Source organism: Mytilus californianus, unplaced genomic scaffold (assembly GCF_021869535.1).
Source record: "Mytilus californianus isolate M0D057914Y unplaced genomic scaffold, xbMytCali1.0.p SCAF_2, whole genome shotgun sequence".
In the NCBI taxonomy this organism is placed as follows: domain Eukaryota; kingdom Metazoa; phylum Mollusca; class Bivalvia; order Mytilida; family Mytilidae; genus Mytilus; species Mytilus californianus.
The window spans coordinates 139555030-139803679 of record NW_026262668.1 but is presented as its reverse complement, the minus strand read 5'-3'; the positions used below and the strand labels follow the sequence as shown (position 1 = coordinate 139803679).

At 32.2% G+C, this 248650-nt stretch overlaps 5 protein-coding genes across 10 annotated transcripts; 1 reads left to right on the top strand and 4 right to left on the bottom strand.

Annotated features, from left to right (window-relative positions):
- Positions 1 to 2189: 2189 nt before the first annotated feature.
- LOC127731248 (uncharacterized) lies at positions 2190 to 4389 on the bottom strand. Its single transcript, XM_052240272.1, has 2 exons — positions 4256 to 4389; positions 2190 to 3931 (listed from the first exon to the last, which is right to left on the bottom strand). Exon 2 carries the CDS (start codon positions 3922 to 3924, stop codon positions 2362 to 2364), a length of 1563 nt encoding a protein of 520 aa, XP_052096232.1. The 5' UTR covers positions 3925 to 3931; positions 4256 to 4389; the 3' UTR covers positions 2190 to 2361.
- A 77-nt stretch (positions 4390 to 4466) lies between these two features.
- LOC127731247 (serine/threonine-protein kinase Nek10-like) lies at positions 4467 to 58282 on the top strand. 2 transcript variants are annotated; one of them, XM_052240270.1, is made up of 26 exons: positions 4467 to 4511; positions 11452 to 11570; positions 18384 to 18444; positions 18724 to 18944; positions 19256 to 19382; positions 20510 to 20588; positions 22114 to 22181; positions 22512 to 22591; positions 23113 to 23199; positions 30349 to 30438; positions 30950 to 31081; positions 31427 to 31514; positions 33190 to 33234; positions 37092 to 37451; positions 37857 to 38030; positions 38300 to 38441; positions 45529 to 45650; positions 47720 to 47822; positions 48347 to 48425; positions 48676 to 48805; positions 50072 to 50142; positions 50360 to 50509; positions 51537 to 51754; positions 52286 to 52917; positions 53912 to 54044; positions 54869 to 58282. In XM_052240270.1, the coding sequence occupies exons 2-26, from the start codon at positions 11536 to 11538 to the stop codon at positions 55057 to 55059; spliced, it is 3618 nt and encodes a 1205-aa protein (XP_052096230.1). In that variant the 5' UTR covers positions 4467 to 4511; positions 11452 to 11535; the 3' UTR covers positions 55060 to 58282. The 2 variants fall into 2 exon arrangements, with proteins under 2 accessions (XP_052096230.1, XP_052096231.1); XM_052240271.1 differs by lacking the exon at positions 33190 to 33234.
- Positions 58283 to 71306: 13024 nt separating this feature from the next.
- LOC127731246 (zinc finger HIT domain-containing protein 2-like) lies at positions 71307 to 105818 on the bottom strand. Its single transcript, XM_052240269.1, has 11 exons — positions 105749 to 105818; positions 98724 to 98873; positions 95929 to 96005; positions 93635 to 93676; positions 92696 to 92820; positions 89763 to 89852; positions 88821 to 88937; positions 85867 to 85959; positions 82947 to 83112; positions 80475 to 80633; positions 71307 to 71600 (listed from the first exon to the last, which is right to left on the bottom strand). Exons 1-11 carry the CDS (start codon positions 105778 to 105780, stop codon positions 71491 to 71493), a joined length of 1161 nt encoding a protein of 386 aa, XP_052096229.1. The 5' UTR covers positions 105781 to 105818; the 3' UTR covers positions 71307 to 71490.
- Positions 105819 to 118717: 12899 nt separating this feature from the next.
- On the bottom strand, positions 118718 to 180890 carry LOC127731245 (restin homolog). 3 transcript variants are annotated; one of them, XM_052240267.1, is made up of 13 exons: positions 139247 to 139369; positions 135958 to 136065; positions 134240 to 134529; positions 132661 to 132826; positions 132189 to 132260; positions 130997 to 131152; positions 128946 to 129023; positions 126420 to 126530; positions 125744 to 125883; positions 124325 to 124392; positions 122312 to 122412; positions 121231 to 121290; positions 118718 to 118896 (listed from the first exon to the last, which is right to left on the bottom strand). In XM_052240267.1, exons 2-12 carry the CDS (start codon positions 136045 to 136047, stop codon positions 121243 to 121245), a joined length of 1320 nt encoding a protein of 439 aa, XP_052096227.1. In that variant the 5' UTR covers positions 136048 to 136065; positions 139247 to 139369; the 3' UTR covers positions 118718 to 118896; positions 121231 to 121242. The 3 variants fall into 3 exon arrangements, with proteins under 3 accessions (XP_052096227.1, XP_052096225.1, XP_052096228.1); XM_052240265.1 differs by having other exon boundaries at positions 121238 to 121290; XM_052240268.1 differs by lacking the exons at positions 130997 to 131152; positions 132189 to 132260; positions 132661 to 132826; ... (1 more) ...; positions 135958 to 136065; positions 139247 to 139369 and adding exons at positions 178462 to 178617; positions 179162 to 179233; positions 180731 to 180890 and having other exon boundaries at positions 121238 to 121290.
- LOC127731244 (tropomyosin alpha-4 chain-like) lies at positions 153705 to 246310 on the bottom strand. 3 transcript variants are annotated; one of them, XM_052240264.1, is made up of 13 exons: positions 246191 to 246310; positions 226720 to 226828; positions 223676 to 223965; positions 219493 to 219658; positions 218967 to 219038; positions 217984 to 218139; positions 216802 to 216879; positions 213336 to 213446; positions 212614 to 212753; positions 211101 to 211168; positions 207896 to 208005; positions 206073 to 206132; positions 153705 to 159074 (listed from the first exon to the last, which is right to left on the bottom strand). In XM_052240264.1, exons 2-12 carry the CDS (start codon positions 226807 to 226809, stop codon positions 206085 to 206087), a joined length of 1329 nt encoding a protein of 442 aa, XP_052096224.1. In that variant the 5' UTR covers positions 226810 to 226828; positions 246191 to 246310; the 3' UTR covers positions 153705 to 159074; positions 206073 to 206084. The 3 variants fall into 3 exon arrangements, with proteins under 3 accessions (XP_052096224.1, XP_052096223.1, XP_052096222.1); XM_052240263.1 differs by lacking the exon at positions 153705 to 159074 and adding an exon at positions 202592 to 203955; XM_052240262.1 differs by lacking the exon at positions 153705 to 159074 and adding an exon at positions 202592 to 203955 and having other exon boundaries at positions 206080 to 206132.
- Positions 246311 to 248650: the final 2340 nt, after the last annotated feature.

The following is a 248650-nucleotide window of genomic DNA, read 5'->3' as shown; positions in this document are numbered from 1 at the left end:
ACAGATGTACCAACTAGGGTAATTGTTTAAAGCCAATAGTCCAATAAACAGTTGTACCAACTAGGGTAATTGTTTAAAGCCAATAGTCCAATGAACAGTTGTACCAACAAGGGTAATTGTTTAATGCCAAGAGTGTAATAAACAGTTTTACCAACTATGGTTATTGTTTAAAGTCAATAGTGTAATGAACAGTTGTACCAAATTTCGAGTAATTGTTTAAAGCCAATAGTGTAATAAACAGATGTACCAACTATGGTAATTGTTTAAAGCCAATAGTCCAATGAACAATTGTACCAACTAGGGTAATTGTTTAAAGCCAATAGTCCAATGAACAGCTGTACCAACTAGGGTAATTGTTTTAAGCCAATAGTGTAATGAACAGTTGTACCAACTAGGGTAATTGTTTAAAGCAAATAGTCCAATGAACAGTTGTACCAACTAGGGTAATTGTTAAAAGTCAATAGTCCAATGAACAGTTGTACCAAATTCGATAAATTGTTTAAAGTCAATAGTGTAATGAACAGATGTACCAACTAGGGTAATTGTTTAAAGCCAATAGTCCAATGATTCGCAATGAACAGTTGTACCAACTAGGGTAATTGTTTAAAGTCAATAGTCCAATGAACAGATGTACCAACTAGGTTAATTGTTTAAAGCCAATAGTCCAATGAACAGATGTAACAACTAGGGTAATTGTTTAAAGCCAATAGTCCAATGAACAGTTGTACCAACTAGGGTAATTGTTTAAAGCCAATAGTCCAATGAACAGTTGTACCAAATAGGGTAATTGTTTAAAGCCAATAGTGTAATAAACAGATGTACCACCTATGGTAATTGTTTAAAGCCAATAGTCCAATAAACAGTTGTACCAACTAGGGTAATTGTTTAAAGTCAATAGTCCAATGAACAGTTGTACCAACTAGGGTAATTGATTAAAGCCAATAGTCCAATGAACAGTTGTACCAACTAGGGTAATTGTTTAAATCCAATAGTGTAATAAACAGTTGTACCAACTAGGGTAATTGTTTAAAGCCAATAGTCCAATAAACAGTTGTACCAACTAGGGTAATTGTTTAATGCCAATAGCATAATAAACAGTTGTACCAACTAGGGTAATTGTTTAAAGTCACTAGCATTATAAACAGTTGTACCAACTAGGGTAATTGTTTAACGCCAATACTGTAATGAACAGTTGTACCAACTAGGGTAATTGTTTAAAGCCAATTGTGTAATAAACAGTTGTACCAACTAGGGTAATTGTTTAAAGTCAATAGTGTAATAAACAGTTGTACCATCTAGGGTAATTGTTTAAAGTCAATAGTGTAATAAACAGTTGTACCAACTAGGGTAATTGTTTAAAGTCAATAGTGTAATAAACAGATGTAACAACTAGGGTAATTGTTTAAAGCCAATAGTGTAATAAACAGATGTACCAACTAGGGTAATTGTTTAAAGCCAATAGTGTAATAAACAGTTGTACCATCTAGGGTAATTGTTTAAAGTCAATAGTGTAATAAACAGTTGTACCAACTAGGGTAATTGTTTAAAGTCAATAGTGTAATAAACAGTTGTACCAACTAGGGTAATTGTTTAAAGTCAATAGTGTAATAAACAGATGTAACAACTAGGGTAATTGTTTAAAGCCAATAGTGTAATAAACAGATGTACCAACTAGGGTAATTGTTTAAAGCCAATAGTGTAATAAACAGTTGTTCCAACTATGGTAATTGTTTAAAGCCAATAGTGTAATACACAGTTGTACCAACTAGGGTAATTGTTTAAAGTCAATAGTGTAATAAACAGTTGTACCAACTAGGGTAATTGTTTAAAGCCAATAGTCCAATGAACAGTTGTACCAACTATGGTAATTGTTTAAAGTCAATAGTGTAATAAACAGTTGTACCAACTAGGGTAATTGTTTAAAGTCAATAGTGTAATAAACAGTTGTACCAACTAGGGTAATTGTTTAAAGCCAATAGTGTAATAAACAGTTGTTCCAACTATGGTAATTGTTTAAAGCCAATAGTGTAATACACAGTTGTACCAACTAGGGTAATTGTTTAAAGTCAATAGTGTAATAAACAGTTGTACCAACTAGGGTAATTGTTTAAAGCCAATAGTCCAATGAACAGATGTACCAACTAGAGTATTTGTTTAAAGCCAATACTGTAATGAGCAGTTGTACCAAATAGAGTAATTGTTTTTATTCAATAGTGCAGCAAATAGATGTTAAATATCGGATTAATGTTTAAAGTCAATAGTGTAGTATCAGATGTACCAACTAGGTAATTATTTGCTAGTAAATGAATTTTATCAAAAAAATTTATGATTTCAAAGTCTTGAATTTTAATTTTCTAATGCTTATTTAGAGGAGTAAGAAGAAAATGAAGGATAAGATATGATTTCCATGTCACCAATGGCTACAGACTTTACACTCAAATTATCAAGTTTTTGTTTTATCAAAGCTTCCAGCTCTGGTAAGATGTAATATTTTGCATCACTCAAAGTTTCCTCAAGAACACTTTCTTCATCAGGAATGCTTGCAATTGCTTTTGGACCATTTCTAAGGTAGTTTAGAATATGACGAAAATGAGTTCCATCCCTGTCGAAAAAATAGCTGCCATCTTTGCCAGGCTTTGCAATATAGGTCCCACAAAATAAATGAACAAAGACAGAGTCTTGTACATTAGTTAAAGTTGTCAAGGAAGTTGTAAACTTTTCTCCTCCTATATTAAGTATGATTTGAGAGTCAGTTATAATGTTTTGTTCTTGTACTTTTTTCCACTCTAATTCAAGACGACACTTTTCTTTCATGAATGAATCTAAGCCATCTTTATACTGTACTAGTTTTTGTTTCAATTCATCTTCTCTTCCCTTGATTTCTCGTTCTTTTTTCATCAGAAGTTTGTCTTTCTCATCTGACTGCTTTATCTTATTTTCCATTTCCACCTGGATTATATTTGTCTGTGAAAGCTTTTCATTTACAATATCCTTCGCTGTATTAATAAGAGTTGCACGTTTGTCCAAGGTTATATCAGTTACCTCCCTTGTGAGTTCATCAAGGCAATTGGTGAAAATTTCATCCCAGTGATTGTTGATTGTTGCCAAGGTAACAATACTCTCACACTCTCCTCCCAAGTCTACATCATACTGTATCCAACCATCAGCATCTTTTTTACTGTGATATAAATCGAAAGATAAAGGTTCTATGGCAACAATAATTTGAACCTTCCTTTCTGCAAATAGGAATGGATCTATTGTTCCATTACTTCTTGAAAGTGTCTGCTGGTCTCTCTTGGACAGGAATTCAGACAGCCAAGTGAGATATTCTGACAATTTGGCAACAACTGATACTGAGACTTTGTCAAGATTATCAAATACAATTTCATTCCCATTTTCTTGCACAATTAACCATAAACGACCTTTTACCTTTGATGAAAAAGCCAATCTTTTTCTTAACTGATTTTCTAAATATTCAAAACTGTCCCAAGCATACAAAGTAACTGACCTATAGGATGATTTGTCGTCAATATTTGAAAACATACAAGTAGAAATTTCTATATAATCCACTTCCTTTTTACTTAGTACTGAATGTTGAATGCTACCATGTATTATTGTCATGTAAGATGAGAACACTGGATGCCTTATTATACTACATTCCTTTTCAATACCATACCATGTGACCAATATTTTCCACCATTTCTCTGACAAAAACACATTTTTTTCTACTTCCAAATCAGACTTTAGAGGTGAACAAGTCAATTCATTAGAAATGGTTACAGTATCAGTCATGTTCTCAAACTGTTTTCTGAATTCTTCCATCCATTGTTTGGAAACACCATACATCCACTGATCGGTTGCATTGACTTTGTCTATTTTGTCCAAAATTCTTTTTTGAATAGAAATCGATGGACATCTAAACATTTTTAAACTGAAAAAAAAAGAAATTAAGTTTAAAATTTAGCAATTGAACTTTTTAAACCATTTGAATTCAAATGACCAGGGTTAGGTTTACTGAATTTTTTATGCAATTATGACTGCCCACCTTCTCCATATGATTTTGATGAGGAAAAAAAAAAGTTTAAAAAAAATGGTTTTATAAAAAAAAAATCCATGTTCCTCAAAAATAAATTGAATTAGGTCAGATTAAAGTGAAAATGAAAGTACAGAAAAGGTGGGCGTGGCATTTTTTCTAGAACGATTAACATTATTCCATTACAATTTTGGTACACAAAACGTTTTACATTATTTTCACCTTTTTTAACGAATTACAGATGTTCTCGTCTGACATTTATAACAATTTCCTGCATAATAGTTTTTCGTTCCTTCCGTTTTGACGATCTGTTTCCTGTATACGGTAATAAGTATTTTATACCAGTCTGTGCTTCCTGTCAGCTGGTTTAGAAAGGTTAATTTTAATTGGTTATTAAAGTTTTGCAACAGAATGTTTGATTGGATCCTAGTAGGTTACGAAAATGTCTGCAGGTGATTGATTTTGCAGGTAAAATCAGGTATGTTTGTTGACAATTTTCTTTGATTTCGAACTTTTAAACGATAACCGCTGTATAGACTGACAAATATTAATTTACAGGAAACGAGAAAAAATTACCAATATGTTTTTTCGTTGGTGAAAATTGATAAGATAATGTCTTACTTCTATTTAGAAACCCTGATCTGTCAATAATATTCAATCAAGCGAATCAAAATACCGTTATGTCTTGTTCAGTTGGTTAAAAGCTCATTTGAGTTGTGTTTAAGTATTGTAAGCCAGGCAGACTTTGAATAAAGCTTATTTTGTATCATGTGTATCAAGTCTGTCAAGCTTCAAACAGGTGCAGTAAATTATAACTGTTTGAGCTTATTTGAGGATAGTTAGTAATGCCCTTTACCGTCAGGCGTAAAACGGTCATTTTCGGCTACCGTTAGCGTCAAATTGGTTAAAATTTTACCGTGATTCGTCAAAATATCCTTATCGTGATTCGTCAGGGGTCCCAAATAATTATCGTTATATTTTTGGAAAAAAATGAACATGATTCGTCAAAATCAGTCGAATTTTTTATCGTTTAAAAGAAAGTGTACATTTTATCGTCATGCACCAAAAATTACCGTTAACATCATTTGGCAAGAATTTTTACCGTTATTCGTCATGAAGGTACCCCTATTACGACCCTCCTGTATATGTAAAGCAAAATATTGTCCTATGAAATATTGCCCCCAAGGCAATATTTCATGACTATGTATCATGAAATAATTGTCCTCATCTATGAAAAAATGTCCAGGGAAGGACACATTTACATTGTGAAATTTTGTCTGTATCTAGACAAAATTTCACACATGAATACTATGAAATTTTGTCCTGTTAAAGAAAGGTTATATTTTGTGTGTATTGAGACAATATTTCATATACAGATTTTCATGAAATTTTGTCTCATGAAGGGGAGGTTGTCAACATATACCATGTTGGATAATAATATTTTATTTGACTGACAATAACAAATAAACACAAATTAATTGTTTAAAAATAAATTTATGACCGGAAATGTGTGGCTGTTTAAGGCAAAATGTCGGGTCAAAAAGATCGAACTTCCAATTTTGAATTATGTTAAAATGACCGTCTCTTAAGGAAGCCTTGAAAATTAAAAGTAGATGACCGTTTCATGCTATTCCCAGACGGACAATGTCCGGTAAATTTATAAATGTCCGGAATATATGACTGTTTTGGAAGCCATGGAATAGACCCCTGTTTCTATATATATATATTATTTTGTTTTTTAATTTTTTAACATATTTAATGTTTTCTTGCTCTTTTCAAGGGCAGGAAAGATCGAAAACTTCAATATCGTACACCTGCTCGCTTCTGGCATTTTATGCACTATCTGTCCATTAAACCATACAAATTAGGCAATGTATGGACCAATAAAAGACATACCTTATGGTCTCTGTTAGTCAAGTGGTTTGTATAATGTTTGCACAATCACGCTGTACAGACATTACAAAGTTTCATTCCTTAGCTATATTTTTTTTAGTCCATTACGGGTGACCCAAGTGGACATCAAATGCATGTGCTGTATTACTCCAAATGCATTGAATAAATCATGAAGTTTGAAAGTTGTTTACATTTATTACCACCAAATTAAAAAAATATGATAAACCTTTCAAAATTATTTTCAATACATTTGGAGGCATACTGCACATGCGTTGGATGTTCTGAAAATTTTAAATACACAACGACACTGGCACATGACTTGACTTTTTTGATTGTTTATTCTTTACATTTCAAGTCTTAGAAGTTTCTGCTGTCAATGGCTGTATGTTAAATGAGGCTTGGTAAAATATTTTTAAAGCAAAAAAGTATTTTTGCAACACCTATAACATGTATAAGGGATTCCCAGAAAAGACTCCAAATCTACCTTAAATTGCAGATTAAAAGCAGAACCTTCCAAATACTGCTTATGAATGTAAGCTCTACATGTGTTAAATGTTTCCAAATATAGTACTCTGTATATACATATATGTAGTTTTTGAATTAAAATAATATAATTTGAGTAACTATGCATTTGCTATAAATCTCTTCAGTTTCAAATACTTTTATTTTTGAATTATATTCATTTTGAAAGGACACTTTTGCAGTCAGTTTTGTTAGTTTAAGCTGTGATTGATAGAGAAATCTGATTACAGATCCTGTGTGTCCAAGCTTTGCTTACAAGGATATGAAAATGCTCTATTATACTTTCTGTATTAAAACCTTTCGGGATCCTATTGTTTTTGTCGGATTAATACACACCTTCAAAAATTTGAAGGCTGAAATTCCATTGGCTGATGTAATAATTACCAGAACAGTGTGTTGTCAGATCCTTGTAAGCATTTTTAGCAGGATCTGTATCTTAATCAGATTTATAATAAAGCAATATCTATTGGTATCACGGTCAAGTTAACAATATATGCAGTTCCAATTACCTGACTGATTTTAATTCTTCCCCAAAACCATTAACTTTTTACCAACCATAGACATTTTCTGAATGTTCACTTTTGTCAATCTTATTTACAGGTCACTTGTATTTAACAAACTAATTTAAACAGGTTCTGTAAATATACTGTTATATTACAGAGCTACAATGTAATATAACTCAATTAGGAGTATTAACAAGGGCAGTAAAAACCAGTTGCAGTATTTTCTGCCAAACCTTGCCTTGACCGGCTTATATATTTCATTGGAAATAAGGTGTCAGATATGATAATCTAACCCAAGTATACATGTATTTGCTACTCTCCCATCAAGGTCAATCTTCATGATTAACCACAAGCTCAGTGGAAGTCCTATGAACTAGGTCAATCTTCATGATTCACCACAAGCTCAGTTGAAGTCCTATGACCCAGGTCAATCTTCACAATTAACCACAAGCTCAGTTGAAGACCTATGAACCAGGTCAATCTTCACTATTAACCACAAGCTCAGTTGAAGTCCTTTTTTGTCTCGCCTTGACAGAGACTAAAAGCGAGTGCATAGGTATGCTGTTTCCGGCGTCGGCGGCAGCGTCAACAATGTATTAGTTTGTGATTAGGTCTAGTTCATGGTGAACCACTAGTGGTAGGTCAATGATATTTGGTATGCAGTTGTATTAGCATTGGCACATCTCATTACCCTGGAGATTAATAGGCCCTGCCCCCTCAGTCAAGGTCTATTGACTTTGAAACTATGCTTAGTTTACATGTATTAGCTTGTGATTAGGTCAGTTTATGGGGAACCACTAGTGGTAGGTCAATGATATTTGGTATGCAGTTGTATAAGCATTGGCATATATCTCATTTCCATGGAGATTATTTGGCCCTGCCCCCTCATTCATGGTCTATTGACTTTGAAACTTTTGCTTAGTTTTCATGTATTAGTTTGTGATTAGGTCAGTTTAATGGGAACCGTTAGTGGTAGGTCAATGATAATTGGTATGCAGTTGTATAAGCGTTAGCACATCTCATTTCCATGGAGAATATTTGGTCCTTACCCCTCAGTCATGGTCTACTGACTTTGAAACTATGCTTAGTTTACATGTATTAGCTTGTGATTAGGTCAGTTTATGGGGAACCACTAGTGGTAGGTCAATGATATTTGGTATGCAGTTGTATAAGCATTGGCATATATCTCATTTCCATGGAGATTATTTGGCCCTGCCCCCTCATTCATGGTCTATTGACTTTGAAACTTTTGCTTAGTTTTCATGTATTAGTTTGTGATTAGGTCAGTTTAATGGGAACCGTTAGTGGTAGGTCAATGATAATTGGTATGCAGTTGTATAAGCGTTAGCACATCTCATTTCCATGGAGAATATTTGGTCCTTACCCCTCAGTCATGGTCTACTGACTTTGAAACTTTTGCTTAGTTTACATGTATAAGTTTGTGATTAGGTGAGTTTAAGATGAACCACTAAAGTTAAGTCAATGATATTCGGTTTGCAAGTTTCATTTCCATGGAAATTATATAACCCTACCCCCTAATTATGATTCATTGACTTTGAAACATTTACATAGTTTACAAGTTAATGTTTGTGTTTAGGTTTGTTTAAAGGGAACGACTTATGAAAAGTCAATCGTATAAATTTGGTATGCAGTTGTATTAGCATTGGCACATCTCATTTCCATGGAGATTGTTTAGCCCTGTACCTTCAGTCATGGTTCATTGACTTTGAATATTTGCATAACTTACATGTTAAAGTATGGCTATTTTAATTTCAATATTTGCATTATCAAAATAACAAATAAGCGAGACACATCTCTGTGTTAACAGTTTATTTACTAAAAGAGACAATAATTACAAAGCAACAGCAAGTTTATTTTCTGGTCTGTTAATGTACTTCTTTTTAATTTAGAATTACATGTAAACTAAGAGAATACTGCCTTTTTGACCCCTCTATTGAGAGAATAAGCATACAATTGTAGGGTCAAAAGGAGGTCCATGCAAATGCAGATATTTGAACCTGAAATTAATTTTAATGGTTTTCAATGATATATATATATATATAAAATGACTGAATAATATAGCCAACGATAAATCTTACGGGGCGATGGATCATATACAATATATTATAATTATAAAATATGAAAACTTACTAATAACATATATCTCATTAAAAACAGCACATATCTACTTATATACATGTATATAGAAAGTATCCTACTTAATCAACATTCCCATATGCAGATAGAGTAAGGGTTTCCATCTGAAATTACATACATGTAAATAGCCAGTGTGCTACTATTAAAAGTTTGTTAAACATTTACAATTTAGAAACCATTTTCACCTTTCTTTCAATGTTGTAATCTTGGCAACTTAAATATTTTTGTTTTAATTTGAATTTTTGACCTTAAAACATGATAAGAGTAACAATACAAGTATTGATATAAATCACATCCTGTTCCTCTTCAAACTGAATACCTTGTAACTGAGATTATCTCACACTATCTCAATGTCAAAGATCTGCCACAAAGCCAATCATTATTTTGTTACTGAATTGAATGTGGTAGGTAAAGAACACTGAGACAATAACAAAATATATCAGGGTAGGTAAAAATGACATCTTTCTATATATTGACCTCTATATGGTTTTTTCTTCAGTCAGTTGATTGCTGTCATATTGACGTAAATGATGCATTTTCTTTTATTCATATCTTTTGGTCACCAATGTTGTACAAATTTTCTAAGGTTTTTTTTTGTTGGATTGCTGTCTCATAAAAACTCATCAAAGATACAAGAAAATTGCCATTGATCTATAAGTGTGTTAACATTTATCGTTTATTTCCTGATTCAATATATATTATAATTTATTTAAATAACTAATCTAATATTGAATGTTCATACATATATTGTACATGTACTTTTAAACTGAGTTTTACTGTGCGTATTGCTGTGTGTTTGTTTTTTCTACATTGCTAGAGGTATAGGGGAAGGGTTGAGATCTCACTAAACATGTTTAACCCCGTTGCATTTTTGCGCCTATCCCAAGTCAGGAGCCTCTGGCCTTTGTTAGTCTTGTATGTTTTTTAATTTTAGTTCATTTATATGTAAGTTTTGGAGTTTAGTATGACATCCATTTTCACTGAACTAGTACACATTTTTGTTTAGGGGCCAGCTGAAGCCTGCCTCTGGGTGCAGGATTTTCTCTCTGTGTTGAAGACCCATTGGTGGCCTTCGGCTGTTTTCTGCTCTTTGGTCAGGCTGTTGTCTCTTTGACACATTCCCCATTTCCATTCTCAATTTTACATGTACCGGGTAGTAGTATAATTATATATTTCTAATTCAGATATAATATATATGTACATGTATGCAAAGCAAATTGAGAAATTCAATTTACGGATCAGATATATCTGGTTTAGAATTCACTGGAAGGTTGGCCCAATTTAAGAATCATCATAATTATGATTACTGTCCTAGCTTTGGTTGAAATATGTAGCGACTGATCATACATAATCAATCTGTTTTTCTCTCCCCCCAAAAAACATTAACCAACCAACAATCAATCAATCTCCCCCAAAATCTGTTTTTAGGCATATATAAATATTTAACATTACAGTTAGGTTACTCATGTTACTGACCTACTCTAGTCTACAGTGAGAAATAAGAGTCCAATGTGATCAGTGTTTTTTTACAGGTGTACTTGCAAATTGTATATTGTGTATTTCAGCAACATTTAGGTGAAATGAGGTCACTAGGGTCTGATCTCATGTATGAGTGACTTATAGTGGTGAAAGTGATTAAGTTCACTTTTGGGGGTATTATATCAATGATACATGTATTTCATCTCTGCTGTCTTATGAAATAAAACACATTTTTCTCTTAGATTTTAATGCTAGGCATCTATGTCTTAATACAGGCTCTAAAATAATAAGTTTTTTTGTCCTTTTTATGCTCCAACTAGGGGTATTATGTTTTTCGGTCTGTGCATCCGTCCGTTCGTCCATCTGTCCCGCTTCAGGTTAAAGTTTTTGGTCAAGGTAGTTTTTGATGAAGTTGAAGTCCAATCAACTTGAAACTTAGTACACATGTTCCCTATGGTATGATCTTTCTAATTTTAATGCCAAATTAGAGTTTTGACCCCAATATCACAGTCCACTGAACATAGAAAATGATAGTGCGAGTGGGGCATCCATGTACTATGGACACATTCTTGTTGTTGTTTAATTATGGGGTAGGTTGTTCTCATTAATATGTTCAGGTTTTATTCCTACTTCATATAACCTTTCTGATGCATGAAAATGCAATTTTAATTATTTTGATTCTGTTCTGACAGTATAGACAGATTTAACACATTATTTTGAAATCACAAATTTGATATTAGATGTTTATTGACTGAGTCAGATGATACTTAAGTTTACAAATGTATTAGTAAGCATGAATACTGAGTGATGATTCAATTTGGATTATAAATATGATTGTTTTACACATAAATGTTTGTTTTTCAGTTAACTATGTAAAACTTACCTTGGGACATCATGTGAAGAAGAAGATTGCGAGGTTCCTTATCCTTACAAATTCCGTCCAGAATTATGCCGACTTCTGAGAGGCAAAGTTCACCTGAACAGTAAGTCTTAAATTAAGTTGTGAAATACAAATTGCTGATGATATCAGATACTTTACAATGCATGAGAGAATTTTCTTACAAATACTGTTAAGACAATTTCATATGAACCAAAATTATTCTAATGACTTGCAATTGTATAATTAGAACTAGTTACAGTTTGTGGTTTATTGTTGAAATATTTCATGTCAGCTGCTCAATTGAGGTGTAGATCGTACATTGAGATTTTTTAGCTGTAATTCTATAAATTGTAAAGAACCTGTAACTTGTCTTGATTTAGTTGTTTTTGACAGAAGTGAAATGAAGAATTTTCATTAGGTTCTCCTTGATGGCTTATACATTGTAGTATTGCCCTAGTCAGAGTGAAATGCAAAAATATTTTATGAAGTCTTCCTTATAAGTGCTCACTTCAGAAGTTATCTCCCTTTCATAGTGTACTAAGTTATATCGACAGCAGACAGTCTTTAACAAACTCATGGTTAAATTATGTTATTTTATATTTTTGTGTAAATGATGGATTTATATCTATGTTATTTGATGTTTTACAGTAAAGATCAGGATCTGTTAAGGGTATTAATAAATGAAATAGAAATTAAATGTGAAAATTTTATGGTGGTGACTTTTAAATTTGGCTACTTTATAAGTTGACGTACATTGTTTGGTAATTAAGGTCAATCATTTGGGACAGTATGTTGGCCTCTGGATTGACCTTTTTTAGTTGAATTGTGTTTGTTGATTCCTTATTCAGAAGGAAGGGAGAATACTCCATGCAGTTTACCTCCAGCTGTCTGTCCTATCAAATTTTAGTCTAATTTTTCTTATGAACTAAAAATCATAGCCTTCTGAAATTTGGTAGCTACATGTAGCTTCATGCATGTGATGCATTTTATCATTAATCGTTTACATTATCTACATGATGTACTACATGTAATACATTTTTGTATTATTAGTGAACATTAGTTCATAGTTCAGCTTATTTCAGATATTCCTTTAATCAGATACATGTATTAGATTATCTGTCTAATTTTTTGTTGTCATTTACGACAATTTCGACATTTCTCTGGTCCCACAATCGATTATCCTAATCTAACATATAGACCATAAAAGTGCAATTGCAGAAAAAAAATATGATCATAATAAATGTGATATTTAAAGATTGGAATTTTCATTTTGTTGTTGGAGGAAAGCCTTTTTATAATGTCCAGTCCATCGATGTGTTGGAACCATGTCATTAGTTTTGACTCATATTTTATGTCACTAAAACTAAAATAATTTTGACAATTTGAAGGTTACCATTATTGTCCTGTCACATAATGTAAACAGCAACCAATCCATGTCATATCAGTACATGTGCATTTATAATTGTTTTCATGGGAAGATAATATCAGCATTTTTTTTTTATTCTAGTAGTACAAGATCAATAGTTCAGTTAGATTTGCTATGACAAAATTTCATTCTTTAACAAAATGTAGGTTTCTATTGCTAATCCCTGATCGCTAATATGAAATTTAACAAATGAAAAAGATCTTTTTTATTTGACATTGGCATGAATGTAGATTTAAACTATAGATAAGGGTGGAAAATTTTACATTTTGTACAATAAATCAAATTTGATGTTTCCGATTTTCAAAACCCATACACTCATGATGCAGTGGTTAATTGAATAAGTGCTCTTGGTTTGAAAAATTGAATCTGAATTTATTATTTTATTAGATAAATTAAATATAGTAATATATTGGCTTTACAGATAATAAATTTAAAAGTGAAAGTTTTATGTTTACATTACATAATAAATTCAATAGTCTGTATACATTGAACAAAGGGCAAAGGTCATTTTCATGTAAATTTGTTGAGCAAAGTGTCATTTCTCTATATAAACATGTATAATATATTCAGATAAATTCCATATTATTGAAAGTAATTGATTATTATGTACTAATTGATGTTTTCTTTATTAAGATCAAGTATGATCTAGGACACAATACATTGTCTACACATTTAGTGAGGTACAAAATTGGAATTGACTGGAAATTTGAAAAAGATTCATATTTAAGCTGTTTTTTCACAACTTGAGACACAGTGCAGAGAATTATGATAATATGGATTTCTATTTTTCATTCTTTTTATAACAAGAACTGTTAGTGTACCATATAGAAATAATGAGATGTGGTTATTTGATTGCCAATGTGACAGCTGCCAATTCAAACTAAAAGACGAAGATGAGCACCATTATTTGAACAATCCTACTTTGTTCAGAAGACATGTAATCGCTGAGTCAAACAGGAGAACATGTCACATTACTTAGAACATTTATTCTGATTCCCTGCTTGGCAGTTGTCAATTTTACTTCTTATTGTTGCATGTTAAGCAGAGAAATAATGAATATATTTGAGTCTTTGCCCAGGCCATAAATGGATCCCTCAACCTCAGTGAATACATTTGAGTCTTTGCCCAGGCCATCAATGGATCCCTCAACCTCAGTGAATACATTTGAGTCTTTGCCCAGGCCATAAATGGATCCCTCAACCTCAGTGAATACATTTGAGTCTTTGCCCAGGCCATCAATGGATCCCACACCTTCAGTGAATACATTTGAGTCTTTGCTCAGGCCATAATTGGATCCCACAACCTCAGTGAATACATTTGAGTCTTTGCCCAGGCCATAAATGGATCCCACAACCTCAGTGAATACATTTGAGTCTTTGCCCAGGCCATAAATGGATCCCACACCTTCAGTGAATACATTTGAGTCTTTGCCCAGGCCATAAATGGATCCCACAACCTCAGTGAATACATTTGAGTCTTTGCCCAGGCCATAAATGGATCCCACAACCTCAGTGAATACATTTGAGTCTTTGCCCAGGCCATTAATGGATCCCACAACCTCAGTGAATACATTTGAGTCTTTGCCCAGGCCATAAATGGATCCCACAACCTCAGTGAATACATTTGAGTCTTTGCCCAGGCCATAAATGGATCCCACACCTTCAGTGAATACATTTGAGTCTTTGCCCAGGCCATAAATGGATCCCACAACCTCAGTGAATACATTTGAGTCTTTGTCCAGGCCATAAATGGATCCCACAACCTTTCACATTCAACTTTCAAAATTTCTGCTATTTATCAAATGTTTTTAGATTTACTGCTTTGAAAATGTTTGAATCCAGCAAAGCTGTACTCTACATTGAAATTTGCTCTGCAAACAGTAAAATGTTAGTTTTATGTTGACCTGCAGTACAGGTTGCACTGGAACCATTTAGTTTGCTCTGTTAAGAGATCCTGAAGTTCAATACGGATGTTGCATTGGAACCCTTTAGTTCTCTCTGTAAAGTGATCCTGAGGTTCCATATTGATGTGGATGTTGAAAGGCAATAGCATTGATTTTATCATTTTACACATGAATTAACTATGTCTTTATTGTTATTGCTATATTGACTATTGCTCATAGTTATATAATTATGATTAATTTAGATATAGTAGAATAGAACAATGTAAAGGCACCACATAATGGTGGGAAATGAAATTGGAGATTAATTGACTGGAAAATCACAATCAAAGCATTTAAAAATAATACTTTTGTCAAATATACTAAGTACTCTTTTATGTCTTCATTTTTTCCCTTTTTTCTTTGTATCATTGGTGATCTTATTGGTTTTTATCATGTTTATTGTCTTTTCAAATATTATAAGGTTTTGTAAAATTGTTGTACAATTAAATCTTATTAATGACAAAAAAACGTTTTGTCAGATCACTTTAAAAGTGCCAATCATCATCAGACACTGTCAGAAGCAGACTATTTTATTACAGGTAACACAGTTCAATTACAGGTAACAGTTCATGTCTGTTCTTGATCTTAGTATATTTTTTATTTGAAATAAATGAGTTTTTGTATACCTTTGCTGGTGGTTTAAACACACAATGTGAACTTGTGTTGACAGAAGTAATATATCATATCTCACACCCCCAACTATTTACATTCTAATATGTTATTACATTTATTTAGGGTACATTGACACAGTATTTAAATCTGTGGTCCCGTTACTTCATATATTTTTAATTGTTGAACCGATTTAAACATGATCTCGTGGAAGTATGATAAGTTCAGTCTTGTGTGTAATAAAATATAATTCACATTGATAAACCATAACACAATATTTCACATGCTTGATGAGAAGGATGAAAACTATGGATAAAACTTGTAAAATGTAAGTCTTGGATTTAATTGTTGATATGTTTGATAAATTCTAAGTTTATGTCTTGTGATTAATTTACCATTGATTTGAGGGGTCAAAATAATATTCTTCCAGATTAATGTTTTTGTTTCCACTCATTGTCAGAGCAAGATGTTGGAATATTACAATGATTAAAAACTTGACTTAATTGTAAATAAAATGATTGCATGAAATAGGTTTTTATGTTCTTGTATTATTTGTATGAGTTTATGGAGTTAGCAGTTTTAAGGAGCATGATCAAAATGGGTTCCGATAGGTGTTACTCTTAGTTAATAAAGTTTAAACAATTTTTGCATCTTTGATGAGAAGTTTTTATCAGATATAACAGTTAATAGTACGAGATTTCATGTAAGTTTATTGTGAGAAATTCAATTTATATCCCTGTTTCCCTTTCCCTTTTATATTTGAAGGTTACAGCCCTTTGCCATTTAATGTTTATATACTGTACCTTTAATATTTTCTCCCTAAACTATTAAATAAATTTTTAGAAGTTTTACATAGTGTCATCATGTGTACAGCACATTATGTGATTGTGTACCTCATATTTTCTTATTTTGTTTAGAAATACTTTTTAGGGTTTCCCATATTCTAAAAATTTGGATGTTAAAAATTTCAGGTCAATAAATTTACAACCTAACACCTAAATCTTATATAATAATGGAGATGAATGAATACAGTGCATTTATTCAGGACACAAACATCTCAAGGTTCAACTATCTAATACCTTTACTATGGGATCAATTCTGCTTGTACATTTCTTAGCCGAAATAAGGACAAACATTTTACTACCTAAATCTTATAAGTTATATAATGGAGAAAAATGAATACCCACCCCAAAAAAACCCACACTTTTATGGTGCTAATAATTGAAAAAGGATCCTATGAACTAGTTTTCACTAGAAAAATAATTATCATAATTGAAGTCTTGTTTGACATATCTATCAAATTAACCTAAAATAAGTGTTGATAAAATCATGATATAAGTCTTATTAATGAGCGAATTAAGTTGAAATAACTGTTGATAAGATAACAAGTGCCTTTTAGATATTTATATCTATAAGTTTACACAGAAAAGCAATTTATACTTATACAGACTAGGAGCACATAGACATTCTAATCTATACAAATGCAAACTTTACTGAAGGCTTTTCTTTTGGTTAATAAGACTGTTTAAACATCGATGATCTGTTTTAAATTGCTTTTAAGTTTATTTTCAAACAAAGGATTGGAAAAGTGAGAATTTGTAAGAAGTTTAATACCACAGAATAAACACTTGTAAAAACTGTTATCTTACGTATAGCTTGTACTTATATTAGCCTTTGTGTCTTGAAAATATAATGCATCAATAAGACAGCAAACTATCATAGAACATCAAACGTAATATATAACAGAAGTCAACTTTAATTCAGTGCAATTTTTTAAGGTTTTTTGGGGTAAAGATAAAAAGATTAAAGTAAAAGGTTAATGAGACTTGTTAACCTTGAAAATGAAAGGCTTTACAGGTAATATACCATTACAATGTTCAATGATTTGTCTAATTGTTCTTATTGTATGTTTAAAACAAAGATCTATGATAATTGAGATTGTTATGTCACAATAGAATTTTGTCACGATTTAAAGTTCATATTTCTGGGTCAAGGGGGTATATTTAGCTAGATTTACTGTTATGCAGTGGTACTTATTATTTTAAAAGCACTAAGATTAGAGTATGAACAAGAGACTTCTAGAATAAACTATGCTTTGTCTGAAAGATGATAGGTATAATTACTATCAGGTGACTAAAATAGAACGTTGATTGTATTGACAACAAGCATATATATATTCTATTCATCATTGAATGTAATGACCATATATATATATAGCTTGTACAAATAGATCATAACCGATTTAAACTAAATTGGTTGTCAAACTGAGACATGGAACAGCCAAAAAGGTAATGAGGTTGTCAAACTGAGGCATGGAACAGCCAAAAAGGTAATGAAAGAGTTGTTCTTGATGTGGTATAGTTGCCAATAAGATAACTGTCCACAGAATACAAAGACCAACTATGTAAACAATTACAGGTCACCATAGGGCCTTCAACAAGGAGAAAAACATAAACTGTATTGTAATAAGTTATACAAGGCCCATTGGTAACACTATGTGGAACAACTCTAAAGATGAAACTGGCCTCGTAAAATTAAATGAAAAACAAATATTGCAGACAGCAACCATTGACAAGCACTGGCTTAGGAAAGGCAAATAAACATCCAGAAACTTTAATGTTTTCATATTAGGTGTGTGTATGAAGTGGCAAGACGTCAGTTTAATGAAGAATATGAGCCTAACTTTGTAGTAGTTTCTACCCTCTAATATCTTCACTGACACTAGTACTGTAATTTTTAATTTGTTCAAATTAGATTTTTTTTCTGATTAGTAGTGGTTATAAACATAACACTTTAATCCGTAATAAAGTTTTGAGGAGCATATGACTAAAAGCTTCTACAGGCAAGACATATATCTGTGTTATCTGTTTATAGATTAATTGAAAATGACTGGTGAAGTGATTTTTTCCCTATAATCAGTGTTGTTTTATATTTTTCAGAGAAGGAAAGAACCTCAACAACCTCTTACACCTAATAAATACACCTGCCAGTAAACAGCAGGTAAGTTCACCTTTATATAGTGGACATCATAATTTACTTATACTTAATAAATTCACCTTCATGTAAGGATCAAGTTAAAAAAACTGATCTAGTGGATACCATATTCTTACATCAAATAAATTCACCTACAAGTAGCAATAGGATGATTATTTAGATAGCGGACACCAAACTCTTACACCTTATTAACAAACCTGAATGTACATAGTTGACAACAATCTTTTTCATTTGATACAAACTCTTGGAAGTGCAAAAAATGCAAACAACCTACATTTATTTTAGCTTCCGTCCATAGAACTATCCTCTAGTCCTTTAACCAAACAGACACCATGGCCTCTACCTCAACCCAAATCAGGTGCTCATCAACTGCAGTCTACAGAATCAGTTGCTTTAGAGAAGTTTAGATCAAGGTACCAGTCAGAGAGAAACTTCAGTCAACATCCACAGAGTACAAAGTTTTCTGAAGTGTTCACAGCTTTAATCAAGTACAGACTCTGTTGCGAGTGAGTAATAAGTTTGTTCACCTGTATAGTAGAGATAGTACATGATATTCAAGAGTTCCATGTGTAATACTTTTTAATACAAATATTGTCAAGAACCAACTGAAAATGTTCAAAGAAAGTTGAGTATATTTTAAAGACCTCTAGTGATTTGAAAACATTAACTTTATTTTCCTGAGACCAGACAGGAAATTTTGACCACATTTTGTTTTATTTTGTGCCATAATTTTGATGTTAACATTTTCTAAATTGTTATGTTTAGAGAAAAAATCAAGAAGCATAATTTCTAATAAATTTATAAAATGTTTTTTCAGAGAATGGATTATTCAGGCTCCACCAAAGAACATATTCCTTCTTTTATCCTGTCTCAGAATATTAATGAGAGATCTTACTTATCAGAAACAGTTTTATCAGTTAAATGGTCTCAAATCTCTATCAGATGTAAGTAGAGATCTAACCTATCAGAAACAGTTTTTATCAGTTAAATGATCTCAAATCTCTATCATCAATTGTAAGAAGAGATCTTATAAGAAACAGTTTGTGTCTAGCATACAGAAACTGGTATCACTGTTTTAACAGTCTCATCAATTAAATGGTCTCAATTTATTATTGGATTTAGATGTTACATACACAAAAAGTTGTGTCAATTATATGGTCTACAAGAAATGAACATTAGTGTACAGAGCCAACTACAAATTATAAATAATATAAGACTATAATATAACTACTGAAAGATATGGTTTCATCTGTGTTTAAAAGGTGAACAATGAACGGGAAATAGAGGACATTACACACTCAAGGAGCAAGCCTGATGTCCATTGTATGAATAGCTAGTTTATCAGGAAATTCAAAATGTAGTTATATCTGGATATCCTACCTTGAATACATGTATAGTAATATCTGGATATCTTTACCTTGAATACATGTGAAGTGATATCTGGATATCCTACCTGGAATACATGTAAATTGATATCTGGACATATCCTACCTTGAATAGATGTATAGTGATATCTGGATATCATACCTTGAATAGATGTATAGTGATATCTGGATATCCTACCTTGAATACATGTATAGTGATATCTGGATATCCTACATTGAATGCATGTATAGTGATATCTGGATATATCCTACCTTGAATACATGTGAAGTGATATCCAGATATCCTACATTGAATACATGTGTAGTGACATCTGGATATATCCTACCTTGAATAGATGTATAGTGATATCTGGATATCCTACCTTGAATACAAGTGAAGTGATATCTGGATATCCTATCTTGAATACAAGTGAAGTGATATCTGGATATCCTACCTTAAATACATGTGAAGTGATATCTGGATATCCTCCCTTGAAAACATGTGAAGTGATATCTGGATATCCTACCTTGTATACATGTATAGTGATATCTGGATATATCCTTCTTTGAATGAAGTAAACTTAGGTGTTCTTTAAAGGTAAAGTATTCTGCATTTTCAATCTTTCTGTTTATTTGGAATGTTTCTTAAGAAAATTCGAAAAAATGTATACAAATTCAGGAAACAATTAAGGTCATTTCTGTTGCAGCATTTCCAAAAGGCAACTCAGAGTTACCTAAGATATGGAGAAAGTCCCTACATTGTTGATATTCTTAAAGAAATGTCAAGTAAGTATCATATATACCTGGCCTACAATGTTTTCTGGTCAATGCTTCCATCCTTTTGTTCAAAGTTTGTACATACATCAGTTAGTCTATCAGCTAAGAGGTTTTGGTGAAGGTATTTTCCATGAAGTTGTGATCACATCAACTTGTAACTTTATACAGTTGTTCATTATAAGGTGAACTTTTTGAATTATTAATAAAAATAAGGTTTTGACCCTAAATTCACTGTTCACTGTTCATGGAAATGAGATGGTGTGAAATCAGATTAAAGTTTGTTTGTTCTAGTAGCTTACCATCATGATTATGAAGTTGTGGTCACATTAGCTTGAAACTTAGGACACAGGTTCTTTGTGATAAAACTTTTTAAATCATATGTGATGTGATGGTGTGAGTCTGGCATGGTGTTCTTTGGAAGTCATTATTTTTATAATATATTAGAATATAAAAGACATTACATTTTTAATTTGATTCATTAATCCAAGGGGCATTATGTTAAACAATCTATGTGTCCAGTTTAATATCTCTAATCGAGTTCAAAAATGTTTGTCAATATAGTTAACTATGACCTTTTTGTGACATCAAGTTATTACACTTGTTCTTTATGATGTGAGCTTTATATATTTGCCAAATTAGGGTTCTGACCCAGATTTGTGGTTCTTTGATACGAAATGTGATAGCTTGAGCAGGGAATGGTGTCCAATGAACACATATTCTTGTTTTAATTTGTAACAAAGAATATAAAAAAGAAGATGTGGTATATGATTGCCAATGAGACAACTCTTCACAAGAGACCAAATGACATAGAAGTTAACAACTATAGGTCACTGTATGGCCTTCAACAATGAGCAAAGCCCACACCTCATAGTCAGCTATAAAAGGCCCGAAATGACAAATGTAAAACAATTCAAAAAGAGAAAACTAACGGCTTAATTAATGTACAAAAATATGAACATAAAACAAATATGTAACACAGCAACAAATGACAACCACTGAATTACAGGCTCCTGACTTGGGACAGGCACATTCATGCTGAAGCCCACCTCCAGGTGCGTGATTTTCGCGCTGTGTTGAAGACCCATTGGTGGCCTTCGGCTGTTTTCTGCTCTTTGGACGGGTTGTTGTCTCTTTGACATATTCCCCATTTCCATTCTCAATTTTAGCATGATTATCCTTCCAAATTACCATTGTACGTATACCCACTAGGATGTTCCAACATGGGACACTTTGTACACTTACTCTCCAAAAGTAGAACTCCTTTAGAATGGATATAAATCTATGTGATCGGAAACACAGCTACACATTAAGTCTTTTTAAAAGTATAATAAATGTGATAGCCGGAGCAGGGCATGGTGTCCAATGAACACATATTCTTGTTTTAATCTGTAGCAAAGTAGCATGATTATTTTTCTAAATTAACATTGTACCTAAATGAATGATCCATCATGGGACACTTTGTACTCTCCAAAAGTAGTACTCCTCTAAAATGGTTATAAATCTATGTAGTTCTTAATTTGAACGTTATTTACAGACATTATTCAGAAGATATCTGCCATTGGAGAACAGAGAGAATGGTTAATAGAATATGAAGCACACAATGTAAGTGTTGTAGTAAACAATAATTTAACTGTCATAGTAAACAAAATTCTTATGCCGTTTAAGAGTTTTCAAGTATACTTATTTATTACGAAAAATTAGTATGAGGTTGTATTTATACATCAAAACAAAATAAAACTGTTTATAAGAATGATGCATTTACTACCTCGTTGAGTGAATTACAGTGAATATTGGGTAATATTTTAAATAAAAACTTGAAATTCCATTTACTACTCTTTTTGTTATGCACTGATTTGCTGAATCTTATTATATTGGATAAAATACTTTGGTACTGCATTAACAGACATGATATTTGAAATGTTTTAATTTCAGTCCTTAGTTTTACTGCTCCATGCCAGTGATGTTATAGTTCTACATTGCTCATTGTATGCATTGATTGGATTGGCTCAAAGGTAATACTTTTTATACTTTCAGAACACAGATAGGGGACTGAATAGACAATTATTTGTTTTTATTTACGAAGAAGGGGGAGGGGTTATTCTATTTATTTTTCCTTATGCTCTTCTAGATATTAACAATTTTATGCAGATTACTGAAAAGTATGATGATAAATAAAACGAACATGTACCACTAACCTTTGGGTGCTTATAAGGTAGCGTCTGTCTCATATTATTTAACATGTACCACTAACCTTTGGGTGCTTATAAGGTAGCGTCTGTCTCATATTATTTAACATGTACCACTAACCTTTGGGTGCTTATAAGGTAGCGTCTGTCTCATATCATTTAATATTAAAACAACAATGTGTACCTCCAGCAGAAAAGTTGGATAAGTTTTTGTCAATTTTATGAACAAAGAAAATTATACAGTTATGACATATATTTTATTATTCTTACAGAATGATCTATATTTTAACATGAATCATGAATATTTATGAAAAATAAATAATTACTATTGTTTTTCATAATTTCAGCTCAAAACCAAGGCAAGAAATAGGAATGCTGAACTGTATAGAAATATTGTTGATAATAGTACAAGAGTATGATAACTTGTCCAAAAAGTAAGTTGGAGTAGAACTAAGACAGTATTAGTAATGTATTTATAAGGCTTGGGAGAATAAGGAATGACAGAAAGTAAGTTGGAGTAGAACTAAGACAGTATTAGTAATGTATTTATAAGGCTTGGGAGAATAAGGAATGACAGAAAGTAAGTTGGAGTAGAAATAAGACAGTATTAGTAATGTTTCTATAAGGCTTGGGAGAATAAGGAATGACAGAAAGTAAGTTGGAGTAGAAATAAGACAGTATTAGTAATGTTTTTATAAGGCTTGGGAGAATAAGGAATGACAGAAAGTAAGTTGGAGTAGAAATAAGACAGTATTAGTAATGTATCTATAAGGCTTGGGAGAATAAGGAATGACAGAAAGTAAGTTGGAGTAGAACTAAGACAGTATTAGTAATGTATTTATAAGGCTTGGGAGAATAGGGAATGACAGAAAGTAAGTTGGAGTAGAACTAAGACAGTATTAGTAATGTATTTATAAGGCTTGGGAGAATAAGGAATGACAGAAAGTAAGTTGGAGTAGAACTAAGACAGTATTAGTAATGTATCTATAAGGCTTGGGAGAATAAGGAATGACAGAAAGTAAGTTGGAGTAGAACTAAGACAGTATTAGTAATGTATTTATAAGGCTTGGGAGAATAGGGAATGACAGAAAGTAAGTTGGAGTAGAACTAAGACAGTATTAGTAATGTATCTATAAGGCTTGGGAGAATAAGGAATGACAGAAAGTAAGTTGGAGTAGAACTAAGACAGTATTAGTAATGTTTTTATAAGGCTTGGGAGAATAGGGAATGACAGAAAGTAAGTTGGAGTAGAAATAAGACAGTATTAGTAATGTTTTTATAAGGCTTGGGAGAATAGGGAATGACAGAAAGTAAGTTGGAGTAGAAATAAGACAGTATTAGTAATGTATCTATAAGGCTTGGGAGAATAAGGAATGACAGAAAGTAAGTTGGAGTAGAACTAAGACAGTATTAGTAATGTATCTATAAGGCTTGGGAGAATAAGGAATGACAGAAAGTAAGTTGGAGTAGAAATAAGACAGTATTAGTAATGTATCTATAAGGCTTGGGAGAATAAGGAATGACAGAAAGTAAGTTGGAGTAGAAATAAGACAGTATTAGTAATGTATCTATAAGGCTTGGGAGAATAAGGAATGACAGAAAGTAAGTTGGAGTAGAAATAAGACAGTATTAGTAATGTTTTTATAAGGCTTGGGAGAATAAGGAATGACAGAAAGTAAGTTGGAGTAGAAATAAGACAGTATTAGTAATGTTTTTATAAGGCTTGGGAGAATAAGGATTGACAGAAAGTAAGTTGGAGTAGATTTAAGACAGTATTAGTAATGTATCTATAAGGCTTGGGAGAATAAGGAATGACAGAAAGTAAGTTGGAGTAGATTTAAGACAGTATTAGTAATGTATTTATAAGGCTTGGGAGAATAAGGAATGACAGAAAGTAAGTTGGAGTAGAACTAAGACAGTATTAGTAATGTATTTATAAGGCTTGGGAGAATAAGGAATGACAGAAAGTAAGTTGGAGTAGATTTAAGACAGTATTAGTAATGTATTTATAAGGCTTGGGAGAATAAGGAATGACAGAAAGTAAGTTGGAGTAGAACTGAGACAGTATTAGTAATGTATTTATAAGGCTTGGGAGAATAAGGAATGACAGAAAGTAAGTTGGAGTAGAACTGAGACAGTATTAGTAATGTATTTATAAGGCTTGGGAGAATAAGGAATGACAGAAAGTAAGTTGGAGTAGAAATAAGACAGTATTAGTAATGTATTTATAAGGCTTGGGAGAATAAGGAATGACAGAAAGTAAGTTGGAGTAGAAATAAGACAGTATTAGTAATGTATTTATAAGGCTTGGGAGAATAAGGAATGACAGAAAGTAAGTTGGAGTAGAACTAAGACAGTATTAGTAATGTATTTATAAGGCTTGGGAGAATAAGGAATGACAGAAAGTAAGTTGGAGTAGAACTAAGACAGTATTAGTAATGTTTTTATAAGGCTTAGGAGAATAAGGAATGACAGAAAGTAAGTTGGAGTAGAACTAAGATAGTAATGTATTTATAAGGCTTGGGAGAATAAGGAATGACAGAAAGTAAGTTGGAGTAGAACTAAGACAGTATTAGTAATGTATTTATAAGGCTTGGGAGAATAAGGAATGACAGAAAGTAAGTTGGAGTAGAACTAAGACAGTATTAGTAATGTATCTATAAGGCTTGGGAGAATAAGGAATGACAGAAAGTAAGTTGGAGTAGAACTAAGACAGTATTAGTAATGTATTTATAAGGCTTGGGAGAATAAGGAATGACAGAAAGTAAGTTGGAGTAGAACTAAGACAGTAATAGTAATGTATTTATAAGGCTTGGGAGAATAAGGAATGACAGAAAGTAAGTTGGAGTAGAACTAAGACAGTATTAGTAATGTATCTATAAGGCTTGGGAGAATAAGGAATGACAGAAAGTAAGTTGGAGTAGAACTAAGACAGTATTAGTAATGTTTTTATAAGGCTTGGGAGAATAAGGAATGACAGAAAGTAAGTTGGAGTAGAACTAAGACAGTATTAGTAATGTTTTTATAAGGTTTGGGAGAATAAGGAATGACAGAAAGTAAGTTGGAGTAGAACTAAGACAGTACTAGTAATGTATCTATAAGGCTTGGGAGAATAAGGAATGACAGAAAGTAAGTTGGAGTAGAACTGAGACAGTATTAGTAATGTATTTATAAGGCTTGGGAGAATAAGGAATGACAGAAAGTAAGTTGGAGTAGAACTAAGACAGTATTAGTAATGTATTTATAAGGCTTAGGAGAATAGGGAATGACAGAAAGTAAGTTGCAGTAGAACTAAGACAGTATTAGTAATGTATTTATAAGGCTTGGGAGAATAAGGATTGACAGAAAGTAAGTTGGAGTAGAACTAAGACAGTATTAGTAATGTATTTATAAGGCTTGGGAGAATAAGGAATGACAGAAAGTAAGTTGGAGTAGAACTAAGACAGTATTAGTAATGTATTTATAAGGCTTGGGAGAATAAGGAATGACAGAAAGTAAGTTGGAGTAGATTTAAGACAGTATTAGTAATGTATTTATAAGGCTTGGGAGAATAAGGAATGACAGAAAGTAAGTTGGAGTAGAACTAAGACAGTATTAGTAATGTATTTATAAGGCTTGGGAGAATAAGGAATGACAGAAAGTAAGTTGGAGTAGAACTAAGACGGTATTAGTAATGTATTTATAAGGCTTGGGAAAATAAGGAATGACAGAAAGTAAGTTGGAGTAGAACTAAGACAGTATTAGTAATGTATCTATAAGGCTTGGGAGAATAAGGAATGACAGAAAGTAAGTTGGAGTAGAACTAAGACAGTATTAGTAATGTTTTTATAAGGCTTGGGAGAATAAGGAATGACAGAAAGTAAGTTGGAGTAGAACTAAGACAGTATTAGTAATGTATTTATAAGGCTTGGGAGAATAAGGAATGACAGAAAGTAAGTTGGAGTAGAACTGAGACAGTATTAGTAATGTATTTATAAGGCTTGGGAGAATAAGGAATGACAGAAAGTAAGTTGGAGTAGAACTAAGACAGTATTAGTAATGTTTTTATAAGGCTTGGGAGAATAAGGAATGACAGAAAGTAAGTTGGAGTAGAACTGAGACAGTATTAGTAATGTATTTATAAGGCTTGGGAAAATAAGGAATGACAGAAAGTAAGTTGGAGTAGATTTAAGACAGTATTAGTAATGTATTTATAAGGCTTGGGAGAATAAGGAATGACAGAAAGTAAGTTGGAGTAGAACTGAGACAGTATTAGTAATGTATTTATAAGGCTTGGGAGAATAAGGAATGACAGAAAGTAAGTTGGAGTAGATTTAAGACAGTATTAGTAATGTATTTATAAGGCTTAGGAGAATAAGGAATGACAGAAAGTAAGTTGGAGTAGAACTAAGACAGTATTAGTAATGTATTTATAAGGCTTGGGAGAATAAGGAATGACAGAAAGTAAGTTGGAGTAGAACTAAGACAGTATTAGTAATGTTTTTATAAGGCTTGGGAGAATAAGGAATGACAGAAAGTAAGTTGGAGTAGAACTAAGACAGTATTAGTAATGTATTTATAAGGCTTGGGAGAATAAGGAATGACAGAAAGTAAGTTGGAGTAGAACTAAGACAGTATTAGTAATGTTTTTATAAGGCTTGGGAGAATAAGGAATGACATAAAGTAAGCTGGAGTAGAACTAAGACAGTATTAGTAATGTATTTATAAGGCTTGGGAGAATAAGGAATGACAGAAAGTAAGTTGGAGTAGAACAAAGACAGTATTAGTAATGTATTTATAAGGCTTGGGAGAATAAGGAATGACAGAAAGTAAGTTGGAGTAGAACTAAGACAGTATTAGTAATGTATTTATAAGGCTTGGGAGAATAAGGAATGACAGAAAGTAAGTTGGAGTAGAACAAAGACAGTATTAGTAATGTATTTATAAGGCTTGGGAGAATAAGGAATGACAGAAAGTAAGTTGGAGTAGAACTAAGACGGTATTAGTAATGTATTTATAAGGCTTGGGAGAATAAGGAATGACAGAAAGTAAGTTGGAGTAGAACTAAGACGGTATTAGTAATGTATTTATAAGGCTTGGGAGAATAAGGAATGACAGAAAGTAAGTTGGAGTAGAACTAAGACAGTATTAGTAATGTATTTATAAGGCTTAGGAGAATAAGGAATGACAGAAAGTAAGTTGGAGTAGAACTAAAACAGTATTAGTAATGTATCTATAAGGCTTGGGAGAATAAGGAATGACAGAAAGTAAGTTGGAGTAGAAATAAGACAGTATTAGTAATGTATTTATAAGGCTTGGGAAAATAAGGAATGACAGAAAGTAAGTTGGAGTAGAACTAAGACAGTATTAGTAATGTATTTATAAGGCTTGGGAGAATAAGGAATGACAGAAAGTAAGTTGGAGTAGAACTAAAACAGTATTAGTAATGTATTTATAAGGCTTGGGAGAATAAGGAATGACAGAAAGTAAGTTGGAGTAGATTTAAGACAGTATTAGTAATGTATTTATAAGGCTTGGGAAAATAAGGAATGACAGAAAGTAAGTTGGAGTAGAACTAAAACAGTATTAGTAATGTATCTATAAGGCTTGGGAGAATAGGGAATGACAGAAAGTAAGTTGGAGTAGAAATAAGACAGTATTAGTAATGTATTTATAAGGCTTGGGAGAATAAGGAATGACAGAAAGTAAGTTGGAGTAGAAATAAGACAGTATTAGTAATGTATTTATAAGGCTTGGGAGAATAAGGAATGACAGAAAGACAGTATTAGTAATGTATTTATAAGGCTTGGGAGAATAAGGAATGACAGAAAGTAAGTTGGAGTAGAAATAAGACAGTATTAGTAATGTATTTATAAGGCTTGGGAGAATAAGGAATGACAGAAAGTAAGTTGGAGTAGAACTAAGACAGTATTAGTAATGTATCTATAAGGCTTGGGAGAATAAGGAATGACAGAAAGTAAGTTGGAGTAGAAATAAGACAGTATTAGTAATGTATTTATAAGGCTTGGGAGAATAAGGAATGACAGAAAGTAAGTTGGAGTAGAACTAAGACAGTATTAGTAATGTATCTATAAGGCTTGGGAGAATAAGGAATGACAGAAAGTAAGTTGGAGTAGAAATAAGACAGTATTAGTAATGTATTTATAAGGCTTGGGAGAATAAGGAATGACAGAAAGACAGTATTAGTAATGTATTTATAAGGCTTGGGAGAATAAGGAATGACAGAAAGTAAGTTGGAGTAGAAATAAGACAGTATTAGTAATGTATTTATAAGGCTTGGGAGAATAAGGAATGACAGAAAGTAAGTTGGAGTAGAACTAAGACAGTATTAGTAATGTATTTATAAGGCTTGGGAGAATAAGGAATGACAGAAAGTAAGTTGGAGTAGAACTAAGACAGTATTAGTAATGTATTTATAAGGCTTAGGAGAATAAGGATTGACAGAAAGTAAGTTGGAGTAGAACTAAGACAGTATTAGTAATGTATTTATAAGGCTTGGGAAAATAAGGAATGACAGAAAGTAAGTTGGAGTAGAACTAAGACAGTATTAGTAATGTATTTATAAGGCTTGGGAAAATAAGGAATGACAGAAAGTAAGTTGGAGTAGAACTAAGACAGTATTAGTAATGTATTTATAAGGCTTGGGAAAATAAGGAATGACAGAAAGTAAGTTGGAGTAGAACTAAGACAGTATTAGTAATGTATTTATAAGGCTTGGGAAAATAAGGAATGACAGAAAGTAAGTTGGAGTAGAACTAAGACAGTATTAGTCATCTATTTATAAGGCTTGGGAGAATAAGGAATGACAGAAAGTAAGTTGGAGTAGAACTAAGACAGTATTAGTTATGTATTTATAAGGCTTGGGAGAATAAGGAATGACAGAAAGTAAGTTGGAGTAGAACTAAGACAGTATTAGTAATGTTTTTATAAGGCTTGGGAGAATAAGGAATGACAGAAAGTAAGTTGGAGTAGAACTAAGACAGTATTAGTAATGTATTTATAAGGCTTGGGAGAATAAGGATTGACATAAAATAAGTTGGAGTAGAAATAAGACAGTATTAGTAATGTTTTTATAAGGCTTGGGAGAATAAGGAATGACAGAAAGTAAGTTGGAGTAGATTTAAGACAGTATTAGTAATGTTTTTATAAGGCTTGGGAAAATAAGGAATGACAGAGTAATAAAGAATCTGTCTGTAACTAGATAATGAGGAATATTTGGTACCAGTTGAACAGACTGCAGTGCTCAAACCTTTGATGATAAGCACACTATTCAGTGTTGTAATAATTAGTGCTGCCCTGTGATGATGATCTACTGCCTAGACATTGGTAGACATTAAGCATAGTATTATTGCTTTTGAGAAAGACACATATTTGATGTTTAGGCTCAGAAACCATTTAAAGATGCTCTTTAATATGATGTCATTTGTGCCAGAATGGCTTATATTTTTCTACATTTGTTTACAGATCAAGTATCATGTATGTTTGCTATTATTTATATCTTAATGATATTCAATCTTTCCTTTCTATTCTATTAAAAAAATCTTCTTATCATTCTTTTCACTTTTCATTTTTTATTTCGTTAGATTGGCAGCTAAGCTGTTGCAGTTTATGTGTCAAGATACTCTGTCACGAGATAGTGTTATGATACATGATGGGATTCCTATTTTACTCAGGTAAATTACATACACAAAATGTAAAATAATTATTGTTACCTGTGTATCATTTAATCTTTGTCATTAGGCAAGGTCAATCATGCTAGATTTGTTGATTAAACTTCATCAGAAAAGTAAAAGGTGAATCCTGTATGAAAAAATGAGAAGCTATTTAGCTGAGATATCACTATTGAAAATAGTCAAAGTCTTTTATGGTCAACTATCCCCAGTGATTCACACACAAATTTTTTGTACAAACATGAAAAAAGTATCAGCAAAGTAAATGTAACAGAACATAGTATTTCACATCCTTCAATTCTATTTAATGTTGTTTATAAAGCGAGTAAGTATCTGAATTGTCCTTTAAATCTTTTTTTTTTTTTTTTTGCCTAATAAACTTATTTGCAAATTTTATGTTCATTTGTTTTGGAAGACCATTTGTTGACTTCTGAATGTCTCTTGTGTTTATGATCTATACCCTGCACCTCCCTCCATCCATGTATAATGATTAGTACTATATTATGTGTTTCAGTCAGCTACACAGTGACAATGTTAACTTATTATGGCATGTCGTTTGGTGCTTAGCTCAACTTTGTGAAGATCCTGTTGCCAGCAAAGAAATAAGACAGATTGGAGGCATTCCTCTTCTACTTTCTCTTTTGCAGTAAGTTGGAAAAAAAATAATGATAGTTATATAAATATTACATGGTCCTCAAATATATAGAATTTTGAAGTTATTAGAATATAGAATGGAAACAGGGAATGTGTCAAAGAGACAACAACCCCACCATAGAGCAGAAAACAGATTGTATATTTATAGAAACTTGAACTTTGGACAAAAGAGTTAGAAGTTTAAAATTTTAACAAAAAAAGTAGCTGGAAAGAAAAACTATATTGAAACGCTGATTAACTTGGTCCTCTTTAGATGTCTATGTCTTGTTTATTGATGATATGTAATAGATCTCTATACAGCACATAAGTTTGTTATTTATGTGTTATTTCATTTCAGTGATAGAACTTTTGTAACAGAGAGAATGGAGAACAGTGAAGGACCAGCTAGTGCTGGAGCTCACGGGAGGACACCTGTTGTTGATGATGTAAGTAGAACAAGGATTGTGTTGATAAGTGGGAGAAGGGAAACAGTAATTAACTAGCTTTGTTGGTTATTAAATAATGTCAACAGTATGTTTTGGCCCATGTGAAGTGATGGTTATTGTTACTTTGAACTAGGTAATGGAGAACCATGAAGGAATGTTGTTTGTTGAACTTCTGATTAAAACTTTATGGGTCCTCATGGTAATTTTGATATTCTATTTCATTATTTTTTAATAGATTTATTACTTTGGGATACCATACGGCATATTTTGTTAATAGTGAACAAAAAGGTAAAACATGCTACACAGAGGAACAAGTGATCAATATGCTGGAGTTTCTAATTGACAACATATTTGTTGAATTTGGAGGTAGACTTTTTCACCAAATTGTCGGCATTCCTATGGGAATGAACTGTGCGCCTCTCCTTGCCGACCTCTTATTTTCATATGAGTCGGAGTTCCTTCAGACACTTGTCAAAAACAAGAAGATCAAAGAAGCCAGGTCATTTAATTCCTCATTCAGATATATTGATGATGTTCTTTCCATTAACAATCCAAACTTTTCTGATTGGGTTCCATTAATATATCCCCCAGAACTAGAAATTAAAGAAACAACTGACACGGCTTCCTCCGCCTCATTTTAAGACTTATACCTCGAATTTGACATACACGTCATCTCAGTACCAGAATCTATGACAAACGAGACGATTTTAATTTTGAAATTATAAATTTCCCCCACCTTAGTAGCAATATACCAACTTCAGCTGCATATGGGATATATATTTCCCAACTTGTTCAGTATTCAAGAGCTTGCGGCTGCTACTCAGACTTTGTAAAACGTCACCCGTGTTTGAGCAGAAAGTTGATGAACCGGGGGTATGTCAGGGAACGTCTCGTCCTTTTTCTAAAAAGGTTCATCATCCTTGTTGATAAATATTCCGTATCAACTTCACAAATAATACACGATGGTCTTGAAGTATAGATTTTGGGTACTGACGTTGTTTATCATCTTAATAACGTGTTATAGTCTTTTTTTTATTTGTCTTTTTGAATATTACTTTAACTGTTTAGTCTTTTTTTGGTGTTATTAATTTGACGTGGCTCGGTACTTGTACATCCCATCATTGTGTTATTGTGCTAGGGTAAAATTTTTGTATTCTTGTCTTTCATTTTTGCTTATGTGCTTTGTCTGTATGCCTTTTTGTGTTTCTTTGCTACATATTTGTTTGTTTTTATAGTGATTAAGATTATAACACAATGTTGACTGTTGTAACCCTATTTTGACATTTTTACTTATTATGTCTGTTTGTTTTGTTCACACATCATTGTCAATATAATGGAATTTTATGCGACTGTCATACAAGTGAGAGGTTTAGCTAGCTATGAATCCAGGTTTAATTCACCATTTTCTACATCAGAAAATGCCTGTACCAAGTTAGGAATATGACAGTTGTTATCCATTCGTTTGATGTGTTCGAGCTTTTGATTTTGCCATTCGATTAGGGATATTCCGTTTTGAATTTTCCTCGGAGTTTGGTATTTTTGTGATTTTACTTTTTATATCTTATTTGTTACATTAAGCTAATCATGTTTTCAAGATAAGGATAAAAGTATAAAAATATGAAAATAAGTGTCAAATAAAAAAAAATTTATGAAACCTCTTTTATTTGAATACTAGGCTATATGGGAGACAATATTTACAAAACCTCGAGGAATGTCGAAGGTAATTGGTGTGTGCTGTGTGTATCATCATTATCATGGCACTCCCTGTTGTGAACCTATCATGTCACAGTTAATGATCACTTTTAAGATATTCAGATTACATTTACAGTTATAATCCTTTTTAGCCCTGTAGGGAGAAGACATCATTCAGTTTCTGATAAGAAGGGGAGACAATTCTGTCACTTTTATAAGTGTTACCCTTGTCAGTCTGTACGTCCCAAAATTGGTTTCCTTCTGTAACTTTAGTTTGCCTCAACCAACTTATACACAATGGTTATTGCCACAAAATACAGATCAAATTTGAGTGGTGTCACTTTTACCGTTCCAAGTTATGCTCCTTTATAACGTTATATGCAAGCAGGGGCATCATCTATATCCCATGGACATATTCTCCATTTATTTACTAATATTTTATGTTCATAATGCTAACAGACACGGTTCTAATTTTTTATACGACCGCAAAAATTTTGCGGTTGTATATTGGTATGACGTTGGAGTCGTTGTCGTCGTCGTCGTCTGAAGACACATTAGTTTTCGCACTATAACTTTAGTTTAAGTGAATGGATCTCTATGAAATTTTACCATAAGGTTCAATACCACAAAAGGAAGGTTGGGATTGATTTTGGGGGTTATAGTACCAACAGTTAAGGAAAAAGGGGCCAAAAATAAGCATTTTTGTAACTTCCAGACAATAACTTGTGTGTAAGTGTATGGATCTCTCTGACATTGTACCACAAGGTTCCATATCACAAAGGGAAGGTTGGAATTGATTTTGGGGGTAATTGCCTCAAATTTTAGGAATAAGGGGCCAAAAAAGGGCCAAAAAACAAGCATTTTTCTAGTTTCATGACAATAACTTGTGTGTAAGTGTTTGGATATTTCTGAAATTGTACTACAAGGTTCCATATCACAAAGGGAAAGCTGGAACTGAGTTTGGGGGTAATTGCCTGAAACGTTTAGGAATTGGGGGCCAAAAAACACATTTTTCTAGTTTCCAGACAATAACTTGTGTTCAAGTGTATGGATCTCTCTCTGAAATTGTACTGCAAGGTACCATACCACAAAGGGAAGGTTTGGGATTGAGTTTGGGGGTGATGAATCATAAGGGGGTTCAAAAAATTTGGGGGGGGGATTTTTTTTTTTCCTTTTATTTCTTTTTTCCCTTTTTTTTTTTCTTTTAAAATTTTCCATTTTAAGTTGGTTATTTCTGATTTATATTTAAAAGCAAATAATAATGATATGGTAGGAGATACACACCAAACAGGATGTGTAAATTATTATATAATAAGTATTGTGCAATAGCAAGAAATCTTCAATTGCACAGTATTGCGCAATAGCAAGAAATCTTCAATTGCACAGTATTGCACAATAGCAAGAAATATCCAATAGCACAATATTGCACAATAGCAAGAAATTGTCAATTGTACAGTATTGCGCAATAGCAAGAAATATTCAATTGCACAGTATTGTGCAAAAGAAGATACTTCGTAAAAATTGCTTATTTCTTGACCAATTTCAATGGGGTTTTATTCTTGAATTCTTGGGGTTCTTTAATATGCTGAATCTAACCGTGTATTAAGTTTTTGGATTTTGGGCCCCGTTTTTAAATTGGTCTACATTGAGGTCCAACATTGTCCAAAGGGTCCAAAATTAAACTTTGTTTGATTTTATCAAAAATTGAATTATTGGGGTTCTTTGATATGCCGAATCTAACCGTGTATTTAGATTCTTAATTTTTGGTTCCGTTTTCAAATTGGTCTACATTAAGGTCCAAAGGGTCCAAAATTAAACTTAGTTTGATTTTAACAAAAATTGAATTCATTGGGTTCTTTGATATGCTGAATCTAAACATGTATTTAGATTTTTGATTATGGGCCCAGTTTTCATTGTTGGTCCAAATCGGGGTCCAAAATTTAACTTTGTTTGATTTCAACAAAAATTGAATATATGGGGTTCTTTGATATGCTGAATCTAACCATGTATTTAGATTTTTGATTTTTGGGACCCGTTATCAACTTTGTCCACATTGAGGTTAAAAGGGTCCAAAATTAAACTTTGTTTGATTTCATCAAAAATTGAATTCTTGGGGTTCTTTGATATGCTGAATCTAGCCATGTATTTAGATTTTGGATATTGGACCATAATAGGTGAATGTCCAATTTAAAATTTTTAAGTTCTTAGACCACATTCATTCTGTGTCAGAAACCTATGCTGTGTCAAATATTTAATCACAATCCAAATTCAGAGCTGTATCAAGCTTGAATGTTGTGTCCATACTTGCCCCAACTGTTCAGGGTTCGACCTCTGCGGTCGTATCAAGCTGCGCCCTGCGGAGCATTTTATTTTATTTTCTGGTCCAATATTTATCTAGCCAGTAATCCTTGGGGTTATTTTTCCCAATTTGTGATTTTTAAGGCTATAACTTTCCCTTTATGAATCCCTTCTTTTGATAATTTGATAAGTTGTACAATGATAAAGAAGCTCACAAACTCAACAGTCTTAATTGATTAAACCCATCAAAATCTTCCTGTACTTATAAATAATAATCAAAACTTAAAATTTAATGTTATTACGGTTGTTTTCCTACCCATTGCACAAAACAGTTTTACATACATAAAAACTTGATGATATTTATGTCAACAGCATTAAAAACAAGTACAAAAGTATTCTGACAAACTGGATCTATTCTGCTAAACTGGGATACAGTAGAAATTCTGTGTAGGCTTTAATAATCATTGATAATCAAATTAAACATTTGGTTATTCCGATAATCCCTATTGAAATAGGCAGTTAAAATATAATGTAAGTTTTATATTTGTCAGGGAAATACATTGTGTGCTGTGTTCATAAAACCACAAATCATCTTTCCAAAAGAGGGAGAGAGAGAGACATCATTCAGTTATCATGGTTATATGCACAAATTATTTTGAGATAGAGAGAAAGAGAGATCATTCATTTATATACACAGAGAGAGAGTTACATCATTCAGTAATATGCAGAGAGAGAGAGAGAGAGAGAGAGACAAATCACAAATGAAAGTTAACTACCTGAAATGTTGTAATACATTTCTCGCTTTATATACATGCGTTATTCAGTTCTCTCCACTGCTTGAGTTGGGACTTGGGAGGTCAGATGTTATAAGTTTTCTCATAACAGGAGATCACACTTATTCAAATCAACCTTACAGAAAGTGGCTTTTTTTTTTTAAAACTTGCAGTGGTTTTACTATAGATAGATGTGTGCTCATCCTCTCAAGAGTTGATAAGATTATTTTTTTGCTGCAATTTGTTATGCCATTTGTATCGTATTTGTTTCATTATAGTAAAAAGTTATTTCCAAGAGTTTATTGCTGTTAAAACTTGGCCAGCTCACTCGAAAACTGAATAAAGTCACAAGAATTTTGTGAGTAAAAGGTCAAATTTACAAGTCAATAATCCCCATAAGAATAACCTTAATAAAGCTTGTTTTGGCTCACTTGATCTATTTTAGTCTACAATGTTGGAGTATATCCATTGTTGAAGATGCAAATAGACCTAGGTGAGCAAAAAAGACTTTTTAGAGCCTATGGCTACTTTGAATATGGACTTTGTAAGAGAAATAAAGTAGAAAATGCAAAAAACTATACTTTTTCTCTGAAATTCTTAATTTATTTTGATGCCAGGTCGTCAATAATGTCTTGAACATACACCTCATGTAAGAGGAGGGAAATTTGCAGACTTATTTCACATTTGAAACTATGAGCATTTAATTAACTGTGAAATTAGGGTATTTCTTTGCAACCCATGTAATAATGACATTTATTTACAGTCCTAAGTAACCATGGTAACAGTATGAAATAATAATGCCATTTATTTACAGTCAGAAGAGTTGATGGAGATACAGTATTCATTAAAATCTGCCAGTTGTGCAGCGTTAATGGAACTAGTCTTGAATGATGCTAACGGTCAACATATAATACTGGCTAACGGCTTATACTACCTTGGACTGCTTATTCTTCCACCGTGTAAACAATGTGTTGGAAAAGAGAGAAAATGGGCCAAAAATCTTCAGAGAAATGCATTCCGAGCATTGAGATTCACATTCAGTATGGAGAGGAATAGACGTTTGTTTAAAAGACTTTTCCCTCCTGATTTATTTGATATGTTTATAAGTGTTGGACATTATATAAAAGATCTGTCAGCTTATAAATCTCTGGTAGAGAAAATCAACAGTTATCGGGTAAGTTTCTCCCTTTTTTTACAGTTTATATGTAACATGTTAAACTTAGTGATATGCACTACATCAAAGACCTGTTAACTGTTTTGTAGAAAATCATTAATCCAGTAAGCTGTTACCCTTTTTCCTTATTTTCTGTCCTTTTGTAAATAAATATATATGAGCTATACAAAACTGGTTTTCTGGGTAATGTTAAGTTTGTTGAAAACATCATGAATTTTTCTGTGATGTAAACTTGTTATGAATATGATTGAAATATTTGTCATTGGACATTAAGAAAACCACAATCTTTTCTAAAATGAAAGTTTTGAATTTAGTGTAAAACAAACTTTATTTTTTAACAGGATGCCTTCTGTATTATAGAATATTACAAGATATAATTTACCAACAAGATAAATTCTGTTTCAGGCTGACATTGTTGAAGATATAAAGACAAATATAATGGAAACGAACCATAATAGGACACCAAATCGCTACATTGGGGATTATGCTGTGTTTGAACTGTTGGGGTCAGGAGCATTTGGTTCTGTGTTCAAAGTAAAAAAACAAGCGGCAGGGCAACAGTTCTTAGCTTTAAAAGAGGTAAATCATTTCTCCTCAATATGTATAAACACAAAGAAATTATTTATATCTGGCTAGATGGCAACAGTTCTTAGCTTTAAAAGATGTTAAACATTTCTTCTCAATATGTATTACACAAAGAAATTATTTATATCTGACTGCAGGGCAACAGTTATTAACTGTAAAAGAGGTGAAATATTTCTTGCCAATATGTACATACACAATGTAATTAGTTGCACTTGAAATTTGACTTTAAGATGTTTAATATCTATTACATCTGTATATTATAGATCAATATTGACAATCCATCATTTGGTAAGAACAGTCTAGAGAGAGACCAAAGTGTTGGTGAAATTATGAATGAAATAGCTATCATTAAAGAGCAGATGAAACATCCTAATGTGGTCAGGTTCCTCAAGACCTTTGTGGAGAGTAAGTTATGTAGCTATCTAATTACCAAAGGCTAAAAAATCACACAATACATGTCTAAAGATAAGCATACAGTCCTCAACAAGAAAAAAATGTAACATTTATGTGTCAACAAATAGTCTTTAACAAGATCTACAGGCGACTATTTTGTCATCAAACAAAATATAACATCTACAGGTCACCGAAACATTCTAAAACGCTTCATCTACAGGTCACCAAAAACATTCTAAAACGCTTCATCTACAGGTCATCTAAAACATTCTAAAACGCTTCATCTACAGGTCATCTAAAACATTCTAAAACTCCATCTACAGGTCATCAAAAACATTCTAAAACTCTTCATCTACAGGTCATCAAAAACATTCTAAAACGCTTTATCTACAGGTCACCAAAACATTCTAAAACGCTTCATCTACAGGTCATCTAAAACATTCTAAAACTCTTCATCTACAGGTCATCAAAAACATTCTAAAACTCTTCATCTACAGGTCATCAAAAACATTCTAAAACTCTTCATCTACAGGTCATCAAAACATTCTAAAACGCTTCATCTACAGGTTATCAAAAACATTCTAAAACGCTTCATCTACAGTTCATCAAAAACATTCTAAAACGCTTCTTCTACAGGTCATCAAAAAACATTCTAAAACTCTTCATCTACAGGTCATCAAAAAACATTCTAAAACGCTTCATCTACAGTTCGTCAAAAACATTCTAAAACGCTTCTTCTACAGGTCATCAAAAAACATTCTAAAACTCTTCATCTACAGGTCATCAAAAACAGTCTAAAACGCTTCATCTACAGGTCATCAAAAACATTCTAAAACGCTTCATCTACAGGTCACCAAAAACATTCTAAAATTCTTCATCTACAGGTCATCAAAAAACATTCTAAAACTCTTCTTCTACAGGTCATCAAAAACATTCTAAAACTCTTCATCTACAGGTCATCAAAAAACATTCTAAAACTCTTCATCTACAGGTCATCTAAAACATTTTAAAACTCTTCATCTACAGGTCATCAAAAACATTCCAAAACTCTTCATGTACAGGTCATCAAAAACATTCTAAAACATTTCATCTACAGGTCATCAAAAACATTCTAAAATGCTTCATCTAAAGGTCATCAAAAACATTCTAAAACTCTTCATCTACAGGTCATCTAAAACATTCTAAAACTCTTCATCTACAGGTCATCAAAAACATTCTAAAACTCTTCATCTACAGGTCATCAAAAACTTTCTAAAACGCTTCGTCTACAGGTCATCAAAAACATTCTAAAATGCTTCATCTACAGGTCATCAAAAACGTTCTAAAACTCTTCATCTACAGGTCATCAAAAACATTCTAAAACGCTTCGTCTACAGGTCATCAAAAACATTCTAAAATGCTTCATCTACAGGTCATCAAAAACGTTCTAAAACTCTTCATCTACAGGTCATCAAAAACATTCTAAAACTCTTCATCTACAGGTCATCAAAAACATTCTAAAACGCTTCGTCTACAGGTCATCAAATAACATTCTAAAACTCTTCATCTACAGGTCATCAAAAACATTCTAAAACTCTTCATCTACAGGTCAGCAAAAACCATTCTAAAACTCTTCATCTACAGGTCATCAAACAAAATATAACATCTACAGGTCACCGAAACATTCTAAAATGCTTCATCTACATGTCATCTAAAACATTCTAAAACTCTTCATCTACAGGTCATCAAAAACATTCTAAAACTTCATCTACAGGTCATCAAAAACATTGTAAAACGCTTCATCTACAGGTCATCAAAAACATTCTAAAATGCTTCATCTACAGGTCATCAATAAATATTCTAAAACTCTTCATCTACAGGTCATTAAAAACATTCTAAAACTCTTCATCTACAGGTCACCAAAAACATTCTAAAACGCTTCATCTACAGGTCATCTAAAACATTCTAAAACTCTTCATCTACAGGTCATCAAAAACATTCTAAAACTCTTCATCTACAGGTCATCAAAAACATTCTAAAACGCTTCATCTACAGTCATCAAAAACATTCTAAAATGCTTCATCTACAGGTCATCAATAAACATTCTAAAACTCTTCATCTACAGGTCATCAAAAACATTCTAAAACTCTTCATCTACAGGTCATCAAAAACATTCTAAAACGCTTCGTCTACAGGTCATCAAATAACATTCTAAAACTCTTCATCTACAGGTCATCAAAAACATTCTAAAACTCTTCATCTACAGGTCATCAAAAACCATTCTAAAACTCTTCATCTACAGGTCATCAAAACATTCTAAAACGCTTCATCTACAGGTTATCAAAAACATTCTAAAACGCTTCATCTACAGTTCATCAAAAACATTCTAAAACGCTTCTTCTACAGGTCATCAAAAAACATTCTAAAACTCTTCATCTACAGGTCATCAAAAAACATTCTAAAACGCTTCATCTACAGTTCGTCAAAAACATTCTAAAACGCTTCTTCTACAGGTCATCAAAAAACATTCTAAAACTCTTCATCTACAGGTCATCAATAAATATTCTAAAACTCTTCATCTACAGGTCATCAAAAAACATTCTAAAACTCTTCATCTACAGGTCATCAAAAACAGTCTAAAACGCTTCATCTACAGGTCATCAAAAACATTCTAAAACGCTTCATCTACAGGTCACCAAAAACATTCTAAAATTCTTCATCTACAGGTCATCAAAAAACATTCTAAAACTCTTCTTCTACAGGTCATCAAAAACATTCTAAAACTCTTCATCTACAGGTCATCAAAAAACATTCTAAAACTCTTCATCTACAGGTCATCTAAAACATTCTAAAACTCTTCATCTACAGGTCATCAAAAACATTCCAAAACTCTTCATGTACAGGTCATCAAAAACATTCTAAAACATTTCATCTACAGGTCATCAAAAACATTCTAAAATGCTTCATCTAAAGGTCATCAAAAACATTCTAAAACTCTTCATCTACAGGTCATCTAAAACATTCTAAAACTCTTCATCTTCAGGTCATCAAAAACAGTCTAAAACTCTTCATCTACAGGTCATCAAAAACATTCTAAAACTCTTCATCTACAGGTCATCAAAAACATTCTACAACAAAATCTACAGGTCACCAAAAACATTCTAAAATTCTTCATCTACAGGTCATCTAAAACATTCTAAAACTCTTCATCTTCAGGTCATCAAAAACAGTCTAAAACTCTTCATCTACAGGTCATCAAAAACATTCTAAAACTCTTCATCTTCAGGTCATCAAAAACATTCTAAAACTCTTCATCTACAGGTCATCAAAAACATTCCAAAACTCTTCATGTACAGGTCATCAAAAACATTCTAAAACATTTCATCTACAGGTCATCAAAAACATTCTAAAATGCTTCATCTAAAGGTCATCAAAAACATTCTAAAACTCTTCATCTACAGGTCATCTAAAACATTCTAAAACTCTTCATCTTCAGGTCATCAAAAACAGTCTAAAACTCTTCATCTACAGGTCATCAAAAACATTCTAAAACTCTTCATCTACAGGTCATCAAAAACATTCTAAAACGCTTCGTCTACAGGTCATCAAATAACATTCTAAAACTCTTCATCTACAGGTCATCAAAAACATTCTAAAACTCTTCATCTACAGGTCAGCAAAAACCATTCTAAAACTCTTCATCTACAGGTCATCAAACAAAATATAACATCTACAGGTCACCGAAACATTCTAAAATGCTTCATCTACATGTCATCTAAAACATTCTAAAACTCTTCATCTACAGGTCATCAAAAACATTCTAAAACTTCATCTACAGGTCATCAAAAACATTGTAAAACGCTTCATCTACAGGTCATCAAAAACATTCTAAAATGCTTCATCTACAGGTCATCAATAAATATTCTAAAACTCTTCATCTACAGGTCATCTAAAACATTCTAAAACTCTTCATCTTCAGGTCATCAAAAACAGTCTAAAACTCTTCATCTACAGGTCATCAAAAACAGTCTAAAACGCTTCATCTACAGGTCATCAAAAACATTCTAAAACGCTTCATCTACAGGTCACCAAAAACATTCTAAAATTCTTCATCTACAGGTCATCTAAAACATTCTAAAACTCTTCATCTTCAGGTCATCAAAAACAGTCTAAAACTCTTCATCTACAGGTCATCAAAAACATTCTAAAACTCTTCATCTTCAGGTCATCAAAAACATTCTAAAACTCTTCATCTACAGGTCATCAAAAACATTCCAAAACTCTTCATGTACAGGTCATCAAAAACATTCTAAAACATTTCATCTACAGGTCATCAAAAACATTCTAAAATGCTTCATCTAAAGGTCATCAAAAACATTCTAAAACTCTTCATCTACAGGTCATCTAAAACATTCTAAAACTCTTCATCTTCAGGTCATCAAAAACAGTCTAAAACTCTTCATCTACAGGTCATCAAAAACATTCTAAAACTCTTCATCTACAGGTCATCAAAAACATTCTAAAACGCTTCGTCTACAGGTCATCAAATAACATTCTAAAACTCTTCATCTACAGGTCATCAAAAACATTCTAAAACTCTTCATCTACAGGTCAGCAAAAACCATTCTAAAACTCTTCATCTACAGGTCATCAAACAAAATATAACATCTACAGGTCACCGAAACATTCTAAAATGCTTCATCTACATGTCATCTAAAACATTCTAAAACTCTTCATCTACAGGTCATCAAAAACATTCTAAAACTTCATCTACAGGTCATCAAAAACATTGTAAAACGCTTCATCTACAGGTCATCAAAAACATTCTAAAATGCTTCATCTACAGGTCATCAATAAATATTCTAAAACTCTTCATCTACAGGTCATTAAAAACATTCTAAAACTCTTCATCTACAGGTCACCAAAAACATTCTAAAACGCTTCATCTACAGGTCATCTAAAACATTCTAAAACTCTTCATCTACAGGTCATCAAAAACATTCTAAAACTCTTCATCTACAGGTCATCAAAAACATTCTAAAACGCTTCATCTACAGTCATCAAAAACATTCTAAAATGCTTCATCTACAGGTCATCAATAAACATTCTAAAACTCTTCATCTACAGGTCATCAAAAACATTCTAAAACTCTTCATCTACAGGTCATCAAAAACATTCTAAAACGCTTCGTCTACAGGTCATCAAATAACATTCTAAAACTCTTCATCTACAGGTCATCAAAAACATTCTAAAACTCTTCATCTACAGGTCATCAAAAACCATTCTAAAACTCTTCATCTACAGGTCATCAAAACATTCTAAAACGCTTCATCTACAGGTTATCAAAAACATTCTAAAACGCTTCATCTACAGTTCATCAAAAACATTCTAAAACGCTTCTTCTACAGGTCATCAAAAAACATTCTAAAACTCTTCATCTACAGGTCATCAAAAAACATTCTAAAACGCTTCATCTACAGTTCGTCAAAAACATTCTAAAACGCTTCTTCTACAGGTCATCAAAAAACATTCTAAAACTCTTCATCTACAGGTCATCAATAAATATTCTAAAACTCTTCATCTACAGGTCATCAAAAAACATTCTAAAACTCTTCATCTACAGGTCATCAAAAACAGTCTAAAACGCTTCATCTACAGGTCATCAAAAACATTCTAAAACGCTTCATCTACAGGTCACCAAAAACATTCTAAAATTCTTCATCTACAGGTCATCAAAAAACATTCTAAAACTCTTCTTCTACAGGTCATCAAAAACATTCTAAAACTCTTCATCTACAGGTCATCAAAAAACATTCTAAAACTCTTCATCTACAGGTCATCTAAAACATTCTAAAACTCTTCATCTACAGGTCATCAAAAACATTCCAAAACTCTTCATGTACAGGTCATCAAAAACATTCTAAAACATTTCATCTACAGGTCATCAAAAACATTCTAAAATGCTTCATCTAAAGGTCATCAAAAACATTCTAAAACTCTTCATCTACAGGTCATCTAAAACATTCTAAAACTCTTCATCTTCAGGTCATCAAAAACAGTCTAAAACTCTTCATCTACAGGTCATCAAAAACATTCTAAAACTCTTCATCTACAGGTCATCAAAAACATTCTACAACAAAATCTACATGTCACCAAATACTCTTAACCAACATCTACATGTCACCAAATACTCTTAACCAACATCTACATGTCACCAAATACTCTTAACCAACATCTACATGTCACCAAATACTCTTAACCAACATCTACATGTCACCAAATACTCTTAACCAACATCTACATGTCACCAAATACTTTTAAACAACATTTACAGGTCACCAAATACTTTTAAACAACATCTTCAGGTCACCAAATACTGTTAAACAACATGTACTGGTCACAACATCTACAGGTTACCAAATACTCTTAAACAACATCTTCAGGTCAGCAAATACATTTTAACAACATTTACAGGTCACCAAATACTTTTAAACATCTTCGAATTCAGGTCACCAAATACTCTTAAACAACTTCTACATGTCACCAAATACTCTTAAACAACATTAACAGGTCACCAAATACTCTAAAACAATATCTACAGGTCACCAAATACTCTTAAACAACATCTTTAGGTCACCAAATACTCTTGAACAGCATCTACAGGCCACCAAATACTTTCAAAGAACATCTACAGGTCACCAAACTTTCTTTACTTTCTTAAACAAAATCTGCTGGTCACCAAACTTTCTTAACTTTCTTAAACAACAATAAAATTTAGTGACCTACAGAGACCAAATTTTATATATTCACTATGTTACACTTATCTGATAGGTTTACATAAATGGATATCTTGGTATTTGGTCATATCTCGCTCAAGCGCTTAGCTGATCTTTTAAAGATCATCTACATTTATATCAGTTAAGCGCTAACAGGTAGATAAAATAAAAAACCAGTGGGCAACAGGCACCTTGTTTTGAACCTTATGAACTATAATTAGCTTTACAAAATAACATTGGACACTGGTCAAACAGCAAAATAGTGTAAAGGTAAAATTTGAAAATTGAAAAGAATTATCATTTACATTAGCTTTCAATACTAAATTAATTACCTATCTTTTCAGGTCAGAAGTTATACATTGTAATGGAGTTGATAGATGGTGTTCCATTAGAGGAACACCTTAACAATTTGAAGGATAAGAATGAACTTTTTGCTGAAGATAGAATTTGGAAGATACTAATGCAGGTTGGTATAGTGTCATTATCTTATGAGAATATACTCATAAAATCTGTCAATGTATGGTAATAAAAAATACTATTGTTACTTAATCACACGCTTTTAGAGTGTAATACACATGCTTTTTTTCATCATTAAAGTCACAGTGTGAACAAGCTACAATGTATTTATCTGCAATTTTTCATAATTTCTTACGTTCTTGTAAACTGTTACAATACAGCTTTTTGGTTTTTAGTTGTTCAAAATACTTCTGTTTTTCCATCAATCATCAATTAATGTCAAGATTTAATAAATGGTTTCCACTACAAAGTTTAACATGGTTTTGGGAAATTGACAGTGGTTGGAAGAGGCTTTTTCTGAACCTGTAGCCTCAGCTAAAGATTATCGTGAATAAAACAAGTTATCCATGTTAAATAATGTGTTGAGCACTTTTTATTAGCTCACCTGGCCCAAAGGGCCAAGTGAGCTTTTCTCATCACTTGGCATCGGTCGTCCCGTGTCCGTCGTCCGTCATCCGTAAACTTTTACAAAAATCTTCTCCTCTGAAACTACTGGGCCAAATTTAACCAAACTTGGCCACAATCATCCTTAGGGTATCTAGTTTAAGAAATGTGTCCGGTGACCCGGCCAACCAACCAAGATGGCCGCCATGGCTAAAAATAGAACATAGGGGTAAAATGTAGATTTTGGCTTATATCTCTGAAACCTAAGCATTGAGAGCAAATCTGACGGGGTTAAAATGTTTATCAGGTCAAGATCTATCTGCCCTGGAATTTTCAGATGAATCGGACAACCTGTTGTTAGGTTGCTGCCCCTGAATTAGTAATTTTAAGGAAATTTTGCCGTATTTGGTTATTATCTTGAATATTATTATAGATAGAGATAAACTGTAAACAGCAATAATGTTCAGCAAAGTAAGTTCTACAAATAAGTCAACATGACCAAAATGGTCAGTTGACCCCTTAAGGAGTTAATGCCCTTTTATAGTCAATTTTTAACAATTTTTCGTAAATTTTTGTTATCTTTTACAAAAATCTTCTCCTCTGAAACTACTAAGATGAATTTAACCAAAGTTGTAAACAATCATCAATAGGGTATGTAGTTTAAAAATTGTGTCTGATGACCCCGCCCGCAAACCAAGATGGCCGACATGGCTAATAATAGTACATAGGGTAAAATGCAGTTTTTGGCTCATATATCTAAACCCAAAGCATTTCGAGCAAATCTTTCAAAACAAAATTGTTCATTAGGTCAAGATCTATCTGCCCTTAAATTTTCAGACCATTCAGGCAACCCGTTGATGGGTTGCTGCCCCTGAATTGGTAATTTTAAGAAAATTTTGCAGCTTTTGGTTATTATTTTGAATATTATTATAGATAGAGATAAACTGTAAACAGCAATAATGTACAGCAAAGTAAGACCTACAAATAAGTCAACATGACCAAAATGGTCAATTGACCCCTTAAGGAGTTATTGCCCTTTATAATCAATTTTTAACAATTTTCATAAATTTTGTAAATTTTTACAAAATAATTTCCACTGAAACTACTGGGCCAAGTTCATTATAGATAGAGATAATTGTAAGCATCAAGAATGTTCAGTAAAATAAGATCTACAAACACATCACCATCACCAAAACACAATTTTGTCATGAATCCATCTGTGTCCTTTGTTTATATGTTAATATGCACATAGACCAAGGTGAGCGACACAGGCTCTTTAGAGCCTCTAGTTTACAATTATATCAATGTATTGCCAAAAGTGATAAACAGACATTCAAAACTCAAAACATCTTTAAACTTGGTTTTGTTTACAATCCAGCAAAGTCCATGCCATCCTTCCTGCCCTTGTCCAAACCATAGACCTCAATGAGAGAACTATCAGCATTTTATCACTCTTAAAAATTTGTTGCAGAAAAAATTTTCCCTGATCATTTACTATCATAAAAATGTAACCAATCTTGTAGTTGTCATAGGTTTTAGAATTGTGCAAACAGATAACTGGAATTAAGTAGTTAACTGATCTTGTTCTTCTTTATTCTCAATGGTTTATAATTTGTTCTTCTCTTGAACTTTCAGATGGTGCTTGCACTGAGATACCTGCACAAAGAAAAAGGAATTTTACACAGGGATTTGGCTCCAAAAAATATCATGTTAGGTGAAAATGACAAAGTTACAATTAGTAAGTTATTTAAAAGAAGTCTTGGCTCACAAAAAGATCCCTTTGGTAATACTTTATTTGATTAGTATTAAGTTATCTTTGTTCCAAAGGCAAAAGTTTGAAAGATGAAATATTTTAAAAACATTCTGCTCGTATCTAAATGAATTTCCAACTGGACAAAGGGAAGCAACTCAATGTATAATATGATCTGAAATGGGTTAGTCTTGCAATGAAATTTTAGTATTTGGTTGATTTAGGCTTGAATTACCACTGGATCAGTTAGACAGATATACAATAACACTACACTAAAAGCAGTATCAAGGTTTTCTGCTGTCTAATGAATTTACTTGTCACAATATTCATTACAATCAAAAATTGTAATACAATTGCAGTACAGTAACTAACTCTTGACTGATTAAATCTTCTTCTGTAATTATTTATTTTCTTTACTTTAATAACATTTTGTATGAGTGTGTAAGTAAGTCAATGCAGAGTTTTTTTTTAAATACAACATTACTATTTAAATGATACATTGTGTATTTCAGCTGACTTTGGATTGGCCAAACAGAAAAGGAGTGATTGTAGTAAAATGACTTCAGTAGTTGGTACTATTGTATATTGGTGGTAAGTACAAGTTATTTAGGGTAAAGTTAGATAGGAAGAGAATTATTGTAATAAATGGGGTTTGGCCAATGATTTTTTTTTCAATAAGTAGAGACAATTTGTTGAGGTTATATGCCACATAGTGTGGTGACTGCAGTCATAAAATATTATAAGAAGTTCTTTTTAAGGAATCTATTTAGAAATCTGTTGGAATTTCTGTGTTTTTACATGAAGTATTCATTCAATGTAAAGCATGAAGTTTTCTTTTCAGCCCAGAAATAGTGCAGAACCAACCTTATGGAGAGAAGGCTGATGTTTGGGCTCTAGGATGCATTCTGTATCAGATGTGTATGTTAAAGCCTCCATTCTACAGTGATAACATGTTGTCATTAGTTACTAAGGTTAGTGTACATGTTGTCATGGTTACCAAGATGTTTTTGTGTTTTAAAATGTTATTGCTAGTCACCATAACATGTCATTCTAGTAAACAGATGTCAAGCATTAGGAATGAGGTTTTGAAATAAAGTCATTATTTTTTAATGATAGAATTTTGATGTTACATTTATTCATGAATGTCACTTTTCTTACATTACTAAAATCTTTTGCTCCTTGTTTTTATTTTCAATTAGTATTTGGTATATACATATATTATATATAGAATTGAGAATGGAAACAGGGAATGTGTCAAAGAGACAACAACCTGAGTAAAAAGCAGAAAACAGCCTTAGGCCACCAATGGGTCTTCAACGCATTGAGAAAATCCTGCACCTGAAGGCGGGCTTCAGCTGGTCCCCTAAATATAAAAGTAGTTTTCAAATAATAAGATGATAAATTAATGTTATTCATTTGATACTCGACTGGTCTGAATAGAAAAGGTAAGATACCAAGATTGTAGCAATCAAAATTAAAAGTTGAAGGTCACACAAAACATAACAAAAATAAAAAAGTCAAACAACAGTCCTCAAAATAATACACAGAATCCTAAAGATTGAGCAGAGCTAACCCCACTTTCACTTCATTGTGACCTCAATAATACACAGAATCCTAAAGATTGAGCAGAGCTAACCCCACTTTCACTTCATTGTGACCTCAAATACTCTTGAATATACTATCACAGTTTTAACATAAAAAGATATTTCAACTTCCTAAGATTTACATAGAATAGACCTTTTTCCTGTATGACCACTACATCAGTGAAACTACTTGTATAATTTGTATTGACATATATTTTCTAACAAAACCACATAATTCATTGGGAAAATTTTAAAACAAAACATTGATAATCTGATGCATGGTAGCATGTTTGCCTAGAGTGGGGGAGGTTGTAGGTTTAATCCCTTGCTGGGTTAAAGACTTGACAATTGTTATTTGCTGCTTCTCCACCAAGCACATGGCATTTAGAAGAAAGAACAAGGACTGGTTGGATCAGTCAGAATAATGAGTCCAGGTAGAGTGACATGTCTTCCTTGCAGATGTTATCTTGTTTCTCTGACATAAGAAAAGGGTCAGAGTATTAGAATCAGAAAAAAATCTTGCTTTAATAAAAAATTTAGTTCATAAAAAGAAGTTAGTTATAGAATTAAAATCCGAAATAAGCCCTAATTACTGAATGAAAAGTTTTTATTGATAAAGGGATATTAAGTGATAACTATATGAATTATTTTCAGATATGTTCAGCATCTTATGACCCAATTCCATCAGGAACTTATACAGATAGGCTAATAAATGTGGCTAAAACGTAAGTTGTAAATAATAACATTGAATACTGGAAATATACTGGACACAATTTATTCTGGTGTAATATTTATGTGTCACTTTTTCAATAACTACTGCAAGATAATTGGATATAAAAAAATTTTGAATTAAAAGATTTTAAATTTTATTAGAATATATTTAACATGAAAATGTTGTTCTGATGATATTGTAATTTTGTAGCAATTAAACTCTTGTTTTAGTTGTATTTGTGAGTCACCAGAGAAACGTCCAGATATTGTTGAAGTTGCTAGCACAATGGCTGATAAACTCATGGTACATATAGATAGTATGGCCACACAACAATCCACTATGGAGAAAAAGTTAGAAAAAGAGAGGAACAAAGCTCAAAGGTACAGTCAAATAAAACATAAATGTTTTAGGGGTAACATGAAGGTGGCAACAACCTAAAAACAACAATCCTCCATGGAGACAAAAATAGAACAGAGAGTCAGCAAGATAACAAACAAAAATAAACAAATAAAAAAGATATAAAAAAGATGTTTTGTGGTATTTGTAGTTTCCTAAAAATAAACCATATTTGACCTTGTTTAGGAACAACACCAAATCAGGTCAGTTTATATATATAAAATTGAGAATGGAAATGGGGAATGTGTCAAAGAGACAACAACCTGACCATAGAGCAGACAACAGCCGAAGGTCACCAATGGGTCTTCAATGCAGCGAGAAACTCCCGCACCTGGAGGCGTCCTTCAGCTGGCCCCTAAACAAATATGTATACTAGTTCAGTGATGATGGACGTCATACTAAACACCAAATTATACACAAGAAACTAAAATTAAAAATGATACAAGACTAACAAAGGCCATATATACTTTAATGAACTTTGTACTTATAACAACAATAAATCAGGTTACCTGTTATTTTTATCAAATGAAAGTGTTTAATTTTATTTTCACCATGCAGTTGGTTAATTAAGATTGCAGATATAAAAAAAGGAACAACTTCACTATCATATTCACATGTAAAAGTTTTCTCTATTGATAGGCCATGATAAATATATTTGTGTTCTGGATCCCTGTTATTGTCAAGGTATTAAAAAGAAAATGAAAATTTGTAGATTGTTACAATATACCCAATATACCTTTTTACTAAACGGCCTCAGTGGCTCAGTGTATTGTGAACTGGCACGTAAAAAAATCAGACTCAGTGTGTCGGTTTAGTGCAAAGCAGGTTTTATATTCCTGTTCTCAACATGAAAATGCATTTGATTTTCCACCGAACATTAAGCAGCCAAACGTCCATCATCCTTTTTACTAACAGCATAAAAAAAGAATATTTCAATATTCAAGAACTTTTGGAATTTTGAAAAATAGTTTCAATGCATTTTTGATTTTCACTGTTTTATTTTTTTTTTAGACATTATTTTGAAGCTAACCAGAATATGCAGAATTATCATAGATTATTTGTTTTGTCACAAGAACGTTATGACCGTCTGGCCAATTTAGCAGGAAGTGGCGGGGCTTCAGACTTGAAAGATGCTGAAATATTAGATCCAGCTTTTGTTGATATTGAATTACTGAGGAATTCTGGATGTAACTCACAACTTAATCAGGATCTTGATGACAATGAAAGAGGTATGAAAGTTAGACGTCTTGGTAGAATCAGTAGTAATGCAATATTGGGTCAATTCATTTGATTGAAAGAGGATGTTTGGTACACCTCAATTAGACAGCAATTTGACTATACAATTAACCAAAAGACATCTTGAATGCTGAACCCCTCGATTGCAGGCTGTAGTGTGTTCAATCCCTGGTTTGTCAAATCATTTTAAAATTGGTATTTGCAGCGCATGGCCTTAAGGAGATAAAGCAAAGAAGGAGGATTGGCTTAGTCAGAATAATGGGTAGGACGAGTATTCTTGCAAACCTTGTGAAATAGCATAAGAAAAGTCTGATTTAGTGTTTTGGTCTAATATAAAGCAGGGTCCATATTCAAATCACATTAACATGTACTCTTGATGATATACATGAAATATTTGCCACTGAATGGTAAACATTAATCAATCCATCCATGTAGGATGTTGATTGATTTTAACTGTACATTTTTGAAATGTTTATCTGCTATTAGAGCATGTTTATAATTTTACTGATAATTAAGGTATTTAGTTTCAGGCTGGACAAGTGATGATGATGACAGTTATAACAGTAGTGAAAATGACAGTCGAGAAAATAGTGCTGGTAGTCAGAGATCCCTTGACCGCTCAAGTCTATATGTCACTCATCAGCTTCCTAAACCACCAAGATCTCCTAAAGTATTTCATGGAGGGAAATTAAAGAAATCCAAATCTTCAATAACACCTTTAAACTTAGATATTCCGTGGAAAAGTAGTCGTGATTCAGGACTTAGTTCTGGTGACCCATCACCTAATAACAGTACAAACACAAGTACAATTGTTTCACTTGATCCTCTTGTCAATGGACATCTTCAGGGATTATCACTTAAAAAGTACCATCGCTCAAACAGTAGTCCAGCAGTCAATGTCATACGTTCTAATAAGAAAAAAGTTAAACGTCCAAACAGTGCTAATACTCCAACATTGACAATTTCACAGAGACGTGTTAGACAAATAAGTGACCCAATTCTACAGATGTTGCATCAGCTTCATAAAATACTATATATAACTCAGTTACCCCCAACACTGAGACCTCACACAAAGAGGAGAATGATTGAACGATTTAAGAGAGCATTGTTTGCTTCTCATAGTACAACGTTTAATTTGAAAAGTGAATTAAAAAAGGTAAGATGGTTCTTAAATTTACTTTTTGTTTCATATTTTAAAACTGGAACATATTTAAGACAGTTTAAATGGTAATGAACAATACAAATTACATAATTTTTGAGAAGTTTTTGATAAAGTAACAGCTTAAAAAATGCACTTGATATAAACACACTGAGAATTGAATGCACTTTGATATGAATGCACAAAACAGATTTAGCTAAGTTAGCTGATTTAAATATTGCATAACTGGTACTAAATTTATAGTTATATCATTTTTTTTTTGCTATTAAGAGTTGATGTAATAGAATAGACTTTAAAGTGTTGATATAAAGACAGTTTCGAGTATGGTCTTTAAGATATTTCCTTTAAAGTCTATTCTATTACATCAACTCTTAATAGCAAAAAAAAAATGATATAACTATAAATTTAGTACCAGTTATGCAATATTTAAATCAGCTAACTTAGACTTTAAAGGAAATATCTTAAAGACCATACTCGAAACTGTCTTTATATCAACAATAAATAAATTTCACAAAAATAAGCTATTTAATCTAAATTTGATCAAGTGGGGGCAAGCAAAATGTCATCATATAAATGCATTTATGTATTTACTTCAAACTGTTTGGTACATAGGCTAGAAACAATATTTTGTTTATTTATTGGATTATTATTGTTTTATTAAGTGCAGAAAGATTTAAAAGGGATTAAATGCACTCTGTCAAGTGTATAGGCTTCTTTATTATTACACAACTCATCATATAGACTATATTAGTGTTTGAAATCATTTATAGCAGAGCAATATCATTCAAATTAGTCTGCTGTTATGTCATCTATTTGATCAACAATCCAAAATAATTAATAAACAAAATAATGTTGTTTCTAGCCATTATATTAAACAGTTTGAAGTAAATACATAAATACATTAACATGATGACAATTAGACATGTAAATAGATGTGTAATCAAAAGAATTGGAGAAAACATTTGGTGTATAATTTTATTTGATGTTTTAGTTGATGTGTGGATCAAGGGAGGTAATTGATTTAAACTTAGGACCAGTAGATAGCGGAAGTCGTTCTAGTTCTACCAGTTCGCAGGACAAAGAAAATATGTCTGATGGAGAAACAAGGGGAATAGATAGACTTGGTTTGTATATTACCAATATCTTTTAGATAAAGGGGAATAATAAAGCATTCAGAAAATTGAGAATGGAAATGGGGAATGTGTCAAAGAGACAACAACCCGACCATAGAACAGACAACAGCAGAAGGTCACCAACAGGTCTTCAATGCAGCGAGAAATTCCCGCACCCGGAGGCGTCCTTCAGCTGGCCCCTTCACAAATATATATACTAGTTCAGTGATAATGAACGCCATACTAAACTCCAAATTGTACACAAGAAACTAAAATTAAAAATAATACAAGACTAACAAAGGCTAGAGGCTCCTGACTTGGGACAGGCGCAAAAATGCATTCATGCATTGATTTTATTTTATATATATAGGTATAATTTTTTAATAAGATTGAATAGACGTATTTACACTTGTATGCAAATTTGTCCACCATTACGTAAAGTCGTACAAGTTACCGTAAAATTTGACATCACAATTTAAAAAATATGACGTCACGAATAAAAAGTGATTGTTTCTTGAAGCCAAAAGGTTATTCGGAGCAGATCTAAGGTCATTCGGAGACAAAATTCAGCTAAATACCAACAGTGTAAATACGTTTATATCATTTAATATTGATAATATCAAAATGTTTGAGTTACTCCCCTTACAACTTTCATTCATATTTTCTCTGTGTTTAAAAATAGTTAACTCTAAGATAAAATAAGATGTATGTCAATCATCTAAATAAACTACCTGGCATTATGGCTTATTTTAGGGTCATAAAACAGACTCAACACTTTCTGTAAAAGAGAATAAAGACAATGAATACAGAATTAATAATATGTTTATATATTCTAGAAACAAATCAGTGTGATCCTGATAACAGAGACGGTGGTGTCACTTATGAACAGATGCAATATATGATTGAAAGTGTACTGAAGCAGTGTGGATATTATAATGTCTCTCCAAGTACAAGGGAGAGAACTCCTCCACTTGGACCAATCAGATCCGAAATTACCAACAGTAGACATTTTGAAACTCCTAGGTAGCAGTTATCATTGGTGTTACCATAGAAACAGTAGACATTCTGAACCACCTAGGTAGCAGTTATTATTGGTGTTACCATAGAAACAGTATTACATAGTGAGAAAAGCATTAGATTTTCTGTGTGAATGAGTTTGATTGATAAGAGAGGAAAGTAATTTATTCTTCGTCAAGAAATTGTGCAATGACTTATGTCCGTCCATTCAGTTTTAACTATGATTCCATCCAGAATATAATATATGTATCCCGTCCATTTGTTTTACATGGCAACAGTCATTCCATTTTATTTTTACATTCCATTATTATAAGCATATTTATATTTAATCATACATTAATCATTCTGTCTCATTTTAACTTTATATATTAATAATGAATTGCTTTATTTAAGATAAAAACATTCTTTTACAACAAATAATTTGTCAACCCAGTGAAATATTTGCTAATATTAATGTAAATGATATTTATTTTGTTTAAACATAAGTTTGTCTTCAAAGACTTCAAATTAGTTTTTTTTTTAAGTTTGACTTTTGGGTTTTAAAGGAAAGTAACAATCTTATCATTTTGTTGTAGAAAACTATTAAGTAAACTTGTCTAAACAATCACATTTTCAACTACTGTTTTTTTATGACAAGGAAGATTTTAATTTTCAAAGATTAAATATCTGCTTTATTCTAAAACATGTTTTTTTCAAGTGAAATTAATACTTCAAATAATTGAGGGTTAACAATTTAAGAAAAATATATTGAATAAATATCTCTGAATAATTCTTTTATGGCATTATGGCTTATTTGAGGGTTATAAATATATTGATGCAAATTTCAGGAGTTGAATAATTTGGTTTCTCTTAGAATATATACATTTTTATGTTAAATATTTTTAGTGTCTTTTCACCACTATTTTTTTTATTTGTTTATCTTTTATCATATTTTTTTAAGTTTCAGATAGATAGTTTCAGTACAAGCTTAAATTCTGGAAAATAATCATAAGGATGAAATTTTAAGAAATGAGCATTTTTTGAATTGTGAAGTTTTGATATGGTTTTATTTGATTATGAGAGTATTACTTCTATTGATGTGTTAAATTATGATGAAAATGATCAAATGATGATAAATAAATATTGAGGAAATTAATAGAATTGATCAAATCTTAACAAATAACCTGAACATGTTTCCTATTGAATATAAAATCGATATTAGGTTATACATTTTGGTCATGTGACCAGTGAAGTTATATTTATTTGTAAATACAAAGTAATTTAAAGTAATTAATTGTTATTAGATTAAATAATTTATTGATTGTTTTAATTGAAGATAGATTTATTATAGTAATTATTTATTGTAGGTTTCTGTTAAACAGAAGTATTTATCATACTGGTATACCATTCTTCCATTGTAGTGTTGTGATAATGTCTTTAGTATGACAATAGTGCTTCTTTCTTGTTTTGATACCATTTACCTCTCCATTATACATATATAAATACAGTCATCTGCTTTTATTCCTCATGTGTCCATTTAAATATTTGGACAATGAACTGTCCCATTGAAAGTATACTTGGATCATTTGTTTCTTCAGGTAAATTAATCAGTGAGTGATGGATATCTCTCAAGAGAAATTAAAATGTCCCCATGAATAAACTCCACTGAGAACAGTAGCTATTGTATTCTTTCAATGGAACAGTTCAATATCCAAAAATTTAAATCAACAATAAAAGATTTCACACATTGTTGTGCATCATGTTTTTCTTGCCATATCTGTACATTTTTATTCTATTTAAATGACTTTTGTTTTAAATTATTCCATGCAAAAAAACCCACATTTTTGGACAGAGGTGATACATATACATGTCCCTCTACTACAAATGTAATAATGATTTATTTTATGTAATAAGTCTTTTATTCATCATTAATTGCTGTACATGTTCAATAAAAGATGTAAAATGAATTAACAAATATAACATGGTAAAGATTAAGGCAAATTTAGTACCTTAAGGAACTACAATTTAAACATGGCCTCTCATCTTTTACAGAGTTTATAATCAAAGTATTGTTATGTCATTTATATGTATGTGACTTGTAATACTTTCTACACACATTTATACGTATGTGACTTGTAATACTTTCTACACACATTTATATGTATGTGACTTGTAATACTTTCTACACACATGTATATGTATGTGACTTGTAATACTGTCTACACACTGTTATTTTTACATGCAGTTTTGTTTTGTTTTCAACAATTACATATTCTAATTCATTACCAATTATCATTTCACTATCATTATTGCCATTGTTGCCATGGTGATCATATTAAGCCACTTTAAGTACACATTCATCATTGATTTCTTTGATTTTAATTTTTTCTTGTTCCATTGCTATGGTGATCATATTAAGTCAGTGTTCAGTTACCAGAAATCTGTCCGTTATTTGCAGTGTTCAGTTACCAGAAATCCATCCGTGATTTGTCCTATTCAATTTTTTTCTTTATTGTACTATTTCTATGGTTATCATATTAAGTCAGTGTTCAGTTACCAGAAATCCGTCCCTGGTTTGTCCTATTTTAATTTTTTTTTGTCTTGCACTATTTTTATTTTTTTTAATCCCAATCTTTTGTTGTTTGTGTAATGTCAGAAATCCATCCATTTTTTGTGTCATATCAGAAATCCATCCATTTTTTGTGTTATGTCAGAAATCCATCAGTTTTTAATATATATATTATATGTTCATCTGATTTAAATTTTTGCATGAATATTTGTTCTTTCTTTTTTTTGTTCACCTGCTCACCTGACTTTAGTTCTTGACCTCTGACCTCTGACCTCTGACTTCTGTATACGTTATGAAAACATTCCCTGTGTTGCAGTCAGATTTTCATTGTAGAGATACTACATGATTTAATTTTTTGATGTATAAACTAACATTCACTGACTTAAGCTTATTATTGAATAGAGAACATAATATGTCTGAATCATTAAAGACGACATAAAATGGCAGAATCAAGAAAGACAACATAATATGTCAAAATCAAGAAAGACAACATAAATTGTCAGAATCAAGAAAGATGTCATAATATGTCAGAATCATGAAGGATGACATAATATGTCTGAATCATGAGAGACGACATACTATGTCAAAATACTTATATGCCTGATGAGATGATTGAGTCAGTATTTCACCATTGTTTATACTATTTCAAGTTTGACAATTGATAATAAAGAATATATAAAATCTTGAGCTTTCTTATGTTTTTATGTCCTTACAACAGAAGAGAATACAGGGATATTGTCAGCCTATAGCATGAATGAGGGTCTGTTTGGTGTTTACAGAACAGAGAATAATGGGCAAAAAGAAAAAAAAAGAGAAAAAAAATGCCTTTAAAAATTAAAAGATACAGATATGAAAACCCTATCTAGACCCTCTTACAAAATACAAGCTAAAAATTTCTTGGTTTACAGAATATACGGATGCGACCCAAAGACATGCTTGATGATTGATGTAAATAAAAACTAAATCACAGAACTGTTTATTGAACTTAAGATGTTCATTTACTGCCGTGGGCTGATCCAGAAACTCTATCTAGGGGCACCATGGAACAAAAATTAAGTTCAGATATGAGCTGCATCTGAAAAAAATATTGTATGCAAATGCACGTATACATGTATATGTATAAGACTTTGATTGATTTTAGAACATTCAAATGCGAAATAAGAGACAAATGTTGGTCTGTTTTGTAGGGTTCTTATATCAACTCAATTTTAAAACAGTTACAGACTTTGCATAGATATAAATAAGAAGATGTGGTATGAGTGCCAATGAAACAACTCTCCATCTAAGTCACAATTTATAAAAAGTTAAAAATTATAGTTCAAAGTACGGCCTTCAACACGGAGCCTTGGCTCACACCTAACAGCAAGCTATAATGGGCCCCAAAATGACTAGTGTAAAGCAATTCAAACAGGAAAACCAACCGTCTAATCTATATGAAATACGAGAAATGAGAAACACTTATGAACCACATTAACAAACAACAACCACTAAACAACAGACTCCTGACTTAGGACAGGTGCATACAAATGCAGCGGGTTTAAATGTTTTAACAGGCGCCAACCTTCACCCTAACCTGAAACAGAAGTGGAAGTTTGTTTCTCAGATACTAAAAGCAATAGGTCAACTAAATTTGGTGTATCAAATGATTGTAAGGTGAACATGTGTCTAGTAGGTTCATCTGACGTTGACTTCATTTAAATATTCATGGTTTGGTCTCATTCTTGGGTTCTATAAGCAACAAGTCAACTATAGTTGGTGTATGGAATGATTGTAATGTGTACATGTCTGTCTGGCAGATTTTTCTGACATTGACCTCAATTTATGGTTCATTGGTCAATGTTAAATATTCATGGTTTGGTCTCTTTCTTGGATACTAAAAGCAATGGGTCAACTATAGTTGATGTATGGAATGATTGTAATGTGTACATTTCGGTTTGAGAAATGGGTCAACTACAGTTGATGTATGGATTGATTGTAAGGTGTACATGCCGGTCTGGTAGGTTCTTCTGACCATGACCTCATTCTTAGCAGGCGATAATTTTTGCACTCTTGGGATATATTCTTTATATTTATGCACCCCTTTATTCTCTATTCTTTAGTTATATGCCCCGCAACTGAAAGTTGGGGGAGGGGGGCATATTGTTTTACCCCTGTCCGTCCGTCCGTCTGTCTGTCCGTCCGTCCTTCCGTCCTATTATGGGTATATAGTTATTTTCATTTTGCTCTCTGTTTGTACATATATTGAAGGTGTGCATGTTATCACTCTGATTCAAACAAAAAATTCTCTGAAACTGACATTATCAAGATGCTTGATTTCTTGATTGACAACATATTTGTTACGTTTGGAGGACGTGTTTTTCAACGGACTGTCGGAATTCCAATGGGAACCAATTGTGCCCCTCTTCTTGCCGACTTGTTTCTTTATTATTATGAGGCTGACTTCATACAGGAACTTCGTAGGAAGAAAGATAAGAAGTTAGCAATATCCTTTAACTCTACGTTCCGCTATATAGATAATGTTCTCTCACTAAATAATACAAAATTTGGTGACTATGTTGAAGGAATCTATCCCATCGAACTAGAGATAAAGGATACTACAGATACAGTTAAGTCTGCCTCATATCTTAACTTACATCTAGAAATTGACAATGAGGGTCGGTTGAAAACAAAACTTTACGACAAAAGAGATGATTTCAGCTTCCCAATTGTGAACTTTCCATTTCTATGTAGCAACATTCCAGCAGCACCTGCATACGGAGTATATATCTCCAAATTGATACGATATTCCCGGGCTTGTGTTTCCCATCATGATTTCCTTGATAGAGGATTGCTGCTCAGAAGGAAGCTATTAAGCCAAGAGTTCCAAATGGTGAAGTTGAAATCATCCCTTCGTAAATTTAACGGACGCCATCACGAGTTGGTTGACCGTTAGGGAATAACCGTTTCACAGATGATATCGGATATGTTCCTTATGTCGTAACTACAATACCATTCCCTTTTCACGAATGTGACTTACCGAATTAGACTATTTACCGGATTTGTAATAACATAAGCAACACGACGGGTGCCACATGTGGAGCAGGATCTGCTTACCCTTCCGGAGCACCTGAGATCACCCCCAGTTTTTGGTGGGGTTCGTGTTGCTTAGTCTTTAGTTTTCTATGTTGTGTCATTTGTACTATTATTTGTCTGTTTGTCTTTTTATTTTTGGCCATGGCGTTGTCAGTTTGTTTTCGATCTATGAGTTTGACTGTCCCACTGGTATCTTTCGTCCCTCTTTTATTAGGGTTTTGATTTTTATTAATATTTGCTCTTTTGGGAGATAGTTGAACTATGTCATTTTTGGAGTATTTACTTGCATAGTGTTTCCAGATAACTTCTCCTACAGTTTGAATGCTAGGACGTTTTCACTTTGCTGGCTGTTTGTACATATATTGAAGGTGTGTAAGTGGTCAGGGTTTTGATTTTTATTAACATTTGCTCTTTTGGGAGATTGTTGAACTTAGTCATTTTTGGAGTATATACTTGCATAAGAGTGCATAGCGTTTCCGGATAACTCCCCCTACAGTGAACCATAGATCTATGTGCTCCCATTCTCAACTTTATGTATTTTTAAATAACACTTTGCATCTGTGGGGGCATCATTTGTGTCTCCCAGACACAACAATATCTCAAAGAAAGTCCTACGTTGATTTTGTTATAATATAGTTACTTCAGAGTGGAGTGCGGGGCATCACTTAGTCTACTTTTTCTTTTTTTCTCTAATTTTCACTTTTTCGCTCATTATTCTCTAGTCTATATATATATATGGTCTTAGATTGAAACAAGAAAAATACATGTTATAGTAATAATTCTTATAAAAATACAAGAGCATTTTATTGATGATTATTTATAAGACACTGATTGTAGGTTTCCATTTAAAATTTGAAAAAAAATAATAGATACGGCATTGTGTATAAAATAAAAGCTTATTCCTGTATTTTATTTTCTAATAAAGTAAAAAAAATAAATGGGGAATGTGTCCATGGGACACAGATGATGCCCCCGCGTGCATATAACGTTATAAAGGGACAGAACTCAAGAACTGTAAAAGTGACGCTACCCAAAGTTGTACTTGATCTGTGTTTTGTGGTAATTAGCATTGTGCATACATTTTATAACATTTGGCTGAGGCAAACTTAAGTTAGAGAACAGAAACGAATATTTCAGCAATTTTTTCATTTGTAAAGGGGCATAACTCTAGAACAGTAAAAGTGACACCACCAAAATTCTAATTTGATCTGTGTTTTATAATATTAAGCATTGTGTATAAGTTTCATAACATTTGGCTGAGGCAAAATAAAGTTAGAGAACGGAACCGAAAAATTCAGCAATTTTTCCATTTGTAAAGGGGCATAACTCTAGAACGGTAAAAGTGGCGCCACCAAACTTGATCTGTGTTTTGTGGTAATAAGCATAGTGTATAAGTTTCATAACATTTGGTTGAGGCAAACTAAAGTTAGAGAACGGAAACCAATTTTGGGACGCCGTATGGACGTACGTACGGACGGACGGACGTACAGACGGACAAGGGTAAAACTTAATGCCTCCTCCACTACGGTGGGGGCATAAAAACGCATCCAACAAATTATGAATGGTTGATGCCTAAGTCTATCTACAAGGATTTCAGACAGAATTCTTTTTGGAGAAAGTTTTTCTTCTCTTCCATTGTGTGAGTGCTTTGTTATATGTTACTGCATTAATCATATCGATATCATCAAACACAACAAATGTTCTTCACGGTAGACCCCTATTTTCACCTAACTTTGGTTGAACATTCCTTTCCTGTAAAGAAGATTTCACTGATGTCAATCCTGTCATACTCCATTAGGAACCAATCACTACAGGCTTTAAAGAGTATGTGTTGATAACCTAGGTTTATGTGCATCTTCAACAATCCTGTCATACTCCATTAGGAACCAATCACTACAGGCTTTAAAGAGAATGCGTTGATAACCTAGGTGTATGTGCATCTTCAACAATCCTGTCATACTCCATTAGGAACCAATCACTAGAGGCTTTAAAGAGTATGTGTTGATAACCTAGGTCTATGTGCATCTTCAACAATCTTGTCATACTCCATTAGGAACCAATCACTACAGGCTTTAAAGAGTATGTGTTGATAACCTAGGTTTATGTGCATCTTCAACAATCCTTTCATACTCCATTAGAAACCAATCACTACAGGCTTTAAAGAGTATGTGTTGATAACCTAGGTTTATGTGCATCTTCAACAATCCTGTCATACTTCATTAGGAAACAATCACTAGAGGCTTTAAAGAGTATGTGTTGATAACCTAGGTTTATGTGTATCTTCAACAATCCTGTCATACTCCATAAGAACCAATCACTAGAAGCTTTAAAGAGTATGTGTTGATAACCTAGGTTGATGTGCATCTTCAGCAATCCTGTCATACTTATTTAGGAACCAATCACTACAGGCTTTAAAGAGTATGTGTTGATAACCTAGGTTTATGTGCATCTTCAACAATCCTGTCATACTGGATTAGAAACCAATCACAAGCTTTAAAGAGTATGTGTTGATAACCTAGGTCTATGTGCATCTTCAACAATCCTGTCATACTCCATTAGGAACCAATCACTACAGGCTTTAAAGAGAATGCGTTGATAACCTAGGTTTATGTGCATCTTCAACAATCCTGTCATACTTCATTAAAAACCAATAACTAGAGGCTTTAAAGAGTATGTGTTGATAACCTAGGTTTATGTGCATCTTCAACAATCCTGTCATACTGGATTAGAAACCATTCACAGGCTTTAAAGAGTACGTGTTGATAACCTAGGTCTATGTGCATCTTCAACAATCCTGTCATACTCCATTAGGAACCAATCACTACAGGCTTTAAAGAGAATGCGTTGATAACCTAGGTTTATGTGCATCTTCAACAATCCTGTCATACTTCATTAAAAACCAATAACTAGAGGCTTTAAAGAGTATGTGTTGATAACCTAGGTTTATGTGCATCTTCAACAATCCTGTCATACTGGATTAGAAACCAATCACAGGCTTTAAAGAGTATGTGTTGATAACCTAGGTCTATGTGCATCTTCAACAATCCTGTCATACTCCATAAGGAACCAATCACGACAGGCTTTAAAGAGAATGCGTTGATGACCTAGGTGTATGTGCATCTTCAACAATCCTGTCATACTCCGTTAGGAACCAATCACTACAGGCTTTAAAGAGTATGTGTTGATAACCTAGGTTTATGTGCATCTTCAACAATCCTGTCATACTCCATTAGGAACCAATCACTACAGGCTTTAAAGAGTATGTGTTGATAACATAGGTTTATGTGCATCTTCAACAATCCTGTCATACTCCTTTAGGAACCAATCACTAGAGGCTTTAAAGAGTATGTGTTGATAACCTAGGTTTATGTGCATCTTCAACAATCCTGTCATACTCCATTAGGAACCAGTCACTACAGGCTTTAAAGAGTATGTTTTGATAACCTAGGTTTATGTGCATCTTCAACAATCCTGTCATACTCCATTAGGAACCAATCACTATAGGCTTTAAAGAGTATGTGTTGATAACCTAGGTTTATGTACATCTTCAACAATCCTGTAATACTCCATTAAGAACCAGTCACTACAGGCTTTAAAGAGTATGTGTTGATAACCTAGGTTTATGTACATCTTCAACAATCCTGTCATACTGAATTAGGAACCAATCACTACAGGCTTTAAAGAGTATGTGTTAATAACCTAGGTTTATGTGCATCTTCAACAATCCTGTCATACGCCATTAGGAACCAATCACTACAGGCTTAAAAGAGTATGTGTTGATAAAAGAGGGACGAACGATACCAGTGGGACAGTCAAACTCATAGATCGAAAACAAACTGACAACGCCTTGGCCTAAAATAAAAAGACAAACAGACAAATAATAGTACAGATGACACAACATAGAAAACCAAAGACTAAGCAACACGAACCCCACCAAAAACTGGGGGTGATCTCAGGTGCTCCGGAAGGGTAAGCAGATCCTGCTCCACATGTGGCATCCGTCGTGTTGCTCATGTTATTACAAATCCGGTAAATAGTCTAATTCGGTAAGTTCATTCGTGAAAAGGGAGGGTATTGTAGTTACGACATAAGGAACATATCCGATATCATCTGTGAAACGGTTATTCCCTAACGGTCAACCAACTCGTGATGGCGTCCGTAAAATTTACGAAGGGATGACTTCAATTTCACCATTTGGAACTCTTGGTTTAATAGCTTCCTTGTGAGCAGCAATCCTCTATCAAGGAAATCATGATAGGAAACACAAGCCCGGGAATATCGTATCAATTGGGAGATATATACTCCGTATGCAGGCGCTGCTGGAATGTTGCTACACAGAAATGGAAAGTTTACAATTGGGAAGCTGAAATCATCTCTTTTGTCGTAAAGTTTTGTTTTCAACCGACCCTCATTGTCAATTTCTAGATGTAAGTCAAGATATGAGGCAGACTTTACTGAATCTGTAGTATCCTTTATCTCTAGTTCGATGGGATAGATTCGTTCAACATAGTCACCAAATTTTGTATTATTTAGTGAGAGAACATCATCTATATAGCGGAACGTAGAGTTAAAGGCTATTGCTAACTTCTTATCTTTCTTCCTATGAAGTTCCTGTATGAAGATAACCTAGGTTTATGTGCATCTTCAACAATCCTGTCATACTGGATTAAAAACCAATAACTAGAGGCTTTAAAGAGTATGTGTTGATATCCTAGGTTTATGTGCATCTTCCACCATAACTGTCATACTTCATTAGGAACCAATCACTACAGGCTTTAAAGAGTATGTGTTGATAACCTAGGTTTATGTGCATCTTGAACAATCCTGTCATACTCCATTAGGAACCAATCACTACAGGCTTTAAAGAGTATGTGCATCTTCAACAATCCTGTCATACTCCATTAGGAACCAATCACTACAGGCTTTAAAGAGTATGTGCATCTTCAACTATCCTGTCATACTCCATTAGGAACCAATTACTACAGGCTTTAAAGAGTATGTGCATCTTCAACAATCCTGTCATACTCCATTAGGAACCAATCACTACAGGCTTTAAAGAGTATGTGTTGATAACCTAGGTTTATGTGCATCTTCAACAATCCTGTCATATACCATTAGGAACCAATCACTACAGGCTTTAAAGAGTATGTGTTGATATCCTAGGTTTATATGCATCTTCAACAATCCTGTCATACTCCATTAGGAACCAATCACTAGAGGCTTTAAAGAGTATGTGTTGATAACCTAGGTTTATGTGCATCTTCAACAATCCTGTCATACTCCATTAGGAACCAATCACTACAGGCTTTAAAGAGTATGTGTTGATAACCTAGGTGTATGTGCATCTTCAACAATCCTGTCATACTGGATTAGAAACCAATCATTACAGGCTTTAAAGAGTATGTGTTGATAACCTAGGTTTATGTACATCTTCAACAATCCTGTCATACTCCATTAGGAACCAATCACTACAGGCTTTAAAGAGTATGTGTTGATAACCTAGGTTTATGTGCATCTTCAACAATCCTGTCATACTGGATTAGAAACCAATCACTACAGGCTTTAAAGAGTATGTGTTGATAACCTAGGTTTATGTGCATCTTCAACAATCCTGTCATACTCCATTAGGAACCAATCACTAGAGGCTTTAAAGAGTATATGTTGATAACCTAGGTTTATGTGCATCTTCAACAATGTACAATCTCCAACATTGTGGACTAAAATAGAATTCATGACAAAAGTCTCTTTTTTGTTGATCTTGTATTGCTGATAATTTTTTATGTTTACAGTTTCTCTCTATCTTTTTTAAATTACTTTTTGTCCAAAACACAAAAAAAGGGTAAAATAATCATCATTTTAGGGCAATCACTCCTATAACGTGTCTTGTCTTTCTGATCATTTCTATTTTTCAAGTGTTTATCTATCTTTTATTATTTTCAAGATAATAGGCACAGAACCAACACAGGACTGCTGACTACAGGGATGCAAGGTAAAAATATCTCCAAAATAAGACTCACAAGTACTTAAAAGTCAATCAAATCAAATCAAATCAAAAGCGTTATTGAAAGTCTGCTTGTCAAAGCAAGAGAAGACTGATACATATAATGCACAGACTTGAGAGAAATGAAACTAGAACCCATTAACACAGGGAATGATTATCTGTTATTTGGCTATTCTGTGGGAATAACATATTCAAAAACAAATGTTTTCTCACAAATATGTGATAATCCCTTAATTCCACAGAATTTTGGTAAACAATATGATAGATTGTCAAGGATGATGTATTGGTGTTTAATATCCAGCAGTAAATATTGTTTGTAAATCAGGACAATAACATGTGATATGAATATGAACCCTACTTTGTACCAGACCAACACACTGAGGATGAACATGAACCCTACTTTGTACCGGGCCAACACACGGAGTATGAATATGAACCCTACTTTGTACCAGACCAACACACTGAGGCAGATTTTAACATGCTAGTTCGCATGGTTCACATGATAACAGCACACATGAAGTCATATCACATTAACGGACACATTATTCTGACTCCAAGTCAACCAGTCTTTGCTCTTACTCCTAAATGCCATGTGCTTAGCAGAGATGCAGCAATTAGCAATTGTTAAGTAGTTGGTCTGACTTAAAGATCTAACCTTTGACTTCCAGCAATTGAGATGAGCACATACCACACGACCATTAAAAGATCTAACCTACGACTTCCATCAATTGAGATGAGCACATACCACAAGACCATTTAAAGATCTGACCTACGACTTCTAGCAATTAGGATGTGCACATACCACAAGACCATTTAAAGATCTTACCTACGACTTCCAGCAATTGAGATGAGCACATACCACAAGACCATTTATAGATCTAACCTACGACTTCCAGCAATTGAGATGAGCACATACCACAAGACCATTTAAAGATCTAACCTAAGACTTCCAGCAATTGAGATGAGCACATACCACAAGACCATTTAAAGATCTAACCTACGACTTCCACAATTGAGATGAGCACATTCCACAAGACCATTAAAAGATCTAACCTACGACTTCCAGCAATTGCGATGAGCACATACCACAAGACCATTAAAAGATCTAACCTACGACTTCCAGCAATTGAGATGAGCACATACCACAAGACCATTTATAGATCTAACCTACGACTTCCAGCAATTGAGATGAGCACATACCACAAGACCATTTAAAGATCTAACCTAAGACTTCCAGCAATTGAGATGAGCACATACCACAAGACCATTAAACGATCTAACCTACGACTTCCAGCAATTGAGATGAGCACATACCACAAGGCCATTTAAAGATCTAACCTACGACTTCCAGCAATTGAGATGAGCACATACCACAAGACCATTAAAAGATCTAACCTACGACTTCCAGCAATTGAGATGAGCACATACCACAAGACCATTTAAAGATTTGACCTACGACTTCTAGCAATTGGGATGAGCACATACCACAAGACCATTAAAAGATCTAACCTACAACTTCCAGCAATTGAGATGAGCACAAACCACAAGACCATTAAACGATCTAACCTACGACTTCCAGCAATTGAGATGAGCACATACCACAAGGCCATTTAAAGATCTAACCTACGACTTCCAGCAATTGAGATGAGCACATACCACAAGACCATTAAAAGATATAACCTACGACTTCCAGCAATTGAGATGAGCACATACCACAAGACCATTTAAAGATCTAACCTACGACTTCCACAATTGAGATGAGCATATACCACAAGACCATTAAAAGATCTAACCTACGACTTCCATCAATTGAGATGGGCACATACCACAAGACCATTTTAAGATCTGACCTACGACTTCTAGCAATTAGGATGTGCACATACCACAAGACCATTTAAAGATCTTACCTACGACTTCCAGCAATTGAGATGAGTACATACCACAAGACCATTTAAAAATCTAACCTACGACTTCCAGCAATTGAGATGAGCACATACCACAAGACCATTAAAAGATCTAACCTACGACTTCCAGCAATTGAGATGAGCACATACCACAAGACCATTTAAAGATCTAACCTACGACTTCCACAATTGAGATGAGCACATACCACAAGACCATTAAAAGATCTAACCTACGACTTCCAGCAATTGCGATGAGCACATACCACAAGACCATCAAAAGATCTAACCTACGACTTCCAGCAATTGAGATGAGCACATACCACAAGACCATTTATAGATCTAACCTACGACTTCCAGCAATTGAGATGAGCACATACCACAAGACCATTTAAAGATCTAACCTAAGACTTCCAGCAATTGAGATGAGCACATACCACAAGACCATTTAAAGATCTAACCTACGACTTCCAGCAATTGAGATGAGCACATACCACAAGACCATTTAAATATCTAACCTACGACTTCCAGCAATTGAGATGAGCACATACCACAAGACCATTTAAATATCTAACCTACGACTTCCACAATTGAGATGAGCACATACCACAAGACCATTGAGGGAGTCTTTTGTCATGAACATTTTGTATTAACCTTTTTTTAAGTTATAAAGGAAAATCATTTAACATCATTAGAGAAACTTATTTCTTACTTCCTGATTACATTTTTCTCCAAAAACTCAAATGGCTGGGTTGCAGAGAATGATTATTAAACAATGGGGAATGGTCTAAAAGAAACATTTGAATATATTGGAATATATATCTGTACAAGCTGAACTGTTAGCTAATGTTCACTACTGATATACACTAGCCAGTTGTGAATCCTTCCAAAAGTGAACTTCAGATAGTATGTGTTTGATTGTAGAACAGAAAAATCAAAGCAGCCTCGATGTTGTGATCCTGCCAATTTTGTAGCTATTCTGACATTTTTTCTGACCTCACTTTCAATATTTTTTTCAATCTTTATTTCCATAATCTTACTGTAAAATTTCTATTCCATAGCCCAAAGATGGAGTATTTCGTAATATTGATGCAAATTTTTTTTTTATTTCAATTTTAGACAAGCTCAGATTTTTTAACATCTTTTTTTAGAAACATTTTGCAATTTAATGATTTTGACAAGAATGAAAAGGGAAATCTTCAAAAAAATAGTATATTTTGTATATGCCATTAATAATAATTGGCTTAAAAACTTCAAGAAAGAAGCATTGAAAATGCACTTTCTCAACGACAAAAAAAAATAAAAAAAATAAACTAATATTTTTCTTAATTTTTGTTCATTCTTTATTATAAAAAAATACATTTCCTGTATTCAAATATACCTAATGCTGAGATATTTCCAATTACTGTTAAATAGCAATATAATGGGGAAAATCAAATAAATTTTATTGCAGAAAATTCTCAGGTAAGAGTTATGCAATTTTATTTATTGTATAAACAAATAAATTTTATTGCAGAAAAGGCTCAGGAAAAAGTTCGGCAATTTTGTTTATTATTTTAACCAAATTACTAATAATTGTAACTTAAATAGACCTTAATCATTGACTTATGTCTGATGATTATAACACTGATTTTACAAGTGAAATAAAATCTGCTTGCATTTTTTATATATATTTGATTTTTTGTCTTTTCTTTGAAAAGAAAACACATCTTATTAATCATTCAGCTTTATATATATAAACACAAAACTAACAGAATAATTTTATGTAGTGTAGATCAACATAAATACATGTAATAGGTATACTATTGAGGTAAAGAATTTGTTTATTCAGTTAGATGTGTAATAAATCGTAAATTTAATTATGATTTGTTTTGATTTTTGGTGTTTTAACGCCACTTTTAAGCACCTCTTTTGGGCTATTTCGTGGTGGCCAGTTTTTATTGGTGGAGGAAGCCGGAGTGCCTGGAGAAAACCACAGACCTTCGATAGGAAAACTGACAATCCTAGTCTATTAAGATTGGAGTCGAGTGCACCCGCACGTGCGGGGTTCGAACTCACAACGTCAGTGTTGACTGGCTAGTGATTACAGTAGTAACTACTTAGACCACTCGGCCACCGAGGCCCCATATTTAATTATGTACCACATGATATATTAACTGTGGTCAATTAAGACTGCTTAAGAGTGGAGTTTAATCCAACTAATATTAACACTTCTGAGTGTAATTGTTTGAAAAAAATACTAATATTGTATCAGTACTCTTACTTGCCTACGGAAAGAATTGGAATAATAGCATTTAAAAAAAGTGAGGGAATTTACTCTGATATCAATACACATCTTGTACAAAATTTTTATTCAATAACTTACAAGAACATAAGATACAGATAAAATACTGTCATAATTCTTATCAACAGCATAAATTTGATATATATATATATCACTTTTTCACATTTAATTAATAAATGGCAATTTAATATACATTTTGATTTACAATGGAACTATATACAAGTGTATATTTAATATAAAGTAGCTGTTCGACCAATATTTTCTTATTTAAGGGCAATAACAAGTCAAAAGTTGGCAGTTGATGATTAAAATGATGTATTAAGTTTCTGCAAGTCATAAAAACACATAATTAGGATCATGATATGTCTTCAACTTAGAATTCTGCACCATCTCAAAATCCAGAGTGATCACATAAATCCAGCATGGCTGAATCAAAAACAATAAGCCTATATTTTTAATGAAATAAGCAAATTTTATTTTATTTTTTGTTTATAGCCCCAATACTACCTTAATCAAGTATTTTTCAAATGGATTAGAATGTAAGTAAATGTATAACTGTGTACAGGGGAGATCACCAACAGCTTATCCCAATAATCATCTCGAATTCGAATTCTTGGTATTTTCCTTCATAGTATCTATATTTCCTGTACAAGTTTTTTATTGTCTTTCAGTAGTTTTTCTTTCTGAAAATATTCTACTTTTTGTTTGGTTTCATTCACTTCTGCTAAATCACTGCTCATGGCACCTAAAAAATATTTGGAGCATAAGTCAATATTATTGAAGTTTTTCACCAAATGTTTAGATACACCAGTAACTATTGTATCAACATTTCTGTGAACTAAATGAAATATGAATATAATTACAATAATTGCCATAAATTTTAGTAATAAAATAAGGAGATGTTGTGTCAATTTCAAACCTGACAAATGACATAATTTAGACATGAAGTACACAATTTTTACCATGTTTTTAGCTTATTCTCAATGGATGACAATGGTGGTTATCAACAATCAGCCAATGACATTTAGTTTTAACTTTTGATGTCTGGTGATCATGCATCCCAAAATAAACAAGAGGCTACTAAGAGCCTGGATCGCTCGCCTGAAATTTTTGTGTAGATCTTGCATCAATGATTATTTTGCTGTTAAATGTATATAAATGGGTATTCAAACATGTCATTTGAAATTTCTCTCTATCTGCCATAGTTTCTGCAAAAAAACTATAACAAATTGGTAAAAACATCTTTAAGGGCAATATAACTCTTCAAAATAAGGAGAAATTGACAATTTTAGGGATCAATTGATGATTTCTGTCATGTTGAATTATTTGTTGGTATTACTTTGCTGAATATATTTGCCAGTTTCTCTCCATCTATCATAGTGTCTACTAAAAGCAAAATAGAAATTGGTACAAATACTCTTTCAAGGGCAATAACTCCAGTAAAGGTTCGATTGACAATTTTGATCATGTTGACTTATTTGCAGTTCTTACTTTGCAGAACATATTTGTTTGCTGTTTGAAGCTTCTATCTATCTATCAGAGTTTCTGCCAAAAAATTTAAACAAGAGTGCACACGCTGAAATGTCTCGCCTTCTTTACTAACCATTGATATTATGTTGATAGTCCTAAATATAAAGCTTTACTACAACTATTACATAAACTTAACATGATCCAAGAAAATGAAGTCAAGTTCATATAAACCAAACGAGAAATACATGTACACCTTACAATCATTCAATACACTAAATATAGTTGACCTATTGCTTATAGTTTCTAAGAAACAGACTTAACCAAGAAAACTAAACATTGACCAATGAATCGTGAAAATGAGGTCAAGGTCAGATGAACCATGCCAGGCAGACATGAACAGCTTACAATCCTTCCATACAACAAATATAGCTGACCTATTGCTTATAGTTTAAGAAAAACAGACTGAAACACATAAACTTAACACTGAGCAATGAACCGTGAAAATGAGGTCAAGGTCAAATAAAACCTGCGAGACTGACATGTACATCATAAAATATTTCCATACACCAAATATAGTTGACTTATTGCATATAGTACAAGAAATGATTGTAACAGGATGCTGTTACGAAGTCTCCCAAAAGAAGCTCCCATAATTCGAAATTCCCAGTGTCGCCTGACATTGGACAAAGTCCAGTGAAAATTGGTTTGATCCAGTAAAGTATATGCATTAGTAATGCCTGGGGACTAACCCTGTATATCATTCAAATCATCTTGGCATGACAAACCAGAATATATATGGTTTAAGGGTGGGGATCTCGACCATTTACAAGATATTAGAACATTGGGGGTGGGGGGACCCCATGGGGACTGACCGTACACGTCATTCAAATATTCGAGACATGATGAACAGGAATATATATGGTTTAGGGGTGAGGATCTCGACCATTTACAAGATATTAGAACTTTCTCAAATGGCAGGGGGTCGGGATGACCCCTGGGGACTAACCCTGTATATCATTCAAACCATCTTGGTATGACAAACCAGAATATATATGGTTTAGGGGTGGGGATCTTGACCACTTACAAGATATTAGAACTTTCTTAAATAGCAGGGGGTGGGGGTGACCCCTGGGGACTAGCCCTGTATATCATTAAAACCATCTTCGCATGACAAACCAGAATATATATGGTTTAGGGGCAGGGATCTTGACCACTTACAAGATATTAGAACTTTCTTAAATGGCAGGGGGTGGGGGTGACCCCTGGGGACTAACCCTGTATTTCATTCAAACCATCATAGCATGACAAACCAGAATATATATGGTTTAGGGGTGGGGATCTTGACCACTTACAAGATATTAGAACTTTCTTAAATGGCAGGGGGTGGGGGTGACCTCTGGGGACTAACCCTGTATTTCATTTGATGTGCTTAATCATGACAAACCAGAATATATATGGTTTAGGGGTGTGGATCTCAACCATTTACAAGATATTAGAACTTTCTCAAATGGCAGGGGGTCAGGATGACCCCTGGGGACTAACTATGTATATCATTCAAACCATCTTAGCATGACAAACCAGAATATATATGGTTTAGGGGTGGGGATCTCGACCATTTACAAGATATTAGAACTTTCTCAAATAGCAGGGGTTCGGGATGACCCCTGGGGACTAACCCTGTATATCATTCAAACCATCTTAGCATGACAAACCAGAATATATATGGTTTAGGGGTGGGGATCTCGACCATTTACAAGATATTAGAACTTTCTCAAATGGCAGGGGGTCGGGATGACCCCTGGGGACTAACCCTGTATATCATTCAAACCATCTTAGCATGACAAACCAGAATATATATGGTTTAGGGGTGGGGATCTCAACCATTTAAAAGATATTAGAACTTTCTTAAATGGCAGGGGGTGGGCGTGACCCCTGGGGACTTACCCTGTATTTCATTTAATGGGCTTTATCATTTTGAACATTTTCAATTAAAAAGATTGTGTCTATCACAAACGGTTTTCAATTTATAATCATTTGAAAATTTAAAAAAAAAAATCCCATAGGGTTCTATAGTAAAACCCTCCTTTCTTTTTGCCCCTCAAATTACCCCTTCATGTTAGTCTAGCATATTGTGAAACCCTAAGTTAATCTGACAAGCGGTTTTGGAGAACGGGTGGGGACAAGTTCAAATTTAAAAGCGGCGGAAGAAGAAGAAGAAGAAGAAGAAGAAGAAGAAGAAGAAGAAGAAGAAGAAGAAGAAGAAGAAGAAGAAGAAATAATAAGAACTGAGCAAAACCAATAATAAGAAGAAAGACCAAAACTCAAAAACTTAACTTTGACCACTGAACCACGAAAATGAGGTCAAAGTCAGATGACACCTACCAGTTGGACATGTACACCTTACAATCATTCCATACACCAAATATAGAAGACCTATTGCATAAAGTATAAGAAAAACGGACCAAAACACAATAAAATGCTCCGCTAGGGCGCAGCTTGATACGACCGCAGAGGTCGAACCCTTAACAGTTGGAGCAAGTATGGACACAACATTCAAGATTGATACAGCACTGAATTTGGATTGTGATTAAATATTTGACACAGCATAGGTTTCTGACACAGAATGAATGTGGTCTAAGAACTTAAAAATTTTTAATTTACCTATTCAAACCATATCATTATTATTTGCTTTTATATATAAATCAGAAATAACCAATTTAAAATGGAAAATTTTAAAGAAAAAAAAAATCCCTCCACTAAATTTTTTGAACCCCCTTATGATTCATCATCCCCCAAACTCAATCCCAGCCTTCCCTTTGTGGTATGGTACCTTGCAGTACAATTTCAGAGAGATCCATACACTTGAACACAAGTTATTGTCTGGAAACTAGAAAAATGCTTGTTTTTAGGCCCCTTTTTGGCCCCAAATTCCTAAATGTTTAAGGCAATTACCCCCAAACTCAAACCCAGCTTTCCTTTTGTGATATGGAACCTTGTAGTACAATTTCATAAAGATCCATACACTTACACACGTTATTGTCCTGAAACTAGAAAAATGCTTGTTTTTTGCACCTTTTTGGCCCCTTATTCCTAAAATTTGGAGGCAATTACCCCCAAACTCAATCCCAGCCTTCCCTTTGTGGTATGGTACCTTGCAGTACAATTTTAGAGAGATCCATACACTTGAACACAAGTTATTGTCTGGAAACTAGAAAAATGCTTGCTTTTAGGCCCCTTTTTGGCCCCAAATTACTAAACGTTTAGGGCAATTACCCCCAAACTCAAACCCAGCTTTCCTTTAGTGATATGGAACCTTGTAGTACAATTTCATAAAGATCCATACACTTCACACAAGTTATTGTCCTGAAACTAGAAAAATGCTTGTTTTTTGCCCCGTTTTGGCCCCTAATTCCTAAAATTTTGAGGCAATTACCCCCAAAATCAATCCCAGCATTCCCTTTGTGGTATGGTACCTTGCAGTACAATTTCAGAGAGATCCATACACTTGAACACAAGTTATTGTCTGGAAACTAGAAAAATGCTATTTTTGGCCCCTTTTTGGCCCCTTATTCCTAAACGTTTTGGGCAATTACCCCCAAACTCAATTCGAGCTTTCCCTTTTGTGATATGGAACCTTGTAGTTCAAGTTCAGCAAAAATCCATATACTTACACACAAGTTATTATCATGAAACTAGAAAAATGCTTGTTTTTTTGCCCCTTTTTGGGCCCCTAATTCCTAAAATTTTGCGGCAATTACCCCAAAAATCAATCCCCACATTCCCTTTGTGATATGGAACCTTGTAGTACAATGTCAGAGAGATCCATACACTAACACACAAGTTATGTCTGGAAGTTACAAAAATGCTTATTTTTGGCCCCTTTTAGGCCCCTAATTCCTTAACTGTTGGTACCATAAGCCCCAAAATCAATCCCAACCTTCCTTTTGTGGTATTGAACCTTATGGTAAAATTTCATGGAGATCCATTCACTTAAACTAAAGTTAGAGTGCGAAAACCAATGTGTCTTCGGACGACGACGACGCCAACGTCATACCAATATACGACCAAAAATTTTTTAATTTTTGCGGTCGTATAAAAATAAAATTGGTTTCTAAACATAAAAGCCCATTTAAATACATCATAAGGTATTAAAATAGAAAGTGACATCATAGTCACAGCTAAAAATAAACAAAAATCCTTAATCAGCAACATTTAAAGTAATATCTAAAAATAAAATTCCTTTGTAACCATAAAAGCCCATTTAAATACATCATAAAGATATTAAAATAGAAAATGACATCATAGTCATGCCTAAACATAGCAAAAAACCCTTAATCAGCATCATTTAACAGTAATATCTAAAAATGGAAATTACATAATAAAGGTATTAAAATAGAAAATGACATCATAGTCATGGCTAAAAATAAACAAAAATCCTTTATCAGCAACATTTTACAGTAATATCTAAAAATAAAATTCCTTTGTAACCATAAAAGCCCATTTAAATACATCATGACAGATATTAAAATAGAAAATGACATCATAGTCATGGCTAAACATAGCAAAAACCTTAATCAGCATCATTTAACAGTAATATCTAAAAATAAAAATTTCTTTGCAACCATAAAAGTAAAATAGAAAATGACATCATAATCATAGCTAAAAATAAACAAAAATTTTTTTTATTACCAAATTTTAAATGGAGTTTATTAAACTAAAATAATAAATTTGCAACCATAAAACCCCATTTAAACACATCATAAAAGTATTAAATAATTCAACTACATCATAAGGCTATAAAAATAGAAAATGACTTCATAGTCAAGGCTAAAGGTAAACAAAAAACCTTCATCAGCAAAATTTTATATTGGCAAATTTCCAATGAAGTTTATTATACTAAAATTGTTGGCAAATTTCCAATGAAGTTTATTATACTAAAATTGTTGGCAAATTTCCAATGCATTTATTAACAATAAAGTTATTGGCAAATTTCCAATTTACATAATTTAAAAGCAGTGTAAGTGAGATATTTAAATGAGTTTGAATTACCAACCTTACACTGCTTTTAAATAATGTTTTGTACTTATTTGTCTATTAACCTGGAAACCCTTGTTTTTTCACCTTTTTTTCCCTTATTATTTAAAGGTTTGAGCCATAACCCTACCCCAAAGCCAATTCTTAAATTCCAATGTAACCTAAATTTACAATATAAATAACTTCAATTTAAGTTTTTGATAAAATCAAACCACATCATTATTATTTGCTTTTATATCTAAATCAGAAATAATTAACCAACTTTAAGTGGAAAATTTTCACATATCACGCCCCCCCCCCCCCCCCCCCCCCTCAAACTCAATCCCAGCCTTCAGTTTGTGGTATGGTACCTTGCAGTACAATTTCACAGAGATCCAATTACTTAAACACAATTAATTGTTGGAAACTAAAAAAAAATGCTTATTTTTAACCCCTTTTTTAGCCCCTTATTCCTAAACATTTGAGCAATTATCCCTCAAACTCAATTCCAACTTTCTCTTTGTGATCAGAATTAACCAACTTAAAATGGAAAATTTTAAAGAAAAAAAAAAGGAAAAAAAATCCCCCCCCCCAAAAAATTTTTTGACCCACTTCCCTTTGTGGTATGGTACCTTTAAGTACAATTTCAGAGAAATCCATACACTTGAACACAAGTTAATGTCTGGAAACTAAAAAAATGCTTATTTTTGCCCCCTTTTTTGGCCACTTATTAATAAATGTTTTGGGCAAACATTTTACAATAATATTTAAAACTGAAATTAATTTGTAACCTTAAAATTAAATAGAAAATGACATCATAGTCATAGCTAAAAATAAACAAACTATTGGTAAATTTCCAATGGAGTTAATTATACTAAAACAATAAATTTGCAACCATAAAAGCGCATTAAAATACATCATAAAAGTATTAAAAAAATTTAACTACATCATAAGGCTATTAAAATAGAAAATGACATCATAGTCAGACTAAAGGTAAACAAAAAACCTTCATCAGCAAAATTTTATATTGGCAAATTTCCAATGAAGTTTATTATACTAAAATAATTGGCAAATTTCCAATTTAAATAATTCAAACATAGTGTAGGTGAGATATTTAAATGAGTTTGAATTACCAACCTTACACTGCTTTTAAATAATGTTCTTTACTCAATTATTTGTCTATTAAAATGGAAACCCTAGTTTTTTAACCTTTTTTCCCCTTATTCCTTAAACGAAAAAAAATAATTACCCCTTTTTGGACCCCCCTCCCCCCTTATGATTCATCACCCCCCCCCCCCCCCCCCCCCTTTCCCCCCAAATTCTCTTTGTGATAAAAAAAACTAACTTAAAATGTAAATTTTAAACAAAAAAAAAGGAAAAAAAATAATTACCCCTTTTTTGACCACCCCCCCTATGATTCATCACCCCCCCCCCTTCCCCCCCAAACCAAGCTCAATAACAGCCTTGCCTTTGTGGTATGGTACCTTGTAATACAATTTTAGAGAGATCCATACACTTGAACACAAGTTATTGTCTAGAAACTATAAAATGCTTATTTTTCACCCCTTTTTAGGCCCCTTATTACTAAACGTTTTGGGCAATTACCACAAAACTCAATTCCAGCTTTCCCTTTGTGAAATGGAACCTTGTAGTAAAATTTCAGAAAGATCCATACACTTACACACAAGTTATTGTCATGAAACTAGAAAAATGCTTGTTTTTTGCCCCCTTTTGTCCCCTTATTCCTAAAATTTCGAGAAAATTAACCCCAAAATCAATCCCAGCATCGACCCTTTGTGATATGGAATCTTGTAGTACAATGTCAAAGAGATCCATACAATAACACACAAGTTATGTCTGGAAGTTACAAAAATGCTTATTTTCTGCCCCTTTTTGGCCCCTAATTATTTAACTGTTGGTACCATAACCCCCAAAATCAATCCCCACCTTCCTATTGTGGTATTGAGCCTTATGGTGAAATTTCATAGAGATCCATTCACTTAAACTAAAGTTAGAGTGCGAAAACCATTGTGTATTCGGACGACGACGCCGACGACGCCAACATCATACCAATATACGACCGCAAAATTTTTTTGCGGTCGTATAAAAACTAAACTATAACCACTGAACCATGAAAATGAGGTCAAGGTCAGATGACACCTGCCAGCTAGACATGTACACCTTACAATCATTCCATACACCAAATATAGTAGACCTATTGCATACAGTATAAGAAAAACATACCAAAACACAAAAACTTAACTATAACAACTGAACCATGAAAATGAGGTCAAGGTCAGATGACACCTGCCAGTTGGACATGTACACCTTACAGTCCTTCCATACACCGAATATACTAGACCTATTGCTTATAGTATCTGAGATATGGACTTGACCACCAAAACTTAACCTTGTTCACTGATCCATGAAATGAGGTCGAGGTCAAGTGAAAACTGTCTGACAGGCATGAGGACCTTGCAAGGTATGCACATACCACATATAGTTATCCTATTACTTATAATAAGAGAGAATTTAACATTACAAAAAATCTTAACTTTTTTTTCAAGTAGTCACTGAACCATGAAAATGAGGTAAAGGACATTGGACATGTGACTGACGGAAACTTCGTAACATGAGGCATCCATATAAAAAGTATGAAGCATCCAGGTCTTCCACCTTCTAAAATATAAAGCTTTTAAGAAGTTAGCTAACGCCGCTGCCGCCGCCGGATCACTATCCCTATGTCGAGCTTTCTGCGACAAAAGTCGCAGGCTCGACAAAAATGGGTCACCGGACTAATTTTCTTGCTACATAATAAAATAGGTAAATTCACAACACATTCTATTATTACAGTTACTTTATGTGAGTTATCTCCCCTTTTACTGAGTTATATCCCCTTATATGGCAAAGTTGAAAAAAAATGAATCAAGGTAAAATATTTTGTTTTTTGTAAAATACAGCCATAAATATGATAAAACAACTAAATTTCTATATTAACATGAACAGTCTTATACATGAGTCACATACTACTCTCGAAATTTGCACATTTCATTAAAGATCTAGACCGATTGTTATCTGCTATTTCAAATCCAAGATGGAAGAAGACACCCTAGCTACCTTAATACAGAACACTTACAAAATTCTAATTGGAGTTCTGTCACTGTTGACTGCAATGCCATACCAAATCTTTGTGTCCAGCTTAATAAAAACTCTACTTTCTTTAAACTTATAAACACTTTCTTTTTTAAATCTTTGTTTTCAAATCGTGTCTTCTCTTCTTTACTTTTCTTTATATCTAAAAATATATGTAATGAAAAAAGTATATAAAGAGTGTTAGTAAATGTTCTGCTTGTAAAAGAATATCCCTACTGTTTACAATTTCAATATAAAATGCTACAGAACTAAATCATTAATATTGTACCTACACTTTCTATGAAGCAAAGAAGTATAACGCGAGCATTAATAGTTATGCTATTTGTAGAAAATGTCACTGATTTATAATTTTTTAACACCACATATCATTGCAACTGATTTAATAGCTTGATGAAATAAAGCGCCAATAGCACAAAATTACTGACTGGTCTAAAAATACCTTGTGAACTGACTAAAAAATCAACATAGTTCCTTATCCACTATCAAAGAACTTATCATTAATTATTGTAATAAATCATATGAAAATAGTGGAATTAACTATTTTTGGAGTGTAAAAAATTCTTTTGATGTTTTAGATAAATTACGTGCTTTGATGGTCCTTTTGATTCTGCTGACAGTTTTGACTTTTCAACTCTTTACACTACACTTCCACACCACGGCCATCTTATCAAACAAAAGTTTTCCTATTTAATTAGATGGCTGAAAAATCTAGTTGCAAATATATTTGCTGCAACTCATCTAAAGCCTTCTTCTCTAATGAGAAAGGTAAAAATGCTAGATATACTTACTGGAGGTATGATGAGATTATTGAAGCGGTTAATTTTCTCCTTGATAACTTTTATGTACGTTTCAGCAATAAAGTGTATCGACAGGTTGTAGGTATTCCTATGGGCACCAATTGCACCCCTTTAATTGCAGACTTGTTCTTGTACTGTTATGAATCACAGTTTATGACCAAACTTAGTTAAATGAAAAATTCAACAACACTTATTGTTATCTTGATATTTTTTTGTTATAAAAATCAAGAATTTTCTTAATATACTGACGAAATTTACCCAAAGAAACTTACTTTAAATAAATCAAATATAAAGGGTAATAACTGTCCTATCCTAGATTTAGATATTTCAGTTTTACACGAGAAACTCTTCATTAAAATTTACGACAAAAGGGACAATTTTTCTTTCCCTATTGTTAATTTTCCTTTTTTGGATGGTGATATTCCTTTGGCACCATCTTACAGTGTTTATATTTCCCAACTGGTTTGCTATGCATGTGTCTGCAGTGACGTTTTGGATTTCAATGAAAGTAATAAATGTATTACTGGTAAATTATTAAGTCAGGGATTTGGTTACCACAAATTACTTAAAACCTTTACTTAATTCTTCCATAGATACAAAGATTTGGTTTGTAAGTTTGGCTCTACCTGTAGAAGACTTATTTCAAACGGGATAGCACATCCAAATTTTTACAGAGATGTTGTTTACCGAGCCCAGAAATTTAGATACAATCCTGGTAAACTAATCGATCCTTTAAATAAACTTATTCTAAAAGGTTACCAATTCAACACTGTAATTTTTTTCTCTTACTGTTAATGATGTCTTTACACTAAATCCATTGGATATTAGATACATGATTATTTTTATCAGTTGTTATTGGCCTTGAACTAGCTGTCAGTAACTGCGAGTACTCTCAGATATGTACTTACTGCCTTTTTTGTCATAGGGATGTATCATCTGGTCTGTGTTTTTGTTACTTGTTTTTCTGCTTTGTATTGATCTGATGAGTTAAGTCCTTTTCAACTGACTTTTATAGTTTGTTCATATGTTGTACTGTTACACCACTGTCCCAGGTTAGGGGAGGGTTTGGCGCCCGCTAACATGTTCCCTGCCACATATTGTATGTGCCTGTCCCAAATCAGGAGCCTGTAATTCAGTGGTTGTCATTTGTTGCTGTATATCATATTTGTATTTCGTTCATTGTTTTTTACATAAATCTGGCCATTAGTTTTCTCGTTTTAATTATTTTACTTTTGTCATTTCAGGGCCTTTTATAGCTATGCGGTATGGGTTTTGCTAATTGTGGCTATATTTGTTAACTTCTGTGTCATTTGGTCTCTGGTGGAGAGTTGTCTCATTGGCAATTATACCACATCTTCTTATTTGTATATATCATAAGGTAGCCATTACTAACTAAAGAACCATACTAACTGGATTATATTGACTGGGTCCCTGTATAACATACCTGTTGTCAATTCTGACATGGCCTTATGAAACAACAGGACCAGTTCTGACAAGGCAGCCATAACAGACTATAAAGGATCATATTGACTGGGTCCCTGTATAACATACCTGTTTTCAATTCTGACATGGCCTTATGAAACAACAGGACCAGTTCTGACAAGGCAGCCATAACAGACTATAAAGGATCATATTGACTGGGTCCCTGTATAACATACCTGTTTTCAATTCTGACATGGCCTTATGAAACAACAGGACCAGTTCTGACAAGGCAGCCATAACAGATTGTAAAGGATTATATTGACTGGGTCCCTGTATAATTCTGATTACATCCTCTATCATTGATATGTTGAACTGTCGTGAGGTCAAATTTTCTTTATCCCTCTATAAATAGAATCATACATAAAAGTTTGAGTCATTACAATACATAGGATACAGAATTTATTGATTTCTGGTATTACGATACCCAGTATATATATATGATACAGAATTTATTGCTTTCTGGGATGTTGGTTTTTTTTTTTGGTATTACAATATATACAGTAGAGTCTGATAATCTGCCCTCAAAATACTTTTTTTTATATCATTATTATGATTTTTATAGAATTGAACCAACAATCAAGTGTACAGTACAGTACAACACAAACATCATGATAACAGCACCACAAACTCTTAGCAAAAAGCTTCAGATGGCAGATGTACTGGACATATAATTTGCAATTTCTTCATTTCTGAATAAACCACAATATTTGATCTTTCAATACATATTATATTTAGTCTATTCACATTATCTTTTTTAACATAATATATCAGTATATATTTAAGTTAAAGTCCTCCATTTTGAAAGTCTGTCTATCATGATTTTTAACATCACTTCGGAATATTGGTGAAACAGATGACAGAATACCTGTGCTGCTGAAAACCATTTTTCTACTCTTCTTGTTCATGACTTGTAACTAAAAGTGACTTATGCTAGACCTGAACATGAGAATATTTTAGGTAGGACTTCTGTCTTTCACATGATATCAATCTGGTTTTTAGTAAAGATGCTCAATCCTTAGTTTTATATACATGTATAATGTTTGAACTTTTTCTGTCTTTTAGCTTTTTTAAATTTTTTGTTCATTATGTTGCCTGTCTAACTTCCATTTTTCTCTTATTTCACACTGGTATCTTCAGTATTAGCCTTATGCTTTCTTCATTCTTATTGACTTTCATAGTATTTACAACACTGTCATGTAATTTAGACTTTGATTCCTTGACAGATTTTTGTACAGACAGAAACTTGTCTAATATTGTGAAGCCCATATGTTGACATCTAGGTGTATTCTGCTTTTTGCATTTTTTTAATCATTTGCTTATTGTCAAATTGCTATACACCTCACATCTCCATTGATTCATGTTTTCAAATCTCTTTTTTTTCTCTCAACAAATTATAAAGAAGGAAATTGCTTGTACCACCTTTAGAACTTTGATAACATTTTCAGTATATTCCAATAGCTCCTGAAGAGCTTACAACAAAAGCACTTTTTGTAACTTTATGTTATGTCTTGACTAGAGACATTCTTTGAAGATGTTATAACAAGAGTGCACATACTGAAATGGCTCGCCTGTTTTACCATGTTTACTGACCATTGACTTTATATTGAAAGTCTTAAAGATAAAGATTTTACTACAAGTATCACATAAACTTAACATTTTTAAAGATCCATGACAATGAGGTCATGGTCAGATAAAAACTGTCACACAGACATGTACACCTTATATTTATTCCATACACCAAATATAGTTGATCCATTGCTTATGGTAATTGAAAAACAGACTAAAACACAAAAACTTAATGTTAACCAATGAACCATGGAAATGAAGTCAAGGTCAGTTGATACTGGCTAGACAGGCGTGTAAACCTTACAATCATTTCATACACCAATTATAGTTGACCTATTGCTATTAGTATTTGAAAAACAGACCAAAACACAAACTTAACATTGACCAATGAACCATGCAAATGAGGTGAAGGTCAGATGACACCGGCTAGACAGACATGTACACCTTACAATCATTCCATAAACCAAATAGAGTTGACCTATTGCTTATAGTACTTGAAAAACAGACCAAAACACAAAAACTTAACATTGACCAATGAACCATTAAAATGAGGTCAAGGTCAGATGACACCAGCTAGACAGACATGTACACCTTACAATCATTCCATACATCAAATATAGTTGACCTATTGCTTACAGTACTTGAAAAACAGACCAAAACACAAAAAATTAACAATGACCAATGAACCATGAAAATGAGGTCAAGGTCAGATGAAACCTGCCAGTCTGACATGTACCCCTTACAATCATTCCATACACCAAATATAGTTGACCTGCTTCTTGTAGTATCTGAGAAAGGAACCTAATCAAGAAACTTTAACCTTGATCACTGATCCATGAATTGAGGTCGAGGTCAGGTTAACCCTGTCTGACGGACATTTAGACGTTGCAAGGAAACCATATACCAAATATAGTTATCCTATTACTCATAATAAGTGAGAAATTCACATGACAAAAAAATGTATTTTTTTTCAAGCAGTCACTGAACCATGAAAATGAGGTTAAGGACAATGGGCATATGACAGACGGAAACTTTGTAATATAAGGTATCTACATACAAGGTATGAAGCATCCAGGTCTTCTACCTTCTGAAATATAAAGCTTTATAAAAATAGTTTATGCCGTCGCCGCCGGATAGTAATACCTATGTCTCGCACGTCGCAGGCAAGACAAAATCATAACACTCAAATTCTATAAACAATAGTAGCATAGGAGTGTTTCTAGAACATCTACATACTGTTAATATGTCTCTAACCAGATAAAATCCTTTAATCCCTATTTTCTTGAATTTTTCTTTGATATTTTTGTGTGATAATTGTTCATCTCAATCGACTCGATTGATAATGGTTCTTCTCAGTCGTATAAAGTGAGAAAACAATGACAGCATAAGCCAACATCATTGATGTTGTTGTAGAGGTACACAGATTTTCGATGAAGTTTCTCAGCTGCATCTCTTATTGCCCTTCGATGAGATTCAAGCAGAGAAACTACCTCTTGTTTTTCAAACCAAAGATAATCTATAAATACTTACATTTTGTAAACATTGGAAACACATCTGTATTGCCTCAGGAGGACTACCACACACTGCTGTATCTCTTAGTACTTTACTTACTGATAGAACTTCCTATAAAACAAACACTTTATTATGTATGTAGGATTTTGCAGCTTTTTGTGGTGAAATGATGGAGTAAATATAGCAACTAAGTCACATACACATATTTGTGATAGTTTAAATTCAGATACACATATTTGTGATAGTTTAAATTCAGATACATGTATTTGTGAGAGTTTAAATTCAGATACATGTATTTGTGAGAGTTCAAATTCAGATACATGTATCTGTGAGTGTTCAAATTCCAATGAATTTATTTGTGAGAGTTCAAATTCTCATACATGTATTTGTAAGAGTTAAAATTTCCTTACACATACAGCTAACTCTATTTAACTGGAAATTTCTAATGAGTCAAAGTTTTCCCCTGGTCCCAAACTTTGTTCCATTGAAATATATGTTTTTTGACTCCTGATGAGTCGAAATTGGATGAGTTGAAACTTCAGTTGACTCAAACCAAATTTATGGTCCCAAGGTTAACAAAAGCATTCAAATTCATTATTTATCTCCAACGATACACATATGTCAAAACATGACCTCATGGATTCAAATGGATTGAAGAGTTCATCTGAGAATACACCTGTAATTAAATTTCCAGTCACTGACCACTGTATTGATTTATGACATTCTTTTTTAACAAGTGCTTACATAAGATTATCATTGATCACCATGATAAATAACTAATGGTACATTGTTATTAGGCCTTCTTATTGTAAAATGTAAGGCACATGGTGGCTTCCAACACAAGATTTTCACCAAATTGTTTGACACTTTAGTTTGGTCAGTCATCAATTACGGCTCAGCTATTTGGGGTACGAGTGAGTTCTCCTGCATTTCAGCAGTTCAGAACCGAGTCATGAGATTTTAAATGGGAGTTGGAAAGTATCCCCCCAATGATGCTGTTTCAGGTGACATGGGTTGGAAGCCTCAATATGTTAAACAGTGGTCTAACATTTTAAGACACTGGGTAAGATGTACAAAAATGGATAATGACAGAATAAATTATAAAGTATTTATATGGTCAATTAGAAAAAGTAGTTATAAAATTAAAAATTGGAGTTATAAAATTATGGAAATGTTGAAACTTTACAATATGGACAGATTTTGTAATGTAGATGATTATATACTGATAAAAATACAATTTATCAGTTAGAAGAAAATATTTTTGATAATTATAAATTGAATTGAGTACAAGGCTTGATTCTTATGGTCAAGAAAATAAGTTGAGAACTTATAAATTGTTTAAATTTTCATACTCTACTGAACAATATTTGTTACAAAATATACCTACTCAATATGGCAGTGCGTATGCTAAATTTAGATGTAGAGTAGCACCTTTAAAAATTGAAACTGGTCGTTACGAAAGATTAGATTTAGATAAAAGATTGTGTTTCAATTGTTATAATATAGAAGATGAAAAACATGTATTGTTTACATGTCCATTATATGAAGATCTAAGACAGTCTTTATTTATTGATATAATTCATCAACATAATAATATGTTTTTAACTTTATCAGATGATGGAAAATTTATATTTTTATTCAAGAATGAAAATGTTTGTAGTTCTGTTGTGATATTGCACCTTTATGTTTTGTGTAAATAACAAAACTATGTTTTATTCTGATGTTTTAATATTGTATATAACAGTCTCTCATAGTTCTTTTAAGAATGGCACATGCTTTCTAAATTTTATATTGTGTAATAAATGTCATATTGTGTTTATATTTGTATGTGTGTGGTGAGACTATAATAAACTATTGAACTTGACCTATATGAAAAATTATTTAAAATGTTTTAAAAACAATTAACCGTAATCATACATTAATGAGCTTGGTTGTGCATAAAGAAGGAATTATGACTTAATGGTCAACTCATAACTACTCAATCGGCGTCTTTAATCTTTTTGTATTGTCTCTTGCAGAAAACTATTGAAATAAAAGAAATCTAAATTTTCTAAAATTTCTTGTATACGAGAATGTTCAATTTCGTCAACTTTAAATCAAGCTAAGATTGATTGGAAATTACTCTCTTGGCTAAAAACAACAGCAAAAAAATTGTAACTGTACAAAGAAATAAATAAGAGATGGAATAATCATATAATTTTATCAAAATGATAAAAGACCATTACATACAGATATATCGATCTCAGACCAGAATATTGATCCCCTATCCATATGCATTTGGATTTATTTTAGCCTAACCAAGCTAAGCAGAGAGTTGTGTCCCTTAGTCTGTCAAACTTCCGATATTCATTTGAGTCGAACTACGGGTATTTCGAAATATTTCTCTGGTCAAAGCTGACACTGAGATATTGAGAGTCGACTGTATTTGTGAAAGTTCAAATTCTTATATGTGTATTTGTGTGATTTCAAATTGTATTTTTGGGAGTTAATTTCTATACACACATTTGTGAGAGTTCAAATTCCCATAAACATATTTGTGAGAGTTTAAATTTGGATACACATATTTGTAAGATTTCAAATTCCTATGCATGTATTTGTGAGGGTGCAAATTGTATTTTTGAGAGTTCAAGTTCTGATAAAGATATATATGATATGTCAAATTTCTAAACATGTATTTACTTTTCAACATCTGTTCCAAATGACATAAATGAAAAAAGTAGAGAAAACTCTTATTTTACCCCCAAACTACAAAAATTGGATGTGTATGTCAATCAGATTATGAGTAATTACTGAAATGTGTGAATGGACACCAATGGTCATCTTAAATTTGTTCTGGCTATAATGTCTTTTAAAATATATTCATTCTGATCACCTTAAGTATTCAGCTTGGTTATTACATCATTATCTCTCATCCTTATTCTAAACTCTTTATATCACAGGTAGTTTAACTTAAGAAAGATTTATAAAGTTACCTTGGTAACCTCTATCGGAAATGACAAGTAATCTCCATTGTAAAGTCGACAAACAAAACAGTAGGCATACAGAACGTTTATGACATTGTTTTTCAGGTCTGCTGACGGCTTCCCTTTCTGTAATATGGAAAAAATAAACATATTAATTACAAAGTTTCTTTTAATGATTTACTGGTCTAAATTCAAAGAAAGATTGAGAGAATTTAGTCCAGCTTTGTTTCATAAAACAGAATGGCTTAAGTCAATACAAATATCTTTTTATAGGGACAAATCATACTTTGTAAAACAACACTTAGATTGGAACAAAAAGTTCACTGAAACTGACATCATCAAGATGATGGTTTTTTTTTTAATTGACAACATATTTGTTACAATTGGAGGACATGTTTTTAACAGACAATCAGTATTCCTATCCTAACCAAATGTGCCCCTCTTCAGCTGACTTGTTCCTTTATTCTTAAGAGGCAGACTTCAAACAGGAGCTTCTTGAGAAAAAATAAAAATAAATAGCATGCTCCTTAAACTTCTGTCTCCTATATAGATGATGTCCTTTCAAAGAATAATTCAAAGTATAGGTACTATGCTTACTGCATCTATCTTAATAAACTTGAAATAAACGATATAACAGATACATCTGCCTAATCTCTTTTTAATATCTTACATCTATAAATTGACAATGAGGGGTTGCTGATAAATAAACTTTATGGATTTTTTTACGGTAAATATAAGTCATCATTTCTAAAGTTTTATGGGGCCATCATGATATTTGTGACATTACTGAATATGACTTACCATTGTATTTCTACTTGTATAAGTAATATAACAGTTCCCATTGGTGGGGTAGGTACTGCTTACCCTTGGGGAGCAGCTGAGGTCACCCAGAATTTTTCGAATAATATCAGTAATATCTTGTACATAGATATCTGTGAATTTTATACTTACTGACAATAAAGTTGAAATATCAGTTATATCCTTCTGAATAGCTGGAATTCTTGTCTTTACTTTTCTCTCGTTCATTTCTGATATCAAAACCTGAAATAATTGTGTTCAGATATAGTGATTGGATTAATGATGATAATTGTTATAGAGGCCATGGAAATCATGTGTAACTATAAAATAGAAATGATTTCATCAAATATTGTAATTTCAAACAACAAAATAGAATTGAATTCATCAAGAAATCATAGATAAAAGGATATGTGGAGTATATGTCAATGAGCTACCCAACAATACAACAAAGTCATCCCTGTATTGCACAACTAAAGATGTGATATATATATAGATATATATGTTTGATTCTTTAAATCTTCAAATATACATATATTGGACCTCATTTCGGTGTGTATTCATGCAACTTTTACTCTGACCCATAGTAGGAGATGGGTTGTGCTTGTGCTCAGACTGTTCTGTTATTAAAAAGAAAGGAATGTCAGAATTAATAAGTGATACAAAAGAGCCATCATGGTGAACCATTTTGGTAGAATGCTCAAAACATGTTTAACCCTGTCTGAACCCCATCACCTTGCTATGGGCGAGATATGACAAAGACCGAGGTATATACCTTATCATTCCCCTATAACGCCCATATTTCTATCAAGTGAGGTATTAATTCCTCTGTCAACAAAACATTCCTAAAGATAACCAAGTTATACAGAACAAGCCTTATCATTCGACTATAACGTCCATATTTCTATCAAGTGAGGTATTAATTCCTCTTTCAACAAAACATTCCTAAAGATAACCAAGTTATACAGAACAAACCTTATCATTCCACTATAACATCCATATCTCTATCAAGTGAGGTATTAGTTCCTTTTTCAACAAAACATTCCTAAAGGTGTAACACCACTAAATCGGCCCGGCCAGAAAGCTCATACCAGAAAGTAGTACATATTTAACACAAAATAGTTCCTACGCATGAGTGTAACTTTCAAAATATGTAGAATATTTAGGTATTGTTGGTATGAAATGAAAGCTGAATGACTGTTGATCATTGTAGAACACTTTTTGACTTATAAGTTTGAATATTAAAAAAACTGCACCAAATTTTATAAAGAGGGTACTTTTTGCCTGTATGTCAGATCTGAAGTACCTGTTTTGGTACATCTGAAGTTCAGGGAACCAGTTCTTTCTTGTTTGCCATTAAAGGTATGTTGATTTTTCCAGTACAAGACACCATAAAGTGTTGCTTTGACATGCAATGATTGTCACTTTATTTGAACTTGAAACAAAAGAGCTGTGTCTGCTTGAAATTGAGGAATTTAACATAGAAAGCAATGGGGCCATGAATTAGTGGTGTACTTCCTATTACAGAGAATCATCAGAAATTCAATTTTTAGAAGTTGTACCTATTCCAATGAAAATAAGTCATATTTGATGTAAGTAAACATGTTTAATCATCTTTTTTGGATGAACAATTCTGTTTATGGGAAATTTCAGCTCTTAAATTGACATAATCAGGTATTTTAGCCTTTTATGGTCACACAACATGCATGCAGTTAAGACTTGACTCCAAATTCTTATTTTTACATTATTTGGGATTGCAATCAATAAAACATGTATATAATGACTTGTTTATGGTAAAAAATAGCTCTTGGTCAAATAATCCTATGATTTTTCAAGTTTTATTGGTTTTCTTATGATAGCCTTTTACAATCTAGGCAATTGGTATATACTCATATAAGAATTCCAAAATCTCACTGTACATGCAATTTTGAACCAGTTTAGCAAGTTATCCAGCTGAAAAATATATAAATTGCTCTTTATAATCTATGTTGTACCACAGAAGTATGGTTTATACCAAAAATGTCCCTTTTCCAATTTGAAGAAAAAAGGGGGGACAATTTTCTCAATTATGTCTTAGGTTTGGTCTAATATATTTTTATTAAATGAACAAACTCTGGTGAAATATGACTATTGGTAAGCACATTGTTTTCTTTACAGAAATTATTAAATACAACAATGATATTGAGAATAAAATAAGTATATTGGCCATTTATAATATCCATATGCAGTTTTCTTTGAATAACCTATATGTTACTACCAGTCCAATTTGAGCTTAAAATTAGTAAAATAGTATTTGGACTTAAGCTTTATGTGTTTTTTATTGCTTGAAATAGATCATAGAATGAAATAAAGTGATGCTGAAGTCAGTATAGCAAGTTTGGTTCTGTTATAGGTGTAACACCACGAATTCGGCCCGGCCAGAAAGCACATACCAGAAAGTAGTACATATTTAACACAAAATAGTTCCTACGCATGAGTGTAACTTTCAAAATATGTAGAATATTTAGGTATTGTTGGTATGAAATGAAAGCTGAATGACTGTTGATCATTGTAGAACACTTTTTGACTTATAAGTTTGAATATTAAAAAAACTGCACCAAATTTTATAAAGAGGGTACTTTTTGCCTGTATGTCAGATCTGAAGTACCTGTTTTGGTACATCTGAAGTTCAGGGAACCAGTTCTTTCTTGTATGCCATTAAAGGTATGTTGATTTTTCCAGTACAAGACACCATAAAGTGTTGCTTTGACATGCAATGATTGTCACTTTATTTGAACTTGAAACAAAAGAGCTGTGTCTGCTTGAAATTGAGGAATTTAACATAGAAAGCAATGGGGCCATGAATTAGTGGTGTACTTCCTAAAGATAACCAAGTTATACAGAACAAACCTTATCATTCCACTATAACGTCCATATCTCTATCAAGTGGGGTATTAATTCCTCTTTCAACAAAACATTCCTAAAGATAACCAAGTTATACAGAACAAACCTTATAATTCCACTATAACGTCCATATCTCTATCAAGTGAGGTATTAATTCCTCTTTCAACAAAACATTCCTATAGATAACCAAATTATACAGAACAAACCTTATCATTCCACCATGGTGTCCATACTTCAACCAAGGTAGATAACTCTCCACCTGCCATCAACCTCTCAAATTCTTTCTTTTCTTTGTTTGTTAATTTATTCCATACAGTCTTGGTATCATTTTCTAAAATACAAATTAAAATCACTCCTAGGAAGACCTTAACTTGTTAAGAATAGTGTATGGATATATTGAGTTGATTTCCAAACCCTGTACAAAGCTCTTTCTCAAAAAGTATTCATATTGTGAGTACCAGATATTTCAAAAGACTGGATAGAAAAGACAAAATTGCCTATGTTTTATTCATCTTTGAGAGACATATCTAATGCATGCATGTTTTAAGAGAGGTATTGTTTATGAAATATTCTAAATTTGGTTTAATGCTTTGATTTGAGCATGGTAAAATTGTTTTGTTTTGTTTACTATAGTGCTTCTGCTATTTTGTGCTTATTGTAGTTACTTAACTAATCTCTATGTGTATTTTATGTTGCAAACCATTTCACTTTTGCTTTTGTGTTTTTACCTGATAAGTGCATGCTTCAGTGTGGGTGTTTAAGCTGCTTTATAGAACTTTTGTGTTGCATGTTTACATATTAATATGAACTCTTGCTATATGTTTAATTGTATGTGTGCCTAACTTGATATGTATGTTTTGTTTGTTGTGCTTTTGTTTTGTCGGTTTTAAAAGCTCTTCAGAGCTTATGTTTGTAATTGTATTGCTTAAACCAACTCTAAATAAAGCTTTATGTCTTATTATGTCTTATAGACCAAAATACAGACTGATGAATTTATATAATAATGTATGTTTTTATGGGCGCACAAAGATACTTCTTCAAATTTAGAAACCAAAAGAATGTTTGTTGGAGAAAAATAACTGTATATATGTTGACATTGGTAAGGACAATTACCCTGAAATTTTGTTATACCCGTAATTACATACCTAAATCCAGACCTTGTAGTCTAGCCTCCAAATCCTCTTCATCTATAAAATAAACGCACGTTATTAAGGCAGCAGGTGTTATGCAACAGTCTGTTTCTCCTAAGAAATATCCATAGAATACTTGTTTGGACAGAGAATGTGTTATATTTTTACTGATAAAATACTGTGCAAAATTATAAGAGCTATCTTCTCATATTTTATCTAAAAATTGTATCGCTTAGTTTTCTTTTTATCACACAAAATTGGGTTTTCCATGCACGATCTATACATAATCAGGCAATTTTGCATACTGTTAATTCAGAAATTAATGCGAGGTTTTTATTAATGCGAATAATGCGACTGAAAGAGTATCGCATTAATAAGAACTCGCATTCTTATATCTGATACATATAACTGTATGTACATTTTTCTGAAATCGCAATAAGCAATCTCGCATTTTAGTCCTTTCTACAAAATTCGCAATAATAAATGCACGCAATAATTTCTGAATTTACAGTAACCTGTAGCGTGAAAAAAAGCCCTGTGACCCATACTTTTTATTATATTTTTGATATAAACTACTTTTTGGATAATTATTAAAAATATTTTATCGATTTTAATTAAGACCGCCATGTATACTTAAACAAATTTCTCCGACATTTGGTTATTTTTTCCATGAAGTATAAAAAGAAATCCTCCTGAAACACTAATTGCCTTCCAGACTCACTTACACTTAACATTGACCCTTCTGGGTCAAAGATTGGTCTTTTTGGAACTATTAAAATATAATTTTCACGTGAAATCTTGAAAGTAGACAGATAGAAATAGGTTGAAACCTGTGTTTTAATTGGGACTTGAAGTTATTTATAATTTGTAACCAAAAACAATTACTTATGTTCCTTATATAATTTATTAATTATTTCAAAGATGTATAAGATATCTTATGGAAGGAATTTTTTGTCATTATTTTTAAAGTAACCATTAATCATTATAAATCTTTCAATTTTAATAATTCTTAATTTGGTTTATAAAGTATAAATGTGAAAATTTATAAAGACTTCCAATTAGTCCATGCTTCTATTGAAATTCAAAACAACTCTACTGAGCATGTTTTCTTAAAAAAAAGCACTGGTACAGGTAAAGAAAAATATTATTTGTTTAAGTAAAACCCCTGAATGGTAAGATCTTTGAATATTATCTTGACTATAAACATTGATTTTATTTTGATTTGATTTTATATAGTTTCATACAGAACTTATGGCTATCCAGTTATTAACACTTATAGTCTTACATCCTATCCATCATTATATTTTGGCATTGAACAAGGACATACTCAGACTGCTTTATAGTCTAGGAAAACATAGTATATCTATAACCTATACTTGAATTGTGCTTTGCTTTAGCTTTGAGTGACTGTAAGTACTCTTAGATCAGTACTTTGTGTCTTTCATCTTGTTGTTAGCAGTTTTTGTGCTAAGTACTAATCGGATGAGTCAAGTCTTTTCCAATGGATCTTACAGTTTGTTCTTATAATGTGCTGTGACACCACTGTCTTGGGTAGGTGATAGGTTTTAGCACTCTCAAACATGTAAAATCCACATCCTTTGGTTTATAGTTATTACCACACCACACTCTCTTTGTGCCAGTATCAAGCCATGAATCTGTAGTGTAGTGTTTGTCTATCTGTAGTGTAGTGTCTGTCTATCTGTAGTCCGTCATTATTTTATGTGTATTGTTTTAGTATAGTGTAGTGTTTGTCTATCTGTGTAGTCCGTCATGATTATGTTATGTGTATTGTTTTGGTATAGTGTAGTGTTTGTCTATCTGTAGTCTGTCATGATTATGTTATGTGTATTGTTTTAGTATAAATCAGGTAGTGTTGTCTATCTGTAGTCTGTAATAATTATTTTATGTGTATTGTTTTGGTATAGTGTAGTGTTTGTCTATCTGTAGTCTGTAATAATTATTTTATGTGTATTGTTTTGGTATAGTGTAGTGTTTGTCTATCTGTAGTCTGTAATAATTATTTTATGTGTATTGTTTTAGTATAGTGTAGTGTTTGTCTATCTGTAGTCTGTCATGATTATGTTATGTGTATTGTTTTCAGTATAAATCAGGCCATTTGTTTTCTAATTTGAATAGTTCATCATTTGTCATCCCTGGGCTTTTTTTTCTGTTTACTAGGTAATAAGGTATGAGTTTTGCTCATTGTTGAAGGTCTTATGGTGATTTGTAGCTGTAAACATCCTTGGTGAAAAATAGTCTCATTGGCAATGATACAACATCTCATTATTTGTAATCAACAAGAAAGTTACCATCATCAGAATCAAAACCAGGATCATCATCTTTGACTCTCTGTAACATCTCTAGAACCTTCTGCTTATCTTCTTTGCTATTAAAGATTTTACAAACATGATAAAATTAGTACAAGAGATAAACATTTATACAATTCTTTAAATGTTACTGAACCTTTTAGTTAAAGAAATTTAAAGTTGAGGAACCATTGTAGTGATATTTATATATTTATCCTGATCATATTGCTGTGGCAGAATTAGGTTTTCTTATCCATTCTTGGAAACAATGTATGAACTGCTTTTATACATACTGTCTATGTATATATATTAGATTATTTTTCCTGGGGACGGTATGGTGTGGGGCCTCAGTGGACGAGTGGTCTGAGAAGTCAAACTACTGTATCAATAGCCTGTCAACACTTAGGTTGTGAGTTGGAATCTGGCACATGACAGGTGCATTCCACTCTAAACTTTACTGACTAGGATTTTCAGTTTTCCAACCAAAGGTCAGTGAGTCTCTCAAGGCACTCCGGCTTCCTCCACCAATAAAAACTGACCGCCACAAAATAGCACTATATTGCTGAAAGTGGTGTTAAACACCAATCAATTTTAATTCATAAACATGATAAAGGGGCATAACACAAGACCAGTCAAAGTTATGCCACCCAACATGGATCAAACTTGATCTGTGTTTAGTGGAAATAAGCATTCTGTTTCATAACATTTGGTAGAGTCAAAGTAATGTTAGAGTGCGAAAACAGCAAATTTGACAATTTTTCCATTTATAAAGGGACATACATTTGTACCTCTAGAACAGTAATGGTGATGACACCCAAATCTAAATTTGACCTGTGTTGTTGGTAATAAGCATTGTGTATAAGTTTTATAACATTTGGTTTAGGCAAATAAAGTTTGATATGATGAAGACATAATCTTTAAATCAGTTTAATTGAGGTCTGGAGCTACCATGTCAGAAACTGCTAGTAGTCCTTTGTTAATTTATGTATCATTGTCATTTTGCTTTCCAGTAGTTTCTTTTGTTACCTATTCTGACATCGGACTCGGACTTCTTTTAAACTGAGTTTTACTGTGCGTATTGCTGTGTTTGTTTATTCTACATTGGCTAGAGGTACAGGGGAGGGTTGAGGTCTCACAAAACATGTTTAACTCCGCTGCATTTTTGCACCTGTCCCAAGTCAGGAGCCTCTGGCCTTTGTTAGTCTTGTATGTTTTTTAATTTTAGTTCATTTATATGTTTTGGAGTTTAGTATGACGTCCATTTTCACTGAACTAGTACACTTTTTTGTTTGGGGCCAGCTGAAGCCGCCTCCGGGTGTGGGATTTTCTCGCTGTGTTGAAGACCCATTGGTGGCCTTCGGCTGTTTTCTGCTCTTTGATGGGGTTGTTCTCTCTTTGACACATTCCCCATTTCCATTCTCAATTTAATTGGAGTGTGGAAATGGCAAATTCAGCAATTTTTCCATTTATAAAGGAATATAACTAAAGAACGGTAATGGTTATGCCCCCAAATTTGGATTTGATCTGTTTTTGGTGGTAATAAGCATTGTGTATCAGTTTCATAATATTTGGTTGAGGCAAAGTAAAGTTGACCGACAAAAGAAAACATTAATGCAAGGGCAGGGACATAAAAATCCAGAAAACTGTTATACTAATCATTATAATGTTTTAATGCCCTTTGATCCTATTGATAAGAACATATAAAAATTCCTAGTTTTGTCTGACTTCTGGGCTGTCTCACAAATAGGTAGCTTTATAACATCTTTTGATTTACGCATGCAATTTATTTTTAGCAACTTTCGCAGATAGAAAAATTATGGGTAAAATTGTCATGGATATGTAAGACTTGGGAATCTTAACTTATTCAAATACATCAAGTAAATTTGAAACTTGCCTTATTTAATTGCTGCAGAGTGGTCTAGAAAGGGGTAAATGCGAAATAAAGTATCTGCTACAATAAGTTGGTTTATAGTATTGGTAGTGAATCCCTGGTTAGTGTGTGAGATATCTAATTAGCTGTTCGCCTAGTGAATCCCTGGTTAGTGTGTGAGATATCTAATTAGCTGTTCGACTAGTGAATCCCTGGTTAGTGTGCTGAGATATCTAATTAGCTGTTAGACTAGAGGGATAGTAGTGGATCTCTGGTTAGTGTGCTGAGATATCAATTAGATATCTCAGCACACTAACCAGGGATTCATTAGTCTAACAGACAATAGACTATTTTCATATTACCGACTTTTGACTCCGGATTATATAATTTGTCGACTGGTTACCTTGGACATCATGGTACTCGATCAAGTAAGAGCAACCAAAATAAGTAAAATCAACATATAATCTGTGTAATTTGAGGGGAAAGTTTACTGTTTTCCGATGATTTTGTAGTGAAAAAAAAATGTAAAGCAGGTAATTTTCCCTCAAAATTGTACCGATTGAACGCTTGGTTTTACTTCTTTAGCTTGCTCTTACCTGACTTGGTACCATGATGTCCAAGGTAACCAGTCGACAAATTATATAATCCAGAGTCAAAAGTCATTAATATGAAAATAGGGGTAAATGCGAAATAAAGTATCTGCCACAATAAGTTGGTTTATAGTATTGGTAGTGAACCCCTGGTTAGTGTGTGAGATATCTAATTAGCTGTTAGACTAGTGAATCCCTGGTTAGTGTGCTGAGATATCTAATTAGCTGTTAGACTAGAGGGACAACCACTATGATCACTACTGAAACTACAATTACCTAAACATGCTAAATGACCTAATGTTAACTACAAATATGGAATCATAATGTGAACTACAAACCTGGAATCAAAGTCTTTCAATCCTTCCACAAAACACTCCTTGTAAAAATTCTCTGAACATTCCAGATGTTTTTCACTTTTGTAACATTCTAATGAGCAGTATTGGACATTACAGCGAGGACATGTGTACTTAGCTTTAGTTGTCAAACACCTGTAAAAATAAAAATAAAACAGATTTAACAGCCAGGACATGTGTACTAAGCTCTAGTTATCAAACATCTGTAAAGATAAAGAATAAAACAGATTTAACTGCCAGGACATGTGTACTTAGCTTTAGTTATCAAACATCTGTAAAGATAAAAATAAAAGATTTAACAGCAAGGACATGTGTACTAAGCTTTAGTTATCAAACATCTGTAAAGATAAAAATAAAACAGACTTAACAGCCAGGACATGTGTACTTAGCTTTAGTTGTCAAACACCTGTAAAAATAAAAATATAACAGATTTAACAGCGAGGATATGTGTACTAAGCTCTAGTTATCAAACATCTGTAAAGATAAAAATAAAACAGACTTAACAGCAAGGACATGTGTACTAAGCTCTAGTTATCAAACATCTGTAAAGATAAAAATAAAACAGACTTAACAGCCAGGACATGTGTACTTAGCTTTAGTTGTCAAACACCTGTAAAAATAAAAATATAACAGATTTAACAGCGAGGATATGTGTACTAAGCTCTAGTTATCAAACATCTGTAAAGATAAAAATAAAACAGACTTATCAGCCAGGACATGTGTACTAAGCTTTAGTTATCAAACATCTGTAAAGATAAAAATAAAACAGACTTAACAGCCAGGATTTGTGTACTAAGCTCTAGTTATCAAACACCTGTAAAAATAAAAAATAAAACCGACTTAACAGCTAGGACATGTGTACTTAGCTTTAGTTATCAGACATCTGTAAAGATAAAAATAAAACAGATTTAACAGCCAGGACATGTGTACTAAGCTCTAGTTATCAAACATCTGTAAAGATAAAAATAAAACAGACTTAACAGCCATGGTTAGTGTACTAAGCTCTAGTTATCAAACACCTGTAAAGATAAAAATAAAACAGACTTAACAGCCAGGACATGTGTACTTAGCTTTAGTTATCAAACATCTGTAAAGATAAAAATAAAACAGACTTAACAGCCAGGACATGTGTACTTAGCTTTAGTTGTCAAACACCTGTAAAAATGAAAATAAAACAGATTTAACAGTGAGGACATGTGTACTAAGCTCTAGTTATCAAACATCTGTAAAGATAAAAATAAAACAGACTTAACAGCCCCTTTAATAGCAGACTTGTTTTTGTACTGTTATGAATCACAGTTTATGACCAAACTCAGTAAAGACCCGTCTAAATTGCATTTAATTGATAAATTCAACAACACTTACCGTTATCTTGATATTTTTTCGCTAAATAATCAAGAATTTTCTCAATATACATGTACTGCCGAAATTTACCCAAAGTAACTTATTTTAAATAAATCAAATTTAAAAGGTAACAACTGTCCTTTCCTAGATTTAGATATTTTGGTTTTACCCGGGAAACTCCAAACTAAAATTTACAACAAAAGGGACGATTTTTCGTTCCCTATTGTTAATTTTCCCTTTTTGGATGGTGATGTTCCTTTGGCACCATCTTACGGTGTTTATATTTCACAACTCGTTTGCTTCGCCCATGTCTGTTGTGACGTTTTTGATTTCAATGAATGTAATCTATGTATGACTGGTAAATTATTAAGCCAGGGATTTCGTTTCCACAAATTACTTAAAACCTTTACTAAATTCTTCCACAGATATAAAGATTTGGTTTTGAAGTTTGGTTGTACCTGTAGAAAACTTATTTCAAACGGGATTGCACATCCTTATTTTTACGGCAATATTGTTTACCGTGCCCGGAAATTTAGAAACGATCCTGTTAAACTTATCGATCCTTAAAATAAACTTATTCTAAAAGGTTACCAATTCAACACTGTAATTAGATCATTGTATATTGTTTTTATTGGTACTGATATTGATTTTGTTATCAGTAAATTAAAAGCAAACTAAATATAATTGTTATATACATATACACATTCATTGATTTTTTAGTCTTAGATGCATGATTTTTTTTATTAGTTGTTAGTGGGTTTGAACTAGCTGTCAGAGACTGTGAGTACTCTCAGATCTGTACTTAGTGTCTTTTTGTTGTTTGGATGTACAAGTACCCGGCCACGTCCACTTGTATTTGTAGTATTTATATTTTTATCCATCTGATGAGTTAAGCCTCTTTCAACTGATTTTTATAGTTCGTTCTTATGTTGTATTGTTACACCACTGTCCCAGGTTAGGGGGAGGGTTGGGATCGCGCTAACATGTTTAACCCCGCCACATTCTGTATGTATGTGCCTGTCCCAAGTCAGGAGCCTGTAATTCAGTGGTTGTCATTTGTTTATGTGTTACATATTTGTTTTTCGTTCATTTTTTGTACATAAATTAGGCCGTTAGTTTTCTCGTTTGAATTGTTTTACATTGTCATATCGGGGCCTTTTATAGCTGACTGTGCGGTATGGGCTATGCTCATTGTTGAAGGCCGTACGGTGACCTATAGTTGTTAATTTCTGTGTCATTTGGTCTCTTGTGGAGAGTTGTCTCATTGGCAATCATACCACATCTTCTTTTTTATATTTCAAATGCATTTTATGTTTCAGAAATTTATAAACTTTTCTGGATTTTGATATTCCTTTTTTTTCAGTCCTGCAGAAGGTGCCAAAATAAACTAAGTTGGGAATGAGTTTTGAGAAGCTCCCCTCATATAATAAATGTTGTGAGTAGCAGGGATCCAAATTTACTTTAAGCACTGGAAGGTCCAGGACCTTAGACCAAAGATACTTTAAGGTCCTCCATTATTCTTAGAAGGTCAAATTTTTAATTAAAATTCAAATTATAAAAACAGAAAATGCTTACCATAACAAAATACCCATCACATCTTACTACATTAACCTAATGTTTTTCTTAATTTTCTTAAATAAATTCAGTCAGAAAAAGGCTTCTTTTTTTTTTCCAACACTATATGCTGTGTTAAATAACACTTTGTACCTTTATAATTGGTTTGGTTTCAATTGCTGCTTAAGAACACTGGCCGTCTTAACTTTGTGTCAGATTACAGCTCAACTTAGTTTTCTAACTTGAGGTCAGTTTCTTTTAACCACTTTTTTAGCAAGATACATAGATGGGGTCAAGTTTTAAATTTTGTTGTCCAATGGTACCTGGGCACTTTCTCTTTCAGTTTTTGTGGGAAAAATTTACGTTCTTGTTTTTCAATAATGTATTTTAGGTCTTTAGTCAGATCCTTCTTTCGGGCTGAGTTGAGCCTTTTCATCAATCACCCCCTTGTATCCCCTATTGCACCAATCATCCCCTGTGTATCCCCTGTTTCATCGGGGTTTCTTTTGGAAGGGGTCACTCCAAAACCAAACAGACTCCTACCGTTTACTGGTTATGTTTTAATATTATGTTCAGGAGTTTCACAGGATCTTGAACGGCGACCAGTCACACGACTACACATCAATTCAATTGTGAAGAATTTACGCAAATACATAAGTTTCCTTTCAGTAAAGTTGCATATTTCAAGACTATTTTTATTCTTGATTTCATCTATTTTTGTTCAAAATGCTTTTGTTTCAAATAATTATGACATCTTGAAAGGCTATTTTATTTTTTTGCTTTGATGCCTTACTGTAGCATGACGTCTTGAAAGGCGTCAAAGCAAAACAATAAAATAGCCTTTCAAGACGTCATAATTATTTGGACTAGAGTTTCATTTGATATGGTCCACTCAGTTACACAGTTTAAATCACCTATTGTTTGTAATACTCTATTGTCCATTTAAATCAATACCACTCCAGGGGTTCAAATTAACGGTGGTCCGAGGTCCATGACCTTCCATTTACATGTTCAGACCTTCCCACCGGTAGTTAGGTACACCCAACAGGTTTTTCATATTTTTGTAGGTTAAAAAGTTAAAACCTTTACTAAATTTTTCCACAGATATAAAGATTTGGTTTTGAAGTTTGGTTGTACCTTTAGAAAACTTATTTCAAACGGGATTGCACATCCTTATTTTTACGGCAATATTGTTTACCGTGCCTGGAAATTTAGAAACGATCCTGGTTAACTTATCGATCCTTTAAATAAACTTATTCTAAAAGGTTACCAATTCAACACTGTAATTAGATCATTGTATATTGTTTTTATTGGTACTGATATTGATTTTGTTATCAGTAAATTAAAAGCAAACTAAATATAATTGTTATATACATATACACATTCATGGATCTACAATCTGTCGATACCTGTATCTTGGCATTGCACAAGGTCATGTTTTTCTCTGACTGTTTATGACGTCTTTACACTAAATCCATTGGATGTTGGATGTGTACGGATTGATTTTTTAGTCTTAGATGCATGATTTTTTTTATTAGTTGTTAGTGGCTTTGAACTAGCTGTCAGAGACTGCGAGTACTCTCAGATCTGTACTTAGTGTCTTTTTGTTGTTTGGATGTACAAGTACCCGGCCACGTCCACTTGTATTTGTAGTATTTATATTTTTATCCATCTGATGAGTTAAGCCTCTTTCAACTGATTTTTATAGTTCGTTCTTATGTTGTATTGTTACACCACTGTCCCAGGTTAGGGGGAGGGTTGGGATCGCGCTAACATGTTTAACCCCGCCACATTCTGTATGTATGTGCCTGTCCCAAGTCAGGAGCCTGTAATTCAGTGGTTGTCATTTGTTTATGTGTTACATATTTGTTTTTCGTTCATTTTTTGTACATAAGTTAGGCCGTTAGTTTTCTCGTTTGAATTGTTTTACATTGTCATATCGGGGCCTTTTATAGCTGACTGTGCGGTATGGGCTATGCTCATTGTTGAAGGCCGTACGGTGACCTATAGTTGTTAATTTCTGTGTCATTTGGTCTCTTGTGGAGAGTTGTCTCATTGGCAATCATACCACATCTTCTTTTTTATATTTCAAATGCATTTTATGTTACAGAAATTTATAAACTTTTCTGGATTTTGATATTCCTTTTTTTTTCAGTCCTGCAGAAGGTGCCAAAATAAACTAAGTTGGGAATGAGTTTTGAGAAGCTCCCCTCATATAATAAATGTTGTGAGTAGCAGGGATCCAAATTTACTTTAAGCACTGGAAGGTCCAGGACCTTAGACCAAAGATACTTAAAGGTCCTCCATTATTCTTAGAAGGTCAAATTTTTAATTAAAATTCAAATTATAAAAACAGAAAATGCTTACCATAAAAAAATACCCATCACATCTTACTACATTAACCTAATGTTTTTCTTAATTTCTTAAATAAATTCAGTCAGAAAAAGGCTTCTTTTTTTTTTCCAACACTATATGCTGTGTTAAATAACACTTTGTACCTTTATAATTTGTTTGGTTTCAATTGCTGCTTAAGAACACTGGCCGTCTTAACTTTGTGTCAGATTACAGCTCAACTTAGTTTTCTAACTTGAGGTCAGTTTCTTTTAACCACTTTTTTAGCAAGATACATAGATGGGGTCAAGTTTTAAATTTTGTTGTCCAATGGTACCAGGGCACTTTCTCTTTCAGTTTTTGTGGGAAAAATTTACGTTCTTGTTTTTCAATAATGTATTTTAGGTCTTTAGTCAGATCCTTCTTTCAGGCTGAGTTAAGCCTTTTCATCAATCACCCCCTTGTATCCCCTATTGCACCAATCACCCCCTGTGTATCCCCTGTTTCATCGGGGTTTCTTTTGGAAGGGGTCACTCCAAAACCAAACAGACTCCTACTGTTTACTGGTTATGTTTTAATATTATGTTCAGGAGTTTCACAGGATCTTGTACGGCGACCAGTCACACGACTACACATCAATTCAATTGTGAAGAATTTACGCAAATACATAAGTTTCCTTTCAGTAAAGTTGCATATTTCAAGACTATTTTTATTCTTGATTTCATCTATTTTTGTTCTACAAAAATATAAAAATCCGTCGGGTGTACCTAACTACCGGTGGGAAGGTCTGAACATGTAAATGGAAGGTCATGGACCTCGGACCACCGCTAATTTGAACCCCTGGAGTGGTATTGATTTAAATGGACAATAGACTATTACAAACAATAGGTGATTTAAACTGTGTAACTGAGTGGACCATATCAAATGAAACTCTAGTCCAAATAATTATGACATCTTGAAAGGCTATTTTATTTTTTTGCTTTGATGCCTTACTGTATCATGACGTCTTGAAAGGCGTCAAAGCAAAACAATAAAATAGCCTTTCAAGACGTCATAATTATTTGGACTAATGAAACTCGTGTGTTTGCTTATTTTGCTATCTTCTGCAGACTGATAGAGGAAGAATAGTACTAGAACAGAACAGAATGGTTCACAGGTTTGTCTGTACTCAGAGTACATTTTGTGTTGTAAACACGGCCATATTTTTCTGTGATAAACCTTAAAAGAAATTGCCAATGAGACAACTCTTCACAAGAGACCAAATGACACAGAAATTAACAACAATAAGTCACTGTACGGCCTTCAACAATGAGCAAAGCCCATACTGCATAGTCAGCTATAAAAAGCCCAGAAATGACAAATTTAAAACAATATTCAAACGAGAAAACTAACGGCCTAATTTAAGTACATTAAATTGAACGAAAAACAAATATGTAACACAGCAACAAACGACAACCACTGAATATAATTTACAGGGTGAATACACCTTATCGCTATTTTTCCACCATTACTGGACATCACAAAAGTTCCCGTAAAATTTTGACGTCATAATAGAAAATATCTGACGCCACAATGGAAAAGTGATTGTTGTATGACGTCAAAAGTTCAAGCGGGACAGCTGTCAGCCTTCCAAATAGCGATAAGGTGTATGAAAGAGTTCATATTAAACATTATTTGAGAAAAACTGCAATTTCTGACGGTAACTGGTACTCAACCAGTCCATATTTTCAATTTTTCCTTAACTCAATAATCATGGCATCTACAAACATTCATTTACATACAATTTACACACGTTTTCTTCACGATTTTCCATTTTTGAAGGATCTTTTTTTCTAGGGGAGAGCAGCACTAAGAATTTATGTTAATTTATGTTTGTGCTGTATCTTCCTTCATTAATAGGAGCACCTAATCTAACCCTTCTTCTTCCATTAATTTGCATTCCACCTATTGTGTATTATCGCAAATATCCTATCTTATCTTTAAATCCCATTTGTAGAAGAACCATATTTTCATATGTAGAACATACGCTCGCTTTAAATAAAGCTCGAAATAAAGTGCTGGTAATCCCTCCACCATGATTGGAGATCTAAACATATTTTCATGTGTTGAAATCAACCTGGTGCTCGCTATAAACAGTGATATTACTCCCTCTGCCATCCCATATGTGATGTGCACATATTTACAGTGAAGTCCTACCCACACACAGTGGCGGATCCAGAAATTTTCATTAAGCAACATAACTATAGAAGGTTTAAGTTTAATAAATCTATCATACATTGCAGTGCGTTAATGTAACAATAACGCAATGTAACCGTAGACCCAAATATTATTGTTACATTCGTAATTAATCGGTTCCTTACCCAACCCTGCATTCCGGCAATTAGTCTCCATTGTAGCAATAATTTTTATATTATTGTTACATTTCCATGTAACCGTAGCAAGTGCCATTTTTATTTTGTATATAATTCACTGTAAATTGAAATTAGACCCCACGCATTTAATTTTCAATCTGTATCTGTATCTGTATGAATACGTTGTCGATACCAATACTGGCTTTAATACAATGGTTTGAGAGAGCGCCGCCGATTTATTGACGGGGCGTGAGAGCAGATTTGAAGCTCTCTACGCTTGATGCGCGCACAACAGTGTCGTCTATCTGATTCCACGCGATCACTGTCTTTACAAATAATGAGTTTGAATATTGTGGTGTTTTGCTTGGTGGAATGTCAAAACACTTAGAGTGATTCTTTACTGGCTTTCCACAATATTTGTTGCATGGTATTCTTCGAATTTCTTGCCAGTTGTGGTTCTCTTCGGACGAGCTTTTTTGAGGAACTGTTTGGATCAATAGCGGGAACCAGCCCCTCAACCACTTTGTACATAAATATTAACTTCTGGCTTGTTCGTCTTGTCTGGAGATCTTATAGTTCCAGTTGGGCAAGCATTTATAAGAAACATCCGTCCTCTCTTGACTTGTAATCTCTGGTGATAAATCTTGCCGCTTGACGTTGTATCCTTTTAAGCTTATTTATGTAAGTTACCGTGTAGGGGTCCCATACTATGGTTCCATATTCCATCGTTGATCTGACGAGCGAGATGTAAGCTGTTTTTATACAATCTTGTGGGCAGTATTTCAAGTTTCTTCTAAGAAAGCCTAGTGTTGAATTTGCTTTCTTTGCCACGTTTGATATGTGGGTGGTCCATTTGAGGTCCTCCGAAATTTGTAGGCCTAGGTACGGGTTATGCTGGACTTGCTGTAGTATGTGTCCATTTAAACTGTAGAATTTATGGCTCTTGTTTCTGATGGTTAGGATGTAGCGTTTTTAGCATTGAACCGCATTCCCCAGTTATCTGACCATACTTCTAGGTTTTTGATGTCTTCTTGAAGTATGTCGTGGTCTTTCTGAGATTTCACTTTTCTGTAAAGAAGGCAGTCATCACCGAAAAGTCTGACTGAATTAATTTTTAATTTTGTCATATTCTAACTCTGTTATTATTATTAATTAAATTTTAACTAGTACATAAAAATTTTTAATAAAGCATTTTCAAAAATAAACATTTTAAATGCGGTGACCCTGCAAATAGGGTGGACTTCCTGAAGAAGAAGAAGAAGAAGAAGAAGAAGAAGAAGAAGAAGAAGCATGCGCGGCATAGTAAAATCAGTGCCCGGCACGTTATCATCAGTATGTTGATGGAGTGTTGAACTATAAAGAAGAAGAGAAGAGACATTTCCTTATGTAGAAAATGGTGGATTAAACCTGGTTCTATAACTAGCTAAACCTCTCACTTGTTTGACAGTCACATAAAATCCCATTATATTGACAACAATGTGTGAACAAAACAAACACAAAATGCTTGAGGCCAAAATTACATTTCTGTCTTTTCGATTATTCATCATTTTGCATTTACTAGCACTGGATGAATACCATTGCGGACGGACTGTTAGTTCGCGAGGGTATCATCATATTGGTAGTCAGTTCTTACGTACTGACATGAATTTTAACATAATTTTCGAAAATTCCCCGTTGAAAAAGAGAGGCCGAAGATATCAAAGTGATATTCGAACTCATATTGATTTAAGAAATAACTTAGAAGCTTTGGTTGTAAATCTCGGAGGCAAAGTTGACCGTAACCAAATATGGCTCTTTTTTTTTAGGTCATATGGAAGATAAATTAAAAAAAAAGCTTCAGACGAACGAAAATTATTAGTTGTAGTTTTTTTTCTTTTATAAAAACCGACACGATTTGAATAGTTATAACATCTTTTATTTTTTGCAAGTCTCTTTTTTTAACTGAAATAACGAAATTTAACTCGTTTGAGTAAGTTGTGAAACACAACTTTTCAAAAGCACTGTTAAAACATGATATTGTACAATTTGGATTTCAAAATGTTGAGTATCTCCTTCTTCGGTATTGAGATCAGTTTGACTCCTAAACAATTTAAAGAGAATAAAGCAAGTTGTGATTGAAAACAAGTAAACCCCACTAATTACAGAGTATCATCGATGAAACCAATTAGGCAACAACAGAGAAAGGACAACAAAAACTGCCCACAGGTACACACATAATCGGTACTGTTCTCACCCTCATTGCTCTCTTTTTTCTATAGATTAGAATTTTATGAAATAAGAAACCAATAACCACAATTATAATTGATGAGAACTTATCTGTATTTAAAGAGATCATTTTAAGGTCAGAAGAAGTCTTTTGAATTTATGTCCTGTTAACTTGTATAAACTCTTAAGTGAAAAAAGAGAATTATCCTATTTTCATTAATTTGTCTTTAATCTCTATAAAGTATCCTTTTTACCAATTTAATTATATAGCTTCAAATTCATTACGGATCTTCATTAATGTTTTAGTTTCTTTTTGTCGCCGTTTGTTTAAATTTCATATGCATGTTTTTAACTCATTTGAATTACAAAATTTGCAACATTATTGATTTAGTTGAAAGATAAGAAAGATCAAGTGTTTTTGATGCTCATTTAATCCTTTCCAGTAAATTTTTGTGACAGTTTTTCTATTACGGAGAAAATACATCGTATTATTCATTTTTTTTCCGTCTTTATATGGATGAAATGTTTCAATCACATCATTTTACATTTGGTATCTCGAAAAAAAATTAGACAATTGGTTATGACATTTCTTTAGAGCTGTGCATCAAAATGCATGTCAGTGCGTGACCTTTTCATTAATATTGACACAGATGGACGACTTAAAACTAGAATCTATGACAAACGTGATGATTTCAATTTTCCAATTATCAACTTCTCATTTCTCAGCAGTAACATACCCTCTGTTCCATCGTATAGCGTAAACATACCCTTGTTAATACCACATTCCCTTGAATGCCACCCTATCCAGAAATCATTGACAGAGGTGTGCTCCTGACACAACAGAGTTATGAGGAAAAACGACTGAAATCGTCACTAAATGATTTGACGGTCACCATCACAAATTGGTTGCCAGATACGATGTGTATGTGTCGCAACTCACTATCGACATGTTTTCGCGGTCTTGTATATTTAGATGCCAGAAAAGTCGTCTGATATATTATTTACCGAGTGTGTCTTATTCCAGATTGCGATATTGTGAATGAGTGTAGATTCCTTTTGCAGGCGATGCGTGCACAGCAGGAGATGCTTACCCAGTCGACGCACCCAAACTCGCTCCTTTTGGAGTTCATACGATTTTCTTTAATTTTTTTTTACTTGATCTGCATCTTCCTAATGGATTTATAAGGTGTTTACGTCGGTAAACTATTGTTGCCTGTAATTTGGTATACATCAAGGCTGTTATTTTTTCTTATGAAATCCCATCCTAGAGTGCCTGTTATAGCTTACATTACTGTATTATTTTTTTATAATGAATTTTCTTTATTGTAACAAATAGACTAGCACAACATGTATGAACAAAGGTTTACAGAATGGCATATTCACACAAAGGAAGTATTGAATAATAAAACAACAATTGAATATATAATGGTGCAATAATAGGTTGAACATAAATAATTATCTAATAACAATGGAATCTAATTCGTTCTTGCAATATCTATTTGTGGTGTTTAAATCAAAATTCGACATTTATTAATTATTCTATAATAGGGGCCTAGGGACTCCAGTATTTGTTATATTCCTCTACAGAGAGGTTTTTAAATGAAATGTATTTTTCTAAGTTCAAGTGTTCCTTTAAATAGTTTTTTTTAAAGCATTTAAATTTGGCAATCATTCTTGTAATTTTGTTCGGTAAATAAAGTATTTTGTAAGCAGAATAATCTTATTTTTAACAAAATTCAATTTAACATTTTCGTAGTTACCAAATAGAATAATCTTAATATTCAAAGGCAGTTCAATATTTGTCATTTCAAAAATCCAGTTGTTTAGTGCATGCCAGAGACTGGCGACCATCGGACAGCTCCAAAATAAATGTTCTATGGTCTCTGGTTCTTCTTTGCAAAATTTACATATGTTGCTACTATTTATTTTCATCATATTTTGACATTACTGTATTGGTTTTTTGTTGAGGGCCATGTGATGATCTGAAGTTGTTCACATCCTTGTCCTTTACTGATACCTCGTCTCATTGGAAATCTTGACACATCTCCCTATCCTTAAAGTATATTACTCGGAAAACCATTTGTGTCCGTACTGGTCAATAAAGCAACCAACAATGTGGTAGTAGTCTGACATAAGCACTGCACGGATATTCATTAAAATAAAATATAAATTCAAAAGGGTATCTCATTAAAGATACCAGGTTTGTAATATTTTATGCGGTAGATACTTATAGATTATCGTTGGTTATCTCAACGAGATTGATTTTCTCGCTTGAGCCGGTACGGCGAAAGCGAGAAAAGCAATCGAGTTTAGCCGACATTTGAATTCCGAAATGTATTGAATAGTAACAAAAAAAACCCACATTTTTCAGCTAAAAATGTTTTTTTTTCTTCATCAAATTTTATTGTACTCTGAAGCATAGAAGAAGTCTGTTTTTATATAATCCGTTCATCCTATTACGACTCTTCAAAATTCAAGAGTCAATCCTAAATTAAGGTAAATTATATGGCTATCCAAATACAGTTTCGATTCCTAACATCACTGAAGAGACATTAATTGTCGAAATCCGGATATGGTGTACCAATTTTTGCACCTTATGTTTGCGGTATACCATCTTTTCCGCAATTTTATTGTTTTCTGTTTGGTATTAAGTTAATAGTTAAGATCCATTTTGTTACATCTGGTGATCCGTTTATTTGGCAACCGCCATGGCAGTCAGCAGGGTTTAAGAACATCTGCTAGTCAAATGCGTTTTGTTAAAATATACTTTTTGACTTTTTTGGTCTTTTGGAAAATGTTGTTTGTGCTGTTTTTAGAACCTTCTACCAAGAAATTTGTTTTGCATGCACACGTATAAAAATCGCGGTTTTTATCCAACGCAATCATAGGTTTGAACGTTGTTTTCAATTTAGACTTGTATATATATATACTGAATATACTAACAATGTCAACAACTTGCTTCTTTAGAAAAGTATCGGTGAATTTTGGTCGAATTTTTCAACGAGTTTCATCTCGATTTTCCATTCAAAATTTGACCAATCAGATATCTTCATTCATTCATTCGAAGAGGCTTAATATTATTCAGGGGAAAACTATTATTTTTTTGAAAATGATTGAAAATTGGAGGATTTTAAAATAGGATCGCTATGAAGGTACGGTAAGGTTGTGTAATTTACATGTTAAAAGCAGGCAGTGATCTCTAATTCAGAACTGGTATGCCCAAATATTTTCCAGTCAGATGAAGCGGGTGTGTCACATTAAGTGTCCGACTTCGAACATTTAGGATGTCTCTCTAAACTATTAAACACGAACTTTTTTATTTCTTGGCCTAAAGTTCATTTTAATATCGATCTTTCGAACAGTGTAAAATATGAGAAGGTAATACCAACAGTTTATGAAAAACTGCACTTGAACCAAGTTGTTAACCTTGTTAGTGTATTCAGTATATATAATAAGTACGTCTAAACAAGTGACAACTCTACGACAGATCCACCTAGACTGAACTAAAAATACAGCTTTCGGTGACCTAGTGTTACCTTTCCTCGTCAGTAGAATCAAGAGTTGTAACACAGTACATGATATATTAGGCATGAAGATGGAATTGATTGCAGATTAGCTAAATTATCCATCGTAAAGGATCGTAAGATGCAGTCACAGAAATAATAATTTGATAAGTACGTCTAAACAAGTGACACCTCTATGGCAGATCCATCCTTTGGATCACAAGTGAAGGTGATACACGGCAGAAAACACATATTATATCCATAATTACTCTAAATATGAGCACAACAATGTTAAATCTACAAATTTACAATTTTTGTTCTTCCCTCGTCGGGATTCGAACTCATGCTATTGGGACATCGAGACAACACCGCCTGCACTGTGTCCATCGCTCTAGACCACTCGGCCACCTAGACTGAACTAAAAATACAGCTGTCGGTGACCTAATGTTACCTTTCCTCGTCAGTAGAATATAGAGTTGTAACACAGTACATGATATATTAGGCATGAAGATGGAATTGATTGCAGATTAGCTAAATTATCTACCGTAAAGGATCGTAAGATGCAGTCACAGAAATATATAATAAGTACGTCTAAACAAGTGACAACTCTACGACAGATCCATCCATTGGATCACAAGTTAAGATGATACACGGATGAAAACACAAAGTATATTCATAATTTCTCTAATTATCAACAATACATATATAAAAAAATCTCGTCGTGTATTTTAACACCGAAATAATGACTTAAATGGACTGATTTGTTCAATTTCCATTTCAATAGAGGTAACCGTATTCTATTTGAAGCTTGCCCTACTAAAACTTGGTTTAACTGTCCAAAATATCCGATTACCACCCACGTTTTACCTAGACCAAGCTTCAATACAATAGAGTTATCTCTTAATTTTGATAATGAAAATGGCTGTTGGATAAAAGAAAGCAAACTTTTATGATGCTTTTCAAGAAATTGTGGTATATTTAATTTAAGAAGAAATATACGATCAAATACATAACAAATCCTTTGAAGATATATAAAAAAACCAACAAAGAAAAAAAAACTATAGGACATACATCAATATGTCTAAAAAAAAAAAAAGTAAAATCACAAAAATACTGAACTCCGAGGAAAATTCAATCGGAAAAAAGCCACTAATGTCAACTAAAAGGGATGTATAAATACCCTACCATGTCCGAGCTGCGTTTTGTTACTCATTTTGCTGATTTGTATCGATCTAGTGTGTTAAGCCTTTTTTCACTGATTCTTATAGTTTGTTCATATGCTGTACCGTTACACCACTGTCCCAGGTTAGGGTAGGGTTGGGCGCCCACTAACATGTTTAACCCCGCCACATTCTGTATGTGCCTGTCCCAAGTCAGGAGCCTGTAATTCAGTGTTTTCGTTTGTTGCTGTATATCATATTTGTATTTCGTTCAATGTTTTTTTATATAAATCAGGCCATTAGTTTTCTCGTTTGAATATTTTTAGATTTGTCGTATCAGGGCCTTCTATAGCTTGCTATGCGGTATGGATTTTGCTCAATGTTGAAGGCCTTAAGGTGACTTCTAGTTGTTAACTTCTATGTCATTTGGTCTTTGGAGGAGAGTTGTTTCATTGCCAATTATGCCACATCTGCTTTTTTATAATCGTTCATACAAAAAAAGTTTGAGCATTGGAATAAACTGGTTTCCCATACGAAGCACAGCTTGGTTCATATGGTTGAATACACCTTATTATATGGGCATTTTCAACAATAAAATTGGAAATACAGGAATGATTAAAACTTTGATAATATCAAAATTTAATGGTAAATTCTCATAGATATCTTAGTCTAAATATTATGTTGATTAAAACGTTTACTGACACAAAATTCTGTTTTAGTAGGGATAACACATGCTAGGTAAAAGAAAGAAACATTGAACATTACATACAACGCTTATATTTACCATAGATTAGCATACAAAAATAGAAGTAATTCCAAACTTGATTCACTCCCCCTTTTTGGGAAGTTCAATAATTCTAAAAAGCAATTTTTAAGTCCTTTTAAAGTACTGATAATCCATTTTGGAAAGGTGTGAACACGCTTGAAATTATTTTCCGTTAAGACAATATTAACATGCAAGCTCCAATACACACGAGAATTTTTGGAAACACGTTAAGATAACAATCGGAAATAAAACAAAATATAAATTGAACGTAAAAATAGAATTGAAATACTAAATAAATACGTGAAATATAATGATCGACTTTTGATCTTACATGTGGACTTATTTGATATCAAACCAATTTCATTGCATATCAAGTTGAAATATCTGCGATAAAAATATTTAAATCATAATGCGATTTGTTGCAATAATTTAGAAAAAGGAAATGGTCAATTTATGCCTGCAGTTATAAGTATATTCTTTAATTCCCCCCCAAAAAACCAAAAGAAATGTATGATATTTTGAATAATGAAAACCTGAATAAAAAAGTCAATTGGCATTTAATTATCGATACAAAATGTAATTGAAAGAATATACATGTGATGCCGTATAATATAACGAAACAAAGCTAAAATAACCTTTGTTTCATTACAGAATAATACATTGAGTTTTAAGGCACAAATAAATTCCTGTTCCAAATAAAACCGAAATGCAATGTTAATTGTGGTGTTGGATGTCGTTAAGCCAAAATAACAGAACATAAACATTCTGGCTTGTCCAAGCATATCAACAACACGGGAAGACTTTTTGCAAAAGAAAAAAAAAGAAATAGAACTATAATAGTACTGAAACCAGAGTTCATTTTTTAAAACTTTAATGTTCCGGAAGAACACACACCTAAATTATATATCGATGGAAAGAAGAAAACGTGTACAATAAGAAAAGTTTGGTCGTAAAAATCCAGAGTGGTCACATTTTTGTGAAATTTGGGTCAAAGGTCAGGCCTAAAAATATCAATATTTCAACCACAAGGACAAAAATGAGAAATTTTCTTATATTTATTCATAAGAATGCTACAAAAACGGTTCAATCATAAGCATATGCTGTGAAGTATGTTAAAACGACAAATTTGACTATTTATTCGAATAGCTGCCATTACAAAATGGCGTTGATCTGGATCCTTCTGATTTTTCTCTATTTCTAACATAACAAAAGTAGAAGTGGCCTTGAACTTTTCACATCCATTAACTTTCATATTGCTTATAATTTTTCACTACAGTATATTACAGAATTATTTTCTGAACTATAAAACAACAGTTTATCAAATTATTTCAGTATTTTTTCTATCTTTGAAAAAAACAAAATTCAAGCGCTGAAACAGTGTTTTTAAACTTTGGTTGTGTAAATTTGGAAAAATTAGTATCAATTTATACATAAATAATTATTGTGTATTTGCAAAGTCCGGACATATCAGTTATAACACCAAGAATATCATAGTCAACCGAGGCGAATGCGAGGTTTAAAAAAAATCATAAGTGTGACTTGCATTAATTTAGCGGTTGGTTCAGTGTAAAACAAACTCAGTTTGGTGCATGAACATCTTAGTGGGATTATCCTGGTAAAAAAGTGTAGACTCATCAATTTTTAATGGAAGTAATGGAAAATACAATGTAATGCCAATTTGGTAATGTTGTAATTTAAAATCGGTCAAGACCCTTATATAACTTGTCTTTTTAAAGCTACATGCAATAGCTCTAGTCTTCATAAAAAATATGGATATGAATCAATCTCTTCGTCATCGTATGCGGATTCAGTACGCGTATTAGCATTACAACATACTTCCCTTTCTTGACACAAACAAGTTCGGTGCAGGACAGAGTTTGTTCAAAGCAAACGCAGCTTTTGAGCACAAAGATTTACCTCTGCAAGTACAAAGATAATCTTGTAAGTAATCTGATGTCATGTGTCCCTTGAAAAATGTTGGGGTTTATCCTTTTTTGTCTTCCAGGCCAAAAATCTAACCCTGAAGTCAGAAAGAGTTGCTATATCCGGTCTAAAATGGAATAACTTGATGGTCAAACGTTTTCGACTAAACATGAAAATTTTCGATATATTTTGACATGGACCACAAAATTTCCAAAGGAATCTCTGATGTGTTTTCAATCTTTTCAGCACAATTTGAAATGTTTTTGAAAGCATTCGGAACGCGAACAGGACCTCTCTTACCTTTGGTATAATGAAACAGTCGCCAACGATGATGCAGTTGAAAAGTGTTATCTTGACCTCTCTTCACTTTCATCTGACGCAAACTGGAATCAATTGTGGAATGACAAACCTGAAAGTCTGCTCGTGCCATGGAATGAAACGTTCCTTACTATCAATTGTCTTCGTGTTGAGGCCTATATTGTCGGCACCTTTTTGTATCAAACACCCTTTGTGTTTTGAAACAATGCCATTTAGAGCGTAAATACCGTCTTGATTCGGTCAAACTCATGCATGGCAATGCTTGTCAGGTATAGTCTTACCTCTGCATAGGAAACACAAAAGCCATGCAAGGACAAAGTTTCTATCAATGTTCGTGACCCATATTCCCATATTTCATATATAGGTGCACGGCCAATCCCAATTGTAATGAGGCGAATGTTGATTTTGCTACAAAAACGATTGATTTTGTAATAGCCATACATGCGGGCATCTTTTCCATGGAAGGACAGAGCTCCTAAGAGCGCTAGCGGCAGAGTGAAGTAATTGTTCCTCTTTTAATGTACCCTTGGTATCTTCAGACACACCTTGGTGTAATTCTGAAAGTCTTAACATAAACTTCATTTTTTTCTGCAGTAGATATGGCATCCCCTATAGTGAGCTCAGAGCTAAACTATATATTTGAAATCCCTTGTCCTCGCTGTGTCTGAATTGTAAGGTGTCATAATAACTAGTTACTTAGTAGTTTGTTCTTGAGTTTGGTAGTTGGGTAAGCATCAGAGACATTCTTGGGTTAAAGTAATCGGTATATGTCGAGGATGTGCTACATGAGAAAGGCCTTTTTCTGGATGAACATATTAATATCATCATTAACAATCGTTATCAATGAATTGAAAGCAAGTTCATATTCTAATTCTTCAGTAACTGTTTTACCTGATTGCACAGGTGTTGACTTCAATAAGTACTTGGTAATGCATGCTGAAAGGTAGACTGCATTTGAAAATAAATCTGTACTCGCGATTATCTTTACCATGGATAACTGATTACTCACACTATCACACCTCAAAAGACTGTCAACACGTTCAGGCGACTCAATTTTGTGTTGTTTTCTGTCCTTTTTAAAAGTTTAGCTTTTACACACACAAAAAACACATGTTTTCATATCCAAACTACAAGGAGGAAACTGAGCGCGAGATCGTATAAAAGTGTCAGGTTGTGAGGATACATGTGGATCAGATTGATCACATATTTGGCTTTCTGTTGTTATAATTTGAAGACGCTACCATTTTGCCTTCTGGTGTAAGTCTTATAACATCACTAATGATTCACAACTCTTTCGTCCAAAGCAAGCAGACGATCAAGAGAAGTTAGTTGTAACATCACCTTGTCACACACCAAATCTCTGCGAAACTTCAATAGTACTTTTTTTTCCCAAACCGCTTGCATCCATATTAGTTGCTCTGAGGTTGAACATTGACATACAATGTATTTTTTCCACACACGATCAAGCCTTCTCCTTTTGGGACTTGTATGAGTAAACTTAATTAGCTTTTTAGGACTTCCACAACTAGTCATTATCCGGAAAAGCATCTTATCCGAAGGATTTGGTTAACTTTTATAAAAAGTCAAAATTCTATTAACAAAAATATAACTTATGTACAGAAAATACACGAAAGAACTACTATATATAATCAAATCACACTTCAAAAACTCCAAATTAGTTAACTTATCCAAGAAAATGTACATAATTACATCGAAACTATCAAATTCATTGTGAAGAAAAAAATAAATGATGGAGCTGATTGACGGATATGAAATTTCCGTAATAAAAAAAGGTATAAATGATGTTTTTATTTTTGAGTTTTTGACAAAATTAATTGGAATTTGCCCAACAAAATTTGCATGCAGTATCGCAATAATATATTTTGTCCTCTCAAATGTCAAATACGGTTTTTGAATCATATGTTTTCTCGTTTTCAAAGAAAAATGCGTTAAATTTCCATCTAAAAAACTGCTAACTTTAAGTTTGAAAGTTTTACTCGGGGATGGTATTATATTTATGTCTCTATCATTCCGATGATCCTTGATGATATGTGCATCGAAAATATTTACGAAAAGAGCCGGAAATTTAACAAAATAATTTTGTTTTTGGATTTTAAGGTGACTACCCAAAACCGTAAATTGAGTGGTGCCCCATTAAAGGGCTAAAATACAAAAATGTGACCAAAGAAACTTTTTACGACCAGACAGAAATTAAAATATAGATATAATTCTATCATTTAAAACAATTTTCAGCCGTGTGTTATTCCGGAACATTAAACTCGTTAACTAAGCGTCTTTTTCGAGGTCAGTTGCAGTACTATAACGCTTTAAAGACGGATTTTGTTTTACATGTCTTTCGTATCTAAAAGATATATAAACATTTCAACATGTTGATGTGCCATCAATGGTAAAAGAAGATAGCTTTGCCATAAAAATAGTTTGCACCATAATCTGAATACATTCATCGATAAATAACAATGTTACAGAAATCAGACAAACTGTTTGCTATGGTTTTACAAAGATAAATCATTATTTTCTTTTATTAAACTCTGAAAAAAGGGCTAAAAAATAAAAATATAAAAAAGAGAATTAGACTTATAACATGTCTCCATCGAGTTTCTACTTGCTTTTTATTAATGTCATTTTGACTTTCACAAATTTTATTTTGCCTTTTATTTACGTTACTTGCTGGTCTAGGCTTTCCTGAAAATACATAAATATAATTTATATTTGGTTAATGTATCAATATTTGAATTGTTGAACTATTTATATATACAAATTCTTTTTTTTTTAATTTCCATGTGTGTTCATAATTTTTATGTGTGATACAGTTTTGGATTTTATCGAAGGTATGAATCTAAAACAAACAGCGTTTTTCTGTGATATTTTTGTTTCTTATCATTATATAAGATAGCAAAATACTAAGAAGGCTAACTTTATATACGACACTAAAGCATACAGAAAACATGAGTTTGCTGAATTACGGAGAACATTAGACTCTAATCTACAACCCCAACGACCAAAAGAAGTTGAAAAAGTATCGATGACTGAAACAACTGCACAAAACACAGAAACTTAGCTTTTGAAAATGCAATAATAAACTGAGTGCATATTCCAATGATTCATTAGATACTTTGATGTTATTAAGTTAAGTTATAAGATTTTAGTTATAAGTTTAAAAGTTTAAGTTATAAAGTATTCCTGAATGAATGGATGTGCAAGCCCAACAGAATCAAACACTTTAGATTCCTTATTCATTTATTAATCTTTTATTTAAATTACTAAAATATATAAGGTTAAGACTATTTCAAATATTTTACTCTGATCACCTGGCTCGAAGAGCTAGTGTTGCCTTTTGGTCATCCGTCTTACGTCAGCCGTCTTTAATGAACACACAAAATATAAAAGCTCACGTCAATGCAATGATTGTGGTTTACTAAAACCACTATACAAAATCATTACAATATTTTTTTCATTGCAGCTTATTTAGAAATTCACCAGTGTCTGAGAATGTTTTATCAACTAACAGTCTGCGTGACAAATAAACTTAAAAGAGAAATGAAAGAATGTCGACAGTATTTATTTAGTAATAATAATTTTGGAATTTAGCGGTGAGACTCATGAATTCAATAAACACACTTCACAAATTACAACAGCAATGTTGAATAAAAATGTTTAAACCGAGTTAAGCAAATTTATAGCACCTCAGTTAGTAAAAATATCATAAAAGATTCGGCCTTCGGCGTCGTCCCTTTACGGATTTTACTAACACTCTATGGATCTGTAAGGAATCAGTAGCTAACCATATAACTTATAATTTTCAAATCGCAAAGTAAACAGGCATATCAGATGAAATACTTTCAATTATTTCGATGGCGATTGTAACATTATGCATATAAAATTGTCACACTAATAATAAGACAGTAAATAAAACTAGCACTTCATACATTTGTTCCGTCCAAGGAGCTTTTCTTTAAAAATTGACCTTTATTATGAACGCTTTTAAAAACACAAACATTTAAAAGTCATTAGATATAAGAAGATGTGGTATGAGTGCCAATGAGACAACTCTCCATCCAAGTCACAATTTGTAAAAAGTAAACCATTATATGTCAAAGTACGGCCTTTAACACGGAGCCTTTGCAGCAAGCTATAAAGGGCCCACGGGTGCCACATGTGGAGCAGGATCTGCTTACCCTTCCGGAGCACCTGAGATCACCCTAAGTTTTTGGTGGGGTTCGTGTTGCTTAGTCTTTAGTTTTCTATGTTGTGTCATCTGTACTATTATTTGTCTGTTTGTCTTTTTATTTTTGGCCATGGCGTTGTCAGTTTGTTTTCGATCTATGAGTTTGACTGTCCCTCTGGTATGTTTCGTCCCTCTTCTATAAAGGGCCCCAAAATGACTAACAATTCAAACAGGAAAACCAACTGTTTATCTATATAAAAAAAAAACGAGAAACGAGAAACAATTATGAACCACATCAATAAACGACAACCACTGAACAACAGGTTCCTGACTTAGGACAGGTGCAAACAAATGCAGCGGGTTCAAACAGGCGCCAACATCCACCCTAACCTGAAACAGTAGTATAACATTACATGATAGAAAGACACACTATAAAATATCAATTGAAATGGCGTAACTCGATCAAAAAGAAAGATTAACAAAAATAAGTAAACATACACTGAAAAAATAAATTTGATCTATGACACAACATAAATACTACACGTAAAACAATGTCAAACAGACAACCTGGGACAACGTATATAAATGTATCTGAATAAACTGAAAGCTTTATGATAGAAAATACCTAAGACAAAAAAACACTCCATATAAGCCCAGCCTTAGTTGGAACCTTAATTTCCTTGTAATTTCTTAATTTTAAATAGTGCTGCCCCATGGCCTTCTTCTGCATATAATTCGTTTGATTACCAATATAAATGATTTAATGATAGAAATATATCTATGGTAAAGGAAATAATTTCAATACCTCAAAAAGGGGAAAACAATAAAAATATAAAAAAAGAAAATTTTACTAATCACATGTTTCACTCGAGGTCCTTGCCTTCCATTTTCATTTGCTGATCTAGGCTTTCCTGAAAATTATATAGATATGTTCAATATAGGTTGGTAATAATCAATCTTTAAAATATTTATATAGTTATCAATCGTTAATTGTTTTTTCTTTACATGTCAATATAATATGCTTGATATACGTCTGGATTTTGCGTTTGTCTATGATTATTTGTTTTTGATACCATAAAAGTACAAATATACTTAAAAGCCACAACATTTTAAAAACCAAATAGCATTATGGCCAACAGAACATTGTAGTTTTCATTATAAGAAACAAATGTGTTTCGTGAATACAAAAATGATATGTAAGACTAATAGAATTTATAAATGAAAAAAAAAAACAAACAAACAAACAAACACAAACAAACAAATTGTTTTATATTAAGAAATCTTTTAGAACAATCAGGCAGCGTGTTTAAACTCTTGTACCAGCAAATGTATCTTTCAGAGAAAAATGAGAAAAATGAAAGAAAACGACACAGACGAAGGCCATTTGTTTTACAAAAGTTTTGTCATGGTAAACGATATGATTTCACCATTTTTATATATATCTATATCGTTGCACAAATAGTTTGGTGTAACGAAAACGATATAAAACACACTAAGTACTAATTTTCAACGATACAATAAGAAAACCCATCTTAAAGTACACATTCAAAAAGTAATAACACATTATTCGTCTGAGTGTTAGCAGTCGAGAAAGTGTAGTGATTTTTGAACTGTTTGTCGTTTCGTTCATTTTCCTTTTGGTCATGTGTACGTTTTTTATTGTACAAATAATGGTTTTGCTTGTCCTATCGGAATTGTTATGCTTACTTTATATTATAAGTGCATACTGTATCAAAATCGTATCTTCACATTTAAACCGTTCCCGTTATTGAAGAAAACATGAAGTATGGTGTGCTCGTTCGTTCGGACCTCAACCCCGTCATACCAAAAGACTTGACAATTTGTAAATATTCCTTTTCCGCTTAGAACGAACTTCTATATAACAAACTTTTATCAATAGTTATTTTTTCTGAGTATTATGGTTAAACCCACCTGAACCTGTGAATATTCCAAATCAGCCTCCTGTCTTGTCGTAGGGTTGTCAAGTAAGGTTCTGGCTGATTCAAGTCTTTGTCTTATGAATTCTGGAGGATCTATGAATACCAAAAATTTGCGTTAGGTACATCAGAATGCAAAAGCCCAATTGAATATTACAAAGTTGAAGAGCATTAATTATTGAAAATTCCGGAAGGTTGGGACAAATAAAGGCTACAGTAGTATACCGCTGTTCAAAATGACTAATGCAAACATACCATGAGTAGAAAAACCATAGCGTTCTGATTATTTCAACATTGTATAAACAGTTTATTTACAGCAATATATATCAATTAGTTTTTTTGATGATTAATCGTTATATGAATAAGGCCGTTGGTTTTCTAGTTTGAATTGTTTTTGCATTTTGTCACTTCGAGGCACCTCTAAGAGCTTATTATATGGTATGGATTTTGCTCATTGCCGAATGTCGTGCAGTGACCTATAGTTGCAATCATGTACGTCGCGTGGTGGCTCTTTGTAGATAACAAAATCATTGAAAACCATACCCCATCTCCTTATTTCTATGTAAATGGTTTTAATTTGTTGTGAAGGTTTTCCAGAATTCGTCTTGATCATATCCCACTTTGCATGCTACGTCCGTAAAATAAATAGCTAACAATGTGTCCAATTCACAAGGAAAATGTAATGCTCAGTGGAATTAAAATTCTTATCTGGTTGCAAAGACACACTCAAATTGTCATATATAACCATTATTTTAAATTTTGAAAAGTGAATATATTTTAACATACAAGCTATTAAGGCTGTGAATTGAATTTACTTTTCATATAAAGTGTTTATACCCTTTAATGAAGCAATACAGTTTTTATAAAATTAGTATTTGATATGACCAGTGTCAGGCTGTAATTTTACTTTATTTTTATATTGACGTTTCTTTTTTCTTTTAAAATCGCAAAAGATACAAGGTATTAAATTAAGACGCGCATTTCGTATAAAATGACTCCGCAAACAAAAATGACGGAGACGAAAACAATCACGAAATTTGCGATAATGGATAAGCAAAACTTCCCAAAAATCATGTCAAATCTAGCATCGGTCGTCTTGACTCAATAGTGTTGAAAATAGTTTTCACAAAAGATTAAAGTAAATTAACACAAAATGAATGTATCACTTCTGTTTAGGCTACTGTCAACATTGCATTTAGTATGTGGTTTGAAAAAGTTCAAAGAAACCAGGCTTAAGATTCGGTACACTATACATGGGTTTCTTCTACATTAGGACTAAAAAAGTGGCGAAAGATACTAAGGGGACATTCAAACTGACAAGTCCAAAAATAAACTGAAAAAGTCATGGCTAAAAACAAAAAGAACAACAGACAAACAGACAAACAGTGCACATCATAACATATGTAGGTCAACGAACTCGTGATGGCGTTCGTAAACTTTAATGACAGTTACGCTCGAATAAAAATAGTTGATAGGTCAAGGCAAATACTAAGAGCATTAAAAAGCAAAAGTTTAAAACATTGTTCCAAATCTGTCTAGGGCGCCTGTGACTGTTTATAGACACCTTATAACCTTGAATTATTTTCACATTTTATATATATCTAATTTTACAAAAACGTATTGTTCCACTGATAATCAAGTCAGACATCTTTCATACTGATCGATCAATTCTTATTATATAGCATTGTACAATAAAAGAAAAGTACATACACTATCATGGATATAAATTGTATACCATTCAAAACAGTATCACAATGATATTAATTTCTAATTTTGCAGAATCGTTGTTTAATAAAAATGCATTGTATAATCTATGTATTATCATTGTTGAAGGCCGGTAATATTAGATTTGTAACAGATTCATTGAATCATCGACATAATCATTAATAATGGTGACCTCTTAAAAACAGGTAGAAAAAGATCCATAGAGTAGTATATTAATGTGCTTTGTTTTCCAATATTATGTTATTAAATAGCATATAGTAAGAAATAATTAAAAAAATCATACCTTGACTAAACCACGTCTTCAAATCTTCCCATCTCATCGTCATTTTTTCTGCTGTCATTGCGCTTTCCCTGCAATTATAATTCAATAGGTTAATGAGTTTAACTACCGTTGTTAATCTCGATTGGCTCGACAAAAAAAGGAAACATTTATTGTTATAAGGAACTTGTGAACTTGCCTCATTATAATGCAAAAGACAAAAATTGGAAAATATGCGAGACATGCTAAACAAATAATAGAAAATAAAACTATATTGACAGTATGCATGTATTCATTTAAAGAATATGAGATTCAAAATGACCAAAAAACTATGAGATAATGCATTGTTGCAAAGGGTATCACTGAAATGAAATTGTTCAAATGATAAGAATCAATTTGAATTGAGATTGATTATTACATAAAGTTAAATGTTCAGTATTGTCTGATTATAATTGTGTACGCAAATTGGTTATAAAATTTTGTTTCAGGCATGAATTTTCGTCCCATAACTTAAGTGAATATTTTTTTTCTAACTTTGGTTATCTGTTTACATACGATTGAGCCTCAGTTTAAATGTTTGAATAAAAATATCATTACGAACATGAACTGATTCTTCTAAATTGTTAATTTCATATGGACGATTATCAAATAACCCATACAATTGTATCGTTAGCGACGAGATTAGCAAAACCTTAATCAAAAATGTGTTTATAATCTAACAATCACATCTACATCAAAACTTACGGACTAGTTCAAACAGAAAAAAAAAACGGTTTGATGGTTGACAACAATTTTTTAGATTTCTTTAGAAATTAACACAAAGAATTATGAACCAAGATGGCAAGCAAACCCTTCATACAAAGACCACAGACAAAAATATCGCAAAGATGTGGAAAAGACTCGTAAGAAACACTAACACAAGCACCATACAGAACAAACAAAAATTTAAACACATGTGCTGATCTAAGAAAGGAAGGTTTCTCCTAGTGTGGAAGTAGTATCCCGTGAAAACTTGAGTAAGATTTGTAAAAATGACAGCCGTAAACTACACTTATAGGAAACTGATGAGTAGAAAACCCTTTGTGTTTCTGATGATGAAAACATTTTATGTACAGAAAATTAATAAAAAAAAAATAAAAAGACTGCAACGATGATATATCGTACCAGCACAACAGCTCTGAAAAATGGGGATAAAGTGTACAAAAATCTTTGGATGAGAATCTCCTTCATTCAGTAGAACAAGAAATACTCAAATCAGAAATCTAAAAACAAATAACTCCTTGTTCATACTTGACACAAAACGAATCGAAAACCTAAGCAGTATAGCGAATTTAAATAGTAGATCCTATAAAATTCCGTAAGTTAAGAAGTTAAGATAACAGCATGCGAAAGGGAAAAATGTGTATGAATAGAAAATGTTCTTATAAAAGCAATAGTACATACTCTTCTTCACCTAATTCTGTCAAAACTTCATAAAAGTTTACTTGTTCACGCATTCCTTCGTCTTCCTCACGTCTTACATTCAGAACTATGTCAAAAGTGGTTGTTTGTGTTGAAGTAACCTCTATTGTTGACTTATACTCCTGTTAATGGAAATTATGAAATTGTTATATTAAATATTTAAATGATTCACTTTTCTGTAAGTTTCAGTTGATGAATTTTGTAATAAACTAAAAGTTGAAATAACATCAGACCTCGGATGGTTTTGGCTGTTTTTCAGAAGCCATTCAGGTTTTTATGGTCTCTATCTTCAATGCTTGACACTTTTAATTTTTGGTTAGGATCGTTCCTTATAAACAGTAATTTTAGAAACTCATTTCGTATCGTAATTTTGATTTCATTACAAGCTAGTTGTACTATTGAATTTTAAAGTGATATGCATCAACTAGTTATCTTATTTGAGTAGCTAAAATATGTTTTGGTTTGCATTTGTAATCATTGGTTATGTAAATACGTTAGAAAATAGAACATTTGTATTGCGATTACAAAAGTAGTAACTGTCAATGTACGATGGAATTTAACAAAAGTACTTCAAAGTAGTTAATATTGTACTAAATACAATATTTAGCCTTGTGTAAGGCAGATAAATTACTCTGTTGTGTATTAAATAGGTACTTGCCTCAATTTGTACTTTAATTATGGCTAGTTTCTCTTGAAGCATATTTCTTTCTTCTCTTAGTTTGGAAATTGTTCTGGAATCTTCCTGTTTTTCTTTGTAGACATTACTTATCTTATAATAAAAAAAATAATTCTTGGTGATTTTGATATTTGCATTAACACCCAAAATTTACATTTTTTAACATTTTAAAATATTCTCAACCTTTACAGGACAGAATGTAAAAGTATTTTATCATGAAATTATGTCCGATTGAATGGACACTTTTTCACAGCATCGGACATATTAAATATACCTTTTCTGTGAAAAAGTGTCCGGGTGGACACTTTTTCACAGGACTTTTTTATGGCTCACATAGATACATTAATTGTCACATGCTCATCTGGTGCAGTAAAATTGGTACTATTAAGCTAATGTCAACAACAGATCATATCTAATGTAAAACTTGTGTTGACCTTTACCAATCCACTGTCATTGAAGTTAAGGCCAATGACTATTTTCAAACATATTGTGCGAGAAAGCACTATAAAACACACATGTACACTGAAAACAAATATAAAGAAAATCAAAATGCTCCGAATGACTATTGTTTTGGAGTTCATGCGATTCCCTCATTTTTGTTTGTTTGTTACTTTGATTTGTCCATTTTTACGAGATTAACGAGATTTGAACATTTGTGGTCTTACTCATAACAGAAAAACAACAGTTCAAAACAAAACAAAGAAAACTAAAGACTTAGCAACACGAATCCCATAAAAACCGAAGGTAATCTCAGGTACTCCGTGAGGCTAAGCAGATCCTGCTCCACGTGTAACACCCGTCGTGTTGCTTTGTATGTTTAAAGCCGGTGGTACGTCTAACTCGGTAGGTCACATTCGTCAAGAGGACAGGATTGTGGTTACGACAATGGTACATATCCGTCGTCATCTGTCAAACAGATATTCCATAACGGTCTATCAACTCATATTTTTTTTTAATTTTTCGAAGGATTGGTTTTTTTTTTGGTTCCACTAGTTAAAAAAATCACAACTGTGTCGATTAGATCTGTGTGGTTGCTTCAACTACCACTTCAACCTTTTTGGGAGTTCATGTGATTCTCTCATTTTAGTTTGATACCTTGATTTTTTTCCTTCTAATGACGAGATTCGGACGAGCTTAAACTGATGTCGCCTTAATCTAAGACATAGGCACCGAAACAAAAAAAAGGTAGCACTATAAGAAAAAACAATTCAAATGGACTTTTATAAGTCTTGTCAATCTTTGCAACACTTAAATGTTGTAGATGATTATTATACAAAAATTATATAACTATATAAAAAGTTAAATCATTTGTAGTTTCTCAAAAGATATTCGGTTTGACTTATTACGTATACAAGTATTTGTGCTTTGAATGATCACGAAATTTAGATAATGGTGTGAAAAATATTAATAAAAGTTTTAAAAATGTTTGAGAATTGTCAAGTATATAAAAAAAAACTCATCAAAGAGACCAGGGCTTATAATTTTGTACGCCAGAAGCGCGCATATGTAAACGTGTTTTACCGATGTTTACAGAATCGTCCAGTTTTAATACAATGACAGGAATGAAGATGCATTGAATGGAGCCATATCCATGTAGTGAGATCAGATGGGTTACCATTAACATCTTCTGCACGCACCCCATCACATGTTTGGACAGTAACATTATGTAGAAGTTAACGAAACCATAAAAAAAAGATAAAGCAGATAAGCTAAATCTGTTCAAAGGTTAAATTATCAATAGGAATTTAAGATATATAGACGCTTTAACGAGCATCAAATTCAAAATGACGACAACCATTCTTGCAAGATGACAAGGAATATAATTCATAAGAACGCATATCTGAGGAAAAAAATCTAATATTAATTGATAAATAAGTCTTCTTTGTTACTTGGTTTTGGCTTTGAACTAGCTTTTAGTAACGGCGAGTTCTCTCAGATATATACTTTGAGTCTATAGTTGTTTTTTGTTTTTTGTGTTTTGTGTTGATCTGATGAGTCAAACCTTTTTTAACTGATTTTATATTTTGTTCTTATGATGTGTTCTTGCACGGTCACCAATACCCAAGGAATATGACAGTTGTTTTCCACTCGTTCTCTTGGTTGATAATGTTTGATTTTGTCAGTGGTTATGGACTGACCCTTTTTGATTTAACTTGGAGTTCGGTATTTTTGAAACATGTTTTTAAAAGGATTCTGTATGTCCAAAGTCAGGGGAGGTTGTAATTCATTGGTTGTCGTGCGTTTCTGTATATCCTTTTATCTTTTTGTTGTTATTATTTTTGTACGTAAATCAGGTCTTAAGTATTAATGGTTTAATTGCTTAACATTTTTCATGATATGCGGTATTGGTTTTGCTCATGTTGAAGGCTGTATGGTATGTTTTCTTCTACGTCATTTGGTCTCTGGATGTAAATGTCATTAGTAATAATACTACATCTTCTTATTTTGATATAGTTGTGGAAATCGGGCGTTACTAACCTAAAAGATGTAAACATTGGATATATTTACCTGTCTCTCAAATTCTTCCTTCTGCTCAATGACAAGTTTACCATACTTTGAAAACTCGTTCTTCTTTACATTAGTTACCTGTTATGAAGAAGGTTACATGAAGGATATATGAATCGTTGTTATAACATTTGTTCCTTCCCTTACTGTTTAATAACATACTGCAGTTTGCATATTGTGCACTAAATAACGATTTTAACATGTAGGTTTAGACAGATATTTCTTTAAATCTCAGGTTTATTGTATAATACGTTTTATTTACATCAGAATTTATACAGTTTGATCGAATTTTACCATGCTGGTAAGATAACTCTGTCTTTTTTATAAATCAAATCAAATCAAATCAAATCAAATATTTTATTGTCGTATAAACTTTACAGTTTGTGACCAACATGTATTAACACAATAAACATATATACATACATATTAAACAAAAACAATAAAAACAGCATCAAAATTTATAAAAACAAACAAGCTGTTAAGAGTCCCCTGCCCTCAGTTCTAATGACTTTTTCAAGAAGGATCCTAACTCATTTGTTTTTAAAGGCGTTGATGGATTTAGTAAATAATGAATTTTTTCTTCTTCATTTAAATGATTAAAGTTATTATTTTCAGTACATATGTGTTCAAAAAAGGCATTTCTTAGTGTTTTATTATAATCACAATAGAGTAAAATATGTTTCTCATCCTCTAGTATTTTACATTTATGACAAAGTCGTTCCTCTCTTGGGATTTTAAAATATCTCCCCTTTTCAATTAAGAGGGAGTGATCACTTAGTATATCTTAATACTACTTCTTAAGTATAATAAATGTTCCAATGTTGCTTATTTGCTTTTTTGGTAATACGATAAATGTTAATCTATAACGTAATAAGCATTAAGTAAAGGTTTGGGTTAGGATTTATCTTATTTGGAAAATGAATCGGACTTTGTAAAAATCACTCTGATCCTATAAAATATTCCTGGCAACGACATAGTCACAAAGTTTGAATGTTAAATTCGACTTATGATTTAAATGATCATTTAATCGCCATGGCATATTTTTTATAAACTAATACACCTTATCGCGCCGGTTGACCCGAGAATCTGCGCCAGTTGACCCGAGAATCTGCGCCGGTTGACCCGAGAATCTGCGCCGCTTGAGCTATTGACGTCATACAACAATCACTTTTCCATTGTGGCGTCAGATATTTTCTATTATGAATTCAAAATTTTACGGGAACCCTTGTGATGTCCAGTAATGGGGGACAAATAACGATAAGGTGTATTCCTTTCTAGTGTTCAATATTATACTGCGTTTTCCTCCAGGATTGTTATCATAAATTGCGACAAAGCGTATAGGACTGGAGGATTTCAAAACTCCATTACCCGACTAAATTTTGATTTATTCAGCTCAACTGGTAATACAAATCTACTAGTGTTACTTAATGTTCTCACAATAATGAGACTGATATTCAATCATGCGGTTAAGTTGTTTAGTTTCACTGTTAAAGGGGGAGTAAACCTAACATAAACATCGTCATTTCCAATTTCATTGTATTGCCCGAGTCCCGGAGAAAGGACGAAAACACTGTACATTGAGCACAAGACAAAATAAGTCCATGATTCGGACTATACCTAACATATCACTTTTTCTAGTTATCCAACGCTATAAGTTTTTGCTTTCAGTAGTGCAATTTTTCTTAATCTTTGGCATAATCTAAGTAAGCTTGACGGGTTCACATATTGTTGTTCATATAATGGAATTTTATGCCACTGTCATACTAAGAGAGTTTTAGCTAGCTATAAAACAAGGATGAATCCACCATTTTCTACATAAGGAAATGCCTGAACCAGGAATATGACAGTTGTTTTCCATTCGCTTGATGTGTTTGAGCTTTTGATTTTGCCATTTGATAAGGGACTTTTCGTTTTGAGTTTTCCTTGGAGCTCGGTATTTTTGTTATTTTATTTTTCATTACACTTTTCACAGAAGCAAAGGGCTTAATTGTATGATGCATAGATGACAAAAAATAATTGTATTCATATCTTACTTTATAAAAACTATTACTTACTTCAGTTTTAAATTCTGCCTCTAGCTTTGTAAAGTAGTTTTGTACTTTCGTCCAGAATGTAGATTGCATATTGTAAATCAATCTGGAAATATCCCTCAAGGATACTTCTATAAGTTCCTCCGCAGTCTCCGGCTGTACCCGAACGGATTCAAATAGCTAACAAATATTTAAAAAATGTAATATTTGAAAGAAGATTCACAGGAATTCTATACATCTTTATATGATCATGATATATGGAGCAGGATGTACGCATTACAGGAGACGCTTAACAAGTCAACGCATTATGTCTCGCTCGTTCATGCGATTTTTTTTTTATTATTGCCTAGTTTTATATAAAAACTCAATATATGAATTTTGAACATCGGTAAATTACTGTTGCTTAAATTTGGAATGTTTTGATATCAACTTTTTCAACTCTATGGACTTTTATTTTCCTAATTTGAAATCAGATAATTTTTCAAAATGTATTTCTCTCAGGCAAAATTGACCTCAGATGAATTTTGCTATTTGAGGTCCATTTTGGTCATAAAGTTTTTCACGTGTTTTTGTTTTTTTACATCATTGACTTTCAAATGTTTGGGTTTCGAGCGTTTCTGATATAAGTAAGTAAATCAAGAAAAGCGCTTCGGACGCACACAATTAATTAAGTGTTATATTCATTAACTAGCACTCATTCGATACCACTGCTAGTGAAACGTGAGTCCCCAAGAGTACCATCAACTGTATTCGGTCTTTTGGTACTGGCTTGATTTGTGTCAGACTTTTCATAAATTCTCCGTTAATAAATTAAGAAACTATTCAGATGTATGGTTTTATGGATCCTGATGAAGGTAAATCCATAATAGCGGTTCGTACGTATGAAATTAATCAGTGTTATATTCATTTACGTGAATTCATCGTGTTTTGTATTTTGCGATGGCGATGTCAGTTTTTCGTGGACTTAAAAGTTATGAATATCCCCTAGATATCTTTCGCTTCTTTCTTCAAGATAGTACAGACATATTGGCATTTATTGCATAATATACATATTGACGTATGATTTCGTATTACACTAATCAAGTTCAAAATAGTAAAACAAGTTGTTACGCGTATTTTGAATAAATGCTTTTAAACTCCGAAAATGATTTTAGCGTTTACGATATTTAGTCAATTTCTTGATAGAGGATTTATTAAAGAATATTTAAAAACAAACCTTAAGTTTTCGTTCACATGCCTCCATTCTCTTTTCCGTTATCTTGGTGGTAATCTCTTGCCTATAGTACTTCTAAAATATAACAGATAGTAAGCAATAACCGTTGAAAAATATTTTGTTCCCATAGTTTATCTGTTTAAAAAGGGTGTTCCTTGTAATCTGGATTTGTGTGACTGAGTGCAGAATTAAACGCAACCCTTAGAAGAGTTCATGGTTGAAAACTGCAAGCCTATTTCAGTACAGTTTCGGCTTTTATAACAATCCTAAAAAAAAATGTATACGAAATTCATCAAATTTAGTTGCTCAAGATTTTGTACATTCTAGCAAAATCTGAAGCCCTCAAATGGGTTCAAAATTTCTACATATACACAAATCACAAACATGTATGCTGTCAAAGTACACCTCTGGATATTTATGTTAACATGATATATCGGTTTTTTAATATTTATAATAATATTATTATAGTACTTGCCTCTTTTAATGCGGTATTTTTTTCTTCCACTTCAACATATTCTTGTTTTGTCTGCTCAATTGTTTGCTCTGTGTTTCGCAGTTTTAATTCAAGTTCATTGATAGTCTCGGATTGCTTCATATAGTTATCCAACATGTGTTGGTACTTAGTTTTGAAATCTTCAACACTGCAATAAATACAATGACGAATTCAAAAACTGCCAGCTATAAAATTATATTTAAGCAGTCGAAGCTAATTAATAAATGATGCCTTAAAAATGCGACACAATTCAAAATGCAAAACAAAATAAATGAAAATGATAATGAAGAAAGAATAAATACATTCAAGACATGCTTGCAGTCACATATTATAAAAAAATACATCTAGAAAAATGGAAAAAAAAAATATTCTTGCCAGTCATTCAAGCAAAATACGCATTTTGTGAAATTCAGAGGGTTAAACGTTTTGAAAAAAAATAATTTAAACTAATAGTATTTGATCTACATTCATTTCAATATAAGTAAACAACCATTTATGGTTCCTTTCTTTGCGGGAACCCGTCCTCAAAGTTTTATTCTATATTTAAGAATTGAATGCTTCTTTTTGAAAATTCATTGGGGTGTAAAAGCGTTGACCGAAGTAGATTTTGTATGAAGCGCGGAAGCGCTTCATTTTAAAAATGTACGCACGGTCAACGCTTTTATAACCCTATGAATTTACCAAAGAAGCATTCAATACTTATAATTACATTTTTTCGCTATGATCATGAATAAATACGATTACTATCAAGTTGTTCTTTTATTTACCTGTGCATTTTATTGTGAAAACGTGTGTCATCATGTATGTTTCAATTCATGCAATTCATTTTGAAATGAAGAATGACGCGAGATTGCTGTTAGCCAATCAAAATAACGTATAATAATGAAACATACATCTAATGTTATTATTAGGAATTGAACCGTCAGTTTGGTTCGATTTTGTCAAAAAAGCTCAGAGACAGCTGGGTTGCAAGTCAATAATTTGACTTCATCTGTATCTGTTCCAATGTTAAGTATGTGACCCTATTAAATGACGTTTATATTATATTATTATCATTTAGACGGAAATTTATGTAAAAAAACCGTATGGTGTTTTAAGAAAAATCTATGGATTTGAAATCGGGGATACTAAGACAACTGTTAGAGCGATGTTTGCGGATTGTATGTGCTTTTTATACAAATATTCACCTATTTTGAAATAATTCAATAAACAAAATAAATGTAATCAATGCATTATTTATTCTATTTTGAGTTATAGTTCAACGAGCTATAGTTATTTAAATTTTACAAAAATCTGTGACATAGCCCATGTACTGTTAATTGGACTTAAGTGCAACTAGTTGCAGTTCTAATATTGTATATGCAAAAATGTTTGCATAACTATTGGTGCGACTTTCAAATGAAGACAAAAATTGAGTAGATTCTTGCAGATCTTTAAAACAAAACATACTTGTATTTTTTGTCCTTTTTCAATATCTAAAATTAAATGACACAATGACCTCAGCTTAAAATATGAAGCACATACAAAAGTGGCCAGATAAATATCATTTTACTTCTCTCACCTTTCTTTCAATCTTACAGTTTGCGTCTCTAGAGTGATGACCTCGCTTTGCAGTCTATCTACCGTCTGAATTTCCTCATAATACTCAGTTTTAAGTTTTTCAATTGCTTCACTGTATGACCTCCTTTCCACTTCAAGTTTACTCCATATTTTTGCATCACCCTTCACAACTTTGTTAATCATTATGGACAGAAAACGAGTGTTTAAGTCATACATTCGATCTTCCAAGGAACTTTTTGCAAATGCTGGTGTAAAATTAGCAACATGGGCAAAAACCCTTTCTTCGAAACTCTGAAACGGAATCCGGAAATTACAAACCATGTAGCTAAATCAAAGCAGATAACTATGCAAGATTCAAATTTTTCAATACAGATATGAAAAAATAGATACTTTACATCAAATATATCATAAGAAAACTTCAGTAATTTGATGCATATTAAGCGAAATTAAAACGCCTACTCGCAATCATCGCTGCTTACAACCAAATTTTGGAAAAAGTCAAAGGTTGATGAGTAATTCGGGGAATCATATCGACCAGATAGCTATAATACAAAACAATTGAAACCGAAGTATTTATATGCATATTTTGTGCATTTCGAGAATTTCTTTCTGATCAGTTTTACTCAGTTCTTTCCGGTCTCCTTTTGAAATTCATACATGTTTAATCCCGCCACATTCTGTATGTGCCTGTCCAAAATCAGGAGTCTGTAGTTCTGTGGTTGTCGTTTTCCATTCGTGTGATGTGTTTAAGCTTTTGAATTTGCCATTTGTTAAGGGACTTTCCGTTTTGAATTTTCCTTGTTCGGTATTTTTGTTATTTTTCTATTTTATTCATATGTATTTGTTTTCATAAATTGTTTTGTTATGAATTAGGCCGTTAGTTTTCTTAATTCAATTGCTTCATATTTTTCATGTCGGGGCCTTTTAAAGCCAGCTATATGGTATTGGTTTTTCTGATTGTTGAAGGCCGTATGATTGCCTTTAATTGGTTAGATTCATTCATTTGAACTTTGGTTGATAGTTGTCTCATTGGCACTCATACCACATTTCCGTATTTTCATATTCTCTCAATTTGTTTGTAAACGAGAGGGTATCAAAAACTGACCTATTTTGACAGGGTTTGTTTTACCTGCTTTTTTCAAGAAACAGTAAAAAAGTTGTAATTCTGTATTTATTTTGGAGATGTAACCTTATTAACTATATAGTTTCACAAATGTTATTTTGAATCAATACTGACCCATAATAATATGGGTTTGAACGAGCCTTTAAACGATCGAGGATTTTGTAATGAGGACTACCTAAACTGCACACATGCTTAATTACTCATTCAAAAAAAAAAAAATAAAAAAAAAATGATGTTTTATTTTATTTCTTCCCATTGTTTGACAATAGTTCATGCTCATTTTGCATTTTGTATGAAAGTGTTGCCTGTGCCACATTTTAATTGCTCACTTTTAGAATTAGACTTTTTGCTGACTTTCCGTTTTAAAGATGAAGTGTTTTTTGATCTTTGGACAAATAATATTGGTAAAATATTTTTTTTTCTTTTTAAGGATTTAAAAGAAAAACGGAAAAAACCAAAATTTGCTAAAGAAAACCTAGACAAAGGGACAATAGCCTTACCATTGACTAAACGCGAGATATCTGTAAGCACTCTTTTTTTTAAATGTGAATGAAGAGTTGAAATTTTCTCTTTAGGACGGAACATTAGATGCAAACCTCTAATTTATTTTCTTGGTAACTTGCACCATGGCATCCAAACCGACTCATCATCATTAACACCAAAAAACACAACAAATGCAGCTCCATCTTCTATATTGTTTTTTTCTTGGAAAAATAAATATGAAACAATTGGTTACATATATGAAGTTGGTACCAGTATTTATAGATATTTCTGAACTGCTCAATCATTTATGTTTATCTGATTTAAAAATATATATATATATTTAACTAGATATTTACAATAAACGTAATGCTAATATTAGTTTCAAGCTCATATTTCTAGTATACCATAATGCATTGTAATACGAACCCGTACATCTCGCAATGCTAAACCCAACGCCCTCTCCTCCAGCATAGAAAAACCTGCCGTACAAGATATATCTAACTAGATGAATATATTTCGATACACTAGTACAACCTATGAGTCATCCGTGTGTAGAGTAAAGATAAATCAGATAGATATCCATAATCTTGAAATATTGCATATTCAGTCATTTAAAACTAATAATTTACAAAGAGAACACATAATACAGGATGTTATAGGTGATGACATTAAGTATCATTTTATTCACTTTACCGTTTTTCCTTACTACTATGTTTTGGTCGAATGACTCTTGACCTGGCTCAATAGTTGTGCCTCCAGCTTTCGAGTTTTTCGGCTGTAGGCTGTAGCGTTCCTGATGCGATTCAGACACATGACGTTTATATTATATTGTTATCATTTTATTTACCCGTGTATTTGTACTTCGTCGGGAAAGAGTATATTTCATCATACTTTATTATTCTGATTGCACTACCAACAACAACAACAAAAAATTTGGCGTCTTTGTTCGGATGTTTTGTTCGGTACTTTTGTTATTTTACTTTTTTTTCAAATCATTAAATTATTTATCAATAGATATAAGAAGATGTTGTATGAGTGCCAATGAGACAACTCTCCGTCCAAGTCACAATACATGAATTAGTGCAAAATATTTAAGTTCGGTATCTAGAATCTACTCGTCTGCCGACTATGGATAACCGTTTGGTTTTATTCAATTTGAATCAAATTATATCGTATATTTCAAATGAAGTGTAAGGAGAATACGATTTAATATCTTAATCAATGTAGCGTCTTTGAAAGTAATTAAAGTGTTGTGGGCTACTGTGCAGAAGGGTTAATATTGGTCGAATAAAATATTTACATGTGTGTTTTTGTTTAAGTAAGTTGCAAATTGTAAATTAGCAGAAAACTTTATCTATCACATATATACTATTTTTACTTTAAATTTAGAAAGCGAATAGTTTTAAAATTCAATCAACCATACAATTACTAAGAATTATGTCATTACAGATATTTTAAATCAGAAAATCAAAAAGGTTTACTTGTATGCATATAGTTATCATAATTTGGTTTGACAAAGGATTAACCGATGTTTCATTCACTTTGATTGTGCGTGGAAAAACTTCCTTACAATTGATGTCCACATTACTAGGTAGGTATGTTTTTTTACACATCAGTTCTAAGAATTACAAACAAAAGGGTATTGTATCCCCTGTATAGCTATTAAACTATTTTCCTATACGCCTACTTGTTTTAACGAATTATTGAAGTTATTCTTATTCAGAAAAGGTGCATTACACGTCGTTTGAAATGACTGGTGGCATTAAACTGTTAAGCATTTTGATATCTTATATTATTACTATATAAATTGAAAATAGCAAGATTATTTACATTCAAAGGATATTAAACATGTAAAAAAGTATTCACAAAAGTATTGAACTCTAATGTAAATTTAAAAATGGTGAAAGTGATAAAACAGACAAAATCAAACGCTCGACTATATCAACCAAATGTAGATGTGTTCGTAACTACGACTTAAAAACATTATTGTAGAGATAACTATGATATGTTTTCTTAAATAACGAATAGGAGATAATTGAGATTTTGAAAGATTCTTGTTCAGGATTACAGAAATAAAACTTTACAACAGATTATCTGTTACAAAATGTTAATCCCGTGTTTTGATTTGTTTGTTATTTAGTGAGTCTTATCCCCGTAATAAACCTCGAAATGCGTGATGTATCAAATGCATATTGCACCGCGAGTAAATTATGACGTTGTGATTGGTTTAATGCTGTCACGTGTTGACCCCCTTTGGATCCGTATGGGGGTTAGTAAATTTCATATGGGGTTCAAAACGTCACGTCTATTGTTAATGGTGACGTCATCTATTGATGTTGCTGTATTTCATCGTATATTTTTCTACAAAACGCTGCAGGAAAAGTTCCGCGTGCAATAAATTCGTTATACGGTTCACTTCGGACCATAGAGAGTGAGTAAAATCCATAGGAGATTCGGCCTTCGACCTCGTCCCATATGGATTTTACTTACCCTCTATGGATCGGTAGGGGGTTAGAAGCGAACCACATAACTTATATTGTTTACAGAATGAAAGTTCGTAGTTTAAAACACAAATTTGGATAACATATCCTGATTTCAAAATTTATCCATAAAACTGGAAATGATAAAACCAAATTACATACGATAATGAAAAAGATTGTATTCAAAGATAACAGGCTTATCATTTATACGCCATACGCGCATTTCGTCTTTTCAAGACCCATGAGCAGCGATAAAAAAAAAATTACTGTTGGCAAGCACATTAGATATGGACATAAAAAGCATTCAAACCCCAAAAATCTTAAATAATTGCTTTGTATTTTACTTTTGCCACCAGTTCCTGCGTGAAGAAAAACTCAGTTATTCGAAACGATTTTCACATTGTGCGTCATAAAAATTTCGAAAATTGTTGGATCTATGATACAATATTTCAGCACCATCGTGTTGACTACTTAGCTGAAAATATCAGCGGGAAAAAAGTCCACTAGCATGGTTATAGAATTTGTAGATGGTCATAAAATATAACAGATTACAAAAAAAAACCATAGACTTACACTAAAAATCACGAATAATAACACCATAAATAACTATAAACTCGTCATAGTTACTAGGCTTTAAAAATGTTTGCAAGACATGCGTTTCGTCTACAAGAGGCTCATCAGTGATGCTCGAAAAACTTAAAAGAGTCAAATAAAGTACGAAGTTGAAGAGTTTTGAGGTCACAAAATTCTAAAAGATTTTGCCAAATACAGATAAAAAAACTTTTTTGGGTTAGAACATACTTAGTATTTTGAAAAGTTTTTCAAACAGTTAATCAATAATTACGACCAAATCAATGATAATTCATGTCTACGCAGAAGTGCTGACTATTATAATGAAATCTAGAATTAATCAAAAACTTACTTCGAGGTTTTCAGATGTAAAGTCCTTCCGATTATAAACGTACCATCTATATATACATGTGGTATATCAGATTTCCAAGAAAATGGGTTTTTACCGGTTACTATTCGTCCCCAATAGACAAAGACCGATAGGAACGTCGTTTCCCATTGATAGACAGGTGAATGCTTTGTTGTGTTCTTAGTATTACTAAGGTTCTAAAGGTACTCTTATTGTGCTGGTGTTTACTATAATCTAAGGCTAATTCAAACTTATTATTATTTGATCTAGCTTTATTTCCATGTCGTTTTACTCCTTTTTAAGCTAGTAATTGGTGGTTTTTAACATATTAGCATTTTAATTAGAAAAGCTGATTGTAACATTGGAATACGTGGCATACAAAAAAACATAGGTTGGTTGATTATAACAGTAAAAATCAAATACAATTTCTTGGTTTTTTTTTTCTCAAAACCACTTATAACTAGAAGATTTTATTCGTACAGATTAATCATACATGTTTTGATTTGATAATCCTTATTTATTCACTGACCTTTTTTACTATTTCATGCGGGTTTTTGAATAACAAAAATTGTCTACAAGAAAAGATCTACAAATAAGTCAACAAGGCCAAAATGGTCCGGCGACTCATTATAAAACCCGTGTTTGCGTGTATTTTTATTTCCCTTGAGATCTCTTTAACATAAAAAAAAGAAACTTTTTATGCAAAATAATCAGCAATAAAAGATTTAAAAATATGAATGAAACATTGCAATAATGGTCAAAAGTAACTGACCCGAAAGGACGATCGACTGCTTTAATGAGTTATTGTACTTAAATGCATTTTTATGCAATATCTTGCGGGTTGGCTTCTTTTTTTTTTAGGGGGGGGGGGGGTTAATATTTTGATATTCTATTTTATATTTAGCACATGGGATATCGTGACACTTATCTTAAACATAAGCTCACATAACATTTACCACATAATTATTAACTACATAAACAGGATGTTACGAACAAGCATGTAGGAACAACATTGATTGAACGAAGAATTTTTTAAATAGTTGTTTTAATCATAGAATCTAAAGCCTTTGACAATGCATTGAATATTATTTTTTGTTAGATGCAACAATATAGATAAATACATCTCTGATCTGGGAACCTAGATAAACTCATCAAGGATGTTTTAAGTTACATGACAGGTGAAAAGTCATTCAGTTGCAGATTATCTCACATTTTGTTTCATATATATCATAAATGGGTGTAAAAACATATTATCTTCAGGAGATATCAGAAAGAACAACTAAAACCGATATCACTTACGTTTTACGGTCACCATCACGAATAGACTATTTTCATATTACCGAACTTTGACTCCAAAATTTATAATTTTTCGAGAGATTATCTACTCTGTGGTAGAACATCATAGTCCGTTTATATATCCCATATTCAGGTGAGGTTGGTATATTGCTACTAAGGTGGGGGAAATTGATTATTTCAAAATTAAAATCGTCTGGTTTGTCATAGATTCTGGTACCGAGATGACCGCTTATGTCAAATTCAAGGTATAAGTCTAAAAATGAGGCGGAGGAAGGCGTGTCTGAAGTTTTTTTTAATTTTTCTAGTTCTAGGGGATATATTAAAGGATCCCAATCAGTAAAATTTGGATTGTTAATGGAAAGAACATCATCAATATATCGGAATGTGAGATTAAATGATCTGGCTTCTGTGATCTTCTTGTTTTTGACAAGTGTCTGCAGGAACTCCGACTCATACACTTCAAACCATTGAAAGTCTGAAATGGCCTATATTTGTACTCGACTGTACTGATTTTTACTCGACCAGTCTGAATTGGTCTGAAATTTACTTGATTATACTTGACTGTAGTCTGAACCATACTTAACAGTCTGAACTTGTACTCGACCAGTACTTAACCATTTTATTTGTGTCTGAGCCATGCTCGACCTAGTCTGAACCATACTCGACCTAGTCTGAACCATACTCGACCTAGTCTGAACCATACTTGACCAAGTCTTAACCAACCTAGACATATTTTTTATATCTATCTATTGTATTTCAACAATTTAGGAACTGTTTTTAACAGCTTTTTCCCCTGGCTAGAAATTTGAACAACAATTTGAAATTCAAAATGTATTCAATATGGCATTGAAACCAAAATTTCACAATAAACATAATATAAATTCAACACCATATTCATCAACACTTACATATATATATATATCACCTTTAAAATAAAAATAAAACAAGCTGATCCAATAATCTCAAAACTGAACTGTGACTAATATTTTCAATGTTATTCAAAATTTTTTGAATGTTTCAGATATATTTTATGGTTACTGGACAATTTTCACCATTTACTTAAGCCTTATGGTGTCGGTTGAGTTTAGTTAATAATGCAGTAAACATTTTTTTTATTAAAATATATTTAGAATAGTATATAAAGCAACTTAATAAATTTAAAAGATCACACCTTTGTTTTGTAAAACCAAGAATTTAATATAATCATGATAATAGAACTTCCGTAGCAATCCTTGATAACCATTTACAAAAGGAAATGTGTTCCAAAGTTGCAGAAAAAAATTATTTCAATTAAATTTAAATAACTTTTGTCAAAATTAAAGACATGGCATACAAGAAGAACTTTAATAAGGTTTGATTACCTCAGTACATGTGTGTTTTACAGGTAAAAAGAAAGCCCTATTTTTCTTAAACTCGTGTATTACTTATCTAGTGAATTCAAAAGGCCTTGCGATTTAAGTTTTACAGGATGTTGCAATTTTTACTGAATGTTAATTAGAAATTAATTCTCTCTGACCAGGTGTGATCTTTTTAATGAGTTTGCCCCAAGCAGGAGGTATTACTTTATACTTTACCACTAATCAGAATTTTTTTTTTATTTATTTCTTTAACTTTTTTATCCCTTTTTGATATATATTATATAATATATCCCAAATTATAATAAGAATAGATATATTTCTAATATAAGGTTAAACAATTTCAGTGATTTTTTGGCTGTTGTGAACTCATTAAAAAGATAATTATATAACTATTGTATGTAACCATAAAACCTATGTAGTTTTTCTTTAGGAATATAGGAAAATTAAGTTTAAAAAAAAAAAAAAAAACACATGCCAACCAAGAAGCACCTTAATAAGGTTTTATTACCCTCAGTAAAGGTGTGGTTTTTAGGTAAAAGAATCTTTTTTTTTAACAAAACTCTAAAACTTAAAATTAATATAATTAACTTATTATATAAGATAATTTGATTTAACTATCTCTATTTGATAAATCTGAGAATCAGGTAAGGATGTAAAAACCTGTTTTTATATATATCTTTATTTCATTGTGGCTGTTGTCATGTCAGAAAAAAAGAAATTAATTTTAACAGGTAAAATTAAAAAACAAAGTAGAGGTTATTTGGTCAAGTATGGTTCAGACTGGTCGAGTATTGTTCAGACCTTTAGTCGAGTATAGTTTAGACTGAAAAAATAGGTCGAGTACAGGTCAAGAATGGGTTAAGACTGTTTCAGACTGGTCGAGTAATAGTTCAGACTATTTTCAATGGCAAAGATAAGGGTCAAGTACAAATCAGTACGGTCGAGTATGGTTAAGACTGGGGTCGAGTAATGTGGAGTAAAATTCAGACCAATTCAGACTGGTCGAGTAAAAATCAGTACAGTCGAGTACAGATATAGGCCATTTCAGACTTTTACTGGTTTGTAGTGATATGAAAATAAGAAGAGATCGGAAAGGAGACCGATTTTGTGCCAGTAGCGTACTTCCATTTTTAACAATCTTTTTGTAAACTATACTTAAAATTAAAACACAACAATTGAAAAGAGTAACTTTAAATGAGGAGTTATAAGAATCCATTTCTATAAAGAAGTATTAACAAAATTTGTTTTTTTAAATTTCTATAATGAAGCTTGCCACAATATTCGTTTCTAATGTTATTTTTTTTTTATTAAAATTTTTATTTCAATCGATTTTTAAAGATTCGCGCCACTTTTCTGTGTAGACATATTTGTTTGTTTTATAGTGATTAAGATTGTAACACAATGTTGACTGCTGTAACCCTATTTTTGATATTTATACCTATTATGTCTGTTTGTTTTGTTCTCACATTGTTGTCAAAATAGTGGAGTTTTATGCGACTGTCATGCAGGTGAGAGGTTTGGCTAGCTATAAAACCAGGATTAATCTACCATTTTCTACGTGGGGAAATGCCTGTGCCTGGTCAGCAATTTGACAGTTGTTGTCCTTTCGTTTAATGTGTTTAAGCTTTTGATTTTGCCATTTTATTAGGAACTTTCCGTTTTGAATTTTGCTCGGGGTTTGGTATTTTTGTTATTATACTTTTTGGCAGTATATACTCAAGCGGTTTATTGGATTTACCTTCATCAGGAACGCTTTAACCTAAACATATGAATTCCAGGTATGTTTAATATCGGAATAATGTTAGGAGAGTTGCGACCAAACGGTCCTGAGGGAGTTGGAAACTCAGTGTCTAAAAACATTCTTAATTTATAGGATAATTGTTCGATCATTGATCACAATCTTCCAGATCATAGTAGATGCTATTATGTATTGAACTCTGATGAAGTATCATTGAGATAAGACATACATAAAAATGTAGGTCAAATCTCGATTTAAAAGGGTTGTTTTCGCTATAACCATATGTTACTTTTTTTTAATTGTAACAAAAAGTTAAATCACAAAAATACTGAACTCTGAGGAAAATTCAGAACGGAAAGTCCCTAATCAAATGACAAAATCAAAAGCACAAACACATCAAACGCATGGACAACAACTGTCATATTCCTGACTTGGTACAGGCATTTTCTTATGTAGAAAATGGTGGATTGAACCTGGTTTTATAGCTCTAAACCTCTCACTTGTATGACAGTCGCATCAAATTTCATTATATTGACAACGATGCGTGATTAAAACAAACAGACATAATAGGTAAAAATGTTAAAATAGGGGTAAAGCAGTCAACACCGTGTCACAATCTTAATCACAACAAAAACAAACAAATATTTAACAAAGAAACACAAAAAAGCATATATAGAAGCTGGTGATATCAATGAAAATTGTGTGATTTCTGAATTAAGACAACTGATCATAGATATTCAGAAAAAAAGACAAAGGTATTTATCCAATATTTTGTAACAGCAAAATTTATTTAAGCAAACATTGCTTAAGAAATTGAGAGCCTTAGTTTCTTAATAATTCCTTAATTTATAAACGGGTATATTTAGAATTATACAATATCTTCAGAATAATTTATCATAACTTTAATGATTAAGAAATCGATCAATAGCTTATGATTTTAAGAAGGAATATTAATCTTTTAGATATATACTAAAATTTATACGAGTATTCTTGTCAGTCGATAATGATTTCCTGTATCGTACGTACACCTGGGTTACTCAATCAGTACACCTACAACGGATTTATTGTAAAAATGTTGTTAAGCAGTCTGAGAAAATATATGATCTCGTGCAATGTCAAAATAAAAATAACCACAGGTTGTAAGACCATAAGTGTTAACACCTGGATAATAATACATGTTTCTAATGCAATAAACCATGAAACATCCGTTTTGTCTTTCTTACACAAAAACTGCTCCAACAGAGTCACAAGTTAAATGATTTTATAGTCTTAGATCTTTATATACCAGGCCATCGTTTCACAAAAAATCGTACGACAATCTTAGATCTTACGTCGGTCGTACGTCAAATCGCAAGTTTTTGACCGTTTCATAAACAATCGTAAGTAGAATTTTATCGTAAGTTTGATCGTAAACTTACGAGTGTTAACAGGCAGTCGTAAGTCAATCCGTAGTGATTTAACATGTGGCATTTGGTTGAAATCAACAACATCAAATTTTCTTACAGAAAATTAAGTTTCATTAGTTAATTAGAATACATGTATTCCTATTATTTTGTCCCAATCATAAGTAACTGAATTTGTTTTATTCCTGAAATAATCGTAAAACCATTTCTACATTTGAGTTTATTTTCATTTAAATTAAACGATCGAGCACCTTGTCCTTGCTTCCAAAAGTCCAAATAATTGACCATAAACACTTATAAGTGATTGAACTAGCACAGCACTATATAGCCAGGGATACATGTATGTGCTTTCAGTTTTAATAACTCATGAAGGGATACGTCGTGCATGCACATAACTCTGTACAAAATATTCTCACACAAGAAAATTAGAAACGTTATTTACTAGTTCTCAAATCTATGTCATACTATCACTCACGTTTTACACGGAGTTTATAAAGTTAACAATAAATATTTATGCATAGGCTATATTTGGCCATCATTCCCTATCTATTGTAGTCCTGTGGTTATACACTATTTCCGCGGTTGACGGTGCCCTTTATTGATTAGAATTTTTTCTAAATACATTACGATTATTTAAAACAAATAACAGTTTAGAAATTGAGAAAACAATAATTGAATACATGAATGTAATGGTATGAATCCATAGTTTCAATGTAAATACACCAGTTGCCATGCGCTCTATCAGGTTTGCGTTTTTTAAAAGGTATAAAATGTATGCTGCAATCCCGTACTCAATACCTGTTAGGTTCTTTCTGATTAAACACATTTCTATAATTCTAGTTTTAATTGAAAAGTATGATTATTCACTTTGCCATTATGTGATTGTTTTTGTTTATACCCATAAAATTTCATTTTCAAATTAAGAATGTTGTAGGTATGAAAATCCTATTTTTTTAAATCCTAAATCTTTTTTTTGTTTTTGTTTTTTGTTAAGGTGACGAGATTCTTATTTTCAAGCATTCAAGTGGACGGAAGGTAACATTGGAATTTCTCTATTGTTTTTTTAAATTCCCACCTTGATGAAAGAAAATAAAATCAAGTCCCCACTTTCAAAGACATAAAAATTCACCCCTCCTCATCAAGTTCTCAATACTAATTATTATTATTATTATTATTATTCACTCTTCAGGTACAAATGACCAGCCCCCAATCATCAAAATGAAGCAACTTGATAATTTACCAAGGCAGCCCCTAATTTCCCTCCCTGTAATTATATAGTAGCTATATAACAGCTGGAACTAATATTCATTTCGCTATTGTTGTATGTTTTCTGTTATTCAACATGATGTTCCTCTCGATTTATCCTTTTCACTGTTCCTATACATAAAAATATGGTTGTCTTTGTCAAAAATATTTTCGACAATTTCATTACAATTTTAAGACAGTCCCTACCATCGTCGATCATTGTACTTCTACGTATAAAAAACATATTGATGGGAACGTCAACAAATTACAAACAAAGATATTAACAAATAATCCCGTAAATGGTATCAAAATAGTTTGTTATATTACTTGGCAGGAAATTGTACAATGGCAAAATTTCATGCATACGGGAAAAATGTCAATTTTGCAAGGTATGTTGGCAAGTATAACTGCATTTCTTTAAAAGATGACATATTGGATAGGGCAAAAAATTTGCCTTGCATTCTGCCACCAACAGACCCATAATTATGTAATAACAAAGAATCTTTACCGTTCAGAGAGCGTGAAATTCGTATGCACTATGTGACGGGGCATCGTTTCCCATATTAAGCGGACATGACTGCGTATGTATACATCCAGCACATCCGAACTGACGACCACTTCAGCGAGGGATTTACTTCCTGACGAGAGAGGATCAGGCAGTACAATCTTTATCTACAACGGCAGTCAATTCATTGGGGGTTGAAAGACAAAACGTATATTAGTTCATATACGACAAATGTTACGACAGAAATGTAAAAGTATACTCCTCATGCAGGAAAAAAATCATTTTTGGACTCCACCTATAGCACGAGACAAAATGTGAAAATATCATTTAAAGAATTTAAATATGGCGTATATGTATGAGATTATGAAACAAATATAATGATGAACTATTTCTCCATAAATAAAGGCAACAGCAGTATACCGCTGTTCGAAACTCATAAATCGATAGAGATAAAAACAAATCCGGGTTACAAACTAAAACTGAGGGAAACGCATCAAATGTAAGAGGAGAACAACGACACAACAAAAACACAACATTAAAATGTAACACACACAGAAACGAACTATAATATAACAATGGCCATTTTCCTGACTTGTTACAAGACATTTTAAGAAAAAAATGGTGGGTTGAACCTGGTTTTGTGGCATGCCAAACCTCCCGCTTTTATGGCAACGTCAAACACAACACCAAAACGACAACATCACATGACAGGACCACAATACATAAACCATAAACCAAAGGATATATATCGTATTCCATAAGAGATTCTTGATGTTCGTTACGTTATATTGAGATTGATTTATTTGATGTTTGGAGCCACTTTTATTACTCTGTGCGAATCAAGGTCAATTGAGGTCAAAATACAGCCACGAGCAGTCTTGAAAGGCTCAGAGTGAACATTTTAGTTGAACTACTTAAACAACTCGTCCATCTAGGCCCCTATTACGTTCCAAAATTTCTTGAATACTACGAGATTTTGTGTATCTTTGACATTTTCCTTCGAGTTTAATTCGAAAAAATAGTATGCACTTAAGTTTGTGTAAAACTTAAAAAGTACATGTCCTATTCGCCTTTATCACCCCCACCCCATTATATATCTTGCTACAAACAGAATACCGTCTCCATTCTCAATTTTATATAAAATAAATACAAGAGTGCCACGATTTCCCGACGGTTACAACACGAAAAATTAAATGAAAATTGCGACGGGTCTAAAAAAGACCCTTATCGCCACTTGTCCTTTAGGATTGACCAAGATTTTAATTGACAGGTTTTCTTTTTACAATAAAATGTCAGTTAAAGCGTGTGTTAGGTTAAATTTTGGGTTTAAGTTACTTTGAGATCACATCAAAATGAAACTCATGATGCAGAGAACTATTTAACAAAATATGCAAATTTAACATGGATATGTATAGTGCGAATGGAGGATTGGTGTTCTATGGACACATATTCATGCACCATTTCTTGTAAATGCATCGATTTATTTATTTCACATTAATGATAAGCAACAAACTGCTGACTGGTCCTGTAATTAAAAAAAAAGATATACAGGGTCTGAATGGAGTTTATAGAATAGAGAATATAAGGGGCTAACATTACAGAAAATGGATTAAGAAAAGAAAGAATCGAGAAAAATAGGTCAGAATAATAAGGACAGAGAATAATGTACAGAATTAGGAATAATGTGCAAAATTAAAAAAATAAAAAAAAAATAAAACAGATGAGAAGGAAATCCCGCGACGACCCTTTTATATTCTTGATATCTCTTTTTATAGTTACATTGAATTACGGCCATATCACAATCGTAAAGTAATTAAGGCAAACGGGTGTGCATCAGCGGAAGTTAAGATTCGCCCTCTACAGATACACAAATTAAAAAAATCAATTAACATGACTCGAATGAATAAAAATTCTTGGAAAACTACAACCCCCAGATACAAAACAAATTAATAAAAAATACGTAGACATTTAGGGACTTATCATTTTTTTACCTGGGAGGGGGAGGGACTGGTCAAAATGTAGGGGGATCAAGTTTTCTCTGTAAGTGGAAAAGGGGGTTCAATTTTTTTTTATAAATTTAAAGTGGGGGGATCATTTTTTTGGATCATAAATAAGTAGTTTACATATTTCAAGGGGGTTCAAAATATATTTTAAGTAAAGAAAGTTTTACCACCATTTACCAAATTTATGTTCTGTATATGTAACTAAAAAAATCAAGTTGACTGACAGTGCAGGATCCAGGGGAGGGTTCTGGGGGGTTGGAACCCCCCTTATTTCTGACGATCAATGCTTTTGAATGAGGACATATAGTTGGAACCCCCCTTTAGCCTGGGTTAGGACCCCCCACACACTTTTTATAAATGGCTGGATCCGCCTCTGACTGATCACACATTAACATAACCCTCAGGACCTAAAAGCTTAACATTTATTTAGTTTAAATAGTATTTTCTTCAAATAAATTGAATTGGATTGAGCAACAGGCATAGCCTATGTAAACCCTCTCTTAACAGTTATAGAGTCAAACAAATCAGACTTATCTGAAGATTTAATTTCCTCATCTCCTGTACCTTGCATTTCAAGAGCTTCATAAGTGTCTAATTCTGCTTGATTTTGATTTTCATCTGATTTTTCAAGCGCATTGAAATTTTGCATGGAAGATTGATTTTTTTATTGTAAAAATTCTTCACCATCTCAACTGCTTCCGTTTTAAAATAATCCAACGCAGAGGTTTCTAAGATGATAAAAACCACTAATGTACCTCTTTGTTTTCATATAAGATCCCTATTGGTCCATTTATACCTCTAATGCCTCCAAATTTTTACTTTTTAGGTTAATAAATCAAAATTTTGGGGTTACTATCACACATTATGTATATGTTAGATATGTGACAATAAATGAGTAATTGAAATGTTCAAGCTGTGTTAACTATCCGTTATAAAAGTTTATCGACTCCATGGTCATTGGAGGTTTCAATAAGGCCTAACCTATATCTTGTGTTTACTCAGAGTTCAAGAGAGGAACATATGATAGATCCTTTTAGTAAATAATGTGTTGTTACTGTTTCAAAAAACGTTTACTTTTTAATGTATATTTTTTTTACAGAATTACTTTGGAACAATGTTTCTTTTATAGAACAATATAGGAAATAATATAAATAAATAAAAAATGCTTTACCAAACACTGAGTATGGCTTGCTCATTTATCAAATTTTATGGAAGAGCCCTACTTCTAGGCAATTTTCCCTCTAATATGTTTTTGGGACTCAATCCACTGAAAATATTTCATGTTTGAAATATTTTCATAAAAATAGCATGAAACTTAAGTGTTTTGAATGTTAAAATTTTTGCATCTTAAATAGAGGGGGATCACATTTTTGGGGAAATCTGTGTAAGGGGGGATCAAAATAAATAGTGAAATATTATGGGGGATCAAGAAAATTTTACATGTTTGATTTCAAAATGACTAGCCACCACCCCCCCCCCCCCCCTCCCCCACATCCCAGGTAAAAAATGATAAGTCCCTTATGCTTTAATTTTTTTTGTTTTTCTGATGACCATATTTTTGGATGACACAGTAGCAAATGCATAACATTAGAATAGATGAAATGAAAATATGCAGATACTTTTTACATGTACAAGTCTTAATGTTGTCTTGTCAGTAGGTTCCTCTTTTAAAAAAGCCTAGACATGCATCAGAATCACAAGGCTTAACAAATTTTATACCAGTTCATTTATTATTAAACATTTGAAGATACGTATAATTTCGTGTTAACCATTTAGAAATTCATATTGATTTGGATTCAAGAAATGTCGAAGTCCTAATGAATTTGTCTGTTTTTTTATGACTTCATCGTTCTTTAACAATAGCAAAAACAGACGCTCGGCTTGAAAAAAAAACACCACCAGCCATTTTTTTCTAATAAAACCAAAGCCAAAAAAACATCTTTAAACTAGACGGGATACTTACCATGTTTACCTCACAAAACCTATTTACCATACAAACAAACCATTTCAAACTACGATGATATGAATTTTGTTCCTGGTTTTGAAAGAACGATTCTTTTTTTAGACATGAACGCGGCTGTCAAAGAAAGCACCCATTTTTCATTGTAATCGTAAGTTTACGTTACGTTTACGTTACGTTTACAATCACCTTTGTGAAACACTCGTAGGTAAAATCTTTGTGAAACGCTAGCCAGAACAGTCGTCTAATCAGTATTTTTACCGATTGTGTCCTATTTCGGTTTTCTGGTTAGAATCGTTTTACATTTGTCATTTCGGGGCCTTTTATAGCTGACTATGCGGTATGGGCTTAGCACATTGTTGAAGGCCGTATGGTGAACTATAGTTGTTAATTTTTGTGTCATTTTGGTCTCTGGCGGAGAGTTGTCACATTGGCAATCATACCACATCTTCTTTTTTATATATACAAGGAGATACGTATTCTGTCTGTGCAACCGGCATCGCTCCTTTTGAAATTTCATGCTATTCCTACAGTTTTGTTTGTTACCTTGATTTGACTTTTTAATCGATTTATGATATTTGAACATCGATAATCTACAGTAGTTCTTCTTTTCATCCTTTACACTAGTATCCTAAACTTTAAGACAGATAGACAGAATTAATCCAACTTTGTTCATTAGAAAAAAAGTACTACAACATTTGTTGTTTTTAGAAGGGAGCAATCATTTTTAGTAAGAATAAAACAATTCTGATTCAAATAAAAGAAATAAATTTCTATGAAACTGACATCATTATAATGTTTGACAAAATATTGTTTGGAAAAAGTGTTTTTCAACAAACAATAGTGATTACAAAGAGAAAAAAACTGTGTTTTCTTCTAGGCGACTTATTCTATGTTTCTATGATACAGACTTCACACAGAAGCATCCCAGGAAAAATGAAAAGAAGCTAGCAATTACGTTCCGTTACATAGAGGATGTCCTCTAACCAATTTATGCAAAATTATTAAAATAATAGGTGAATATTTTGAACGCATATATTCCGTGGTACTTAAAATAAAGGTAACCACTGAAACATAAAATCTGCCTTATATATTAACTTATATCTAGAAATAGATGATGACGTTTGGCTGAAAACAAACTTTAAAACAAAAATGATGGTTTTAGATTCCTAATTGTTAAATTTCCATCTTTATGTAGTAAATTCCCAACAGCGCCTGCATAAGTAGTATATATCTCCCAGTTGATATATTATATCCAAGAGCTTGCGTTTCCAATCGTGATTTCATTGATAGACTGTTTACAATAAAGCTATTGATCCATGGGTTCCAAGTGGCAAAGTGAAGTCATTCGTTCGAAAATTTTACAGACAACATCATGAGTTGGTTGACCGTTAATGTAATATCTGTGTAGATGACTACTGACATGTTCCAATTGTAGTAACGAAAATACCGTCCTCCTTTTTTGTTATTGTGACTCCAAAAAATGGGATAACTCTTCAATAAGATGATGCCAATGAGACACTCTTCACCAGAAACCAAAGGACATAGAAGTTAGCAACTAAAAGTCACCATACAGCCTTCAACAATGATTTAGACTTGTACCTACCATGAGCTACACGACAAGACCCCTATGTAAAACTAAATATTATCTTTCCGGAGAACCTGTGATCATCCTCGCTTGTCTATGGGTTTGTGTTGCTCAACATAGTTTTTTTATGTAAGTTTTTTTTAGAACGTTGTTGTCCTTCCTTCGTTTATTGTTTTTGACATGATTTTGTAATTTTGTCTTCGACATATTCGTTTTGAATATTGCTATCGTTTCTACCGCGCCATTTTTTAGTTATCTTGTGGATATGTAACTTATTTTACTAATATTATTGAAGATTTTATTATTTAGTAAGAAGTTTCATCGATATCACCGTAACTGTAATTAATAAGATCATTTGATGTAATTATGTTTAGCTATATGATTGGATAAAGTTAAACTAGAGTGTTTGGATGTTTTATATTGACAGATTACATACTTATTAGAATCCCAATCATTTCTTCGTGTTTTGCTAAAATTGTTTAAAAATTTAAGGTAAAGAAATTTCAACGAAATGTATTGCTACTTTATATGATTTCTCAGATCACCTGACTAGAGATCCTAGTGTGATTTTGGCCCCACATCCATCTTTCGTCGTTTACAAATTACGACAGGACATATCGAATCTATATCAAACCTGACATGGATTATCATTGGTATTGTCATATTAATAAATTAACTGTTTACAAAACTTTGAATTGTGTACTTATGATACTCTGCACCCAGAATATATTATCTTAGCTGTATTTGGCAGAACTTTTCGGAGTTTTTGTCCCAAATTACTCTTCAACTTCGTACTTTATTTTGACTTCAACTTTTGGTGTTTTTAATCCGAGCTTCACACATGTGTCTTTTGTAGACGAAACGCGCGTCTGTCAGTTTCTCTTCGACTTATGACATTTCTGTGAATTGTTTTTCCTCTCTCAAGAAATTCTGATACTCAGTTGATTTGGTTTGAAAAAATATATAATCTGAACAGGAGGACCAATCCTTAACTGAAATGTCAAATCCTAACAAAACTACAGGCTATGTGACATCCATCAATCTGAATAAGCCACAAATTGCCACTAAAAAGGCAGTATCTGGTATCACACATCCAGTCTGATCTGGTTCATCTGGTTGTATTCACCTTATAATACTGCTATAAAAATTTGTTTTGAATGCATGACATTTATTTTCATATTCAATCATTTTCCCACCATTTAACTGTAAAAAAAAATCTTTTGTAAACCTCGGCCGAAGAAACCGTCAAGGGATTGCGGTTACAGCTTTTGGGTGGGGCATTTTCAAAATAAAACAGCTGTATGTTGTGCAAATAAAATCGTCATTTCCAATTGGGAAAATGGCAATGATCAAATCATTTATAAAATCAAATCAAATCATTTATTCTCATCTATATCTAATCCGAATAATACATATATTAAACGCATGACCGACATTAAAAAGCTTCTTTTTTTAATATGAATAACTAACCAGATAAAGTTAGAAGAGACATTGTAACATTGCAAATTACATGTTGTTTCACTCTTTCTTTTTAAAAAACAAGTATTAAATTGGACTAAAAATAGCATGATTGATTGATTGATTGACTCTACTTTTGGATATGATGTGGTGGCCAGTTTTTATTTTATTCTTCAATAATTTATAGAAAGTAAAATATTTAATTTATGCCGTCATTATAAATTTATCTTTAAATCCCCCAAAAGGTCAAAGGATCTGTGTAACATTTGGAATAATAAAAGTTCAAACATGAAATAGGTGAACAATTGGTATATAATTATCGATACAAAATGTAATTGAGAGAATACACATATTTTGCGATTATATATTACAAAACATTCTAAACGACTCAGTACAGAATAATATATAGAGTTTAAGCAAAGCCCAATGACACACATAATTGTAGTTTTTGATGTTTTTTAGTCGAAACATACTACATATATAATTTGGTTTTATCCATGCATATCAAATAAGATGGGTAAACATTTACCCTTGGAAAATATAGAAATAAAACTAATGCTTGAGACTTATTTTGTTTTATTTGAAAAAAAAATTAATATGATAAAAATTATACAAGGAACCAAATATAAAAATTAGAAAATGTGGTATGGTAGCTAATCAGACAAACATTGACCAGGGACTAAATAATTAAAATATAAGCAACTATAGGTAAATTTTCGGTCTTCAATAGAAATACGTATACAGTAAGCTATACATAAGGACTCTAAATATCAGCACAACAATGTTAAATCTGCAAATTTGCGGAAGCAAATTTTTGTTCTTCCCTTGCCGGGATTCGAACTCAACGTTATTGGGATATCGAGATAACACCGCCTGCACTGTGTCCAGCGCTCTATACCACTCGACCACCTAGACGGACTTAAAAATTCAGGTTTCGGTGGCCTAGTGTTACCTTTCCTCGTCAGTAGAATCTAGAGTTGTAACATAGTACATGATATATTAGGCAAGAAGATGGAATTGATTGAAGATTAGCTAAATTATCTATCGTAAAGGATCGTTAGATACAGTCACAGAAATAATTATTAAGTACGTCTAAACAAGTGACAACGCTACGACAGATTAATATATATATATATATATATATATATATATATATAGCAACACTCGACAACTACTGATAGTTCGTCTTACGAAATTATAAATCTATAGAAGCAAATTATATCAGGAACAAATCAATATAACTACCATGAAAATAATTTGGAAAAAAAAAATCCTTATAAAATATCATTATATTAGGGCCTAAATTCTTTTACTATCAATAAGTATAATGCACTTTATATATGTTAGCGGCAATAAGAAATTATGCATTAAGGTGAAATCCAAGGCAATAAGCTAACGTCTAGGCATTAAGTTATTGCCTGAAATTTTCAGGCATTAAGCTTATTTCCTGAAATTTGATGATGATTATTCAACCTATTGCCAATCATCATATCAAGCAATAAGTTAACGTTGTGATTTTTGTTTATCTTCAAAATACCTGTGCAGTCGGTGAAATATTCTTGATGCATAATATTTTTAAAATTATATTCCAAAAATTAGTATAAACCTTTTTAAAAACATCTTAAATTTTCATTATTTTTTGTATTCATAACAGAACTAATTTTTTTTTTGTATTACTCTTCAGTGGTCGAGCCGGTTTGAGCTGGTCAAAATTAGTCAACTTTAGATATGAAATTTTGCCAGTCATATCATCTTTCAATCTGTTTTATTGGATATGAAGATATTTCTTAAATACCCTTCTTATCTTTTCACTTCTTAATCTTGATTAATAAAATTGAGAATGGAAATGGGGAATATGTCAAAGACACAACAACCAGACCAAAGAGCAGAAAAAAGCCGAAGGCCACTAACGAGTCTTCAACACAGCGAGAAAATCCTGCACCCGGAGGCAGTTCACTAGTTCAGTAAAAATGGACTTCATACTAAACTCCAAAACATATAAATGAACTAAAATTAAAAAAACGTACAAGACTAATAAAGGCCAGAGGCTCTTTACTTGGGACAGGCGCAACAATGCGGCGGGTTTAAACATGTTTTGTGAGATCTCAACCCTCCCTCTATACCTCTAGTCAATGTAGAATAAACAAACACACATCAATACGCACAGTAAAACTCAATTTAAAAGAAGTCAGAGTCCGATGTCAGAATAGGTAACAAAAGAAACTAAGCAAAATGACAATGATACACACATTAACAAAGGACTACTAGCAGTTACTGACATGCTAGCTCCAGACTTCAATTAAACTGATTGATAGATTATGTCTTCATCATATGAAAATCAAGCACAATCCCTCCCGTTAGGGGTTTAGTATCATACCATCATAAAATATATGAGAAGAACATAACCCGTATCATGCCAACAACTGGTTTTAGAACAAATGTGTTATTTCCGATGTAAAGACCCTATGAGTGAATCAATATTAATACCAAATAAAGGCAACAGTAGTATACCGCTGTTCGAAATTCATAAATCGATTGAGAAAAAAACAAATCCGGGTTACAAACTAAAACTGAGGGAAACACATCAAATATAAGAAGAGAACTACGACACAACAGAAACACAACATAAAAATGTAAAACACACAGAAACGAACTATAATATAACAATGGCCATTTTCCTGACTTGGTACAGGACATTTTAAGAAAAAAATGGTGGGTTGAACCTGGTTTTGTGGCTAGCCAAACCTCCCGCTTTTATGACAATGTTAAATATAACATTAAAATGACAACATTACATGACAGGACTACAATACAAAAAATTGGGAGAACATATAGGACAGAGAATATAGGACAAAAATATGCCATCTTCAATGACCTGACAACAGTATCGTAACTATATCCCTTCTGAATAAGTCTGTTTAAAGGTTTGGTTAGCTTTTGAGGTGAATGCCGACTTTTTTGTGCTTTGTAAAGAATATTACAATAAAAGATTGGATGTGAAATACCTGAACGTATAATAGCAACTGCAAATTTCTTGAATCTTTGCGGAATATAAATTTAAGTCAGCGAAAAAAAAAAGATCATAAACATAATGCAAAAGTACAATGATAACTAGTATTTTGCAAAGATTGAACTTTCGAAATCAGAAAATAATGCAGCTATAGACTATTAAAATTTGAAATGGTATGACATTTTACCAAAGGATGTTTGAAAGACTTTATTGTAACTAAAGTATATTCTAGTATGACGTGCTTCTTTTGCTTTGTAAACAACACCGTGATAAAATCTCTATATATCAATACTTAGCGCAGACTCAGAGAAGTCAATAAAAATGGCTGTTACAATATGCCTCCCACGTAAATCCACATGTATCGTCACCTATGTGCAAACGCTATGTCGATTTCGCTGTGTAAAACATTGCAATTAAAAAAATTACTACAGAACCTTAATTCGTATTATGATGCTTAACAAAAACAAATAATGCATTACAGCTCGGAAAAATGTACAAAATCAAAATAAAATAAAATTCCGCGAAATTTCATTTTTGTTTTTGGCGCATTAAAGTGATTTCAAAACATGACGTCATACGAATGAAAACGCCAAAGCTAAAGGTTTTTCCGTTGTGTTTACCCTCCAAATTCAGATAATATTGCATTAAATGGAGTTTTGAGGTAGGTAGTGTTTTATTTTCTATTCTGTTGCATTATTCGCACATTTACTGATTTTAGTAAGTCAACACGACGGCACCTTAGTTACGAAATGTCAACTGTGGATTTGACGATAGCTTACGAGAAAATAAATGTAAATTAGAAATGGCAAATGTTTACGTTGAAAAGTAAAAGAATTAAACACATTTTTTCTAGCAGTTATTTAGGAAATAATGCATATAAGCTATAGATTTATTAGAATTTTTTAACTTTATCAAATAGGGGGTAACATAGCACAGCCACACATACGCCATACCCACCATCGCTTCAGTTTTTAAATGACCGTATATGTCCTATTAGAATCGAAACAATTCATGGAAGCCATAGACTTGTTGTAAATTTACACATGGCCTGGGCCGTGTTAATTTCCTACAAATCTATGGCTTCCATGAATTATTTCTTAAATAGAATGATTAGGGAAATTCCAAAGTATATGTTTTTCTAGAAGAACTGTATGGTATTTAGGGAAAAAACACATAAAAATATGTCAAAGTAGATTATTATTATTATAGAGCGTAGTAGTAAACAACCTCAAAATAGCTTTGCAAACATTTTCCGTGATTCTATTGTACTATTTCTTCAATTTTGTGAAAATTGTAACATGATAAAATGTCCATAGGGAAGGGAGTAGTTGTAAAACCCGTTTCATCCATAGAGTTTTAAGTAGCTGACGGGTTGATTTAATCATGTTGATCGATTTCCAATCAAAGTAAGATGGAACTATATTTAAGAGGTTTATTCAAATAGTGTTAACGTCAATATTTTACTTATGATTTTATGTCATGTAATTGACACCCAAACTTCAGTTCTTCTTATTTCATTATGTACCATATGTATTTTAACTTTGAATACATTTATTTTTATTTACTCTCATTTTCATTTAAGGCATTAGCATTAATGCCTGGACATAATTTTCAGGATTTCCGGTTAAATCCTAGGATTTAAGATTAATGCCTAACATCATTTAGGCAATATATGTAATGCCTAGGCCTAAGCTTATTGCCTAGGATTTAATCTTAATGCATAATTTCACTTATTGCTGCTAACATATATACCAACAGCCCAGTTGTCAGCAAATAGATCTTTTTTTACATATTTTTATATATTCGATCATTACTGAGCATTGTCTTTTGTAGACGAAACGCTCGTCTGGCGTACACAATATTACGTCTGGTGGTATCTATGATCAGCATCATCGTAATACATAATGATTATCGTATATTCGGTTCACTGACTACAATGTGTTGATTTAACATTGAAATTTGTATATGTGATTGATAAAAATAAGAGTTATAATCTTAATTGGAAATTATTGATGTTATTACACAAATTAGGTATTAAATGTGGAATATACCCATGTATGGATAATCGGAAAACATTCATCAATGAAAATCAGTGTTTAAAAAATCAGTCAAACTGTTTGCGTTTATGTGCACAAAGATATATCATAATAATAATTTGAAAACTTTGAAAAAAGGGGGGAGATTAAAAATATAAAAAAAAAAAAATAGACTGATAACATGTCTCCATCGGTTTTTTTCATGTCTGTAATTTGTTGATCTAGGCTTTCCTGAAAAATACAAAAAAAAAACAAGGCTGATTTGGTCTGAATTTTTAATATAAATCCTTACACTATTTATATATACCAATAGTTATTTTGTATTTTCAATGCATTCTGATATCATGTTTGAAAAAAAAAATTCCAAAGTATTAATCTAAAAGACACACAATTCGCTCTGATATATGTTGGCAAATACACAAAACAAAACCAAGAACACGTGAGTTTGCAATATCCGTAATCCAATAATGATATTTCGTTAGTATCGTTGCATAAATATTTAAATTTAGTCAGAATAAATAAATCCTCTGTATTCTCTGTGAATATTTTTATATCTTTAACGAATCCGTAACATAAATGCGACAACAATATTTCATTCATTGATACATGATCGAAAACTTTTGCTGCTTTTCGGGTTTTTGTGCCGAAGTTTACAGATTGTGACCTTGATAAACAATCAACACATACTCATGGAGTATTTGAAAAAAATAAGTGAGAAGTTACAGCGATGTTCATTTGTTTTTAATTTTATTATACTGTTCATGCGTTCCAATAAGTCGGTTAGAATTTACCAAAACAGTTATCTAATGATTTGGCATAATCAATTTTTTCTTTCAGAATTTATTGTTAATTCTTCTTTAGCTTATCTTTAATACATCATGTGCATTATCTTTCATTACGGTTTTCAGTTAGCATTTGCGACGAGAGATGTCATCATTAAAGTCACTGCATACGAAATAATTATCGGCACATTAGAGTGCGAGAAGACAATATTCAATAGCAGTACATTTTTGAACATTTGGATAAAATGAAGAATGTTCTTTAAAAAAAAATGTTTATGAACAAGTGTTTTATAGTAAAACTTTTTAGTGTTTTAACATATTCAACTTTTTTTTGTGAAATTCGAAGTATCATATGACTTTAAAATAACTCTTTCAAGTTTTATCTGTAGAGTTGTCAGCAGTCTTGAAATCGTACGTATTCACAGATGTAAAAACACCTTTAATGGCAATAAGGAACACTGATCCTATTGTACCTGCTGTAATGATAGGGTGTGTAAAATTATTTTTATCACTTATGGGAACAAACTGTGCGCCTCTCCTTGCCGACCTCTTTTTATTTTTATATGAGTCAGAGTTCCTTCAGACACCTGTCAAAAACAAGAAGATCAAAGACGCCAGATCATTTAATCTCACATTCAGATATATTGATGATGTTCTTCCATTAACAATCCAAATTTTTCTGATTGGGATCCATTAATATATTCCCCAGAACTAGAAATGAAAGAAACAACAGTCACGGATTCCTCTGCCTCAATTTTAGACTTATACCTCGAATTTGACATAAGCGGTCATCTCAGTACCAAAATCTATGACAAACGAGACAATTTTTTTTCTTTTTTTAATTTTTTTTTTTTCCCATCAATTGCATGTTACATTGTCTTCAACAAATCCAAGCTCCTTGTAAAGAATAAGTATAATTTACAATTCTATTATATTAATAATATATCAAATATCAACCTAATAAATGTTTTTTTTACATTAACTAAGAATCTAACTTCTTCTAACTTTTTTGTATAACACATTAGTTTTGTAAATTCTCTAATGAATAGACAAAATACATCAAGTCCCTTCATTTTCTGATCAGACACAGTAGAATTTATAAATTGAATATCCAATAAAAGTTATAATATAGTTCAAGCTAAAGTAATATTTATCTGATATTTTATAGCCAAAAAAAAAAAAGATCTTTTAATGTGATAGCTTTTTCTATATTTACTTTTTGCAATAAATTATGAATTTTTCTCCAAAAATTGTTTAAAAAGGAACATGATATGAAATAATGATGATAATCTTCTTCTGTAAAGCATTTGTTACATAAATCATTGTCTGTTACCTTCCATCTAAACAATAACTTTTTAGTAGGTAATATACTTTGTAAAAGTTTCCATCGATACATCTTCAATTTATTTTCTTCTAAATAGTAAAAAATAAAGCTGTACAATGATTTCAAATGAAATTCTGTTTGTAATGGTAATACATTTAACCATACATTTATACCAATCGGCTTCACAACTTTTTTCTTTACTAATCTGTTATATAATAACTTATTTGACAAAAAAGAAATGTCAAATATAATTACCACTTATTGACAAATATTGTCTTTTTACGTTGACTCTACTTCTCGTGGAAGTCTCTGATCTAAGACATTGACCACACAATCTTTTGGAGTTGCGTTTTTAAGGATTTTTAACTCAGCTATCCAGTTGGTTTTATTTTCTATTTTTTTGCAATTTTACATCTTTTGAAATTTCCCCATTTTCATCTAAAATATCGTTTATATAAATCAAATAACCGTTTATCCAATTTTTGAAACATAGACTTTTGTTATCAAATTTAATGTATTTATTTTCCCCAAATAATTTGTTTTCTAATTTCGTAAAAGGTTTTTGGTTTGTCTGTCTGTCCTCCTCCTACTTTCATCCAGCTTTTTAATACATTTTTAAAAAATTTTGGAATATTTGGTAAATATTGATCAACTTTATTATAATCCATATTCATACAAACTACTGGGCAATTTTTTTCCTAAGCCTTGTAAATATTTTAAAGGTATAAGTTGTCATCTAACAATATCTTTATTTAAGATTCTACCTATCCATGATGCTTTTAGTGATTCAAATTGACTTTCAATACAATCAAATTCAAACCCCCGTTTTCATAACTACCAATCATCGTATTTCTATTAACTTTATCTGGTTTGTCATTCCAGATAAATTTAAAACATTTTCTTTCTATTTCTTTTTTTATATTTTTCTGGAAATACACATGAGCTAGCTAAAAAGGTGAAGAGTGGTATAATCAAAGATTTGATGATCAAAATTTGTCCGAACATAGTGAGATTTCGCTTTTTCCAAAGAAAAAACAATTTGTCCATTTTCTCTTTTTAATTTTAAAAATATAATTTCTTACATTCTTCATTATCACGTCCAAAATAAATTCCTAGAGCTTTTACAGGTTTATCTGTCCAGTTAATATTTGCTATCTTGTCTTGACTGTTTTTGAGTTTTCCTATCCATATCCCTTCTGTTTTATTTTTATTTATAATTAATCCCGAATAAGATCCAAAGATTTCAATTTCATTCAATGCTAGTTCGATATCATTTTTATCATTAAAAAATAAGGTTGTGTCTTCAGCTAATTGACTTATATTAATACAATGTGTTTTCCTATCAAATTTTATCTAAACTCCTTTTATATCTTTGTTATTTCGAAGTCTCAGTGCCAATATGTCAACGGATATGACAAAAAGTAGAGCAGATAAAGTACACCCTTGCCTAATCCCTCTTGAATTTTAAAACATTTCTGAAATCCACCCATTATTAATAATACATGTTTGAATATCATTATACAAAGATTTAACCGAATTTATGAATGATTCTTTGAATCCAAAGTGATATAAAGTATCTAACATACATTTCCATTCAAGAGTGTCAAAGGCTTTTTGAAAATCGACAAAAACAATAGCCCCTTCTATATTATATATATCTGCATAATCTATAATATCTTGTATTTGTCTTAAATTGAATCCAATAAATCTATTTTTTATGTATCCAGATTGATCTGTGTTCATGAGTTTTGGTAGAACTTTTTTAAGTCGTTGAGCTAGTACATGGAAAAGAATTTTAAGATCTACGTTTAATAATGAAATTGATCTATAATTTTCTAATTTTAATGGGTCCCCCTTTTTAAATATTAACGACAAAACACTAGACCGTTGCGAGTAAGTCAATAAACTATCTTCATGACCCTTATTATATACTTTAACAAGTATATATTTAAGCTGCTCCCAAAACATTTTGTAAAATTCTACTGGTAGACCGTCAAGACCAAGAGACTTATTCAATTTCATGTTTTGTACTGCTTCGGAACATTCTTCAAGCGTAACTGAACCATCACACAATAGTTTTTCTTCATCATTTAATTTTTTTTCTAATTTTGTATTTTTAATGTATTCTTGAGATTATGTATCATTCGGATTTTGTGATGAAAATAATTTTCATAATAGTTTTTAATTTCAAGTAATATTTTGCTTTGATCTTTTAAAACATTGTTTGTTTCATCTAATTATTTATTTATCGATTTCTTAATTTGTCTTTGCTTTTCAAGTTCCAAAAATTACGCGTTATTTTTTTCTCCAAATTCAACCCATTTTTCTCTGGCTCTGATTTGTGCACCAATGGCTTTCTCGTCATAAATGTTATTCAGTTCTGATTCCAAATTTTTAATACGATCATTCAAACTAGAGTTACACAAATTTAATTGGTCTCTTTTAAACATCGTTTCTTGTAATTCTTTTTCTAAGGTGCGTGTGACTTCTCTTTTGGTTTTAGCTTTTGATTTACAATATTTTAAAGTACCTTCTTTAATTTTAAGTTTTAATATATACCGGAAAATCCGACAGTCTGTTTCTCTATTGTGGTATTGATTTAAAAAGTTAGTAATCAAATTGTTAATTAAACTTTGATAATCTTTATTTTTTAAGACAGAATTATTTAGTTTCCAAAATCCACGCCCTTTTTCCGATGCCCCCGTTTTAAATATTAAACAAACACTCAGATGATCAGTATACTGAATCGTTGCCGGTTTAATTTTGCATGTATCTATCTGAGGTCTAAAATTGCTACCAATAAGTATTAGATCTATTCTACTCGCCTGAGATTTATCTTTTCTCCTTCAAGTAAACTGTTGTACATTTTCATTCATAACTCGCCAAATATCAGTAAGATTATTTTCTTTTAATAACGATTTCAAGCTTGATACTGGTTGCTTGTTTTAGTGATTGTTGTTTGCACTAATTCTGTCAATATTTTTTAATGTTTCATTGAAATCTCCCCCAACTATTGGAATTCCAATTCCATTTTCTTTCATAAAGAGATCCACTTATTAAAAAAATGAGACGATTTTAATTTTGAAATTATCAATTTCCCCCACCTTAGTAGCAATATATCAATTTCATGTGCATATGGGATATCCATTTCCCAACTTATTCGGTATTCAAGAGCTTGCAGCTGCTAGCTGCTACTGAGACTTTGTAAAACGTCACTGGGTGCCAGTGTCTGAGCAGAAAGTTGATGAACCAGGGGTATGTCAAAGAACGTCTCGTCCTTTTTCTAAAAAAGTTCATCGGAAGATATCAAGACCTTGTTGATAAATATTCCGTCTCAACTTCACAAATAATACACGATGGTCTTGAAGTATAGATTCTAGGTACTGACGTTGTTTATCATCTTAATATCGTGTTATAGTATTCTTTTATTTGTCTTTGTAAATTATTATTTTTACTGTTTGGTCTATTTTTGGCTATATCCATTTGACGTGACTCGGTACTTATACATCTCGTCATTGTGGTATTGTACTATGATAAATTTTTGTATTCTTGTCTTTCGTTTTTGCTAATGTGCTTTGTCTAAATGCCTTTTTGTTTATCTTTGTTGACATATTTGGTTATCTTTATAGTGATTAAGATTATAACACAATATTGACTGTTGTACCCCTATTTTTGACATTTTTATCTATTATGCCTGTTTGTTTTGTTTTTTTGTTGGAATTTTATGCGACTGTCATACAAGTGAGAGGTTTAGGTTTAATTCACCATTTTCTACAGTACCAAGTCAGGATTATGACAGTTGTTATCCGTTCTTTTGATGTGCTTGAGCTTTTGATTTTGCCATTTGCTTAGGGACTTTCCATTTAGAATTTTCCTCGGAGTTCGGTATTTTTGTTATTTTACTTTTTAGTCGGATTTTTGTATCGATATCATCGATATATTAAAGATTCTTTGGTGAAATAATGATTAGTTCCTGAGGGTATATGGATGTATATTCCGACAGAATCACACACTGTTTATATCCAAAATCATTCATTAATCTTCTTTGATTATATATAAGGTTTAGAAAGTTTAATATAAACGATTTGTCGTTTTTTGATAGTTTTTATAGATTTCTGACTCAAAGGACTTGTAAGATATAAAAATAAGAAGATGTGGTATGATTGCCAACAAGACAACTCTTCACAAGAGACCAAATAACAAAAAGATTAACAACTATAGTCCACCGTTTATTTTTCATGTATCTTACGTCAACTGTCTTTTCATATATCTCCAATCGTAAAAGTACTTTTGAACTTTAAGAAGAGTAGTGTTTTGATATTTTAGAATTGTATAAAACATTCCAAAGAAACACAATAGTAATGTATAATACAAATTTTGAACCCAGTTGAACGAATATATTTAAATAACTAAAGTAAAACGTTACAAATATTAAAACGCCGAAAATCTAATTTGTTGTATAAATGAATCAACTACAATATCAAGTACTGTTTTCATTCTCATTATACGCTTTGGTGATGGGGGTATTAAGTCAAAGTTCTCACTTAGTTCTTTTAACGTTTCCAATATATATATATATTACCGCCTTAGTTCTGCGTAAAAGACATATGTTAAAACAGACTTTGCATTCGATTTCGATTGCAACATTGTACACAAAATACTGTCAGACAAGTTATACACAGTAAATGAAAATATCACTTACAAAATTGTTTGCGTCCAAAATACTTTTTTAAATTTATATCCTTCAGGAGCTAACGAACACAAACGTGTGAAAGCCATGCATATATAAGTTTATGAACACATGAATAGCTGAAAGACCGCAATAAAATAAAAAGCCAACTCCATCTAAGGTAAACCTCGCTTATAGGAGTTGGAACCTTAGTTTTCTTAATAATTTCTTAATTTTAACTGATTGTTCCACCATGTCCCCCTTTTAATATTATCAACGTTAATAAATTCTTAAAATCTCAACAAAGGATCAATACAAATATGAAAAAAAGAAAATTTACTAATCACATGTTTCACTCGAGTTCTTTGCCTTCCATTTTCATTTGCTGGTCACGGCTTTCCTGAAAATTATATAGATATAAGTCAGATTTGGTTTGCAATTTTATTTAATCTTTAAAATTTTTCTGTGTAAAGAAATAGTTTGGATTTTTAAAATTTTACATGCATGTCAATTTCATATGTTTGATTAAAGTTTGGATTCATATCACATCTGAGTTATCGGACTATACAAAATTGTTTTATGTAGACTAGAATGATATATACATGACCTTATTTGTTTTCTATTCGGTGATCAGAAACAGCAATTAGACAAAATTCAATAGAGATTCATATTGCAAAAAATAACCGAATTATCATTTATCAAATAATTGTTTAGTGGTTGCACTTTTTAACCACAATTGTTTCACAAACCACGCATCTTTTAGGGAGATATATAGTATTCATAGATATTTTGTTTTGTTTACGTACTGGTTCCCAAATATGATCTCTATGTTTCATCTCATAGAGACATTACTTTGGAATTTACCAGTATAAATACACATGGATAGCGGCGATATTGAATTCTGAGGAAGACCCAAAGTGTAAGGAGGGATAGTACAGAATTTTTGTATAAGTTTAAACAATTAGAAGTTCGGGGCTTATAAATGTTGAAAATATGCCGCATAACCCTATGTTTTGACCTTTAAATAAAATAGTAGTGCATATCAACTTTCCATTCTAGGATATATTTTTTTATGAAACTTCATAGTAAAAGTGGCACAGTTTTAGCCATAAAAGAAGTTCCTATGGAAAATTGCAATGTTTATATTTACAGAAGTGCAACCTATAACAATTCACTATTCAGTTTCAACCACGTGTTCTAGCAAATATATTGCGTTCAGAGAAAAACTAAGAAATAACACTCACGAAGGCCATTTGTTTTACTAAAAATTTTTCAATCTATACGATATTATTTAACCTTTTCAAAATATTTCTTTTACCGGTATGGATATCTGGTTTATAATTCGGTACGTCAAACGTACGTTTTATCTACATAAGACTCATCAATGACGCTTTGACAGTTACAAGGTCAAATGAAAAAAGGAATTATGAGAACATTATAAACTAAAATTTCCGAAAATATTTGACAAATACGGCTAAGATACTCCTTTTTCACTTTACTTAAAATTAAACTCATTTTGAAAACCCCTCTCAAATCTTAAAAAAAAAGTATTTGGTCTGATTTTCATCAGCCTAGTACAGTTTATAACTACAAGAAATAATACAGCGAGTTCTACTAGTAGATGATCGAACCTATGACTTTTTGAAGCGCTAGCTTTCAACCCGGTGTTATGGGGTTAATTTTTTTTATTTTTAGTTTTCTGTGTAAGGATTTGTGGGTTGATTATAGTTTGAATTTTTGCCCTTGCATTTTCTGTTTTTATTCAACGAATGGTTTTGATTTTCTTCATAACATTTTTTACCAAACTTTACGTGTTAGAGTGCAAACTTTATTTTAAAAAATCATATCAGCACATTCAAATCGTTCAATTTATTGAATAAAATGAAACGACATTAGTAGTCTAGTGTGCTCGTTCGACTCATCCCTCTACCAACCCAATCAAACCAAAGATTTGAATATTTGTATACGCTGCTTTTTTGCTAAGAATGAACTTCTATATAGCACGATTTTATCATTTTATAGTATTGTCTGAGTATGAAGGACATACTAACCTGCACCTGCGAATATTCCACTCCAGCCTCCTGTGCATCTTTTGAACTCATCATTGAAGGATCACGTGCTTTGTTAAGCAATATTTGGGCAGATTCAAGTCTTTTTCTTATGAATTCTGGTGGATCTATGAAAATGACAAATATGCGAATTTAAATTTCGTGGTTACCGCAGTTGTAATGATGCTGAGAGAAAAAAAAAACAATCTACCTCTGAACAAGTATATTTTAGAAAGTGGCTTAGTAATAATTAAAATAGGGATGTTCTTTCAGCTGACTTTTTATAATTCTAATGTTGTTCAGTTACATCACTTCCTACGATGAGGAAGAGTTCTAAGTCAGGAGTCTGAAATCTAGTGGTTGATGTACTTTCCGTCTGTTAAAGTTAGATAACTGTTGAAATTATTCGCTTTAATCAATTTTCATCGTTTTACATTTTGTAGTCTCGTGGTTTTTTCTTAGCTTACTGTGTGTTTCTTTTTTTACTTACCATGAATGCCGATATCGGTTACATTTAGTTGTATATACCATTGATCTTTCACTCATTCATTTAAAGTATAGAGACTATATTGAACGCATTTATCCCATCGAACATGAAATAAAGGCTACAACTGTCTTTTCCTGTTTCAGCATGCGTTGTCAGTTTATTTTCGACTTATTAGATTGCATATCCCTTTGGTATATTTCGTCTTTCTTATACAGTAAAGTCTGCCACATTTCTTGGCTTACATTTAGAAAACAACAACGAAGGTCGGTAAAGAACAAAACTTTACGACAAAAACGATGATTTCAGCTTTCCAATTGTGAACATCATTTCTATGCAGCAACATTCTAGAAGCGACTGCAAATGCAGTATTTATCTTCCAGTTGATACAAAATTCCACAGCTTGCATTTCCTATCATGATCCCATGGTTGCTGCTTAAAGGTAAATTCCAAAGGAGGGGATTCCTTAAAACTGACAAACTAAAACATATGACTTTGTCAACCAACGGATCGAATGGAAAACAACTGTCATATTCCTGACTTGGTATATGTACTTCCCGTAGAAAATAGTGGGTTGAACCTGGTTATATAGTTAGCTTAATCTCCTACTATGACAGTTGATAATAGTTTTATGTTTTTAACAAAATTGAGTGAGCAACCAAAACATACATAATTGGTAAATGTCAAAATAATATTAGGATCCAGCAGCCAAAACTGTGTAATTATACATCATGGACAAACAACACAACTGACTATAGAATTCAAACAAACAAACAAATAAATCTAACAAAGACGCCAACATAATAGTTTGTGTAGTTGAGAGTTCACACAGTATATAGTACACACATTATCGATTATGTAGAAATTAAGATGAATGTAAAGACAAGGATAAACAACATGAAATCAACACTAAAAAAACTTTTTTCGTCCGAACTGCACCTCTGGACCCACCTGTGCCAAGAACACCTTAAGCCAACAACCCGATAGCTAGATTCTTAAATACCAATTCTTGTCAAGAGTCATACGTCCAAAAGTAACACCGTATCACACAAACAAATAAAGGGAAAACTATGAAGTAGATAACAAAAATAAACAATTTCAGCATCTAGAATCTATAACTCGAGACCATCTTGTATTATTTGTGAACCGAATGTTCATCTATGTGGTCTTGGTACTTTCCAATGAACTTTTTGAGAAAAAGGATGAGACGCTATTTGACAAAACCATGGCTCATCAATCTTTTGCTCAGAAATCAATTTCAAAATTGTTTCGTTTGTCATAGATTCTGAGACTGATATCGATGTACTCAAATTCGAGGTAAATGTCTAGAAATGAGGCGAGCGAAGCTGTACCTGTGTTTTTTTTTTAATCTTTGGTTCAGGAGGATATATTAATGGGACCCACAAAGAAAGGTTTGGATGGTTAATGGAAGGAACAGTATACCTATATGTGAAATTAAATGATCTTGCTTCTTTGATTTTCTTATTTTAACAAGTGTCTGAGGAAACTCCGACTCATATGAAAATTAGAAAGGTCAGTCAGGAGAGGTGCACAATTGGGAATATCATCAATATATCTGAATGTGAAATTGGGAACCCTGACTTAGATACTGAAAAGTCATATTTGATTTTCATTGTCTTTTGTTAATTTGTACCACAATTAAATTCCAATAATGACATTCTTGTTTCTACTTGCGGTTTAAATATCAGCTGAGTATGAAAGAATGGAACAACATTCATCTAGAAAGAGTGACACCGATAATTATTTTGTTTTCATAAACGGACCATCGTACAGACTTTGTAAGCCTTTACACAAAATTATGTGAAGTATCAGGAGTAGATTTCATTTATTCGGTTCAGCAGTTAATATGCATGCTAGGTATTACAGTGCAGGCGGTGTTGTCTCGATATCCCAAAAGCATGAGTTCGAATCCCTGCGAGGGAAGAACAAAAATTTGCTTCCGCAAATTTGCAGATTTAACATTGTTGTGCTGTTATTTAGAGTAGTTATTATATTGCACATCTATAACGTATTATCGACAAATAATACTTCATTAAGTGGTTGTTAATTGCAAGCTAATTAACTTTCGACCTTAACAGTTGTTAAATGATTTGCTGTATTAAATTTGTTCTTTAAGAATCTGTTATAACTATTTACCTTCAAGAGCACGTTTGTTTACATTCTTTCATCACGGTTTTCCCCTCGCATTTGCGCTGTGCGGTGGCCGAAATTATAACGGGAGGTGTCATAGTTAAAGTCATATGAAACGAGTCTCTTGAAATTTTAATGTTATCGAAATTGTTGAACCAATGCATGCATATATATTAAACTAAGTCTCGCATGCACGTTTTTTTTTATATTTATTACACATCTATAACGTATTATCGACAAATAATATTTCATTCAGTAGTTGTTGAACGCAAGCTTATAAACTAACGAGTTTATTGCCGAAGTTTACCGGATCGTGATATTGATAAACAATAAAAACAGAGCACGTGGAGCAACATATAAGTGAATTGAAAAAACCATGACATTTGTTTTTATATTTTCCATGCGTCCCCATTTGTTAATTAAACTATTCCTTGACAGTTGTTAAATGATTTGTTGTATTAAATTTGTTCTTTAAGAATCTGTTATTTTCATTTACCTTCAACAGCACGTGTGTTTACATTCTTTCATCACGGTTTCCCCTCGCACTTGCGCTGTGCGGTGGCCGAAGCTATAACGAGAGGTCTCGTAGTTAAGATCACTGCATACGGGAAAATATCGGCGTATTAGTGTAGCCAATGATTTAATATCGGTACATTTATGAAGATTTTGATAATATAAAGGATTTTTTGTCGAAAAAAAAGTTCACGTTCACTTCTTTAAGAGTAAAACTTAGCTATTCAAGTATATAAAACATGTTTAACTTTTTCTTAATTTTGAAGTTTCATATGACTTTAAGGTCACTGCATACGGAAAAATATCGACGAATTAGTGTCTGGGAAGTCAATAAATCAATTTTGGTACATTTATGAAGATTTTTATAATTTAAAGGATTTTCTTTTAAAAACAAATCACGTTCACTTCTTTTAGAGTAAAACTTAACCTTTCAAGTATACCAAACATATTCAACTTTTTTTCAAATTTGAAGTTTCATATGACTTTATTTAAAATACCAACTTAAAGATTTGTCTAATCAAGTTGTAACAAATTCATCAAATCACCGGTGCCCTCTTTGGTAGAAGAATGGTCATAATGACCAGATCCGCAGAGTTGTATATTGATGTGAGATTTTTAGTTTCAATTTGAACTGTCCGTAAATACATTGGAATTCATTTGTTATTTCACATTATTGTCAGAAATAAGTATATTATTGAAGACCGTACTGTGACCTATAATGGTTTACTTTTATAAATTTTGACTTGGATGGAGAGTTGTCTCATTGGCACTCATACCACATCTTCTTATATCTATATACATGTACCTTGACTAAACCATGTCTTCAATTGTTCCCACTTCGTCGACATTTTTTCGGGTGTCAATTCGCTCTCCCTGAAATTATTTTCCAATATGTTAACGGAGTAAATTACCTTTAATAATATTGGTTTAATATGAAAGCGAAGAGATAAGGAAAAGTTGAGAATCTACATCAAAAGAGACCGCTGCATTATAATCTAAAAGACAAAAATGAGAAAATGAATAAAACAAATATCTAATAATATATAGGTAATCTGGATATCGAGAGACACATTCCTAAAAGAATTACTGAATACAATATATCAACGATTTATAGATATAGGTTTTAACGTTGTTTTCAATTTAGACTTGTTTATATTTTTTCGTTTGGACTTGTATTATATTTGCCTTCGGGTTTATATGATCCGTTCATCCTATTTCGACTTTCAAAATTCAAGAGTCTATCCTAAACTGAGGTAAATTAAATGGCTTTCCAAATACCGTTTCGATTCCTAACATCACTGAAGAGACAATAATTGTCGAAATCCGGGTATGGTGTACTACTTTTTGCACCTTTTGTTTGCGGTATGCCATCTTTTCCGCAAGTTTATTGTTTTCTGTTTGGTATTAGATTAAAAGTTAAGATCCATTTTGTTACATCTGCAATCGCCAATGGCAGTCAGCAGGGTTTAAGAACATCCGTTGTTCGACCTGCTAGTCAAATGCGTTTTGTTAAAATATACTTTTTTTTTACTTTTTAGGTCTTTTGGAAAATGTTGTTTGTGCTGTTTTTAGACCCCTCGACGGAGAAATTTGTTTTGCATGCACACGTATAAAAAAATGCGGTTTTTATCCAACGCAATCATAGGTTTGAACGTTGTTTTCAATTTAGACTTGTATATATATATATATATACTTGTATATAAAAGTCTAAATTGAAAACAACGTTATACTTGTATATATATATATATTAAATGTTATATCAAGTCGTGTACAGATTCTTATATTCATAGAAAACACAAAAATCAGGTAAGTAGATAATAAAATATTAGCATCATTGTTTTAACGTTTTCATCCTTCACAGGACTTGTCAGAAAAAAATAGAAAAAAAAACATAATTCAGTTCGTTAACACGCATGATCCTGGCATCACCAATGTGTATAACGCCATAAAAATGAATTTACCAATTTCAATGGAAAGCGAGAGGACGAAGAACATTATACGAGCAAATTCTATAAGAAATAGTAAGATACAACCAAGAAACTTAAAAATAAGTACTTCGGTATGTAGATTACGAGATGCTATATTAACTTATAAATACTTCACTGCTGCAATGGGTGTCATATAAATTATATGTTTTTAGATGTTGAAGAATTAATTTAGACTGAGAGAAATATTGCTCAATTTTCTGCGTACATGCAATGTGCGCGCCATTTTATTATTATTTATTCTTAACGTTATTTTAGTATTTCCTTGTTAGGATGCGTTCTTACTTAAAGGGAAGTGTAATTGAGACGCAGTTAGAAAAAAAGAGGTTGCAATGCCGAAAATTAATACTTTTTATTAAACTTGTATAATAAGTAAACTAAGTACAACTGAGGATTAATCGCCAAAATAAAATTATCATATTGTTCGATTGACAATTTTTTTTTCAATCTAACCATCAGACCGTCACTCAAACTTAAAGGCCAGTCCGAACATGAATAAGTATGGTTTTATTTTTTTATAACCATTTCTTGTCTACTTACTACCGTCATCAAAAATACCAAGCTAATAACTGAGTGTGGATTCGCATACCAGGTGAAGCATGCATAGCAGGACACGCTTACCATGTCGACACACTCGGTAACGCTCCTTTTGGAGCAATTCATTCAGTTTTTGTTTTAGTACTTTCATTTGTTATCATCTTCATAATCGCGTTATGAATTTGAACATGGGTTAATTATTATTGCCTAAATTTATCAACCCTTTTCTCAGTGGTCAGCTGTAGAATAGATATGCCGAATGGCCAACACATAATGATGGTATACAAAAATCTTTCGATTAGAATTTTCCAACTTTAATACAAAGGACACCCGGTTCAAAAGGAAAAATATCTCCAAAGAGAAATCTAATTAACAAGTTTCCAAGATCATACTTGGTACAAAATAAAACGAGATTTAAAATTTAAAATCATGACCAAAACGGCAATTAATAAATCACAAGATAGACACGAGAACAAAAAAAGAAAAATTGTTTCGGTATAAATTGCAAAATGTAGTTATAAATGTAATATCTACATACTCTTGTTCAGCCAATTCTGTCAAAACTTCATAAAAGTCAACTTGTTCTCGCATTCCTTCGTCTTCCTCACGTATCACATTCAGTACTATGTCAAAAGAGGTTGTTTGTGTTGATGTAACCTCTATTGTTGACTTATACTCCTGTTGATGGAAGTAACACACAATTTAAAATATTTTTTCAAATGATTCATTTTGTTTGCAAGTTAACAGTTCATAAATTACGTAATTGATCTGCATTTAAGGTTGAAATTTTAACAGGCCAAAGACAGTTATGGCTGTTCTGTTAATGCCCATTTGTTTTTTTTTTTCTTAACATTATATTTCGATCGTACGTAATAAACGTAATTTGAGAAGCGCATCTTGTAGGCACGGAACTAAGTATCTTATTTTCTTTAAAGTTTTTAAGATTTTGAAATATAACGTAAATATTAAGTTTTAAAGTCATTTGTATCAAATAGTTTCATTCCTTGAAAAACTTATTTGGGTAGCATAGATATTTATTGTTTTGTTTTTGTAATCGTTGGTGTTTTGTTATCACACAAAAGAATGTTAAATAATCAGAGACAGAACGTATGTATTGTCAAAAGAACTAAAAATAGAATATGCATGTGTCAATGTAAGTTGGCATTATACAAGTAAAAGTTCGAAATAATTAACTTAATTATAATTATTGTATCTTAAAATTGTGGTAGGAAGATAAGATAGTTTGTCGAATATAAAATGGGTACTTGCCTCAATTTGTAGTTTAATTTTGACCAGTTCCTCTTTGAGCATATTTCTTTCTTCTCTTAGTTTTGAAATTATTCTAGCATCCTCTTGTTTCTCTTTGTAGATATAACTAATCTGAATGATAATTAAAACAAATGATAAAATTAGTGATTAAACTTGAGAACAAACAGTGAAACCTTCTGATCTCATAGATTGACCTCAAGTCATATGTACAATTTAATACATAATTTTACTTTTAATCAATGAGAACGTTAAACTTAATAGATTAAGAAATGTATATATTGTTTCTTTATAATTTTTTTTTAATTTTGAGAAAAAGATTAAAGCCTTAAACTATAGGACATATGAGGCCTTGTTTCATATTTTACAAACCAAAAGGAAATAGCAAAACACATATACAATTAAAAACAGAAACATTGATCGCAATTACGAATAAAAGATAATAAGATAGAACAATAGGCAAAAGTAGAGTTCATATTTCATAATATAAAAATTAGGAGATGTGGCATGATTGAAAATGAGACACCTGTCCACCGAGTTCAAATGAAGTGTATGTAAGCAATTATAGGTGACCGTACGGCCTTTAACTATGAAACAAATCTTTCCGTGTAGTCAGCTATCAACGGCCCCGATATCATAAATGTTTAATAATTCAAATGGGAATACTAGCGGCTTAATTTAAAATAATATAATAAATTATAAATTTAATTTATAAAAAACGCACCGATAACTACTTTTCCCTGACCTATACATATTTTTTAAAATCCATACACAATGTTAAGAATCAATACTCGATGACAGAGATTGAATTTGGGCAGTGCATCACTTACATCCTAGAGTTATGCCCCTTTATAACTTTGAAAAATGCATTTTTTTTTTCGTTTCCATACTCAAACTTAGGTTTGCCTCATGAACAATGCTTAGGACCAAAATTCGCAAACAGAGTTCAATTTGGGAAGTGAATCACTTACATTTCTAGAGGTATGCCCCTTTATAACTTGGAAAATTGCACATTTATTCGTTTCTGCGCTCTTACTTAAGTTTGCCTCATGCAATTTCTATTAAACGTATACACAATGCTAAAAACCAAAACTCGCCGACAGAGTTTGCATTTGGGCAGTGAGTCACTTACCGTTCTAGAGTTATGCCCCTTTACAACTTAGAAAATTGCAATTTGTTTTCGTTTCCGCACTTTTATTTAAACTTTACCTAATGCAAATTTATGAAATGTATGCACAATGATAAGAACCAAAAGTCTAAGTCAGAGATCGAATTTGGGCAGTGAGCCACTTACAGTTCTAGAGTTATGACACTATACAATTTTGTTTTCGTTTCCGCACTCTTACTTAAGTTTTTCTCCTCCAAATTTTATAACACTCATACACAATGCTAATGACCAAAACTCGAAGGTATAGATCGAATTTGGGCAGTGAATCACTTACCGTTCTAAAGTTATTCATTCTTTTTAAGTTGGAAAATTGCAATTTTTTTTTCTCGTTTCAGCACTCTTACTTAAGTTTGCCTCATGTTAATTTAAAAAAAACTCATACACAATGCTAAGGACCATACCTCGCAGGCAGATATCGAATTTGAGCAGTGAATCACTTACGTTTTTAGAGTTATGCCCTTAATAACTTGGAAAATTGCAAAATTTTGGGGTGTCCGCACTTACACGTAAGTTTGCCTCATGTAAATTTTATAAAACTCATGCACAATGCTAAGAACGAAAACTCGCAGACATAGTTCGAATTTGTTCAGTAAGTTAGTTACAGTTGTAGAGTTATACTCCTTTACAACTTGAAAAATTGCAAATGTTTTTTTTTAAACTAGCAGTGACATCAAATGCTCTCAAAACGTATTTTCACGTATCATAAGCAAGCTTGAGCGGGGCATTCGTGTCCTCAGACACATTCTTCTTTTTATTTAATTTGTTTTCTAAGTGCTATTTAATGATTTAGGCAGTCTAAATGAATTTGGTAACCACATTTAAATCTAGATCCTTGGATAAAATAATATACGTTGATATACATCACGGTATATAAATTTTTGACAGGAAATGTTTTTTTACATTAATTTTAACTAAAAATAAAATTGTCATTTCCATGAAAAACCAAACAGTACAATCCCTAATCAAGCACACCGTCTTCAATAAATATGAGGAGTTTGTTTATGCATTCGTTTTTCATAACGACATAATTCTTTTTTTTTTAGTTAGCTTTCATTTTGAAAGAAAATAGTATTCGTTTTTGTAGTAACGTTGCCTTTGTTTCGTATACATAAACTTGTTCAAAGCGGATGATATGGATGTAAAAGTTATATATCTCAGTTAATACCTTACGCCCGTGCCTCTGAGATCACCCCCAGTTTTTGGTGGGGTTCGTGTTGCTTAGTCTTTGGTTTTCTATGTTGTGTCATCTGTACTATTATTTGTCTGTTTGTCTTTTTATTTTTGGCCATGGCGTTGTCAGTTTGTTTTCGATCTATGAGTTTGACTGTCCCTCTGGTATCTTTCGTCCCTCTTTTAATACTATACAGACTTCAGTAGCAGTTGTTTACTCTTTACACAAAAACTTTCTAACAATGTTATGAAGAAAAACGACTAAAATCGACACCACATAAGTATTACTGTCACCATCACAACTTTGTAAACCGATTTAATGTGTCGGTGTCATTACTCATCTGTGCATGTTTTCGCGATCTTAGATATTATATACCACTATAGTCGTCTGATCTGGGTTTTTTTTCCCTATTCTCCATTGTGACATTCTATTGTATGGTCAGTGACGCGTGCATAGCAGCAGATGATGACGCCTACCCTGTTGACGCACCCGGTTTCGCTCCTTTTTGGAGTTCATTCGATTCCCTCAGTTTCTCTTTTTTTACCTTCATTTGTCTCTTCCTAATCAATTTACGAGATTTATGTTAGTTTATTTTCGATTTATGAGTTTGAATGTCCCTCTGGTATCTTTCGTCTCTCTTTTATGAGAGATTGGTAAAATTAACAGAAATGTTACCTAGTAAAGTACTTCATACTTAAAAATATTATAAACAATTTCTTTTTTTTAGGAAAAAAAAACTTATAAGAAATTCCTTCAGATCCTCCAAATCATATTTGGCAATGCTACAATCCTGAGGCTAGAATTTTTTATTGGCAATCCATTTGATTTATTTGTTTGGTGTGTTCATCGGCAGATAGATACAACCTTATGCGAACCATCTGTATTCTCTTCTCGTACACTTCTTCTATTAATCATAGGTTGTAGATGTATACAGGGGTTTACTTTAACCTTTATTTTCTTAAAAATATCGAACAGACATATGAAGTAGAACGACTGGAAGAGATAATGCGGTTAACATTACGATTATTTGATTATGGACTTTCCGTTTTGAATTTTCCTCGGAGTTCGGTATTTTTGTTATTTAACTGTTTCCCTATAATCCGCCTTTTTATCCAACTTTCACCCCTAAGAAGCTTTTCTACTTACAAAGTCAAAAACTATAGGAATGAGGGCTCTTGAAACTTGTTTTACCAGACAATATGTAAAAGTATTCAGCTTAAATGATAATTAACATTGTAATGGTTTTACATAAAGTTCTTATGAGAACACAACGAGCATTTTATTATGCAGTTATAATGTGAATTCAATTGTTTCATTTGACTGTATTAGAGCCGAAAAAATGTGGCCATTGGTTTACAAACACCAATGGTTCGGCCTTTTTCTTTCAGTAGTTAAATGTTTAGAAATCCTTGAAATGAACTTAACACGCTCATTTTTTTTGTACTTTTTACGATTAAAAAAAAACCTCATGTGTATTTTTAAACGACATAAAAAAAATGCTTGTCTGAAATTTTACTTACTTCAGTTTTAAATTCTGCCTCAAGCTTTGTAAAGTAGTTTTTCACTTTCGTCCAGAAGGTAGATTGCATATTGTAAATTAATCTTGAAATATCTCTCAAGGATATTTCTATGAACTCCTCCGCTGTCTCTGGTTGTATCCGTACAGATTCGAACATCTATCAAATATGTTAAAAAAAAAATACTCATCAAAGATGTAAAACAATGAAACGTGTAAAAGAAAGCAATTTTATTCAAAAGTAGCATAACGACATGGTGGAACTTGTAAATCAAATGAATACGGGATCAAAAATAAAAACAGGAAAAGATGCAAAAACAAATCAGTCGCATCGGAACAGGTGCGCATTCAAAAAACAGCTGTAAACGAACAAAACATATATTTAAAAGAAATCTAAAGTTTAGCGTGACAAGATAAAGATGACTGCTGATATATAAAATTAAACAACTTGTTGACAAAAACAATGAATTCTATTTTGTATGGACATTAAGTATTAAGCATATTAATTGATATTTACTAGATATTCTGTTCATATTCTGTTTATTTCTATTATCCATTTTTTTAAAACCAATTGCCGACTTTGTGTATTATGTATAATATTTTAGCCATTTCTAAAATGAGAAGTTCTTTTTAAAATCTGACATCATTTAATCGTTTTTGATATTTATTCAGCTTTTCCAGGGGTGGAATTGGTATATGCTAACCTTGAGTTTGCGTTCATATGTCTCAATTCTCTTTTTCATTGTCTTAATGCTTATATCTTGCCTGGAGTACTTCTAAAAATGAAACAAATATATCAATATCGCAATGAACCTCTGAATACATGTATGCAAGGTGATTAAAGATGGTATGTTTTGGTATTATTATTGCTTCACTCATAGGGCCTTTGCATCGGACATAAACAAATTTATTCTAAAACCAGTTGTTGGCATGATACGGGTTATGTTCTTCTCATATATTCTATGAAGGTATGATACTAAACCCCTAACTGGAGGGATTGTGCTTGATTTTCATATGATGAAGACATATTCTTTCACTCAGTTTAATTGAGGTCTGGAGCTGGCATGTCAGTAACTGCTAGTAGTCCTTTGTTAATTTATGTATAATTGTCATTTTGCCTAGTTTCTTTTGTTACCTTTTCTGACATCGGACTCGGACTTCTTTTTAACTGAGTTTTACTGTGCGTATTGCTGTGTGTTTTCTTATTCTTCTGAGATCTCTCAAAACTTGTTTAACCCCCCCCCCCCCCCGCCAGCTGAAGCCCTCATCCGCGTGAGGGATTTTCTCGTTGTGTTGAAGACCCATTGGTAGCCTTGGTCTGTTTTTCTGCTCTTTGGTCTGGTTGTTGTCTCTTTGACACGTTCCCCATATCCATTCTCAATTTTAAGGTTGCTCAGTTTTAGCAGAGAAGCCTCTACAATCTAGATTGTTTTAACAGAACCCATAAAAGAAGTTTAGGGTCAAAATCTTCTATCTGATATTTGTACCGTTTGGGTTTTCAGCAAAAATCTTGAAAATTTGTTTTCCAAATTGTTTACTTATGGCTGCTTCCAGCATTTTGTGCATTGTGAGCTTCAACTGGTCCGATAAAAAATACTAATAAAATTAGTAAAAAAAAACCGAATAAATGAATGACAAACTTTTCTGGTTGTTTTAAGTTCACATCTGTATTTCTCATTGAACTTCCCATATCTTTTTCCAATATCTTATGTATATTATATATCATGCAAAAAACATGCAAAAATATGAATCATTCTAAATACTAAATATTTTCTTATCCCAGGCAGATATACTAGCCGTATTTGGCACAACTTTTTGGAATTTTTGGTCATCAATGCTCTTCATCTTTAGGCCTGGCACCTTTGATAACTATTAGCTTGTCGTAATGTTCTATTGTATTGTTTATTTGTGTTTCTCTGTTTTGTATGTTCTTACATTTATTTGTATTGTAGTCTTGTCATGTAATGTTGTCATTTTATTGTTATATCTACTATTGTCATTAAAGCGGGAGGTTTGGCTAGCCACAAAACCAGGTTCAACCCACCATTATTTTCTTAAAATGTCCTTTACCAAGTCAGGAAAATGGCTATTGTTATCTTATAGTTCGTTTCTGTGTGTGTTGCATTTTAGTGTTTCTGTTGTGTCTTTGTTCTCCTCTTATATTTGATGTGTTTCCCTCAATTTTTGTTTGTAACCCGGACTTGTTTTTTCTCAATCAATTTATGAATTTCGAACAGCGGTATACTACTGTTGCCTTTATTTATGTCACTTACCTCTTTTAATGTGCTATGTGTTTGTTCCATTTCAATATATTCCTGCGTTTTATGCTTAAGGGTTTCTTCAGTGTTTCGCAGTTTCAATTCAAGTGCATTGATAGTTTCCGTTTGCTTAATATAACTATCCAGCTTGTTTTGATATTTCGACTTAAATTCTCCAGTGTTGTAATAAATACAATGACGACTATATAAACATAAATCTACAAACTATAATGTGAAACGTTGAGAAGGGGATTCAACAAATGAATAGATGCTGCTACGAAAATAATGTCACAATGCAAAATAACGGAAAACCTTGAAAAACAATGTCCTTTCAGTACCTAAACGTCACAAGTATGCCTCCAGCAAGAAAATATGTATAGTTATGGAAGACAATGAAGAAAAGAAAAAAAACAGTATTTAGTCATTCAAGCGAATTTACGGTTTTAATTTTAAATGAAGATGATTTCTCGCTTAAATATCTTTTTGCTCACAAATATAAATTCCATCTTTATGTATTAGAATTTACAATCAAGACATGGTGGGTAATTAATCAAGTCTGGTTGCATGCAGTTTTCCATATGAAAAATATATCAAAAACTTATAAATCTATCCAAAATACAAGCTTAGTTTCTAACATTATATGACAAAAAAGAAGAAAATAACGAAAAAATAAACAGCTGACAATGGAAATAAAAAACAGTATAACAAAATTACTGAAGATAAAATGGAAGTCCATGTATACTGGAAAAAACCAAACGCTATCAATCAACGGAACAAGTGAAAAACAAGTGCCATTTTCCTGACTTGACACAGGCATTTTCCGAGAAAACGGTAGTTAAACATGTTTGTATAGCTAGCTAAACCTCAAACTTGTATGGCAGTTTCAGCAGTTCAGATATTGTATTAATAAAGAACCTTGTATAGCCGTTGATTTGATTATCTAATAACTCAATTGATAGAGTAGTTGTTTGTACAATAATATTCATGACAGATAAAAATTTGGTTCCTTTACGATATACATACTTTACCTACCGAAAAACAAATAAACAATTATGGTATTATTTGGTTTCAATGAGTGTTATTAATGAGTCTTAGATAAATAAGATGTGGAGTTATCATCAATAAGACAGAAACTCATCCACATCAATACATTCAAACCATCAACCAGAGATCAACTAAGCAAGAAATCTGTGAAGACTTTTAACGACCATTAGGTCGATGACTCTACTGGTATATCTCCGTTCTCAACCGACACTTCAGTTCAGTTAAAGAATAAACTTTAAATTCAAATTTCAAACATATTTTGATAAAAGCCACCTGTTGACATACAACCGACATTGTCCATGTAAACAACTTAGGGGTCCAACATTATTACATAATCTCATTTTATCGCGAAAATGCAAAAAAAAAAACAAAATTCATTTATAAAAAATCATAATCTATCTATACAATTGTACATCACACTATATGTAATAATTTTCATTAGTATTCATCTTTTCTGTATACTAGTATATGCATTTTTTTCAATTTACTTTTAAATAATTTCGATAATTGTAGAAATTCATGTTTTTCCTTTGTTGTACTGATTACTATAACATTTACGTCGAATGGTCTTTTGCAACGTAATATTCGATAAATATTGTTTGAAAGGAAAAGTGTTATGCATTCATAATGTTAAAAAAATAAACAATAGTGCTTCTGATAAAGGTTAATCCAGAAAAGCGAATAAAACGCACCAATTTCATAATTAGTTTAGTCGGGCTTCAAAGTTATTGCGAAACTACCCATTCTAGGGGTGGCGTGAATCAGATGTGGATACTAAAAATTACAAAGATCTTTTAGATTACAAACAATCCAACACTTTTTCATCTTGCAATAGTATCAAAACATTTGACTTTTCTACACCTTACACAAGTATTCCCCATTCAAAACTAAAAGACAAATTGAAAGAGTTGGTAAAGCTTTGTTTCATAAAAAAAAGAATGGCCAACGTAGATACAAGTATCTATCTTGTCTTCGGGAGGGATATATCCTACTTTGTAAAAAATCACTCTGATTCACAAAAAAAATTCTCTGAAACTGACAATATGAAAATGCTTGATTTCTTGATTGACAACATATTTGTTACGTTTGGGGTTTGAGTTTTTCAACAAACTATCGGCATTCCCATGGGAACCAACTGTGCACATCTCCTTGTCGACTTGTTCCTTTATTCTTATGAGGTTGACTTCATACAGGAACTTCTTAGGAAGAAAGAAAAGAAGTTAGTAGTATACTTTAACTTTACTTTCCGCTTTATAAATAATTTTCTCTCACTAAATAATTCCAAATTTGATGACGATGTTGAACGCATCTATCCCATCGAACTTGAGATAAAGAATACAACGGATACAGTTATGTCTGCCTCATATCTTGATTTACATCTAGAAATTGACAATGATGGTCGGTTGAAACAAAACTTTATGACAAAATAGATGATTTCAGGGTCCCAATTGTGAACATTAATTTCTATGTAGAACATTCCAGCAGCGCCTGCATACGGAGTATATATCTCCCAATTGATACGATATTCCCGGGCTTGTATTTCCAATTATGATTTTCTTAATAGAGGGTTGCTGCTCACAAGGAAGCTTTCAAACCAAAAGTTTCAAGTTAAAATCATCCCTTCGTTGCTTTAACGGACGCCATCACGAATTGGTTGACCGTTATGGAATATCCGTTTCACAGAGGATAGCGGATATGTTCCTAATGTCGTAATTGCAATCCCTTCCCCTTTTCATGAATGTGACCTTCTGAATTAGGACTTGTTTCCAAGTTTGTACTAACGTGAGCAACACGACGGGTGCCACATGTGGAGCAGCATCTACATACCCTTCCGGAGCACCTGAGATCACTCCCAGTTTTTGGTGGGGTTCGTGTTGCTTAGTCTTTAGTTTTCTATGTTGTGTTTTGCGTAATATTGTTTGTCTGTTGGTATTTTTCTTTTTTAGCCATAGCGTTGTCAGTTTGTTTTCGACTTAAGAGTTTGAATGTCACTCTGGTATCTTTTTTTAGTCAATAGAAACACTAAGATCTTTAATAAGTTGAAGATCTTTAATAAGTTGATACGATATTCCCGGGCTTGTATTTCCTATCATGATTTCCTTGAAAGAGGGGTGCTGCTCACAAGGGAGCTATTTAACCAAGAGTTCCAAATGGTGAAGTTGAAATCACCCCTTCTGAAATCTTACGGATGCCAACACGAGTTGGTTGACCGTTATGGAATATCCGTTTCACAGATGATAGCGGATATGTTCCTAATGTCGTAACTACAATCCCGTTCCCTTTTCAAGAATGTGACCTACCGAATAAGACTATTTACCGGGTTTGTACTAACATGAGAACACGACGGGTGCCACGTGTGGAGAAGGATCTGCTTCCCCATCCGGAGCACTTGAGATCACCCCCAGTTTTATGGTGCTTAGTCTTTAGTTTTTTATGTTGTGTTTTGTGTACTATTGTTTGTCTGTTTGTCTTTTTATCTTTTTTAGGCGTGGCGTTGTCAGTTTATTTTCGATTTATATGTTTGACTGTCCCTCTGGTATCTTTTGCCCCTCTCTTGAACACGTAAAAAAAATTTTGCTTAAAATTTAAATAAAAAACAAAAGGTTTGACCTTAACATCTTAAAGTATATTTGCGCTCTTTCAACCTCAAGTTGATTAAAACAGTGGTCTCAGTTTTAAATATAAAGGAAATTCAAAGGTTGCAAGGAGAGGTATTACTTAATTACAAATCAATTACTATGTTTTTCGTAACATGATGATAAAAAGGAACCCATAATGGATTCCTATTTGAATTTTGGTAACCTTAAAGGGGCATTAGCTGTTAAATTTATAATCACCGATTTGACTTAAATTCTCGTTAATGATTCATAACATACTAAAACTTAAATCCAAATTACAAAAAGTCCAAAAGAACAAATAAAGATCTATAGGCTCGGTATAATGTATCAGCATTTTGCGCGTATTTTAGTCTAGACGCCATCTTATAAACCATCGAGTTACCTCCGAAGTCTTCCGATAGTCATTCGACTTGATATAAACATGAATACAGATATGAATAAACAGAGAAGCACGTGGAGTTGTGTAATTACGAATTTTCCAGGTCTGTTTGATTTCATGTCATAGATTCAAAAATATTAAATCATGGTTTTACCTGTATATGAATGATTTCTTGTGGATTGGACAAAAAATTGTTTTTTAATGGTGTATCCCTTGTTTCACTTTTCAATGTTGGCCTCCTTTTCTTTTAATGACTGAACACACTTATGGCATGCGTAAACCATCTTCAGCTAAGGTCAAATTAGGGTTAAATGAATACGGGTTCAACTGAGGATAAATCATTCACTTGCAAGTCAATAATACATTTACGATGTTTTTTTTATCTTAGTTTGTCTACATTGAATCAAACTGACTGCTAATAGCGATGCTGTTTAAAACAAATTGTAAATTACATTACAGAAACTTTCTGGTTCAGGAGTTTGATTAATGTTAACCGAGGGGATATGTTTAGTCATCAAAATATCTTATTGATAATATGATGTGAGATTGCAATAAAAAAATTGTGATTCAAACCTTTCCTTCAATCTTCCATTTTGTGTCTCTAGAGTGTAGACCTTGGTTTGCAGCTCGTCTACCTGTTTAATCTCTTCCTTATATTCTTCTTCTATGTTTTTCACTGCTTCGCTGTATGTTTTTCTGTCCGCTTGGAGCTTACTCCATATTTTTGCATCATCTTTCACAACTTTTTTTATTATTACTGACAAAAAACGAGTACTTAAGTCATACATTCGGTCTTCCAAGGAACTTTTTGCAAATGCTGGTGTAAAGTTAGTAACATTGGCAAAAACTCTTTCTTCGAAACTCTGTAACTATTCCGGAAATTACAAAAATATATGATAATATCAAATATGATAAATCGAAATTCAAATCTGCAAATATAAATGTGAATAAAACTAGATCGATTACACCATTTATAACATAAAATTAAAATAACGAATTAATCTGATGCTTATAAACCTTTTTCTAAACCTCCCTAACAACACTTCCAAATATTGAAATAGAACGAGTCTTTAACGCCTCAGAACAGAAACAAATGAGTGAGAGGTTTAGCTAGCAATAAAACCAGGTTTTATCGACCATTTTCTAAATAAGGAAATGCCTGTACCAAGTCAGGAATATGACTTATATTTTCTATTCGTGTGATGTGCTTGAACTTTTAATTTTGCCATTGGTTAAGGAACTTTCCGTTTTGAATTTTCCTTGGAGTTCGGTATTTTTGTTATTTTACTTTTTATGCGACTGTCATACAAGTGAAAGGTTTAGCTAGCCAGAAAACCAGGTTTAATCCACCATTTTCTACATGCGGAAATGCCTTTACTAGGTTAGGAATATGACAGGACTTTTTATTTTGAATTTTTCTTGGAGTTCCAATTTTTGCAATGTTACTTTTTAGTATTAACAAAGGACGATGAAACAATTCTGTATACTGAACATTTAAACTTTAAAAAAATTAACAGAACAATAAATAATCGAGTTGTCCAGATGTTCGATTAAACTTCTGTTTTAAGTTCTAACCAACATTGATTCACAGCACCAGGTGGCATTCAAAACTATTGTGATAAAGTATATACAACTAGTAGTGTCAATCAGATGATGATTACCTAAAACATTCTAAAGACCTACGGCAATATTCTATCACAATCTTTACAATTTTGCTGTAATATCAAATGTTTTATTCCTGATGCAGAATTGAAAGGTGGAATACATTTTCTCATTTAACAAAGCTTTTTCTACAATAAAAGGTAATCGTGGATACGAACTTCTTGTTTTGGATAAGGAAAATCTTACTTAGTGAAGAACGGCACATTTCCAAAAACAAATACACCGAGTATGATATCATCAAATGACTGGTCTTTGATTTGTGGATTGAAAACATTTTAAATTGGAAGAAATCCTTTAAGATTAAGGAGAATACATCTCCCGCATGCAAAGCTATGATTCCTTATAAAAATTAATAGTGGTATGATTGCCAATGAGACAACTATCCATCATAGGCTCTGATTTCTTTGTTTTTTTAAAATATGTTCGCCTCGAATATAACCGAAGAGATATTCATTTATCGAAATGCGCATGAGGTTAAGTATAATTGGTACCGTTCGTGTATTACTACCCTCGGTTCGATACCTCTGCTGGTGGACTTTCAGTCCTGAAGGGTATCACCGGCCTATTAAAGTCTGGCATTTAAATACGAAAATTGTTTCATTGAAATTTCCTAGTATAAGATTTTGGAAATAATATATCTCCCTCGAGATAAGCTCCGATTCCTTCTCCGAATTTGGCCATACATAAGGTCTATTTTTGGTTGTTTTTTTTTTTTTTTTTTTAAATATTCTGGCCTCGATCTCCACTAAAGACACATTTATTGTCGAAATGCGCATCTTTTGCAGTAATTTTTGTACAGCTAATGTTAGTAATGTTCAACAAACAATCTGTATTCGAATTCGTACTAATTGTTTACCCCTACCTGCCGACTTATTTGAGTATTCATATGAGGGAAATTCATGCTAAAAATTCTCAAATACAAATAAAAAAATATTTTACAAAGTTCTTTATTATAAATTTTAGATATATTGATGATATCCTCTCACTATATAAACCATATTTCATTGAGTGTTTTCCTCTCACTATATAAACCATATTTTATTGGGTGTTTGTATCGCACATATCCTTGTTAACTTGAAATTAAGGATACTACGTGAAATAGAAGGGTTTCTTCATATCTTGGTCCTTTCATCGATATTGACACATATGGACGACTTTAAACTATAATCTATAAAAAGCGTGCTGATTACAACTTTTCAATTGTCAATTTTCCTTTTTTTCTGTAGTAATATAAATATCATCTGCCCCATCGTATGGCGTGTACCTATCTGAATTGAGACGTTACTCTCGTGCATGTTCAGACTATCCGCTTATTTGCAGGGTGTGCTGCTAACACCAAAACTGCTCCGACAAAGTTATGAGGAGGGACGTTTGAAATCGACCATCATGTCTGTGGTTCCATTCACTATCTTTAGATACCAAACAGTTGTAATTTTATCAATTGTGGCTTAATCCGATTGTTACATTTTCACTGAGTATGAATTCACATGGCGGGTGATACTAGCATAGCAGGAGACGCTTACCCTGTAGACACAACCGGTCTCGCTCTTTTTTTTTAAAGATTATGCCATTTCTTACTTTTTTTTTGTTACCTTTATTTGTCCTTTTAATTGATTTATTAGATTTGAACATCGAGGAACATCTGTTGTCTGAACTTATACAACTATGAATGGATGTTTTGAAAATAATCAAATAACATAAAGCTTTGCTACTTAAATCATACATGTTAAGAAAAAATATGAAGCACATATTACCGGTTTCCTATAAAGTGATACTTAAGCAAGAATTCGACTAAGAAAAAAAACCTATCACTACCTAGGCACTTTAATAGTCATGTTAATCGACAGCCCATCGTTAAACGAAAATAAATCTTACAGTAATAGTAATTATTTTTCTTTAAAAGTTAAAGTAGAATCCATCGAATCCCTTTCGAGACAATGATCGACGACTACAAGACTGTTCCTCAAAACAGTTTAATATAACAATTAACGCCTCTGGTGCATTTTAAAATAACAAGACCAGATCGGACGGTAATGCAGTTTAAGTCCCTTCCTTGAATTGGAAATGTTTCAAAGCAGAGAGGAGGAAGAGGAACACTCCTGCGGTGTCACGAGGGCGTCACATAAATGTCATGATGATTGATATGATGTTTTTAGTTTTGCTGGTCTATTGTGTATACGGAATATGTTTGTCGTGGACACAGATACATTCAAAACGACGGAACTCACCTGGTGGAGCTCTATTTCGCAAAAGTCGGACCAGCTGATTTCTTCTAACGAACATCAGCAACCAAATCTTGTCAAAAGCACCTCCAAACTTACCATGAGCAACATTTGAAGCATTATCTGCTTAGCCTTTAGACGTACCTGATATTATCCCAGTGTTTAGGGGGAGTTGTGTTTTTTAAACTTTTGTAGTTTCTTTGTAGTATGCTGTAAATTGTTGTTTGTCCATCCATCTTTTTTGTTATTTAACAATGTTTCTTATTAGGTTTTCTTCGACTGATGAATTTTAATGTCCCTTTTTGATCTTTTTTTTAATATTTGTACGATTCTATTCGAGTTCTAACTCATAGGTCAAAGAGAGACCGACAAAAAAGAAAATCGACGGAATTGAACCCATGCTTCTGTGAGATTGTAGAAAAAAAAACCATAGACTATATCCATCAGCCTAGTCGTTAATCAGTATTTGTAGAATAAATCAGAAGGGTTGAAATTGTCCTTAACTAAGAAATATATGACGCATACCTCTCCTTTATTTTCTTGATAATTTGCACCATGACATTCTAACTGAATCATCATCATAAATATCAAACAGCCAATTAAATTCAGCCACATCTTTTGTTGTCTGCGTCTTTGAAAAAAAAAATATATAACAGTATTTCCTATACGAGATAACTATACGTTTTGGGATAACTATTTTATTATTAATTTTTATTTGATTGGAAATTTAGTTTCGTTAATTACAATAAACTTAATGTGAATAGTATGTACGTGCAGGTTTTACACGTTTATCATGATTTATTCCAAACTGTACCTAGTATAAGTTAATAATAAATTTCGTAATAACATTTTGAAATATACATTACAGTTGAATTAAAATAAAATTAACAATAAAAGAAAAAACAAAGTATCAAATTATAAGACGATTGTCAAAAACTTTTTGAATATACCTAAGAGTTTGTTGGTTTTTTTTGTTTGTTTTTTTGTTTGTTTGTTATTCTGTTATGTTAAAATGTTAATGTCTTGAATTCCTAAGATATTAATTCATTTAAGGGTCTTTTGTGATACCTCAAAAATACATAAAATTTGCAAGATAGAATTGCCGTTGAATTAGTTTATACCGGTAGTGTGAATAGATGACATAACATAATGAAAGTAATAATGCATCATATGAGGATGTCAATCTCTAGTTACGTGACGACATGAACGACAGATACACGAACGAAGCATCATTTTCATTTGTTTGTTAGATCGGGTGTCTAGAGTGATTGAAAGAAGTAGAAATATTTGTTGTTATTCATCTCATCCTAGAGTCGTATTAGCTAGGCTTCTAAGAGTTTTGTGTCAAGAATTTTGAAACAAGCGTAAGCAAACGTTCATTTATAACTATCTGTATAACATTTTGTTCTTTCCAAAAAATAAATTTATCATAGATGGCTGTTATTTGTCTTGTCATAGAATCGTATTTAAAGAATAGAATATCCAATTATGTGCAAAGGCATACATATGTTTCAAATGTATATGTTTCAAATGCATAAAGTTTATCTAATAAAATAGGCATTTATTCCGGACCACATGAGATCAACATCGCTTGAATCAACACACAGTTGGAAAACCAAAGAAGAAGACCAAAAAATAAGAAACCGTTGTTCACATTGAGTCTCAAGTCATTGATGCCGGGAAGGGGGATACATAACCTCGGTGTTATGAATTACTCGTACGTTTTATGGCAGTAGTTATCAAATAGTCCGTTTCTATGTATGTTGATGTTTCTGTTGTTCCGTTGTTTTCCTCTTATAGTTGATGTGTTTCCCTCGGTTTAAATGTGTAACCTGAATTTGTTTTCGCTTAATCGATTTATAACTATTGAACAGCGGTATATAAATAAAGGCAATAGTAGTATGCCGCTGTTCAATAGTCATAAATCGATTTAACTGAAACAAATCCGGGTCACAAACCAAAACTGAAGGAAACACATCAACTATAAGAGGAAACAAAACGGAAAAACATAAACACTGAACTGCTACAAAAACAAACGCCAACATACAAAGAAACGGACTATGTAATAACAACTGGTATACTACTGTTGCATTTATTTATGAATAGAATTTCTAAAAAGAAAACACTGACTACTGTACTGTTGGAATCCAAGTGGACGAAACTTCTTCTAGCACTTCCATGAAATCAGCTGTTGTAAAATAAAAACCCTCATCAAAGTTTCCAGGCTCATAAGTTGATATGCCAGACATTAGTTTCGTTACCATAATATTCATTAAAACCTAGTTTTGATATTAAATGAAATATTATTTCAGAATAAATGACAGCATCAAAAAAGTTTCAGTTCAGTGCGTTGAAAGTGTTTACTTTCTATGTAGGGGACTATTATGAAAAGACAAGGTAGTGTTTTCTCAATATAAGATCACTTTAATTTAAAAAGAAATAAATTATAGTTTGAATGGATGACTGTAACAATTATCTTATTTCAATAAACATAGTGTGATCAACACAAAATAAGAATTTGCTTGTCATGTTTGTAAGACAATTTGCGCAATCTCAAATTCAATAGTCTAGACATTGACAAATGGGGGTCTCAGTCTGTTGATATAACATATAGTGATTTATTTGTTATAATGTATTTGTCAGTTTTTATTGCAAAACATGAGCAAACTTCACAAGTTTTTGAACATGTTACTGCATATCAGTTCTAAGAATGGCAAACAAAAGGATATAATATAATTCCAGAAATTTCATTAACATATTGAATCATTTTGAAGAATAAATTACTCAGAAAAGAGACATTCTTGACCGATTAAAAAAGCATGTGGCAGGTTACTGTCAACATTTTAAACCAAATGTCTTTACATTTAAATCAAATATAGCTTTCATTTCACAAGATATTAATCATGTAAATGTATTCGCAGCTTAGTCTTGTAAGTTATAATTAATGTGTAGAGATAACCCTGTTGTGATTTTTTTAAATTTCATAAATACATTAATAATTTGAAAGATTATGGATGAGGGTAACAGACATAAGAATCAAATGCAGGTTATCTGTTACAAAAAGATACCCCATGTTTTGATTTATTTTTTATTATTATAAAAGATGCATTATTCACTTATCAAAAACTTAATACATTTCTCTCTGTTAAAGAAACAGTAATCCTATTACAGTCATCCTTTATCCTGAAATTTGTGATGTATTAAATACATACTGTTTAAAGTATTTAAATGTGTAGTTTAGAATATGATTATCTATTTGGATTGCTAAAGTGATAAGATAAAGAAAATAAGGAACACATTATAAACTGTCTTATCATTACTATTGTATCAATGGACCATTATTTTGAAGACTAACATAATTTTTACGTAGAGATGTAGTTAGGAGCTAAAAATTAATAATGTAAATACCAACATTGCAATTCAATGTGCCTCAGACTTCTATCATTTCCTGATTAAAGTTGATTCTCCTCTTTTTGACAAGAATATTTTCTTAAACACTTTTTATTTATTTTAAAAGAATACTATAATAGAATATTGCTTATTTAGTTTGTCTATAGAGTGTCTATATGCCATTTTGTTTTTCTTTGTTGCTTAATCGATTTATGACTATTGAACAGCGGTATACTACTGTTGCTTTTATTGAAATAGTTATTTGTTTTATAGCGATTAAGATTATAACACAATGTTGACTGCTGTATACCAATTTTTGACAATTTTACCTTTTTTGTCTGTTTGTTTTGCTCACACATTTTTGTCAATATAATGGAATTCTATGCGACTGTCATACAAGTGAGAGGTTAAGTTAGCTATAAAACCAGGTATAATCCACCATTTTCTACATGAATAAACGTCTGTACAAAGTCAGGAGTTGTTTTCCACTCGTTTGATGTGTTTGAGTTTTTGTTTTGATTTTGCCAATTGATAAAAGAGGGACGAAAGATACCAGAGGGACAGTCAAACTCATAGATCGAAAACAAACTGACAACGCAATGGCCAAAAATAAAAAGACAAACAGACAAATAATAGTACAGATGACACAACATAGAAAACTAAACACTAAAAAAAAAATTGAAAACAACACGTTTAATAATTTCATGCGTCCGAAGCGCTTTTCTGGATTTACCTTCATCAGGAACGCTCAAAGCCAAACATTTGAAATCCGAGGATGTATAATTACCGAAACCGTTGAAGAGTAACTAAGCAACACTAACCCCAACAAAAACTGCGTGTGATCTCAGGTGCTCCGGAAGGGTAAGCAGATCCTGCTCCACATGTGGCACCCGTCGTGTTGCTTATGTTATTACAAATCCGGTAAACAGTCTAATTCGATAAATGACTTTCCGTTTTGAATTGTCCTTGGAGCTCGATTTTTATGATATTTTACTTTTTGGTATGTATACTATTGATTTTGGGGGGAAATGAGCCCTTTTTTAATTGTAACTTGTACGTAAGTAAAGTATGTGATTCAACGTTAAAATGCGCAAACTATCTTGAAAATTCTAAGGAATGTTATATCATTAATGATAGGAATTTTATTCTTAATGAAGCATGTATACAATGTACAGTTGGTTGATGTCCAGTCAGTCTGAAAATTTTAATATGTCAGTGTCAAGATGTATTAGAACTTGTTTCGAAATAGGAGAAAATTTGCATTCAAGAAACTAAATATGCTTATAATAATGATGTAGTTTATGTTTTATGTATCAGAGGGGGTTAATATATTCTATTTTATCTACACCATCTGTTATGGAATATAGTAATTTATTCATTTATTTTCAATGTAATGTGGTAGAGTGTTTTAAATGGGCATTAGCAACGAGATATATAAAAATAAAAATATGTGTTTTTTTTTTGTTCAATCATGAATTAAAGTGAAATAGTGAAATAATAATTCGCTTTTAGCAGCCAGTTTGGTTCCATTTTGTCAAAATAAGCTGAGAAACATCGCTGATGAATTATTCACTTGCAAGTAAATAATTCGATCTCATTGAATCAGTATTCATGGGACCTTCAATTTAACCCCTTAGCTAGAGATGGGTTACGCATGGATTAGGCGTGTTAAGTTATTAAAAGGAAAAAATGTCAACATTGAAAGTGAAACAAGGGTTAACCTTTGATTGACTGATTCTATCCACAAAGATTCATTCTTATACAGGTAAAATGATTACTAGTAACATATTTTTTAACCTATAATATGAAATCAAACAGAACTAGAAAAATCCAATTGCACGAGTTCGCTATCTATCTATAGCTATAATTATGTTTATATGGGGTTATATGACCGTCGGCAGTCTTCGGAGGTCACCTCGATAGTTAATTAGATTGTGTCTAGACTAAAATACACACCAAATGATGATACATGTTATAATAATGATAAATTGTTTGTTTTAGAATTTTAATAATTTGGATATACGTTTTAGTATGTTATAAATCAAATATGAAAATTTGAGTCGAATAGGTGAACATTAATTTGACAGCTGATGCCCCTTTAAAGTGATACTTATTTTCTTTCAGAATAATTAATATTGATTATTCTTGTTTTAGTTTTGTTATTTGTGTACTTTCAGGATTATTTATTAATGTCGAATAAAATAAACATCTATAAACCTGATCATTTTATTCCGTCTAAGACCCCTGTTACAGTAATACATCTTAAAAATTACTATATAACTAATACTATATATATATATATATATATATATGTATATGCTAGGAAAGGGACACTTTAATTGGATTCAATAAAATATTCTTATTCTTATTATTATTCTTATTCTCGTTGATATTTCCTTCTTAGAGAAAAGAAGCTGTGAAATAAATTTCTATCCAAGGTTCCCAATTTTTCTAGTTTATTAAGTGAACGTTTCTTTGTAACGGCTTTATTTTGTGGTTACAGATCCAATAAACACATTCGGACAGATATGTGCGTTATTGATTGGATTTGGGCAAGTAAAGGCTTCTGTAATCCGTTATTTTGGAAGTTTCTTGCATCAAGTTTCAAGGCATATGACATGTATTTTCCTCTTGGACAATACGACAATAGGCCTGTTTTCATCAGACTTAGATGGCTGCTATTGCAGCAAAGCAATATCCTGTTTTGGAAACAATAAATTTCTTCACAAGATTCTACCCCTGAATTTTATATTTTTCACATTTTTCGTGCGAAAACACTTGACTAAGGAAAGACAGATTTTCTGTATATTGAGTTATCTAGAATATTCCGTTAATTTTATTTTTTATAAATCCAATATGGCCTTTGTTAGTGATCTTGTTTAAATGATTTCTGTTAGAAAATGCTTAAAATCCCTGAACCAAAAGGATTAAACAATATTACATATATTAATAAAAAAATATAAACATCAAAGATGCACGGCTTATAATCTAAATAACAAGACCACTTTCGCCTATGAAACACCCGTCAGTGGCGCTCGAATAAACAAAACAGTTAGAGAGCTAAATCTTTTAAGAAGTTAAAAAGCATTATAATCCAAACATTCCAAAAAGCTATGTAAGTTCATGCCTGTGTGTAGAAATGTTTAAATATTTACACGCGGTAAATTTATAGAAAATGATAAGATCTATGATCTAACATGGAGACTATAGCTCACTGACTACTGAGCTGGTTGTACCCTCTAGTGTTTGTACAAAGTCATCGAAGATACCAGGCAGCTAATAATATAATATAACAGGTAAATATTATAAGGAAAATAAAACTTAGTCACCAAAAAGAGGTATAAAAATTCATTATAATGACGAATAAAACAATTCAAATACTTACATTCGATGCTAACAGATATAAGATAAGCTTCTTACTTAATTTTTATCAAAGTGCCATTTATATATACATACCGTATCTGATTTCCTAGAAAATGAAATGCTATCAGGCAGGATATTCTCATTTATCAGCAATAGACCAAAACTGAAAGGAACGCCTTTTCTTCATAAAGAAAAGAATGCATTGTCAAGTTCTCAGTATTTCTAAATGTGAACAGTTATTCCAAAAGTGCTGATGTAAAGTGCAGATTGATTATATAATAGTGTTATCAGGATCATTAATTCCTCAACTAAAGTCTTTAGTGTTGTACACAATATCAAAAGGCTGTTAACCAACCCGTGACGGTGTTCGTAAAATTAAAAGAAAGTAGAAGCGGTTATTGGTTGATTGTAATAGAACATAAAGTAAAATATTAGCTTATAATTTGATGCGACTGTCATACAAGTGAGAGGTTTAGCTAGCTATAAGACCAGGTTCAATCCACCATTTTCTACATAAGAAAATGCCTGTACATAGTCAGGAATATGACAGTTGTTATCCATTCGTTTGATGTGTTTGAACTTTTGATTTTGCCATTTGATTGGGGACTTTCCTTTTTGAATTTTCCTCGGAGTTCAGTATTTTTGTGATTTTACTTTTTATAAATGATTATTTGATTCATTAATGACTGATCACAGTCCATCATCCAAGGGTACGAGTTCGATCAAAGGTTATGTTCTGTTAGATTATCGTACATGATATTATGTATATCATGGAATTCAAACATTGAGATAAGACATACATTTAAATGTCGGTCAATGCTCGTATCATTTTTGCCATTACCATATGCTATCTATTTTCTATTATAACAACAGAAGCTGTTGATACCAACGACAATGATGTGATTTCTGAATTAAGACAACTGATCACAGATATTCAGAAAAGACAAAGGTAGTTATCCAATATTTCGTATTTATATATAGAGATAAGGGGATGTTGTATGAGTGAGACCAGTGAGACAACTATCAACCAGAGTTCAAATGACGTGGATATTAGCAATTACAAGTCTTTGTACGGCTGGAGGCATTTACTACAAATAAATAGAGTGTTTTCTTCAATCTGTCCAAAGTGGTGAAACCGTAGCTAGGTATTTCCCGAATTACGTTGTTTTGGGTAATTGTTTTTCAAATTTCTCACAAAAAATACTCTGTCTCCTGTCTGGCAGTTTGTCATTTTATTGTCAACTCTCAACCTTTCTCTGCATAATGAAATGATTTTTATGTTTCTCATCTCTAATTCTCTCTGTATCTGGCCATCATCAGCAGACAATGGCATAATCTTTACTCTGACTTTTCTTAGGTTGCTTTTGAAGTTTGTCGTTTGTTGGTGTGGTTCATTGATGTTTCTCGTTTCTTGTTTTCTATATAGATTAGACTGTTGGTTTTTCTGTTTGAAATTTTTACACTAGTCATTAAGAAGCCCTTTATAGCTTGCTGTTCGGTGTGAGCGACGGCTCCGTGTTGAAAGCCTTACTTTGACCTTTAATTGTTAACTTTTAATACATTGTGACTTGGATGGAGAGTTGTCTCACTGGCACTCATACCACATCTTCCTTTTGTTTTTAAGCTGTTTTTGTGCTTCGTATCGATCTATTGAGTTAAGCAATTTGTAACTGATTTTTAGTTTGATCTTAAGTTTTGGTGTTAAACCACTATCTTTGGTTATGGGATGGTTGAGCGCTCACAAAAAAGTTTAACTTAACTACATCCGCCCAAGTCAGACACCTGTTATTCAGTGGTTGTCGTTGGTTAATGTCTGTCATATTTGTTTTTGTTATAATTTTTTTTTATTAATTGGGCCGTTTGTTTTCTCGTTTCAATTGTTTTATATTTTTCATGTTGGGGCTTTTTAGCTGACTATACGGTAATGGTTTTTTCTCATTGTTGAAGGCCGGATTGTTTCGGTTGTGGGGTAGAAGGGGGATAGTTTTTCCTCTGAGAACTACTCCTTCACCTAGGAGTTTAAGTCTGTCTTCTTCTGTATCTAGGTATAATCTCCACATTTTGCCTATTCTCTGAATTCCCTTATGTGTTCTCTTTTTATTGACATTGCCATCCCTTTGAATATTTCTTTATGTGTAAGCCAGAGTTATTTGGCTGGGGTTGAGGCTCCAAATACGTATGTTTCTTTAATGAATATTGGTTTGTCACCGTTTGTATCGTTTGTATCGTTTGTATCATTTGTATCTGTATTAATTGCGTTTTGTCACTTTTTTGTCTTTTGGAAAATGTTGTTTGTGCTGTATTTAGACCCCTCTACCAAGAAATTTGTTTTGCATGCACACGTATAAAAATCGCGGTTTTTATCCAACGCAATCATAGGTTTGAACGTTGTTTTCAATTTACACTTATATATATATATATAATATATATAAACAAGTCTAAATTGAAAACAACGTTCAAACCTATGATTGCGTTGGATAAAAACCGCGATTTTTATAAGTGTGCATGCAAAACGAATTTCTTGTTAGAGGGGTCTAAATACAGCACAAACAACAATTTCCAAAAGACCAAAAAAGTGAAAAAGTATATTTTGATATATATATATACTTCGTCTAAACAACAGCCAAACAATGTTAGATCTGTAAATTTGCGGAAGCAAATGTTTTGTTCTTTCCTGGCCGGGATTCGAACTCATGCTACTGAGATATCGTGGCACCAAATATATATGAAGCCTAGGTGGTCGTGTGGTCTACCGCGTCGGATACAGTGCAGGCGATTTGGTGTCACGATATCTCAGTAACATGAGTTAGAATCCCGGCGAGGGAAGAACAAAAAATTTGCGAAAGCAAATTTACAGATTTAACATTGTTGGGCTAATGTTTAGACGAGTTGTATATCATCTTTTCCGCAAGTTTATTGTTTTCTGTTTTGTATTAAATTTATAATTAAGATCCATTTATTACATCGGTGATCCGTTTATTTGGCAATCGCCAATGGCAGTCAGCAGGGTTTAAGAACATTTGTTGTTCGACCTGTTAGTCAAATGCGTTTTGTTAAAATATACTTTTTCACTTTTTTGGTCTTTTGGAAAATGTTGTTTGTGCTGTATTGAGACCCCTCTAACAAGACATTTGTTTTGCATGCACACGTATAAAAATTGCGGTTTTTATCCAACGCAATCATAGGTTTGAACGTTGTTTTCAATTTAGACTTGTTTGTATATATATAAATTAAGATCCATTTTTACATCTGGTGATCTGTTTATTTGGCAATCGCCATGGCAGTCAGCAGGGTTTTAGAACAGCCGTTGTTCGACCTGCTAGTCAAATGCGTTTTGTTAAAATATACTTTTTCACTTTTTTGGTATTTTGGAAAATGTTGTTTGTGCTGTATTTAGACCACTCTACCAAGAAATTTGTTTTGCATGCACACGTATAAAAATTGCGGTTTTTATCCAACGCAATCATAGGTTTGAACGTTGTTTTCAATTTAGACTTGTTTATATTTTTTTGTTTGGGCTTGTATTATATTTGCCTTCGGGTTTATATGATCCGTTCATCCTATTTTGACTCTTCAAAGTTCAAGAGTCAATCCCAAATTGAGGTAAATTATATGGGCTTCCAAATACCGTTTCGATTCTTAACATCACTGAAGAGACATTTATTGTCGAAATCCGGATATGGTGTACAAATTTTTGCACCTTATGTTTGCGGTATACCATCTTTTCCGAAAGTTTATTGTTTTCTGTTTGGTATATTATTAATAAATTAAGATCCATTTTTACATCTGGTGATCTGTTTATTTGGCAATCGCCATGGCAGTCAGCAGGGTTTAAGAACATCCCTTGTTCGACCTGCTAGTCAAATGCGTTTTGTTAAAATATACTTTTTCACTTTTTTGGTTTTTTGGAAAATGTTGTTTGTGCTGTATTTAGACCACTCTACCAAGAAATTTGTTTTGCATGCACACGTATAAAAATTGCGGTTTTTATCCAACGCAATCATAGGTTTGAACGTTGTTTTCATTTTAGACTTGTTTATATTTTTTTGTTTGGGCTTGTATTATATTTGCCTTCGGGTTTATATGATCCGTTCATCCTATTTTGACTCCTCAAAATTCAAGAGTCAATCCCAAATTGAGGTAAATTATATGGCCTTCCAAATACCGTTTCGATTCCTAACATCACTGAAGAGACATTTATTGTCGAAATCCGGATATGGTGTACACATTTTTGCACCTTATGTTTGCGGTATACCATCTTTTCCGCAAGTTTATTGTTTTCTGTTTGGTATATTATTAATAAATTAAGATCCATTTTTACATCTGGTGATCTGTTTATTTGGCAATCGCCATGGCAGTCAGCAGGGTTTAAGAACATCCGTTGTTCGACCTGCTAGTCAAATGCGTTTTGTTAAAATATACTTTTTCACTTTTTTGGTCTTTTGGAAAATGTTGTTTGTGCTGTATTTAGACCACTCTACCAAGAAATTTGTTTTGCATGCACACGTATAAAAATCGCGGTTTTTATCCAACGCAATCATAGGTTTGAACGTTGTTTTCAATTTAGACTTGTTTATATGTATATATGTATATAAGTGCCTATAAATAGCAGCACATGACATACAAATCTATGGGAGTGTGGATTAATCAGTACAGAGATTAATTCAATTACACAAATAAAATTATAGATTGCCTAACAATGTAATTTTAACACACTATTTAGTATGTAAATATAAGAATGTTTAAAATATTTACAAAATGATGAAAATAAACGCAATATTTCGCTAGACTAACTAGCTTTATCAAGCGTGCATCTATCCAGGTGAAATCGGATATATGTATATACTGAATATACTAACAAGGTCAACAACTTGTTTATTTAGAAAAGTATCGGTGAATTTTTTTTGAATTTTTCAACGAGTTTCATCTCGATTTTTCTATTCAAAATTTGACAAATCAGATATCGTGATTCATTTCATTCATTCCTTTCAGGAGGCTTAATATTATTCAGGGGAAAACTATTATTTTTTGGAAAAATTTCGAAAATGGGAGGATTATAAAATAGAATCGCTGTGAAGGTACGGTAAGGTTGTGTAAATTACATCTTAAAAGCATGCAGTGATCTCAAATTCAGAACAGGTATGCCCAAAAATTTTCCAGTCAGATGAAGCGGGTGAGTCATATTAAGTGTCCGACTTCGAACATTTAGGATATCTCTCTAAAAGAGGGACGAAAGATACCAGAGGGACAATCAAACTCATAGATCGAAAACAAACTGACAACGCCATGGCCAAAAATAAAAAGACAGACAGACAAATAATAATACAGATGACACAACATAGAAAACTAAAGACTAAGCTACTAAACTATTAAACTAGAACTTTTGTTTTCTTTGCTAAAAGTTCATTTCAAATAAAAAAAAATATCGATCTTTCGAACAGTGTAAAGTATGAGAAGGTAAAACCAATAGTTTATGAAATATTGCACTTGAACCAAGTTGTTGACCTTGTTAGTGTATGTAGTATTTATAATAAGTACGTATAAACAAGAGACAACTCTGCAACAGTTCCACCTAGACTGAACTAAAAATACAGCTTTCGATGACCTGGTGTTACCTTTCCTCGTCAGTAGAATCAAGAGTTGTGACATAGTACATGATATATTAGGCATGAAGATGGAATTGATTGCAGATTAGCTAAATTATCTATCGTAAAGGATCGTAAGATGCAGTCACAGAAATATATAATAAGTACGTTTAAACAAGTGACAACCTTACGACAGATCCATCCATTGGATCACAATTTAAGGTGATACACTGATATTCATAATTTCTCTAACGATCAACAATACATATATAAAAAAAATCTCATCATGTATTTCAATACCAAAATAATGACTAAAATGGACTGATTTGTTCAATTTCCATTAAAATAGAGGTAACCGTATTGTATTTGAAGTTTGTCCTACTAAAACATGGTTTAACTGTCCAAAATATCCAATTACCACCCACGTTTTACCTAGACCAGGCTTCAATACAATATTGTTATCTCTTACTTTTAACAATCAAAATGGCTTTTGGATAAAAGAAAGCAAACTTTTATGATGCATTTTAAAAAAATAGTGGTATATTTAATTTAAGAAGATATATACGACTAAATACATAACCAATCCTTTGAAACTATATCAAACACCAACACAAAAAAACAACTATAGGACATACATCAATATGTGTAAGCCACTAATGTCAACTAAAAGAATAAATACACTGCCATGTCCGAGCTGCGTTTTGTTACTCATTTTTCTGCTTTGTATCGATCCAGTGTGTTAAGCTTTTTTTAACTGATTTTTATAGTTTGTTCATATGCTTTACCGTTACACCACTGTCCCAGGTTAGGGTAGGGTTGGGCGCCCACTAACATGTGTAACCCCGCCACATTCTGTATGTGCCTGTCCCAAGTCAGGATCCTGTAAAAGAGGGACAAAAGATACCAGAGGGACAGTCAAAACTCATAGATCGAAAACAAACTGACAACGCCATGGTCAAAAATAAAAAGACAAACAGACAAACAATAGTACATATGACACAACATAGAAAACTAAAGACCAAAAACTGGGAGTGATCTCAGGTGCTCCGGAAGGGTAAGCAGATCCTGCTCCACATGTGGCACCCGTCGTGTTGCTTATGTTATTACTAATACGGTAAATAGTCTAATTCGGTAAATAACATTCGTGAAAAGGGAAGGGTATTGTAGTTACGAAATAAAGAACATATCCGATATCATCTGTGAAACGGTTATTCCATAACGGTCAACAAACTCATGACGGCGTCCGTAAAATTTACGAAGAGATGATTTCAACTTCACCATTTGGAACACTTGGTTTAATAGCTTCCTTGTGAGCAGCAATCCTCTATCAAGGGAATCATGATAGGAAACACAAGCCCGGGAATATCAATTGGGAGATATATACTCCGTATGCAGGCGCTGCTGGAATGTTGCTACATAGAAATGAAAAGTTCACAACTGGGAAGCTGAAATCATCTCTTTTGTCGTAAAGTTTTGTTTTCAACCGACCCTCTTTGTCAATTTCTAGATGTAAGTCAAGATATCTAGTCTAAAAAATATGTTGATTAAAACGTTTACTGGCACAAAATGCTGTTTTAGTAGGGATAACACACGCTAGGTAAAAAAGGGAAACATTGAACATTACATACAACGCTTATATTTACCATAGAATAGCATAAAAAAATAGAAGTAATTCAAAACTAGTTTCGCTTCCCTTTTTTGGGAAGTTCAATAATTCTAAAAATCAATTTTTAAGTCCCTTTAAAGTACTGATAATCCCTTTTGAAAAGGTGTGAACACGTTAGAAATTTTTTTCCGTTAAGGCAATATTAAAAAATTTAAAACAACAGGTTTAATAATTTCATGCGTCTGAAGCGCTTTTCTGAATTTACCTTATGCAAGCTCCAATACACACGAGACTTTTTGGAAACACGTTAAGATAACAATCGGAAATAAAACAAAATATAAATTGAACGTTAAAATAGAATTGAAATACTAAATATATACATGAAATATTATGACTTTTGATCTTACATATGGACTTATATGATATCACACCAATTTCATTGCATATCAAGTTGAAATATCTGCGATAAAAATATTTAAATCATAATACGATTTGTTGCAATAATTTGGAAAAAATGAAATGGTCAATTAATGTCTTCAGTTATAAATATATTCTTTAATTCCTCCAAATGCTCAAAAGAAATGTATGATATTTTGAATAAAAAATCCTGAATAAAAAAGGTGAACAATTGGTATTTAACTTTTGATACAAAATGTAATTGAAAGAATATACATCTATTGCCATATACTATAACAAAACAAACATGCAATAACCTTTGTTTCATTACAGAATAATATATAGAATTTAAGGCACAAATAAATTCTTGTTCAAAATAAAATCGAAAGACACTGTTTATTGTACTGTTGGATGTTGTTAAGCTGAAATAACAGAACATATACATTTTGGCTTGTCCAAGCATATCAACAACACGGGAAGACCACTCGAAAAAAAAAGATATAGAACTAACGCTTAAGACTGATTTTGTTTTATATGTATTTCGTATTTAAAAGATATACAAACATGTTAACATATTGATGTGCCATCAATTGAAATAAAAGTTAAATCACAAAAATACTGAACTTCGAGGAAAATTCAAAACGGAAAGTCCCTAATCAAATGGCAAAATCAAAAGCACAAACACATCAAACGAAGAAGATAGTTTTGCCATAAAAATAGTTTGCACCATAATCTAAATACATTCATCAATGAATAACAATGTTACAGAAATCAGACAAACTGTTTGCTATGGTTGAACAAAGATAAATCATTATTAAACTCTGAAAAAAGGGGAAAAAAATAAAAATATAAAAAAGAGAATTAGACTTATAACATGTCTCCATCGAGTTTCTGATTGCTTTTTATTAATGTCATTTTGCCTTTCACAAATTTTATTTTGCCTTTCATTTACTTTACTTGCTGGTCTAGGCTTTCCTGAAAATACATAATAAAAGTCATATTTAGTTTATGTATTAATATTTGTATCCTTGAAATACTTATATATACCAATTCTTATTTTTTTCCATACGTTTTTATATGTGTGATACAGTTTTGGATTTTATCTAAGGTATGAATCTAAAACAAAGAGCGTTTTCTGTGATATTTTTGTTTCTTATTATTATGTACGCTAACAAAATACTAAGAAAGCTAACTTTACAAACTTTACCACAATAGCATACAGAACACATGAGTTTGCTGAATACGGAGAACATTAGACTCTAATCTACCACCCCTAACGACAATAAGAAGTTGAGTAAGTATCGATGACTAAAACAACTACACAAAACTACAACACAGAAACATAGCGTTTGGTAGCATATAATAGTCAACTGAGTGAAAATTCCATTAATTCATTAAATACTTTGATGTTATTTTATTATACTTCACGTAAAAATGCAATATTTTGATTGGCTTATACCAGGGTGTTAATTTACTCTATTCTATGGTAAATACTCTATTACCCTTCACGGAGACGCTTGATCAAGTGTGCGCTTTATTAAATACGACTCTATCCTATGGCAAATACTCTATTACCCTTCACGGAGACGCTTGATCAAGTGTGCGCTTTATAAATACGGATGGTTGTTATGTACAAGACGTCATAGTTTATTACTTTGAATTTGAAATTTAATCGACAGTAATAACAGAACATTCAGTATAATAAATTAAATAACACATATCTGAGAGGGTGATAGAGCAGATTGTTACCCCTCAAAAAGACATTGTCAACCTTGGCTTCGCCTCAGTTGACAATGTTTTCTCGGGATAACAATCTGCTCTATCACCCTCTCAGCTATGTGTTATTTATATAATGTTAAGTTATAAGATTGGATCAAGTACTCCTGAATGAAGGGATGCGCAAGCCCGACAGAATCAAAAACTGTTTAGATTCCTTATTCATTTATTAATCTTTTTTTGAATTGTTAGAATATATAATGTTAAGAAAGTTTCAAATAGTTTACTCTGATCACCCGTCTCGAAGGGCTAGTGTAAGTTTTTCCGTCATCAGTCGTCTGTCAGCCGTCTCTAATCAACACACAAAATTTAAAAGCTGACGTCGGTGCTATGTTTAAGGTTTACTAAAACCATTGTCGAAAATCGTTACTAAATTTTGTTTTCATTGCAGCTTATTTAGAAAGTCACCAGTGTCAGAAAATGTTTGTCAATTAACAGTCTGTGTTACAAATAAACTTAAAAGAGAAATGAAATAAAGTCGACATTATTTTTTTAGTGATAATAATTTTGGAATTTAGAAAAGTAGGGTGAGACTCATGAATTCAATAAACACACTTTACAGAATTACAACAGTCATGTAGAATAAAAATGTTAAAACCAAGTTAAGCAAATTTATCGCACCTCGGGTAAATTATCACTTTGTGAATGGTTTAGCGCCATCACGTGGTGACCCCTATGGATCCGTAAGGGGTCAGTAGATAGATTTCATAGGGTATCACGACGTCACGTCTATAATGTTTTGATATTGTATTTCATTGTTTTTTTTTTATACAAGACCTGGCAGTAAAAGTCCCTTGTGCGATAAATTCGTTATACGGTTCGCTACTAACCCCCTATGGATTCATATAGGGTAAGTAAAATCCATAGAAGATTTAGCCGTCTGCCTCATCCTTTTATGGATTTTACTGAAACTCTATGGATCTGTAGGGGGTCAGTAGCAAACCATATAACTTACAATTTTTTAATCAAAAAATTAAAAGGCATAATAGATAAAATACGTTCAATTAATCCGATAGCGATTGTAACATTGTGCATATTGAATTGTCACACTTATAATAAGACAGTAATAAGACTAGCACTTCATACATTTGTTCCGTCCAAGACACTCAATATAAGATCATCCTTAGTTGGAACCTTAGTTTCTTTGTAATTTCTTAATTTCAAATAGTGCTCCGCCATGTCCTCTGTTTGGAAATAATTATTCTTTTGATTACCAATAGTAATGATTTAATAATAGTAATATATCTGTTGTAAAGGACATAATTTCAATAACTGAAAAGGGGAAAACAATAAAAATATAAAAAAGAAAATTTTACTAATCACATGTTTCACTCGAGGTCCTTGCCTTCCATTTTCATTTGCTGATCTAGGCTTTCCTGAAAATTATATAGATATGTCAGATTAGGTTGGTATTAATTAATATTTAAAATATTTATATATTCATCAATAGTTTTTTGCTTTTTCTTTACATAGATATAGGAAGATGTGGAATGAGTGCCAATGAGATAACTCTCCATCCAAGTTACAATTTATAAAAGTAAACCATTAAAGGTCAAGGTACGGCCTTCAACACGGAGCATTGGCTCACACCGAACAGCAAGCTATAAAGGGCTCCAAAAAATTACTAGTGTAAAACCATTCAAACGGAAAAACCAACGGTCTAATCTATATAAAAACGAGAAACGAGAAACACGTATGAACTACACAAACAGACGACAACTACTGTAATCAGATTCCTGACTTAGGACAGGTGCAACCATTTGCAGCGGGATTAAAAACGTTTTAATGGTACCAAACCTTCTCCCTTTTCTGAAACAATAGTATAACATCACAACATAGAAAAACACACTATAAAATATCAATTGGAAGGCTTAACTCAATAAAAAAAACGTAAATCAACACACAATGAACGAATAAATTTGACCTGTGACACCTGAATGCAAATACACAGTTAATAAAAAATTACAAGGGATAAATAATTAACGTCAAAAGTAAATAAACAGGTTTAAACAAAGTTAAAGTATGATATCACTGTGAAATGTCAAACAATTTTTAGAAAATCATCACTTTTGAAGAAACATGCGTCATATTATACACAGGTTAATGAAAATAATTTTGTTGTTAAGTATACTTCTTCTTCTGTGTGTATAAAATCTTCCGTTTATGAATACCAAGAAATTTCTTTAATATCAATAAAACTAATCTAACACTTGGTACATATAGGGTGAATATCAACGATAAAACTATACAATTAGTGCTCAATAACTTCCTGTACAGGTCCAAGAACTGCATCTAAGGAAAAATGAAATAATTTTGATTTTCATAGTACGAAGATGTCAATATTTTATGCTTGATATACGTGTGGATTTTGCGTTTGTCTATGATTTTTGTTTTTGATACCATATAAGTACAAATATAATTAAAAGCAATAATTTTTTAGGGCTAAAAGAATTCATAAATAAAAAACACCCAAAAACAAATTGTTTTATATCAAAACAACTTTTAGAACAATCAGGCAATGTGTTTTAACTCTTGTACCAGCAAATATGTCGTTCAGAGAAAAATGAAAAATTGAAATAAAACGACACCGACGAAGTCCATTTGTTGTACCAAAGTTTTGTAAACGCTATAATTTCACCTTTTTCGATTCATTTTATCAATATCGTTGCACAAATAGTTTGGTGTAACGCAAACGATATAAAACACTCTTCAGTACTCATTTTGAATGATACAATAATAAAACCTATCTTAAAGTACACATCTCAAACAATTATATTACAGTATTGTCTGATTATCGGAGCAAGTGTAATGATTTGTGGACTGTTTGTCATTTTCCTTTTGGTCAGGTTTCCGGGGTTTTTTATATACACCTATAATGGTTTTTATTCTCCTATAGATATTTTTATGCTTACTTTATATTATAAAGTGCAACCTGTATGAAAATCGTATATTCGCTTTTAAACCGTGCCCTTCATCGAAGAAAGCATGACGTATAGTGTGCTTGTTCGTTCGGGCTCTAACCCTGGTCAAACCAAAGACTTGACAATTGGTATTTATTCCTTTTTCGCTACGAATGAACTTCTATATAACAAACTTTTATCAATAGTTAGGTTTGTCTGAGAATCATGGTTATACGCACCTGAACCTCAGAAGATTTCAAATCAGCCTCCTGTCTTGTCGTAGGATCATGTGGGTTGTCAAGTAAGGTTCTGGCTGATTCAAGTCTTTGTCTTATGAATTCTGGAGGATCTATGAAAACCACAAAATTGCATTAGGTACATCTGAATTGTAGTGATAAATGCAAATGTAATAATGCCGATATGAAAAAAAAAAAAAACTTTATAGAAAGAAAAGGGTTAAACTGATTTTTTTTAATTCCCTTGATATTCAGTTACATCAGCGCCTTAGATAAGGATGCATGCCCACCTATATGTTTATCATCGCCAAAATCCTAAAAAAATATCCATCCAAAGTTAGGAGTCTGTAGTCCAGTGGTTTTTGTTTGTTGTCGTCTATCATAGTTAAATTTCGGATTGTGTTATAAGCTTTAATCTGGCCAAGGACTGTATTTTTTTTAAATTGTTTCACATATTGTTATATGTTGTAATGTTACACTACTATTTCAGGTTAGGGTGAAGGTCGGCGCCTGTTAAAACGTTTAAACACGCTGCATTTGTTTGCACCTGTCCAAAAGTCAGGAACCTGTTGTTCAGTGGTTGTCGATTGTTAATGTGGTTCTTAAGTGTTTCTCGTTTTTTATATAGATTAGACCGTTGGTTTTCCTGTTTGAATTGTTTTACACTAGTCATTTTAGGGCCCTTTATAGCTTGCTGTTCGGTGTGAGCCAAAGCTCCGTGTTGAAGGCCGTACTTTGACCTATAATTGTTTACTTTTTACACATTGTGACTTGGATGAAAAGTTGTCTCATTGGCACTCATACCACATCTTCTTATTTCTATATATCGTGGATTTTTTGTAGCTCACACTATCTTGGATTATATTTTATTCATCATTGAATGACAAAAGTGACATGTAGTTGTTTACACTCTTGGCTACTTGGTTTATAATAGACATTGCCAAACATACCGAGCATCCTTATATTTAATATTCAATCAAACATTACACTGCGATAAAATCTCATTGACAATTATATCACATGATCTATAATTCTTATAAATGAATACTAAAATAGTCCATTGATAAATTTTGAAATTTTTAAGAAACTGAGGTTTTAGCTCCCGTAGGCAAGACTGACATGAGTTTGTCTAATATTTTTAGGTTTCTTTTGATCATAAAGCTTTAAAGTGTTTGGTACTTATATATTTCTTTGGCTTTGCGCGTTCCGGTTAAAAAGCAAGTCCAGAAAATCTCTTCTGACGCATAAAATTAATCAATTGCTATTCTAATTTTTAACGGTCTAACATTTTGTTGCTTATGTTTTGTTATTGCACCGGGTCCTTTTTTTAACAATGTTAATGACGTCTTTACACTATACCCATTTAATGTGTAATGCTTATTTTACTCTGGGAGGCATGATTGATTTATAAGTTGTAACTGCCTGCGAAGTAGCTTTCAGTATCTGCGAGCACTCCTCAATTGGTATTTTATTTTATTATTCATTTTGTGAATTTTGTTTTTGTTTTTTTGTTTTTTTTTCGTGTGTCGATTTGCTGAGTAAAGCCTTTTTCTAATGAATTTTATAGTTAGAACTTATGTTGTGCTTTATTACAACTGCTAAGATGAAGAAGAGTTGAACGCTCAAACCCATGATAAACCTTACGCATTGTAAATATGCCTGTCACGAATTAGTAGCCTGTTATTCAGTATGTGTCGTTTGTACAATGTGACCTACCGAATTAGACTATTTACCGGGTTTGTACTTACATGAGCAACACGACGGGTGCCACATGTGGAGCAGGATCTGTTTACCCTTCCGGAGCACCTGAGATCACCCCATCATTCTTTGGTGGGGTTCGTGTTGCTTAATCTTTAGTTTTTTATGTTGTTTTTTGTGTACTATTGTTTGTCTGTTTGTCTTTTTCTTTTTTAGCCACAGCGTTGTCGATTTATGAGTTTGAATGTCCCTCTGGTATCTTTCGCCCCTCGTTTGTAGTTGTCTATCATATTTGTTTTTCGTCTATTGTTTTTCAATAAAAAAAGTTATACGTTTGTACATAAGACTCATCAGTGGCATATTACAAAACTTGTTGCTCCACCGATATTTATGTCAGATATCTTTCATGCTGATCGATCAATTCTAATTGTACAGAATTGTACAATAACAGAGAAGTACATACACTGTCATGGATATAAATTGTATACCATTCAAAAAAGTGTCACACTTATATCAATCTCTTATTTTGTATAATGGTTGTATACTCAAAAATACATTGAATAATCTATACTTTTTCATTAGTGAAGGCCGTACGGTTGCCTATAATTTGTTACATCCACATCATTTGAACTTTGGTGGATAGTTGTCTCATTGGCAATCATACCGCATTGCCTTATTTGTTGCTCAGCCTTTGTTTTTGTTATGTTGTTTTGTGTACTGTTGTTTGTTTGTTTGTTTGTTTGTCTTTTTCTTTTTTAGCCATGGCGTTGTCAGTTTATTTTCGACATATGAATTTAAATTTCCTTTTAGTATTCTTCGCCTCTCTTATATAACTTAATTTTAACAATCATTCACCAGATTTGTCAAATCAAATTTGTAATACATAACAGATTCATCGAATCATCGGCATAGATAATGTTGACGTCTTAAAAATAGGTAGAAAAAAAGATCCATAGAGTAGTATATTATTATTATACTTCACGTAAAAATGCAATATTTTGATTGGCTTATACGAGGGTGTTAATTTACTCTATTCTATGGTAAATACTCTATAACCTTCACGGAGCCGCTTGATCAAGTGTGCGCTTTCTTAAATACGACTCTATCCTATGACAAATACTCTATTACCCTTCACGGAGACGCTTGATCAAGTGTGCGCTTTATAAATACGGATGGTTGTTATGTACAAGACGTCATAGTTTATTACTTTGAATTTGAAATTTAATCGACAGTAATAACAGAACATTCAGTATAATAAATTAAATAACACATATCTGAGAGGGTGATAGAGCAGATTGTTACCCCTCGAAAAGACATTGTCAACCTTGGCTTCGCCTCAGTTGGCAATATTTTCTCGAGGTAACAATCTGCTCTATCACCCTCTCAGCTATGTGTTATTTATATAATGTGCTATTTTTTTCAATTTGAATATCTGTGATTTTAGAGACACTAAAAACTAAATGCACATGTTATTAAATAGTATAGTAAGAAATAATTAAATACATTGTACCTTGACTAAACCATGTCTTCAAATCTTCCCATCTCATCGTCATTTTTTCAGCTGTCATTTTGCTTTCCCTGAAATCATATTCCAATATGTTAATGAATTTGCCCTTGTTAATCTTGATTGGCTTGATAAAAAGGAAAATCTGATGTTATAAGGAATTATTTTAATGCAAAAGAAAAACATTGGAAAACATGCTAGACATGCTAAACAAATAATAGAAAATAAAACTATATTGAAAGTATACATACATTCATTTAAAGAATGTGAGCTTAAAATTACCAAGCAACTGTGAGATAATGCATTGTTGCAATGGGTGTCACTTAAATGAAATTGTTCTAATGATAAAAATTAATTTAAAGTAAGATTACGTATTGATTAAAGTTAGATTTTCAGTATTGTCTTATTATTATGTTTGCGCAACTTGGTTATCAATTGCATTTTTTTTATACATGAATTGTCCTTTCATCGTCCCATGTGTTTTTGTCTGATATTTATTTTTATAAATACTAATAAGGAATCTCTTTTTCTTTTTTGGATTATCTGTGGACGTACGATTGAACCTCAGTTAAAACGTTTGAATTAAGATATCATAACAAAAATAGAAACTTTCTTCAATATTGTTATAAAAATAAATTGTAACAGGTGTTTAATTGCATGTTCACGATTGTTTGTTTTCGATCTATGAGTTTGACTGTCCCTCTGGTATCCTTCGTCCCTCTTTTAAAAAAAAACCTTTACATTTTATCGATAGCGGCGAGATAGTCAAAAACCTAACACATACATTTATTTATAATTTAATTGAATCTTCATCCACACTCACGGACCTGTTCAAACATAAAAAAAACGGTTTGATATTTGGCAACCATTTTTAGATTTCTTTAGAAATTAATACAAAGATATGATACAAGATGGCAGCCAAACATACAATCAAATAAAGACAGATAATAATATCGCAAAGATGTGAAAGAGACTAGTAAGAAACACTTATACAAACACCATACAGAAAACCAAAAATTTAACTACATGAGCTGATCTAAGAAAGGTAAGTACCTCCTACTGTGGAATTAGTACCCGTTGAAAACTTCAGTGAAATTTGTAAATTAAAACAGTCGTAAACTACACGTATAGGAAACTTATGAGTAGAAAAACATTAGTAATTCTGATGATGTTTACATTTTATGTACAGAAAATTTAAGAAAAAAAGACAGCAACAATGATATTTCGTCCCAGCACAACAACGCTGAAAACGGGATGAAAAATACAAAAATATTTGAATGAGTCTCCAAAGTTTTTTAGAAAATCCCTTTGTGCAGAAGAAAAGAAAATACCTATAAGAGAAATCTATTGAAAATAATTCTTTATTCATACTTGGTACAAAACAAATCGAAAACCTAAGCAATATAACGTATTCAAAAGAAGACAAGATCCAATAGAATATCATAAGTTAAGAAATTAAGAAAGGAAAAAATATATGTGTATGAATTGAAAGTGTTGTTATGAAAGCATTATAACATACTCTTCTTCAGCCAATTCTGTTAAAACTTCATAAAAGTCAATTTGTTCACGTAATCCTTCATCTTCCTCACGTCTCACATTCAGTACTATGTCAAAAGTGGCTGTTTGTTCAGAAGTAACCTCTATTGTTGACTTATACTCCTGTTGATTGAAATTATGAAATTGTTAAGTAAATATTTTAATGAATTCACTTTGTCTGTAAGTTTACAGTTTATAAATTTGGTAATAAACTAAAACTAAGGTTGAAATTACATCAGATCTCGGATGGTTTTGGCCGTTTTGCATAAGGACTTCATATTTTATGGTCTCAATATCTAAAATGTTTGACTTTTTTATTTTTTTTTTTTGGATCGTACCTAATAAACGTGATTTGAGAAACGCATCTCGTATCGTATTTTTTTTCATTTGAAAAGCAAAGCTAGGAATACCATTAAGTTTTAAAGTGATATGCATCAACTAGTTACAATCCTTAAAAATCTTATTAGAGTAGCAGAAATATGCTTTGATTTGCATTTGTAATCATTGGTTGTGTAATTAAATGAACGAATAAATACTTTAGAAAATAGAACGTTTATATTGTCATTAGAAAAGTAGTAGCAGTACGTGTCAATGTAAAATGGAACAAAACAAAAGTAAGTCAAAGTGGTTAATATCGTTTTAAATGTAATCTAACCTTGTGTAAGGAAGGTACATAACTTGGTCGTGTATTAAATAGGTACTTGCCTCAATTTGTAGTTTATTTGTTGCTAGTTTCTCTTGAAGCATATTTTTTTCTTCTCTTAGTTTGGAAATTGTTCTAGAATCTTCCAGTTTCTCTTTGTAGACATAACTAATCTTTAAAAAAAAATCTTAATTTTTGGTGATTTCAATAAATGATTTTTTTTTTTTAAGGCCATACGTTTGTTTATATAAAAATAAGGATATGTGGTATGATTGCCAATTATACAACTGTACACCAAAGTTCAAATGAAGTAGATGTAAGCAATTATAGGCAACCGTACGGCCTTCAACAATGAGAAAACCCATACCGTATAGTCGGCTATGAGAGATATGAAACAATTCGATTGAGAAAACTAACAGCCTAATTTATAACAAAACAATTTACGAAAATTAAATATGTCAGAAATGAACCACCGACAACCACTGAACTACAGGTTCCTGACTTGGACAAGCACATAAAGAATGTGACGGGGTTAAACATGTTTGTGAGCGTTCAACCCTCCCCCTAACCTGGGACAGTGGTGTAACAGCACAACATAAGAACAAACTATGATTGCTTATGCTTGATTACGTCCACTTCAGTTGAGCTTTGGTGGATACTTGTCTCATTGGCAATCATATCACATCTCCTTATTTTTATATTTGTGTCTCAGTCATGTTATATTTGAACATACATTTTGCTAGAATTGTAGTTACTTATAAGATTAATAATCAGTTTAAATATCTTTAATCCTAAGTAAGATATTTTACGGGCAACTGATATATAAAAGAGAGGCGAAAGATACCAAACTCATAAGTCGAAAACAATAGGTGCTCCTGAAGGGTAAGCAGATCCTGCTCCACATGTGGCACCCGTTGTGTTGCTTATGTAAGTACAAACCAGGTGATACGTCTAATGCAGTAGGTCACATTCGAGAAAAAGAGGACGGGATTGTGGTTGCAACAAATTTGTGATGGCGTCCTATATGTTACTAAAAGTCAAGAACCTCTTTTGGATGTTTCCTGAAGTTTAATTAGTATTTATAGGTTATGTAATACATCTTTCGTCAGTAAATGTTACATATTATTGAATTCTTTAACTGTAGTTGTGCAATAATTTGGTGACACGATTTTTTTTTCGAAGTATTGGCTGTACCACGTGATTGTGTCCACTACATAAAGCAGAAGGATTGTGTTATAAAAAAATCATTACTGTATCGAATATTTCTGTGAGGTTGCCTCAAGTAGAAGTTCAACCATTTAGAGCTCATATGATTCCCTCATTTTTGTTTGTTACCTTGATTTATCTCCTCTTAACCGATTAACGCGATTCTAACATCGGTAAACTATTGGCACCGAAACTAAAAAGGTAGAACCATGATAAAACCATGGAATTTTATAAGTCTTGGTATCTTTGCAACACGTAAATGTTGTGCATGAATATTTTACAACAATTTAACAAATTAAATATGTAATTTCTCAAAAGATGTTTTGTTTGGCACATGACATATACAAGTATTTGTGCTTTGAATGATAACAATATTTTACAGGATGTTCTGAAAAATATTGATAAAGGTTTAATAAATGAATAGGATTGTTAAGTAAATATTTAAAAAAAAAATTCATACAAGATGCCAGGGCATATAATTGTGTACGCCAGACGTGCTTATATATGAGCTGCGTCTGATAAAAATCACATACACATGGACATGTATAAGACTTTGATTGATTTTGGAACATTCAAATACGAAATAAAAGATAAATTATGGTCTGTTTTGTACGGTTCTGATAGGAACTCAATTTTCAAACAGTTACATACTTTCAGTAGAGATTTTGTCAACCCGAAATAAGTTAACAGATGTATTGATATTCATTTGCATAAGAGCGATTTCTATCCGACGCAACTCATATAAAGGTGGTTACCGATTTCTACACAAATCATCCGGTTTTAATACAAAGATAGGAATGAAATACATTGAATGGAGCCATATCTAATTAAGTGAGATCAGGTGGGTCACAATTAACGTCTTCTGAATGCACCCCATCACATGATTGAAAAGTACCATTAAGAAGAAGTTAACAAAACCACAAAAAAATTGATATAGCGAATAGTGGAATCTTTAAAAAAAAGTTAAAAGCAATAAGAATTTGAGACATTTAGGTACTATAACGAGCATCAAATTCATAATGACGGTTCATTCCTCCTATTCCCACTTTTTATAAATCTTGTAAGAAAAGTTAAAATTTCATGTGGGAATAGGGGGAAACTTGTGCAAACAAAGGATTATACTGTATAAACATTGTTTAATCAACTTTTAATTGACAAGTGTTTCTTTGGATAGGTAATAGTTAATTTTTGTATGTGTGTGAATTCTGTGTTTTTAATTAAAATAAATTTGAAAGAAATGGAAAAAAATATAAGTAAATTATTTTATTTCTTTTATAACACAAATTCAACAATAGATTCAAGCAAGCATTATACTATCTATCATCAATTTATTTGTTCGGATGACAATATTCTAAGTTTACAAATTAAATGATTTTTTAATCTTACTTCTATTTATCCGACTTGTTTTTTTTATTTTTAAGTAATTCTTTGAAGAAGAAAAACATATTACAAATTAACTGTGTATTAATTATTTTTTTTTAAATAATATTATACTTAAAAAGTGTAAGAAATATGTTTTCTTTTTAAAAATACAGGTAAATCTTAGGTGAATTTTTAATTAATCTTGATTGTTATGAAAACTTATTTATCAAAACATCTATTGTTATTTGCATGTGGGAATAGAAGGAATAGTGATTTTTAAAAAGTGGTAATAGGAGGAAGACACCATAATGACGACCTTCTTTCTTGTAAAATGACAATGTTAATTGCTGTTCAAAATTACAGGAATTTTATTCCATAATATCGCATAGCTGAAGAAAAAAAAATTATATAAATTGATAAATAAGTCTTTTTTATTATTTGTTATTGGCTTTAAACTAGCTTTCAGCAGCTGCGAGTTCTTTCAGATCTATACTTTGTGTCTAAAGTAATCTTGATAGTTTTTATGTGTTTGTGTCGATCTGATGAGTCAAGCATTTTTAACTGATTTTTATATTTTTACTTATTTTGAGCTGTTGCACCACTATCCAAGGGTAGGAGGAGGATTCTATATGTGCCTGTCCAATGTCAGGAGGTTGTAAATCAGTAGTTTTCGTGAGTTGCTGTATATCATGTTTGTATTTTGTTTATTTTTTTTTATGTAAATCTTCTTTTCTATATTGTTTTTACATTTTTCATATCGGGGGCTTTTATAGCTTGATATGCAGTATCGGTTTTTGCTCATGTTGAAGACTGTACGGTGACATAAAGGTGTTTTCTTTTTCGTCATTTGGTCTCTGGTGGAAAATCTTATTAGTAATCATACGACATCTTCTTATTTTCATATAGTTGATGAAAACGAGTGTTACTAACCTAAAAGATGTAAACATTGGTTATATTTACCTGTCTCTCAAACTCCTCCTTCTGTTCCATGACTAGTTTTCCATACTTTCCATACTCTGTCTTCTTTACCTTAGTTACCTGTTATCATGTATGATATATAAATCTTGGTCACAAATAATATTCTTTTCCTTCAAATACTAATAAACTACAGACTGCAGTTTGTTGAAGGGTTTTTATAATTATAACTTTCACTACTCGTATATTATGCCTTAAATAATACAGTTAACTTGTTGGTTTAAACAGGTATTTCTTTAATGCTCATGTTTGATATATAATACGTTTTATTTACATCAGAGTTCATGCAGTGTTTCCGAATTTTTCGATTGGGGGGAAGATAGCTCTGCTCTTTTTATATTTTTATGTTATTACTTAAGTCTTATAAATGTTTCAATGTTGCTTAGTTGCTTTTTGATAATAAGATGAACGTTACTCTGTAACGTAAAAAGCATTAAGGAAGGTTTGGGGTTAGGATTAGCCTTATTTGGAAAATGAATCGTACTTTGTAAAAATCTGATCCTATAACATATTCTTGACAATGACAAAGTCCTAAAGCTTGAATGTTTAATTCGACTTATGATTTAAAATGATCATTTTATCGCTTTGTCATACTTTTTATGGATTAATTCCTTTCTAGTATTCGCTGCTATACTGCGTTTTCTTCTAGACTTGCTATCTTAAATTGCGACAAAGCGTAAAGGACTGGAGGCTTTGAAAACCTAATAACCCGACTTTATGTTGATGTATTCAGCTTAACGGGTAATAAAACTTTTAAGGAGTTACTTTCTGTTCTTACAAAAATTAGACTGATATTGAATCATGCGGTTATGTTGTTTAGTTTCACTGTTAAAGGGTATAAAACTAACGTAAAACATCATCATTTCTAATTTCATTGTATTGCCCGAGTCCTAGAGAAAGGAAGAAATCACTGTACTAATATATTGAGGACAAGACATGATAAATCCATGATTCGGACTTAAATATACCTAATGTATCACTTTTTCTAGTTAGCCAATGCCATGAGTTTTTGCTTTCAGTAGTGCATTTTTCTTTATCTTTGACAAGATCTAAGTACGATTGAGTAAGGTTTCATTGCACTTTTACAAATGCAAAGAGCTAAGAGTAATTTTTAAATGACAAAAATAAATTTTGTTCTTAACTAACTTTGTAAAAACCATTACTTACTTCAGTTTTGAATTCTGCTTCTAGCTTTGTAAAGTAGTTTTGAACTTTCGTCCAGAATGTAGATTGCATATTGTAAATCAATCTGGAAATATCCCTCAAGGATACTTCTATAAATTCCTCCGCAGTCTCTGCCTGTACCCGAACGGATTCAAATATCTAACAAATATTAAAAAAAAAAGTAACATTGGAAAGAAGGTGACTAGGAATTCTATAGATCTTTATTGACTAATCATGTAGTTCTAACTTTGACTTAGTGAGGATTCGTATGACGGGTCATGCATATCATGATATAAGTAAACAAATCCAGAAAAGCGCTTCGGACACACGCTATTAATAACGCGTTATATTCATTTCAGTCAGTCGATAACATCAGGTATCATCAATTCAGTAGTCAATGAATTAAGAAATTATTCAGAAAAGAAGGTTTCAACTCCATCAGGCAAAGTAAACCTTAAATAAATTTGGCTACATTTTAGGTCCCTTTTGGTCACATAGTTCTTCACGTGTTTTTATTTTAGTCATTGTTGGCTTTCAAATATTTGGTTTTAGCGTTCTTGATGACGGTAAATCCATAATGGCGCTTCGTACGCACGAAAATGATAAGTATTATTTCCATTTACTGTCATGATATCAAATCAAGGTGTACCTAGTTTTCTATGTAATGTTATATGGGCTTGTTCGTCTTTTTCGTCGTGTTTCGTTTTTTGCAGTTGTCAGTTTTGTATCAACCAATGAGTTTTGAATATCCCCGTGATATCTTCAGCCCTTTTTTCAAGATAGTACACACGTATTGGCATTTATTACATTCAATGAATATAAACTTATATGTTTGCATTATACTATTCAAGTTTAAAATATGAAAGCAAGTTGTTGTACATATTTTGATTAAGATGCTTTTAAACTTCGTAAATTATTTAACCGTTTATGATATTTAGTAAATTTTATGGATGCAGGAATCATTAAAAGAATTATTAAAAACAAACCTTAAGCTTCCGTTCACATGTCTCCATTCTCTTTTCCGTTATCTTGGTTGTAATCTCTTGCCTATAGTACTTCTAAAATATAAGAGATACTTAGAAATAACCGCCGAAAAATGTTTTTTCTCTAATTAATCAGTTTGAAAAGGTGTTCCTTTCAATCAGGATTTATGCATTGCAGTGATGAATTAAACGGAACCCTTATAAGACGTTTCAGATCGAAATCTGCGAGCCTTTTTCAGTGCAGTTTTGGCTTTTAGAACAATCCTTGAACGATGTTTACGTAATTCGTTTACTTTAGTAGCTCAAGATTTGTACATCCTCACAAAATCTGAAGCCCTTAAATGGGTTTAACATTCCTATATAAACTCACCATCCGTAGAGTCTTATATTATAATAGTATATAAAAAATGATAAAATTAATAAAGAAACAAATGATCAAATCATACACATTTATGCTGTTTCAAGTGCATCTCTGGATTTTTAAGTTAACATGATTTATCGTTTTTTTTTAATATATTATACCACTTGCCTCTTTTAATACGGTATTCTTTTCTTCCACTTCAACATATTCTTGTGTTTTCTGCTCAAGTGTTTGCTCCGTGTTTCGCAATTTTAATTCAAGTTCATTGATAGTTTCGGTTTGCTTCATATAGTTATCCAACATGTTTTGGTACTTCGATTTGAAATCTTCCACACTGCAATACATACAATGACAAATTTCTAAACCTGCAAACTTTATATTTTATTAAAAGAGTCGAATCCAATAAATAAATGATTCCTTAGAAAATAAAACCCAATTTGAAATGCAAATAAAGAAAATTAAATGAATAAAAAAGAATATTTTATTGAGAACTAATACATTCAGAACATGCTCGCATTCAATAGAATAAAAGATGCATCTAGAAAATTTGAAAAAAGAAAATTCTTGACAGTTATTCAAGCGAAAAACGTATATTCTAAAATGCAGATGGTTTAACTTTTTCAAGAAAGGGACACAATCAGGCATGGTTCCTTTCTATGTGGAAACCCGTCCTCAAATTTATGAACTATTTAAAGAATTTAACTGTCAGTTTGGTTCAATTGTGTCAAAAAAACTCAAAAAAATAGCTGGGTTGCAAGTCAATAATTCGACCTCATCTGAATCTGTTCCCATGCAATCTTTGATATAATCTTTGTTTGAGATGCGCGTGCGCATTGCATGTCCAGTGATTGAAGATTGAAATAAACAATTAATTTCCCCAAAGGCGACAATGATAGCCTTTTTCGAGATACAGACTTTAGAAAGTTGATTTTTTTAACGAAACCTTGCTAGAATTAAATAAAAGATATTTGGGATGAAAAAACGAAAAATATCAAAAGCGACAACTTTATATACAATATCCTTAAAGATAAAAGAAACTGGATTTCGGAATGGACAAGACTGAAATTAGCTTTTCCAAAATCGTTCAAGGACAGACTAAAAAACGTCCACGTTCATCCCGAACAACAAAAAAGGGTTATTATATTAAAAATACTTTTGAATTTTACAATAAACAGAACAAAGTAGTAATCCCAAGTGAAATATCTTTGAAATTAATCCAATATTCGTTAAATTTAGATATAGTTCCAAACTGTCACATAAAATGGAATATTCAGTATAATTCGGAATTACCTTGGAAAAAGATATGGCTAAATTTAAATGAAAGTATGTCCTCTAGGAAAGAAAATCAAATCAGCTGGAAAATTGTTCATAACATTATCTATACGGAACAAAAACTATTTAGAATCGGCAAATCAAACAATGGTAAATGTCATTTTTGTAAAACAGAAAACGAAACCCTCACACATCTTTTTCACAGCTGTAACATTATAATGGTGGTTTGGGAACATATTTTTGATGCGTTTAAAAAGTATAATGTACTGAATAACACAGAGTATATTCCAATAAGAGAAGAACTTATCATACTAGGAATGTACAAATACAACAAAAAGTATAATGTCATAATCAATACGATTATGAATACAGTTAAATGGATTATTTGGAAATGTAGGAATATAATCAAATATCAGTCTAAAAGTTTTACTTCCAGTCAATTGATATTATATGCAAAACGGGAACTGGGCAGTTTAATTGAATCTATAGATATATCATTATCTTCGAAAAAAGAAAATTTTGCAGCTGAAATAAAACTAATAGTAAATCTTATACATTCATAAGTAACTTATCAATTTTGTACTTACTTTCTTTTCCATTTTAGAACATTGTACATCCAACAACAGAAATATATAATACACACGAATTTACAATGTCGAGCATGTGACCTATAAAATCACTGACCGACACATTACAATGTAATCCAGGTGTTAAAAGTACAATTTTAAATGTCAATTATAAGTAAAGATAATGTGTAGATTGTATAGTGTGTCTTTTGATGTATTTTATGATATCTAATGTAGAATGTTATAAATCCTTTTTAGGCAAACTCTGTCTGTGTAATGAATATGAATGTATAACTTATATGCAAAAAAGTTAGAAAAGATTTTTTTTTTGTAATAGAGTCCACCGTTTATCCCTGGACGATGGACCATTGTAGACACAGGGCCCCTTGTGTATACTTCCCTGGGTTATACAAGGTAAATTATATTCAGGTGATTTTCAATAAATGTATTTCAAGTCAAAAAAAAAAAAAAAAAGAAAAGTTATAAGGACAGTATTTTTTGGTCCAAAAAAATATAGGTTCGCGTTGCTTTTCTTAGCGTAATTTGTACTTATTTCCCATGCCTATCAATTTTGCACTTAAAAATACGTGTCTCATCCTAGCGTTTAAAAGACATCTCAGTTCCGTTAGGGCTAAGGAAAATAATTTATTTGGCCTTTGGTATAATGCAGAAGTATCTAATAACAAAATATAACGGGCGCACATATCAATCAATCAGGATTAGCTATACTCTTAATTCTGAATACCATGTTATGCTCATAAAATGTCTGCGCCCATAAAATCTAATGGTTGATTGTTACCTGAATAGAATGACTGCTGAAAGTAAAACTACGGAAGGCAGTAGCAAAAAGACCGATTTTGTTGATTGATTTGACTTGCCAAAAACTCGGTCTTATACAGGTTATCAGTAAATGATTTTTAATCTAATTTATTTTGTTTTATCAATGAATTGCGATAAAACAGAATTATAATAAAATGTTAATAGAAATAAGAAACTCCAAAGTAAATTTTAAAGGGAAAGCTCCATAAATCTTGACAAAAACATAAGTTCAACTATATCAACCAAAGAAATGAAAATTGACATTGTACTCGTGCACATGCTTATTTCTCTTTTTTATATTTTATGTTTTCATGTCTATGTGTATATTTATTATTAAAGCGGGGTTACATGCCCATCGACAGTTTTCGTGGGTCATGTTGATAGTTAATTAGAAGGCGTCTAGTCAGGAAAACACATGAATTTGTCATACTTTATAACTGTATAACAATTCCAGACATGTTGTTTTTCCATTGAAATATTGTAGTTCTAATATTGAATAACGTTTTAGTATATATTTAATCAAAGTTGAGTAAGTTGTTGTAGTTCTAATATTATATATGCAAAAAAACTTGGTATAGCTATTGGCGCGACTTCCGAAAAGAAGACAATAATAGAGTAGATGCTTGTAAAATGTATCTATAACAGATAAACATTGAATTAACGATATATATTCTATATTTATCTACCTACAAATATGAACTCGAAAAGACAAGGCTTCATATATTTGATGTAACAGTATCATTATCAGTTTAGAATGAAGTTCAGTTGTACTACTAGTCATAAAATGTAATTAATACAAGCATTATCTGGTTACCATTATGGTACTATTTGGTCACTCAGTGCCACTGATAAGTATAAATAATACAACCATTATCTGGTTACCATTATGGTACTATTTGGTCACACTGAGTGCCACTGATAAGTCTTATATAAAGGAGATGTCGGGTATACGTCAATTAGAAAGTTACCCGTCGACACAAAAAACCGAACAAACATTTAGAGATTCGTCAAGCCTGGAATATTTGTTGACTTTTACAACCATTGGGTCAATGCATCTACTGGTGGACGTTATCAGAAACACTTTAAATTTTAAAGTTCATAAAGATAATACGAAACACTTAGGGTTTTAACTCGTCAGCAAAGATTAAGTTTCTGAGCATTTTTTTCCTTTCAATCATCATTTATTATTAACGATGTTAATGATTTGGCCTTCGTACTGTTTTTATTTGAGCGCCACTGTTTAGTTTAATGTATATAATTGTGCGGTTCTAGCGTACAAATGTAAAAGGAAGGTATCTTTAATGATTTTTTTCTTTTTGTCAAAAGAAAGACGACTGAAAGCAAAGAGAACATTCATCTGTAACTTTTCATCCTATTATATCTTACCAAAAATGTTGCATTTCTGAACGGTAGATTCAGGTAAACTTAATATGTGAAGGGATAAACTAACAAGCAAACAAAACTTTATAATAAAAACACTTTTGTCTTAAAGTTTTAGACATAAATAGAACTCAAAGTTTAACACGTAAACAGACTCTCAAATTTAGATTGAAATCGTAGGGTTGAATCTTAAAATTTATAATATTTTTTTTTTTCATTTTTTCAATCTCTTAAATTGAATAAAACAATGACCTCAGCTTAAAATATAAACCACATACAAAACTTCCAGATAAATATTGTTTTACTTTTCTCACCTTTCCTTCAATCTCACGGTTTGCGTTTCTAGGGTGATGACCTCGCTTTGCAGCCTATCTACTGTTTTAATTTCCTCATTATACTCAGTTTTAAGGCTTTCAATTGCTTCACTGTATGACCTCCTCTCAACTTCAAGCTTACTCCATATTTTTGCATCATCCTTCACAATTTTGTTAATCAGGATTGACAGAAAACGAGTGTTTAAGTCATACATTCTATCTTCCAAGGAACTTTTTGCAAATGCTGGTGTAAAATTAGCAACATGGGCAAAAACCCTTTCTTCGAAACTCTGAAACGAATCCGGAAATTACAGACCATGTAGTTAAATCAAGTCAGATAGCAATGAAAGATTCAAAATCAGATAGCAATGAAAGATTCAAAGTCAGATATCAATGAAAGATTCAAAGTCAGATAGCAATGAAACATTCACAGTCAGATAGCTATGAAACATTCAAAGTCAGATAACAATGAAAGATTCAAATAATTAACATAAATATGACAAAAATAGATAAAATTGAGAATGGAAACGGGGAATGTGTCAAATAGACAACAACCCGACTAAAATGCAGAAAACAGCCCAAGGCTACCAATGGGTTTTCAACACAGCGAGAAAATCCGGCACCCGGGTGCGGGCTTCAGCAGGCCCCTAAACAAAAATGTGTCCTAGTTCAGCTAAAATTGACGTCAAACTAAACTCCGAAACATACAAATGAACCAAAATTAAAAAAACATACAAGACTAATGATATCGAAAACCCTGGTGTAATAATTTTTCATAGTTTACTTCACTTATATCATAAGAAAACTAGAGTTATTTTGGTGCATATTAAGAGAAATTAAAACACCTAAATGTCATTGTCATATATCAGAAAAACCTAGCTAGAGATCAAACGTTGATGAACAATGCGGGCAATGATATCAACCAAATAGTAATAATATAAAACTAATAGAAACCGAAGTAATTAGATGCATATTATGTGCATTCAGAGAATTTATTTCTTATCAGTTTTACCCATTTTTTTTCCGATCTCACTGCTTTTAGAGTTCATGCTATTTCCTCAGATTCTGATTGTTAGCTTGATTTACCCTTTGAATTAATTTATGAGATTTGTACAGCGGGAAACTACTGTTGCCTTTATTTAGTCGACACAAAATCCTCTGTACACACACATTTGATTTTTAAGTCATCTCACGAACTTAAAAAGATTTTTCTTTAATCCTCCGATGACCATGCACCTACCATGCAAATACAGAGGTTCCAATCCCTACTCCAGATCAAATCCTCAAAAGAGGCATTTTCATTTGGGGAAGTGTCACGAAAGCTTTCTAATTAGCACTTGTCTGTTACATACACAGTGTTTGGTGCGGCAAGTGGCTTTAATTACTATGATTTCAATCCACTGAAAGCATATGGATCTATATATTATTTATCTATAGATACCTATACAGTTTTGAATTCTTATTATAGATTATCTTTCAAAGATAGTGTTCCAAAAAGTAAGGTAACGATAATACCGAACTCCTAGGAAAATTCAAATCGGAAAGTCCTTTATCAAATGACAAAATCAAAAGCTCAAAAACATCAAACGAATGGAAAACAACTGTCATATTCCTGATTTGGTACAGGCATTTCCTCATGTAGAAAATGGTAGATTAAACCTGGTTTTAAAGTTGACTAAACCTCTTACTTGTATGACAGGCTCATAGAATTCCATGATATTGACAACAATTTGTGAGCAAACTAAACAGACATAATAGGTAAAAATGTCAAAAATTTGGGTACAGCAGTCAACTTACAGATCGGATCTTTACAGATGTATTCAAGATGCAAAGGTAATTTAATGATTAAATATATAAAGGACTAATAGTTTAACCAAACAATGTCCTAGTAATTTATGTCCTCCAAATCGTCTCTACACACAGATTTATATATATATATAAGAAAAATAATATAAGATAATGACGGTTTCAATTCATCACTTTTACTAGTCACATTACCTGAAGATCTGTGAAAGCAGTGAAAGCGCTAGTAAAAGTGATGAATTGAAACCGTCATTATCTTATATTATTTTTCTTATATGTTACCAGCATACGGATTCTATTTGACTTTTCTTTATATATATATATATATATATATATATATACAAGTCTAAATTGAAAACAACGTTCAAACCTATGATTGCGTTGGATAAAAAACGCAATTTATAAACGTGTGCATGCAAAACAAATTTCTTGTTAGAGGGGTCTAAATACAGAACAAACAACATTTTCCAAAAAACCAAAAAAGTGAAAAAGTATATTTTAACAAAACGCAATTAACTAACAGGTCGAACAACAAATGTTCTTAAAACCTGCTGACTGCCATTGGTGATTGCCAAATAAACGGATCACCGATGTAATAAATGGATCATTATTATAAATTTAATACTAAACAGAAAACAATAAACTTGTGGAAAAGATGGTATACCGCAAACAAAAGGTGCAAAGGTTTTTGTACACCATATCCGGATTTCGACAATTAATGTCTCTTCAGTGATGTTAGGAATCGAAACGGTATTTGGAAAGCCATACAATTTACCTCAATTAAGAATAGACTCTTGAATTGTGAGGAGTCAAAATAGGATGAACGGATCATATAAAACCGAAGGCAAATATAATACAAGACCAAACGAAAAAATATAACCAAGTCTAAATTGAAAACAACGTTCAAACCTATGATTGCGTTGGATAAAAACCGCATATTCTTATACATGTGCATGCAAAACAAATTTCTTGTTAGAGGGGTCTAAATACAGCACAAACAACATTTTCCAAAAGACCAAAAAAGTGAAAAAGTATATTTTAACAATATATATATATATATAAATGATATTGAAATTTTTGGTTACAGCAATATTTGTTCTTCTCGTCCCGGGATTTAAACTCCTGTTTCTGTGACATCGTGTAAAAAAACACTGACTGCGTTAAGTCCATCTCAATAAGCATTTATAGGACATGTAAGAAGGATTGAAATTCTCCTACGGTACAGAATATTAGATTCTAACCTCTACTTTATTTTCTTGATAATTTGCACCATGGCAACCAAACTGATTAATCATCATCAACGCCAAAGAACAAAACAAATGCAGCTCCATCTTCTATCTTGTTTTCTTCCTGGAAAAAGAAAATATGTTAAATATATGAGGTTAGAAAAAAGTAAAATAACAAACATACCGAACTCCAAGGGAAATTCAAAACGGAAAGTCCTTTATCAAATGGCAAATTCAAAAACACATCAAACGAATTGAAATCAACTGTCATATTCCTGACTTGGAACAGGCATTTACTTATGTAGGAAATGGTGGAACCTTGTTTTATAGATAGCTAAACTTCTCACTTGTATGACAGTCGCGTAGAATTCCATTATATTGACAACAATGTCTGAGCAAAAGAACCAGTTTTTCAAATTATTTCTGAACTGCTTAATCATTTATTTTTACCTGCTTATAAAATAAAATATTTAACTTGTTATTTACAATAAACTCAATGCCAATATTTTTAAATATGAAAATAAGAAGATGCAGTATAATTGCCGATGAGACAACTCTCCACAAGTGATCAAATGACATAGAATTTAACATCTACAGGTCACCGTACGGCCTTTAACAATGAGCAAAACCCATACCATATAGTCAGCTTTAAAAGGCCCCGAAATGACAAATGTAAAACAATTCAAACGAAAAAATTAACGGCCTGATTTGTGTAAATAAACAATGAACAAAATACAAATATGATATACAGCAACAAACGACAACCACTGAATTACAGGCTCCTGACTTGGGACAGGCACATGCAGAATGTGGCGGGGTTAAATATGTTACCTGGCACCCAATCCTCCCCAGCTCATTTTACTACTATACCATGATGCATTCGAAACAATATCTTTTATTTAATATAAATATTATTTAAGTATGTTTTTCTATATGTTTGGAATTTCAATTAAACAGTGTATCCACCTAAACCAACTGTTCATTGCTCAATGTGTCAATTGCAAACTCACGAAAGGCTCAAACTATAGTTTCTATACCTTGGACAAGATACATAGGTACATAGAATATCAGATGTTTTCCAATGTGAATAAAACCATATATTCACCTCTTCAAAACATAGTAAATATATAGTTTTAGCTTTACAACATTTTTACTGATTGAGACATACATTAACAGTGTCGTAGCTTGGCCCTTATTGCTAATGAGGCAAACGATTTGAGGCTAAGTTGTAATAGCCACGCAGCCGTTATACGATTGTAATCCAGATGAGGAGCGGACAATTAATTGGTGTAAACTGATATCGCAAAAGACGTTTACAAATTCAAAATGTTGTTCAAGCTTGATTAATTGTTGTATTTGTTTACATCCACTGACAAAAAGTTCATGCATATTCAGGACAAAATCAAATTATTAATAACCCAATAGATAGGTTTTGCGAAGTGGGTTGACGAGAATGTGACCACGTATTTCGTATTTGAAAAGGAGAGTGTGTGAGAAGGACATACATTTCGCAACATGCTCTCCTATGAACTCCCGACAGTATCCAACAGCGTCAATTCAATGTTTTTGTTTTACATGTAGAAAACGTGGCACTCTACCTATACAAAGCATTGGATTTAACACGTCGTCGTCCCGCCCGAACGTTACTGCGTATTTATACATCCCCCATTGCCAAACGGACACCCTTTTAAGCCTGGAAGAGCGGTATACTACTGTTGCCTTTATTTATCACCACCGGATCGGAATCTCTGCTGGTGGACAGTACTGTCCCCGAGGATTCTACCAGTCCGGTAGCCTTACAGCATGAATACAAGTACAAGTACGATTATATCAGGTGTCTCCAGGATGACTATTGAACAGCGGTATACTACTGTTGCCTTTATTTACAACCTTTTACGCCTGGGTTTTACTGAAGGATATAAGAAGTTCGTGGATAAATATATTTATATAGCCTAGTCTATCCTTTTGGTATATTCAGAAAGTGAACAAATCAACTGTAAATCCATTAAGTAGGTTCTGCAAAATTGTCAATCGAACTGAAGGGCGGAAACTTAATTTAAGACTGCCAGTGGCAAAAGATGGTATGTTGAAAAGTGTCACATACCCGTACATCCCGCAACGCCAGACGAATGCCCCCTTCCACGGCATATACCAACCTGACGATCGCACAAACTATATCTAGGTCAACATATTTCTACACACTAGTACTAATACTACTATTATTCCATTTGGTCGTATGACTCTTGATTTGGCTCGATATTTGTGCATCCAGCTTTCAGGTTTTGGCTTTGGGCGTTCCTGGTGCGGTTGATCCGGAGTCGCGATTCGGACACACGAGGTTGTTTTTGTTTTTTTTTTACCCGTGTATTTGTACTTCTTCAGATATTTCATCATATTTTACTATAATGATTGTTTTATCAGCAACAACAAAAAAAAAAAAACATTATGGCGTCTTGGCAGGTTTATTTGTATGTTTGTTTGCATTTTTTACTCAATTTTGTTTTATGTCTGTGATGTTTGTTAACACAATATTCCAAACTGTTGTCACTTTAACCAACAATGTCTGTTTTAGGTTGCTCTTCCACTTTTGTCAATTTAACAGAACTTTAAACCACTGGGATACAAGTGGGAAGTTTAGATAGCTATAATACCAGGTTTAACTAACCGTTTGTTTTGAAAATGCCTGTTCCAAGTCAGGAAATGACAGTTGTTTTCTATTCGCTTCATTTGTAAAAATAGTCGAACGTTTGGTTTGGCAGGTTTTTGATGGACACCTCCTCGCTACCGCGGAGTTCTGTAAGATCTACTTTATTCCATAACTGTACACAACTTTCAACTACATCATATGTTTCATTGGACTCACAAATTCCATCATGTGTTGTTGCTCTTTGTCTTTTCTTCTTATTTTTACTTTTTCTTTTTTTTGGGGGGGGGGGGGGGGGGGGGGGTGAAACTTATGACTTGCTGCACATAGGCTCAAAGTTTTATTCAATGAAAAATTCTATTATTTTAAATATTTTTATTAAATCATAATACTATTTTCCAATGCACATTAAAAGAATTTGTTTTTCAAACTTTTAATTTCAATAATTTTAAATAGTATTATTTTGTTTTTGTGTATGTTGAAAAGAAAACAAGTCATTGTTAAATGTAGAAATATGTATATTTTACAGTGTAAAGAATGTACTGCTTAAAAATCAAAATAGATAAGACAATACTGTTTTGAAAAATTTAATTAACAATAATTTAATTTTGGATGTAATACGTCTTTTGATTGGCTGAAAGTTTTTTGTCTATCAGCTCGTAAACATAATTTTGTCATGTGACCGTGACGTCATCAACGTTTTTTCATGATTTATTCTTTAAAAATGGAATTTAGAATAAAATTATAAGAAATGACTGTAATATTTTTTCTGTCTATTCTGAATAACCCTAAAAATGTGATAAAACTTTTAGATAAAAAAGAGGGGCGAAAAATACCAAAGGGACATTCAAACTCATAAGACGAACATCAACTGACAACGCCATGGCTAAAACAGAAAAAGACCAACAGACAAACAATAGTTCACAAAACACATCATAGAAAACTAAAGACTGAGCAACACGAACCCCACCAGAAACTGGGGGTGATCTTAGGTGCTCCGGAAGGGTAAGCAGATCCTGCGCCACATGTGGCTACGCGGGTCATTCAGTGTGCACCACATTTTTTCATATACAGAAAAAAATATTACAGTCATTCCTTAAATAAACAAAAATGTCGGAGGGTCATTGAATGGTTAAAAGTTCATAAATGCTGGATTGCATTTTTGCCAGAAACACATTTTGACGAAAAATTTTGTTACGAAATGTCGAAACAAAAAGATTTTATTGTTTTATGGAGTCGTGACACGACAGCTAGTAGGGGTTGGGGAGGGGTAGCTATCTTAATTAAGAGGTCTCTAAACTTACTTGTTATAAATGAACATAGTGACTTTGAAAGGAGATAAATTTTACTGAATAGACAATTTGATCATAAGATATTTTCATTGTAAATAGGCTCATGAGAGACTGATATCGCTCACCTGTAATTTCAGTTTCAGGCATCTGACTTATTTGTAGATCTAACTTTGCTGAACAATTTTGTAATTTACACTTTCTCTCTTTCTATAATAATATTAAAGATAATACCTAACCCAAAACTGTAAAATTTTCTAAAAATTAACAATTTCTGTGGACAGTTACCAAACAATAAGTTGTCCTATGGGTCTGAAGATTACTTGACAGGTAGATCTAAACCTGTTTAACACTTTCACCTATGTCAGTTTTGGTCTTACTGCTTTAGTTTTTGAGATGAAAGCCAAAAACTTCATTTGACCCCTATGTCCTATTTTTAGAAACTCCCCCCCCCCCCCCATGTTTTTGAATGGATCAAATCACAGAATACAATCTATAAACTAGATACACTAAGGAACATTCAATTACAGTGTTTAAGTATTTGGCCAAGTAGTTTCAGAGAGGAAGGTTTTTGAAAAAGTAATTAGATATTTACAAAAAATGTAAAAAAAAAGTTTTAAGGGCAATAACTCCTCAAGGGATCAATTGACTATTTTGATCATGTTGACTTATTTGTAGATCTTACTTAGCTGAACATTTATTACAGTTATACTTTCTCTCTTTCTATTATAATATTAAAGGGACACTAGCTGTCAAATTCATGTTCACCGATTTGACTCAAATTCTCATATTTGATTTATAACAATGTCAAACATTTATTCAAATTATAAAAACAATATACCGGGCATGAGCTCGATAATATGTAGCTTTGTTTCGTGTGTATTTTAGTCTAGACGCCGTCTAATTAACTATCGAGTTGACCTCCGAACACCTCCGATTGCCATATAAGCGATATAAACATAAATATAGATATAAATAGATATCAGACTCGTGCATTTGGATTTTTCTAGGTCTGTTTAATTTCATTTTATAGATTAAAAATATATGTTAATCATCGTTTTTACCTGTATAAGAATGATTTTTTTGTGTTTATCGAATCAGTCAATTAAATGATTTACCTTTGTTTCACTTTCAATGTTGACATTCTTTTCATTTAAATAATTGAACACGCACAAAGCATGCGGTATCTATCTCTAGATAAGGGGTTAAATTAAAGTTCACATGAATACGGATTCAATGAGTTCGAATTATTCACTTGCAAGTGAATAATTCATCATCAATGTTTCATAGCTTATTTTGACAAAATTGAACCATACTGTCTGCTAAAAGCGATATATTATTTCACTATTTCACTTTCATTATTGATTGAACAAAAAAAAATCATATTTCATATTTTTTATATATCTCGTAAAGAAAACCAAAAATGAAATTTAATAAAAATAAACTATTTCCAACAGTAACCCAACAATGGGTTGTCGAACTTGTCTGAAAATTTTATAACAGATAGATCATGACCCATTTATCACTCTAACTCCCTTTCACTGCTGTAGTTTTTGAGATAAAAGCCAAAAACTGCTTTTGTCCCCTTTGTTCTATTTTTAGCCATGGCGGCCATGTTTGTTGATGGATTTTATAAATCAGTTACCCTAAGGAACATTCAGTTAAAGTTTAGAAGTAGTAGGCCTAGTAGTTTCAGAGGAGAAGATTTTTAAATGTTAGCAAACATGATGAACAAATTGTGTAAAACTGTCTTTAAAGGCAATATCTCCATAAGGGGCCAATTGGCAATTTTGGTCATAATAACTTTTTTGTACATCTTTGCTTAACATTTTTTTGGTTTACAGTTTATCTTTATCTTCAATAATATTCAAGATAATAACCAAAAACTGCAAAATTTCCTTAAAATTACCATTTTATTGGCAGCAACCCAACAATGGGTTGTTTGGTTCGTCTGAAAATATCAGGGCGGATAGATCTTGACCTATTAAACATTTTAACCTCATTTCAGATTTGCTCTAAATGCTTTAGTTTTTTTAGATATAAGCCAAAAACTCCGTTTGACCCCTATGTTCTATTGAAGTATCAGTTCAAGTTGTTTCAGAGGAGAAGATTCTTGAAATAGTTTACGACGACGACGACGACGACGACGACGACAGATGACGAACGACGACGGACGCCAAGTGATGGTATAAGCTCACGTGGGGCCCATCGGGCTCGGTGACCTTTCAAAGTATATGGGATATCCATCCATGACACAAAATCAGTACATGCACAGCAAAAAGACACACAATAAGCACAGGAACAACGCTTTTATTGCTGTTCTTCATCTGAAAGTCACAGTGAGGCCTTCAACATGGAGCATCAAAAAAATAATTAAATAAATAAATAAACTATTACATTGGTATATATATATGTACCAAATTATAAAGCACTTTGAAAAGTGTTTTTTTATAAAGGTAAGTAATAATATAAAGGATTTTGATATCGGTAAACCGGTGATTTGGGGAGATTTCAATGATTCATTTAACGTAATAGATAAAAAAAAATTCCAAACCAGTAAATGATTTTAAATTAATGTTAAAATCAAGGAACTAGTCGCAAACCATCTGTAATTTACTCTACTGATCATCTAATCGTGTTCTTAAGTATCTGAACAGGTGTGTCAGAAAGAAGAAATGGATATTGGAGGATTAACAACTATATTTTAAAAGAGAAAAATTATCAAGATCTAATAAATAATCTTATTCATAAGTATACTAATGGAAATAATAATAGTGATTGTCAATTGTGGGACATTTTAAAAGTAGCCATAAGGGAGGTAGGTATAACATATTGTAAATACAAAAGCTAAGGCAAACAGAGAACTAAGTCGTGAATAAGAAAATCAGTTGGAAGAAGGAAATAGGTTACGAGATGCATAATTTCATGAGAATGAAAATTTAGATGGAGAAAAAATAGATTTAGAAGAAAAAATAGGTAAAAAGTAAATTAGCAAAAATACCGAACTCCAAGGAAAATTCAAAACGGAAAGCCCTTTATCAAATGGCAAAATCAGAGGCTCAAATAAAGGCAATAGTAGTATACCGCTGTTCGAAAGTCATAAATCGATTGAGAGAAAACAAATCCGGGTTACAAACTAAAACCGAGTGAAACACATCAACTATAAGAGGAAAACAACGAAACAACAGAAACACTGAAGCGAACAAAAAACAAACGACAATGCAACACACACAGAAACGAACTATAAGATAACAACTGCCATTTTTCTGACTTGGTACAGGTCATTTTAAAAAAAAATGGTGGGTTGAACCTGGTTTTGTGGCTAGCCAAACCTCGCGCTTTTGATGGCAATGTTAAATATAGCACTAAAATGACAACATTACATGACAGGAATACAGTACAAATAAATGCAAGAACATTCAGGACAGAAAAATACACAAATAAACAATACAATAGTATATTTCGACATGCTAACCACAGAATAAAAACGAACACGTAAAACAACATAGGACAGCACACAAAAACAGCACAACAGAACCACGAACTGTCTTTTTCACACGACGGGATCAACGCCACAAAAGTGACGTCACAGGTAAATTTCTAAAAATTTGATACAGTTCAAGATCAGGTTTGTAACTATGTCATTTGATGTATTTTATAACAATTACAAGAATATTAATATAGAATTGTGTTAGTAATTAGATAATCAATTGTATTATCTAGCTATGTCGGTATTTCTTCTAAATCAAACTGTAAAACTAATAAATCGTGTACATATAGTTGCTTTCAACTAAAATCTTATGAATGAACTGGGTGATTAATTATCTTTACTTTTACATACGAATAGAAAATAAAAAAATTAGAATTACAACTACAAACTATAAGACATTAAACATTATCAGAATTATAAATACAACATCATAACTAAATACATAAATGTTGTATAAACAAATACCGTGACACGTCTTATAGCAATGCGATTTCACACTCAGCAAAACAATCATAATCGGGAATAGGTCAAACACATAAAACGAATTGAAAACAACTGTCATATTCCTGACTTGGTACAGTCATTTCTTTATGTAGAAAATGGTGGATTACACCTTGTTATATAGCTAGTTAAACCTCTCACTTGATTGACAACATATTTGATACGTTTGGAGGACGTTTTTCAACAAAATCAGCATTTCCATGGGAACCGACTGTGCCCCACTTCTTTTTGCTGACTTGTTCCTTTATTCATATGAGGCTGACTTCATACAGGAAGTCTTAGGAAGAAGGAAAAAAATAGCAGTATCCCCTAACTTTACTTTCCGCTATATAGATGATGTTCTCTCACTAAATAATTCAAAATTTGGTGACTATGTTGAACGCATCTATCCCATCAAACTTGAGATAAAGGATACAATAGATACAGTCAGGTCTGCCTCATATCATGACTTACATCTAGACATTGACAAAGAGGGTCGGTTGAAAACAAACCTTTACGACAAAAGAGGTGATTTCAGCTTCCCAATTATGAACTTTCCATTTCTAGTAGCAACATCCAGCAGCGCCTGCATACGGAGTATATATCTCCCAGTTTATACGATATTCCAAGGCTTATATTTCCTATCATTATTTCCTTACAAGGAAGCTATTAAACCAAGAGTTCCAAGTGGTGAAGTTGAAACCATCCCTTCGTAAATTTTACGGACGCAATCACGAGTTGGTTGACCGTTATGGAATATATGTTTCACAGATGGTGACGGATATGTTCCAAATGTCGTAACTACAATCTCGTCCCCTTTTTCCCGAATATGACCTACCGAAATATACTTATTACCGGATTTGTACTAACATGAGCAACACGACGGGTGCCACATGTGGAGCAGGATCTGCTTACCCTTCCGGAGCAACTTAGATTGCCCCAAGTTTTTGGTGGGGTTCGTGTTGCTCAGTCTTTAGTTTTCTATGTTGAGTTTTGTGTACTATTGTTTGTCTGTGGGTCTTTTTCTTTCTTAGCCATGGAGTTGTCAGTTTATTTTCGATTTATGAGTTTGAATGTCCCTTTAATATCTTTCGCCTCTCTTTTTTTGTATGACAGTCGCATATAATTCCATTATATTACCAACAATGGGTGAGCAAAACAAACAGACATAATAGGTAAAATTGTCAAAAATTAAGGCACAGCAGTCAACATTGTGTTATAATCTTCAATGGCATATAGACACTATATAGACAAGTACATAAGCAAAAATGAAAGACAAGAATACAAAAAATTACCATGGCACAATAACACAATGGCCGGATGTATAAAAACCGAGCCACGCAAAAAGTATATTACCAACAATGGACTAAACAGTAAAATTTTGAAACATAAATAAAAAGAACACGTTACGTAAGTGAGTCACTGTTTGTGATGTGCTGTGGTGTCTGTCGTTGATGGAAGATGTTTGTTGTTGTTCTGCGGTTTGCATGTTGTGTCGACTATTATATTATTTGTTTGTGCGTTTCTCTGTGATGAGTGTTCTTGCGTATGTTTGTGCTGTATTTCTGTCACTGAGTGTTGTCATTTTATGTCACTTTCCATTTCTATGTAGCAACATTCCAGCAGCGCCTGCATACGGAGTATATATCTCCCAATTAATACGATATTCCAGGGCTTGTATTTCCTATGATGATTTCCTTGATAGAGGATTGCTGCTCACAAGGAAGCTATTAAACCAAGAGTTCCAAATGGTGAAGTTGAAATCATCCCTTCGTAAATTTTTCGCCATCACGAGTTGGTTGGCCGTTATGGAATAACCGTTTCACAGATGATATCGGATATGTTTCTTATGTCGTAACTACAATATCCTTCCCTTTTCACGAATGTGACCTACCGAATTAGACTATTTACCGGATTTGTAATAACATAAGCAACACGACGGGTGCCACATGTGGAGCAGGATCTGCTTACCCTTCCGGAGCGCCTGAGATCACCCCAAGTTTTTGATGGGCTTCGTGTTGCTTAGTCTTTAGTTTTCTATGTTGTGTCATCTGTACTATTATTTGTCTGTTTGTCTTTTTATTTTTGGCCATGGCGTTGTCAGTTTATTTTCGATCTATGAATTTGACTGTCCCTCTGGTATCATTCGTCCATCTTTTAGCGATATGTTTTAACATTGTCATATAAGCGGGAGGTTTGGCTAGCCATGAAACCAGGTTCAACACACCATTTTTTCTTAAAAATGTCCTGTACCAGGTCAGGAATATGGCAGTTGTTATCAAACAGTTCGTTTCTATGTATGTTGGCGTTTGTTTTTGTTGCACTTCAGTGTTCCTGTTGTTCCTTTGTTTTCCTCTTATATTCCTCTTATGTGTTTCCCTCGGTTTTAGTTTGTAACCAGGATTTGTTTTCTCTCAATCGATTTATGACTTTTGGTCACCGATATACTACTGTTGCCTTTATTTAATGGAACCCAATCAGAAAAGTTTCGATTGTTAATGGAAATATCATCAATATATTTGAATGTGAAATTAAATGATCTGGCTTCTTTGATCTTCTTTTTTGTGTCTGAATGATCTCCGACTCATATGAAAACAAAAAGAGGTCGGCAAGGAGAGGCGCACAATTCGTTCCCACAGGAATGCCGACAATTTGTTGAAAAAGTCTACCTCCAAATTCAACAAATATGATGTCAATAAGAAACTCCATCATACTGATCACTGAGTAGCATGTTTTACATTATTGTTCGATATTAACAAAATATACCATATGGTATCCAATAGCAATAAATTTATAGCGTATGCTACCATTTTTATTTTGAAAAGCATTGTGCATTATCTCTTTTAGATGATTTTTCTATTTCACATGGGGAATAGTGGTATACAGGGTTGAAAAATCAAAAGTTCTGATGAAATTAATTTTCAGAGAAAGATGGAGATTTAAAATTATTCAGAAGTTCTTAAGAGTTTAGGTAAGATATTCGAGCAGAACGCAAAAGGCGCTCAAGTTATGTCAAGAGAGAAAATACGGGGGAAAAAACATGCATATTTTTTTCAGATTTAAAAGCAGAAACAATTAAAATAAAACCGAGAAATAAACTGATTGACGAGAATGGAAATTTACCAACATATTAGTCCGATTTATTGACAAAAATTTTGCAATTCTATGAAAAAATGAACAGTTCATAATGTCATAGAACAGACTTAGTCGAAAATGATATCGATGAATCTGCATTAGACATTCTGTCAAAAGAACATTGACAAATCAGTATATGATGGAGAACTAAGAATAGAAGAATGTGCTTTTGCTATAAATGTAATGACATTAAATAATTATATTAAAACACCGGGGCTAGATGGTCTTATAGTCATATTTCCCAGATGTTTTTTGTAAAAATGAAAGGTTTTTCTAGTGACGGTTTTGAATAAGGGTAATGAAAAAGAAGGGTTATCACACTGACAAAACAGAAGTATTTTGACTTCTTTGTTGTTTAAAAATAGGGATCATTTATTATTGGATAATTATCGGCCTATTTCTTTTCTAAATGAAGACTTAAAATTATTGTATTTTGTTCTAATACAACGCTTACAGAAGATACTGCCAACAATTGTTTATGAAGATCTAACAGGGTATATTTAAAACAGATTGATTGGTTTCAATTTTAGACAGAGTTAAGATATTATTGATTCTGCGGCACATATAAAATTGAGAGGGCAAGGGTGTCCCTTATCGGCTCTCCTTTTTGTTTTATCTGTGGATATCATAGCTAATTCATAGCTTTAAGAATTGGAAATAACAGAGATATTAAGGGGTTGATAGTTGAATTAGATGGAAAATTCATAGACATTATTTCTTAGTAATCAGAAAGAAATAAAAACCGCAATGAATTTTGAATAAAAATAAAGCGGAGGGTAAACAATTGATAGGAAAAATAGTAAAAATTAGGTAGCCGGGATTAACTGGAAAAATAAACCAGTTAAAGCGTAAGAAATATATTTTGGTCATGACAGATAAGAATGTTAAAAAATAAAGTGGGACAATGAAATTGAGAAAATGGATATAATTTATATAAATTATTGCATTTGTGGGAGAAACGTAATTAACCTTTTATTAGGGAAATATTTATGAGAAAACACTGTTTCTTGGCAAGTAAATGTACTGTTCCTGAGACATATAGAAAATATATAGAAAGTTAATTCTATAAATGCATCTGGGATGGTAAACCAGATACAGTTAAAAGAAATACTATGATTAAATCGTATGAAGTGGGGGGATTACAAAAGATTGATAAAGGAAGTCATTTTATGTCTCTTTTAGGATCGTGGGTAAGTTAATTCATTAGTAATGGTATTTCAAACTGGAAGTGTATTCCTGTAAATATTTCATTTTGGTTGGTATAAATTGATTAATTTTTAAGATGAATTTTGATTGATAGAAAATTCTAGATTATATCAAATACATCTCTGAATTTTACTAAGAAGATTTCAAATGTTGGGTAAAATCAGTTGGTAGACAGACAAAATAGCATATTAACTTCAAAGAAATAAGAAAACAGGTGATTTAGTGATACAAACCGATTAATTTTGAAGATAGAACCATTATTCTTGAAAATTGGATAAAGAGTAACTTGATATTTGCCATTTCTATTATAGATGGCACAGGTGCTTAACATTTTAGATTCCAAAAATTAGTCTGTAAGAATAATTTAAAAGCAGAAATTAATATTTCGGAAAAAGCTATCCAAAAAGATTGATTTCAAATGTTAAAGTCCAAAAGTTCAATAAAGAGAATTGTAAATAGTCCTAGACATAAATTGATTTAGAAAGGTAATTACATTGAGGCTTCAAATTTTTCAACTTTCATAATATACAATTAGATTTGTTAAGATAAAATTGAACCTCCAATTGGCGGCAAATGGTTACTTTTTAAAAAAAAATATGCATACCTGAGTATTAATTAATTGGTTTTTTTTCTGTTTCATTATTTAGAGGAGAATAAGCGAGAGATATGTAAATGGAAACTATTAAAAATATATTGATGATGTTCTTTCCATTAACAATCCAAACTTTTCTGATTGAGTTCCATTAATATATTCTTCAGAACTAGAAATTAAAGAAACAACAGACACGGCTTCCTCCGCCTCATTTTTAGACTTAAACCTCGAATTTGGCATAAGCAGTCATTTCAGTACCAAAATCTATGACAAACGAGACGATTTTAATTTTGAAATTATCAGTATCCCCCACATTAGTAACAATTTACCTACTTCACCTGCATATGGGATATACATTTCCCAACTCATTCGGTATTCAAGAGTTTGCAGCTGCTACTCAGACTTTATAAAACGTCACCAGTGTCTGAGCAGAAAGTTAATGAACCAGTGTAATGTCAAAGAACTACTCGTCCGTTTCTAAAAAAAGTTCTTCGGAAGATACCAAGATCTTGTTGATAAATATTCCGTATCAAAAAGTAAAATCACAAAAAAACTGAACTCTGAGGAAAATTCAAAAGGCAAAATCAAAAGCTCAAACACATCGAACGAATGGATAACAACTGTCATATTCCTGACTTGGTGCAGGTATTTCTTATGTAGAAAATGGTGGATTGAACCTGGTTTTATAGCTAGCTAAACCTCTCACTTGTATGACAGTCGCATCAAATTCCATTATATTGACAATGATGCGTGAACAAAACAAACAAACACAATAGGTAAAAATGTCAAAAATAAGGGTACAGCAGTCAACATTATGTTATCATCTTAATCACTATAAAGACAAACAAATGTAATGTAAATGAAGCACAAAAAGCCATACATCAAATTTAACATCCTCATTTTGCTTTATTATTATACGATTATATTTATCTATGTAAAATCCACTCATAAAGGATGGAACGTTTTAAGTACTGGCGTAAAATCGCGCGTTTGAAATTCGCACAGTTAGACATAAAATAATTTTGTCGTTCAAAGTATGACGGGATACATAAGTATAGTGTCACGTAAAATGGATATCACAAAAAAACAGACTTAACAGTAAAAGTAATATTAATAAATAAAATAATATTGTGGTTCAAAGTATGACGGGTACATAAGTACAGAGTCACGTCAAATGTATATCACAAAAAACAGACTTAACAGTAAAAGTAATATTAATAAATAAAATAATTTTGTCGTTCAAAGTATGATGGGATACATACGTAAAGAGTCACGTCAAATGGATATCTCAAAAAACAGACTTAAGAGATAAAGTAATATTAATAAAGACAAATAAAAGAATACTATAACACGTTATTAAGATGATAAACAACATCAGTACGCAGAATCTATACTTCAAGACCATCGTGTATTATTTGTGAAGTTGATACGGAATATTTATCAACAAGGTCTTGGTACCTTCCGATGAACTTTTTTAGAAAAAGGACGAGACGTTCTTTGACATACCCCTGGTTCATCAACTTTCTGCTCAGACACTGGTGACGTTTTACAAAGTCTCAGTAGGAGCTGCAAGCTCTTGAATACCGAATAAGTTGGGAAATGTATATCCCATATGCAGGTGAAGTTGGTATATTGCTACTAAGGTGGAGGAAATTGATAATTTCAAAATTAAAATCGTCTCGTTTGTCATAGATTCTGGTACTGAGATGACTGTGTATGTCAAATTCGAGGTATTAGTCTAAAAATGAGCGGAGGAAGCCGTGTCTGTTGTTTCTTTAATTTCTAGTTCTGGTGGATATATTAATGGAACCCAATCAGAAAAGTTCGGATTGTTAATGGAAAGAACATCATCAATATATCTGAAAGTGAAATTAAATAACCTGTCTTCTTTGATCTTCTTGTTTTTGACAAGTGTCCGAGGGAACTCCGATTCATATGAAAATAAGAAGAGGTCGGTAAGGAGAGGCGCACAGTTCGTTCCCATAGGAATGCCGACAATTTGTTGAAAAAGTCTACCTCCAAATTCAACAAATATGTTGTCAATAAGAAACTCCAGCATACTGATCACTTGTACCTCTGTGTAGCATGTTTTACCCTTTTGTTCACTATTAACAAAATATGCCTTATGGTATCCCGAAGTTATAAATTTATAGCGTATGCTACCATTTTTTTGTTGAAAAGCATTGTGGATTATTTCTTTTAGACGGTTTTTCAGTTTCACATGGGGAATGGTGGTATACAAGGTTGAAAAATCAAAAGTTTTGATAGAACTAATTTCAGAAAAAGACCGAGATTTAAAATTATCCAGAAGTTCTTTAGAGTTTTTAAGAATCCACATATGGTTAATGCCACTACGCGAGTAAACAGTTTCACAGTATTTCTGAAGACCCTCTTTCACTGCGGACAGAATTGTAGTCAATCTAATGGACAATTAATTAGTGGAACATGCAGATGAGCCGGCAATGTACCGTTGTTTGTACGGAATTTTGTGAAATTAAGGTATCCAATACAAACAAGGTAAGTCCTCCGATTTGTTGTTTAATGCAATGTTCATTGAAGCCATGAAGGACTTATGATTCGCCAAAGTCTCATCCTTGTCAAATGATATGTTTTTGTATGTGAGATTACCTGAGTGCTCATTTATTCCCAATTCCTTTACAAGACACTCGTAGTAATACGATTTACATACAAAGACAATATTATTTGAAGCTTTGTCCGCAGGAACAACAACATACGTATCATGAAGAGATGATACACTTCACATGAAGACATACTTATCATGAAGAGATGATACACTTCACAAATAATACATGATGGTCTTGAAGTATAGATTCTTGGTACTGACGTTGTTTATCATCTTAATTACGTGTTATATTGTTCTTTTATTTGTCTTTGTATATTATTACCTTTACTGGTTAGTCCATGTTTGGTAATATCCCTTTGGCGTGGCTCGGTACTTATACATGCTGCCATTGTGTTATTGTGCTATGGTCATTTTTTGTATTCTTGTGTTTCATTTTTTCTTATGTGATTTGTCTATATGCCCTTTTTTTTGTTGAGATATTGTTTGTTTTTATAGTGATTAAGATTATAACACAATGTTGATTGCTGTACCCCTATTTTGACATTTTTACCTATTATGTCTGTTTGTTTTGTTCACACATTGTCGTCAATATAGTGGAATTGTATGCGAGTGTCATACAAGTGAGCGGTTTAGCTAGCTAAAAAAAAAACCAGGTACTACATAAGGAAATGCGTGTACCAAGTCAGGAATATGATAGTTGTTTTTCATTCGTTTGATGTGTTTGAGCTTTTGATTTTGCCATTTGATAAGAGACTTTCCGTTTTGAATTTCCCTTGGAGTTCAGTATTTTTGTTATTTTACTTTTTATAATTTATATTGCCATCAAAACAATTCTTATGTAAATGGGAACAGACGAACGACGGTCTATGAAATGCATGTAACGAAGAAAAAGATTAAAACCACTTTTTGATTTATTGTCGATTTAAAAAAAAATTGGAAAAGTATTAATGAGTAAATGAGAAAATCAAAAAAGATTATAATGTATTGTTTAAGCAATTAGTCTTTGGACATAAGATTTTGGTCTGAATTTAATCCTAACAAATTTAAGTTTTTCTATAATATACAAATCTTAATATGTATCTTTATCAGAAATTGAAAACCGTAAATGTTTATCAAATTTTTGTTCAATATAATGACAACAAAACAATGAAATTAAAATCCGTAACTGAAGTCAATAGTAATGGTGAATAACTATATAAAAAGCAAAAAAACTTGTTTTCGATATAAAAGATAAGACAGATCCTAATCAAACATGGATACCCGAGATTATCACGACCACCTCCAGAATGTATTTGTAGTACAGATTCTGTTATGTTAAACTTTAAAATATCATTTTGTCCTGTAACTTTATACGTTTAGGAAGGTTTGCCATTGTGCATTAAGATTGAATAACTGGATGAAATGTGAAATCGCCTTATATTACGTTCATGATGGATCACATTTCATTCCCAGAAGAAGGTACGGTGTCTTTTGTAAACCACGTAAACATCCTGTTAATGAGACACGGTGGGTATTTTTCATTACAAATGAAGTATTAGGCATAGAATATTTAATTTGGTAAAAATTGAGATAGGAAACAACTTTCAGCGTTGGTTTGACTTACAGAAATTTGTCGGTTTGGTATTTAAGCTAGAAACTACATTATAGGCTAAGATGGGACCGTTAACCTAAAATAGTGCCCGATTCCCGATTGTGACATTTTGACTGAATGAGGATTCGTATGACGGGCGATGCATATATAGCAGAAGAGGCTAATTACCCTGTCGACGCACCCGGTCTCATCTTTTGAGTTCATGCAATTCCCCATTTTTTATTAGTTACCACCGTGATTTGTCTCTTTTAGAACCGATTTACCAGATTTGAACATCGGTAAACTACTGTCGCCTTAAAATAGTCTTTAAAAACAGATTTTTTTTAACTTAGAAAGTCGGGATTTCTTATCAATCAATTATATCTCAATGGAAGTAGTTGCGCAAAACATGTTATATTTAGGTTATCCAGAGCATTGATAAATTCAGCGGGTGTGTCAAAAGATCTTATTTATTGATATCACAATTTTAACCTGACAATGAGTACACTAATTCTATCATCATGCTTAATTATCCAAAGTTTTAAGTGCGTCAAGTAGTCCAAAGCACTTTAATTATTTTCAATAAAACAACATTAATTCAGTTAAAAAAATGTATTCGTCTTACACTCCATATGAAATATATGATATTAAAAAAGTTATGCATATACGGCAGATGAGAAGACACTAGATACGAAATTTCCAGTAGGGATAAACTGTTCAGATACAGGATCAAGTGAAATAGTTACATGCGTGTTTATGCAAGTTACTTGTATGCAAGGTAATTATTATGACTAGACATCTTACAGTTTAATCAAAATGAATTCACGATCCATTACTTCGTTAATTTATAATTTGTTTTGCAAAACTTGTTTACTAGCCGCGTTTGTAAGGAGAATTGCTCATGCACTACAGTTCACATGAACAAGTCTATACAATGCCATTGGTTGAGTTTAGGTCTGTTTAAATATTATAAAGTGATTTGGTTGGACAAAGGATTATTCAATGTGTCAGTCAGTTTAATAGCTATGCGTGAAAAAACTTCATAACACTTAGTGTCCACATTACTAAGCACGTTTTTTATACATCATTTCTAAGAAATACAAATAAAAGGGTATTATATCCCCTGGATACCTGTTAAGACATTTTCCAATACGCCTACTTGTTTATACGAATAATTGAAGTATTTCAGAAAAAGTGCATTCCATGTCGTTTAAATGACAGATGACATTTAACTTTTTAAGCATTTTGATATTTTATATTATTACTACATAAATTGAAAATAGGAAATATTTTACATTCAAAAGGTATTAACCAGGTAAATAAGTATTTATGAAAATATCAAACTCCAATTTATATTTAAAATTTGGGAAGTCCTTCAAAACAGACAAAATCAAACGCTTGACTATATCAACCAAATATAGATGTGTTCGTAACTAAGACTTAAAATCATTATTGTAGAGATAACTATGATGTGTTTTCTTAAATAATAGATAGTAGATAATTGAGAATTTAAAAGTTTCTCGTTCAGGATTTTAGAAATAAACTTTACAGCAGATGATCTGTTACAAAATATCAAACATTGAAATGCATGTTGTTCAAAGAACAAAAATGCGTAGTTTGAAATACGGATTTGGATTAGACATCCTGATTACAAATTTATGTAAAAAAAAAAGAAAAAAAGAAGAAAAACCGGACATAAAAAAACTAAATTACATACGATAATGAAAAACATCGTATTCAAAGATACATGACTTATCATTTATACGCTATACGCGCGTTTTGTCTTTTCAATACTCATCAATAGCTCCCAAAAAATAATAAAAGTTGGCAAGCAAATTTAATAACGACATCAAAAGCATTGAAACCCAAAACATCTAAAATAATTGCGATAAACTTGACTTATGCCACCAGTTCCTGTGTATAGAAAGCATCAGTTTTTCGAAACGATTTTCACATTGTACGTGATGTAAATGTCGAAAATGGTCGGATCTATGATATAATATTTCACCACTATCGTGTTAATTACTTAGCTGTTAATACCAACGAGGAAAAAAGTCCAATAATAGAATTTGTAGAAGGTCATAAAATATAACAGATTATAACACAAAACCCCAGATGAACACTAGAAAAATATAAAATGGTAAAATACATGAACCATAAATAATTAACTTAGAACTCATCATAGGTACCATGCTTAACAATTTTTACGCCAGACGCGCGTTTCGTCTACAAAAGACTCATCAGGGATCTCGAAAAAGTTAAAAGGTCAAATAAAGTACGAAGTTGAAAAGCATTGAGGACACAAAATTCCGAAAGGTTGTGCCAAATACAGCTAAAAAATTTATTCCTGGGTCAGAAAACCCTTAGTATTTTGAACAATTCAATTCGAGTGTTTGCAAACAGTTAATTTATAATTATTACCATATTAATGATAGTTCATGTCAACACAGAAGTGCTGACTACTATAATGGCATTTAAAATTATTGAAAAACTTACTTTGAGGTTTACAGATGAAGGGTCCTTGTGATTATAATGTTGCCGTTTATATATACATCTGGTCTATCTGATTTCCATGAATATGGGTTTTACCAGTTATATTTTGCCAGCAATAGACAAAGACCGATAGGAGTGGCGTTTCCAATTAAAAGACAGGGGAAAGGTTATAAAGGTACTCTTATAGCGTTGGTGTTTAGTATAAAATAAGGCTTATTTAAACCTATAATAATTTGAGATTCTAAGCTTTATTAACATGTGGTTTTACTCCTTTTTGTGTTAGTAGTTGGTGATTTTGAACACATTAACAGATTGTAACATTTGAATGTTTGGCATGCAAAATAATTATGTTGGTGGATTATAAGAGTAAAAGTTAAATGCAACTTCTTGGTTTGTATTTACTCAAAACCACTTATAACCAGAAGATGTTATACGTACAGATCAACCATACATGTTTTGATTTGATGATCCTTTTTTATTCGTTGACCATTTTTACCATTTCATGTGTTTTTTTTATATAAACTTGAAATTATAGTAGATAGAGAGAAACTTTGAATAATAAAAGATGTCTACAAGAAAAGATCTACAGATAATTCAACATGGCCGAAATGGTTAGGCGACTCATTAAACACATTGCTATTTAATGACAATAGTTACCCGTGTTTCATGTATTGTTATTTTCCTTGAGACCACTATAACATATAAAGAGAAACTTTATATGCAAAATTATCAGCAATAAAAGATTTACAAATATGATAACATTACCATAATGGTCAGGAGTTACTGGCATAAAAGGTTGATTTTAACCCATTTGTGCGTATATGGTGACAACTAGCGTAGAGAAAGAAAAATTGTAAACAGCAAAATTGATCAGCAAAATAAATTGTGCAAATGAGTCATCTAAAGCCGAAGTCGAAGTTAACTTTACTTTTAAGTCAAATGACCGAAATCATCGATCGACTGCTTTTATGAGTTCTTGTACTTAAATGCATTTTGTTACCAATATTTTGCGGGGGAGGGGTGGTGGAGTTAAATTTTGAAAGCTATTATGGCTAGATCAAAACTGTAATCATCAATCATGACCAGCAAGAAAAGATCATTTACAAAGTTAACATGGTCGTAATGGCATGTCGACATTTTCATTATTGTTGGTTTGCTGTCTCAAAGGCCTATATACACACACCGCTTTTTATTTATACAGCTTTAGCCGTTTTATATACTTCAAAATTAGTTTATCAAAAATCATAACGTAAAAGGTTGATTGAGTTTAGATAGAGCAATTTTTTTCAGGAATGTAGAGGAAGATAGTTGAAAAGAGGTGTACCAATTTTATTGGACACATTTTTATAAAATATTGTACTATTTTTCTTTATTGAATCACCCTTATTTTTTAACCCTATTTTTGATGACCGATTTAAAGACATGTCGCATCGGAATGAAGTCTATTGATCTACCTTTTTTTTTAATTTTTCCTTTCTAACCATAGAGTGTGTAGTATATCTGAAATATTGTGCATTATCAAACTAAAACACAGTAATAACAAAGAGATTTTGCCTATGTCATGAGTCAAGAAGATTTATTGTATCTTCATAAAGTGTTGTTGCTACTGATATGGAAGATCATCTTCGTAATCATCATCAAATCCTACTTCATCATCTCAAAAATATTTTTTCTCAATATATGCTTATTTCTTATCTTCTTCTTTTTTTCTACGTATTCATAGTTTGTATCATATCCCATGAATTGTTCACTTTACATAAATACTCATATAGTTATATATTTGTTCATACTGTATTATGGTGGATACTTCATAAGTATGTTTTACTCGTGTCTGATTTATTGTGTTAATATTAAGCAAATGGAATATCTTGACATCTAACTTAAACTTAAAATTTACCACATAATTTTTAACTACATATACAGGTGTTACGAATCAGCATGTAAGACAACATTGATTGAACGGAGAATGTTCTAAATAGTTGTTTTAATCATAGAGTCGAAAGCCTCTAACAACATTTAATGTCCAGATCGGATGTCACCCTTGTATTGTTGAACTATTGTATGGAAATGACATAAAATCCATGACTATTTGAGATATTATCAACCATTAAAGTACTGATAGAGATAGAGATAGAGTATCACATGCACATATATTTTAATTGTATTGAATATTAGTATTTGTTTGATGCAAAAATATAGTTAAATGTATCTCAGAGATCAGGACCTCGATTAACTCATCAATTATGTTTTAGTGATATGATAGGTGTAATGTCATTCAATTGCAGGTTATCCCACATACATTTCATATATCTAGAATAGGTTTAAAAAGAAATAATCTTCTGAAGATATCAGGCAGAACGACTAACTCGATATCACTTTCGTTTTACGGTCAACATCCTGAGTTGGTTGACTGATATCTACTATCGCTTGCCGTCTTTGAAGTTAAGATACAATAATAGAAGT

Excerpts from the sequence above, each read along its gene's own strand:
- LOC127731248 (XM_052240272.1), bottom strand. The coding sequence starts at position 3,924 with ATGTTTAGATGTCCATCGATTTCTATTCAAAAAAGAATTTTGGACAAA.
- LOC127731247 (XM_052240270.1), top strand. The coding sequence starts at position 11,536 with ATGCCGACTTCTGAGAGGCAAAGTTCACCTGAACA. Across the intron at positions 23,200-30,348 it reads TATGATAACTTGTCCAAAAA|ATTGGCAGCTAAGCTGTTGC; the intron begins GTAAGTTGGAGT and ends TTATTTCGTTAG. Across the intron at positions 50,143-50,359 it reads CTAATAAATGTGGCTAAAAC|TTGTATTTGTGAGTCACCAG; the intron begins GTAAGTTGTAAA and ends CTCTTGTTTTAG.
- LOC127731246 (XM_052240269.1), bottom strand. The coding sequence starts at position 105,780 with ATGGAAAATCGTGAAGAAAACGTGTGTAAATT. Across the intron at positions 98,874-105,748 it reads GAAGAAAACGTGTGTAAATT|GTGTTTGACAACTAAAGCTA; the intron begins GTATGTAAATGA and ends TTATTTTTACAG. Across the intron at positions 80,634-82,946 it reads CATGTCAGAATTGAAAACAG|ATATAAAGAAAAGTAAAGAA; the intron begins GTATGTTATACA and ends ATATATTTTTAG.
- LOC127731245 (XM_052240267.1), bottom strand. The coding sequence starts at position 136,047 with ATGGAGCTGCATTTGTTGTGTTTTTTGGTGTTAATGATGATGAGTCGG. Across the intron at positions 132,261-132,660 it reads AAAATACCGCATTAAAAGAG|AAGTACTATAGGCAAGAGAT; the intron begins GCAAGTACTATA and ends GTTATATTTTAG. Across the intron at positions 129,024-130,996 it reads AGGCAGAATTTAAAACTGAA|GTAACTAATGTAAAGAAGAA; the intron begins GTAAGTAATAGT and ends TCTTCATAACAG.
- LOC127731244 (XM_052240264.1), bottom strand. The coding sequence starts at position 226,809 with ATGGAGCTGCATTTGTTTTGTTCTTTGGCGTTGATGATGATTAATCAG. Across the intron at positions 219,659-223,675 it reads ACCGTGAGATTGAAGGAAAG|TGTGGAAGATTTCAAATCGA; the intron begins GTGAGAAAAGTA and ends TATGTATTGCAG. Across the intron at positions 218,140-218,966 it reads CATGTGAACGGAAGCTTAAG|ATATTTGAATCCGTTCGGGT; the intron begins GTTTGTTTTTAA and ends AATATTTGTTAG.